The sequence below is a fragment of the Phyllobates terribilis genome, unplaced genomic scaffold, assembly GCF_046119375.1.
Source record: "Phyllobates terribilis strain yellow unplaced genomic scaffold, ASM4611937v1 Scaffold_3__8_contigs__length_932513732, whole genome shotgun sequence".
Lineage (NCBI taxonomy): Eukaryota > Metazoa > Chordata > Amphibia > Anura > Dendrobatidae > Phyllobates > Phyllobates terribilis.
The window spans coordinates 927600287-927888644 of NW_027362763.1; the positions used below are offsets into that span (position 1 = coordinate 927600287).

A 288358-nucleotide genomic window follows, 5' to 3' on the forward strand; every position below is an offset into this window, starting at 1 on the left:
TTTAAATTCTCGTCCCCCTGTCAAGCATCTTTGGTGTACTTTAGAGTTTTGAGATAATTCATCTACTGGCATTAATATAAACTTATTCCAATTAATTTGAAGCCCCGAATGATCTCCAAATTCATTTACAATTGCAATAGTGTTTACCAGGGAACTATCAGTATCCACAAAAAACATTAGGTCATCTGCACATGATGCAACTTTTTTCCTACTGTATTGTAGACAAAGCCTTTCACCTCTCTACTAGCTCCTAATTTAACAGCAAGTGGCTCTATAGCCAAGGCAAATAGCAAGGGAGAGAGAGGACACCCCTGTCTAGTCCCCCAACACAATTTAAGGGAGTTTGACAAGGAGCCATTAGCTCTGATTTTAGCTCTAGGATTAGAGTATAACAGTTTAATCCATGAGAGGAAGGATGTTCCAAAACCCACAGCCCTCATAACCGACCAAAGGTACTCCCACTCAACGCTGTCGAAAGCCTTCGCTTCTTCGAGTGAGAGCACAGCCCTCTCTCCCACATTTAGGGGACGCATCTGGAGGCTAATGTGTAGACGTCTCAGGTTTATTGAGGTCGATTTTGTGGGCATGAATCCTATCTGGTCTCCATGTTCCCAATGTGTGATGACTTTAAGATGTCTCAAAGCCAGTGCCTTGGCTAGAATTTTTATATCCACTGACAATAATGAAATGGGCCTATATGAGTCTGTACATCTTTTCCTGGTTTAGGGATTAGAACTATTGCTGCCTCACACATGGAATCTGGTAATGTCCCACTCTGAAAGCCTCTTGAAACACCTCCAGTAGCTTAGGCAGTATCACTGAACCCATTTCTTTATAGAATTCAGATGGGATCCCGTCCGTATCCGGGGCCTTATTGTTTTGGAGAGTGCTCAGTGCTACTTCTAGCTCATCCACCGAGAGAGGCACATCCAAGGCCTCCCTCTGTTCATCCGATAATTGAGTCAGCTGCAGACCATTAATGTAATTATCAATTTTTTCAGGTGTTTTACAAAGTTTTGAAGAATATAACTGCTTGAAAAAACTAACAAATTCTATTGAAATGGCTTCTGGGTCGGTAACCATGGATCCATTAGAAGTTTTGATTGCAGAAGTCGCTGAGGAACCCTGCTGTGCTCCCGCTATTGTGGCTAGACGATGACCTGCGCCTTCCCCCTCATTGTAAAAGCTTTGTTTAGAGAAAAATCTCCTGTGTTTTGCTTGCACCAGGAGATGAGTATTTAGACGTTTTTGTACCTCCACCCATTTATCTTTGTGGATCAAAGAGGGTGTGCCCACATAACATTGTACCATTTCATCTACACTGCGCTGCAGAGTTTGAGTGAGGAAAAGGCTTTTAGATTTGATATGGGAAATCTCCTTCATTAATATACCCCTCAGATAGGCTTTCATTGCATCCCATATTATTAAAGAGGATGCTGAACCTATATTATCTGGGCAAAAGAGAAGCAATATTTTAGGTATCTCCTCACGTTTCTCAAATAAAGCCAGCCAATATGGATTAAACTTCCACACCTCACCTCGCCGATTAACACAAGGGAGAATATTAAGAACCACTAATAATGGGGAATGATCAGATAATTGCCTTGTGAGATATTCTACTTCAGCAATCCAAGGTAGCAGAAATTTATTTCCCAGGGCAAGATCTATTCTTAACAAGGACGAATATGAGGCCGAAAAACACGAGTATAGTCACACCACCGGAAATTTGTTGCGCCAAACATCAACCCATTGCAGTTACCGGCCAGTGTTGTTTTGTCCCCTCTGCTCCCCATCTGTACCCCACGATATTTGCCTAGAGTAGCATTAAAGGGGTATTCCCATCTCCAAGATCCCATCCCAATATGTAGTAGGTGTAATAATAATAATATTAGCAAATATTTTCAATTAGAAATGTAGTATAGTATTTTTGATTCGCTAACTCTCTTACCTCATGTGCAGGCATTGCAGGACCTTAGGTATCCACGGTTACGACCACTAGCAGCTAGCTAGCAGCAACTGTGAATTTATCAGTGAACGTAACCATGGATACCTAAGGTCCTGCTATACCTGCACATGAGGTAAGAGAGATAGCGAATCAGAAAAAATATACTACATTTCTAATCGGAGATATTTGCTAATATTACTATTATTACACCTACTACATATTGGGATAGGATCTTGGAGATGGTAATATCCCTTTAAGGTAAGTATTAGAATCTCCAATAACAACCAACGAGGTAGATGGATATTCAGATATGAAAGGGAGTATCATTTGTATAACTTTCATTGAAAAAGGGGGCGGAATGTACACTGCCACTATACATATCCGTACCCCATATAAAAGACATACTAAACTGATAAATCTTCCTCCTGGGTCTATCAAAGATTATTCACAGGTGAATGCTAAGTTTTGATGTATTAATATGCTAACTCCTCCGGCATATGAGCTGAATGTGGAGTGGAAGGCATGCCCCTCCAGCATTTTGTTAAGGATTGAGCACTTTCAGGTGTCAAATGTGTTTCTTGTAAGCACACCACAGTGTGATTGAACACTTTGAGGTTTTTAAGTATGGCATGTCTTTTGTGAGGTTCCCCTAGTCCCCACACGTTCCATAAAATAACATTAACCTGACCGGCCATTTTTGTTAGACTTGGTATACATTGCCCCTTGCATCTTATCACTTAGATTATCCTGTACCCATATATCATAAGGTCTAGACACAAATTGAATTAAACAAAACATCCCTTCCCCTCCCCCCCCAACAACTTGAGCCAAAAAAATACCTAAGGCTAGGACATGTAGCCACTGGACTCTAAGCAGTGGCCACAGAGTGTCAGGAACCAGCCCTTGTTTATACCCCATGTAGATCACACACAGAGGAACAACTCCTATATACAGGGACACAAAGAGTTCCCCTATATTCTATACTATTTCAGTTTACCTGGGGAGGTGCTGTAGACCAATATATTGTCTGCCCTGCAAGAATAGCTCCCTTTTTTTTCTCTCCTTATTTTTCTTTTAACACTTTCTATTGTAACAGGATATACAGTGCCTACAAGTAGTATTCAACCCCCTGCAGATTTAGCTGGTTTGATAAGATGCAAATAAGTTAGAGCCTTCAAACTGCAAACGAGAGTAGGTTTTATGAACAGAAGCATAAATCTTACAAACCAAAAAGTTATGTTGCTCAGTTGAATTTTATTAAATTTTAAACATAAAACTGTGGGTCAATTATTATACAACCCCTATGTTTAATATTTTGTGGAATAACCCTTGTTTGCAATTACAGCTAATAATCGTCTTTTATAAGACCTGATCAGGCCGGCACAGGTCTGTGGAGTTATCTTGGCCCACTCCTCCATGCAGATCTTCTCCAAGTTATCTAGGTTCTTTGGGTGTCTCATGTGGACTTTATTCTTGAGCTCCTTCCACAAGTTTTCAATTGGGTTAAGGTCAGGAGACTGACTAGGCCACTCCAACACCTTGACTTTTTCCCTCTTGAACCAGGCCTTGGTTTTCTTGGCTGTGTGCTTTGGGTCGTTGTCTTGTTGGAAGATGAAATTATGACCCATCTTAAGATCCTTGATGGAGGAGCGGAGGTTCTTGGCCAAAATCTCCAGGTAGGCCGTGCTATCCATCTTCCCATGGATGCGGACCAGATGGCCAGGCCCCTTGGCTGAGAAACAGCCCCACAGCATGATGCTGCCACCACCATGCTTGACTGTAGGGATGGTATTCTTGGGGTCGTATGCAGTGCCATCCAGTCTCCAAACGTCACGTGTGTGGTTGGCACCAAAGATCTCGATCTTGGTCTCATCAGACCATAGAACCTTGAACCAGTCTGTCTCAGAGTCCTCCAAGTGATCATGAGCAAACTGTAGACGAGCCTTGACATGACGCTTTGAAAGTAAAGGTACCATACAGGCTCGTCTGGAACGGAGACCATTGCGGTGGAGTACGTTACTTATGGTATTGACTGAAACCAATGTCCCCACTGCCATGAGATCTTCCCGGAGCTCCTTCCTTGTTGTCCTTGGGTTAGCCTTGACTCTTCGGACAAGCCTGGCCTCGGCACGGGAGGACACTTTCAAAGGCTGTCCAGGCCGTGGCAGGCTAACAGTAATTCCATAAGCCTTCCACTTACGGATGATGCTCCCAACAGTGGAGACAGGTAGGCCCAACTCCTTGGAAAGGGTTTTGTACCCCTTGCCAGCCTTGTGACACTCCACGATCTTGTCTCTGATGGCCTTGGAATGCTCCTTTGTCTTTCCCATGTTGACCATGTCTGAGTGCTGTTCACAAGTTTGGGGAGGGTCTTAAATAGTCAGAAAAGGCTGGCAAAAGAGATCTTTAATCCACACATGTGAAGCTCATTATTCTTGGTGCCTGAACTACTTCTTAATACTTTAGAGGGACCAAACAGAATTCTTGTGGTTTGAGGGGTTGAATAATAAATGACACTCTGAATTAACTTTTAACGTTTTTTTAAAAAAAAAAAAAATTTGCTGCAGTGCATTTCCCACTTCCAGGCTGATCTACAGTACAAATGTCACAATGCCAAGTTAATTCCGCATGTGTCAACCAGCTAAATCTGCAGGGGGTTGAATACTACTTGTAGGCACTGTAAAGATAGCAGAACCATAACATTTCTATGAACAGTTATAACATGTATTGTGCCATATGCATTGAGAGCATATATATAACACCATATACTCGAACATTTTGCCATATGCATGAGGCACATCCAGAAACCTCTATACCAGGATAAGACATTTTCATATATCTCAACAGTTTCTTAGTTGCCGTTCATGAATATCCAACCATCTCGGGCCTTCCTTGGGGTTGTCAAAAAAGAGCTTTGCCCCAAGAGCTGATATTCTTAGCTTTGCTGGATATAGCATAGCATATTGGACCTGGAGCAGGTGGAGTAAGTTCTTTATGTCTTGAAACTGTGCTCTTCTTCTTTGAATCTCCTCAGAAAAGTCTGAAAAATGGAAACTTTGGAGCTTGCAATGCATAAGTCTTGGGACATCCGTGCCAGCTTTAGAATTTTGTCTCCGTCTTTAAAGTGAAGCAGTTTGATCAAAACTGACCTCGGCGGAGCTCCTGGTGGTAGGGTTCTTGAGGGAACTCTATGAACCCTTTCTATTGCAAACATGTTGAAAAACTCACTTTTGCCAAATTTAGTAATTAACCAGTTCTCAAAGAAGTCCACCAAATTATTTCCCTCAACTTTTTCTGGGATTCCAACAAGGTGAATATTATTACGCCGAAGTCTATATTCCAAGTCATCAGTTTTACTCAGCAATGTCTCAATATTTTGAGAGGCTTTTTTAACTTCCTTGGTTAATAGTGGCAGAGCATCCTCCACTACCCCGATTCTGCCTTCTGCAGCAGTAATGCGTTTTCTCATTTTCTGCATGTCCTGTTTGATTATTGAGACATCCATCTGTAGACAGCCCATATGTCCATTTAAAGATGTTAGGACTCGATATATATCTTTCTTTGTTGGCTCTGCTTCCTCTCTTTCATTATTATCAGGCACTACATTCTTACTAGTGAGGTGAATGATGGGGGTGGCAGTAGTCAGAGAGCTTATTGCTGGGTTACAGTGATGGCCAAAAGTATTGGCACCCCTGCAATTCTGTCAGATAATACTCAGTTTCTTCCTGAAAATGATTGCAATCTCAAATTCTTTGGTATTATTATCTTCATTTAATTTGCTTGCAAGGAAAAAACGCAAAAGAGAATGAAGCAAAAATCAAATCATTGATCATTTCACACAAAACTCCAAAAATGGGCCAGACAAAAGTATTGGCACCCTCAGGCTAATACTTGGTTGCACAACCTTTAGCCAAAATAACTGCGAACAACCGCTTCCGGTAACCATCAATGAGTTTCTTACAATGCTCTGCTGGAATTGTAGACCATTCTTCTTTGGCAAACTGCTCCAGGTCCCTGATATTTGAAGGGTGCCTTCTCCAAACTGCCATTTTGAGATCTCTCCACAGGTGTTCTATGGGATTCAGGTCTGGACTCATTGCTGGCCACCTTAGAAGTCTCCAGTGCTTTCTCTCAAATCATTTTATAGTGCTTTTGGAAGTGTGTTTTGGGTCATTGTCCTGCTGGAAGACCCATGACCTCTGAGGGAGACCCAGCTTTCTCACACTGGGCCCTACATTATGCTGAAAAATTTGTTGGTAGTCTTCAGACTTCATAATGCCATGCACACGGTCAAGCAGTCCAGTGCCAGAGGCAGCAAAGCAACCCCAAAACATCAGGGAACCTCTGCCATGTATGACTGTAGGGACCGTGTTCTTTTCTTTGAATGCCTCTTTTTTTCCTGTACACTCTATGTTGATGCTTTTTGCCAAAAAGCTCTACTTTTGTTTCATCTGACCAGAGAACATTCTTCCAAAACGTTTTAGGCTTTCTCAGGTAAGTTTTGGCAAACTCCAGCCTGGCTTTTTATGTCTCGGGGTAAGAAGTGGGGTCTTCCTGGGTATCCTACCATACAGTCCCTTTTCATTCAGACGCCAACGGATAGTACGGGTTGACACTGTTGTACCCTCGGACTGCAGAGCAGCTTGAACTTGTTTGGATGTTAGTCGAGGTTCTTTATCCACCATCCGCACAATCTTGCGTTGAATTTTTCTTTTCCGTCCACATCTAGGGAGGTTAGCCACAGTGCCATGGGCTTTAAACTTCTTGATGACACTGCGCACGGAAGACACAGGAACATTCAGGTCTTTGGAGATGGACTTGTAGCCTTGAGATTGCTCATGCTTCCTCACAATTTGGTTTCTCAAGTCCTCAGACAGTTCTTTGGTCTTCTTTCTTTTCTCTATGCTCAATGTGGTACACACAAGGACACAGGACAGAGGTTGAGTCAACTTTAATCCATGTTAACTGGCTGCAAGTGTGATTTAGTTATTGCCAACACCTGTTAGGTGCCACAGGTAAGTTACAGGTGCTATTAATTACACGAATTAGAGAAGCATCACATGATTTTTCAAACAGTGCCAATACTTTTGTCCACCCCTTTTTTAGGTTTGGTGTGGAATTGTATCCAATTTGGCTTTAGGACAATTCTTTTTGTGTTTTTTCATTGAAGACAAATTAAATGAAATAATAATACCAAAGAATTTGTGATTGCAATCATTTTCAGGAAGAACCTGAATATTATCTGACAGAATTGCAGGGGTGCCAATACTTTTGGCCACCACTGTATCTCCCTGTTGGTCTCCACATCACCCCCCCCTCTGAGACACACAATCAGAGCTAGCTGAAGGACTTGGCTGCTATGAAACCCCCTTTGTTACGAGTCCAGGTGGTGTAACCTCTGTACTTCGGTGCAACGAGGGACCAGAGGGGCGTGACTAAGTGCCTACTCGGCCCGACCAAGGTTACACGGCGGCTTAGTCGACTCCGTGAACCAAGGAGGAACTGGGCAGGTGGACCAGGTGCCACTCTGGGACAGACCTTGTGTGAGAGCAGGTGACTCCCACGGATCAAATGGCAGGAACGGACCGGTCCAGCGGATGAGCACGGCAGGAAGGCTGATGGGTGGACCGGGTAGATAAGCAGCCTGGTTCGGCAGATAGCCAGAAGGGAGCTCTGGGTAGGCGAGCAAGCGGGCACGGCAGGAAACTGGCAGGTGCTCCGGGTAGACTGGCGGGCGGGCATGACAGGTAACAAGCAGGTGCTCCAGGTAGGCAGACTGGCGGGCAAGGCAGGTTACAGACAGGTGCTCCAGGTAAGCAGGCTGGCGGGCACAACTGTAGACAGACTGGAGAACAGAACTGTTAGACAGGCTGGCGGGCTAGACTGACAGACAGACTGGCAGGCAGGACTGACAGGCAGCGGGACTTGAGGGCTGGAGCAAATGTTAAGCACACGGAACAACAACCTTGCACAGGCACCTCCATTTTGGAGGAGGTGCCTTATATAGGGGAAGTCCTCTGACCATTGGCCCGGGACTCTATAGGACGGTGCGCGCGGCCCCTTTAACCTAAAATGGCTGCCTGTCCTTCCTGGTTAGGACTCTATAAGGCCCCCCTCCCCCCTCCAAAACTCTCCTCCCACCAATTCAGTCCCACCAATCCCTATGTCCCAACTCATCCACATACTTCTTTAACCCCACCTGCACCTCAGTGCAAATCCCTAATTTAATTCCCGGCCTAAACCCTGTTATGCCGGCCTCCCTTTTATGGCTGGGCCCAGTACGGCCTTACTTGACCAGAGGAGTATCTGTCAGTACCTAAGGATTCTGTCACCATAGACTCTCCCTGCAGCTCTTCAAAGGGCCTTCACTTCCCAGGCAAACAGGATTTAAACAAGGATCTTGCAGGAGCTGTTATTGCATGCTTCCTTCTACATGTCCAGCCAAGCCACACCCCAATAATAATAATTTTTATTTATATAGCGCCAACATATTCCGCAGCATTTTACAATTAAGCGGTGTCATATACAGACAATAAATTCAATACAAGGTAAGACAGTTTAAACAGTTACATTAGGAGTGAGGGTCCTGCTCACAAGCTTACAATCTACAAGGAAATAAGAGGGACACAATAGGTGAAAAGTGCTTGTTATTTCAGGCCTAGTAATTATAATAAATAGGGATTTTAATATCAAGCTGCTTACTTTATACTTACTTCAGAGCGAGCCGGGGGCAGAATTCAAATGCGTAGGGGGAGCCAGCCCTGACTGAGTGCGAGGATTCCACCCCTATGACTAAACGAGCAGGTATGATATAAGTATATAAAATGCTACATACTCATGATGACTCATAACCCAATTTTAATGAAAAAAGAGTGTTACAACGCAATGGGGGCAGTTTACATAGTAGATAGGACATGACAGGTTCCCTTTAAACTCTAAGGCGAAAGGATAGTGGAGGAAGGAAGAGTAGACAGAATCACTCACAGGCAGAAAAATGGATCCACGCTGCAGCTTCTAGCAAGTAATTTACCTTACCCAGAACTGGACAGAAATCCAAAGCAATCAATACTGCTGTATACCAGCCCACATGCTGCTTATAAATGTGTTACAGAGAAAGAATATCAGGAACCCATATTTCTGTGTTTTCTATGTATGAAAAAACATTATAGTAGCTAGTCTCCACACACTAAGTCAGAGAGAACACAAAATTGGAGATAGCGCTTGCAGAGAGCAAACAAGTTATATAACAGCCAAAAATAGTGTTATTCCTCATTAGCACACATATTCACACATATTCTATAAAGTTACCTGAAATGACAAGTACACTTTTACAACTAAAATAAAAAGCAGCAAAAAGTTTAAATGGACACTTCCGTCAATATTTTTTTTTATATTAATCCCTTCTTGCTACAGCCATTTGAGACGCTAGCCACTACTCATGGACTAGCCGTGAGGCAGAGTGGTCAAGAGGTCTAAGGTCAAAAGCCAGGAAGGTACGTCAAAGACAAAGGGATAAGGGGTTGTACAAATGGGTAGTCAAAAGGCAAATCCAAGGTCCGGCAGCAAAAGATCAGAATATCAGAGCACAGAGTAACTACATCACTGAGCTGAGGCTACAATTGACAATGATCTAACATTGCCAGCCAGTTAAACAGCCTGGCAATTATCCGGAAATGAAAACAGCCCTACATGTTTCTGCTATCCATAGGGCGGGCGGCTGAGCTGTCACTCACAGCCTGACACGCCCTTGCTATTTAAAGGGTGGCTGATCTGTCACTCACAGCGTCCCTAGGACACAGCGAATGGCGGGATCATGACATTATCCTGTCATCTAGGGGGCCAACAGACCAACTGGTTTTCCAGGAAACCGAAGTTGGAAGGCCCTGACCAGATGATTGGCCTTCACGGAATGAGCCGTAACCCAGGAAGATGAGGGATCCAAACAGAAGAGATAACAACAGAGGACTTGTGAAAAACATTCGGAATATGAAGTGAGGGAGGAAGTTTCAATCTAAAGGCAACTGAGATGCTTACCTCCAGAATCTCATACAGGCCAATAAATTTAGGACCCAACTTCAACGAAGGTACCTTCAGCTTAATTACAAAAAAAGTGAGGTTCCAGTAGACTGATTGATCTGACTGTTAAAGGCGAACTCAGCAAGAGGTAAATTTGAGGACTAGTCCTCCTGCTGAGATGCAACAAAACACCTTAAAATTTGTTCCAACAACTGATTAGTCCTTTCTGTCTGACCATTGGTTTCAGAGTGGTAGGCAGAGGAAAATTACAAATCAATCCCCAATTTTCTATAAAATGCTCTCCAGAATTTGGGGACAAATTGCACCGCCCTATCAGATACCATGTTCAGAGGGATTCCATGCAGCCTCCCCACATGATTGATAAACAACATGGAAAGTGTTTCAGCAATTGGTAGCCCCAATAAAGAAACAAAATGGGCTTGTTTACTGAATTGGTCAACCACCACCTAAATAACAGTCCATGGTCTTTCTGGAATTGATAATGGAGCCAATTCCCCGGCCAGCCGGTTATGACAGACTTTAGCGCATGCGCAAACATCACAAACAGAAACAAAATCTCCAATATCAATATATATTGATGGCCACCAAAAAAAGCCTTGCAATGGCTTTTGCGTAGCTGTGACTCCAGGGTGACCACTCAAGACAAAATCATGAAACTCTTGTAACAGACGCAATCTTAGGTACACCATTACAAATAATTTGGTCCTAGGAGTAGTGGGAGGAGCCCATGACTGGACTCTATGTATCTCTGCTTCCAACTCCGAGGATAGCATGGAAACCACAATGCATTGAGGAAGAATGGAGGATGGAGGTTCAGGAGGAGAAACGGAGTCAAGGCTGTGTGGTAATGCATCTACCCTCACATTTTTGGACCCCGGCCTGAACATAATAAAAAAATGTAATCCTGAGAAAAAGAGGGACCATCTAGCTTGTATTGGTGTCAACTGTTTAGCTTATTTAATGTAAGCTAATTTTTTATGAACCGTCACCACCGTGACTTGATGTACTGCTCCCTCCAAAAAATGTCTCCATTGTTCAAAAGCTAATTTGACAGCAAGAAGCTCGCAATTCCCAACATCATAATTTCTCTCAGCAGATGAAAATTTCCTAGAGAAAAATGCACATGGCCATAAGTTGGTCAGAGTTTTGGAACTTTTAGATAATACAGCCCCTACCCTGACCTCTGAAACATCCACCTCCACAATGAACCGACTCTGGAGATCAGGTTTGATTAAAACAGGAGTAGACATGAAACACTCTTTCAATTTATCAAAAGCCCCGATAGCCCCAATTGCATCTGGTGACCAAACTTTAAGATCCAGCCCCTAATGTGTGAGATCAGAAAGAGGTTTAACGATCTGGGAAAAAACCCTAATAGATGTCCTATAGTAACTGGCAAATCCTAAAAAACGTTGTAACGCTTTATGGTCACGGGGTTGAACCCAATCAATTATGGCCTGTACCTTCCCAGGATCCATTTTAAACCCTTCAGCCAATACAATGAACCCCAAGAACGATATTTCTTGAACAAAAAATTACATTTCTCCAAGTTTTTGTAAAACAAAACGGACAGGTTTATAGCGTGAATCTAGCTCAGACGAGAAAATAAGAATAACATCAAGATATACCACAATAAACATTCCAATACAATCAAAAATATATCATTCATAATGCTTTGAAAAACTGCTGGTGCATTTGTTAACCCAAAAAGCATGACAAGATTTTCAAATAGACCCTCCGACATTAAAAACCCCATTTTCCACTCCTCACCCTGCCGGAAACCTATCAAATTATAAGCCCCTCTAAGGTCAAGTTTAGAAAACCATTTAGCCCACATAAGCGGATTATATAGGTCAGGGATGAGTGGAAGTGGGTAAGTATTCTTAACCGTAATTTTGTTTACTTCACGAAAATCGAGAGGACGGAGACCACCATCTTTCTTTTTACCAAAGAAAAACCTAGCAGCCACAGGCAAGGAAGAAGGACAGATATGACCCTTCCATAAACTTTCATTTACATAGTCTTTCATGGCAGTACGTTCAGGTCCCGACAAATTGAGCAGGCGAGCTTTCAGTAATTTGGCATTAGGGACAAGATTTATAGCACAATCATAAGGTCGATGGGGAGATAATATCTCTGCCTCTTTCTATGAAAACACATCTCCGGATTCTTTCAGGTACCCCGGCAGACCCTCCAGACTAGCGGAACAAATTTGTATAAAACTAAGACAATTTTTATGACAATTGGGGCTCCACTTAACAACATCCTTTCAGATTATGTATATGTAGCCATGGAAACCCCAACACCAACCCAGCAGACAAATTCCAACACAAAGCATGAGATGGACTCAGAATGAAGTGTTCCCACTCTAAGTGTAAACTCCACTGTTACCAGCTAGACAAGGTTCTGGAGTAACGGTGTCCTATCAATGGTAAAAATTTTAATGGGTCTGTCCAACCTAACTGTCCCTATTACTAATTTCTGAACCAGTCCTGATTTCATGAAGTTGGTGACAGACCCTCAGTAAATGCGAGCTAACATTGGTATCAACTGATTCTTAGAAAATACATTTAGAAGTAGCTTATCTGAGGAGTAAAAGGGTACATGGAAGTCTGAGTGACCTCAACAATCACCCAGACTTAGGCTTTTCTCGACAGCCTGTGCGCCTGAGAGCTTATTGAGAAGTTCTTAAGAATATGTCCAGCGTGACCACAGTAGAAGCAGACTGCGAGATCGCGCCGCCATCTTCTCTCACTGGTCCGAGAACTGGTAGCTCCAACCTACATTGGTTCTGCTTTACATAAGTCGACCAATTCGGCAATAATGGCCGAAACCTACTGTCGCTCTTCACGTTTCTCCCGAATCCTGCAATCCATCCGAATGGCCTGGATCATAACCTCTCCAAAGGGAAAAGTATGCAAAGCCAGTGTATCAGACACGCTTCTGTGGAATTGGACCATTGCTAGAACTCAACTATAGTCCTCTGCAGAGCGGACCCCGTGTCAGTTCATAATCTTTGCCTCTGCAACTTGGATCCTCTCAGGGTCATCATATGTCAACCTTCAGGTGTCAAAGAAGGCGTCAACAGAAGGCTGTTCTGGAGATTGTGAGGACAAGGAAAATGCCCAAATCTGAGGGGCCCCTCATAGTAGGGAGATGATTATTCCCACCCGCCTGAAGACTGGGGTCACAGGTTAAAAAAATAATCTACAGCGCTCTCTAAACACCCTAAACTGGGTTTTCTCTCCTGAAAATTTCTCAGGAAGGGCCACTACGGGTTCGAGAGGGACAGTTGTATGTTTGGGTGTATAGACATCGCTGCCGCCGCCGACAGCGGAGAGCTATAGGGAATTCTCATCAAACTAGTTATCTGACCCTGCAATTGAAATTGTGCTGATTCCAAGCTGTGGTATTCCTTAGTCAGATCCTGAATCATTTGCTTCAGATTCGCCACCTGATCACAGAGCGTGTGAACAGGTTTCATACTGACGAAAAAGATAAATGTAAGGCCAATTGTAATGTAAAGCTAGTCACTACTCACAGACTAGCCATGAGGCAGAAAGGTCAAGAGGTCCAAGGACAAAAGCCAGGAAGGTACGTCAAAGACAAAGGGATAAGAGAAACAGATAATAAAGGGCAAAGTTCGGGGTCTGGTAACTAAGGTCAGAATGCGTCAAAAAGGTTATACAAACGAGTAGTCAAAGGAAAATCCAAGGTCCAAAAGCAAAAGATAAAAATACAGAACACAGAGTAAACACACCATGGAGCTGAAGCTATAATTGGCAATGACCTAACATTGCCAGCCAGTTAAATAGCCTAGCTGTGAAGCTAGTCACTACTCACAGACAAGCCGTGAGGCAGGGTAGTCAAACGTTCCGGGGTCAGATACCAAGGGAGCACATAGTAAACTAAAGGTGAAAGACAGAGGCAACGTAAGGTCAAGGACTGAAGTCAGAATACCAGGAAGATAGAGGATCAGAGCAAAGGAGCTAGGCAAACGGATGGTCAGAATGAGGTCCAAGGTCAGGCAGCAATAGATCAATAAACAGAGCACAGAAATAGAAGGCAAATCACTGAGCACATGAAACGTCTGGCAGAGATCTGGGACTGACAGTTCAGCTAAGTATCTGGGTAATCAGCTGGAACAGGGAACACCTGAAAGGATCTCAGCACCTCCCAGACTCAGATTGGACAGCCGAGCTGTCCATCAAAACACTGACAGCTCAGCACACCCTTGCACCAGATTGGACAACTGAGCTGTCAGTCACCGCCTCAATGACACAATGAGCGGAGGACGTGACACTGGCAATTATTCTTAAAGGAAACCACCTGGGGGAAACCCAAGCACTACACTGACAGCCTGATGTGCCCCTGCTAACTGGAGGCGGCTAAGCAGTCACTCACAGCGTCTCTAGGACACAGCGAGTGGCAGGGTCGTGATACCATTTTTTCCATTTTCTCGCTTTTGTTTTCTTTAGGCCACGGCCCTACTGTCAGTATTTGGTCAGTATTTTTTCTCAGGAGTGGCAGCCAAAACCAGGTGAGAATCAGAAAAAAGGTATAATAGAAACAAGTGCACAAATTCTGCATTTATCACCCACTCCTGGTTTTGGCTCCCACTCCTGAGAAAAAATACTGACCGAATACTGATAGTGGGGCCATGGCCTTAGTCAAAGTCTTGGAAAATCCATAACTTTTTAAATGTTTCTGTCAACAGAGCTGTATGACGAATGTTTTTGTGAGACAAGTTGTAGATTCCAATGCGAATATAAAATTTAACATATAATGTACTGAAAAATAGAATAAAATTCTTTGGCTGAAATAAAAAAAGAAGAGCGCAATTTCACCATTCCAAACATCATTTTTATGGTGTTTTCTGTGTATTAAAAATGACCTGATAATTTTTCTTCTGAAGTTTAGTATTATTATTGTGTTACAAAATATAAATTATTTTTTGTTGTGTTACTGCTTTTTTCACCTGAGTATTCCATTTTTTTGTTTTATTTTTAAATCTACTATATGGTTCCAGAGATGTGGGTCGTTTTATTTAGTGATAATTTTTAAATGGTGTTCATAAGGGGGGCGAGGCTTACAGATTAAAAGGGTTGTCCCATGAACAAAGTTAATTTTAATCAATAGATCCTCGAATAATAATAACTTCCACAATTGGATGTGTTTAAATAAAATGTTCCTGTGCTGAGATAATCTTATAAATGTGCCCCTGCTGTGTACTGTGTAATGGCTGTGTCTGATCGTACAGGAACATGGTCTGATCATACCACAGCTCCTGGGCAGGGGAGGAAGAAAAAAAGAGAGTATACAGACATGAGTCATGAGTTTGAAGTAGATTCTTTCTTTCTTTGAAGTAAAACATTGTTTAAAACAGTAAGGGAAATGTTTTACCTCACAGAAAGAATCAGCTGTGATCCCGTCCTGTAATGTCAGTATACTCTTTTTCTTCCTCCCCTGTCCAGGAGCTGTGATATGATCAGACCATGCTCCTACACGGTCAGACACAACCATTACACATATATCCAATAGGAAAAACATGTACATAAGAGCCACCTAGATATATTCACCATATCAACTCTTTATTTAGAAAAGATACACAAACCTTTAAATCACATAAAAGACATGTAAACAATGGATTAACCACTAGGTGGCACCACAATACCACTAAATGACATCAGCATAAACATCTAATCAATTTTCAATTTATACCCCATTCAAAGTCTAGTATTGATATTATCGTCCTTGCTGAATCGGGCCCATAAACCATATGGGACCAAAAATATATCAGGTGATCCAAAGTGATGCCTTTACAAAGATGTGGTTCCAATCCCAGGTCCCAAAACCACCCGACGTACGTTTCGGCCTGCGCCTTCTTCACGGGTTAAAATCATACTGGTAAGAGAAGCCATATATACTGAAAAAACACCAATCAGCAAATTACTGCACATGTGGAAACTGATAATTGTCATTAATACAGACTCATATAGAGGCTCGGGGCGGGACATGGTATACGCAGTGGATGTGTCATATGTTAATCTCCCAGGCACACTCCTATATCTACCACGAAAAGAGAAAATGGAGCTTTTGTTAGAAGATAAAAAATGTATAAATTTCATTAACAAGAAGTATGAGACAAAACAGGACACATAATAAAAAGACATGTGCAAGAGGGCTAGAATAAATAGCAGCGGGCACTGGCAGAGCTAGGGGGGGATTACAGGGGGATACATGCCAAAATAGTAATCACACATCAATAAGTGTAGCTTGCACCCATGAATCCCCTGGAGCCCTCACTGTGGCAATTAGACTCCACTGGGTAGGGCTCTGCAGGTAAACTGTGGACTGTGGCAATATTATAATTGTTCAATCACTGATAGGTACTTCAGCCATAGTAGTCCAATAGACAGCAGAGAAAGACCCCCATTGGGGCGTAAAAAGACCACAGTAGAGGAGGATGGCAAGTGACAGTGCTTACCCTAGGCCAATGTGCCAGAAGATAGAGGGGATAAGCCGCTTCCCAACCCGCGTTTCATGTGTAATCTAATCGGCTTTCTCAAGGGAAGGTATGTTGGTGTGGCAGCAGGACCTTGAAATATATCAGGTGGGCGGTCAAGTTGTACACCACGTGCCCGTCAAACAACCAATAACATCCATAGTACGGCGCATGCGCAGTGGAGCGAGCAGGCCCCGCAGCAGCAACATGGCGGTCACTTCCGGGAGCACGCAGCGACGGGCTGCGTAGTCACAGAGGGGAAGACGCCGGGTGCCGCTGAACGGGGCAAGATCGCGCCACGCGCACGCGCACAGAATGTGAATGGCACAGAGTGTATTTAAAGTAACAGAACATAAATGACGCTCTATGGTTAGGCTATATAGACATCGATGGGACACATCACCACATAAGTCAACAAGATAACACAGAGTGATAATAAAGTATCGAGGCACCAATAACTCTTCATAAGTGGGATACATAGATATCAATGGGTCATATCAACACATATAACAATTTCCATACATAATAATAATGCATACAAAAAAATCAGAGATAGTAGTTGCTGGGGTGAAGTTGGTGCACAACTGCATATCTTGGGAGAATAAAGAAGACCTAAATGGAAGATAGTGGGCAAAATAAAAAGACAAAAATTAGGACACATAAAAGACCACACAGAAGGAAAAAATGAGAATTGTGGAGTAAAAACTGCTAAAATAAAACTCAACAAATATGCAGTGCAGACACTGAACCAAATGTCATTAGGAGGAGGCACACACACGGTAATTCATAAAAATGGGGCATAACTAATAGTCTCGTTCAAACCCTTTGGGGACAAAGTATCCAGTGTGACTATCCATTTTGTTTCTCTCTGGGCCAATAAGCGCTTCACATTACCCCCTCTTGCCCCAAGATGGACTACATCTATTCCCCGAATAAACAGTGATGATGAGTCACAATTATGGAAGAGGCGGAAATGACGGAGAAGAGTTTTTAACTCAGAAGGGTCCGTCACGGACTTGGCCGCAGCAATGTCCCTAACTTGTACCTATCAGTGATTGAACAATTATAATATTGCCACAGTCCACAGTTTACCTGCAGAGCCCTACCCAGTGGAGTCTAATTGCCACAGTGAGGGCTCCAGGGGATTCATGGGTGCAAGCTACACTTATTGATGTGTGATTACTATTTTGGCATGTATCCCCCTGTAATCCCCCCCTAGCTCTGGCAGTGCCCGCTGCTATTTATTCTAGCCCTCTTGCACATGTCTTTTTATTATGTGTCTTGTTTTGTCTCATACTTCTTGTTAATAAAATTTATACATTTTTTTATCTTCTAACAAAAGCTCCATTTTCTCTTTTCGTGGTATATATGTTTTTGGAGTCTAGTACTTGTAATTGCACACAGCCTGTGGCTCTTATTGTGTGCTCTAGGGCAATATGCCTTTGGGATTTCTTGTTGCACACTCCTATATCTGCATTATAACCTCCCATTTCCCATTGAATCTCTTTCTTTTTCAAACAATTCTTCTCATTTACAAGTGTAATAGGGTCTATGCCCTTATCGGACTACAAGGAAACATGATTATCTCATCATAACAGACAAGGGGTTGTATATTATTTGTGGGGGCTCATGAATATTGGCCCCTCCCATGAGCGCATCCATCAGAGAGGGCGGTCTGGCCACATGCCCAGTCACAACACACCCATGTGTGTACATGAGTGTAGGACCTGGCACGTGACCGGAGCAACGATCCTGGAAGATACAGTGATGGATGCGCGCCCCGGTGCGGCGGCGCGACCGCGCAATCGACCTCCCATGAGACAGCATCACATATTATACAGGTAAGGAGACAAAATATGAAAAATTGGGCTATTATCCTATGGCCAATCCAGGGACCTTCTTGAAAAGTATGTCTAACTATCAACATTCCATAGTCAGATGTGGATCATACCTATGTAAACACAAGCAGTAAATCTCACACATATACTTCATATGCAATGTCCCATAGTTATCAGGATATACATATATATATATATATATATATATATATATATATATATATATATATATATATATATATATATATATATATATATATATAAGACATCTACATCAGGTTTCACAGAAAATCCCAAGTCTGTACATCCGTCATAGGTCCATATGGTCCAGATGAAACAGAACATATCGGACATCCCGCTTCTCATGTAGATAGCATCCAAAAAGCATTTTTCATAATTCCACCTCCCAACATAACCAACTGTATATTCTACATGGCGGGAAAATGGATCATCTATCACTGTATATAAGTATGCTCTTCTAAAATATAACGAAACAACAAATAACTTTAAACAACAAACAAGGATAAAAAGTATAATAACAATGAAAAAGAAAAAAAGGGGAAAGGGAATGAATGGAGAACGAAAAATATACTATTTCTAATTGTTCTACTCAAAGAAATGGAGAAAAACTCATATGTTCATTCAAACCATCTGGATTTAAGGTTTGTAAGGTCCAAATCCATTTTGTTTCTAACCGTTCAGGGTGAGCACAAGTCAAGCTCCACTACAAGACAACAAGGTAAACAAACAAAGAGGATACACTTATCTTGAGTAAAGGGCACCAGAGAAGAAACTAGCCGACTGCTAGTGCCCCAAGCCTACACAGAGTTACATAGAACTATCACCGGCGACTCTCTGGAGAAACTGAGACTTTTTAACTACCCAGCAAGGGTATGTCAATCTGCAGCAGAAGAAAGATATAACTATACAGCAGAGATGAGGGAATCAAGAAGGCGTCTACAATGCCAAGCGCAGTGACCTTCTTCAGCTGACTCCAGAGCGACTGTCTGCTCCACCTGACACACCCGTGACAGTACCCCCCCTTCTACGAGTGGCCTCCGGACACTCAGGACCAGGATTCTTAGGATAAGAGGTGTGGAACGAACGAACCAGCCTGGGGGCATTCACCTCTGATGCCGAAACCATGTGTGAGGCAGTGACTGGGATCGTATATGAGGGACGTTATATATCCCCCAGAATGTGTGCAGAGACCTATTAAACCCATTGGAGTGCATTGCAGTCACAGACACAGCTGTAATGCAGGAATGAAGGTGAGCATTGACCTGGTCAGGCTATCTGGCTAAGGCAGATTAAGTAAAACCCGGGATGGCCTTCATTTCTTGGAGGAGGCTACAGGAAGGCAGTGGGGCAGCCTCCTCCCTCCAACCCGGGTTTTCCAGTGGCTCTTGCCACAGGTCCTTTAAAAACCCTGCATTAAGGATTAGTTTTGTTCAGTGTGGGACCTACTAGGAGCATAGCAGGAAAGCTTGGCTGGCCTGTGAGTAGCTGAACCCACGCCTGGGAAGGCTCTGCACCAGTCAGGTGCTGAGCGGCCCGGCTCGGCCGTTGCCCCCGGCAACCGTTGTTATTGGACTTGTGTTAACCCGGCTGCGAACCGGAGGACTTTATATTTTACCTGTGAGTGCTGAATAAAAGCTGCTTATGTTGGACTTGCTTGGGTCACTGCCTCAGTTACTGCACGGTGTGAACACCGACGCCTTACACATGATTGGGGGCAGTGGCAGGGGAGAGGACTCGAGGTTCTACATATTTCTTGAGCAGAGACCTGTGAAACACATTGTGGATCTTAAGGGTCTGAGGTAGCTCAAGACGAAATGCTGCTGAGTTAATGACGGCGGTTATTTTATAGGGACCAATAAATCTAGGTCCCAGCTTCCAGGAAGGAATCTTCAACTTGATATTCCTGGTAGACAACCACACAAAGTCATTCACACTTAGGTCCGGACCTGGAAAGCGTTTCCTGTCAACCATAAGTTTGTACCTGTCTCCCATCATCTTCAAATTACTCAGAACCCCCTGCCACAAAGAGGAGAGCGACGAAGCAAAACATTCCTCCTCAGGAACACCCGAAGCCCCTCCCCCACTAAAAGTACCAAACTGTGGATGGAAACCGTATGCACCAAAGAACGGTGACCCGTCGGGTAGATTCTTGGCGATGATTATTAATAGCAAATTCTGCCAATGGTATGTAAGATGCCCAATCCTCCTGGTTTTCGGAGACAAAAACCTTAGGTAAGTCTCTAAGTTCTGATTAATGTGCTCTGTCTATTCGACTGAGGATGTAAGGCAGAGGAAAAGGATAGCTGAACCCCCAGTCGAGAACAGACAGCTTACCAGAACTTAGAAACAAACTGGGTCCCTCAGTCTGACACCACATCGGAGGGAACCCAGTGAAACTTCAGGATCTCATTTATAAATACTGAGCAAGAGTCTTGGCATTTGGAAGTACCGGTAATGCAACAAAGTGAAACATTTTACTGAACCTATCTACAACCACCAAAACCACAGTCTTGCCTGCAGATACCGGTAGGTCAGTAATAAAATCCATGGACAAGTGTGTCCATGACCTGCTAGTAATAGGTAGTGGAAGAGTACCAGACGGACGGGTATGCAATACTTTAGAAGGCACGCAAATACTACAAGCAGACACAAGTTCAACCACATCCTGATGAAACCCCAGCCATCAAAAATGACGAGAAAGGAGGTCCGCAGTTGCCTTACCACCTGGATAACCAGCAAGCACAGAGTTGTGATGTTTCCTAATTATTTTACGGTGCAGATTAGATGATACAAATAACCTCCCCAAAGGGCAGGAGGCAGGGGCGTCCCCCTGAGCCTCCAACACCTCACCCTCCAGTTCAGGGTACAATGCCGAAATGACTACCCCCTTCTGCAAAATCAGGGCAGGGTTATCAGGGTCACCACCACCAGGGAAGCTCCGAGACAAAGCATCAGCCTTGACGTTTTTGACCCCTGGATGGAAAGTGACAACAAAATTGAACCTAGTAAAAAACAGGGACCATCTGGCTTGCCCATGGTTGAGACAATTAGCCGATTGAAGATATGACAGGTTCTTATGGTTTGTGATAACAGTAATACGATGGACAGCCCCCTCCAACTAATGTCGCCATTCTTCGAAAATCAATTGGATCACCAAAAGCTCAATATTACCCACGTCATAATTTCTCTCAGCCAAAGATAATTTCTTGGAAAAGAAAGCGCATGGATGCCATTTACCAGGGGACGGACCCTGAGACAATACAGCCCCAACCACCGACCTCCAACGCATCAACTTCCACGATAAAAGACTGAGAAACATCGGGATGACTGAGTATAGGTGCAGTGGCAAAACAACTCTTTAAGGAGAAAAAAGCCTGCAGGGCGGTATCCAACTATTTCGGAAAAACAGACCCCTTCCTGGTCATATCAGTGAGGGGTTTCACAATTACCAAATAATTTTGGATACATTTCCAGTAAAAATTAGTAAAGCCCAGGAAACGCTGTAAAGACTTCAGGTTCTCGGGCCGGTACCAATCAAGGACTGCACGGATCTTCTCCGGATCCATCCGAAAACCCGAACATGACAACAGGTACCCCAAAAGCACATTTTTCTAGTTGGGAATATAGTCTGTTATCCCTTAATATCTGAAGCACCTGTTTAGCATGCTCCTGATGTGTCTCAAAATCAGGTGAGTAAACCAAAATATCATCCAGATAGATGACCACAAACCTGCCCAACAAATGATGGAAAATATAATTTATGATATGCTGGAACACCGCAGGTACATTGGTCAAACCGAAAGGCATAACCAGATTCTCGAAATGCCCCTCAGGGGTATTGAACAATGTTTTTAATTCATCCCCTTCTCTGATTCTAGCCAGATTGTAGGCTCCCCTTAAATCTAACTTGGAGAACACCTTAGCTCCCACAACCTGGCTGAACAAATATGGAATCAGAGCAAGAGGGTATGGATCTAGGATGGTAATTTGATTCAATTCCCGGAAATCTAAACAGGGACGTAGACCCCCATCTTTCTTCTTCACGAAGAAGAACCCTGCCGCCACGGGTAAAGATGAGGGTCTGATATGTCCCTTCTTCAAACTTTGCACAATGAAATCCTTCACGGCTTGTCTCTTAGAGCCAGAAAGATTATACAGTCTGGACTTTGGTAGTTTAGCTTCGGGGGTCAGGTTAATAGGACAGTTATATGCACATTGAAGAGGCAATTCCTGACACCCCTTCTCAGAAAAGACGTCCTCAAAACCAAACAAAAATGCAGGTAGAGACTGTAGAAAAGGAAATGTTTAACCCCTTTACCCCAGAGGGTTGTTTGCACATTAATGACTAGGCCAATTTTTACAATTCTGACCACTGTCACTTTATGAGGTAATAACTAGAGATGAGCGGTGTTCGACTCGAACTGTTCGCCAATCTCAAATTCGAGCTGTTTTGGTCGGTGTTCGAGCCGTTCGGCAAACACGAACGATTTGAAAAAAATTCGGCTGTTCGAGGTTATGTTCGATAACTGTTCGTGCACCAAAATCATAACTGGATTTTTTCTCAGTAATGCTGAAAATTAATGTTAATACGCAGTTTGAGTGTACAGCGGGGTGGGGGGAGGGGCAGGGGATGGATCTCTGCAGAAATAATGAAGATCTCCATTTTTTTTTTCTCTTTCCCACATTTACAGTAGGGAAGTGCAATCTGTCAGCCTATCAGCAGTGCACACACGGAGCGAACTGCTTTTTTTCACACAAACAAGGGCATGTGTCATTTGCAGTGTATGTCACATGTCCTTGCCCTATAAGACCCAGCCATTTTCCCCGTCACCACCATTTTCTCACTGCTGCAGCTGCGTGTTAGACGGCAACGCTGTTGCTGTGTGCGCTATACTTTGTTTATTTCAAGCCAATTTTCGCACAAATCTACAGATAGCTTGGGAGTAGGGAAGAGTTGTGATTGCAGTCCTTTTAAGGACTAGGTTACATAATTTCCTATGACTTTTATCAGGCAGGTCTGTGCTCTTAAATAGATAGGTTGGGAGTAAAGACTAATTGTAATTGCAGGCTGTTATGCACACGCCCGGACTGACTGGCGTGTGCGGGTGTTGTGGTTCCACTGGACCATGAACCGGAGAGTGCCTGGAGGGGCGTGACTAAGTATCTGGCCGATCCGACCAAGATGGCACGACGGCATACGACGCCAGTGCACCAGGGAGAAACCGGGCAGAGGGACCAGGTGCTACTCCAGGTCAAACTCCGGACACGGGGGTTGACCCACACAGGGATTACTGGAACAGGCTGGTTAGGCTGGCGCACAGACTGGAGGGTATAGGCAGGCACGACTGGTATGCAGGCAGGCGGGTAAAGGCAAGCGCAGCTAGAGTGCAGACAGGGAGGCACTAGCAGGTAGGAACACAGGCGGGATAGGACCCAGTACACACTGGGACTCAGGAACAATACAGGCAGAGGGGTACAGGCAAGCACAGCTAGAGTGCAGACAGGGAGGCACTAGCAGGTAGGAACACAGGCGGGATAGGACCCAGTACACACTGGGACTCAGGAACAGGCAGGTTAGGCTGGCACAGACTGGTGGATGTAAGCAAACATGGCAGGTATGCAGATGGGTGGATACAGGCGAGTATGCAGGCAGGGAGGTACTGGCCGAAAGGACGGGCTGGAGCACAGAAAGGTTAAGACCCAGTACAGACTGGGTCACAGAACCGCAGATGCGGTAGACAACCACAGCAGAGAGGGAACGCCCGAAGCGGTGGGCAAGAACAGAGCAGGACGGGGCTGCAGGAGCAGCGAGCACAAGCAGGGCAGGACAGGACTGCCGGAGCAGCAGGCAGAAGCAGGGCAGGACAGGACTGCCGGAGCAGCGGGCAGAAGCAGGGCAGGACAGGACTGCCGGAGCAGCGGGCAGAAGCAGGGCAGGACAGGACTGCCGGAGCAGCGGGCAGAAGCAGGGCAGGACAGGACTGCCGGAGCAGTGAGCAAAAGGGTCAGAGCGGAGCAAGGCTGCCGGAGCAGTGAGCAAAAGGGTCAGAGCGGAGCAAGGCTGCGGAGCAGTGAGCAAGGAGTCAGAGCAGGCTAGAACCGCCGGAGCGGTAAGCAAAGGAGTCAGAGCAGACTAGAACCGCCGGAGCGGTGAGCAAAGGAGTCAGAGCAGGCTAGAACCGCCGGAGCGGTGAGCAAAGGAGTCAGAGCAGGCTAGAACCGCCGGAGCGGTGAGCAAAGGAGTCAGAGCAGGCTAGAACCGCCGGAGCGTTGAGCAAAGGAGTCAGAGCAGGCTAGAACCGCCGGAGCGGTGAGCAAAGGAGTCAGAGCAGGCTAGGCTGAGTAGGGGGAACAGGGCTCTGTTCACACGGAACAGACAGGAAGGGAAAGGCAGAGCCAGACACCCACAGGGTACTAGCAGAGAAGTAGCGAGTGGACCACAAACTCACAAACGGGAGTACAGAGACAACAAGCAGGAGTTAGGTACGAGTTCAGACTCTGCAGAAAAAGGAAGGGAACGGACATAGAGGCAAAACAGGTAAAGGATAGGAGAGAGTTCAGACTGGAACTGAGTGTACGGAGGAGACCGACACTGCAGCGGAATACAGGAGCGGGTCTGGGAATACGGCCCCCAGAGAGGCAGGACGAACAGGCAAGGAGCGTGTTCAGACAGGACAGACAAGATACAGGAGCGGGTCTAGGTAATCAGCCCCTAGAAGGCGGGAGGAACAGGCTAGGAGCGTGTTCAGACAGGTCAGACAAGATACAGGAACGGGTCTAGGTAATCGGCCCCTAGAAGGCAGGAGGAACAGGCTAGGAGCGTGTTCAGACAGGCCTGGAAATACAGCCTCCAGGATAGGCAGACAAGAGAACAAAGAACGGGACCTGGCACCTTCAGAGTGCAAGCACACACTGAATGAAACACTATGCTCAGGCAGGAATAGATGGGAGCAGCTGAGCTATATACCAGGTGACAGACAGCAATAGGCTGAGGACGCACAAGGGGTGTGACCCACAGCAGGTACAAAAAGCAGGAAGTGATCGGGCGCCGCCCTTAAGCAGCAGAAACAGACACAAACAGACAGCATGGAGGGAAGCCAGAGAGACATTCTGGACTGGAGATCAAGTGCGCGCTCTTGCACAGTGGGAGATGGACCACCATGCAAGGACGCCGCCAGGTATGTTACAGTACCCCCCCCCCCTTACGCCCCCTCTTCTTCAGGCCTGCTAGAATCTTCCGCAGGGAATTCGAGGACCAGTCGTTCACTTCAAGGAGATCACTTCCACTGTCCACAGGAAAAACTGATCTCATCTGGTTAGCTAGGATGCTACCTCCTATCCAGCCATCCTCAGCAACAGACGAAACGGGTGGAGTACCAGGAACAGCACACAAGGAAGTCTCTCTCCACATATTTTCAGGTGGCACCCCAGAGGGTACAGGAGACAACTGGAAGTCCTTCACCGGGTTGGAGGGGGACAGAGACTTTGGGGTAATCTCTGCTTCGAGGTACATCTTGTCAAGCTCACAGGAAGAAATAGACGGGTTATCAGGTACATAATGAGGAAAAGTCACTGTCTCTTTGTTATCTGGTGGTACCCCGGAGGATTCAGGAAACAACTGGAGGTCCTCCGCCGGGTCAGAAGAGTGCAGAGGCTCAGAGAAAACATCTGCTTCAGAGTACACTAGGTTGGACTCACTGGACGAAGCGAGCGAGGTATCAGGTACAGAGTAAAGGAGAGTCTCTGTCCTTTCGCTACCAGGTAGCACCCCGAAGGGTTCTGGAGACAACTGGAGGTCCTCCGCCTGGTCGGAGGGGTGTAGAGACTCGGGAGTAACCTCTGCTTCGGAGTACACTAGGTTGGACTCACTGGACGATGCGAGCGAGGTATCAGGTACAGAGTATAGGAGAGTCTCTGTTCTTTCGCTACCAGGTAGCACCCCGAAGGGTTCTGGAGACAACTGCAGGTCCTCCGCCTGGTCGGAGGGGTGTAGAGACTCGGGGGTAACTACCACTTTGGGGTACCGATTGTCAGGCTCACAGGACGAAGCGGACAAAGTATCGAGTACCGAGTGTAGAGAAGTCTCTCTCCATTTGTCATCGAGTGGTATCCCGGAGGATTCAGGAGGCAACAGGGGGTCCTCCGCCAGGTAGTAGAGGTGCACAGACTCAGAGGTAACCACAGCTTTGGAGCATCCTTGGACATGCACACCGGTTAAAGTGGGTGAAGCATCTGATGCCGGGTGCAGGAAGTTCTCCTGTGTGGAGTCTGGATGGGCAGAAGTCTCTTCGGGCAGGAGAACCGGAGCACTACCCACGCACATTACCCGTTGGGGCTTCTCCGGGATACAGGGAGATGAAGCTTCAGTAGGGACTTCAAGGTTGGGGTCAGGAGGTCTCAGGGAGGACAGACCTTGGCGTGACGGCTTGCCTCTACGTCTAGCACGTCTGGACTGCCTCTTGAGGTTGGGAGATGTATTCCGGAAAGCGTAGTCACCCTGTGAAGATTCTGGGTGGACAGTAGTCTCATTGGGCTGGGGGACTATTGCGCTACCCACACACATTACCCATCGGGGCTGCTCCGGGATATTGGGAGGTGAAGCTTCAGCAGGAGCCTCCGGGTTAGGATCATCGAAGACCATTAGAAAGGCCACCAGGAAGGCCATTAGGTCCAGGAGGATCGGATCCTGTGTTTCATATAGGGGGTTGATCCATTCCAAGGCATCACCCACCAGGTAAGACATAATGAATGCCACCTTAACCCGATCGGTGGGAAAACATAGAGGGTAGAACTTGAAGTGTAGCATGCATTGCTCCACAAATGCACGACTTTGTCTTGGATCCCCATAGTAACGTGGCGGATCTGCAGGAACGAGAGCAGATAGATCCATCTGGACGGGTGCGTAATTCGCCTGGAACTCAGCTGAGAAAAAAAAAAAAAAAATTTTATTTATTTATTTTTAATGCATGTATTCGCTGGAAAACTTCTCAGAGAGCGAAGGCCGTGGGGCTCAACGGGAACCATGGCCTGAGCATGCTGTTATGCACACGCCCGGACTGACTGGCGTGTGCGGGTGTTGTGGTTCCACTGGACCATGAACCGGAGAGTGCCTGGAGGGGCGTGACTAAGTATCTGGCCGATCCGACCAAGATGGCACGACGGCATACGACGCCAGTGCACCAGGGAGAAACCGGGCAGAGGGACCAGGTGCTACTCCAGGTCAAACTCCGGACACGGGGGTTGACCCACACAGGGATTACTGGAACAGGCTGGTTAGGCTGGCGCACAGACTGGAGGGTATAGGCAGGCACGACTGGTATGCAGGCAGGCGGGTAAAGGCAAGCGCAGCTAGAGTGCAGACAGGGAGGCACTAGCAGGTAGGAACACAGGCGGGATAGGACCCAGTACACACTGGGACTCAGGAACAATACAGGCAGAGGGGTACAGGCAAGCACAGCTAGAGTGCAGACAGGGAGGCACTAGCAGGTAGGAACACAGGCGGGATAGGACCCAGTACACACTGGGACTCAGGAACAGGCAGGATAGGCTGGCACAGACTGGTGGATGTAAGCAAACATGGCAGGTATGCAGATGGGTGGATACAGGCGAGTATGCAGGCAGGGAGGTACTGGCCGAAAGGACGGGCTGGAGCACAGAAAGGTTAAGACCCAGTACAGACTGGGTCACAGAACCGCAGATGCGGTAGACAACCACAGCAGAGAGGGAACGCCCGAAGCGGTGGGCAAGAACAGAGCAGGACGGGGCTGCAGGAGCAGCGAGCACAAGCAGGGCAGGACAGGACTGCCGGAGCAGCGGGCAGAAGCAGGGCAGGACAGGACTGCCGGAGCAGCGGGCAGAAGCAGGGCAGGACAGGACTGCCGGAGCAGCGGGCAGAAGCAGGGCAGGACAGGACTGCCGGAGCAGCGGGCAGAAGCAGGGCAGGACAGGACTGCCGGAGCAGTGAGCAAAAGGGTCAGAGCGGAGCAAGGCTGCCGGAGCAGTGAGCAAAAGGGTCAGAGCGGAGCAAGGCTGCGGAGCAGTGAGCAAGGAGTCAGAGCAGGCTAGAACCGCCGGAGCGGTAAGCAAAGGAGTCAGAGCAGACTAGAACCGCCGGAGCGGTGAGCAAAGGAGTCAGAGCAGGCTAGAACCGCCGGAGCGGTGAGCAAAGGAGTCAGAGCAGGCTAGAACCGCCGGAGCGGTGAGCAAAGGAGTCAGAGCAGGCTAGAACCGCCGGAGCGGTGAGCAAAGGAGTCAGAGCAGGCTAGGCTGAGTAGGGGGGACAGGGCTCTGTTCACACGGAACAGACAGGAAGGGAAAGGCAGAGCAAGACACCCACAGGGTACTAGCAGAGAAGTAGCGAGTGGACCACAAACTCACAAACGGGAGTACAGAGACAACAAGCAGGAGTTAGGTACGAGTTCAGACTCTGCAGAAAAAGGAAGGGAACGGACATAGAGGCAAAACAGGTAAAGGATAGGAGAGAGTTCAGACTGGAACTGAGTGTACGGAGGAGACCGACACTGCAGCGGAATACAGGAGCGGGTCTGGGAATACGGCCCCCAGAGAGGCAGGACGAACAGGCAAGGAGCGTGTTCAGACAGGACAGACAAGATACAGGAGCGGGTCTAGGTAATCAGCCCCTAGAAGGCGGGAGGAACAGGCTAGGAGCGTGTTCAGACAGGTCAGACAAGATACAGGAACGGGTCTAGGTAATCGGCCCCTAGAAGGCAGGAGGAACAGGCTAGGAGCGTGTTCAGACAGGCCTGGAAATACAGCCTCCAGGATAGGCAGACAAGAGAACAAAGAACGGGACCTGGCACCTTCAGAGTGCAAGCACACACTGAATGAAACACTATGCTCAGGCAGGAATAGATGGGAGCAGCTGAGCTATATACCAGGTGACAGACAGCAATAGGCTGAGGACGCACAAGGGGTGTGACCCACAGCAGGTACAAAAAGCAGGAAGTGATCGGGCGTCGCCCTTAAGCAGCAGAAACAGACACAAACAGACAGCATGGAGGGAAGCCAGAGAGACATTCTGGACTGGAGATCAAGTGCGCGCTCTTGCACATTGGGAGATGGACCACCATGCAAGGACGCCGCCAGGTATGTTACACAGTCCTTTTCAGGGCTAGGTTACATCAGTTCCTATCACTTTTTGCCAGGCAGGTCTGCGCCAGTGCTGTGAAAGTTTTTCACAGCATTTGGCTAAATCTAGCAAAGCAAATCCTTTTTGGCCTATTGCAGAGTGTGTTAGTCAGTGGAGTAGCCTATCTGTGTTGCAAGCTACACCACCTGTGTATAGAATACAAATTTTTTTGCTGCACCTAGTGAAGTAAAACCTTTTGGGCATAAGCATCATTCTATTAGTCCATCTATACTGACCTCCATCAGGTTGCAAATTCAATATAATTTTTTCCTGCATCGAGCTCTGAAAAAATATTTAGGCTTCTAGCTGTGTGTGGGACTTGTTCTATTAGTCCATCTATACTAACCTCCATCAGGTTGCAAATTCAATATAATTTTTTTCTGCATCTAGCTCTGAAAAAATATTTAGGCTTCTAGCAGTGTGTGGGACTTGTTCTATTAGTCCATCTATACTGACCTCCATCAGGTTGCAAATTCAATATAATTTTTTTCTGCATCTAGCTCTGAAAAAATATTTCAGCTTGTAGCAGTGTGTGTGACTTGTTCTATTAGTCCATCTATACTAACCTCCATCAGGTTGCAAATTCAATATAATTTTTTTCTGCATCTAGCTCTGAACAAATATTTAGGCTTCTAGCAGTGTGTGGGACTTGTTCTATTAGTCCATCTATACTGACCTCCATCAGGTTGCAAATTCAATATAATTTTTTTCTGCATCTAGCTCTGAAAAAATATTTCAGCTTGTAGCAGTGTGTGTGACTTGTTCTATTAGTCCATCTATACTAACCTCCATCAGGTTGCAAATTCAATATAATTTTTTTCTGCATCTAGCTCTGAAAAAATATTTAGGCTTCTAGCAGTGTGTGGGTCTTGTTCTATTAGTCCATCTATACTGACCTCCATCAGGTTACAAATTCAATATAATTTTTTTCTGCATCTAGCTCTGAAAAAATATTTCAGCTTGTAGCATTGTGTGGGACTTGTTCTATTAGTCCATCTATACTGACCTCCATCAGGTTGCAAATTCAATATAATTTTTTTCTGCATCTAGCTCTAAAAAAATATTTCAGCTTGTAGCAGTGTGTGGGACTTGTTCTATTAGTCTATCTATACTAACCTCCATCAGGTTGCAATATCATTTTTTTCTGCATCTAGCTCTGAAAAAATATTTAGGCTTCTAGCAGTGTGTGGGACTTGTTCTATTAGTCCATCTATATTAACCTCCATCAGGTTGCAAATTCAATATCATTTTTTTCTGCATCTAGCTCTGAAAAAATATTTAGGCTTCTAGCAGTGTGTGGGACTTGTTCTATTAGTCCATCTGTACTGACCTCCATCAGGTTGCAAATTCAATATAATTTTTATCTGCATCTAACCCAGCCAATACTTTTGGGCTAATACCACAGTTTGGCCACTTAGCTCTGCTCGGTTCCCATCCATTGTTTTTTGTGCAAACAACTCTAGAGTTGTTAACCACCAAAATGAGTGGAAAAAGGCCTGCTGCTGGTGGAAAGGGGAATAGGCGTGTTGGGAAGGGAAAAAAAGGTTGTGTCCGTGGGGTAGGTGTTAAAGCAACAGTAACATCTGCAGAAGAAAGACCATCTTCCAGCCAAACTAAGATGTCTACTTCTTTTAGCGGACAATGTGATAAGATCCCTTTCTTACGGCCACGCCAATCGCTACAAATTCCAGATGAGGCACAAAAACAGCAGGTGCTGCAACGGATATCAAGTGCTCCTTTAAGTGGGCTCTCCTCCACCTCAACTTCAACATCACAAATACTCCAGTCGTCAGAGGTGTCACCCCAATCGCACTTGCTTCCTCACAGCTCCCAAGTCTCCAGCTGCCCGTCTGAGTATGGGGTAGAACAGATGGTTGAGTCTGCAGAGCTGTTTACTCATACTATAGCCTGGGAATCAGAGGTCGGCTCCAGAGCTTCTGTGAATCCAGACGAGGAAATGATCTGCACTGATGCCCAGAATCTTTATGAGTCGGATCCAGGACCAGACGCAGAAGGTTCTGACCATAATGTAGACCCTCGTTCCCAAACTGTAACTCCTGTTGGTGGAGACAATGAGGAAGACGATGATGAGACTCAAATACCTGATTGGAGCGACAACTTTAGTTTTTTGTCAGGGCAGGAACAGGTTGGCTCTGAGGACGACGGGTGTGATAACGCACAGGGTGATGATGATGAGGTTGGAGATCCCACTTACTGTCAACCCACAGTCAGCCAAGAGATGAGGTCAGCAGAGGAGGTGGAGGAGGATGCTAGTGACGACGAGGTCAGGTTGCGCCTTCCTGGACAGAGACGTAGTACTGGAAGCACGTCAACAACTGCATCCTCAAACACAACTCTGCCTCTGACCACAAGTCGTGGTGGCTCTTCAGGTCGCATGGGTGCTAAGCCTTGCATAGCCTGGGCATTTTTTCAGATCGATAAAGATGACCCAACTCGTGTTATCTGTAACATTTGTCAGCAAAAACTAAGTAGAGGCCAAAAAATACATAGTTTGAGTACTTCATGCATGAACCGGCACATGGATATGAAGCATAAGTTGCAGTGGGAAGCTCACTGTGCTACAATGCGGCCTAGAAGGCCGGGCCAACCACCGTCTGCCACATCTTGTGCATCCGCGGCCTCTTCATCCTCTGTGACTGGGGGGACAGCGGTCACACCTGTTTTGGGACGCAGACCTGCCACCTCTTTACCCGCAACAGCCAGCGTGATTGGCAGGTCATCATTTTCTTTGGAGGTGGAAACACCAGCTGGTGTTCAGCGCTGTCCGACATCGATAGCACCACCTTTGGATCAAGGCAACCTAACATGTCCACCTGCATCTTCCTCACAGACCGGCAGTTTGCCGGGGACACCCTTCTCAACCCCGTCTAAGCACAACAGCCAGCCCTCGGTCCCTCAGATGTGGACAAGTAAAAGACCATTTCCTCCTAGCCATGAGAAAGCTAAGAGGTTGAATTTCACCATCTGCAAGCTCTTGGCTACAGAAATGATGCCTTTCCGCCTGGTGGACACAGAGGATTTTCGAGACCTTATGTCCGTCGCAGTGCCCCAGTACCAGATGCCCAGTCGGCACTACTTCTCAAAGAAAGGTGTGCCTGCGCTCCACCAGCATGTCGCACACAACATAACCGCTTCTTTGAGAAACTCTGTGTGTGACAGGGTGCATTTCACCACAGACACTTGGACGAGTAGGCATGGACAGGGGCGTTACATGTCGCTGACTGGGCACTGGGTAACTATGGTGACAGCAGGACAAGGGGCTGCTGTCCAAGTCTTGCCGTCCCCACGAGTTGTGCGTCAATCCTCTTTATCTCAAAGTTCCTCCACTGCTTCAGCCTCCTCAACCTCCTCTCGGTTCTCCACCTGCACCCAAAGCCTGTCTGGTCATGCCACAAGCTTTCTAACTGTGCAGAAGGGATCCTGCACACCTCCTTACTATGCTGGCAGCAGGGCTCAACGTCATCAGGCGGTTTTTACTTTGAAATGTCTGGGAAATGTGAGTCACACAGCTGAGGAGTTGTGGTCAGCTCTGGAGAACCAGTTTCATGAATGGTTGTCTCCACTGGACCTGAAACCAGGGAAGGCCGTGTGCGACAATGTTGCAAACCTGGGTGCGGCCCTTCGCCGGGGCAATGTCACACACGTGCCTTGTATGGCTCACGTGTTGAACCTGGTTGTTTTTAGCCCACTATCCCGGACTAGATGGCCTTCTGCAGAGGGCACGGTCGCTGTGTGCTCACTTCCGCCGTTCGCATCCCGCAGCTCAGCGACTTACATCTCTACAGAAGTCGTTGGGCCTGCCACTTCACCGGCTAAAATGCGACGTGCCTACCCGGTGGAATTGAACTCTGCACATGTTGCAGCGACTGTGGCAGCACCGACAAGCCCTGGTGCAATATGTTGTGACGTATAGCCTGGGCCAACGAGATCCAGAGGTGGGGCAAATCACGCTCGAGGAGTAGTCTCAGATCAGGGACCTATTCACCCTTCTGCACAGTTTTGAAAAGGCGACGAAGATGTTTAGTGCTGACGATGCCATTATCAGCATGACTATTCCGGTGATTTACATGCTGGAGCACATGTTAAACAGAATTCGGAGTCAGGTGGTGCGATAAGAGGAGATGGAGGAAGTAGAGGAGGAGGAGTTGTATGCAGAAGGGCTAACATCTGCAAGGTCCAGACGGTCGGCAGCACCAAGGCGGCAGGCATGTGAGGGTGGGGGAGATGGTTTTACCAGGGCGCATGGTAGCAGCCAAACTAATGAGGAAGGTGCAGGAGCCCAGGAAGAAGTGGAGGACGAACTGATGGAAGACTCATCAGATGACCTTGATCACATTTCTGTTGTGCGAGGTTGGGGGGAGAGGGCAGAGGAAGGAAGCATGATTGTTACCTTGCCACCAACACAACAGGGACTTGGTGCTCCTGGATGCGCAAGACACATGAGTGCCTTCTTGCTGCACTACCTGCAACATGACCCTCGAATTGTGAGAATTAGAAATAATCCTGACTACTGGGTTGCCACACTGTTAGATCCCCGGTACAAAAGTAAATTTGCAGAAATTATTCCTGCCATAGAAAGGGATGCACGCATGCAGGAGTATCAGCAGAGACTGTTGCAGAATCTTACATGTACTTTTCCACAAAACACCAGTGGTGCACGTAGTGAATCTCACAGTTCCAACTTGCCAACCGTGGGACCGTCGAGTGTTCAGCACTCAAACCGTAACAGAAACACAGTATCTGCTAGTAACATCAATTTTGCGGAATCATTTCACCACTTTTTTTGCCCATCCTTTGCAAGGCCACAGGAGACAAGAAGTCTGACAAATAGTTAACGCCTAGAGGCGATGGTACAGGAATATCTCCAAGTAAACATTGAAGCCATGACTGTGTCACTGGACCCTTGCTCTTTTTGGGCTTCCAATCTGGATAAATGGCCGGAGCTCGCCACTTACGCCTTCGAGATCTTGTCATGCCCAGCAGCCAGCGTTCTGTCTGAACGTGTGTTCAGCGCTGCTGGTGGTGTGCTGACTGATAAGCGCACGTGGCTCTCCACTGATAATGTAGACAGACTCACGTTCATAAAGATGAACAAATCATGGATCCGAAACGACTTTTCTACCCCTGTGTCATCCTGGGGAGAGTAAAAGCTTGATGATTTGTTAAAATCACCTCACCAACCGTTTTAAGCTTTAAAATTACTAATCATGTTTATCTGTATCTTGGCTGGAAAATAATTTGGGCCTTGTAGCAGTATGCAGTACTGATTCTATTAGGCCATCTATACTAAGCTCCACCAGATTTAAAATTACTAATCATGTTTATCTGTATCTTGGCTGGAAAATAATTTGGGCCTTGTAGCAGTGTGCAGTACTGATTCTATTAGGCCATCTATACTAAACTTTACCAGATTTAAAATTACTAATCATGTTTATCTGTATCTTGGCTGGAAAATAATTTGGGCTTTGTAGCAGTTTGCAGTACTGATTTTATTAGGCCATCTATACTAAGCTCCACCAGCTTTCAAATTAATAATAATATTTAGCTGCATCTAGCCTGGAAAATAATTTTGGGTCTCCTAGATGCGCAAGACACATGAGTGCCTTCTTGCTGCACTACCTGCAACATGACCCTCAGATTGTCAGAATTCGAAGTAATCCTGACTACTGGGTTGCCACACTCTTAGATCCACCACACTCTTCGATCAACCTTTTAATTTTAATAAAGAACAAAAAAATGGTAATTTTTGAAATTATAAGCATTAGCAGGTTATTAGAAACTGAAATGAAACAGTTTTCAACTCAAAACTTTATTCTAGGTGATGTTACATTTGCACATAGGACCTCTTGTTCGAACTCTCTCGTCCATTGAATTTGTCAGGTTTTGGATGGTTTCTGCTTCAATTGTTTTGCATGAGGACAGAATACCCTCCCAGAGCTGTTGCTTAGATGTGAACTACCTCCCGCCATCATAGACACTCCTTTTGATGATGCTCCAGAGGTTCTGAATGGGGTTGAGGTCAGGGGAGCATGGGGGTCACACCATAAGTTTGTCCCCTTTTATGCCCATATCAGCCAGAGATGCAGATGTGTTATGTGCAGCATGAGACGGTGCATTATCATGCATGAAAATGATCTTGCTGCGGAATACACGGTTCTTCTTCTTGAACCATGGCAGGAAGTGCTGTTTGAGAAACTCCACATACATTATGGAGTTCATCTTTACCCCTTCAGGGATCCTAAATGGGCCGACAATCTCTTTCCTCATGATTCCAGCCCAAAACATTACTCCACCTCCTCCTTGTTGGCGCTGTAGCCGTGTTTGCGTGGGGTGTCCATCAACCAGCCATCCTCCACTCCATCCATCTGGACCATCGAGCGTTGCACGGCACTCATCGGTGAACAAAACAGATTTGAAGTCAGTCTTTATGTATTGTTTGGCCCACTGGAGCCGTTTATGCTTGTGTGCAGTGGATAGAGGAGGTCGACAGGATGGCTTACGCACAGCTGCAAACCTCTGAAGGACTCTGCATCTTGTTGTTCGGGGGACGTTGGAGGCACAAGCAGCTTCAAAAACTTGTCTGCTGCTATGACAAGGCTTTTTTGCCACTGCTCTTTTAACCTGACGTAATTGCCTGGAGGATAGAGTCCTCAATTTTCCCTTATCAGCACGCACACGTGTGTACTGTGAATCAGCTACATACTTCTTGATTGGGCGATGATCAGGATGAAGTGTCTTGGCAATGTTGATTGTAGTCATGCCTTGACCTAAACACTCCACAATTTGTTGCTTCTCAACAGCCGACACATCCTTTTTCTTTCCCATTTTGGCAGAAAATGTAGGCTGCTTAATAATGTGGGACAGCCTTCTTAAGTAGTCTTGCCTTTCATTGGACACACCTGCCAAACTAATTAGCACAGGTGTCTGCAATTGCTTACAGTGATATAAAGAGCCCTGACACACATCACCATCAATGAGTTTAACTGACAAACAAACAAATTCTTCCCTTATCACTCCTAAACACTTTTTGCATAATAATTTGGAACACAGTGTACATGTGCTTTTCCACAAAACACCAGTGGTTCACGTAGTGAATCTTACAGTTCTAACTTGCCAACCGTGGTCTGTATGGAGTTGTTCAATAAAGGGCCCAAAATTAAGATAACATAGATGGGAGAGGTCTCTATGAATACGAATTCCTAAGTATTTGATACCCTGTGAGGGCCAGGCAAAGGGAAAGTTGGACTGGATGGAATCCTGTATGGATTTGGGGAGGGAGACATCGAGGGCCTCAGACTTCGCTGCATTGATTTTAAAATTTGACCATGTAACAAAGTGATCTATTTCAGCCATAACAGCAGGGATGGATATATGTGATTGAGTGATATATACTAGGACATCATCAGCAAATTCAGAGCACTTGTACTCGGTGCCTCCCACCTCAATCCACCTAATATTGGGGTTATGGCGAATTGATGAGAGCAGGTGCTCCGTCACTAGGATGTATAAGAGAGGGGACAGAGGACATCCCTGCCTTGTCCCATTGGTGATTATGAAAGGTGATGAAAATGTTCCATTTATCTTCAGCCTAGGTGACGTATTGCGATACAGGGCCGTGATTTTGACTATGAAAGGGTCCCCTAGACCCCTACCCCAAGCTTTTTAAGGGAATAATATATGGCGTGCCAGGAGACTCCATGGAGTGCTTTCTCAGCATCCAACGAGAGTATGTAATTACAAATTTTTAACTGCATCTAGCCCAGGAAATACTTTGTGCCTTGTAGCAGTGTCTGCTAGTCAGCGGATTATCCCAGCTGTTAAGCAAGCTACACCACCTGTAGTTTGGACACTTAATTTTTTCAAAGGAAATGGTTCGGGCCCCCGGGACACTCAGTGAAGAGCATCGGGGAGACACCCCAAGTCATAGGGGCTAGGACTTGCGGTGGACCGCCGAGCTCGATCCTTATAAAAGCTTTTTAACTGCAGCAGCTTTAGTGGACGCTACTGGAGCTGGAATTACGCGGCTGCTGTCATGAGACTTGCCCTCCAATAGATCCTTGTAAAAGGATTTAAAGTGTATTCATTCAAATTAGAGAGACAATTTAAATTAAAAAGCTTAGACCAGCCTCCACCACAGGGGGACTCGCTCGACCCACCAGCGGACAGGCACCAGTATTGGGAGAGGGGGGCTGGCCGTCAGGGTCCACCGCAGCTCTGGCACAAACCCGGCGACATGGAGGTCACACGGGCAGGAACGGACTGGCCGTGTCGGCTTCGCACTTTTTTGGTTTTAGAAGGGCATGTGTCTTCCCCTCCTTTTACTCCTCCACCTCTTTTCTTTTCGCATGACTATATGTACTTGTCATTTTTCCATGTGTTAGTTATGTCTTCTGAGCAGTTTGTCAGCTTTTGGACACCTTTGAAGGTGTTTTCTATGTATTTCTATTTGTTTTTGTTTGCCTGCCATTGGTTTTAACAGTGTTCGAAGGTGTTTGACGAACAGTTCGACGAACAGTTCGGCGAACATACGGGTGTTCGACGAACCGAACCGAACTCGAACACTACGGGGGTGGCTCAACACTAGTAATAACTCTGGAACGCATCAACGGATCCCCCTGATTCTGACATTGTTTTTTAGTGACATATTGTACTTCATGATAGTGGTAAAATTTATTCGATATGACTTGCGTTTATTTGTGAAAAAAACGGAAATTTGGCAAAAATTTTGAAAATTTTGCAATTTTCAAAATTTTAATTTTCATGCCCTTAAAAGGGTTGTCCAGTGCTTTTAAAAATATGCCAATGTGTTTTAATGATAAATAGAAGCTTCTTTCTAATTACCTCCTGGCCGCTCACAGGCAGCACGTGACCCACCGCTAATGTCACATCAAGTGAGGCGTGACTCAGCGCTGCGGTCACCGCGGTGGCTGCTGGGTTGTGGGCGGGGTTATTCCCCGTATCACATCCAGCATTCACAGCGCGCTTTCCCAATGAATGGGGATAGGGAGAGCATACAGTGGATGCAGGGTGTGACGCGCGGGGTAACCCCGCCCACAACTGAGCAGCCACCGGTGGAGCACGGAAGAGGGACCCTCGGCTGCAGCCTGTACTTGTCGTGACGTCAGCGAATGTTAGAGCCGGCTGCATCCGGGGGTCACGTGCTGCCTGTGAGCGGCCACCAATAGCGCTGCTCACAGGCAGAAACAGCACCAGGAGGTAATTACAAAGAAGCTTCTATTTATCATTAAAACACATTGACATATTTTTAAAAGTACTGGACAACCTCTTTAAATCAGAGAGATATGTCACACAAAATAGTTAATAAATAACATTTCCCACATGTCTACTTTACATCAGCACAATTTTTGGAACCAAAATGTCTTTTTGTTTGGGAGTTATAAGGGTTAAAAGTTGACCAGCGATTTCTCATTTTTACAACAAAATTTATAAAACCATTTTTTTTAGGGATCACACCACATTTAAAGTCACTTTGAGGGGTCTATATGACAGAAAATAAACACCATTATAAAAACTGCACCCCTCAAGGTGCTCAAAACCACATTCAAGAAGTCTATTAACCCTTCACATGCTTCACAACAATTGAACAAATGAACATTTACCTTTTTTTCACTAAAATTTTAATTTAGACCCCAATTTTTTTATTTTCACAAGGGTAGAGAAATTGAACTCCAAAATTGGGCAATTTCTCCTCAGTACGCTGATACCCCATATGTGGGGGAAAGCCATGGTTTGGGCACACGGAAGGGCTCGGAAGGGAAGGAGTGACAATTTGGAATGAAGACTTTGATTGAATGGTCTGTGGGTGTCATGTCGCGTTTGCAGAGTCCCTGAAGTGCCTAAACAGTGCAAATGCCCAAAGAGTGCCCCCTTTTTGGAAACTAGAACCCCAATGAATTTATCTAGATGTGTGGTGAGCACCTTGAACCCCCAGGTGTTCACAGAAAATTATAACGTTGACTTGTGAAAATAAAAAAATAAAACATTTTTTCCACAAAAATGTTAAAAAAATATGTTCACAAGGGTAACAGGAGAAACTGGACCTCAAAATCTGTTGTGCAATTTCTCCTGAGTACGCTGATACCCTATGTATTGGAGAAAACGACTGTTTGGGCACATGTCAGAGCTCGGAAGGGAAGGAGTGACGCTTTGGAATGCAGACTTCGATGGAATGGGCTGCGACATGTCACATTTTCAGAGCCCCTGATGTGCCTAAACAGTGGAAATGCCCAACAAGTGCCCCCTTTTTGGAACTGATACTTGATTTGTGAATTATATAATGTAGTGTCATATGTCAGTTGTGTAGGACAACCTGACAAACACTACACAACTGATGTAGGACAACCTGACAAACACTAAGTCAGTTGTGTAGTGTTCGACAAATTGTCATACATCAGAAATTAATTTAGTAGTGCATGGAAGTATGGTACCTTCTGAAGCATTCTTTCATGCACAGGCCAGGTTTGTCGGGGCAGGTGTCACATTGATAAATGGCATCCTTGCGTATTCCCCTTTTGTAACACACTCGGCACTTCTTTTGTGACTTACCTTTTTTTCCGCTGTGAGGGACCTCCCCCGAGAAATGCTGGCCTGGTACAATTCGAGGTCCTTCAGTTCTGGAAGTACTGGGGCCCACTCCGTCACCACTGCCAAATATCAGGGCCTTGATTACTACCTCCTGGAAGTAAAGGTATGACGTAGAAGTTTGGCCTGCATATCGTGTACGATTGCACAGCCAACTTCTTGTACCACACCTTGGTCTTTCTCAGAGCACTGTACGGCTGGAGGACTTGATCAGAGAGATCAACTCCCCCCATGTACTTATTGTACCCCACTACACAGTCTGGTTTTACGACCTGTGTAGTGGAACCTCGTACAGTGCTGAGGGTGCTGCCATCACCATGTATGGTGGTCAAGAGAAGGACATCCCTCATGTCTTTGTACTTGACCACAAGCAGGTGGTAGCTACATTGGGCTCTGCTCTCACCCCTTCTGAGCAGCTGCCCAATTAGCGTCTTTGGGAGGCCTCTCTGATTTTTGCGGACAGTACCGCAGGCTGTGGTACGTCGCGCATAGAGGGACTTGAAGAGAGGGACACTGGTATAAAAATTATCCACGTACAGGTGATAACCTTTATCCAGCAGTGGGTGCACCAAATCCCACACAATTTTCCCACTCACTCCCAGAACAGGGGAGCATTCAGGGAGTTCAATCCGGGAGTCCTTCCCTTGGTAACAGTTGGGGTGGGAAGACTATCCAGGACATAGCAAGGGATTATTTCACAATGAACCGACCCCACCCTCAGTTTTACATTATGTACAGTCTGAGTTAATGCTTTCTGTGCAAATGGCGCTGAGTCGATGGTGAAGATGGGAATAGGTTTAGCTAAAGTACAGCAAACAAACCCATGAGTTCTCACAAACTCAGCATCAACCATGCTGACTCCAGGTCCATTGTCTACAAACACAGAAATGTTCTCAGTCTTGCTCTCTAGCACTACCTTTGCTGTCAGGACAAACCGGGAACTGCAGGTTGGCGATAAATGCACCCCTTGATTATCCAACTCCAGACTACCAAGGGTGGGTTAATCGAGTTTTATTTTGCTTAGGAATCGAGGGACAGGCCCCAATAAAATGTCTATTTTTTCCACACAAAAAAAGCACGCCCTTTTTTTTCCAGATCTCAGGGGAAACGTACGATGTAGAGGCACTCCCTAACTGCATGGGTTCTTTCACCTCCACCAGTACTGGTTCACCCCCAGACCGCTCCCCCGACAAAGGGGCATTACCCTGAAAAGAGGGCTCCGGAGAAGGTGGTCTCACCCACCTATCCTGAAGGCGTCTATCAACTAGTATAGTCAAAGACATGGCAGCCTCCAAGGACTCTGGGGTTTCATACACTGCCAAGGCATCTTTCAACCTTTCAGTGAGGCCCTGACAGAATTGGCTTCTAAGAGCCGAGTCATTCCATCAGTTGCCCATCTGTGGAATTCGGGGCTATACGTCTCCACTGTCCAATTTCCCTGCTGAAGACAACGAAGCATGGACTCAGCCAAGAGATTCGGTCCGGATCATTATAGATGAGGGGTAGAGCCCTCCCAAAAAAACATCCACTGACTGGAGACAAAAGAACCCTGCGGCAAAGAGAAAGCCCAGGATTGAGGATCTCCTAGCAACAGTGAGATCACAATCCCCACTCGCTGCTCCTCATCTCCAGAGGAGTAAGGACGAAGTTTAAAATACAATTTGCAAGCTTCCTTCCACAAAAAATTGTCCCTACTTCCTGAAAACCCGTCCGGGAGGGAAACCTTGGGTTCAAGCTGGACCGGCCTACCCGCATAGACCCCAACATTAGGGACCCGCAGCCGCTGTTGCTGCTGCTGAACTTGAAAGCAGAGGTCAGTCACCTCCAGAGACAGCTTGCGCAGCTGCTCTGCCAGCATTGCAACTGGATCCATGAACCAAGGGAGAGAAAAAAAAAACACACCCAAAGAAAAGAGAGGCAGGAGAGGTATTGGTTAAAAAGAAAAACTTTTATTGATACGAACAAGTGAAGTAATTAAAATATTATTATTTTAGGAAGTAGTCTAAAATAGTGATATATAGTGATATCACGGGATTGGAAATGTAAATAACATTAGATAAAATTCAGTATTAAAATAAATAAATAAATAAATATATGCTTTATAGTTCCTCAGCGTCTTGGAGTGCTCGATTGGACTAGATGGTTTTGGGGGCGGAGGTTCGTATATCTGGTGGGAAAAATAAGAGGTGTATTGGTTAGATATTTTGGTAGCTAATGGGATATTGGTTCGTTTCTATTTTTTTTTTTTTTTTTTTTTACATACTGTGCTTGGTTGGTAGGTCCTTTTAGTAGGTAAGGTCACTTGTTGGCGGTGAGCTGTAGTGAGATGCCTAGGCTAGAGAACAGAAAAAAATGCTAGAATTGTAGGGGTAGGTTTATTAAGTTATCAGTGGTTGACCTGTCTGTGAGTTAGTGGTGAATTACCTGCTATTGATGCGGCAATCAGCAGGCTGTAGGAGCGGTTGTGCGGCTGGCTTTCCTGGACTATGATCCTGTTGAATGGGGTTCTTCCCGAGGTTTGTCTAGGAGAGACGAATGGGATAATACCCAATGAGTAGAGAGAATGAGAGGTACTTGGTAAACCTGGTAGGTGGACTATATGAGGTACCAGAGAGAGTCCAGTCATTGTGTAGAGGTGGGGTCCGTTGAGGTTGATTGGGACCAGGTTATCCTTGTTATATGGATACAGCAGGGGGTTCTGGCTGCTTGTTCGAAGTATGTCTAGGGGAGAAAATAGGGTATTTTACTGATTAGGTTCTCTGATACAGTATACAGTCGGATTAGTAGGGTCCCTTTAATTACCTGTTAGGATGATTAAGGGGGTGTCCAGAGATATCTCAGAGTAGAAGGGGGATATTGGTAGTGGTCCCCGTTGGGTGGATGCAGCAGGAGGCTCTGGCTGTATGGTCTTCATGATGCTCTCTGCACTTGAAACAGAACCCTGAGACTATCACAGAGCAGGTGCATTTATACGGAGACTTGATTACACACAGGTGGATTCTATTTATCATTACCAGTCATTTAGGACAACATTGGATCATTCAGAGATCCTCACTGAACTTCTAGAGTGAGCTTGCTGCACTGAAAGTAAAGGGGCCGAATAATATTGCATGCCTCACTTTTCGGTTTATAATTTGTTCAAAAAATGTTAAATATCCAATAAATTTCATTCCACTTCACGATTGTGTTCCACTTGTTGTTGATTCTTCCCCAAAAAAATTTAATTTGATATCTTTATGTTTGAAGCCAGAAATGTGGCAAAAGGTAGAAAAGTTCGAGGAGGCCAAATACTTTCACAATGCACTGTAGGTTCCACACCTATCGCCGAGCAGGAACCTAAGCCCTGAATGTCCCTAGAGCTTGGCCCTAGATAGGGAGGGGACATGGTGAGAACTAGTCAAGCCCCACTACAAACTAAAGACAACAAGGTAAACAAATGGGATACACTTAGCTTAAGCAGACACTAGAGAGATAAAGCCAACTGTTCTCCAAGGGCACCGGAGAAGAAACTAGCCGACTGCTAGTGCTCCAAGACTACACAGAGGTTCAGAGAACTATCACCGGCGACTCTCTGGAAAAACTGAGACTTTTTAACTACCCAGCAAGGGTGTGTCAATCAGCAGCAGAAGGTGGAGGTCGACTCCGGGTCCTAAAGGAAGAAGGTTATAACTATATAACAGAGATGAGGAAATCAAGAAGGCGTCTGCAATGCCAAGTGCAGTAACCTTCTACAGCCGGCTCCAGAGTAACTGTCTGTCACATCTGACACACTCGTGACATAATCAAGGTTTTATCTCCTGTTGATTATCATTGCTGTGACTAGCTGGCGCCCGGGCTCTCGTCCACCCCCTTCTGTGATAAGCAGCTCACAGCCTATAGAATTAGTACATACAGAGCCTGGTGTGGGTGGGGTTAGCCTTCTCAGCTTTGCTGCACTGCTAAATCTAAAAGCTCTGATTGAGTCAGAATGGCTGCACCCAGTAATCTAAGTGGTACATCGTTGGATTCAGGGTTTCCTTCTCTACACTACGCTGCTCTCCTCTCAGATGAGGTATAAAAAACCTGCTGACAGATTCCCTTTAAAAACAAAATAAAAATGTAGCAATCAGGAGAGCTGTGAATTTTTTTTTCTTGCATGGATATGGAAATAATTTTTGCATCTTTTTTTTGTGATATATGGGGCATCGTTTTTATGCATATTTGTATGAATACTTTCCAAACATAAAATATAGGTGGATGACATTGGTGGGAAAATAATGGAAAATGTCTGCTTTTCACATTTTTGTTATATGACTGCAAATATATAAATTAAAATTTAATATCAGACACGGGGTTTTTTTCAACAAGGGTGGGGCTAAAACAGCAATTTGGATTCTCAGCGTCTTTTTTTATTTACCATGCTATACAATATACTATCTTATTGCAGTATATTGTTATTTATTATATTATTCGGAATTCAGTGTAGTATTATTCATCAGGCATTAGAGGTTAGACATCTACTCTTCATGAGTATGTCGGGCATTGTATACATCTGGCTGTTTAATCACGTGGTCTTGTGATTATTCATAGGCGATCCCTTCTTTCTTTTTATTTCTATCTATCCTGAGGACAGGCCATATAATGTTAGAGGGGCTTCCACACAGGGAGCACAAGCCACCACACTACCTATGTCAGCTCCCGTACATACCAGGCTCCTCACGGCATGTCACTGTCCGCAAAGAGAAATGTTACCCCTTGTATTCCAGTCAGACACCCCTCACCCAGCCAAACCAAATCTCACACTTTGCACTGATGAGGGGCAGTAGCCCGAAACACAGTGTCTGCAAACTAAGGTTCTGGTTTGGCTTTTATCCTAAGTCATGTGACAAGGCTCGTTAAAGGTCGATATTGACTTTTAGGATTGCTGCTTCCTGTAGGTGGCGCTAGAGTTCTAGGCCTCTTCCTCTCTTAACCCTCCATCAGGGGCAACTGATCTGACAGGCACAGCTCACTTAGTTTCATTTCTCTATTTTCAGTGGTTTGTCTGGGAAGCACCCTCCTCCCAGTACCTTCCTAACTTTAAAGGCTGTGTGACACCTGAGAAGCCTCTTGTGCTGCAGAGCTTCAGGAGATCAGATATCAGTGTTTTGGCTTCTCAGGCTCATTGCCCCTGAATGCGTCACACCTTTGACGGTTAGTATTTGCTGTTTTTATTCATCCCAATTGTTTTTTTAGCTTGTTTTATGAATAGCTAGTGCTAAATTTGTGGATTTGTCATAGAAGGTTTTGTTAGAAATAAGAGTGTGCTTCTCAGGCACATTGCGCCCTAACACATATTCTCTCTCTTGCTTCAGCTTTTCTTCTGAAATGGCGAGGAGAATATTTCACTTGTCAAATGCCCTTCATGTTGAGAAAGTGCAAAATATACTGCTTGATGATGATGAGACAGACCCCTTACAGCTAGAAGATTTAGGGGAAGAACGTGACATTGATTCAGAAGATGATGTGGAAGAATGTCCAGATGTGTCTGATACAGATCAAGATGGAGAGAGTGAGGAGGATGCTCAAGACATAGAAACATATTATTTGGGTAAAGATAAAACAACAAAATGGATAAAAAAGCCCCCCCTAAACGTTCTCGCACACTCTCGCATAACATTTTGAGCCACCTTCCTGGTGTCATAGGAACTGCAAGGAATGCTAAAAATGAAATGGAATGCTGGAACTGTTTATTCACTGATGACTTCTGGTCACAATTGTGACATATACAAATCAGTACATGGACACCATAAGGGACAGTTTCATTAGAATGCGAGATGTCAACCCTATTGATGTAATTGAACTGAGGGCGTTTATTGGTTTGCTATATCTTTCAGGCGCCTATAGGGCAAACCGACAGAGTTTGGAGGAGCTCTGGGGTAGAGATGGGGATGGCATTGAGAAATTTTCCTTGGTAATGAATATAAAGAGATTCAAAATTATAATGCGGTGTCTTCGTTTTAACGACAGAAGTACCAGAACTGAGTGAAAAAAATATGACCGGCTTGCTGCGATTCGTGAGATATTTGAAAAATTTGTGCAAACCTGTCAAAAAAGCTGTTGTCTAGGTCAAAATGTCACTGTTGATGAAATGCTCCCGGAATTTCATGGTAGATGTGGCTTTCGGCAATATATCCCATCTAAACCAAACAAATATGGGCTAAAAAATTTTTCCCTTGCTGACTCCAGGATTATTTATACCTACAATATGGAAGTTTATGTGGGGAAACAGCCAGCAGGTCCATATTGTGTAAGCAACACACCGAGTGAGGTGGTAAAGCGAATGGCTGGGCCTTTGTATGGTTCGGGGAGAAATATAACTGCAGATAACTGGTTTACTGATGTGGGTTGGATTGATGTTTTGAAATCCAAAAATATATCATATGTGGGTACTGTGCGAAAAAATAAAACACAATTGCCGCCACAGTTTATCAACGTGAAAGGGAGAGAACAATACCACAGTATGTCTGGATTTAGTGATGGGAAAGTTTTAGTGTCCTATGTCCCACGCAAGAACAAAAATGTTATTCTTGTATCCTCGCTTCATGATGATGATGCGATCGATCCTCGGTCTGAAGCACAAAATAAGCCGGAAATGATAACGTTTTACAACGAAACCAAGGGTGGCGTAGACACTGCAGATCAGATGTGTGCTACTTTCAGCGTGTGCAGAAATGTCAGGTGCTGGCCAATGGTAATTTATTTCACTATGCTAAATGTGGCAGGAATAAATTCTCAAGTTATTTCCATAGGAAACCAGCTGGGATCACAGCGTAGAAGACTCTATCTAAAAACATTGGCTCATGAACTGGTCATTGCAGAGCTTCGCAGAAGAAGGGTGAAAACAATTGGAATACCCTCTAGCATGCAAATGCGGCTGAGAAAATGTCCCACAGAACATGAACGCGAAGAATCACCACCCAAAAGACAGAGATGCAACACCTGCACTGTAGAAACAGGACTCAGGAGACCCTCAAATTCTGCATGGAAAAAGTGCCAAAATGCTATTTGCCTGTCTCATGCAGAAATGATCTGCAAATCACGCGCAATGCTCTGCAAGTGTACTTCTACAGGTGAACCGCTAACATCTGAGGGCGACTGATTTTGAGTACAGTACTATTTCAGCAACCTTAGAATTTATTTTCCTTCTCTAAATTTTAGGTTTATTTATAGTTTTTGAAGAAAACTGTCGGGTTTTTTTTGCAAGTAGCAAAATGTGTGCACTTTGAAACATATTACTTTTCTGGTTAGTAAACATTTATTTCCAGCTGATTATGTGTATTCTCATTTATTACATTCCTATTAAGGGAACTGATCACTATTAGAGCACTGAAATTTTAAAAAAAGGAAAATGGAGCCAATTTCCTAGCCTGTGCCGGACAGGCGCAATGCCCCTAAACTCGTTATGAAACATATTGCCCCTGACGGAGGGTTAAAGGGCAATGTGCACCTACCGTATGTAGTTCAAAACACAAAATCCCGCTATTACTGAGAAGTGTGACGTAACGTGACGGAGACACGCAATCTGTGACGTCCGCAAAAGGGAACCGCCCCTAAAAACAAACCAACCAATGACAGAACAGTTGTGAACTCACGCCCCTTTGTTACGGCGCACGCACGGCTCTGTGACGTACTCAGTGGGAAGGAAGAGGAACGGGTGGCGCTTGGTGATCAGAGATGGTGGCCGTGATGATCCCGCAGGCCTGCTCGCAGTGTGACGCTGGGGAGAGAAGCTGAGCCCGGCGACTGCGATGGTCTTCACGGTGAGCAGACGGAACATCGTGCCCGCTTTATCGTGCGTGTCACTGCCTGGAAAAAGAGCAGAGCCTGACTGGCCGTGTAGACAGCGTGCGCGCTGCTGGCCGGGGCCGTGCACTGGCTCAGTCATGGCAGGCTGCTCACTGCGAGGTCTGCTCTCCAGGCGGGAAAGACCACAGTGAAAGCTGTCACCTCTCCCCAGCCACGGGGGTCCCGGACAATGCACCGGAACACTGCATTCTATATCCGCCCTGTAGGGGGAGTGCCAGACATCACCGCTATCAGTGCAGGGCTGGCATCACCCGCTGCTGACTGTCCTGTACATGAGGCCATTGCCCTGACTGACAGCACCACATACTCTACTGACTGACAGCACCGCGTACTCTACTGACTGACAGCACCGCGTACTCTACTGACTGACAGCACCGCGTACTCTACTGACTGACAGCACCGCGTACTCTACTGACTGACAGCACCGCGTACTCTACTGACTGACAGCACCGCGTACTCTACTGACTGACAGCACCGCGTACTCTACTGACTGACAGCACCGCGTACTCTACTGACTGACAGCACCGCGTACTCTACTGACTGACAGCACCGCGTACTCTACTGACTGACAGCACCGCGTACTCTACTGACTGACAGCACCGCGTACTCTACTGACTGACAGCACCGCGTACTCTACTGACTGACAGCACCGCGTACTCTACTGACTGACAGCACCGCGTACTCTACTGACTGACAGCACCGCGTACTCTACTGACTGACAGCACCGCGTACTCTACTGACTGACAGCACCGCGTACTCTACTGACTGACAGCACCGCGTACTCTACTGACTGACAGCACCGCGTACTCTACTGACTGACAGCACCGCGTACTCTACTGACTGACAGCACCGCGTACTCTACTGACTGACAGCACCGCGTACTCTACTGACTGACAGCACCGCGTACTCTACTGACTGACAGCACCGCGTACTCTACTGACTGACAGCACCGCGTACTCTACTGACTGACAGCACCGCGTACTCTACTGACTGACAGCACCGCGTACTCTACTGACTGACAGCACCGCGTACTCTACTGACTGACAGCACCGCGTACTCTACTGACTGACAGCACCGCGTACTCTACTGACTGACAGCACCGCGTACTCTACTGACTGACAGCACCGCGTACTCTACTGACTGACAGCACCGCGTACTCTACTGACTGACAGCACCGCGTACTCTACTGACTGACAGCACCGCGTACTCTACTGACTGACAGCACCGCGTACTCTACTGACTGACAGCACCGCGTACTCTACTGACTGACAGCACCGCGTACTCTACTGACTGACAGCACCGCGTACTCTACTGACTGACAGCACCGCGTACTCTACTGACTGACAGCACCGCGTACTCTACTGACTGACAGCACCGCGTACTCTACTGACTGACAGCACCGCGTACTCTACTGACTGACAGCACCGCGTACTCTACTGACTGACAGCACCGCGTACTCTACTGACTGACCGCACCGCGTACTCTACTGACTGACAGCACCGCGTACTCTACTGACTGACCTGTAAGTGTGGCCATTGCCCTGACTGACAGCACCGCATACTCTACTGACTGACCTGTAAGTGGGGCCATTGCCCTGACTGACAGCACCGCGTACTCTACTGACTGACAGCACCGCGTACTCTACTGACAGCACCGCGTACTCTACTGACTGACAGCACCGCGTACTCTACTGACTGACCTGTAAGTGTGGCCATTGCCCTGACTGACAGCACCGCATACTCTACTGACTGACCTGTAAGTGGGGCCATTGCCCTGACTGACAGCACCGCGTACTCTACTGACTGACAGCACCGCGTACTCTACTGACTGACAGCACCGCGTACTCTACTGACTGACAGCACCGCGTACTCTACTGACTGACAGCACCGCGTACTCTACTGACTGACAGCACCGCGTACTCTACTGACTGACCTGTAAGTGTGGCCATTGCCCTGACTGACAGCACCGCGTACTCTACTGACTGACCTGTAAGTGGGGCCATTGCCCTGACTGACAGCACCGCGTACTCTACTGACTGACCTGTAAGTGGGGCCATTGCCCTGACTGACAGCACCGCGTACTCTACTGACTGACCTGTAATTGCCCTGACTGACAGCACCGTGTACTCTACTGACTGACCTGTAAGTGGGGGCCATTGCCCTGACTGACAGCACCGTGTACTCTACTGACTGACCTGTAAGTGGGGGCCATTGCCCTGACTGACAGCACCGCGTACTCTACTGACTGACCTGTAAGTGGGGCCATTGCCCTGACTGACAGCAGCGCGTACTCTACTGACTGACCTGTAAGTGAGGCCATTGCCCTGACTGACAGCAGCGCGTACTCTACTGACTGACCTGTAAGTGGGGCCATTGCCCTGACTGACAGCAGCGCGTACTCTACTGACTGACCTGTAAGTGGGGCCATTGCCCTGACTGACAGCACCGCGTACTCTACTGACTGACCTGTAAGTGGGGCCATTGCCCTGACTGACAGCACCGCGTACTCTACTGACTGACCTGTAAGTGGGGCCATTGCCCTGACTGACAGCACTGCGTACTCTACTGACTGACCTGTAATTGCCCTGACTGACAGCACCGCGTACTCTACTGACTGACCTGTAAGTGGGGCCATTGCCCTGACTGACAGCACCGCGTACTCTACTGACTGACCTGTAAGTGGGGCCATTGCCCTGACTGACAGCAGCGCGTACTCTACTGACTGACCTGTAAGTGGGGCCATTGCCCTGACTGACAGCAGCGCGTACTCTACTGACTGACCTGTAAGTGGGGCCATTGCCCTGACTGACAGCACCGCGTACTCTACTGACTGACCTGTAAGTGGGGCCATTGCCCTGACTGACAGCACCGCGTACTCTACTGACTGACCTGTAAGTGGGGCCATTGCCCTGACTGACAGCACCGCGTGCTCTACTGACTGACCTGTAAGTGGGGCCATTGCCCTGACTGACAGCACCGCGTGCTCTACTGACTGACCTGTAAGTGGGGGCCATTGCCCTGACTGACCTGTAAGTGGGGGCCATTGCCCTGACTGACCTGTAAGTGGGGGCCATTGCCCTGACTGACCTGTAAGTGGGGGCCATTGCCCTGACTGACCTGTAAGTGGGGGACATAGCACTGACTGACCTGTAAGTGGGGGGCCATTGCCCTGACTGACCTGTAAGTGGGGGCCATTGCCCTGACTGACCTGTAAGTGGGGGCCATTGCCCTGACTGACCTGTAAGTGGGGGGCCATTGCCCTGACTGACCTGTAAGTGGGGGGCCATTGCCCTGACTGACCTGTAAGTGGGGGGCCATTGCCCTGACTGACCTGTAAGTGGGGGGCCATTGCCCTGACTGACCTGTAAGTGGGGGGCCATTGCCCTGACTGACCTGTAAGTGGGGGGCCATTGCCCTGACTGACCTGTAAGTGGGGGGCCATTGCCCTGACTGACCTGTAAGTGGGGGGCCATTGCCCTGACTGACCTGTAAGTGGGGGGCCATTGCCCTGACTGACCTGTAAGTGGGGGGCCATTGCCCTGACTGACCTGTAAGTGGGGGGCCATTGCCCTGACTGACCTGTAAGTGGGGGGGCCATTGCCCTGACTGACCTGTAAGTGGGGGGGCCATTGCCCTGACTGACCTGTAAGTGGGGGGGCCATTGCCCTGACTGACCTGTAAGTGGGGGGGCCATTGCCCTGACTGACCTGTAAGTGGGGGGGCCATTGCCCTGACTGACCTGTAAGTGGGGGGGCCATTGCCCTGACTGACCTGTAAGTGGGGGGGCCATTGCCCTGACTGACCTGTAAGTGGGGGCCATTGCCCTGACTGACCTGTAAGTGGGGGCCATTGCCCTGACTGACCTGTAAGTGGGGGGCCATTGCCCTGACTGACCTGTAAGTGGGGGGCCATTGCCCTGACTGACCTGTAAGTGGGGGGGCCATTGCCCTGACTGACCTGTAAGTGGGGGGGCCATTGCCCTGACTGACCTGTAAGTGGGGGGGCCATTGCCCTGACTGACCTGTAAGTGGGGGGGCCATTGCCCTGACTGACCTGTAAGTGGGGGGGCCATTGCCCTGACTGACCTGTAAGTGGGGGGGCCATTGCCCTGACTGACCTGTAAGTGGGGGGGCCATTGCCCTGACTGACCTGTAAGTGGGGGGGCCATTGCCCTGACTGACCTGTAAGTGGGGGGGCCATTGCCCTGACTGACCTGTAAGTGGGGGGGCCATTGCCCTGACTGACCTGTAAGTGGGGGGGCCATTGCCCTGACTGACCTGTAAGTGGGGGGGCCATTGCCCTGACTGACCTGTAAGTGGGGGGGCCATTGCCCTGACTGACCTGTAAGTGGGGGGGCCATTGCCCTGACTGACCTGTAAGTGGGGGGGCCATTGCCCTGACTGACCTGTAAGTGGGGGGGCCATTGCCCTGACTGACCGACACAACCACGTACTCCGCTGACAGCCCCGTTACTCATCATTGTGGCATGTAGTGATGGCTGTAGTAGGCTTCTGCCTGGACATTACTGCCATCATTTATTTGACTGTGATTGACAGCGATTATTTCACTGCCTGACTGACCTTAGTCGGTGCGGATCCATGAGGTTTTGCACATACTGCGGACACTAGCCAGACCTACCTGTGGGGCGATTGAATTCATAAGTTTGCAATAACAAATGAGGTATTACTGATAAACCCGTTCACAGTGGCCCCCGAGGTGGGTATTGGTTTTTGTCACATGTGGCAGCACATCGTGGGACTTTACCCTTAGGAACAGACTTGCATGTACCGAATTATAAAACTCGGCATCTTCTCTGAAGAATTACTGTAGTTGTTTTTCTTTATAAATTCACCAACACCTGATTATTTCATTGTCTGCGCTACATGTAAATAATTCCATTCTTTAAGGAAGAATTTGGAGCAGATCTGTTTCAAAATCCTCCAGAAATAAACTTTGTAAACCTAGCCATTCATTCTGTGCATCATGTAATCAGCTAGAACTAGTACCACTTCTGCCTTCTGTAATAACTTATCATCTCATACACTATTCTCATCAGTGACCAAATAGATTATCAGTTTACAGTCAGGAGTCTGAATGGTCATCATCTTTATTGTAGCTGGCTAACTGGAGCTGTGTAGCCATCATCATTACTATGATAGGAGTTTGTTTCTACCTTTTGGAAAAGGTTACATTAGACTCATTATGCAGCATGGTCTGGTGACCTCCATTAGATAACATGGTACTTCTCAGCAATGGTCATAAGATCACATAACTTAACTGAAGAGAAAATAGCCTTCTTTTTATAGATTTTTAAGTAGTCTGGGACCCTTGCCATTGGAATGGTCATGTCTGTGGAGCTGAAAGAAGTGGCCAGAGTGCTGTACTCTAGTCCGTGAATGGAGAAGCAGTGGGCATGCTCTTCCTTCTAACTCCTCCTCCCTGACATTGTGTAGTGAGAAGGAATGGTGGATTCCCCATCACCTCTAGATTGTTAGTAGTAGCTGTGCTGTGAGTGACTCCAAAAGCTGTAATCCGTACAGGTGGCTGAATATCTGTCATACGTGTCAAACTCTGTCCTGTGGGCGAAATCTGGCCCTCAGGGTGATTTTATTTGGCCCGCGACACCAGAACCACCACCCCTATATGGGGGCATTATTCTGTATGGAGGACTATGTGGGCCCCATTATACTGTATGGAGGACTATGTGGTGCCCATAATAGTGTACGGAGGACTATGTGGGGCCCATATTGTATACTGGTTGGCCTGCGACATTGTCCACTTTTTTCATTGTTTGACGTCCCTGATCTATGTTGTAATGTACAGGATCTCCATAAATAGATGAAACAGCACATTACTGATGGGAGACACGGTACAGTAATCTGAGTTCAGCTGCTGCACCTGGCAGAAGAATGTGGCTTGTGCCCCCCGCAGCGGTGCAGGGAGTTTCAGATTTGCATTTTCTTTCTCCCTTTTAAAAGAAATGTTGTACCTAGTAATGGAAAGTAAGACCGCCGGATTCAGAGACGACAGAGATTTAGGAAAACTGGTGCAATGGAATAATTGCTATAGCAACTAGTTTGCTTCCTTAATTATCATATGGGCTTCTGAGAAATTGAGAGAAACCAAGAACAAGAAAAATACCCAAATAACTGAAAGTAGATGTATAAATCGCACAGTGCAAAAATAATAATAAATAATAAAGGGTATTTAGTTAACATAATTTTGATCAAAATAATGTGAAAGCCATCCCGCCACTTCACCGCAACCCTTATGGGACAGTCCTAACTCTAATATTAAAAACCTTACCATTTGTCATTTCTGAGAAATTGAGTCTGATTGCCAAGATCAAGTGCGCAGGTTTTCAGAATTCGCCCTTTATGCCTATTCGGCAAAGATTTTTGTAAAATCAAAATTGTATCCAGTTATAATCATGGCTAAAGATCAAACTAAGCCTTGAATAGGAGGCATATGTAAAGACTTTTCCTTAAGTTTGTAACACTGTATATTTTGCATGTACTGCAAATACACCAAGCGTATGGACAAAATAAATCCATAGGTTGTTACCAAGTTTGTTGTCTTGGCATCAGGGCTGTGGAGTCGCAGTTGGTATAAAATGGACCGATTCCTAAAATATATAATAAATTGGGTACAGTAGTACAATGCAGGATGTGCTGTAAATGTTTTCATAAGAATTTGGGAAAGTTATGAAATGTCCTATAAATGGCTGTTCTGTTCCTGATCTAAGGGTCTCTGCTTAGTTGAGATGAATCTGTGCTGCACTTTATGTACACGCTCAGTAGTGAGGCCGTGAGATGAATCTGTGCTGCACTTTATGTACACGCTCAGTAGTGAGGCCGTGAGATGAATCTGTGCTGCACTTTATGTACACGCTCAGTAGTGAGGCAGTGAGATGAATCTGTGCTGCACTTTATGTACATGCTCAGTAGTGAGGCAGTGAGATGAATCTGTGCTGCACTTTATGTACACGCTCAGTAGTGAGGCCGTGAGATGAATCTGTGCTGCACTTTATGTACACGCTCAGTAGTGAGGCCGTGAGATGAATCTGTGCTGCACTTTATGTACACGCTCAGTAGTGAGGCCGTGAGATGAATCTGTGCTGCACTTTATGTACACACTCAGTAGTGAGGCCGTGAGATGAATCTGTGCTGCACTTTATGTACATGCTCAGTAGTGAGGCAGTGAGATGAATCTGTGCTGCACTTTATGTACACGCTCAGTAGTGAGGCAGTGAGATGAATCTGTGCTGCACTTTATGTACACGCTCAGTAGTGAGGCCGTGAGATGAATCTGTGCTGCACTTTATGTACACACTCAGTAGTGAGGCCGTGAGATGAATCTGTGCTGCACTTTATGTACATGCTCAGTAGTGAGGCAGTGAGATGAATCTGTGCTGCACTTTATGTACACGCTCAGTAGTGAGGCAGCGAGATGAATCTGTGCTGCACTTTATGTACACGCTCAGTAGTGAGGCAGTGAGATGAATCTGTGCTGCACTTTATGTACACACTCAGTAGTGAGGCCGTGAGATGAATCTGTGCTGCACTTTATGTACACACTCAGTAGTGAGGCCGTGAGATGAATCTGTGCTGCACTTTATGTACACGCTCAGTAGTGAGGCAGCGAGATGAATCTGTGCTGCACTTTATGTACACGCTCAGTAGTGAGGCAGTGAGATGAATCTGTGCTGCACTTTATGTACACACTCAGTAGTGAGGCCGTGAGATGAATCTGTGCTGCACTTTATGTACATGCTCAGTAGTGAGGCAGTGAGATGAATCTGTGCTGCACTTTATGTACACGCTCAGTAGTGAGGCAGCGAGATGAATCTGTGCTGCACTTTATGTACATGTTCAGTAGTGAGGCCGTGAGATGAATCTGTGCTGCACTTTATGTACACGCTCAGTAGTGAGGCAGCGAGATGAATCTGTGCTGCACTTTATGTACATGTTCAGTAGTGAGGCCGTGAGATGAATCTGTGCTGCACTTTATGTACATGTTCAGTAGTGAGGCAGCGAGATGAATCTGTGCTGCACTTTATGTACACGCTCAGTAGTGAGGCCGTGAGATGAATCTGTGCTGCACTTTATGTACACGCTCAGTAGTGAGGCCGTGCTGTGGAGACGGACATCAAGGGGGCGAAGGTTTGGCTTACTGACTCCACAGCCCTGCTTGGCATACGTTCAGTGGGTATATGGTGACTATACCTTTCAGTGCAAAGTGGCCCATTATGGGAAATAATCTAGCATTTTTTTATTGGCCATGTAAGCACCTGTATTGTGTATGGGTGCATATGACTGGAGTGTCCTTTCTGTGCATATATATATATATATATATATATATATATATATATATATATATATATATATATATATATATATATATATATATATATATATATATATGTATGTATATATATATATATATATATATATATATATATATATATATATATATATATATATATGTGTATATATATGTATATATATATATGTAATATTACTGTGTTTTCATTTACTTTGTTTAATTTCAAATTCTTGTTTTTCTTCTGAAAGAAAAAGAAGATGCAGAATCTTGAGGCCCAAGTAACTAGCAGCTTGCTGCAATTTCCGGAGACCACAATAGAAGCTCTTCAGGAGGATGAAATTAACCTGGAATCTGTCTTGCGTGCAAAGTTTACCACAGGTAAGAGATATGTAACATCTAATAGAACGATGGTCTGTTTACCATTCATTTGGTAAAATAATGAGCAAAGGTGTTTTTTTCCAGTCTTCTTTAATCTTTTCTGATAAGTGATGATTGTTAGATTGGTGGGGTAAAAAGTAGGACTAAAGTCGAGTTCATACAAGCATATCTTGTGGTCCGTATACGGGCTGCATCGCCTGACCTCGTGGCAGGCTTCCCAACCTTAGCTTACAGCCTTGTGTCTGACGCGGTAAGTTTTGGACCTTGTGCTTCATATACGGACTGTGAAATACAGTTGTGCGAGCCCTGCCTTACACCGATCTAACAATTATCCCCTATGCCGCTAACTCTCTGTTGTGGGGGCATATGCCTAGTGTTTCTTGTAAAAACTTATATCTTTAATCTGTTTTTTTTTTTTTTCAAATATGAAGTTATAGGCTCACAAAAGGTTGGCAGTGCATGTGTGTAATTTATTTTTCTTTTCTGTAAAGGGAGAGCTGGACTTGCTTGGCTCGCATGTGGACCCCAGCTTGAAGTTACCAATTCAGTAACGGGTGAAAGACTTTCTGCATACTGTTTTAGCACAGTGACTGAAAGACCTCCCACTGTTGTCGCTGTCAAAGAGTTTTCATGGCAGAAGAAGACAGGACTTCTTGTGGGTCTGGTTGAAGCAGAAGGCAGTATTCTTTGCTTGTATGATGTCGGCATTTCAAAAGTTGTTAAAGCAGTGGTGCTCCCTGGCTCGGTAAGCACTTCTAAACTTGATTGATTTGCTCGATCCTTTTTGGGAAACTGTTATAATTTATATATTTTCTTGTGCTTTCAGGTAACGGCTGTTGAACCCTTAGTGAATGATGGCGGAGCCAATGCAAGTACTCAGCATTTACACCAGAGTCTAAGATGGTTCTTTGGCGTGGCAGCTGTGGTTACAGATGTTGGGCATGTTCTTCTTATTGATCTATGCTTAGATGATATCTCTTGCAATCAAGATGAGTTGGAAGCGTCAGGTATTTTTCTTAATAAATCAGGATTTTTAAAATGTATTTTTAACAAAACTAAATCTCTAAAAACGCACCATATTGTAGGTTCAAGTTGTGTTAAAGGGGTGACCACATTTTAGTAATTGATGCCATATTACTAGGATTTGTCAGCACACAATAAACACAAGGGGTCTGACCTCTAGAGCACCCAACAATCCTAGGAATAACATTTCCCTTCTGAACATTGGTGTGAGGCCACCTGCTGCGGCACTTCTTCATTCAAGTGGATGGGGCTCTTTGCCTTTCCCAGCACAGTTCAGATACCAGGACCACCTTTTGTGCAGAAAAAAATGAAGAGCCCCAACTGCGCCCCTCCCCCCCTCCCCAATTGGTTTGGGGCCCCAGAGATCAAGTGATGGCATATCACATATCAGCATTATGCTATTTACTTGATTTGGAATTCCCTTTATGATTTCACAAAACAACATAATGCCATTAACATCTTTAGTGCCTTTGCGATATACTGTCTGTATTCATTCCTCTTGGTTTTTAAGATGTCTGCTTGCTGTCCTTTATTAGTAATATTCATTGTTTGCTTCTGGTGGATAAACATTTTGCACTGGCCATGTGATGGGCACATAGCTACAGCACTGTGTACACACATGCTTCTCACTAAATTAGAATATCATCAAAAATTTTATTTCAGTTCTTCAATACAAAAAGTGAAACTCATATATTATATAGCGTCATTACAAACAGAGTGATCTATTTCAAGTGTTTATTTCTGTTAATGTTGATGATTATGACTTACAGCCAATGAAAACACAAGTCGTTATCTCAGTAAATTAGAATTAAAAAACACCTGCAAAGGCTTCCTAAGCAGTTAAAAAGGTCCCTTAGTCTGTTTCAATAAGCTCCACAATCATGGGGAAGACTGCTGACTTGACAGATGTCCAGAAGGCAGTCATTGACATACTCCACAAGGAGGGTAAGCCACAAAAGGTCATTGCTAAGGAAGCTGGCTGTTCAGAGTGCTGTATCAAAGCATATTAATGGAAAGTTGAGCAGAAGGAAAAAGTGTGGCAGGAAAAGGTGCAGAAGCAACCGGGATAAACGCAACCTTGAAATGATTAAGAAAAGGCCATTCAAAAATTAGGGGGAGATTCACATGGAGTGGACTGCTGCTGGAGTCATTGCTTCAAGAGCTGCCACCACATGGACGTATCCATGATATGGGTTACAAGTGTCGCATTCCTTGTGTCAAGCCACTCATGACCTATAGACAACCCCAGAAGCGTCTTACCTGGGTCAAGGAGAAAAAGACCTGGACTGCTGCTCAGTAGTCCAAGGTGTTGTCTTCAGATGAAAGTAAATTTTGAATTTCATTTGGAAATCAAGGTCCCAGAGTCTGGAGGAAGAGTGGGGAGGCCACAATCCAAGCTGCTTGAGGTCTAGTGTGAAGTTTCCACAATCAGTGATGGTTTGGGGAGCCATGTCATCTGCTGGTGTAGGTCCACTGTGTTTTATCAAGACCAAAGTCAGCGCAGCCGTCTACCAGGACATTTTAGAGCACTTCATGTTTCCCTCCGCCGACAAGCTTTTTGGAGATGGAAATTTCATTCTCCAGCAGGACTTGGCACCTGTCCACACTGCCAAAAGTACCAATACCTGGTTTAAAAACAACAGTATCACTGTGCTTGATTGGCCAGCAAACTCGCCTGACCTTAACCCCATAGAGAATTTGTGGGGTATTGTCAAGAGGAAGATGAGAGACACCAGACCCAACAATGCGGACGAGCTGAAGGCTGCTATCAAAGCAACCTGGACTTCCATAACACCTCAGCAGTGCCACAGGCTGATCGACTCCATGCCACGCCGCATTGATGCAGTAATTGATGCAAAAGGAGCCCAGACCAAGTATTGAGGGAATTTACTGAACATACATTTCAGTAGGCCAACATTTCAGATTTTATTTCATTTTTCAAGCTGTTATAAAGTATTCTAATATACTGAGATAATGACTTTTGTGTTTTCATTGGCTGTAAGTCATAATCATCAATATTAACAGAAATAAACACTTGAAATAGATCACTCTGTTTGTAATGACTCTATATAATGAGTTTCACTTTCTGTATTGAAGAACTGAAATAAATTAACTTTTTGATTATATTCTAATTTTGTGAGAAGCACCTGTAGTTATGAGCTATGCCCATATGTGTCTTGTATTACCAAGACTGACTTTCACTAGGCAAATTAAAGCTTTCTATTCAATTACATCAAATGGAGGTATTGAAAACTGTAGAGAATTAATGTAGAAAGTCTATTAAAATATTGTATAACTTGTATTTAAAGAAACCGTAATATATTTAAGGGAAGAACTAAATTTAATCTAGTGTAAAACAGTAAAGAGAGGCAAGGGATTTGCTGCAGTAGTATCTATCATTTACACATTCTAGCACTTGCTCACTTAGTTTGGGAATTAGTCAGACATCAGCATCGAGAAGACCCAAAATGGATAGGATAGACTGCACTATGTAAAATGTGTCAAATATTCCTATTGTTTTCTACCCTCCGCTCCTCCCTCCTGTCCTTATATTTGTTGCAGGATCTGTCTTTTGGTAGGACATAATGAGACTTGGTGTAAGGAGAAGCACAAATCAAGATGGTGCAGGGAGGTGGCGAGGGTGGACTTCGGTTTTGGTTCAGTTTGGGCATTTTAAAATGTCCAGAACAAAATGGGTATCTAGGAGCGGGCTTTACTCCAATGTTCTTAATACGGACAGACCTTTTTCAGATTCCCAATTGTTATTCAAAACTCCTTTTAAGTGGTCACTGATTCTATAAACCATGCTGAAATCAATACTACAAGCAAACCGCTCATCACTTTTTGCATGTTTAACTTGCTGCCTCCTGATAAAGTGGCTGAAGAGCTGACTAAAATGTAGTTTTATTTTTATTTTCCCTTTTAACAAACATTCTGCGGCTGTTGGTATTATTCCCCTGTACCTGGGATAGATTGTGTTGGATGTAATGACATGACAGCGTAGCTCTTCTCCTAGGGGTTTTCCAGGGGGTTCCTGGCCCTTGTAATGACTGTAAATGCTGGAAGTGAGATCTGAGAGTGATGAGTTTTTTTTTTTTTTCCAAAACTCCCCATTCCGTCTGAAAAAAAAACAAAAAACCACAGCTAAAATGTGTTTTATATCACCTTACTGCTGGTTTTACAGCTAAATTGTTCAGTACTGCTGTATTATATCCATGCTACTTTTCTCTGTGTTCTGCATAGGGGCAGGAGAGCAGGAGCCCCTCATGTCGGTATAGGAGACATAGCTAGTCTTTACTTAACAACTTATTCCACTGAAAATCAGAGAGGAAATGTAACAAATGTAGGAGACTTTTCATATAATAACAGGAAAGTTTTGTTCCTCATGTACAAACACGACAGCTTATGTAATTACAGGCAAATAGACTTAAAGGGACAACCCCTTAAACGAAATGTTCGGCCCCCAATAAAAAACAACTATATTCACATCCCGTGCCGGCTCCGTTCCAGCGGTGTCGGCACTCGCAGTCCCGGGTCTGTGATGCGGTGGAATGACCTGTGATTCCCGGCTCCCAATCAGTGCTGGCGTCAGTCTCCGCCTTCGTACAAACTGAACATGAAGAGGATCCCAGATTTCTTCTTCATGCTCAGTTTGTCCGAAGGCCGGACTCTGATGCCAGCACTGATTGGGCACCGGGAATCGCGTGTCATTCCATTACATCACAGACCCGGGACCGCGAGTACCGAATGGAATGGAGCCGGCATGGGAGGCGAGTATAAGGGTTTTTTATTTATTTTTTTTATTTTATCGGGGCCGAACGTTTAGTTTTAAGAAGGTGTTAGTGACAACCCCTTTTAATGTTGAAATGCTTGTTTCTGTCAATTTGTTTATAGACCTTGAAGTCATTAGTGGGATACCTGCAGAAATCCCTAAACTCAGAGAAGCGGCTAATCGAGAGAGACGACACATATGTCTTCAGCTGCTTGCACCTTCTGGAACCATGGTCACCACAGTCAGCTATATAGGTAGAACTAATCACCTGGCTGTAGGATTCGCTGATGGATACCTCTCTTTATGGAACATGAAAACGTTAAGACGAGAGTAAGTAAAGTTTTGTTTATTTTTCCATATTCAAATGCATTATTTCATTCTTAGATACATTTCACGTGGCTGTATTAAGCTTTTTTTTATTAGGGAAAATTGGTATTTTTTTCTGGGCACACATTATTGTACATAGTAATTTAATATATAACTTTGATTAAAATGTGTGTGTGTATATAATGATTTTTTTCAAAGCTACTGCATATACTCGTGTATAAGCTGACTTTTTCAGCACATTTTTTTTATGCTGGAAAAAAAACCCCCCTCGGCTTATACTCGAGTATATACTTACATTCTGGCTGTGGGGTGGGAGAGGTTGCGGCGGAAGAGCGGTCCCATGGAGAGGAGTGAATATTTATTCTCTTTAATAGCGGGCACACAGTATCGCTGAGCTGCTGCAGGAAGCAGACTGCTGCGACTAACACTACGCTATTAAAGAAAATGAATATTCACTCCTCTACACGCCTATAGTCCCGGCGTGGAGAGAAGTGAATATCCCAGCAGCTCACCTCAGCGTCTGAGGGCGCATGGCAGTGGCGTCATGCGCTGATCAGCTGCTGGAAGAACAGGACGCAGCACTCGAGCAGAGGGAAGGTGAGTAGAAGTGTTTTATTTTTTTTCAAGTGTGCATTGATGGGGGGCCATGCATACCAGGATTGGGGATGAGGATGCTATGCACACCAGGATGGGGAAATTTACCAGTAGCTGCTGTATTTCCCACCCTAGGCTTATACCCAATTTTTTGTGGTAAAATTCAAGTGCTTATATTCGAGTGTGTGTGTGTGTGTGTGTGTGTGTGTGTGTGTGTGTGTGTGTGTGTGTGTGTGTGTGTATATATATATATATATATATATATATATATATATATATATATATATATATATATATATATATGTATATGTATAATTTTTTTTTTTTATTCTGTCCAAGTTGCATTGAAAGCCAATGGGAGGTGGTAAATGCTTAACCCCTTTACCCCCGAAGGTTGTTTGAACGTGAATCACCAGACCAATTTTTACAACTCTGACCAGTCTCCCTTTCATGCAATAACTCTGGAACGCTTCAACAGATCCCACTGATTCTGAGATTTGTTTTTTTCATGACATATTGCAATTTGTGATAGTGGTTACATTTATTTGATATGACTTACGTTTATTTGTGAAAAAATTAGAAATTTGGCGATAGCTTAGAAAATTTTGCAATTTTCAAACTTTGAATTTTCATGCCCTTAAATCAGAGAGAGATGTCACACAAAATAGTTAATAAATAACATTTCCCACATGTCTACTTTACATCAGCACAATTTTAAAACCAACATTTTTCTTTGTTAGAAGGGTTAAAAGTTGACCAGTGTTTTCTCATTTTTACAACAAAATTTACAAAACTATTTTTTTAGGGACCACATCATATTTGAAGTGACTTTGAGGGGCCTTTATGACAGAAAATACCCAAAAGTGACACCATTCTAAAAACTGCACCCCTCAAGATGCTCAAAACCACATTCAATACATTTATTAACCCTTCAGGTGCTTCACAGGAATTTTTGGAATGTGGAAGAAAACACTGAACATTTTAAGTTTTTGTAAAAAAAAAAAAAAAAAAAAAAAAAATTCTACTTTAGACCCCTTTTTTTTTTTTTTTTTTCATTTTCGCAAGCGTAACAGGAAAAAATGGATCCCAAAGTTTGTTGTGCACTTTCTCCTGAGCACGCAGATACCCCAAATGTGAGGGAAAACCACTGTTTAGGGGCATGGCGGGGCTCGGAAGGGAAGGGGCCCTGACTTGGCTATTTGAATGTAAAATTTTATTTTTACACCAGGACACACCGGAAGCAGAATACTACTGTCAACATTGTTCCTTGCTCGTGCTGATGCATCGGCATGGGATAATGATGAGGGCAGCATTTAGCAGCCAGCGCTTGGGAACAGCGTTAACTTTACCACTGATTCCCAGGTGCCAGTTTGTGTGCTCCTGATGCGGCACACAGTTGCCACACGTATGTCCCACAGGTACACACGGACACGGTTATCTCCAGTACCAATATTTCCTTTACCGGAAATATCAAGACGCGTGAAACCGGCCTTACTCTGGACTCAGTCTGGCCTCTGTTTAGCTGTGTCCTGTTTTTCAGTGGTTCACAAAACTGTGTCCGACGGCACTTTTATGCACGCCTAATAAAAAGACTGACCATGTTGGATCACAGGCCAGACGGCTTCCACGGTGCCTCCATCTGCCTCATTACAGGGAATCTTCCGCTGGGGGTTGCTTCTGAATCACATACTTAAAAGGAAGCCCTAGCGTAAGCGCTCAGCACAGAGCGCAGGATAAATGGATCTTTGGGAGGCAGAATGAACAAAGCAGCAGATGAAGAATTGTTTTTATTTTTTACGCCGTTCCTCATGCGGTGAGAGTGATTAGATCGGGTTTTTATCTTTGGTAGCTGTCACACACTAAAAAACATTTTTGTTTTTTTGCATTGCTATATTTTGAGAGCTATGTTTTCCATATTTTAGCCGACAGTCATGTGATGGCTTGTTTTTCGCGGGACAAGTTAATGTTTTTGATCGCCTTCTATTTTGATTTTTGGGAGGCAGCGTAAACGCTTGAAAAACGTATCGTGGGCACACAGCCTAAGAAATGTTCCTTTCGGCCTTCCCAAAGTCACCCCTCACAGTATAGAGGAAAGGGAAAATCTGGGCGCTGGAGCTATCCTAAAAGCGGCAAGGGCCGCAACATCCTTGTACCCCAGCAACAACACCAGCAGCAGGACAGGCAATGACTTGGTCTGTGTAGGGGGGGGCGTCTCTCGAATTTCTTTCCCCAGTGGCGGGCAATATCTTCCTGCCAGTGGATCCTCAATACCATCGAAGAGGGTCTTCTACTGGAATTCGAGAGTCACCCCCTCAGATCCTGAGGGTCACGTCCCTTCCTTCTCGGGGGGGGCTCAGGAACTCCTATCGGTCGCCCTAAAGAACCTTCTGGATTCGGGAGTGGTGTCCCTGGTCTCCCCCCCCCCCCCCCCCCCCCCCCCTGGCCGGGAGGGGACGGGTCACTACTCAAAAATATTCCTAATACAGAAACAATCAGGGACCCCACGCATCATAATCAACTTGAAGTCCCTAAACCATCACATCAAATACAGACGATTCAAGATGGAGTCTATAAAATCAACTAATGTCTTTTTGTCAAACTTCTGTTCAATAAAATATTATATATTTTTGTAATACAAATATTTGGGTGTGCCTGGCTCTTTGTACCTGTGGCTCTTTCTCCTTCTTTCCACACCATGGCAACGATCGGGACTCGGCAATGATGTCACTCGGTCTCCGATTCAAGAGCAGAGCGGCATTTGTTTTTCTGCTCGCTCGCTAAATGCTGCGATCGCAGCATTTAAGGGGTTAAAGTGCTGGGAGCGGTGCGGACACTGCTCCTGGCTCTGGGTTCCAGGTATCAGCTGGCACCCGCCGGCAACCGCGGCTGCACAACTTGTGTGTGGGCGCGATCGCCGAGAATTAATAATACTTACCTGGTCCATAAGGTCCAGGGCACAGGGACGTATTATGTTAGAAAGGGGTTAAAAAATCTGAACATTTTAATGTAATGATTTTGAGAATTTGGAAAAACCAGAATGAGCACCAAAAATGATTTGCACTGCAGGCGCTATGTAGAGCACTTTGATATTTTGCTACAGACTCCATCAAACATCTGACCACAATGATTAAAGCGAACCTGTCAGCAGGATTTAGCCCTTTAAATTAAAGGCATGGCGATAATAGCACTGTGGTGCTGATTAATATGATACCTGATGTGAAGGGATCCGCTCAGTGGCTGTTGAATACTCACCTTTATGACGTTTTCAGAAAATGATGTCTTGTGTGCTTCAGAGGCGGTGCATATGCAGTGATGGCTGCGTTGCGGAATTTTAAAAAGGAGGTGGGTCACTGAATAATCTGTTACCTGCTCCAGAAATAGAGGAGTCTGGTGTGGAGGGGTGGAGAACCAGAAGAAGACCCAGCCCCCACGCCCTGTCCTGAAGCACAAGACACCATTTTATGAAAACTTTATAAGATGAGTAATCAGCAGCCATGGAGCTCATCCCTTCACACCAGGTATCATATTAATCAGCATCACCGTGCTATTATGGCCATGCCTTTACTTTATAGGACTAAAATCTGCTGGCAGGTTCTCTTTAACCGGTGTGAAACGTGCTTGCCGGCGCTTAGTGTGGTGGGCTGCATCATGTTTGTACAGGCTGGATATCCAGAAGCCGTGATGTGTTATTATAGCAACTCTGCATGCAGTTACAATTATGATTTATCCCAGATGATATGTCGCTTTGTGTAGGACATTTTAATGAGTTAGTGTGTGTATATGTATATATATATATTTTATTTATTTATTTTTTCAGATACCATGTTCAAATTGAAGGGGGCAGAGTTCCTGTTTTCTCCGTCACTTTTCAAGAACCTGAGAATGACCCCCGAAACTGCTGTTACCTTTGGGCTGTTCAAACAAGTCAAAGGTAATTGTTCAAATCCAATTACTAACATTGCATCCTTTCCCAAATTATTTTACATTTCAAAATTAAGAGTTCTGTATCTTGTCATTTCTTTAGCTCTCGTTATGTTCTCATCATAATCTTCTAATCTTTTCTACTATAGTGGTAGAGATTTAAGCTTTCATTTGCTGCAGTTGGCTTTTGGGGACAGAAAATGTTTACCATCAGGACAAATTATGTATGAGGTAAGATGTTTGTATATTTTTATTCTGTATGGATTGTAATGTAAAGGGGGCTTTCTCAAGTTGTCTCTAGAGCACCTCACAGCTCTGAACCCTCCTTACTTCCTGGTGGCTTGGGGGGGGGGTGAGTGCTCCTCCTTGAGTGACACTTCTGGTCAGGAGCTTTGTTTTATTACAACATTCACACTGTCATTGTTTGTTCTGTTACCACTTTATTTACATTCTAGATGTATACAAATTTGACTGCTTTAGGATCTTCACCCACCTCCAGCTGGTGGTCACTGTTCACTTTCCACTACATCTCTCCTGTGTCCCTTGCTGTCTTTGGTTATGTTTAAGTCCTTGCATATATTGTGTAGGGATTCATGCTCGGCAGTAGACAGCTTTTACACAGGCACTGGATTTTATTTTTTAAAGAAAACCAAACCATAAATACAAAATCCCTAGCCTTGTCCAGGCACTAACTGAACAAAATAGACCTTGGCTACTCATACACGACTCAGCTAGTCCAAGTTTGGTCTAACAAAACTGCTATTGTCCAAAGCAACCACTCATATTTGCAGTTTGGCGCACATGGCCTGTGCAGTCTCTTCTCAGAGTGGAATTCTGGCTTGTCTCTCTCTAACATCTCCAACACAACCCACTCTGCTTAGTCTTCCCCAGCTGACTGACTAAGGTGAACACCTAGCCTGGTTATATGCAGAGAAATCCAGGTGCACTTAATCAGAATCTGTAGGGCTAGGTTTTAACCCTTTGCACCACCTGCCAAAACAGAGCCTATAGGGCTTCAAATTGATTCAAATGTGAGGCTTGATGAGCTGCCACTAGATTCACACTGCCTGAATTACAGACGGCATGAAACATCGTGGTTGTACGATTACAGCTGTGTACATTTTTTTTCACTGGAACCCCGCAGCATTTCAGAGAAAAATTAGTTTGAAAAGCCAGCCATGGACTATAGAAATAGACCTGACAAATCCAGCATGGTCCTTGGCTCACTTGTTCCTGCCCCTCTCCAGTTGATTGATTTTTGACAGGTCTTCTCCTATGTGCACACACATGGTACAGACCTGTCAACCACCTGGAGTGGGGCAGGGAGAGGCTAGACTAGGTATATCTATTCCTATAATATAAATCTATCTATCTATATGTCAATTATTCTTTCTTTCTTTATTTTTTTTTTGCAGAACTTGGAATACTGTGAGGAAAGGTATAACCTGGATCTTTCAGCGAATACCCTATTTTTAAGAGGTCAAACAAACAGCATGAAGTTACTGGGCTGTCAGACTATAGAAAAATTCCGTGCTCATAGCGAAAGAGAAGACGGTCTCCATGATGGTCTGTTTTTCTGTTTTTTTTCTCTTTCATGTCTTTTAATATGTTTGCAAGGCATATACAGAAACTGATCTGAAATTTGTAAATTTCCCCCAAAATGACTATGTAGAGTACAACAAAGTCTTATCTCATACATCATTGTTAATCAGAAGCAGACTAGATTAAGTTTCTTCCAATTTAAAAAATTTGGGCCATCCTGGTCTGTCTGTACACGCTATTGTATACGATCACTTTCAAAAATTGGAAAATCCCTTTAACCCCTTAATTTTGGGGTCTTTAGGACAAATATATATTTTTTTCATCACATTTTTTGAAGATATAGCTGAATGAGGGCTTGTCTTTTGTGGAATGAATTGTATTTATAGGTGGAAATAGAAAAAATTACAAATGTGTGTATGTATGTGTGTATATATAACACACATATATACATACACTTTGCTATACATACACTTTGCATTGTTCACCATGCAGCTTAGCATAAATGTTAATCTCATTATAGTAATCAGAGATACGGAATGTTTTTCAAAGGATATATATATTTTACAGTACAATATTAGTACCCTAAGGGAACTTGAACATAAAATCTCATGATCATATTGTTAAAACACATCGCTACAGTGGATTACCTAATTTATCTCTGTCAACCTATCAAACCCAGACTCTGGCAGTATCTGTTAAACTGTACTGTATGGCAGACCAAAAGGCAATTTTCGGGCTCTTGGTTGCCATAGTCCATTGGCACCGCTGCACACATTAGAGGTGCTGATGCTGGTCTGACAAAGGGAGCGCTCTTTTTTTTTTTTTGTAAGATTCTTTGTGTGCTGTTGTCACTATCGGCATATCAGATTGAACTGCTAAAACTGGTGAGAACACATCAGAATCCTGGCTGTGTATATCAATTGAGCTCCTGCTGCACCGATGCAGAGGCTGTACCGTACAGATCCCTCAAGCAGTGCACAAAGTGACCTGATCATGACTGTTTTATACATCAGTTTGCGTTAAGGAGAGAATGTTTTCAATCCCCAGAAGTACTTTTATCTACATAATTGAATCTACAGTTAGGTCCATATATATTTGGACAGAGACAACATTTTTCTAATTTTGGTTCTAGACATTACCACAATGAATTTTAAACAAAAGAATTCAGATGCAGTTGAAGTTCAGACTTTCAGCTTTCATTTGAGGGTATTCACATTAAAATTGGATGAAGGGTTTAGGAGTTTCAGCTCCTTAACATGTGCCACCCTGTTTTTAAAGGGACCAAAAGTAATTGGACAATTGATTCCAAGGCTATTTCATGGACATGTGTGGGCAATTCCTTCGTTATGTCATTCTCAATTAAGCAGATAAAAGGCCTGGAGTTGATTTGAGGTGTGGTGCTTGCATTTGGAAGGTTTTGCTGTGAAGTAAACATGTTGTCAAAGGAGCTTTCCATGCAGGTGAAACAAGCCATCCTTAAGCTGCAAATACAGAAAAAACCCATCCGAGAAATTGCTACAATATTAGGAGTGGCAAAATCTACAGTTTGGTACATCCTGAGAAAGAAAAAGCACTGGTGAACTCATCAATGCAAAAAGACCTGGGCGCCCACGGAAGACAACAGTGGTGGATGATCGCAGAATAATCTCCATGGTGAAGAGAAACCCATTCACAACAGCCAACCAAGTGAACAACACTCTCCAGGAGGTAGGCATATCAATATCCAAATCTACAGTCATGGCCAAAAGTATTGAGAATGAGACAAATAGTAATTTTTCCAAAGTTTACTGCTTCATTTTTTGTAATGGCAATTTGCATATACTCCTGAATGTCAGAGTGATCAGCTTAACAGCAATTACTGTACTTGCAAAGTCAATATTTGCCCAGAAAATGAACTTTAACCCCCAAAACACATTTCAACATCATTGCAGTCCTGCCTTAAAAGGAGCAGCTAACATCGTTTTAGTGATTGATCCATTAACACAGGTGTGGGTGTTGATGAGGACAGGGCTGGCGATTAATCAGTCATGATTAAGTAAGAATAACATCACTGGACACTTTAAAAGGAGGCTGGTTCTTGGTATCATTGTTTCTCTTCAGTTAACCATGGTTATCTCTAAAGAAACACGTGCAGCCATCATTGCACTGCACAAAAATGGCCTAACAGGGAAGAGTATTGCAGCTACAAAGATTGCACCTCAGTCAACAATCTCTTTCATCATCAAGAACTTCAAGTAGAGAGCTTCCATTGTTGTCAAAAAGGCTCCAGGGCGCCCAAGAAAGACCAGCAAGCGCCAGGACAGTATCTTAAAACTGTTTCAGCTGCGGGATCGGACTACCAGCAGTGCCGAGCTTGCTCAGGAATGGCAGCAGGCTGGTGTGAGTGCTTCTGCACGCGCTGTGAGGTGGAGACTTTGAGCAAGGGCTGGTTTCAAGGAGAGCAGCAAAGAAGCCACTTCTCTCCAGAAAAAACATCAGGGACCGACTGATATTCTGCAAAAGGTACAGGGAGTGGACTGCTGAGGACTGGGGCAAAGTCATATTTTCTCTGATGAATCCCCTTTTCGATTGTTTTGGACATCTGGAAAACAGCTTGTTCGGAGAAGAAGAGGTGAGCGCTACCACCAGTCTTGTCTCATGCCAACTGTAAAGCATCCTGAAACCATTCATGTGTGGGGTTGCTTCTCAGCCAAGGGAATCGGCTCACTCACAGTCTTGCCTAAAAACACAGCCATGAATAAAGAATGGTACCAGAATGTCCTCCAAGAGCAACTTCTCCCAACCATCCAAGAGCAGTTTGGCGCCCAACAATGCCTTTTCCAGCATGATGGAGCACCTTGCCATAAAGCAAAGGTGATAACTAAATGGCTCATGGAACAAAACATAGAGATTTTGGGTCCATGGCCTGGAAACTCCCCAGATCTTAATCCCATTGAGAACTTGTGGTCAATCATCAAGAGACGGGTGGACAAACAAAAACCAACAAATTCTGGCAAAATGCAAGCATTGATTATGCAAGAATGGACTGCTATCAGTCAGGATTTGGTCCAAAAGTTGATTGAGAGCATGCCAGGGAGAATTACAGAGGTCTTGAAGAAGAAGGGGCAACACTGCAAACATTGACTTGCTGCATTAACTCATTCTAACTGTCAATATAACCTATTGGTACTCATAATATGATTGCAATTATATTTCTGTATGTGATATAAACATCAGACAAACACTAATAAAAACCAGAGGCCAGCAGATCATGTGAAAATATAATTTTGGTGTCATTCTCAAAACTTTTGGCCATGACTGTACCATAAAGAGAAGACTGCATGAAAGTAAATACAGAGGGTTCACTGCACGGTGCAAGCCACTCATAAGCATCAAGAAGAAAAAGGCTAGACTGGACTTTGCTAAAAACCATCTAAAAAAGCCAGCACAGTTCTGGAAGAACATTCTTTGGACAGATGAAACCAAGATCAACCTCTACCAGAATGATGGAAAGAGAAAAGTATGGTGAAGGCGTGGTACAGCTCATGATCCAAAGCATACCACGTCATCTGTAAAACACGGCGGAGCTAGTGTGATGGCTTTGGCATGCATGGCTGCCAGTGGCACTGGGTCACTAGTGATGTGACACAGGACAGAAGTAGCCGAATGAATTCTGATGTATTCAGAGCCCTACTGTGTGCTCAGATCCAGCCAAACTGATTGGTCGTCGTTTCATACTACAGATGGACAATGACCCAAAACATAAAGCCAATGCAACCCAGGAGTTTATTAAAGCAAAGAAGTGGAATATTCTTGAATGGCCATTCAGTCACCTGATCTCAACCCAATTGAGCATGCATTTCACTTGTTAGGCTGAGTTCACACGATGCGTATTTCATGCGTTTCCGCGGCGTTTTTGCAGTTGCGTAAACGCCGCGGAAACGCATGAAAAACGCATGGTAGAAGGGAAGCAATGTTCCCCAATGGAAATCCGCATGTGCTGTGCCCATGATGCGGATTTTTCCGCAGCGTTAACGCTGCGGTCAAAAATCCGCAGCATGTCAATTAATTTTGCGGAAATGCGGCGATTTCGCCGCCATTGACTTGCATTAGAACGCGCCAATTCCGCAAGACAGCATTTGTACTTGCGTTATTGGCGCGTTCTAATATGCGGATGGTACCCGAGTGTGGAGGAGAGGAGAGTCTCATCCACACCCAGGTACCATTAAAAAAGCTGTAAAAAAAAAAGAATAAAATAAAAAATAAATGTATACTTACCATCTGTCGGCCCGCGCAGCGCTCCCGCTTGGTTCCCGGCACTTGCAGTGAGTTGTAGGACCTGCGGTGACGTCAGAGTCATGTGACGGGTCACGTGACGCTGACGTCGGCAGGTCTTTCAATTCAAAGTTGCCGGCAGCCGGGAACTTTGTAAAGCAGGACAGCGCGGGCCATCGGAGGTAAGTATATACACTCTCTCGGGTCACACTATATAAATCCATGCTGTTTGCATGGATTATATAGTGTGACCTAGTTGTCAAGCACTTTCCAGGTGATGCTAAAATCGCCTGGAAAGCGCTTGTCAATCTGCATGCGGAAACGCATGTGAATCTGCATGTGGATCCGCATGTATTCTGCAGGAAAAACGCATGCACAATCTGCATGCGTTTTTTCTGCCAGGGAGATGCAGAAATGATGCAGAAATTTTCTGCTTCATTTCTGCATCGTGTGCACATACCCTTAAAGACTAAACTTCAGACAGAAAGGCCCACAAGCAAACAGCATCTGAAAACCACCGCAGTGAAGGCCTGGCAGAGCATCAAAAAGGAGGAAACACAGCGTCTGGTGATGTCCATGAGTTCAAGACTTCAGGCAGTCATTGCCAACAAAGGGTTTTCAACCAAGTACTAGAAATGAATATTTTATTTACAATTATTTAATCTGTCCAATTACTTTTGGTCCCTTTAAAAACAGGGTGGCACATGTTAAGGAGCTGAAACTCCTAAACTCTTCATCCAATTTTAATGTGGATTCCCTCAAATGAAAGCTGAAAGTCTGAACTTCAACTGCATCTGAATTGTATTGTTTAAAATTCATTGTGGTAATGTCTAGAACCAAAATTAGAAAAATGTTGTCTCTGTTCAAATATATATGGACCTAACTGTATGTAACTATATTCCGCAACAGCATGAAAAAAAATCTAAATGTTTAAACCTTTTCTGCTGTTTAGTAGATTTACTCTTTCAGAGCACTAGATGCTGTGCATTAGATGAAATTAAAGGGGGTGACCACTGCTGGACAACCTCTTAAAGGGAAACTGTCACCCCCTGGGACTTTTCAGACCTCTAATATGCGCATACAGGTGATAGAAATGTAAATCTATACATACCTGTATGCGTCATATTAGAGGTCTGGTTTGTTTGAAATGTCTTTTTATTCCATCTGTTTACTGATGCTTGGGGGGCGGGAAGAAATCCCCGCCTACTTTATGAATTACAATGTCCCCCACCCCCACTTCCTTGCCCTGTGACATGCAGTCTCGTCTTCCAAGTCCCGCACATGCTCACATCACCTTTAACACAAGGCGCACTTTTTTTCACCCAGCTATTTGACTCCCTGGCGTCTGCTCACAAGATCACTGCTGGAAACATAACCGGGAGAAAAAAGTGTGACTCGTGTTAAAGGGAATCTGTCGCCCTCCCCCCTCCCCCTCCCCCGGGTGATATCAGACCACTACTATGGCCATACAGGTTATAGAAAAGTAAGGCTATGTGCCCACGATGCAGAAATGTATACAGATTTTACATGCGTTTTTCCCGCCAGGTAGAAGCGTTTGTTAGGCGTTTTTTCATGCATTTCTACATGCGGGTTATCAAGCGCTTTTCCAAGCGATTTTTAGCATCACTTGGAAAGTGCTTGACAACTTGGTCACACTATATAAATCCATGCAACTGGCATGGATTTATATAGTGTGACCAAGTAATAGTTAAAAAAATAAATAAAATAAGAATGGTGAAAAGTAAAAAATAAAGATTGTACTTGCCTTCCTATGGCCCGTGGTCGTCTTCTCTGATGTGTCCAGTTTCCCCTGTGTCTCGTGGTGGTGTGAAGGACCTGCGATGACGTCATGTGACAGGTCACACGACCGCTGACGTCGGTGGTCGTGTGACCTGTCTCATGACTCAATGACGTCATATCAGGTCCTCACACCACCGCGAGCCGCCCAACACACCGCACGCATCGCTGAGGAGACCGGGGGCCATCAGAAGGTAAGTATAATCTTTATTTTTTTATTTTAAATTCTTTTTTTTACAGGTACCATTTTACAACTACGCTGCGTGTCCACAAAATTAATGGACATGCTGCGTATTTTTCCCCAATGATAATCCGCAGCGGAAATTACCGCACAGCACATGCGGATTATCATTGGGGACCATGTGGCACATATTACCAAGCGTTTTTTAAGCGTTTTCGCTGCGCAAATTCCACTTCAAAAACACTTGAAAAACGCATAGTGGGCACGCAGCCTTAATCTATACATACCTGTATGGCCCATAGCAGAGGTCTGATTGCAGAGAAAAGCACTTTAATTATTTTTTCCACGGGCTTGAAGCAAACCCCGCCTATGTGCTTATTATTCCCCTAAATCCCCGCCTCTCTGCTTAATTAGCATACCCCTCCCTACACATCACAGGGCCCTGTTACAGACCCTGTGACGCGCACTGTGCTCCCTGACTTCCGGGCATGCGCAAATCGTCGCTCACATAGAGCGCGCTTTGCTTCATCCCGGCCCCGTCTGCCTTTGCACTGCGCCGCAGGGTTCTATTGCGCAGGTGCCGGGAGTCACTGTCACTTTCTGGCGCCTGCGCAATAGAAACCTGCGGCGCAGAGCACAGGTAGACGGGCCGGGATGAAGCAAAGTGCGCTCTATGTGAGCGGCGCTTTGCGAATGCCCGGAAGTCAGGAAGCACAGTGCACGTCACAGGGTCTGTCACAGGGCCCTGTGACGTGCAGGGGAGGCGGGGATATGATAATTAAGCAGAGAGGCGGGGATTTGAAGGAATAATAAGCACACAGGCGGGTATTGCTAGGCGTCTCCCGGACACCAAGCCTGTGGAAAAAATAATTGATTAAAGTCCTTTATGCCCAGAGGTCTGATAATCACCCAGGGGGTGACACATTCCCTTTAAAGGTGATGTGAGCATGCGCGGGACCTGGAAGATGAGACTGCACGGCACATGCAGGGGAGTGGGGTTGGGTAACATTGTAATTCACAAAGTAGGCAGGGATTTCTTCACCCCCAAGCATCAGTATACGGGTTGAATAAAAAGACATTTTAAATCAACTAGACCTCTACTCTGGGCCGTACCGGTAGGTATACTTTTACATTTCTAACACCTGTATGCCAATATTAGAGGTCAGATAAGTGCCCGGGGGTGACAGATTCCCTTTAATAATGGACCAAGTTGCTATCTAAATTAATAATGGTGAAAAAAAGCAATATGATGTTGCTCTTCTGTTTTTAGCCTTCTGTTCCCCGCTTGTCTCTTAACATACGAATATCCCATAATTGCTGCCGTGGTCATGTGACATTTGTTCATGCCAGGAGATCGGCAGAGTACACAGGGCTGAGGGCAGAGGTGCAACGCTGACAGATTGGTAAATCCAACATGGTGTTTATTTAGCTGTATCTCTGTGGCGATAAGTTACAGACCTAGCATCAAGGGCAAACAAATGTTGCGCTTGTTATACGGCCCATGTAGCACAACATACCTTTTGAAGAAAGAAAACTGCTTCTTGTATGAGAGCTGTGTGTGTACATCAATTGGTAGGAGCACAAATAATAGTTAGAAGCTCACTTGGGAATGGCGAGTGTTTTTTACGTGATGATAATCAGATTGTTAGATAATCCGGGCTGTGGAGTCGGTAAGCTAAACCTCCGACTCCACAGCACGGCCTCACTACTGAGCGTGTACATAAAGTGCAGCACAGATTCATCTCACCTAAAAGCCGAGATCCTTAGATCAGGAACAGGACAGACATTTATAGGACATTTCACAACTTTCCCAAATTCTTATGAAAACATTTACAGCACATCCTGCATTATACTACTGTACCCAATTTATTATATATTTTCCGAGTCGGTCCATTTTATACCGACTCCACCTAAATGGAGACAGACTCCACAGCCCTGGTTACATTTATTAAATCTGTAAGGTGACTGAGGTTGGAACGTCAGTGGAGTAGCTGTATAGAGCTACTATACAGTGCCTACAGACCGCAGAGTGAAGGCAAAGGGGCCAACAAGTGCTAAGCATCTCTGGGAACTCCTTCAAGATTGTTGGAAGACCATTTCCGGTGACTACCTCTTGAAGCTCATCAAGAGAATGCCAAGAGTGTGCAAAGCAGTCATCAAAGCAAAAGGTGGCAGCTTTGAAGAACCTAGAATATAAGACATATTTTCAGTTGTTTCACACTTTTTTGTTAAGTATATAATTCCACATGTGTTAATTCATAGTTTTGATGCCTTCAGTGTGAATGTACAATTTTCATAGTCATGAAAATACAGAAAAATCATTAAATTAGGTGTGTCCAAACGTTTGGTCTGTACTGTGTATATAATATATGTGTATGTGTGTGTGTATGTATGTGTGTGTATGTACGTGTGTGTGTGTATATATATATATATATATATATATATATATATATATATATATATTATTAAAAATATATATATAATATTAAAAATATATATATAATATTAAAAATATATATTTTTGTCACAGTGCCCTGTGATGTGCAGGGGAGGGGGGGATATGATAACTAAACAGAGGCGGGGATTTAGGGGAATAATAAGCACATAGGCAGGGATTTCTTGACATTCTACAGGAACGGGGAAAGACAGTAGGTTGGGGGGTGGTTGCAGTAGCTTTGGTGTTGAGGTTGCAGCAAACAAGGTCATGGCAGGCTGTAAGCTTGTTTGAAGAGATGGGTTTTCAGGTTCTGTCTGAAGGATCCAAATTTGGAGGCTAATCAGACGTGTTGAGGCACAGAACTCCATAGGATGGGGAGAAATCTTGGAGGCGATTGGGTGAGGAACGAATAAGTGTGTAGGAGAGGAGGTGGCCTTTGGAGGACTGGAGATTACGTGAGGAAATATATCGGGAGATTAGTTCAGAGATGTACAGAGAGGAAAGGTTATGGATGGCTTTGTAGGTCAGTGTTTGTAGTTTGAACTGGATATTCTGCGCAATTGGGGGCCAGTGAAGAGATTTGCAAAGGGGGGTAGCGGAGGAGTAGCGATGCGAGAGATGAACCAGTCGCGCAGCAGAGTTGAGGATGGACTGGAGGGGTGTGAGTGGTAGCAGGTAGGCCACAGAGGCGAGGCGGGAGATGATGAGGGCATGCACAACCAGTTTAGTAGATGGAGGGATTCTGGAAATTTTTGAGCTGCAGGCAACAAGAGGTGGCGAGAGCTTGGATGTGGGGTTTGAAGGACAGGGCAGATTCAAGGGTTACTCCGAGGCAGCGGATTGCCGGTACTGGGGAAAGTGTGGTGTCATTTATTGTGATAGAAATATCAGGTGGGGAAGATACGCAAGATGGGGGAAAGAGGAGTTCAGTTTTGTCCACATTGAGCTTTAGGAAGCAAGAGGAGAAAAAGGAGGATATGGCTGATGGACATGCTGGAATTTTGGACAGCAGAGAGGTGACATCTGTGCCAGAGAGGTAGATCTGGGTGTCATCAGCGTACAAATTGTATTGGAAGTCGTGAGATTTTGAGCTGTCCCAGGCCAAGGGTATAGATTGAGAAGATTAGTGGTCCTAGGACAGAGCCTTGAGGGACTCCCAGAGTGGGGGCGGGATGAGGAGGTAGCGTGGGAGATGCTAAATGTGCGGTTAAAAAGGTATGAGGAGATCCAAGATGGGGCAACTTTTTGATGCCAAAGGAAGAGAGGATCTGTAGTAGGACTGGCAGTGGTCAGCTGTGTCAAAGGGCTGAGGACAGGTCAAGAAGGAGAACAGAGAATTGTCAGCTTTGGCTGTAAGTAATTAGTAATTTTGGTAAGGGCAGTTTCGGTGGAATGGTGTGGGTGGAAGCCCGATTGTCTGTTGTCGAAGAGAGTTAGATGAGAAGTGAGAGGAAAGTTCAGTGTGATTTTGTTGCACAAGGAGTTTGGAGGCAAATGGGAGCAACGATATAGGGCGGTAGCTAGACAAGGCGGTTGGGTCGAGAGATGGCTTTTTGAGGATGGGTGTGATTGTGGCATGTTTGAAGGCAGCGGGGAAGGTACCAGAAGTTAGTGATAGGCTGAAGAGATGGGTTAGGGATGGGATGAGTGTGGGGAATGAGTGTCGGGGGCGACCGAGTCAATAGCTGATGTGAGAATGGCATTGTAGAAAGCAGTGGCGTTGACTCTGTCGTGGAGTGAGGATATGGATATCAGTGGTAGAATAGAGTATGAGAGTGTGCTAGTTGCTGGACATGGGTGGCAGGTGAGGAGGACTTGGATGAGAAAAAGAGTAGATGGTGGTCAGATAATGGTAAGGGGGAGGTTTTGAGGTTAGATCGGGAGCAGAGTCGGATGAAGGTGAGGTCTAGTGTGTGTCCGTCTGTGTGGGTAGCTCAGGAGGACGAAGTCCAAAGGATGAAGTAAGCGACAGGAGTTTAGATGCTGTTGACTTGCGAATGTCAGTGGGGATGTTGAAATCACCCATGATGATTGTGGGAATATCAGCAGAGAGAAAGTAAAGAAGCCAAGAGGAGAATTGGTCAATAAAGGCAGTGACAGAGCTCGAAGGTCGGTATGACAGCCACTTGGAGGTTGGAGGGAGAGTAGATGCGGACAGAGTGGACTTCAAAAGAAGGGAGGGTAGAGGTGAGAGAGGGATAAAGGTGTAGTTGGCAGAAAGGAAAAGACTTACTCCTCCACCATGTCTGTTACCAGGGCGAGGAGTGTGGGTGAAGTGGAGGCCACTATAACACTGCGCAGCAGGGGAGACAGTGTCGGCGTGTGTCAACCATGTCTCTGTGATGCCCAGGAAGGAGAGATGGGCCTCTCTGAGAGATAAAGAGGTCGTGGACAAAATAGAGCTTGTTGCAGACAGAGCGGGCGTTCCAAAGTGCTCCAGAGAGAGGGAGCAGGGGGGTGGGCGTTAGGGGCACGGGTTTTATGTAGGAGAGGTTGCGGTAGTTTGCAGTTGGTTGGAAGCGATAGGAGGAGGAATTGGTGGGAGTTGTGAGTTATGGGGCTCCAGGATTGGGAGATATGGTTCCAGCAGGTGGGAGAAACAGAGTGTCCGGCTTGTTTTATGTTTATAGATAGATCTGAGGTTGAGGAGCAGGTCTGCAGATTAGGTCAGGTGAGGGGGTAATCGGGAAGGAGAGATGATTATTTGGTTAGAGAGTGCTGGGGTTTGGGGGATAGCGAAGGAGAGTAAGGATTAGTGGTGCAAAGACAGCAAGGGCGTATGTAAGCATAATGAAGGTTTAAGTGTAAATGAGAGAGAGAAACTAAGAGCAATTAGTAAATAGTTACTCCTACCTTCTGGCCTATTTCCGGCTTATTTCAGATTAAGACCCTTAAGCACGACCCTTCAGAGCCAGACCCATCTTTATCTAGAAGTTTCATCTCTACCCAATGTGGGTTTGCGTTTTTTTTATTTATTGGGATTTGCCCTTTTATGATTCAGAATAAGATGTTTAGATTTTTCCAACTGCTTCAATTAAGTGCTTATGACCTGCTATTAAAGGGAATCTGACATCTGATACTTGCTGCCCAATCTGAGGGTGGCATGATTCAGGCAGTGGCTGAGATCAGTTAGTGGATTGGGCATCAAGTGTCAGATGTCAGGTTCACTGTAAAGCGCTTGCATGTACTGTGTGTGTTCGGCTACTGTTGCTAGACTGCATTTGTGGCCGGTTCCTTTGGCAATAAGCTGTAAACAATAAAAAAGAAAATTTTTAAGTAACCTGTCGCTATGAAAATGCAGTCCTATCTGCAGGCATCATGTTATTGAGGAGGAGGAGGAACAGATTAGATTGATATATAGTTTTGTGAAGAAAAAAAAATTCAGTATAAGCTGTTTTCATCACCTAAATCTGTTCTTTCTGAGACTTTCAGTCCAGTGGGCAGTCCTGTCAATGATTGACATCTATCACTGTAAGTACACTTGTACAGAGAAAGTTGTCAATCACTGATAGGACCGCCAACTGGACAGGGAAATCTCAAAGGGCAGAGGTTTGTGATGAAAATACGGGTTATACTGAACTTTTTTTCAGTAAACTACAGATCAATCTAATTTGATTTTCCTTCTCAATAACATGATGCCTGCAGATAGAACTGCATTTTCATGGTGACAGGTTCCCTTTAATATCAGGAGAACAGATGCACATTTTAATGAAAAGTAACTGCAACAGTGATTATGTATTTTATCAAATGCAACATATGTAATATTTTATGCAAGATTAACTTCTACGTCATTAAAAACACATGCAATAGAACATCTAAATAGGTTTTGTGATACTAACACACAAGGTTTCCAATCCAGTTAAAATGTATTACTTTTATACTGCAGTTAAAAGGATTGTTCACCACTCGGGGAAACCCCCTCCTCAATCCCTATGTTTTCCCCTTGTAAAATAATACATATACTCACCTCTGTTGCCGATGCTGTTCCAGAGGTGTCGACACGGGGTCTCCCAGGGCTCGCATAACATTGTCATACGATCCTTGCTTCCAATAAGCGCTTGCTTCACTCTGCCCTATGGGTGTTATTTTACTGGGCCAAACAAGGATTGAGATGGGGTTGTCCAAGTAGTGGACAACCCATTTAAAGACGGTGTCTCTCTGAAAATGCAGTACTTTATATGCATGTACTTTGTGGAGTTTTAAAATATTCTAATAAAAATTGTCACCTGCAGGTTAAAACTTACTTCAAGATTTGGAAATGGAAAGCCCTCTAGGGTATTATTATAGACTGCAAACAATGTTTTTGTACATATTTCTAGCAATATGATTTCTTTTCAGTTACATCGCCTGATACCAGTGTGTCAATATTTAGCTGGCAAGTTAATACGTATGGACAAAATAAGCCTTCAATTTACATGGGAGTGTTTGATATAAATCGTTGGTATCAAGCACAGATGCCGGATTCTTTAAGGTAAGATTTTTTTTTTTTCTGGGAGAGGAGAGTAATGGCATTCCTTTCATTGTATACTCCAATTATTTTCTTTCTCTCACAGGCCTGGTCAGTTTCTTAGAAACTGTTCATATGTTGCATTTTGGTCTCTTGAAGCCTTGACAAACATGACTGATGACACCATCTTTGATGTTCTTGTACATGAACGTAGTTTGAGTAGAGGTGTTCCGCCTGCATATCCACCACCAGAACAGTTCTACTTTCCAAGCACCTATAATTTTGGTAATTATTATTTTTAATTATTATTGATGGCCTTGAATAGTAAATTAATTTATATATTTTTTTTCCTATATAAATTAGACATATTTTAATATAGTAATGTTTATGTACCCCTCCTGCTACAGTTTGACCCTGTGATAGTACTTGCTCTGGCATTATTACGGCACCCTGATTTTGTGGGCACTGCCATTATTAGTCATTGTTCGCTTCTGGGATTTGAACTGAAAACTCTGTCTAGAAGCCAGTGCAGTAGCCATTGAGCTATACACTGAATAAATCTAGGCGTTCTATTTGGTTATATGATTTTCAGTGCAAACCAGTCTGCAACTCATTGGGACTTTCACACATACCTCCTCCAAGCCAAATATAAATGATGTGTGACTTTGATATGTGATTCAGATATCTGACTTTCTTTAAACATCAGAATCACAGTGACTTTTAGACACCTTGGGTATTTTCATGGTTGATCTCATAAGCCAAGAAAAACTTCTTTCGTCAATTGAGTGAATAGCTCAATGGTAAGTGCACTGGCTTCTGGACAAAGTTTTGGGTTCAAGTCCCAGCGAATAGTGACTTTTTTTTTTTATCACATGTCAGTCAGTTCTCAGACAAGGTATTTAGCCTCAAACTGGCATTATTCTGATGTTTGACTTTGATGTCTGATCATGTCCTAAAATGGACACTGTAAGTTGATCCCCTCGCTTTTCCCCGTCATAAACAGGTACAGTGTTCCACCTCACCCATCTCCTCCTCAGCCTTTCAGCAGCAATAATGTGCCATCTGTCCATTCCACATCTCATCCCTATAGATCACCAAGAACAAATGGCACTTCTCCATCCCACCTGTCATCAGGAATGATGTACCCCTTGTCTGTCCCTCTTCCGTCCTCACCTGTGATCAGTAGGAATGATGTGCCATCTCTCCATCCCACGCCTTATTAGCAGGACATACAGTGCCTTGTGAAAGTATTTGGCCCCCTTGAACTTTTCTACCTTTTGCCACATTTCTGGCTTCAAACATAAAGATATAAAATTCTAATTTTTTTGGGAAGAACCTACAACAAGTGGGACACAATCGTGAAGTGGAATGAAATTTCTTGGATATTTTAAACTTTTTAAAAAAATTAAAAACTAATTTAGGTTTTAATGAGTTTTCTGACAATATTTTTTTTTGTTTTCTGTCATATTGAAGATGCTACTTGCTTGTTGAATTCCGGAGTTATCCACATCACATGCACTGGCTTTCATAAAGAGGTAAAAGAACAATTAAATCTTTCTTATCTAAAATTGACAAATTTGCTTGAGATTTTTATTTATTGAAAATTATAATTTTTTTCTTTAAAAGGAATCTGTCAGCATGTTTTTGCTATGTAAATTAAGGACAGCATGACGGGGATAAACCACTAAACTCAATGGTTTCATATGTCCACGCTGTGTGGTGGTGTTTACTTGGCCTGACACTTTAATCACCTTGATTAACATTGCTTTGAGCATCCGGCAGGCAGGCAGGCAATCCAACTCAGCCCCCTTCTGTGATAAGCACCTCACTGTCTGTAGAGAGCCTGGTGTGGGCAGGGGCAGCTTTCTCATCTCTGCTGCATTGCTAAACCTAAAAATTGTGTCCCTACTACTGCACCCAGTAATCAAAGTGGTACATCGTTGGATTCAGGGTCTCTTTGCCTACATCATGCTGCTTAGAGGAGGTAGCAATAATCTGCTGAGATTCCCTTTGATAATTAAATCTTCTTAGAACAGTTTATATACAGTAGATGCACTTTTTTTGCTATGTTTTTGCAACACTTTTCACCTACTCAAATGAATGGGAAGAATAACGCTTTTCATACATACATACATACATACATACATACATACATACATACATACATACATACAACAAAATGCACGTTTGTGCGCAGTGTTTTTTTTGCCAACACTTTGTTTTGGGGCAGAAGCATCTGCAGCAAAAATGCAATGTCTGAACATTTATGTTTCTGCTTGTCAATGGAAATCATTAAAGTGAACCTGTCACAAGGTTTGTCCCATATAAGATACGGCCACCACCTTTCAGCCCTGATATACAGCATTCTATAATGCAGTGTATATGCCCCCAAGCCGGCCTGCAAGACAATAAAAAGATGTTTTATTATACTTCCCTGCGGGGCGGTCGAGTCTGGTCCGAGGGGTGTCGCCCGTCCTTGTCCGACGTCGTTGTCCTTCTTGCTTTGTGTGGATGACTCGTCCCGTACGTCATCCACAGATTCTCCCGGTATCGTGCTCCTACACAGGCGTACTTCTCTGTCCTGATGAGGGCAGAGTACAGTAGTGCAGTGCGCATGCGCCTGGGCTCTTTGACCTGTTCCGGTACATGCACTGCAGTACTTTGCTCTGCCCTCGACAGGGCAGAGAAGTAGGCGTGCACAGGAGCGCAATGCCAGGGGACTGTATAGATGACATGCTCAACGCGTCATCCACGCAAAGCAAGGAGGAGGATGACATCGCAAGAAGAAGGGAGGCACCGAACCAAGACAAGCGACACCCCTCCACAAGTTTTCCAGTGATCAGGACCTCCTGATGTCAGGCTCGAGAGGATCGGGATTCTTCACATTCCTCTTTCCTTTTGCCGTGGTCCGGAGGCCGACATCTTGCTGATCAAGGGGTCCCTCAGCCTGTCCGGTTGAGCCATGGCTCCCGAGGAAAACTGCTTCCCCCTCGGGGGGCTCTCGGTTCACGCTGCTCAAGCCCTGCGTGCAACTCCTATGCGTCCTGAAGATTGAATTCGCAGCACTTCCGGTTATAAAGGTAGCGACATGCAGACCTCTAGTGCCCGGTGAGCGTTCCACCATGGAACGCACTTCTTCTTTTTTTTTTTTCTTTTTTTTTTTTTTAAATGGCGCCAAATCCTAAATTTAAGGTGAAATGCCTTTTTGATGATTCTAATGGAAAACGGGTGTGATAATACTATTTAAGTATGGTTAGAGGGGAGCTGAGGTTACCAGTGCATCCAGAATGACAGCTATGGAAGGACAAACCACTGGTCGCTCTGATACCCCTGCTGAACCACCAGTACAACTCTGTTATCTGGGGATTACTCCCTTTCTGTTTCACTCACTGATTCCATCTGTCTTCGTTAGTATTTTTATTATATGATCCCTTGTTCTTATAGGACAAGGTGATCCCTGAAAGATATGTGATGCCTTTGGCCACTAAGAAAAGAGGGAAATGATTTGCCATCTGTAACACAAAGCTACCGGATACATATGGGAAACCATTATGCACTGACTGTATTGCCAAGGTGGTTAAGGAGGAACATTCCTCTTTTATGACTGATATAAGCACCATAATGTGGGAAGAATCTAGTTCTGAGGAGGAAGAATTGTCAGGTTACTCTGATCCTGAACAAGAGGAAAGAGAAGGATCTATCTCCGTTTCCCCAAAGAATAAAAATAAATCTTTTTTCCTGGGAAGATACTGATGTACTTTTATCAGCCGTGAGAAACACAATGAAAGTCGAGGACACTCGCCAGCCCTCCCCAGTACAGGATAAAACGATCGAGGTTTGAGAAGCCGTATGAACAGAGTATTCCCCGTTAATAATCATATTAAAGCCATGATACTAGAGGAGTGGAAAGACATGAAAAAGACACTAATTATCCCCAGAAGTTTCAAATCACGCCTACCGTTTGAACCAGAGGCAATTAAAATTATGGAAACAAATCACTAAAATTGATATCCCGATAGCCAGAGTAGCGAAGAAAGCATCCACCCTATTTGAGAACTCATCATGTTTGAAAGACCCTATGGACAGGAAAGCAGACTGTCTTCTCAAAAAGACCTGGGAGACCTCTGCTGCAATAATAAAAGCTAAAATAGCAGCTACCTCGGTAGCAAGGTACATGAATATATAGTTAAAGCAATCAGAAGGTCATCTGAGGAAGAAGACTTCCAGAGATGAGGTCCTAGAATCCATTTCATTACTAAAAATGGCAATGGGATTTATGGCTGACTCCTCAGCCGAGTCAATTAGATTTGCCGCAAGGAATGGGGCACTTTCCACCATGGCTAGGCGAGCAATATGGCTAAAAACTTGGTCAGGTGATAGCCACTCCAAGAACAAACTGTGTTCCATCCCCTTTTCTGGCCTTTGAGTATTCGGTCCAGTTCTGGACGATATGGTATAAAAAGCCTCAGAGGGAAAAAAGGGGTTTCCAAAAGAAAAACCTAAAGTATCATCCTTTCTGAGGCCTCGTTCCTATCAAAGACCAGAATATACTGGGAAGATGGAGCTACCCGAAGGGAGGTTATAGAAGGAATATCTTTGCCAGTGCAGGAAATGGCACGTGTAGACAATGATGCGAAGAGAGTAGTTGGGAGACTCCAATACTTAAAGCATGGACAGAAGTATCCAACAATCCATGGATGCTCCAATTAATTGCAGAGGGATGCAGAAGAGCTTTCGTAGGGAAGATTCCACCTAACTACGCCGTCCCCACAGGTCTCCAGAAAGCTAATGACGGATGTGGAAAAATTGGTGGATTCAGGAGTAGTAATACCAGTGCCAGAAGCAGAATGGCTTGTGGAATACTATTCAAACCTATTTTCAATAAAAAAAAAAAAGGGGGCGATTATAAATCTAAAGTCTCTAAACATGTCGGTGGCATACAAAAAATTCAAGATGAAGTCGATAAGTTCAACGATTCCACTAATAAGAGAAAACATGATAATGTGTACGCTAGATCTATTATCATGTACCCATTCACCCTCACAGTCAAAAATATCTAAGATTTGCACTGAAAAAGGGGGAGAACATTCTGCATTATCAGTTCAGATGCCTCCTATTTGGTCTATCCTCAGCCCCACGTATCTTCACCAAACTGGTGGCAGAAGTTATGGCTTTCCTGAGAGACCAGGGAGTATTAATTGTCCAGTATTTGGACGATTTCCTATTAATTGCAGAGTCACCCCAGCAACTAAAAGCCAGTTTAACTTCAACCGTCTTGATTATAAAAAATATCTGGGATGGATTGTAAACTGGAAGAAATCCGATCTTATACCAGGAAGAAGAAGAAACATCTTCCTAGGAATCCTCCTAGACTCAAAACTAAAAATATCCTTTTTACCAGACAAAAAAACAAACTTAGAGACAGAGTCCTTGCTTTCGGAAGGAAATCACAAATCTCCATCTGGGAAAGCATCAAAATTTTAGGATTAATGACCGCTTCTATATCCAGAGTTCAGTGGAGCCAATTCCACTCGAGACAACTACATCAGATTCTAACAACCTGAAACCGGAAGATGGACGGTCTAGACAAGAAAATAAGCTCGTCTGTGATAACCAGGAAGTCATTAACATGGTGGACTTCCAGGGCTAACCTACGGAAGGGGATTATGTGGAAGTTGTCTCCATTTGTAACAGTCACCACCGACTCAAGCAACAGTGGCTGGTGGGGTCCATATAAACGATCAGTACCTACAAGGTACCTGTTAGGGGCGAAACCTTCCCAGATCATCAAACCTCAGAACTCCAGGCAGTCTGGGAAACCTTAAAAAGATGTCGTGCAGATCTAAAGAACCAATACATCAGAATCCTGTCAGACAATATCACAACAGTGGCCTTCCTCAGACATTTAAGGGGGATCGACATCACCATCTGCAAGATTTAGCAGGAAAGATTTTTTTAGTGGGCAGAAGAAACAGTACTATCAGTAAGTGCAATACACCTGAAGGGGTCTCGGGACTCCGTGACAGATTTCCCTTAGTCGGGAAACAATGCAACAGTCAGAATGGGAACTAAACTGGGAAGAATTCCATCGCATAATACATCGATGGGATACTCAGTGGTATCTGTTCATCACAAGGAAAAACGCACAAACAGCCAAATTCTTCTTCCTCGATCCAAAAGACAGGCCAACAGAGGTAGATGCTTTGTCCCAGAAATGGGACATGGACTTGGCATTTGCCTTTCCTCACTTGCTCTTAATTCCAGTAGTGCTAAGGAAGATACAGGAAGACCAAGCCAAGGTAATAGTAATATTACCCTTTTTGGCCCAGGAGAAGCTGGTTTCCTTTACTGAAAAAATGTCCCTAGAAGATCCAATCGTTCTTCCAGAGAGACTGGATCTGCTGATCCAGGGGCTGATATACCATCCCAACGTAAAGTTCCTCCAGCCTGCATCCTGAGAGGCAGATCTTGAGATCTAAAGATCGTTCAGATTCCGTCAAATCAACTATGCAAAATAGTAGAAAGCCAGTAACATCAGCAATATACACGAAAATCTGGGGAAAAAATTGTGCACAGTATCAAGAAACTGACAGATTTCTAGTCCTAACATTCTAAATATACTAGAGATTCTACAGACTGGATTTCATAAAGGCCTAAGAGCTAGCACCCTAAAAGTGCAAATTGCAGCCTGTGGAGACACTGGGTCTTCCATGGGCATAATACTACTCAGACAACATAGGGTGAGAGTAAAACAGTGTGGCAATACTTTATTAAACCACCAATAACACCAAGGCGGATGGGAGAAATACCAGCATTGTCAACGATCCATACCTAAGGATCTAGACGACTGCATTACCGTCAGGCTAGATCCAGCTTTTTTTTTACCAAAAGTAGTAACTTTTCATATGAGCAAGGAAATAGTCTTACCCTCTTTTTGCCAAGGCCATAAAAATAATCAAGAACTGACTTCACTCCCTGGATGTCAGGAGAGTAGTCCTCCATTACTTGGAGACAACAAAGGACTGGCTAGTAGACCCTAACCTGTTCGTACAGTTTGCAGGCAAAAACCAGGGGAAAAAGACATCAAAAACAGTGCTGGCAAGGTGGGTTAGGTCAGTGAGAAGTCTGACCTGTTCGTCTGAAGGAAGATCCTCTCCAGATAACATCAGGGCCCATTTGGCTAAAGCAGTAGCCACATCACAGGCAGAACGAGCAGGGGCCTCGGTGGACCAGATTTGCAGAGCTGCAACATGGACAAGGCTGAACATCTTTTGCAGACACTATAAACCGGACATTCTATCAGGCCAAAAAATGGCCTTCAGAAGAAAGTCCTCAAAGTAGTAGTCCCACCCTGAATGTATACTCTGGTATTCTGATGGTGATGTCAGGAGGGACATTCTGGAAAGTAGGCATTAGTCCACCGGTAATAGGTTTTCCAGGAGTCCATCATGACAGCACCTATTACATTCCCTCCCTAACATTCCAGTCTGCTATGTGAAGGTAACCTAGATAGAAGGAAACTAAATAAAATAGAGTGCTTCCGTCGTGGTGTGGTACTTGGAAAATTACTGGGGTTTGGGTGGAGGGAGGGCCTTTTATCCTCTTGTGTGTTCCTGTCCCTATCAAGGATACGAAGGACGACCTCCTGATAGGTTTTCCAGGAGTCCATCATGACACCAGTATTACCGGTAGGACTAATGCCTACTTGTCTTGCAGGCTGGGTTAGGGGCATGTATACAGCATTGTTATACTCCTGTATATCAGGGCTGGAAGGTGGTGGTCTTACCTCATATGGTAAAAACCTGTTGACAGGTTCCCTATAATGAGTAACTAAACCTTCACTCTAAGTCTGGCGTAAAAAGCTTTGAAAAGTCGCAACATTTTTGTACAACACGAGGCTGCTCAAAAATTTAGCAACTTTTGTCATTTTCACAACCAAATCTACCAGCTACAAAAGGTTGGTGAGACTGAGTTTGGCACCCCCCCTTTTGTAAAATTTATGATGAGCTTATGGTGTTCCATCAAGACGAGCGTGAAAAACGCCAGTCTTGATGAATTGGTGCTTTTAATGTTTCATGTAGATTCATTTCCAATATAAAGTGATGGTGAACTCTAGGTATATACTTAGTTACAATGTTGATTGTCCTAGCGGTGAAGATATCATACTGCATTATTTGTTTTAAGACTCTGCACTACTTAAAGAATACTGGATCATCTTTGAATGAAGAGATTCCAGATGGTTATAACAGATGCTTAGTAGCTGGTCTCCTGTCTCCAAGACTTGCTGATGTTCAGCCTTCCAGCCTGACTCGGGTAAGCTCCCCTTACTGCCATGTTGTATTTCACTTCCTATAAAATTCAGCCTTTACAGCTTTTATGTGATACCTAGGAAGAACAGCTACAAGCTGTGTTATCAGCTGCCATTGAAACTAGCTCCATCAGTCTTTTAACTCGTTGTATCAAGCAATGGATTGTAGAAGGTAAGTGTAAACTACAAAAAATGTATTCACATTTATATTTGTGCAAAATACACTATTTTGACTTTTCTCACCTGGCTCTGACTTGTGTAATTCACTTTGAAGAGAAACCCAGGTCAGCTCCAAACCTTCGCTTTGTGCTTGAATGGACGTGGGATAAAGTGGTCCTTACTAAAACCAATTTTGACAGAATTGGTAAGTTTTTGTATTGTTTTTTTGTAAGTATATACTGTACATGAGGTAATGGCTCTTTATATATATGTCAAAGGTAGTGTCCCTGCCTTTAATGTGAGATCGCATGCTGAGCTCTCATCTTTCCCTGCACTTGATGGCTGATTTAATCAGCCATCAAGTGCCTCTGCAGATGCAGCGGTTCTCCACCCGCGGCTGTTAACCTGTTAAATCCCGCCGACAATCACTGATAGTGGGATTTAACACTTGCCGACCACAAGCATGTCCTTAATCCCTCCTGTCATGTGATCGCGAGGTGCCAATGGGTTGCCATGACAGCCGGGGGTCTGCTGACCCACGTGCCTGACCGTGTGAATATCCTGTGACCATTGTCTCGTGGACATCACTCATAGGAGAATCATCATTTCCGCAATACATGCTGGAGCACTGCAAAAAAATGCAATAAGAGGCAATCAAAGCATCGCGTCTAACCCAAAATGGTATCAATGAAAACATCAGCTCAGAGCGCAAAAATAAGCCAACACCCAGCCCCAGATCCCGAAAAATGAAAACATTACAAGTCTCTGAAAATGGCGACAAGTGATATTTTGGTTTTTTTATTTTTTAATTTTTTTTTACAGTTCAGGAAAAAAAAAAAAAAAAAACCTCTGCGTGTTTGGTAGCTGCGTACTTGTATTGATCTGGGGAATCATATTGCTAGGTCAGTTTTACAATATATAGGGAACATGGTAAATAAAAAACAATTGTGAAATTGTACTTTTTTTTTTGCAGTTTCTCCGTATTTGCAATTTTTGACTCGTTTTCCAGTACACTATGTGGTAGAATGGTGTCATTAAAAAGTACAAGGATGCATGATGGAATTAGATACACCAGTCTGGGGCGTATTGCGCATGATGGAATTGGATACACAGGTCTGGGACGTATTGTGCATGATGGGATTAGATGCATCAGTGTGGGGCGTATTGCGCGTGATGGGATTGGATACACCGGTCTGGGGTGTATTGTGCTTGATTAGATTAGCTACACCGGTCTGGAGCGTATCTCACATTTTGTTGCTCACTGTCAGTGATACTGACAAATAGACTGTCACCGAGGATGGCCGGCAGCTCCGATTCTGTTAGTTGGTGCTGCTCGCTGTATCATAAGCTGGAGATAGATATGTGACCCTTTTGCCATAGAAGTAGACGGAGCGGGGTCACGCTTGCCACCATTGCTGCCATAGAAGTGGACGGAGCGGGCTCACACATTACACCACTGCTGCCATAGAAGTGGACGGAGCGGGGTCTTGTATTACACTACTGCTCCCTTAGAAATGTGTGAACTTGCTCCATCCACTTTTATATGAGCAATGGTGTAATGTGTGACCCTGCTCTATTTACTTGTATGGGAGCAGTAATATAGTGAACGGAGCCGGGTCACACATTACACCACTGCTCCTATAGAAGCGGACGGAGCGCGGTCACACATTACACCTCTACTCCCTTAGAAATGTGTACCCCTGCTCTGTCCACATCTATGGGAGCAGTGGTGTAATAGAATTAATAAATGTCCTGTAAATATATAATTTCACAAGCTCTCTACATATAATAAACTTACACCCTTTAGTGCCTTTCGTTTGGCACTAAAGGGTGTTTACCCTAATAAATGAAGTAAACGACGTCGGTTCCTCTTATTATTGGTAACCAGCCAAGGTAAAGCAGGCAGCTGCGCGCTGATATTATCAGCCTGGGAAGGTTCCTGGTTATTGGGCCCTTCCCAGCCTAAAAATACCAGCCCACAGCCGCCCCAAAAGTGTTGCATCACATTAGATGCACCAATTATAGTGGTTTGCCCAGCTCTTCCCGACTGCCCTGGTGCGGTGGCAATCAGGGTTATGGTAGTTGAGTTTGACAGCTGTGATTTGTCAAAAATCACATCTGTCATCAAGCCCTGGTGTTAGTAATGGAGACGTGTCTATCAGACACCCCCACTACTAACCCAGAAAGACAAAAACACTGGCAGAGAAGTACATTTTATTTGAAAAAAACATTCCCTGGCACTTTCTCTGGTTCACCAATCTATTTTGGGGTGGGGGACTTCATGCTGGTCCGCTGTAGTCCAGGGAATCCTCCTTAGTCCACAAATGGAAACCTGAAGAAAATAAAAAGAGAAATAGACAAGACATTGGCCCTCGTTCACCAATTTATTTAAAAAAAAAAGTTCCCATGCAGGTCCGAAGTAGTCCATGGCAACCTCCATAGGCTGTAGCTGCAGCCACTCCAGGTCCCCATGTGCTCCACGAGACCCGGCGGCTGTGATGAGCAGTGATGTAACTACACCGCTCATCAGTCACATAGTGCGCCATACAGTATAATGGCCCCATATAATAATAATCTTTATAGAGCACCAACATATTCTGCAGCGCTTTACAATTCAGAGGTTCATATACAACAGTCATAAGTAACATGGTTAAAGATAATACAATAATTAAAGCAAAAATAATGACGACCCTGCTCGTAAGAGCTTACAATCTACAATGAGGTGGGGGTGACACAAAGTACAGGGGCTTATTTACAATAATTGTCCATATAGTGCTCCATACAGTATAATGGCCCCACATAGTGCCCCTCCCTACGGGGTGATGGCCCCACATAGTGCCCCTCCATCCTGGTGTAAATGGCCCCCATCTATACAATGCATATAGGAAAAAACACTTGTGTTTACCTTCCCTGTGCACCCATGCAGCACGGCTTCCTGTTCTGTGTGTTTTGATCAGAGCACAACAGCTTGATGATCTCCCTGCTGTGCTCTGAGCAGGTAGACGGGGAGCACAGCATGTGCACACACACACACACACACACACACACACACACACACACACACACACACACACACACACACACACACACACACACACACACACACTGCTCAAAAAAATAAAGGGAACGCTTAAAGAACAGAATATAACGCCAAGTAAATCAAACTTCTGTGAAATCAAACTGTCCACTTAGGAAGCAACACTGACAATCAGTTTCACATGCTGTTGTGCAAATGGAATAGACAATAGATGGAAATTATTGGCAATTATCAAGACACCCTCAATAAAGGAGTGGTTCTGCAGGTGGGGACCACAGACCACATCTCAGTACCAATGCTTTCTGGCTGATGTTTTGGTCACTTTTGAATGTTGGTTGTGCTTTCACACTCGTGGTAGCATGAGATGGACTCTACAACCCACAGAAGTTGCTCAGGTAGTGCAGCTCATCCAGGATGGCACATCAATGCGAGCTGTGGCAAGAAGGTTTGCTGGGTCTGTCAGCGTAGTGCCCAGAGGCTGGAGACGCTACCAGGAGACAGGCCAGTACACCAGGAAATGTGGAGGGGGCCGCAAGACCGCTACCTCCGCCTTTGTGCAAGGAGGATCACTGCCAGAGCCCTGCAAAATGACCCCCAGCAGGCCACAAATGTGCATGTGTCTGCACAAACGGTTAGAAACCGACTCCATGAGGGTGGTATGAGGGCCCGACGTCCACAGATGGGGGTTGTGCTCACAGCCCAACACCATGCAGGACGCTTGGCATTTGCCACAGAACACCAGGATTGACAAAGTCACCACTGGCGCCCTGTGCTCTTCACAGATGAAAGCAGGTTCACACTGAGCACATGTGACAAAGCTGTGATATTTCTATTGTATCAAACTAAGCCCGTGTGTGATCGTAGTGCAGAACTGGAATAAGCCTTCTATGGTAAACATTCATAAGGCCGATCATCAGCTAACGTGTTCTCTTTCCCGCAGGTGCACAGCTTTTTGATGGTTCATGCAATTTCATTGATTCTCAGACACTCCAGTCTCTACACCACTGTCAGCTCCGCCTCAGTAACCTTACAATTGTCTTGAACTGTTTTAGGAAAGAGGCCAAAGAGCTTACAAAACAAGGTACACAAAGGTCTACCTAACGCATCTGTGTTTTGTTTTTCTTTGTTTTTTTCATAACAGCTCTAATTATAATAATATAAATAAGCTAGAATTTTAAGTTTGCCTATCATTACGAAATCTAAAACTTAGAAAAACTATCGACTGATGAAACAAATGGGAATTTGTTCGGTTTTGAGAGCAGTGACCACTCAGCAGTGACTGTCTGTTGCTGGATTTGCAAGTGGAGTTAGAGGCCAGGCAGTCACAGCTGAAGTGCTACAATACAGTGCTGAGCTGCCACCATCCTTTCAGATCCAAACTTCTTACATGTCAGCAGTTTTCTCAATCCGTATCAACATTTGAATTACTTTGTGATTAGGACAAAATACTAAGAACCCTACAAAAACGTAACTTTTTCTACATAGACACTTTCCCTCACCATGGGGTGCATTTCATTGAGTTTTTCTAGTACCCAGAAGTTAAGGAAATCAAGTTTACAATTTATTCTTCTTGGCTTCTACCTAGTCTAATGCGGTTTTCATTTGTCAGCGGATTTTTGCCCTAGGCAGTATCATCAAATAAGTAATGTGTATCAAATACAGCAAAATATTTTAACGTGTTTCCTACATTATTTGACTTAAACATTTCCTATTTTCTTTCATTAGGATTAGTTAACTTAACCAATAAGCTTTCAGTGACCAAGCTCTTAAGTCAGTATGCCTCTGTAGTCCTTTGGTTTTGTCGTTGTGGTCTTCTGCCAGATAACCCAGGTAAGGGCTTGCTCCCACTTGCTGTTCAATCCAATAAAAAAATCAGATTGCACTCACCCCAATGTTACCCTATGGTGTAGCTCACATCTGCGATTATTTTCTCATGCAAAAACGATTGTACCCGAGAATTGGATTGTACGCGCCCATATAAGTCTATGGGTGCGTGTGAAACATCACACTGCACTTGGATATCACCCGAGTGCAGTGCGATTCCCGCCAGCAACAGGAGATGGAGAAATTACTTTCTCCGTCCCCTCTCCAGCTGTGCTGCGATCCCCTCATGCGAGAGAATCAGAGCACTGACACTCAGCTCACGCTCCCAGCAGAGCGGGAGCCCACACTCATTAGCATTTCTCATCTGATGCCATAAGCTAGTGGGACCCCGGCATAAACGTTCAGGGCAGAAAACATCTCCAATGCACTGCCTTTTTGGGTCCGAGAACAACATGGCCTGCAATATTACTAAAGACTTACCTTCTGAGACATTTACTTTATATTGAAAGTATGTGCCATAAATAACAACTAGTTGCAGGTTCAATTTATAGAGCTCCCACTTGTGAGGAAAATAGAGGTACCATTCTAATTGGTTTGCTGACCAGAAAGTAAGAGACCATGCATTCAGCTCTATACATTGTAGTATACAGTACAGACCAAAAGTTTGGACACACCTCATTTAAAGATTTTTCGGTATATTCATGACTGAAAATTGTACATTCACACTGAAGGCATCAAAAGTATTAATTAACACATGTGGAATTATAGACTTAACAAAAAAGTGTGAAACAACTGAAAATATGTCTTATATTCTAGGTTCTTCAAAGTAGCCACCTTTTGCTTTGATGACTGCTTTGCACACTCTTGGCATTCTCTTGATGAGCTTCAAGAGGTAGTCACCGGAAATGGTTTTTCCCCAAAAACACTTTGGTGTCCCCAAGTGCAGTTACAAAAACCATCAAGTTCTACAAATAAACTGGCTCACATGAGAACTGCCCCAGGAAAGGAAGACCAAGAGTCACCTCTGCTTCTGAGGATCAGTTTATCCAAGTCACCAGCCTCAGAAATCGCAGGTTAACAGCAGCTCAGATTAGAAACCAGGTCAATGCCATACAGAGTTCTAGCAACAGACACATCTCTTCAACAACTGTTAAGAGGAGACTTTGTGTAGCAGGCCTTCATGGTAAAATAGCTGCTAGGAAACCACTGCTAAGGACAGACAACAAGCAGAAGAGACTTGTTTGGGCTAAACAACACAAGGAATGAACATTACACCAGTGGAAATCTGTGCTTTGGTCTGAGGAGTCCAAATTTGAGATCTTTGGTTCCAACCACCGTGTCTTTGTGCGACGCAGAAAAGGTGAACGGATGGACTCTACATGCCTGGTTCCCACCGTGAAGCATGGAGGAGGAGGTGTGATGGTGTGGGGGTGCTTTGCTGGTGACACTGTTGGGGATTTATTCAAAATTGAAGGCATACTGAACCAGCATGGCTACCACAGCATCTTGCAGCGGCATGCTATTCCATCTGGTTTACGTTTAGTTGGACCATCATTTATTTTGTCAACAGGACAATGACCCCAAACACACCTCCAGGCTGTGTAAGAACTATTTGACCAACAAGGAGAGTTATGGGGTGCTACGCCAGATGACCTGGCCTCCACAGTCACCAGACCTGAACCCAATCGAGATGGTTTGGGGTGAGCTGGACCGCAGAGTGAAGGCAAAAGGGCCAACAAGTGCTAAGCATATCTGGGAACTCCTTCAAGATTGTTGGAAGACCATTTCCGGTGACTACCTCTTGAAGCTCATCAAGAGAATGCCAAGAATGTGCAAAGCAGTCATCAAAGCAAAAGGTGGCTACTTTGAAGAACCTAGAATATAAGACATATTTTCAGTTGTTTCACACTTTTTTGTTAAGTATATAATTCCACATGTGTTAATTCATAGTTTTGATGCCTTCAGTGTGAATATACAATTTTCAGTCATGAAAATACAGAAAAATCTTCAAATGAGAAGGTGTGTCCAAACTTTTGGTCTGTACTGTATGTAGGACACTGAAACAGTCGAGTGTTTCCCTTCTCCCATCAACTTCAATGAATATAATGGCCATTCACGCATGTGACATTTCTTCAACTGATCTACTCCTTTCTGTGCTACAGGAATCAGGATTCGCACATTCTGCCAAAATACGGCTCCCCCAGAAATGACCCCACAGCACACCATAATTACCTTCCCTTTGAGTGCTATGCCTCGCTGGTCTTCTCCATGACATATAAAATGCATATGACCAAACACATGGTTGAGGGCACACGGAAGGGTATCCTGGGCCACAGGTTATGCACTTTTGATCTAGAGCAAGAATTTTTTTTTTTTTTAAATTAGCAAATGGCCTTGTTGGATAGGTCATCAAATTTGTTGTGACCGAACAACCCCCTTAACTAATAAATGTTTTGCTGCAATTGTCACTATTTTCTTGACCAAAACAAAATGAATGTACTTTTTGTTTTTCATTTTGCTATATACTTGTGTTTATTCTCCCTTTTTTTTCCTTGTTCATTCTGTCAGATGGAGCCGTCCAGTTGACCAGGCCATACTACAATTATCAACTGATTCAGCACTACTATGCTGAGCGTCGGAAAAAGTTGGAGCATTTGTCTAGGTAGTGAAAATGCTCTGTTTTCTGTAATACGCACTTCAGTTCCTTACCACTTTTTCTAGTCAGTTTGTCAGACATTCCTATTGGAGCTCATTCAGACGTCCATAAATCGGTCTGAGATCGAACTACAATGCACATTCTGGCCACTGCTCTCCAGACTCGAGAGTGACCGGCTCATAGAAATACATGAAGCTGTCACGCTTGGGTCTGGAGACCCGCAGCCAGTCTGTGCATTAGCGTCTGCTTAGACGTCTGAATAAGCCCTTTGCTGATGGTGTTTTTTTTTTTTTTTTTTTTTTTTTTTTCCCCCTTGACACAAAATTGAAAAATCTAAAGGCAAGAGTCTTGCTCCTTTTACTGGATTTATTCCCCAAAAATTGCATGCTAGGTAACACATTCATCCTTCTCCATCACCCCATTTCTACCGCATGAAAGTGCACACATTTTAGTTGGAGCAAAGAGCTTTTGGTTTAAATGCCATCATTGGGACCGGATTGGATTAGGCTCTTTTGTATAGATCAGAGGCTGTTAATTGCTGTCCGACCTACATTTTACTTTGTGCTGCTGGAAAGCCACAATTACAAGGTTTTAGAAGTGCTGGAGTGTCCAGGTCTGACAGTATATAAATGACTCTGGGCTGAATACTTATTGACAACATCCAAATCTGAGACTGTTGAGGGGGAGAAAAAAAGTAAAATTTAATTAAATATAAGAAAACATTTTAAATTTGTAACCATGATAACAGATAAATAAAACTTCTCAGACATTTTCGGAAGGCAGAGATTACAAAATTAAAACAATGTTCTGAAGGCCCAACATGACCCTTACCTTTAAGGAGTTATACAAACTGATTAATAATATTGCGCAAAATTTTTTTTTTATTGCTTTTAGGGGTATAAAGGTAACACTTTTTATGTTTCCTATGTTGCAGAGGTAAAGGGAATTCTTCTACCTTGATGATCGATAACCTCATTTCTCGGCTTGGAGAAAGAGTTGAGCATTTATGGAAGAGAGACGGTGGCTCAGGCAAATATCCACCTGCTACCTTGCATGTAAGAAAAACCAATAAGGCTATCTTATGTTTATGCCATAACTGTTTAGTACTGTTCCAATCCCTTCAAACCCATTTAACTATACATCACAGGCCACGTTCTTTCTCTTCCAAAGTGTTAATGCTAATTGGATGCTGAAGTGGAACTTACAACTGAACCTCATTTAAATGCATGTTCAGTGTAAAACAGCATGTAAAGTATCTGATCTATTTCTGCTGTGGACTCTTCATTATGATCAATAAAGGTTCTGGTGTGTGGTCCTCTTTAAGCGTTTGAAAACATTTTCATACCATCTTTTTATCGACTACTTCAATAAATTCTTGGATGTTAAAAGCTGGAACATTTTCATACCATCTTTTTATTGATTACTTCAATAAATTCTTGGATGTTAGAAGCTGGAACATTTTTCCCTCCTTTTTTCCATTGCAGTTTTAGACCTTTATACTTTATCCTGTAGCTTTAACAAAAGTTGTTGGATATATCACTACTATTTCAAATGTCTGCCTCTGAAGTTGATGTAAAGTTCCTAATGCTTAGCGGGCAACAGAAGGTTGTCCAGCAACTCAATTAAATAACTTTTTTATTCCTCATCCATCTCCGCCGGTCACCGATCCACCAAGGCTGATGCCGCAGTGGAGTGCTATTGAGCCCCTAATCCGTAGAGGTTCCTGAAGGGTTTAGCCTGTGGACTTCCAAAAAAAAATTGGAAGGATGAGTATTATAACCCACCCTCCCCCAAATCGCCCTGTTGCCTACTGAATTGCTCCTCCAAACCTCTGCCTTAGGGGCTTCCTCCTGGGTTTGTTTGGGGATTGTCTCCTTTTTATTTCCCATTTCCTAATTTTAAAAATCTAATTTGTAGTGCTATATCATAAAACTATTTTATCTCCCTCTCCCTGCTCTGGATAATCTGAGGCTTGACTTTTTGTTGTCAATGGGCACTTTTCACGCTGTTTGTGGGAGGGCCACTTTTTTTTTTACTGGCTTTCAGTCCTGGGCTTCTCCTTTGCCTCCATCTGATCTTCCTGTTCGTCTACACCTCCTTTCTACAGCTCCAGCCACCTTTCTGCTGCCAACATAATTTTGGGACGCTGTTCTGTGATTTTACGGCTCTTGAACCTCACCTTGGTACTTTTAGGCGACCTCCTGGTCCTATTTAATTTTTTTCTATGTGCCATGTCCTTTTCCAAGGAAGAACTTATTTTAGGAAGCTTTCCCCCTGTTGCACTGGTCACCTATTTTGTTTGCTCTGTGACAAATGTTTAACATGTGGTCAGTGAGGCTGCCTTAACGCTTCGCCTACTCACAACCCCTCAGATTCCCCTAAAGAACTGAGCAGCATGTGCCAGGTCTTTGACTTTGGCTCAAAGTAACCTGACCACCCTCTCCCAGTCCACAGTTGATTTCTCTAGATCGCTTGCTAGCCCAACTTGCGTGTCAATGTTTTCTTTCCTAAGTCGAGTAATTCTGCCCTGTCTCACATAGAAATTGAGGCCCATACTTCCCTATGCACAGATGCTTTCACAAGACATAGGATTTCTTCCCACACATCCTCTGGCATTCCTCGGACAGTGCCACAGCGGATGAGATTGCATCTGCCCCTGCCCAGTCTGATTCTCCAGGGGTTACCTCTGAGTGATTCTGAGTCTGAGCAGAATACTAAGCTAGCCTCTGCATTGCATGACCTTTGCTGGACAATGAGGGCCACCCTCGAAGTCAAGTAAGTAGTGTCCTCCTCTCCTTCCCAAAAAGTAGTTTCCTTCCGTCAAGTCCGGCAACCTTTCTCTTTTCCAACCATGAAGACTTGGTGATGCTTTTACCAAAGAATGGCAGTACGGACTGACTCGTGCCTTCCTCTAGGAGGTTTGAGGTAATTTTCTCCTTGCAGAGTAATTAGTTGTCAAATTTTCTCTACCTCCCTCTGTTGAAGCCCAGGTAGCTAGTGTCAAGAGCCACTACCTTGCTCTTCTCTCATTCAGTATCCCTCAGATAAACGTTCAGGACTCTAAAAAGTGGCAGCAAGTTGATGTCATGCTTCTGTGGCGTGTCTCGTATTTCTTTACAGAAGGTGTCATTTCTTGTGGCAATAACCTCCATTGATAGCGTGCCTGAGCACACTTCCCTTTCCTGCGGGGCTCTCTTATTTTGTTCCCTATCAGGACAAGCTGTTCTTGTTCTCTGTGCTACATTGTTTTCCAAAAGTTGATCAAGTCATTCCACATTAATGATAACATTGTTCTCCCCTCCTTGTGCCTATCCTCCTGCTCATCCCTGTGAGTGTTTTCCCTCTGTCTAGATATGGTCAGAGCCATTAGGGCCTATCTTTCTTATGGAAATCTTCCAGAGATCCAATTCTCTTTTTGTGATCCTGGGCAGTCAGGTTGGCTGCTATCTGGCCTCTGTCCACACTTTTTGTAAAATTTTACAAGATTTACACTATGGCTTCTGCTTTTGCCAACCTGTGATATATGGTGCTGCAGGCTGCAGTCTGGTATGCGGTTTATTTGTTGTTTTTCCCCAACTATTGGGCATTCTCTGGAATGCTCACTGTCCTGTAACTCACAATTATAGAATTGTGAAAATTGCATTTTTCTTACTGTAAAATCCCTTTCTCATTGAATATACTGGGTCACATTGCTGTTGTCTTCCCATTTTTCAGTACTTTATATGGTATGTTGAACATCTTTTTTGATTTTTTTTTTCTTATTCTTTCACTATAGTAGTATGAAAAATTTAAAAAAAAGTAAAGCTGAAACTTACAAATGTTCAATTTCTTCATAATAGTCCTATGCTACTTTTTATCTCCCTAAAGCATCTCTCTCAACTAGTTTTAACCGGACAGCCCCTTTATCACTTATTTGCAGTATGGGTGATGACTTGCTAATCGGTTGATGTCTGGGTGTTGGGACCCACACCAACGTGGAACTTTCATTCCCAAAGAGGAACATTTATCCCCTTTTAGAAATGGAGCATCATATCGGATGGCTGCCCCTATAATCATGCACAGAAAAGATGAGTCATACAACTTAAACTTTAGACTAGGAAGAAGAATGATGTACGATATGGTATTATTTACCCCTTTACAGCATCTGCCATATATGTACGGCACTTTGGGTAGTGCATTCCCGCAAACTGCTGTTCATGTACGCCGCTGCGAGGTCCTGTCACTGCGCTGAATCACAGTGTGAGCGAGTCATGATGGCTGCTGTCTCTTACAGCAGACCATCCCTGCACGTTGTCAGTTGTCATTCCAGTAACTTGGGTATCTATGGTTATGATAAATCATATAGTGAGATAGTTGCTAGTAGTAATATCCATGGATACTTAAGTTACTACAATGCACTGCACATGAGGTAAGCGACATAGCGAATCAGAAGAACTATACTTAATTTTTAATTGCAGGTATTTGCTAATATTATAACTACTGCTTGATCTTTGAGATGGGAATACCCTTTTTTAACTTTTTTCGTTCTTGCTAACTGATCTTTAACACTGTGTGTTGCAGGCACTTCTAGACGTGTATCTACTAGAAGATACAGATGAAATAAACAAACACACAATTGTATCCTTTTTCCGTTTACCAGATGACCTAAAACAAAAAGGTCTCGTGATTTCCACCATATTTGTGATTTAGACAGTTTCTGCGCCTTGCCAGACAAAGGCGTATGGTTTAGTGGGAAAAGGCCTGGCTTAAAGTGCAACACTGTGGGCCAAAAGTTCACCAATTTCTTTCACAAATTAAGCTAGAGTTCTCTTGTCTAAACCAAAACCTATAGTTTTGTGCAAAATATTTATAATTATTTACAAGACCATGTATTGCAAATAACCTTAACCACTTATATACCAGATGGTCTATTTTTTGTTGGATGTCATGTACTCTTTCCCAGATAAGCCGGATTCTTCCATAGACTCATTTCCCGCAGCTTTTTCGATCCCTTGTGGTCTAATAAAACTTATTCAAGGCTTTTGGCTTCTGGATCACAATGATTATCAGGTATTGTTTTTACTGTTTACTTGTATTTTTAATTATTATAGTACCCTTAAGGTTGTGTAGATATCTGGACTGGTAATTCTACTGAACTCAACAGGTTCAGTAAAAATACCTTTTCACTTTGCTTTATAAAGAAGAAACCCCTTCAGAAATGCTGACATGTAGCTGATCTGGCTCTAATAGAAAACGGGGAATTTAGAGTTTTGTCCTTCCACACAATCCATACCATTTTACTTCAGATACACATTTCATTTACTTGGGTTGTCCACTACCGACAAACCCTTAACTCCATTCCCCCTAGAAATGAAAAATAATGTATATTATTCTTCCGCAACGGTTGGCAGTAAAGCGAGATAGGCGCTGCTATTCTTGGCAGGTGACATTGTTGTTTCACATGACTGCCGCAGCAAATCAGCAGCTTATTGACTGCAGCCTTTACTATTTTGTCAGAGCAGACGTGTGCGATTCTTGTCTTGTGTCCACATCAACCTGTGTCACCCGCTGGGAACTACAGCATCGTCATTGCTCAAGGCGCTGCGGCAATTGAATATACAGTGTGTGTCTATGTATATATAGTCTATAATTGATATTATGTATGTTAAAGGGTTTGGGACTTGAATATTGATTCACAATCTTTAGGATAGGTCACCAGTTTCCAATCCGTGAGGGTGCGACTCTCCACACCCCCACTTATCAGCTGTTCCAGTTGCCAGTGGCAGCCAGACGTACTCAGTTGTGAAGCGGAATTGCACAGCTCCAACAACTGCACAGTACTCTCTTCCGTGTACTGTACATCTGCTACCAATTGATTCGAACAGGCGGCAAATGTGTAGTACCAGGTTGTGGCCACTTTACAGTTGATGGCGCTGAGCATATCCAGCTGACACGTAAAGCATCTGATTGGTGGGGGTGGGGAGTTAAATGTCACACCCCCAGCATTCAGATATTGATGACCTATCGTAACGATGATCCGTCACTAGCAAAGTCCCAGACAACTCCTTTTAAGGATTTTATTACTCATTTCTCTGAGCTGCCGGCTTCTGCACATCTTTAAGGTAACCTGTCACCTCCAAAAAAATATGCTATTTATCTGCATATATAGTGGTAATCTGCAGGTAAATGGCTATGGAATCATGTCTGGAAAGCTTACTGGAGAAGGGGATGAAAAAAAGTTAATTTTCCAGAATTAGGACATGATTTAACATCCTAGGAAGGGGTCCGCATGTGTGGAGGGGACTTAGGAGCTGAGCGTCTTCCACACTTGGCTAATGCTGGCTGTAAGACATAGCCAGCATCAGTCTCTAACAGCCGCTGCCGGAGCGGAGTTTCCGTTGCGATGGTTACCAATTTAAACACTGCTGCCAATCTGGTGGCGACCGATTAGTTACTATGACAGCCGGTGGTATGCTGAAGATTCTGTCATTGTCCTCTTAATACCACGATCTCAACTACGGTGGGGAAAAAAAGTATTTACTCAGCCACCAATTATGCTAGTTCTCCCACTTAAAAAGATGCAAGAGGCCTGTAATTGACATCGTAGGTAGACCTCAACTATGAGCTACAAAATGAGAAAACAATTCCTGAAAATCACATTGTCTGTCTGATTTGGAAAGAATTTTTTTAAAAATTTTGGTGGAAAAGAAGTATTTGGTCAATAACAAAAGTTCATCCCAATACTTTGTTATATATCCTTTGTTGGCAATTAACAGAGGTCAAACATTTTCTGTAAGTCTTCACAAGGTTGGCACACACTGTTGCTGTTATGTTGGCCCATTCCTCCATGCAGATCTCCTCTAGAGCAGTGATGTTTTGGGGCTCTTGCTGGGCAACACGGACTTTCAACTCCCTCCAAAGGTTTTCTATAGGGTTTAGATATGGAGACTGGCTAGGCCACTTCAGGACCTTGAAATGCTTCTTACGAAGAAACTTCTTCGTTGCCCTGGCGGTGTGCTTAGTATCATTGTCATGCTGAAAGACCCAGCCACGTTTCATCTTCAATGCCCTTGCTGATGGAAGGAGGTTTGCACTCAAAATCTCATGATACTTGGCCCCATTCATTCTTTCATGTACACGGAACAGTCGTCCTGGTCCCTTGGCAGAGAAACAGCCTCAAAGCATGACGTTGCCACCCCCATGCTTCACAGTAGGTATGGTGTTCTTTGGATGCAACTCCACATTCTTTCTCCTCCAAACACGCTGGTTTGTGCTTCTACCAAACAGTTCTACTTTGGTTTCATATGACCATATGACATTCTCCCAATACTCTTCTGGATCATCCAAATGCTCTCTAGCAAACTTCAGACGAGCCCGGACATGTAATGACTTATGCAGGGGGACACGTCTGGCACTTCAGGATCTGAGTCCCTGGCGGCGTAGTGTGTTACTGATGGTAGCCTGTGTAAAGTTGGTCCCAGCTATCTGCAGGTCATTCACTAGGTCCCCTCGTGTGGTTCTGGGATTTTTGCTCACCGTTCTTGAGATCATTTTGACCCCACGGGGTGAGGTCTTGTGAAGGAGCCCCAGATCGAGGGAGATTATCAGTGGTTTTGTATGTCTTCCATTTTCTAATTATTGCTCCCACAGTTGATTTCTTCACACCAAACTGCTTGCCTATTGCAGATTCAGTCTTCCCAGCCTGGTGCAGTTTCTGGTATCCTTCGACAGCTCTTTAGTCTTCACCATAGTGGAGTTTGGAGTGTGACTGAGGTTGCGGACAGGTGTCTTTTATACTGATAACAAGTTCAAACAGGTGCCAGTACTACAGGTAATGAGTGGAGGACAGAGGAGCCTCTTAAAGAAGGAGTTACAGGTCTGTGAGAGCCAGAAATCTTGCTTGTTTGTAATTGACCAAATACTTATTTTCCAACAAAATTTGAAAAAAAATTTCTTTCCAAATCAGACAATGTGATTTTCAGGAATTGTTTTCTCATTGTGTCTCTCATAGTTGGGGTCTACCTATGCTGTTAATTACAGGCCTCTCTCGTCTTTTAAAGTGGGAGAACTTGCACAATTGGTGGCTAAGTACTTTTTTCCCCACTGTATATACTGCATTACTGTATGTACTATAAACAATCACAGGTTTCACAAAAATGTGAATAAAAAGTTTTTAAAAGTTGAATAAATTAAAATCGCCCCCTTTTCCTCAGTTTAAAAATAAAGGAAAAAAACATTTGTTGTTGCTGCATTCATAAAAGTACAGTCCATTAAAATACGTAACGAATTAACCCATTAGTGAACTCCATAAACAACAAAAAAAAAAGCTAGAATTTCATTTTTTTGGTCACCTCACCAACCTGGAAAAAAGTAATAATAAGCAAACCGTGCATTATATGTACACAAAATTGGTTTCAATAAAAATGTCAGGATAGCACACGAGTCTAGGAAAATGGCAACACAAAAAAATGTTTTGCTTTCTGAGACCACTTAGAGGACCTGTCACCAAATTTTCCATGTTCAACTGGATATAATAATGGTTGCAGAGCAGTATAAAATGTTTTTTTTTTGTGTTTTTCCTTTTTTTTTTTTCTAAAATTTTACCCCTAATGAGCTATCACAGAGATGTCACTGGTGACGTATGGTTCTTACACCTGTATGATCCTGACCAATCCATAAGCAGGCAGCAACATAGCAAACACGCCCCACCATAGCATAGAGCAGGTTTGTCAGTGAGTAGGATGTAAGCCCGTTGATGTCTGTTGTGCTCGCTCTGCAGTGCGATCAGTGATTTGAAAAGAGAGCTAACAGAAGGGTTTATGTGACACATTTAAAGGGAACCGGTCACCCCCCTAGGAGATATGAGACCTCTAATATGGGCATACAGGTTATAGAAAAGTAAATCTATACATACCTGTATGGCCCATAGTAGAGGTCTGATTGCAGAGAAATGTGTTTTTATAAAAACACGTTTTCTATAACCTGTATGCCCATATTAGAGGTCTGCTATCTCCCAGGGGGTGGCAGATTCCCTTTAAACTCAGCTGTACTGCCCCTCCCTGCACACTGCCACTCATGCAGGAAGTTAGGCTAGAAGAGGTACATCTCACACTGAGAAACCTGCTCTAAGCTATGGTGGGGGTGTGTTCTTTTTATGCTTTGTTGCTGCCTGCTTATGATTGGAGGAAAAGTGCACACCCCCCTGTGAAAACAAGAACACCCCCTTGCACTTAACAATTGTTAACTTGTTAGGTGCAAAATACATTGCTAATATCATCGCAACAGAGCCAAAATGAAAAAAAAAAACATATTTATTCCTCACTGCAACCATTGTGTCCAGTTAAACATGAAAAATGTTCTCAGTCTCTATTTAAATATAGAGAAATTGCTGCATGTTTGGTATCACTGTGATCGCACTGCCGTCGCCCGCCAAATGAACACCCTTAAAAAAATAAAAAAAATCCAATAATGGAGGATTGGGATGATTTTTTTTTTTTCTCCATTTGAACCCACTTGAAGTTTGTTTTACCATTATTCTGTATATTGTGTGGTAAAATGAATGACACTATTCAAAATTAAAATTTGTCTTGCAAAAAATAAGCCCTCATACATTTTTTTGATGGCGAAATGTACAAAAAATTACTGCAAAAAAAAAAAAAAAATCACCATGTCCTGAAAGGGTAAAGTTTTATTCTAGCTTTTTTTTTTCTTTGCTCTCTTCCATAGGATGGTGCAGGGAGCTGCTAGTTAATACACAGTGAGCGTGACTGGAATCACTGTCCCTGCAGTTGACACTCTGCAGAGCAGCCAGTCAGTGTGCAAAGGGGCATTACCACTAATTTTGCAGAGAAATATGTTTTTTGGAGGTGATAGGTTCCCTTTAAGAAAGAATAACAGATCTTTTTTCCACTTCTAGAATTCAGTGGACTGTCTTCTCCATCCTGCCACAAGTAAGGTAATGACATGGCAGCACAATTTGATTATAGAGACCTTAATGTGCCATGGAGACCACAGACTGGCCCTACGCTATATTCTAGTTATGAAGCCTCCAATATTCAACAGTGCAGAGGTCAAACGTCACATGACTGTATTTTTAGCAAACAGGTAAGTTTTGTTGCCTTTGTCACATGTTAATTCCTAGTTGTCTTTAGAGTCTTCTGCATATTCAATTAAAGAATCATGATGAATTGGGGCACAGCGATAGGTTTATGGTATCCACTGGCTGTATATTTAATGACATATCACAATTTGTAGGCACATTTTTGAGGCCTGGAATCTGCAAAAGCTCCACTCCAGCCGATTGAATGTTGAAGAGCTGCTGAAACATATGTATGAAACATGTCAAGAAATGGGGCTTGTGGAAGATTTGCTGAAGCTTGCCTTCACAGATTCTGAACAAGTAAGAGGCCATAAAGCCAGCATAACCATGACTGTAGAAAGTTTCTTTACTCTGTCTGTCTCGTTCTCGCTATCGCAGCTTTTAGAAGCCCTCTCCCACCCAATCAGCACCCCTGCGACACAAACACGGGCTCCTGATGGCAGTCATGGCAATCTGAGGTCAAATAATGAACTCCGTCTGCCAGCTACAGTGGCCTGTTAGACTATGCAAGAAGGATGGCCTAAAAGTCTTTTGTTTGTGTAACACTGACAGGTGTAATGCATTATCCCAGTGATCAAAGTAATAAAAGGTAAAATCCCATAAAGGAATGAAGTAAAGTAAAAAAAAATAAAAAATTGAAAAAATATTTTAAATAAGAACAAAAAATTAAAAATAATTCAATAAATATGTATATGTCTGTAAAGAGAAACGAAAAGGTACTCATTTTGTATTACCACATCCAAAACGACCCGAACTATAAAACTCACTATTTATTTAACCCCTTCAGTGAACACCATAAAATGGCAAACTATGCTTTTTCATCATGCCATTGAAAAAAGTCGAACAAAATGCAATAAAAAAAACGTATGTAAATAGCTGCTAACGTCGTCATCTTCTCCCTCAAAAAAAAAGACTCCATACAGCTTCGTCAGTGGAGAAATAAGAAAAAAGCTATAGTCCTCACATGACTGTCAGCAGAAATATACAAACATTATAGTTCTCAAAATATGGGGATGCAAAAACTGTTTTTTTTAAATAAAGGGGGGGTTAGGGCGCAAAAGTGGCCAAACAAAAAAACTAATAAACCTGGTGTCTCTGTAATCATGCTGACCCACAGTGAAGGCATTAAAAATAAAACAAATTCTGTTGATTTGTTCATTTTGCCTCCTAAAGATTTAAGTAAGGCTCAGCTCACACTTATCCTGCTCTCTATGATGAGAGACCAGACAGAGTACAGAGGAACTCTGTTGCATCATCATAGAGGAGAATGGATCCCTCAGGGGTTTCATCTGAATCACATCATTCGGAGATTTAGATGGAAACCCCAATGTAAGTGCTCAACGTAGAGCACAGTATAGATGTGATCCCAAATGTTATGTAAAATGTTCCCAATAAAAGCTTTGATTTAATTCACAAAAAAACAAGTCCCCACTCAGGTCCGTCATCTGTCAGTGGAAATATAGATGGTTTCCACGTTACTGGTTGCACAAAGGCTCTGGAAAAGTGAAATTGCTCACCGCAAAAGAAATCCAGCAAATTCTGCACTCCCAGATCCAAATTCCCCCCTCCGTCTAAGCTGCACAATGTGCCTAAACCACGTTTAGCTTCCACAAATTTGGCACTTCTGTAGCGTTGAGGGCCCGCTTAAATTACGGGGTACATGTTTCCGGAAGCACAGGTTGGGCATAATGTATGGGCACTACAATGGCAGGTTTGCATTTTTAACTCGACATCATCCATTAAAATTGTCACTACACCTGTAAATAAATTCCCAATTGGGTGTAATTTCCAAAATAGGGTTACTCGAGGGGGAGGTTCTGCCCTTCTGGTACGTCGGGCTCTGTATGTGGAGTCCACAAACTATTCTACAATAATTTATTCTCCAAGAGTCACTCCTCCCCCCCCCCCCCCCCCCTGAGTCTCACCATGTGGGTAAGCAGTACTGTACAGCCACATATGAGGTATTGCTTGGTCAGCAGAAATTGTGTGATAAACTTTGGTGCCATTTCTACCCATTTTCCCTTGTAAAACAACATTTTTGTGGTATGAATACAGGATAAAAAGTATCTTTTTACTGTGTTAGGCAGTAGATAGAAAAATATTCAAATTTAAGAGTCCTCAGTGGTTGATGCCTTTTAATTGCTAACTGAAAAGATGTTAACAAATAGCAATCTTTTGAGACTGCTCAGGTGTCTTCATCAGGTACTATTCTGTGACACATTCTACTAGAACTTGTTCAAAGAGAGCCAAATAATGCTCCTTCCATCCTGAGTCTCACTGTATGGCTAAGCAGTGCTGTATTGCCACATTCAGAAGAAATTGTGTGGCAAATTTTGGTACCATTTTTACCCATTTTCCTGTGTGAAAATGGAAAATATATATTTTTTTCTTCACTGGTCAATAGTATAAAATTCTGTGACACACCCGTGGTGTAGGGTGAATTCACTGAAGTGTAGTTTGTAAAATGGGGGTCACTTTTTGTAAGGTTCTGCTGTTCTGGCACCTCAGGGGCTCTTCCAGTGGGTCATGGCAAGCGCAAATCATAACAGTAAAATCTGTTCTATAATATGGTGCTCCTTCCCTTCTGAGCTTTCCACTGTGCCTGAAATGTAGTTCCTGCTACATGTTGGGTATTGGTGCTCTGGGGAAAAATGGACCTCACAGGTTGTTGCGCAATTTTTCCTATTAATTCTTATAAAAATGTAAAACTTAAGGCTAAAACAACATTATAGTGTTAAAAATGTGATTGTTTCTTCACCACCCAATGGTATAAAATGCTGTGAGACACATGTGATGTCCACATGTTAACTGCACCCTTGCATGAATTTATTGAGGGGTGTAGTTTGCAATGTGTGGAAATTTATTGGTGGTGTCTAACTGGCAATGTAAGGGACACTGCCAATGAAACATGGCACCCTCAAACCATTCCAGCAAATCTGCACTCCTATGGTGCGCCTTCCCTTCTGAGCCTTGCACTCTGCCTTAAAACTAGCTTTCAACCACATATGGGGTATTGGCAAACTCGAAAAATTTATCCAATTTGTTAATCAATTTCTTCAATTTACTCAGTCCAATATTATACAATTCTGTGAATCACCTGAGGGTTAAAAATGCTCATTTCACCCCTAGATGAATTTCTCAAGTGGTGTAGTTTCCAAAATGGGGTCACTTGTGGGGGGTTTCTCCAATAAATTCCAGTCAAAATGGCGCACCAAAATTCAAATATGTCTCCTTTACTTCCGAGCACTGCCTGTAGTTTTCCCCTAAATATGGGTTATCAACGTACTCGGAAGAAATTGCACAACAAATTTTGTTGCCCAATTACTCCTGCTTCTCTTGTGAAAATGAAAAGTTTGGGGCAAAACCAACATATTTGATGGAAAAATGTGTTCTTTCATTTTCACGGTTTAGCGTTATAAAATTCTGTGAAGCACTTCTGGGTTCAAGGTGCTCACCAAACCTCTAGAAATATTCATTGAGGTATGTAATTTCCAAACTTGGGTCACTTGTCAGGGGGATTCCACTGTTTAGGCCCATCAGGGGCTCTGCAAACACGACATGGCGTTAACTATCTATTGAAGTCAATTTTGTAGTCAAATGGTGATCTATCCCTTCCAAGCCCTGCCGTGCGCCCAAACAGTAGTTTTCCTCCACATATGGAGTATCTGTGTACTTGGGAGAAATAACAAATTTTGGGGTACATTCTTTCCTTTTTCTCGATTTAAATGAAACATTTGGGACAACAGCAACATTTTTGTGGGACAAATTTAAAATTTGTATTTATTTTTTCTTCCGTATTGCCTTAATTCCGGCGAAGCACCTAAAGAGTTAATAAACTTCTTGAATGTGGCTTTGAAGACTTCGAGGGGTGCAGTTTTTAAAAGGTGTTACTTTTGTGTATTTTCTGTCACATAGGCACCTCAAAGTCACTTAATTTACAAAACCAACATTTTTTATTTTGTTGGAAAAATGAAAAATTGCTGATAAACTTTTAACAATTCTAATGTAACAAAAAATTGTTTAAAAAAAAAAAACTGCTTATGTAAAGTAGACATGTGGAAAATATTAGTTTATTTATTTTTAGTGGTATGACCATTTTTTTTAAAGGCATAAAAATGAAAAGTTTGAAATTTATTTTTTTTTAATTTGTCAAATTTCCAATCTTTTCATAAAGCAAAGCATATTGACCTAAATTTACCACTAATATGTGTCATAATTACTGAGATATGATGTCGCATTCCAGAATTATTGCCACACATTGGTCAGAATTGAAAAATGTTGCCTGGTCAGCAAGGGGACACCTGGCTTTGGTGGTGAATGGGTTAAGCACCTGAAAGATTAAGAAAGTTCCTGCAGTTTTGAACACTTGGAGTCATGCAGTTTTTACAATGGTATCACTTTTGGAGGGTTTCCAATATAAATGCCCCTCAGTCACTTCAAAAATAGATTTTGTAAATGTCTATAAAAAATTGCTGCTTAACTTTTAAGCCTTTTAACAGGCAAGCAAAATAAAGAAATGTTGGAAAAATTATGTTAACGTCTTAAATGCTTAACTATTTTTTTGTGACATAGCTATCTGGCTCCATGGCAGTAAATTCGGAGTTTCAAAATTTCTAATTTTCCAAATTCTAAATCATGCTGCTCTCAGATTACATAGCAAAAATTTGGTGACAGATTCTTTAACCCCCCTAGGGTGGTCGGCACATTAATGACCAGGCCAGTTTTTACAATTCTGACCACTGTCACTTTGAGGTAATAACTCTGGAACGCTTCAAATGATCCCCCTGATTCTGAGATTGTTTTTCGTGACATATTGTACTTCATGATAGTGGTAAAATTTCTTCAATATGACTTGCATTTATTTGTAAAAAAAAAGAAATTTTCAAACTTTGAATTTTCATGCCCTTAAATCAGAGAGATATGTAGCACAATATAGTTAATAAATAACATTTCCCACGTTTCTACTTTTACATTTCCCACGTGTCTACTTTTACATCAGCACAATTTTAGAACCAATTTTTTTTTGTTAGGAAGTTATAAGGGTTAAAAGTTGACCAGTGATTTCTCGTTTTTCCAACAAAATTTACATAACCATTTTTTTAGGAACCACATCACATTGAAGTGACTTTGAGGGGCCTTTATGACAGAAAATACCCAAAAGGGACACCATTCTAAAAACTGCACCCCTCAACGTGCTCAAAACCACATTCAAGAAGTTTTTAACCCTTCAGGTGCTTCACACGAATTTTTGGAATGTGGAAGAAAAAAATTAACATTTTTATTTTTTTTCACACAAATTTTACTATAGACCACAATTTTTATTTTCGCAAGGGTAACAGGAAAAAATAAACCCCAAAATTTGTTGTGCAATTTTCTCCTCAGCACGCCGATACCCCATATGTGGGGGTAAAACCACTGTTTGGGCGCACGGCAGGATTCAGAAAGAAAGGAGCGCCATTTGAGTTTTTGAATGTAAAATTTGCTTGAATAATTAGCGGATGCCATGTCGTGTTTGGAGAGCCCCTGATGTGCCTAAACAGTGGAAATTCCCCACAAGTGACCCCATTTTGGAAACTAGACCCCTCAGGGAACTTATCTAGATGTGTGGTGAGCACCCTGAACCCCAAGGTGCTTCACAGAAGTTTATAAAATGGAGCCGTGAAAATAAAAAAATCTAACTTTTTCCACAAAAATGATCTTTTAGCCCCAAATTTTTTATTTTCACAAAGGTAAGAGGTGAAAATGGACCCCAAAAACTGTTGTGCAATTTCTCCTGAGTGCACCGATACGCCATATGTGGGGAAAATAGACTGTTTTGGCGCACGGCATGGTTCAGAAAGGAAGGAACACAAAATTGGCTGGAATTGAGTGGAAGCCATGTCGCGTTTGGAGAGCCCCTGATGTGCCTAAATAGTGGAAACCCCCCACAAGTGACCCCATTTTGGAAACTAGACCCCTCAAGGATTTTATCAAGGGGTATAGTGAACATTTTGAACTTAGAGGTACGATGCAGAATTTGATAACATTAGGTCATCAAGTTGTCATTAGTCTTGAGTGCAAGTGCTCGCTACTTGAGTACTCGAGTATGCACCATGTATCGCAGGTGCTCGAGTGACATATTCGAGTCCCCGCCCGCATGTTTCATGGTTGTTAGACACCCAAAAAAAAAAACCATGCGGGGACCACTCGTGCATGGCAGGCAATCCACGCAACGTTTTTTTTGGCCACGAAGCATATGGGGCGGAGACTTGAGCATGTTACTCGAGCATCCGCGATACTCAGCGCATACCTGAGCACCCGATGCAGACTCAAGTAGTGAGCACTTCCGCTCAACACTAGTCACCATATCATCTTTTTTTTTTTTTTCACTTTTAAAAAAATCCCAACCCTAACCCTAGCGTTTATTTTTTACACCGTTCCTCGTGCGGTATAAGTGATTAGACGACCTTATTCTTCGGGTCGGTACGATTACATCGATACCAGATTCATATCAGATTTTTATGATTGACAGCTGTCACACACTAAAAGACGCGCTTTTTTTTTTTTTTTTGCATAGACTAGTTTTAGCATTGCCATATTTTGAGAGCTATAATTTTTCCTTATTTTGGCCGACAGTCATGTGATAGCTTGTTTTTTATGGGACAAGTGAATGTTTGTTTTTATTGGTACCATTTTTGGGCACGTGACATTTTGTGATCGCTTTTTTCTTCCAATTTTTGGGAGGCAGAATAAACAAAAATCAACAATTCAGGAATTTTTTATTTTTTTTTTTTAATGCATTTCCACATGTGGTAAAATTGATAAGGCAGCGTTATTCTTTGGGTCAGTACGTTTACATCAGTGCCACATTTATATATTTTTTTTTGTTTTGGCGCTTTTACACAATAAAAAGTGTTTTATTGAAGAAAATTTTTTGTATCGCTTTTTTCTGTGAGCTATAACTTTTTTTATTTTTTGGCTGATGGAGTCTTCTACATCTCCCTTCTCCACTGGCAGAATCTCCTAGCAGGTTATCCAGTATGCATTCAATCAGACAACTCCACAGCCGTGGCATACATACACCGACAGGGCTTAACACGAAGCAAATCCGTTATGACGGCGGTCTCATGGATTCTGGTCTGGGCCGAGTGACACGTGCCAGCAATATCGTCAGTACACATTCTGGGGGTGGACAATTGGGCCGCCGACTTCCTTAGTCATCAGAGACTCCTCGGGCGAGTGGACACTCAACCCCATCGTGTTCGATAAGATCTGTCACAGATGGGGCACCACCGACGTCTATCTAATGGTGCCTCACTTCGTAGCCAGGTCTCGCTACCCCTCTGGCATTCGGTTATGACACCCTCCTCATTCCATGATTTCATTTTCATCTTCCTTACCTCTTTCCGCCTCTGCCACTGATCCCGAGAGTCATCAAGAAGATCAAGGCAGAGGGAGTCCCAGTAATCATGGTGGCTGTAGACTGGCCCAGAAGGGCCTGGTATGCAAAGTTAGTCGATCTGCTCACAGACGTACCCTGGAAACTTCCAGACCTACTCTCTCTCAGGGTCCCCTCTTCCACCAGAATTCTCTGTCTCTGAATTTAATGGCATTGCCATTGAGGCCGCGGTTTTGAGAGAAGCATGTTTTTCATCCCAGGTCATACAGACCATGGTCAGAGCAAGACAGCCCGTGTCCTCACGCATTTAACATCGGACTTGGAAGGCCTTTTTTTTTTTTTGATGTGAAAACAACATTTTCTGCTCACATGTCTTTTTCTCTTCCATCCATCTTGGCTTTTCTCCAGTTGGGACTCGACTCCGGGCTTTCTATCAGTACTCTCAAGGTTCAGATCTCTGCACTCTCAATTCTTTTTCAACGGAATTTGGCTTCTCGTCCCAAGCTCAAGACCTTCCTCCATGGAGTTGCTCGACTGGCTTTGCCATATTGCCCTCCTGTAGGCCCTTGGGACCTTAATCTGGTCTAAGCATCCTTCAGCAAGCCCCCTTCGAACCTATCCATGACATCTTGTCGTCATTCCTTTCCTGGAAGGTTGCCTTTTTGGTAGCCATCACGTCCATCAGAAGAGTTTCTGAGCTGGCAGCTCTCTAGTCGCTCTCCTTTTCTCATTCTCCATCAGGACAAGGTAGTTTTCAGACCAGTTCCTCCTTTCTTAAGGTAGTCTCCTCATTCCACATCAACGAGGACATTGTTCTGCCTTCTTTCTGGTCATCTCTGGTTCATCCCCTTGAAAGATCCCTTCACAAGCTGGACCTGAGCAGAGCTCTGTCTACCTATCAAGGACCGCTTCATTCAGATGTTCTGACACCTTGTTTGTCATCTGAGGGTCATCACAAGGATCTCCCTGCTACAAAATCTACCATCGCTGAATTCGCTCGGCTATACTGGAGGCATATCGCGCTACACACAGGCCACCCCTTCCGGGAGTAAGAGCACTCTCCACTCAAGCGTTGGGGGCTTCCTGGGCTGTTTGCCAACAGGCCTCTGCAACCCAGATTTGCAAAGCTGATACCTGGTCATCTCGTTACACTTTCACAAGGTTCTACAGAGTAGATATCTACGCCTCGGTCGATGCTGGCCTAGGTATGAAGTTTCTGCAAGCGGCAGTCGCCCGCCGTCCAAGCTGATTTGTCAGTTATTCTATTCCCCTATTCCCTCCTTGGGACTAATTTAGGACATCCCATGGTTACCTGTGTCCCCCAATGAAGCAATAACGAAAGAGGGATTTTTGATACTCGCTGTAAAATCTTTCTTAGAGCCTTCACGGGGGGACTCTGCATCCTCCCTGGTTTATGCCTCTGTTGGGCCTGTATATAGTTCGGTTGTTTGTTGCTTCTTTTACTGCTTGTTCACTAACTGACGAGCTTTGTGCCGGTCGATGGGTGTATACTGCTGAGGAGGAGCTAATTCTTTTTTTTGGCTAGCGGCCGCACAGCGACAGGTGCATACACTCATGGCTACCTGTGTCCACCAATAAAGGCTCAAAAAAAGAGCTTTTACGGTGAGTACCAAAAATCCCTCTTTTGCGGGACGAGTTACAGATTTTTTTTGTTACCATTTTGAGGCACATAATGTTTTATGATTGCTTTTTATTCAGATATTCAGACACAATGAACAAAAAACAGTAATTTTAGTTATTTTATTTTTTTGTGTGTGCTTTTGTGATTTGGGTGTGCTTTTTTGTGTGTTTTTTATATATTTTATTTTACTTTTTCACTTTTCTTTGTACTTTGTCCCACTGTGGGACATGTATCATTTTTCGTGTACTGCAGTGCATGAGACTGTCAGTGAGTCACTGAGTGTGCTTGTGAGACCAGGCTTATAGCTAGATCTTACAGACCATCGTACCCTGGGGTCATCAGATGACCTCTAGGTACCATGATAACCATCGGTACCCGCAGTTTTCATTTTGTGCGTCCCATGGTTACAATGGGGATCTTGCAACCCCCTTACAACCAGTTAAATAGCTCTGTTGCGATTGACAGCAGTATTTGAGGGGTTAATTTGCCTGATCAGTTACAAAACCGGCCAGGGCCGATTATAGCAGGGTGTCAGCTGTCGCATACAGCCGACGGGCAGCACTACAATCTTATTCCCAATCGCCGTTTTAAAACCAAATCAGGAATAAGGCCCCTTTACAACTGCCGTTTTAATACGTATCGGCAGTTGTTAAGGGGTTAAAGTTTCAGATTTTTTCATAGACAAATGCAAGACATATCCACCTAAATTTACCCCTGAAATAAAGCACAGTGTCACGAAAAACACTTTATATGGTCTATTCAGAAATGCTAAAACTGGCTGTGACAGGAAAACGTTAACAGCCACAAATTGTAGGACATTTTCCCTGTGCGATTATACAACATTTCTTTTAGAATTGTCACTTTTGTTCCGGTAGGAACAGTGATTCAGACAGAACGTGAATGTTTCCTTTTGCCTTATGCTTTAATAAATCTTTATTTTTATTATAGGATTACTTGCATACATTTTTGCGCACAAACGGAGGTATTCAAAATCAAGAGATCTTGTTGGTACATCATTTACAGAGAGCAAATTACATACCAGCTTTGCGGCTAAACCAGTCACTGAACAATTATCACCTAGTAAGTCCTCTGTTTCATTTTAAAGAGTATCATGAATATATATGTAAGTAATAAAAATAAGTGAAAGTGATTCCATAGTTCTGTTTTTTAAGGACTGGAAGGGCTATCTCTCCTTTTCAAAAATAGTTTCTCTGACTGTTATATCTTAACACTGAGATGGTGAGGTGCCAACGCCGAATACATGCCTTATAATGCCCCTTTTAAATACAGTAAATAGATGCTTGCAGCTTCACCCCCAGTTGGAGGTTTCTGTTTTCAGGAAACATAGGAAAGGGTTCTTTATAGTTAGAGCAGTCAGACTGTGGAATGCCGACCACAATAGGTAGTAATGGCAGACTGGATGATTTCCTAGATACACGTAACTTTGTGGGTTATAGTTAATTTAGTGACGAAATGTACAATTGGTGGAAGAAGGTTGAACTTGATGGACCTAGGTCTTTTTTGCAACCTATGTAATTATGTAAAATATCTTTTTATTTTGTGTTTCACACATTTTTTAACATCATTAAAAAAAAAATTTCTTTTTTTAATTGTTGGCTTGGCATATTATCCCCCATTACAGAGCAAATCTATCACATGAATGCATTGTAAAGCTCATCTCAATCTGATCTGGCTCCTTCCTGACACTAATTGGTCATATAATCGCTGGGATCAAAGTGTAATGGGATATTACGGCTTCCTAAATGGCATACATCCCTGACTTGAGGAAGAAATCAGTCCAATGTTGAAACATGTAGCCTTGTATTCTTTTAATAATTCCTGTTGATGACTTTACCTGCCTGTCATACTCTGCAACGCTCGTATCACCCCTTTTTTTCATTTAATTTATAAACTTTTTATTTGATCTGTATACATTGCTTTTTTCAGCAATGTATACAGCGATCATGTAATTTCTGCCTTCTTTACGGGGAGTTCTCCATTCCTGCTGCTGCACATCTCCATGCAGCTGCTGATTCTGCAAGGATGTTCCAAAACTAAATTGCAGAGTCATATGCAGACCTCACAGACAATTTTGGCGATCAGCAGGTTATTAATTATGTAATAATTGTTGGCTAAAGCAATCCCCCATAGTCATTTTGCTATGTAAAGATTACGTTGCATTTCGTGAGGAGAGTATCTGAAAAATTTGTTCAGCTATGGATGTATTTTTATACTTTTTCTTTTCTGTGCAGAATGATTTTGACAGATGCCAGCGGGAAAGAGCAGCTGCCAGAAACTCTATACTGGATCACTATGTCAAAATACTCCCAAGTGTGCAGCAAACTCTGGCAAGCGATAGGGCCAGACCCTATCCTTCTATTGTTTGGAAGAAAGGTAACTGAAAGTTTTAGCTTTCGGCTGTATGTAATATCTTATTAACTTTACCTTCATTAATTTTGAGGGGACAGATATTGGAATTGCTTTGGCATTTGCTGGAAATTCATAGTTTTCAAGTCAGATGAACTTGAGGTTACTTTGCTTACTTTCTATTACAGCTGTTTAAAAAACATTTAAAGGGATACTGTCACGTTTAATAATGGTATAAACCTGGCAATATAGCGTTAATCTGCAAGTTAGGCTGGGCAGGACTTAAAGGAGTTGTCCACTACTTTAACATTGATGCCCTATCCGTAGGATAGGGCATCAATGTATGATCGGCCAGGGTCCCCCACGCGGCATCCCCACCGATCAGCTGTTATCGGTGCAGCGGCCGCCGGCCGGAAGTCCTTGTCTGCGGTGCTTGGCTGTCTCTGTAGTGGCCGCCGCTTGTAACTGCACATCTCCTCCCATTCATCGGGAGGCCGATGTGCAGTTACAAGCGGCGGGCACTGCAGGTAGAGACTTCCGGCTGGCGACACCTGCCACCGACACCTATAACAGCCGATCGGCAGGGGTGCCGCGTGCGGGACCCCAGCCAATCATACATTGATGCTCTATCCTACGGATAGGGCATCAATGTTAAGTAGTGGATAACCCCTTTAAAGCTACTTTGTCCTGAAAGTGCAGCTTCTTAGAGAAAATGAACTATATTACTCCAGGGAGTCGCTGACTTTAAGCCATACAGACAGGTGTGCCAGGCCAGTCACAGCTCACAGCACTTTGACTGACATCTGGCTCTGCACTGATGCACATAAGTAATATAAAGCCTCAAATGTTCCACCCCTCGCTCCAGGTCTGATCTGAGCTCTGCAAGAAATGACCGATCAATACACCACATGGGTCTGTTAGGGGCACCGACGTGTGACGTACAAATAAAAACAATATGCATGTGTCAGAGATGACTAATGGAAGTACCAAATGTAAATGTATAATGTACAGGTAAGAGCAATGCGTATTCAGTGAAAATAAAGCGATATATAGAGGGACTGCGCATATGACCTTGATCTCCAGCTTGATAAATAGTATTCAGTTATGTGCAAAAGTTCTGCCCATAGACAAATGTGTAAATGCCAAGACAGGAACATTATGGATTGTCTGCCTATTAATACAAAAATGAATGCATAAAATAAACAAAAAAAGAAATGTTGTATCAACATATACTAGCACCAAAGGAGATGGTAAGGAAGAAATACTAGGCTGCAGCCAGAACCACGAGTCCTGTGTGACGGCCCGTAAATAGTAATAAATAGATGGTACTGTCGCACTGATTGGAGGTAGCAGAAAATAGAAAAGAGGCGCACGCAAAACAGATAATAATATCTATAATTTGTATTAAACAAATTTCACAATGGAAATTAACTTGGACAATAAAATAATATTCCTAAGGAGACAAGCTATATATGATATTTAGGCAAAGCGTTAATAAATATGATGTTTCTCTGTTTAAAGTCCATTTGCATGGTAAGAAATGCTGCTGCTATTGGAAACGTGCCTGCTATGCCGCTAAATAGCTCATAGTCTGTAAGAATGAATATACGGTGCTTAGTAAAAGCATACAGTCAGTAGGGCTGGTCCCTTGATTAGAGCCGTGAATTCCAGGTAAGTAAAGAGTGCGGGGTGTCAACTCCCCTGTACGTACTCCGAAGCCCACAGTTACCTGCTGTCAGGTCCTGGGCAATGCTGTAAAGCAGGGAGCTGTAATCTCCTAAGTGGTATGTAGAGCCAGGGCACTCCGTCCGGTAGCATCCCTGGTAACCACACGGGTGGAAGGAGCTGGTGACGTCATAGCTGCTGACTATGGTGTCCTATGAAGGCCAGAAAAGATGCTTCATTATTCATCATTCTTCAGATGATTTGTCCGTGTAGATGAAATGGTATTAAAGGAGTTTTCCAGGCTAAAAAAGAATTCTGCAGTCTGTGACTGCACACTGCCGAATTGTGATAAGTTTACAATGCGCACACTGCCACAATTTCCCTTTCAATTGGGTATTTATACAATTTGCATAGTTGCTGCCGGTTTGACCCTCTTCCACTACTATCAATGAAGTTGGCACATGACCACCCACTCTTGTTTCGAATATAGGAGAATTGGTAATTTGTGCTCATTGCACTCAGTCATGATTCGGCAGTCTTCAGTTACATGGTGACGGCAGACAGTTCTAGCGGGCAGCAGAGTTGTCACCTGATAACTGCCTGTAATGTCTGTAGGTTTGACTACTCTACCATTGTTGAATATTTTGGATATGTATTTGTATTTTAACACTAAGCAACAGTTTCTTGTTTATTATAGTGACAAGACCCACGCCTTTATCTACTGTTGCAAAACAGGCTCCCTCAGGGAGTGTGATTACCGAAGCTGACTTTATCCGTAACGTGCTGCTGAAAATAAAGGAAGTGTCTGCAGCTAGTGAGAGTAGAGACTTCTCTCCTTATAAAAGGTAAGAAATGTGCCTGGGCTTTCATTTGAGAATCCATTTATGGTACTCCCATTCCTACACAGTACTTAAGCTCTTCTATGTTTGAACAAATGTATCTTTTGTGGCACAGTGACATATTAAAATGCTTTTGGTAGGAGACCATTTCTGTAGAGTTCTGTAGCTGTAGTCAAGAGACTTGTCTTGTTCTGCTTAGTCATGTAAAACTCAAATGGTATAAATTAATAGAATAGTGAGACATTAAAGGGGTTGTCTGATATAGAAATATCATTCAAGTATGTTTCTCTTATGAAGTGCTCTTAGTCCCCTGACTGCAGCAGTCAGCCTGGACTGGACATGTAATGTGCTGGAAAGTGAGTATGCCTTTTTTTTTTTTTTTTTTAAATACATATTTTAAGTGCATACATGCATTGCAAATATATATTTTTCCAATACCGGACAACCCCTTTAACTGACTTGTTTAAAACAAAGGTTTTTTTTAAAGTGGTTGCCCATTAAAAGACTCCTTTATTGCTGGCCCCAGAGTGCTGCATAAATTAAAAAATTCTCTACTTCCTGGACCTGCATTGCTCATAGATTGTGTACTCCGCCAGTGTCTTGATAAACTATGTCTCATGACTCATGTAAGCCACTGATTGACTACAATCTTCATAATTACATCTTTGCAAAAAGTTTATTCGCCTCAGGATAGAAATGTGAAGGCTGCTGTCAGTCTGCAGCCACCGATTGACTGCGGCAGTCATGTGACCTCAGGAGACATGAAGATGAGTGTCCGTCCTGCTTCGTGTGTGCTCAAGTAGGATTCTACCCTAAATATTTATATAGCAACATTGATTCCATGGTGCTGTACATGAGAAGGGGTTACATGCAAAATACATATCACTTACAGTAAAGAAACTAACAATGATAGACTGGTACAGGAGGAAGAGGGCCCTGCCCTTGCGGGCTTACATTCTACAGGATGATGGGGAAGGAGGTTCGTGGGGTTGCAGTAGCTCTGGTGTTGGTGAGGTGGCAGCAAGCAAGGTCATGGCAGCCTGTAAGCTTTCTTGAAAAGATGGGTTTTCAGGTTCTGTCTGAAGGATCCGAATGTGATGGCTAATCGAACGTGTTGGGGCCAGATTTCCAGAGGATGGGGAATATTGGGGACAAGTCTTTTAGGCGATTGGGTGAAAAACTAATGAGTGTGGAGGAGAGAAGGTGGTCTTGGGAGGACTGGAGTTTACGTGAGGGAAGATATCGGGATATTAGTTTGGAGATGTACGGAGGAGAAAGGTTATGGATGCCTTTGTAGGTCAGTGTTAGTAGAAGTTTGAACTGGATATGCTGGGGAATTGGGAACCAGTAAAAGGACTTGCAAAGAGGGGAAGCAGAAGAGTAGTGAGGAGAGAGATAAACTAGTCAGGCAGCAGAGTTAAGGATGGACTGGAGAGGTACAAGAGTGTTATCAGGTAGGCCACAGAGGAGGATGTTGCAGTAGTTGAGGCGGGCGATGATGGGGTATGCACAAGCATGTAGTAGATTGAGGGTTTAGGAAAGGACAGATTCTGGAAATATTTTTAAGCTGGAGGCGACAGGAGGTGGCGAGAGCTTGGATGTGCTGTTTGAAGGATAGGGCAGATTCAAGGGTTACTCCGAGGCAGCGGATTTCCGGTACGGGGGAAAGCGTGATGTAGTTTATTACTACAGATAGATCAGGTGGGGAAAATATGTGAGATGGAGGAAAGATAATGAGTTCAGATTTATCCACATTAAGCTTGAAGCGAGAGGAGGAGGATATGGCAAATAGATACTCAGGGATTCTGGACAGCAGAGGTAGATCTGAGCGTCGTCGGCGTGCAGATGGTACTGCAAGCCATAGGAATTTGAGTTGTCTCCAGCCAAGGGTATAGATGGAGAAGAGTAGGGGTCCTAGGACAGAGCCTTGAGGGACTTCAACAGAGTGAGGGCCGGATGAGGAGGTAGAGTGGGAGATTCTAAATGTGTGGTTGGAAAGGTATGAGGAGAGGGCAAGGTCTTTGATGCCAAAGGAAGAGAGGATTTGTAGTAGATGGCAGTGGTCAACTGTGTCGAAGGCAGATGACAAATCAAGGAGGGGTATTGATAATTGTCTGTTAGCTTTGGTATAAGTAAGCTAGTGATTTTGGTCAGGGCCGTTTCAGTGGAATGGTGAGGACAGAAGCCAGATTGTAGGTCGTCGAAGAGAGTTAGATGAGAGGAAAGTTCAGCGTGAACTACTGTTCAAGGAGTTTGGAGGCGAATGGGAGCCGCAATATGGAGCGATAGCTGGACTTAGCAGTTGGGTCGAACAATGTTTATTTGAGGATAGACGTGATTGTGGCATGTTTGAAAGCAGAGGGGAAGGTAGCAGATGTTAGTGATAGGTTGAAGAGATGGGTTAGGGATGGAATAAGTGTGGTGGTGAGGTTGGGGAGGAGGTGGAATGCGATGGGGTGAAGTGCACAAGTAGTGAGGTGTGATTTGGAGAGGAGATGAGGAAGTTCACCTTCATTGATGATCGAGAGGGTGGTTATGGAGTAAGGGCATTAGTCTGGTATACAAAGGAGTTTGTGGTGGTCGAACAATAAAGACTTGCCTTGTTTGGTCAATCTTATTTTTGCAGTGTGTGGCAAAGTCCTCAGCAGCGATTAGGGAGGTCGGAGGGGACAGTGCTGGGCGGAGGAGGGGAGTTAAGTGTTGAATAACTGTTTGGGTTTGTAGAATAAGGAAGATACAAGGGATGTAAAGTGGGCTGTTTAGCAGAGGTGAGGGCTGATTTGAGTGCGAGTGTTGCGTGTTTGAATGCAGTGAAGTCATCTTTCGAATGTGTTTTCCTCCAACACCGCTCCGCAACCTTGGACACTTGCCGAAGCTTTTTAGTGAGGTTATTGTGTCAGGGTTTTCTTTTGATTTGTCGCACTCTGCCATGCACGACTAGGGCGGCTGCGACAATAGCTGATGTGAGAGTGGCATTGTAGAAAGCAGTGGTTCTGACTGTGTCGTGGAGTGAAGATATGGATGCTAGTGGTAGAATAGAGTCAGTGTTTGAGTGTCTAGATGTGCGAGGTTTCTGCAGGTTATGGTTGCTGGACATGGCTGACAGGTGAAGAGGACAGGGATGAGAACGTGAGTAGATGGTGGCCAGATAAGGGGAGAGGGGAGGTTGTGAGGTTAGATAGGGAGCAGAGTCGAGTGAAGATGAGGTCTAGTGTGTGTCCGTCTGTGTGGGTGGCTCAGGAGGACCAAGTCCAAAAGATGAAGTAAGCGACAGGAGTTTGGAGACTGCTGACTGGCGGGTGTCGGTGGGGATGTTGAAGTTACCCATGATGATGGTGGGAATGTCAGCAGAGAAAAAGTGAAGAAGCCAGGTGGAGAATTGTTCAATAAAGGCAGTGGCAGGGCCGGGAGGTCGGTATATGACGGCCACTTGGAGGTTGGAAAGAGTAGATGCGGACAGTGTGGACTTTAAAAGAAGGGAGGTTTAGGGACTGTAGAGGTGATATTGGGTTGAAGGTCCAGTTGGTAGAAAGAAGACCCACTCCTCCACCATGCCTGTTACCAGGGTGAGGAGTATGGGTGAAGTGGAGGCCGCTGTAGCACAGCGCAGCAGGAGAGGCAGTGTTCGGAGGGTGTCAGCCCAGGAAGGATAGATTGCGAGAGTTAGAGGTCATGAATCACATGGAGCTTATTGTAGACAGAGCAGGCATTCCAGAGTGCTCCAGAGAGGGTGAGCAGGGGGGTGGACGTCGGGACGGGTTTAATGTAGGAGAGATTGCGGAAGTTCATATTAGGTAGGCAGCGATATGAGGGGGCATAAGAGGGAGGTAGCAGCTGTGTGGGGGTCCAGGATTGGGAGATATGTTTCCAGCAGTGAGGACAAGCAGAGAGCAAGAAAACAGGTGAAAGGAAAGAGGCCGGCTTGTTTTATGTTTTAGTAGGCGAGATCTGAGGTTGAGGAGCAGGTCTGCAGATGAGGTCAGGTGGGGAGGTACGAGGGATTGAGAGATTATTTGGATAGAGGATGCTGGGATTTGGGGATAGCAAAGGAGTGAGGATTAGTGGAACAAAAACTGTAAGGGTATATACAAGCATGGTGGTAGAGTAAGTGTGGGGGAAAAAGAAAAGCGAAGTACATTTAGTGAATAGTGTTACAAAGAACTTGGCACTCCAGGGTAAATGCTGATGAACAATACTTTTTATTTAGAAAAGCAATCTCCTCTGTAAAAAAAAAAAATAAATTAAAAAAAAAAAAAATTGACACTTCAGTCTAAAATTAGACATTTATCAATACTGAAAGATACAAAAGAAAACAAAATAATCAAAAATTTAACAAATGAGGCATAACAAGTATAAGTATATACCTGGTATGCATGAGATACAAAGAAATGTAAGAACATAATTCCCAATTGGCTTTGGGATACGGTAGAATAATAATTAAAAAGTACATTACTATTACATACTATCGCCTAGTGGTAGCTCAGTAGACTATTAAATAGGGAGGCAGAGTATTTTAATAGCATGGTAGGGTATAAATCCCATAAATTATAGTGTATCATGTACAGTGGGTACAGAAAGTATTCAGACCCCTTTACATTTTTCACTGTTTCATTGCAGCAATTTGGTAAATTCTAAAGTTAATTTTTTTTCTCATTAAAGTACGCTCTGCACAACCTCTTGACTGAAAAAAAATAGAAATGTAGAAATTTTTGCAAATTTATTAAAGAAAAGTTGAAATATCACGTGGTGATAAGTATTCAGACCCTTTGCTCATTTAAGTCACACTCCTTGTGATCCTCCTTGAGATGGTTCTATTCCTTAATTGGAGTCCAGCTGTGTTTAATTAAACTGATAGGACTTGATTTGGAAAGGCACACGCCTGTCTATATAAGACCTCACAGCTCACAGTGCATGTCAGACCAAATGAGAATCATGAGCTCAAAGGAACTACCCAAGGAGCTCAAAGACAGAATTGTGGCAAGTCACAGATCTGGCCAAGGTTACAAAAGAATTTCTGCATTACTCAAGGTTCCTAAGAGTACAGTGGTTTCCATAATCCTTAAATGGAAGAAGTTTGGGACCACCAGAAGTCTTCCTAGACCTGGCCGTCCAGCCAAACTGAGCAATCGTGGGAGAAGAGCCATGGTGAGAGAGGTAAAGAATAACCCCAAGATCACTGTGGCTGAGCTCCAGAGATGCAGTAGGAAGATGGGAGAAAGTTCCACAAAGTCCACTATCACTGCAGCCCTCCACCAGTCGGGCCTTTATGGCAGAGTGGCCCGACGGAAGCCTCTCCTCAGTGCAAGACATAGGAAAGCCCGCATAGTTTGCTCAAAAACACATGAAAGACTCCCAGGCTATGAGAAATAAGATTCTCTGGTCTGATGAGATGAAGAGAGAACTTTTTGGTGATAATTCTAAGCGGTACGTGTGGAGAAAACCAGGCATTGCTCATCACCTGCCTAATACAATCCCAACAGTGAAACATGGTGGTGGCAGCATCATGCTATGGGGGTGTTTTTCAGCTGCAGGGACAGGATGACTGGTTGCAATTAAAGGAAACATTAATGCGGCCAAGTACAGAGAGATCCTGGATGAAAACCTCTTCCATAGTGCTCTGGACCTCAGACTTGGCCGCAGGTTCACCTTCCAACAAGACAATGACCGTAAGAACACAGCTAAAATAACAAAGGAGTGGCTTCAGAACAATTCTGTGACCATTCTTGACTGGCCGAACCAGAGCCCTGACCTAAACCCAATTGAGCATCTCTGGAGAGACCTGAAAATGGCTGTCCACCAACGTTCACCATCCAAGCTGACGGAACTGGAGAGGATCTGCAAGGAAGAATGGCAGAGGATCCCCAAATACAGGTGTGAAAACTTGTTGCATCATTCCCAAGAAGACTTATGGCTGTACTAGCTCAAAAGAATGCTTCTACTTAATACTGAGCAAAGGGTCTGAATACTTATGACCATGAGATATTTCATTTTTTCTTTAATAAATATGCAAAAATTTCTACATTTGTTTTTTTTTCAGTCAAGATGGGGTGTTGAGTGTACTTTAATGAGAAAAAAATGAACTTTTTAGAATTTACCAAATTGCTGCAATGAAACAAAGTGAAAAATTTAAAGGGGTCTGAATACTTTCCGTACCCACTGTAGATTAATGTTTTTGTAGCTTGCTATGAGCTATGCCAGTCACATCATCCAGCAACAGAGCGTATATAGAACAACCAGAATTGCCAGAAACACATGAATCAAAGAATAAGTTGAAATCGCATCTGAATATCATCCTCTGAGAAACAAAATAACGGAAACTCCCTTGATCTGGTCTTTGTACGGCTTTGTTCAATCCCCTACCTAGATAACTCCCCTCTTCCCCTGTCTGATCATAAGTCTCTCCTTCACGCTCACAAATCCTTGCCCACCCCAGCACACTCCTACCTATCACACATTCAGAAATTTACAAGCCATTAACCTTCATAGACTCCCTTCACTCATCACTGTTCCCAATCTCCTCTTTTTCCTGTCCTTATCTGGCTGTAAATCACTACAATGACACTCTCAGAAGCACCCTGGAACAAGTAGCGCCCCTCTCCCTCAGAACCTCTAAACACAAAATAAAACAGCCCTGGCTGACACCGCAAACATGATTTCTCCAGCGATGCTCTAGGAGTGCCGAACGCCTATGGAGGAAAACTCGCACACTAGAAAACTTTATCCACTATGAATTTGTTAAAAACCTGTAACTCTTCACGTTGCCAAACAGACATACTTCACCACCCTGATCTCTTCACTATCCAACAACCCAAAAAAACTCTTCGACACCTTTCACTCCCTCCTCAGCCCTAAAGTGCTGGCCCCTATCACGGACATTTGTGCTGAGGACCTGGCCTCCTACTTCACAGAGAACATTCATCAGGAAATCAGCTCCCAGCCACCATGTTCAGTGACTCCCATCCCTCCCCACATCTCCTCTGGATCACTCTCCACATTTGACCCAGTCACAGAAGTAGTCTCCAGGCTCCTCTCTTCTTCTCATGCCAGTCCATGCACCCTATTCTCTCACACCTACTCCAGTCTCTCTCTTCAGTCATCACTACTCTCCTAACTAAAATCTTCAACCTCTCCCTCTCATCTGGTAACTTCCCCTCCTCCTTCAAACATGTCATCATTACTCCATTATTAAAAGAGCCCTCTCTTGACCCTTCCTGCACAAACTACTACAGACCAGTCTGCAATCTCCCCTTTATCTCTAAACTCTTGGAGCGCCAGGTCTACTCCCGCCTTACCCTTTACCTCTCCATTCACTCTCTTCTAGACCCATCACAGACCGGCTTCTGCCCTCTACATTCTACAGAAACTGCACTCCTCAAAGTAACCAATGACCTTCTGACAGCAAAACGTAACGGTGACTAATCTCTGCTCATTCTTCTTGACTTTTCTGCAGCTTTTGACACCGTTGACCACCACCTCCTCTCTATGCTCCACTCAATTGGCTTAAAAAACACTGCTTTCTCCTGGTTCTCCTTTTATCTATCTGACCGCTCTTTGTGTATCATTTGCTGGCTCCACTTCTCCCCCCCCCCCTTCCTCTTTCTTTTTGGGTTCCTCAGGGTTCAGTCCTTGGCCCACTTCTCTTCTCTCTCTACACTGCCCCAATTGGAAAGACCATCAGCAAATTTGGCTTTCAGTAACATCTTTATCCTGATGACACACAACTATACACCTCATCCCCCGACTTTACCCCCACTGTACTACAGAATACCAGTGACTGTCTGTCCACAGTTTCCAACATCATGTCCGCTCTTTATCTGAAACTCAACCTTTCTAAAACTGAACAACTTCTGCTCCCACCGTTTACTCACCTCCCTAAATCTGACATATCCCTCTCCGTGTGTGGCACCACAATGACGCCGAGCCAGCAGACGCGCTGTCTGGGCGTTGTGTTTGACACCAATCTTTCTTTCACCTTCCATATACAATTTCTTGCCCGGTCTAGTCGCTTGCACCTGAAGAACATCTTTAGAATCCGCCCCTTTCTCTCCTTGGAAACCACAAAAACCCTCACTTTTGCCCTGATCCATTCCCGCCTTGACTACTGTAATTCTCTATTAATTGGCCTCCCCCCTCACTCAACTTTCCCCTCTCCAGTCCATCCTTAATGCTGCAGCCAGGGTCATCTATCTGGCTAATCGTTACTCAGATTCTTCTGCTCTATGCCAGTCATTGCACTGGCTGCCTATACATTATAGGATCCAATTTAAATTGCTTATTCTCACCTGCAAAGCTCTACACAGTGCAGCACCCCCTACATCTCCTCCCTCATTTCTGTTTATCAGCCTACCCATTCTCTACGCTCCGCAAGCGACTATCATCCGCACTAATCCATACGTCCCACTCCCGGCTCCAAGACTTCTCCCAAGCTGCACCTATTCTTTGGAATGCTCTACCCCAAGAAATTAGGACGAGCCACAACTTACCCAGTTTTAGGTGCTCCCTAAAAACACACCTGTTTAGGGTGGCCTATCTCGTTCCCTAATCGGTGTTTTTATATTTTTATAGCCCATTCATTATTTCTCCAAACATAAGTCTCCACCGAACCCAAAAGCACTACAGATACTGGCTGGTGACGAGCTCATGCAGCCTTTATCTATCCCTCATCCCCTCAAGATGGCTGGGCGATTATTGTAAATAGGCCCCTGTCCTTTGTGTCACCCCCACCTCATTGTAGATTGTAAGCTCTTACGAGCAGGGTCATTATTATTTTTGCTTTAATTATTGTATTATCTTTAACCATGTTACTTATGACTGTTGTGTGTGAACCTCTGAATTGTAAAGCGCTGCGGAATAGGTTGGTGCTCTATAAGTAAAGATTATTATTATTTTACTAGATTGCAGGACTGAGAGAAAAGACATAGCACAAGGTCTGTGACAACAGCGCTGAGGAATGGCATAACTTTCAGTGCGTAGAGCGCAAAGTGTTATCTGCTGCTTTATCTAGAAAGCTGATAATGTGGGCCGCGCCATGTTTAAGGCGTGTGACCTCTAATGACATGTGACGTTGCTCCAGCACAACACGTGTCGCCTTAATGGAGCATTAGGTGGAGATCATGTGACCAGAGGTGACATATCACTATGTCTCAAGTGGTCACTTAAGAAGATGGCCCCCTGCAGTGAGATCCTCCCACAGGAGAGAATGGAGAATATTTTCCTGGCGTGTGTATGTGAATATGGATATGTGGAATGAGTTGTGTAGGGGAAGCAATGAAAAAATAGAATGCCAAGGTAAAGAAAATAAAGCCGAGAAAATACCAGAAGGTAAAAGAAAGGGAGTAGAAAAATAAAGTAGAGCGTAAATAAAATAAGGAAATAATAAAATAGAAAAAAAAATATTTTTTTCCTTTTGTGCAGCACCATTCTGGGACCATTTAATAGTGGGTTGTCCATTTATGAAAAAACTCTTTAATTACTTTTCCATTCCATAACCCTATTAGAGATCGAAATATCTGAATGTGATTTTTCTGCTCTTCAGTTTGACAGATGAAAGCCCAAGTCCAGTTTCTCAAGATGCCAAAATGGAAATACATGATGCTTTTGTTGGTAAACCAATATTGAAAACTAGAAGAGACTCCGGGTTAGTGGTACATTTTTTTTCCATGCTGCTGCCTACTGTGCTTTTGGATTGGTTTGTACACACAGAAGGGCTCCCCGTCCGTAATGAGTTATGTCCTGTGTGGACCAACCTTGTTAATTGTTACAGCATTTTCTTTTATCATGTGTAATTGTGATGCCTTTTATAAACCTAGTTGTTTGTATGTTACAGGCTGTTGGACTCTCTCGTCCACCCTGTCCTTTCAGAACCCTCCTTTGGCACAGATTTTGCAAATGTCAGTTACAAAACACCTTGCAGATCTTTCCTGCTGACTTCCAGCCCTGTCCAATCAAGTCTTCTCAAATCTACACAGTTAAAAAACCTTTCCAAAGCATCGGAGTTTAACTTGCTGCAGACTCCTCTGGTGGTAAAGGTAAGGGTTCAGCATCATACATTTTTAGTTTGTTTAGCAAAGGATTGAGATGCATCGCATAATAGCTTTATGCTCTACTTCATTAATTACTTGGGCTTTGAGTCCTAACAATTGTTCTACGGTCTGTTCGTTTGTTGATGATGATCATCAAATCTTATTGTAGTAACGTTTTTTTGTGTGTGTTTCTCTCTAGAAGGCAAAAGCCTTGATGGCAAGCACAAGGGCTTCTGACTATATTGCACGCACTCCCCAATCTATTCTGAGGTCCAGTACACACACAACTCCTTTGGCCTCTCCTTCAGTTTCCCCTGGAAGATCAATTACACCTCCTTTACGGTCCAGAGAACCAAAAATCTCTTTTATGGAGCAAATTAGCAAGAAATTTAGTAAAGGGGTAAGTCTCGCATTATGCATAGTGGTCTGATTTGATGTGGGCATGCTTAACGTAAGTATATTACACTGTTTTTAACATTTATAAATTGAGCACCTTTTTATGTCATGTTAAAAAAAAATTGTGTTAGTTAACACCTTAAATAGTTTTCCTCTAGTTCTTTTTTTGTCACATCATTTTTTTTAAATACTAAGCAATATTTTACTAACAGATTTTGTCAACTGAGCAAGAAGAGCCCACAATTTCTCCTGTTCTGAAGTCTGGTCAACATACTATGTGGGCAGAAAGAGTGGCTATGCTTACCGAAAATGATGCTAATACAGACAATGATGAAATGGATGAATCTTCATCTGGAATTCAAGATGGAAGCCCAAGCAAAATGGAGGCTAGCAAAGACGCAAGCAATGTGTCTGCAAGGTCTAACCAGACAACACTAGAGTATCATGATGCTCCAACACCTGAGGACAAGGTGGTTTCAACAACTGTGAATTCTTCAGGTAGTGAACAGCAGCCACATGCTGAGCTGGACAGTGTGCTAGTAACTGGAGATGTCCACCACCCAATTGTGGAAGCCCTGGAGACATCAGAGAAAGGTATGTCACATCCATGATGTCCTGTGTGTGCTCATGTTTGCTTGCAGATAGAGCAGCGCATAAGATACTCACACACCATTGTATAGAGGCGGCAGAGATTGGCATGTGGCTTTGGAGGAAATCTTTACCATAATTAGCAATTTAATTATATCTCCTCTGCTACATTTATGCCTATGAGGTTGTTCATATCAAGGTGTGAGACCCGCAGATAACTTGTGCATTATGGTCTGCGCTCAGACCAAGTTTCAAGAACCTCTGCATGAGCATTAAATAAGACTAAGAATTAATTTAGAGTCCCCCTCTTTTTTTTTTTTGTGCACGAAAAAAGACAGACTACATCAGTTTGTTTCAATTCTCATCCATTTTCTCAATGTGATTATTTACACCTTCTGTTTTGGCATTCAATTTTCTTGTATGCTAAAGTGAAAGAAATTAAGCTTCCCTACCCATTCCATCAAATTGTAAAAAAAAACAGCTAGCACATGGATCCGAGGGTTCGCTTTTATTTTGTATGGATCCATTTAGGGGACGAATTTGATGTACAAATTAGATCAGAAGCAGACATGTTTCTATTCGTATATTTGTCTTAAATTTTTTTTGCAGGCAATCGGTCCACAAAAAAATTGATGTCAGCATGCTCATAGACTACAATGGGTGTTATGCATACTCACGGTCAGAGCGGCTGCATCACTAGATGAGGCGCGGCCTCGCTGCATACAAGTGTATGAAGCAAGGCTACGCCCACTGGCCAGCTGCGTCACTAGATGAGGCGCGGCTTCGCTGCATACAAGTGTATGAAGCAAGGCTGCGCCCACTGGACAGCTGCGTCGCTAGACGAGGCGCGGCCTCGCTCCATACAAGTGTATGAAGCAAGGCTGCGCCCACTGGACAGCTGCGTCACTAGACGAGGCGCGGCCTCGCTGCATACAAGTGTATGAAGCAAGGCTGCGCCCACTGGACAGCTGCGTCACTAGACGAGGCGCGGCCTCGCTCCATACAAGTGTATGAGGCAAGGCTGTGCCCACTGGACAGCTGCGTCACTAGACGAGGCGCGGCCTCGCTGCATACAAGTGTATGAAGCAAGGCTGCGCCCACTGGACAGCTGCGTCACTAGACGAGGCGCGGCCTCGCTCCATACAAGTGTATGAGGCAAGGCTGCGCCCACTGGACATCTGCGTCACTAGACGAGGCGCGGCTTCGCTCCATACAAGTGTATGGAGCGAGGCTGCACCCACTAGACGAGCTCTGGCCAGGAGTATGTTTAACGCATATGAAACCACCATTCATACGAGCCCGCCACACTGACTGCAGACTTGTCATTTTGGACCGGAGAACCCCTTTAATGTTCTGAATTATACTTTTTTTGTATTATTTATTTCAGAAAATATAAATACCGATATTTTTGTGCACGAAAGAGAAGCAGAAGTGCTACGGAACTTATCGCTTGATCAAGAACCTGTTCCACTAGTTGACAGGTAACAGTGAATTATATCATCTTCCCCACTATTCCCAAGCCAAGTACCCCAAGGGAAGTGTTATCTCAGCCTGCGGTACCCCTAACACAGGCTGAGAAGCCATGTGCTACTAGAATTCTAATTCTGTTTGTGGAAATTTGTTATGAACATATTGTAGAGAGGTTTTCCCTTAACTGCAAAACCCACGTATTATATGCAGCATTTTTCCTGCCAACACATCAGGATTTGCAGCAGAATTTTCTGCTGCAAATCCTGAACGTGTGCACATACCCTAATTCCTGCTTGAAATGTATGAATAAATTAAGCAAAGGAATGGCACAAGAGAGATGCTATTATTTACTAAAATGGACAGACCAAGAAAGCCAAGTTCTCCTCTGTAGCTCTTTCACTGCCAGATGTTTCAGACCATTTTCACACTTCTGGCGTTGCTTTTTAAACTAAATGATAAAATAGTATAGTATCCAGATAAATTCTAAATTACATATATACCAGCTTAAAATGTTGTGTTAAAGTCCCTATATGATCAAAGGTAAGATTTAGACACTTCCTGAAACATAATGTTCAAGATATGCATTACACGAATGCTGCTCCACAACTATTGCATGTAGGTATGATAGAGCATCCTTGGCAGTAAAAGGGTTAATGTACATCGAGAACATTATCCCCTTTCAACGAACTTTTGCCTATAGGCTCAATTCTGAGTTAAAAAAAAATAACCATGCTTTACTTTCCCTCCCCAGGTCCAGCTCTGTGTCTCCAGTGACGTCACATTGACAGCGCTTTAGGTAATCACGGAGTTCAGCAGCTCAGCCCCGGCTGGCGGCACGAGACACTGAGCTTGTTGATTAGTTGTAGTGCTTTCAGTGTGACGTTACCACTGCAGACTGTCAACGGAGACTAAGAGCAGCAGCAGACACAGCATTGGACCCAAAGAGGCAAAGTAGAGCTGTTTTGTTGAAAGGGGACCCCTTTTAAAGAGATCAAACTATCAGGCAATTGCTAGTAACAGATTCCTTCCAGCAGGTCTCCACACTTGCCAGAATCACTCAACATACAGTAGGACGTGGGTAGTGGGACTCATCTACTGGGCATGTGTTTCCACTGCACACATTAGGTAATCTTTAGTGATGAGCACAAGTGCTCGGGTACGTACCCAGTATCGCTGGTGAAATGGTCGCAACCCTGTGCCCGCATGTTTCACGACTGTTACACAGCCACAAAATAAGCAGGGATTGCCTCATATACACAGGCAATCCCTGCATGTTTTGTTGCTGTTTAACAGCTGCGAAACATGGGGGCACGGGGACGCAAGCATTTCACTCTCGCACCCGCGATACTGGGTACGTACCCAGGGCAAACTCTAGTAATGAGCATGCTCGCTCATCACTAGTAGTCTTTTTAATAAAGGAAGTACAAGAGCCTCAGGTGGCACCATAGCAAGTATGAAATGGCAATATCTAGACACAAAAGTATTATTTTACATCACTTTAAAAGAATAGAAAAATGTAATATTTCTAGAATACATGACAAGCATACTTCTGATTACTGGACCGTTCATTTCAATGGGATTTTTCCAGAGCTGTCAGCCGTTGTCAGGTTTTAGTTGCTTTTGATGGCAAACGAACATAGTAATTACGTCTTGGTCAATATATTCATATTACAAAGCTTGTGGACTTCTTTTTATCAGGGCTTATTGTTCTTGTGACCTCTTATATGTCATCTATTATACAGTGTTATAGTTCCAGTGGAAAACCACACACAGCCCAGTGAAATACAGCCGCAGTCAGACTCATCCAGCAGGGGCTCGTCTTGTAAGTACTGAATCCCATTGTGAAAGACAGTGGGAATGGTGCAACTGCAATGTACAGTATTGTTTTCTAGAACACATCACTGTGTAGTGTAATGGCCATCTCAAAGAAAAAAATGCTGTCTAACGTTCCTTTTTTTTATATTGGTCAGCAAGATTTAGAATTTTTTTTTTTTTTGCACAAAAATTGTGATTTTAACTTTATTTTCACCGGGGCTGTGGAGTCTAAGTCGGTATAAAATGGACAGACTCCAATTCTTAAAATATATAATAAATTGGGTACAGTAGTTCAATGCAGTTTGTGGGGAATATTTTTTCATAAGAATTTGGGAAAGTTGTGAAATGTCCTATCCCTGATCTAAGGGTCTAGGACTTTTAGCTGAGATGAATCTGTGCTACAGTAAATTTATCACTTAAACATGAGCCAGGTTGTCTGTGTCATGGAAATTGAGGAGTCAGAGGTTTGGCTTTCCGACTCCACAGCCCTAGTTTTCACGCCAGTTTTGGCAAGCTCTGGCAATCTGTGCGTAACTGGGACAGAAGTGCGGCTATGCCCACTCATTTAATTTACGTCCAGTTGCGGCATACCATATGCCACAAATCTTACTTCAGTCACTTTTAAGACCTGCGCCTCTTAATGAATCAGAAGCCTCCTACTCCACCCTGCCTCCTCATCAAGACCATTGTGAACTCTGGGTCCGTAGTTTAAAAGTACGGCTGGGTACTATGGGGAGACTCCGGACTCGTCGGGTTCATCCCCTGGCTGGCTTTTTGATACTGGTCATGTTTGCAGAGAGACATAACTAGCTGCAATTGCGCAGTCAGTTTGGATTAATGCTGCCTACACCCCGGGCAACATGAATCAATGACAGGTTCCCTTTTAAGTCTACTAACCAATAAAAACAACTATTTTAGAATTATTGATAGTTTATCTTTATTAATACAAATATACAGCAAACAATATAGGATAAAAAGGTAACTGCAGAGACTGATGTAGATGGCAATTGTGTACCACATTTTTTGTGCTTCTCAAATACACTCATCAACTAAAACAACAATCTGCTTTCATAAATGGCCCACATGCAAGTATCCTCAGTCTACATAATCCAGCGCGACCATGCATCGCTACATTCCTAACTTCTAAGGGATGGACGAAAGGCCAAATGGGAGACCTTAAGGAGCCTGATAATCCCAGGGTGTTGGGAAACTAAGTGTGAAGAAAAAAATACACAATACAAAAAAATAAAATAAAAAAACAGCAATTTTTTTTGGTTTGTCCAAGTACTATGCATAGTGAAAAAGTGTGAAACCAATAAAAATTGCTAATAAAGAGAAGTATAAAAAATAAATAATAAAGGTAAAATAAATAAAAGAAAAAACGAAAAAAATAAATAGAAGTGCTAAACAATGAACAAAATAATGAATAACTAAATTTTTTTATTTATATAGCGCCAACATATTCTGCAGTGCTTTACATTTCAGACAATTTACAGACCTTATCGGCACTGTCCCTGTTGGGGCTCACAATCTACATCCCTATCAGTATGTCTATGGAGTGTGGGAGGAAACCAGAGGAAACCCATGCAAACACAGGGAGAACATACAAACTCCTTGCAAATGTTGTCCTCGGTGGGATTTGAACCCAAGACCACTGAACCACTGAGCCACCGTGCTGCCCCTGCACACTTACCTATATCAAGACACTGCATGCATGCAACTACTCACATATGTCTACATACATACAGTTGAAACCAGAAGTTTACATACACTATATAAAAGACACACATGCTTATTTTTCTCAATATCTGACATGAAATCAGAATGAAGCTTTCCCTTTTTTTGGTCAATTAGGATTACCATTATTTTTAATATTTGCCAAATGCCAAAATAATGAGAGAGAATGTTTTAAGGCATTTTTATTACTTATTGCAAAGTCAAAAGTTGGCTGGACATTCCCATCTTGTTTGAACTCGCATATAATTGTTTGTACAGATGAACAAGGCACCTTCAGGTATCTTGAAATTGTACCCAAGGATGAGCCAGACTTGTGCAAGTCCACAGTTCTCTTCCTGATATCTTGGCTGATTTCTTTAGACTTTCCCATGATGCTACACAAAGAAGCAGTGTGTTTCAGTTGTGCATTAAAATACTTCCACAGATGTGTCTCTAACTCAGATGTTGCCAAAAAAACTATCAGAAGCTTCCAAACACATGACTTCATCATATGGGCAGTCCAGAATTGTTTAAGGCATAGTAATCTTAGTGTATGTAATCTTTTGTCTTTGCAGTAATTAATAAGAACGCCTTAAAAACATTCACACTCTCATTATTCTGACACTTGGCAAATATTAAAAATTATGGTAATCCTAATTGGCCTAAAACGGTAAATGTTTGTTCTGATTTCATGTCCGATATTGAGAAAAACATGCATATGTGTCTTTATATATAGTGTATGTAAACTTCTGGTTTCAGCTGTACATATACACGTGCGCAGAAAAAAAAGAATGATTTAATCCAAAATGAAAATGTTTGGGTTTTTTTCCCCACATATTACGAGAGCTTACTTCTCAAGAGTAGAATTGAATCTTTAATGTCCGTTATTGTTCAAGGAACATTTAAGGCTACTTTTTAATTAGATGTGCAACAAAAGTACATTTGAATGGTGTGTTTGTTAACCCCTTTAAAGCCCATGACTTACTTAAGAGCCTGACCCTTATTAGTACGTCATCGCGATCGGGCGCGCACACAGGCTGTCCGGGCGCGATCGCCGCCGGGTGTCAGCTGATTATCACAGCTGACACCCGGTTCTATGTGCAGGGAGTGGTCCCGCACCGCTCCCGACACATTAACCCCCACAATGCTGCGATCGAAGTCGATCGCAGCATTGCGGTGGCTAAGGGGAGGTGATCGCAATACTCACCTCCTCTTCCGGCCTCCAGCGCTGTCTGCCGCGGCTTCCCGGGTGTTGCCATGATGACCCGATGTCGTCATGACGACCCGATGTCGTCATGACAACATCCGGGTCACTAGACAGCAGGAAGACTGTTTGGTCATGCGCAGTGCATGACCAAACAATCTTCTCACTGTGCAGCGCTGACTGCCTGCATGGCATAGGGATGGTGCTCCATCCCTATGCTATGCAGGCGATCAGAATAAAAAAAGTGAAAGTCCCAGAGTGGGACAAAGTAAAGTGAAAAAAACTTTCAGAAAGTGAAAAAAAAAATTGAAACAATATTTTAAAAAAAATAATCCACCAAAAATAAAAATATAATGTACCCATCAATAAATATTATGGAAAAAAGAAACAAACAATAAAAGTACACATATTTGGTATCGCCACGTCCGTAACGACCTGACCTATAAAATTGTCTCACTAGTTAACCCCTTCAGTGAACACGGTAAAAAAAAAGCAAAAAACCATGCTTTATCATACCGCCAAACAAAAAATGGAATAACACGCGATTAAAAATATAAATAAAAATGGTACCGCTGAAAACGTCATCTTGTCCCACAAGAGACAAGCCGCCATACAGCGCCATCATCCGAAAAATCTAAAAGTTATAGCTCTCAGAATAAAGCGTTGCAAAAAAATATTTTTTTTTATAAAATAGCTTTTATTGTGTAAAAGCGCCAAAACATAGAAAAACAATATAAATGTGGTACCGCTGTAAACGTACTGACCCGAAGTATAAAGCTACCTTATCAATTTTACCACACGCGGAGTAGAATAAAAATTTTTTAAAAAAAAAAAACAATTCCTGAATTGTTATGTTTGTTCTGCCTCCCAAAAGCTGGAATAGAAAGCGATCAAATAATGTCACGTGCCTGAAAATGGCACCAATAAAAAAACGTCAACTCATCCCGCAAATAGCAAGCAGTCACATGACTGCCGACCAAAATATGGAAAAATTATAGCTCTCAAAATATGGCGATGCAAAAACTAGATTTTACAAAATGCGTCTTTTAGTGTGTGACAGCTGTCAATCAAAAAAACCCGATATCATTCTGGTATCTCTGTAGTCGCACCGACCCGAAGAATAAAGTCGTCTAATCACTTATACCGCACTAGGAACGGCGTGAAAAATAAACGCTAGGGCTGGGGTTGGGGTTAGGGTTGTGCTAATGTTAGGGTTGGTTTTTTTTTTTCAAAAGAAAAAAAAAAAATGACGATATGGCAACTAGTGTTGAACGCAAGTGGTCGCTACTTGAGTTTGCATTGGGTGCTCAGGTATGCATTGAGTATCGCGAGTGCTCGAGTCTCCGCCCCACATACTTCGTGGCCAAAAAAACCTCGTGGGGATTGCCTGCCATGCACGAGCGATCCCAGCATGTTTTTTTGGGGGTGTCTAATAACCGTGAAACATGCGGGCAGGGACTCGAGCATTTCACTTGAGCACCCGTGATACATGGTGCATACCTGAGTACCCGATGCAAACTCAAGCAGCGAGCACTTGCGCTCAAGGCTAATGACAACTTATTCAATATGATGACCTAATGTCATCAAATTCTGTCTCGTACCTCTGGGTTCAAAATGTTCGCTATACCCCTTGATAAAATCCTTGAGGGGTGTAGTTTCCAAAATGGGGTCACTTGTGGGGGGTTTCAACTATTTAGGCACATCAGGGGCTCTCCAAACGCGACATGGTGTCCGCTCTCGATTCCAGCCGATTTTGCGTTCAAAAAGTCACACAGTGCTCCTTCCCTTCTGAACTCTGCCGTGCGCCCAAACACTGTATTTTCCCCACATATGGGGTATTGGCGTACTCAGGAGAAATTGCACAAAAGTTTTTGGGGTCCATTTTCTCCTCTTACCCTTGTGAAAATAAAAAAATTGGGGCTAAAACATCTTTTTTGTGGAAAAAGTTTGATTTTTTTTTTTTTTTTTCATGGCTCCATGTTATAAACTTCTGTAAATGACTTGGGGGTTCAAGGTGCTCACCACACATCTAGATAAGTTCCCTGAGGGGTCTAGTTTCCAAAATGGTGTCACTTGTGGGGGGGTTTCCACTATTTAGGCACAGCAGGGGCACATCCGCTAATTATTCAAGCAAATTTTACAATCAAAAAGTCAAATGGCGCTCCTTCCCTTCCGAACCCTGCCGCTCGCCCAAACAGTGGTTTTCCCCCACATATGGGGTATCTGCTAACTCAGGAGAAATTGCACAACAAACTGCATAGTGCAATTTCTTCTGTTACCCTTATGAAAATGCAAAAATGGGGGCTGAAAAACATTTTTGTGGGAAAAATGTGAAAATTTTATTTTTACGGCTCAATGTTATAAACTTCTGTGAAGCACCTGGGGGTTTAAGGTGCTCACCACACATCTATATAAGTTCCCCGAGGGGTCTAGTTTCCAAAATGGTGTCACTTGTGGGGGTTTCCACTGTTTAGGCACATCAGGGGCTCTCCAAATGCAACATGGCGTCCACTAATTATTCAAGCAAATTTTACATTGAAAAAGTCAAATGGCGCTCCTTCCCTTCCGAACCCTGCCGTGTGCCCAAACAGTGGTTTTCCCCCACATATGGGGTATCTGCTTACTCAGGAGAAACTGAACAACAAATTTTGGGGTCCATTTTTTCCTGTTACTCCTGCGAAAATAAAAAAAATTGGGTCTAAAGTAACATTTTTGTGAAAAAAGTTAAATGTTCATTTTTTTTCTTCCACGTTCCAAAAATTCCTGTGAAGCACCTGAAGGGTTAATAAAGTTCTTGAATGTGGTTTTGAGCACCTTGAGGGATGCAGTTTTTAGAATGGTGTCACTTTTGGGTATCTTCTGTCATAAAGACCCCTCAAAGTGACTTTAACTATGATGTGGTCCCTAAAAAAATGGTTTTGTAAATTTTGTTGGAAAAATGAGAAATCGCTGGTCTACTTTTAACCCTTATAGCTCCCCAATAAAAAAAAAAAATGTTGGTTCCAAAATTGTGCTGATGTAAAGTAGACATGTGGGAAATGTTATTTATTAACTATTTTGTGTGACCGATCTCTCTGATTTAAGGGCATAAAAATTCAAATTTTGAAAACTGCTACATTTTCTAAATTTTTGCCAAATTTCCATTTTTTTCACAAATAAACGCAAGTGATATCGAAGAAATTTTACCACTATCATGAAGTACAATATGTCATGAAAAAACAATCTCAGAATCAGGGGGATCCGTTGAAGCGTTCCAGAGTAATTACCTCATAAAGTGACAGTGGTCAGAATTGTAAAAATTGGCCTGCAAACCACCTTGGGTTGTAAAGGGGTTAAAGCCCTATTCACACTTTGCAGAGGAATGGTGTTGATTTGAGGACATTTTTTGAGTAACGAAATGCACAGCATGTCCATTTTGTTGCCGATACTAAGCAGATATGCTGGGTCCTCTGTAAAATCAGCCTGTCAATACAATGTGCAAAGTGTGGCTGTGCATGATAAGACCATGTAATTTCCCCTTACACTTGCCATTTCTTGAATGCATGTGATCATATGCGAGCTGACCCTCAAAGAACACTAAAGCAAACCATTAGGGATATCAGACAGACAAATCCTGAATGGCTCGTCTGTCATGGTTGCTCTGTAAAGATGGTCGTTTTAGAAGATTGATCAGCAATTTGTATTTATAAAATATGATGCAGTCTCTGCTGTTATCTGTGGTCTAGTGTCAGCATAAATTTATGCGATGCAGATCTGGCATCGAAACACTTTTCAACTACAGCCAGCACCCAACAACATCCCCCTCAAAAAATCCAAAACTTACGTGCATTTTTCTTAAGATATCTGCATTCAATCTTCATCTGTCATAAAAAGGCATCAAAATTCAGTTTAATCTTAATGGGCTTTTCCAGCCATCTAGAACCTGAAGCGTATGGCCTATTTTATCTACAACTATCTATGCAGTGCAAACTCGACTCAGGGTTTATGTTCTACAACAGTCTTCCCCAAACTGAAGTGCTCAAAGCCCACCAACAGGTCACGTTTTCAGGATTTCATTAGTATTGCTCAGGTGATAATTACATTACCTGCACAGGCAGTAATTCCATCTCCTGTGTAAGGGTATTTGCGCACGATGCGGATTTGAAGCTGAAATTTCCTGAGCGTTTTTGTCTCTCCCTGGCAGATAAATCGCATGCGGATTTTACATGCGTTTTTTCCCCTCACCCATGACAGCACACCTTGAGAGGGATCCGCCCCACCAAGGACAGGAAACCGTCTGAAATAAAAGGGCGGTACCTCTCCCTCGCTTCAGTTGGTCTCCTGTTCTTGGGTCTGTTCCGGTGTGGAAGAGCGGGCGCCGGCCTGTGCAATCGGGTTCCAGGCTCCAGAAGCGCCGTCCATGGTTCCCTGGGGCCGTGTCCGAGCGTGCGCAGGCGGTGAGCAGGGCTCCGGCTCCCCGCAGACCGCTGCGCCTTGGACGGCACTCCTGAAGCCTGGAACCCGGTGCACAGGCCGGCACCTTCTCTTTCACACCGGAACAGATCCAGGTACCGATCCAGGTACAGCATTCTTTTCTTCCACAGACAGGTTCCCATCAAGGACTGGAAACCAACTGAAGCGAGAGAGAGGTACCGCCCTTTTATTTCAGACAGTTTCCTGTCCTTGGTGGGGCCGAACCCTCTCAAGGTGTGCTGTCATGGGTTCAGGAAAAACCGGCTACCGGTAAGTAACCTTGGTGTTTTACATGCTTTTTTTACAGCATTTTTGTACATCAAAAGCTAGTCACATTCACCCAGTCTTAATTAGCATTTCTATTCAAGTAAATTATGCTGCTGCTGTGAGCTGGTATTTTTAGCCTGGGAAGGTGCCTGGTCCCTGGCCATTAAATAACATCTCACTGCTGGTTCATTAGCCGCTGCGTCCCTCCGATCAGCACTCAGCAGCACTTTGAATGCAGCATATTTTTGTTGCGTCCAAAACGCTGTGTTCTAATACCGCATTTTTGTTGTCGGTACATGTGAAACCACCGCATATAATGACACTACAATCGGTCAAAATAATAGTAAGGAAATCCTGAAAACATGATCTGCTGGTGGGCCTTAAGGACTGGAGTTGGGGAACCCTGTTCTACAAGATTGGAAATGAAAATGGTATAATGAAGAGGGGTATCTGCACTTCTCAGTATTAACAGCTTGTATGTATTTGAATGGCTGCCCTTTTTTTGAAAAAAAAAAAAATTATATATTTCTTTTCTTCAGCTGTGATTAGTATTCATGATAGTGAAGAAATTGAGAGTACCCATTCTGAAAATCTTGGTCAAGAAAGGAAAGAGCATGAATCTGAGCTGCAAATTATGGAGGAGAATGTTCTAATTGTTGAGGAAATTCCTTCTATCGCACCACTATTTTCTCACTTTGCGGAGATTCAGGTAATGATAATGGTTACCACAGTTTGCTTCTAAGCTTACTGTAGAAGTGTGAGAAAAAGTTAGGCTTCGATGCATTGTCTATCTTTTTTTTGTTGTTGTTTTTTTTTTATGTAAAATTTGTTTCTAACAGGGTTTTTTTGTTCATTTTTTATTAAACAAAACCATTTTACCTAGAGCTTTCCATTTGTTTTTTTTCCAAACAGGAAAAGGAAAACAAAAACATAAGATATTGACATAGTTACAGTTCAGTTAAAAGCAATCATAGTATTTTTTTTATTTTTATATATATAGATGTCAATTAATCGAAAACAACAATAAATCAACAGGAATTGGTATGCACTAGCCCTTTGAGCAGAGAGAATATCCATCTATCTAACAAAGAGCTGATTCTCATTGATTGTTCTGTCATAGGGTCCTAATTTCGATTATTCCTTCCTTTCTCCTTTTTTTCAAGGCCTATGTGTAAAAGGATGGAGAATAGCAAGGATCTCTTGCTCCCGGTTTGCATTCCTACATACTAGTATCTAACCAGGGTCTCCACAGAGACTCGTATATGCATAGCGTTTCTCTTCTGATACACTACTTTTTTCATAAATATAATATTATTAATTTTATTCTTAAATTCTGTTAAGGTTGGAGGGTTTGGATCTAGCCAATGATATGGCAGCAGTTTACGTGCCTGAATGAGAATCCTTGAGATCCACAGTGTTTGTTTGCTTCCCATTTATTTAAATTGCACATTTTAAAGCCATCTATGCTTAGTTTTGTCTTTTGTTTTTTACAATGTGTGTGTGGTTTTCTTTATACTGATGTTTTAGTCCTCATTTGTGACTTCTCGAAATGCCAGTTTTTGTGTAATGTATTCATGTACCCCTAGCAGAGAACACAATGTATATGACTTTATTTTGTGCAGTTGAAGACTAACATGCAACATTTCTTTTTAAGATTGTGACTTTTGGCTCTAAAAAGTGACTTTAAAAAACCTGCAAATGATGAATTGGAGCCTTAGAATTTTAAAGGCAATCTGTCACTCAAATGATACTGCCCCAAACCATTGGAAATGTGAATTGAATCTTGGCTGCATGATTACAGCCAGGTATGTCATTCTTTTAAACACAATGGTGTTTGAGAGAACAATCAGTTTGAAGAGCCAGTCAGGGACCATAAGGAGAGACCTGACTAGTACGACGCCATGCCCCAGCCGACTTCTCCTTGCGCTGCTCTCGTCAATTGAACTTTCCCATCTGTGTACCTTTCAATCAACTAAACCAGTAGGAGGAGAAGCCGGCTCTTCAAAGTATTTCTTTTCTGAAATGTCAGAGCAGTTATTGGAAAAACATACCTGACTGCAATCATAGAGCCCGATTCACTGGTGACCGCTTCCCTTTAAACACTATAATTTTTAAATAAAATCAAACCTTACCACTGTGGTTTAACCTACAACTACCTTGTATTCATATAATGCTAGCTTTCTGGTGTGCAGTGCTTGTCGTCATAAGTGTATCTACAAGAGTTTCCATTATTATAGTGTTCTTATGTTGTATTGTGTTACTGATATTAGCTGCTATTTTCTGTTACCTAGCACCACACCTTTATTCCTTTACTCTGATTGCAGACCATTATTTTTCTCTTGCTTGCCTCTGTTCTTCTGCTGCAGGCCCCATGTGTTTGCAAATCTAATGACATAATTTTGATTGAATTGGCAACAGGACAGTTTTCACCCGTCAGTATGGGGACTGTCCAACTGGCCTCAGTAGTGTGATCCCGTGAAATCGTTATCGTGAGATTATTTTATCTGTACCTGGAGCTTTTGATTCTCCTTGGTGGCATCCAAATCTTCTATGTCTTCTGCTAAATTGCTTTGTTCTGATGTCCTAAGAGGACACAAAATAGTCTAAATGTCAAAATATTACTCTGCTGGCGCTGCTATGATGATGGTCAGCGTCTTTTTCATGCTTCTTTGACACTCTGCACTACATTCATCAGACAAATGAATGAGTAATATTAACAGAGGTGCAAACAAAAAATGCTTTGCAATCAGGGGACATAAAGGTATGGTTTTACTTTTTTTGTGGCCAAGACCAATATTCTATTACGCCTCTGTATTGCATGAATATTTTCATATACTTGTTGACTTTGAATTATATTTCCACTTATAAGGAAGAGCAAGTAGTCATCTAGACAACCGGAAGACACCAATTTCCTCTCCTGCAGACCGCAAAGCAAAATGACTGCTAACTTGTTTTTTCTTTTACTTATCAACTGTCGCTATGTGTTATAAATACTATAAGTTGTTTTTTTCTCAGGATTTGGATTACACCGTGAATATTAAAGCCCCTGAACCAGAGGTGACATATCAACAAATAAGTTCAGCCGTTGAAGACCCTAATGGGGAGAATAATGCTGACCGTTATTGCAACAATTATGAATCTGCCAATGAAAACGATTCTGTGGATGCGAGAAAGGACTTGGACGATGAACATTCTGTACCAGCAAATAATTTTAGCTTGATACTTGAAGGAGATGATGTAGAGGAATCTCTGAAAGCAGATGATGTTGGTGATGAAACCTTAAAAGCACCGTCAATGGATCCATGTGATCTCAGTGATGAAAAGGTCAATTTGACAGCTACAGTTAGCAGTGATGAAACTTGTGATAATGCCTTGGCTCTTGACACTGAGGAAGGGACTAAGGTTACTGAAACACTGCCTTCTATGTCTGAACCTATCAATGCAGCCATTGCAGAAAACGTGCTCGATGCTCTTAAAGAAAATAGGGATAAGGATTTTACGGAAGAAGTTAATAGTGATTCAGTTTCTGAAAATGAAACTGAAAGGAAACTCAGAAATGCACACGATATCGCTAGGACACCTGTAAACAAGGTTAAGCAAACAAACTCTAACACAGTTCTAAGGATAACACCCCCTGAAAAAGTAGATGAGCTGAAGCTTAATCTGGATGAATTGCAGACTTCTCCAACTGAAGGCAAATCTACTATACTAATAAAGCCTCCAACCCCTCGCAGAAGTATCAGGAGAACTACTAAGGTATCCGACAATACCAACAATACCCTTCCACTTCCTACAACCCCTAAAAGAGGCAGTAGAAAAACCAAGGATAATCCTGAAAACTTAAGTACAACATTACCAATCCAACAAAAGGACCAACCATCCATTACTACCACAAGAATTTCTAGAAGAACTAAAAATTCTGCTTCTGATCAAACTCAGTCCACAGAAAGTGAAACCACTGTTACAGAAGAAATTGTAACAAAGATGCCAGCCTCTCCTGCTAGAACCCGCAGAGGAAAAGCTGCAGCATTGGATAACCACATAAATACAGGAGATATTGTGGATGTAAAAACTGTAATGCCGACAACACCTACTAGAATAACTAGATCGTCCAAACTAGTACAAGAGAGGGAAAGTGAATCAAACATTGAGAATGTTGAGACTGAACCACTTGTTTCTACACGTACAAGGGGACTAAGGAACAAACAAGTTGTGAATGAGTTGGTCAAACACTTTGAGCTTGGTGCCTCACAGGCTTCCAACAAACCTGACTCCAGCCCTCCTCATTCTCCTAAAAGGCTACTCTTAAGATGGTCTAGAGTCAAATCAGAAAATCAGATTGATAAAAAAGATACAGATGACAATAATGTCACAGCACAAGAGGTGATCACAGTCAATTCTAGAAAAACTGCAAAAAAGTCTATTGGTAAAACAGATATAGAGGATTCTGCTGATGTCGATGAAGAGCAGAAGAGAACAACCCGTTCAACAAGGAGTAAAGCGAACATTGTTACAATGCCAGATGCCACTCCTGTTGAATTTGCATTCTCATCACCTACACCAAGACGTGGAAGAAAACCAAAAGGTTTGTTTAGACATCCGTTTCCTTTTAAAATAATGGTTTCATGCTAAGAAACTTTAATGTTGACGCAACATGTGGATCATGGTACTACTGGGTAAAACTCTGATCCCCATAGAACCATCATGGTTTAGTAGACTCATACTATGTATAGGTGCTGAACCTGTGAAATAGTCCCTAACGTGCAGGAGTATTTCAGCCATCTGATATTCTCCATGATATGAGGCTTCTAGACAAATACATTTTTTCTTTAAAATTCTTTTTATTAGGAGATTTTTACAGTATAGCGAACAAGGGGTCAGGAAAGGGATGAAGGGAAAGGAAAGGTAACCAAATAAAGGGAAAGAGAAAATGGGGTAGGGAGGAAGAGTAAAGAAAAAGAGAGAGGAAGATCGTCTTAACATAATCGCACCACAGTGTTAACATAGCAAGTGCAAAAACAACATAGAATGAAGTATAGATTAAAAGAATTCTGGCAAAGTAATAAAACATCATATAAAGAGTCTTCTCTTGCTTGGAGGAAAAATTGCGTTCCAAAAGGACCATTTGGAAAAATACATTGATTTTTAAAACAACTTATTTGTTTCATGAATCAAAAGTAAAGATGGAGATCAGAAACTTTTTGTAATATATCTTATTAGAGAAAAATGATTCTCCACTTATCAGCCACTTTGTTTCCAAGCACTGATGTATTCTCAATACTGCTCAAATCAGTCTACTGATCTGTCTGTGGTGAGATAACAAGTTACACTTGCTGTTATAAAAGGGCAGACCAGGGAAACTGTAGGGAAATAAAAGCCGAAAAGCACATGGGAAATTGCTGCATCTTCTAGTTCAGAGGTAAAAACTGCTGAAAATGCCTGTGCAAGTCATAATGGCTAGAAATGGTGTTCCTAATGTACTGTACACTCATCAGTTTGTTCTGAAAGGTCACCTGAAAATGCAGTGAAACCATTAGTGTTTCACTTCTTTCTTTTGGGTGTCTGAAACATGTATGGTTTACAAAGCATCGGATGTAAAGTTTACTGTTGAACTGTTTGATTTTGTTAATTTGTAGGGGAAAGCTTGTCTACTTGTATATATACTAAAGTATGGCCTGTTAAATTGTATCCTTCAGTTGAGGTTTTAAAACTGTGTATTTGCAGCTAATACCAATTCCTAACTGTTACAGCAGTTCTGTGCATGTGACAACTACTTGTAGTACAACACATGGGTGCCGAAATTCCACACATATATTGTTTCATAGACACACTGCATTCATTTAATCATTTAAAGCTTTGCTAGAGTAACATTTGCGATATTGGTGGGCTCCTACTTTTCATCCATGGCTGTAGTTACGAAACGAGACACGAGATGCAACTTGACCACAGAAGATGTATTGCGTTTTAGAGTTGGTAGAGAAGTATAAGGCCTTAAAGGGAATCTGTCACCCCCCTGGGCGATATCAGACCTCTACTATGGCCATACAGGGTATAGAAAAGTGAATCTATAAATACCTGTATGGCCCATAGTAGAGGTCTGATTGCAGAGATAAATTCTTTTTTCCACAGGCTTGGTGTCCCCCAGACATCTGCTTATTATTCCCCCAAATCCCCACCTCTCTGCTTAATTATCATATCCCCCCCCTCCCCTGCACGTCACAGGGCCCTGTGTGGTGCACTGTGCTCCCTGACTTCTGCACATGTGCAAAGCGCCGCTCACATAGAGAGCGCTTTGCTTCATCCCGGCCCCGTCTACCTGTGCTCTGCGCCGCAGGTTTCTATTGCGCAGGCGTTGGAAAGTGACAGTGACCCCCGGCGCCTGCGCAATAGAAACCTGCGGCGCAGAGCACAGGTAGACTGTGCCGGGATGAAGCAAAGCGTGCTCTTTGTGAGCGGCCCTCTGCGCATGCCCGGAAGTCAGGGAGCACAGTGCACCACACAGGGTCCTGTGACATGCAGGGGAGTGGGGGGATATGATAATTAAGCAGAGAGGCAGGGATTTTGGGGAATAATAAGCAGATAGGTGGGGATTGCTTGTCGTTCCCCGGACGCCAAGCCTGTACAAAATAGAATTGATTAAAGTGGTTTTCTCTGCAATCAGACCTCTGCTATGGGCCATACAAGTATGTATAGATTTATTTTTCTATAACCTGTATGCCCATAGTTGAGGTCTGATATCGCCCAGGGGGGTGACACATTCCCTTTAAATGTCTGTTTTATTTCATCAGCATTTTGAATCTGACATTCCTCAGTTTTTGGTCATTATGTCCCTTTTTACAGTCAGTGTTTCAGCAGTAATTTTCTTGTATGCATTAAAAAAAATCACAGCCTTTTCTACCTTCCAAATGTTAAAAACTGCATATTGATAGCATTTTCAGATCCATATATTTGTATTGATTGGATTTTATCCGTGAATTTAAACGAAATCAGACGTGTCCGTGATTTTTTTTTTTTTTTATACAGACACACAAAAACGTGATCCTCGCTATAGACTATTAGGCTATGTGCATATGTTGCCATTTTTGCTGCGTTTTTCAGTGCAGATTTGTCACAACCTGAAGGATTTCCTGAAGCAAGCAAAGTGAATGAGAATCCTGAAGTCTCATGCAGACATTGCTTATTTGTGATTTGCAGATTTGGTGCAGCTTTAAATCTGCAGCATGTCAATTCTTTCAGTGTAAGGGTAATCGCTGCGGATTGGAAGCAGCGCACTAGCGCTGCGTGCAATCCGCAGTGGCCAGATGTTACAGTATAGTGGATGGGATTTCAAGATATCCCATTCCCACTATGCGTCTCTGTGCACCTGCGGATCACCCTCGGACATGCGGTGCGTCTTTCCAGACCACAGCATGTTAATTTCTCTTGCAGAGCCGCTAGTTTCCGCAACAGAAATTAGATCACTACAATTTATTGATTGCGGTGAATCCGCATGGTTCAATTTACACATGCGGATTCACCTGCGTGCAGCGATTTGGACGCAGCATAAAGTATGCTGCTTTCAAAGTGTTGCCAGTCCCAACCGTGTGCACATACCCCTAGGCTGTGTGCACATGTTGCAGATTTAGTGCTTTTTTTGATGCGGGTTTTTTTTGTGCGCGAATTTGTGACAAAACCTGGTGCTAGCAAAGTGAATGAGAAACCTGAAGTGTCATGCACACGTTGAGTATTTTTGACTTGCAGGTCTGGTGCAGAAAATCTGCAGCATGTCAATTTTCTGTGCGTTTTTGCCTGCGTTTTTCAACCATTGAATGCACTGAAAAAACTAGGCAAAATTGCAACATTTTTGATGCTGCGTTTTCCTGCCAAGAGATACAGAATTTTCTGCACCAAATACTCAACGCGTGCACACCCTTAGGCTGTGTGCACACTGTTCGTTTTAGCAACATTTTTTCCGCTCAGAATTGGGCAAAAAACGCTAGTCAGGATTTGCAATGCGTTTAAAACTGCTGCATGTCAACTTTGTGTGGTTTTGCCTAATTCCCTTTGCCCATGTCACCTGTAAACAATAGTAAACCACTATATACTCACATATCTGCCATAATCCCGAGTGTCCCACGGCAATAAGATCATCCAGCAGCCAGCGATACACTGACAGGAGTGTGATCGCTCTCGGCAGTGTATAGCGCTGATCTTCTGGGGGAGAGGTCACCAGAGTTCAATCAGCTGATGAGCTCCGGTGACCTCACTGCACCGTTGCTGTGTCAGAAAATTCTCATGCAGCGGTGGTGCCGTGAGGTCACCAGAGCTTATCAGCTGATTGAACTCCGGTGACTTCTCTCCCTGCAGCTCAGTGCTGTGCACTGTCACAGGAGCGATTTTATACTCCTGTGTCCGTGGATAGCCTGCTGTGACTTCTCTAGAACTGACCTAAATCTTCGTGGGACACTGTGGATAATGTCATCACCTCGAACAGATGAGGGATATGGTTGTGGTTTTATTTTATTTTTTTCAGTGACTGGCTTCAGCGGATTAGATGTTAGGTGAGTATTTTTATTTTCTGTTTCTTTTACTGATGACAATGGCTTCAGGAGATTAGGCGTTAGGTAAATATAACTGTTTATCTTTAAATAAATGATTAAAACCGTGTGGACTTTTATTTCAAATAAAGGATTTTTTTCAGTCCATGTGTTTTTCAGAACCATACTATGTGGTTAGTAATGGGGGTGTCTTATAGACACCTGGTATTACTAACCTGGGCTTTATGCCAGCTGCTAATACAAGGCTGACATGAACCCCAACATTATTACCCCACTTGCCACCGCCACAGGGCAAGTGGGAAGAGCGGAGACTAAGCGCCAGATTTGGCGCATCTTACGGATGCGCCATTTCTAGGGCCCCTGAGGGCTGATACTATTAGCCTCGGAGGGAGCCAGTATCCATGGCCCCTTCCTTGGCTATTAATATCAGCTCACAGCTGTCTGTTTAGCATTTGCTGGTCAGATTTTATATGGGGACCCTACGTCAATTTTTTTCAGGGGTCCCTCTTGTATCTAGCCAGTAAACGCTAAGGTAACAGCTGTGGGCTGTTAATAGGCAGGGAACATTTTTGGCTAATTGCCCCTTCCCTGGCTAGTAATATCAGCCCCCAGGTTTCCCTCTGCTGGATATGAAAATGACGCGGGAGCCCACACCATTTATTTTACTTAATTCATTTTATTTCATAAGAAATCCCATGCCCACTGCTTGTTTTTGACGCTGTGTAAACTCACCCGCAGCATGTCAATTTGCAGATTTTGACCGATTGAAATGTCATTACATGCAGTGGATCCACATGTACTGACAAAACAAGTGCGGAATTAGAATGCAGCATTTTGGGCGTAGTCCAAAGCGCTGCTTGTTCCTGATCGTGGGGACGTACCCTAAAGGCTTAACCAAACAGCTGTGAGCTGTTAATAGCCAGGGGACATATTGGCCTAATAGCTCTTTTTAAGCTAAAAAATACCAGCCCTCCGCTGCCCAAGAAATGACACTTCATATTTAATGTTCCAATTCTGGCACTTAGCCCAGATTCTTCCTGATGCATCAGGGTAATGGGATTAGGTGTCGCTGACATAAAGCCCAAGCTTTATTAATGAAGAGGTGTCAGCCAGACACCCTTATTACTAAACTTGTAAGTAAACCGTGAAATAAACACACATGCCAAGAATAAAACACTTTATTTGAAATAAAACAGACACATTCTTTAACCCCTTCACGACATGCGCCGTACATGTACAGCGCATGTCGTGTCTCCCCTTTTGGTGCGGGCTCCGGTGCTAAGCCTGCACCTTTCCGGGCAAATGACAGCTGATCTGGACATGCCCCTAACAGCCACGGGTGGAATCGCGATCTACCCGCAGCTGTTAACATGATAAATGCCGCTGTCAAATTCTGACAAAAGCATTTAACATGATCATGCCGGAAGCGTGTCACTTGATCGGGGGTCTCCGATGGGTTGTCATGACAACCCGGAGTCTACAGGAGACCTCTGTGGTTGTCATAGCCAATCTTCTATGAGCGCCACTCGGCGGTCGGCGTTCATAGCCGATGAGCAGTTTTGTTACACATAGCGGGACTAATGCCCTGCTATGTGTAACACAGGTAATCGGAAGATGGAGACTATTGAAGCAAGTAAAAAGTAGAAAAAAAAAGTTTTTAAAAGTTTAAATCGCTCCCACCCCCACTTTTGCCCTATTCAAAATAAAACCATAAAAAATCAAATATACACATGTTTGGTATCCTGCTTTCAGAAGCGCCCGATCTATCAATATAAAAAAAGTGTTCATCAGATCGGTAAATGGCGTAACGAGAACAAAAATCCAAATGCCAGAATGAAAATTTTTTTAGTCGCCGCAACATTGCAATAAAATGCAATAACAGGTTATCAAAAGATCGTATCTACACCAAAGTGGTATCAATAAAAACATCAGCTCGATGCACAAAAAATAAGCCCTCACCCAGCCCAGACCACGAAAAATAAAGTCTCGACTGGTCTCGGAAAATGGCGCCTTTTTTGGATTTTTTTTTTTCCACTCAAATAAGAGAACATATACATGTTTGGTATCTACGAACTCTTAATGACCTGTAGAATCATATGGCAAGTGAATTTTAGCATTGAGTGAACATGGTAAAAAAACAAAAAAAAGGCGGAATTGCACTTTTTTGCAATTTCGCCACACTTGGAATTTTTTTCCTGTTTTTCAGTACACAATATGGTAAAACCAATGGTGTCGTTCAAAAGTACAACTCGTCTTGCAAAACACAAGCCCTCACATGGACATGTTGAAAAAAAATAAGTCATGGCTCATGGAATAAGGTGCGCAAAACCAGAAAAGGGTTAAAGCGATGTCCCACGTATCTTTTTTCAAATATCTTTAGCTCCAAACAGCATTCCTTGCTGTAAAAAAAAGCGCATGCAGAAACCGTGCGTTTTTTCTGCCAAGAGATGCAGAAATATCTGCACCCAAATACTGAACGTGTGCACATACACTTATGGTTGCATGATCTATTTCTGATTATGGAGAACATGTTAAAACAGATATCTGAATGAGACTTTACTGGTTCATCTAAGGCACCAAGTTTTAGGTTTAGCATAGTTTTGTTTAAATATTATCTTAGTTAGAATGATCAAAATCTAATGATAAATTTTCAATTTGTGTGCTGATTCCCAGTTACTCTGCATCATCACCCAGAGCCGCACTAACTGCTCAGCTAGTTCTGTGCTGTAATTTTTTTCACTGAATTTTATGTACATGCATAAGAGACAAAAGGACAGTGAAAAAAGCGCACCAAAAAACAAGCAAAGCAAGAAAAATCCTGAACAAACCTCCTGGCAAGAGATCAGGTTTTGCTGCAGAAAAAAAAACCACGCAGCAAAAAACGGAATGTGTGAACATAGCCTCATCTAAATTGTGTGTAAAACTCCATGTTCACACTGGAGAAGCAGCCCCAGGTAGCTTTATGGAGCAGATTTGATGCCTCAGACACCTACTGCATGTGAGCAGAACTCTAGCTATTTGAGTGCCGCTCATTTATGTAGAATGTAACTCTGGATCAATAATCGGGATAATTAAATGGCATTTACAAACCAAACTTTTCTTATGTTATCAATAATGGGTGAACCTACACTTCTGGCTACATTAATTTGTGAAACCTGATGGGGAAGAAACCAGTTTGTTCAAATCTTGTGTCTTCAGGTCCAACAAATAAACTAGAAAAAAAGCCACTGTGTTGCTGTTTTCATAAATTTCAATCTTTGTGCTCCATGGGCACATTTTTAGCTTTCCAGTACTTTAAAAAACATGGACATACTTGTAACAATAACTGAACAGATATTTCTCACGTAATGAACTTGTTTGTTCCCTCTGTAGCTCAGCAAACAGCTCTCCTTATTTCTCCAACTAAGACGCCAGCACCAATAGCTTCAGAGTACGTGTTTTCTCCACCATCTCTAAGTACAAGGAGGACGACAAGGTCAAAATTCTCTACCAGTGTAATGCTGGAAGAAAAGGTCGGATATCATTTTTTATGTTGCTGGGCTTTCCTTTCCTTTTACATTACAGAAAATCTTAAGCCCTAATTATGCGTTTCCCTAATTTTTAGGATGTAACGGTTAAGGAGTCGCATGAAATAGCTCATGTTCCTGACACACCAGAACTAAAGCAACCAAGAGGCAGACCTTCAAAATGCAGAGTAAAGGAAGACGACCAGTAAGTATTTGTTGTAGTGCTATCCTTCCTTCTTAATTTAGGTAAAATCATCTAACCTGTTACATATATACACACTTTTGGGCCTGATTCATCAATGTGTAAACACCAGAATTCAGGCTTAAAATACCTTAGATGTCGCAATTTTTTTTTAAAACTTTTGCAGTTTTCACACCAGTTTTGGCCAGCTACACCAAATTACTTGGAACTGGGGCGAGACAGAATATTGTAACACCTGCTTGACAAATTTATTAAAAATTGCTCATACCTTACAACTGAAATGTTACTTCAGTTTGTCTGGATTCGCGATCTAATCCAATTGGAGTCATATTATTAAAATCTAACTATTATTAGTTCTATTAAGAAATAAGGTGATTCTAAATCACAAATATATAGAAATGCTGTACCAAATGTAGTCTGTGAATGCTGTATTAAATATTAGTCTCAATTATGAAAGTCTTCTCCCATGACCGACTAACATTAACTCCCTTTTTTTAATTTTGTATTCACTTTAAAAGTTTGTTCCCATTAATAGTTAGTGGGTCCTATATTATTTAATTCTATACGTTATCTAATCAACCAGTCTCAGTTGTGAGACAATCTATTCCCATATTGCACTCTCATCAGTGGATCATTATTGGTTGGCTAGTAAATATGTAGCATTGAGAGTGATCCAGTTATGAACTCCCTGATCACTTCCTATTTAAGAACAGACTAGCACATTCAAACATTGGCACTGGAGATAAAGCCCTACGCTTTTCTTCAATGATTGATTACTGCTTTGAGTATATAAACAGTATAAAATGCGCAGTAATCCATGAGAACGTATTGGCATGATTGCTGGCTGGAGTAGCATATTTGGCAAGATGCATGTCCGTGATGAGGTGTACCGAATTCATAAGGGGTTTGCACGTTTTAATTCTGCACACCCATCATTAAGACTGGTGTACAAAATTCCAGTTTTAATGAATTTGGCCCTTTATTCTGACAGGGTAAGTATGCTTAACAGCAGATTCTAAAATATATTTGTGCCACCTCCATGGGATGGCTTCAATAAGGCACATTGGTGATTGACAGCAGTCTTGCGTGTTAGTCTACTTTTCCACTCATCTTTTTTTATGGTCAGTGGCTTTAGGAGCAATGTCCATTACCTTATACTGTTGGGCGCCGTCAGTGTTCATGTCTGGCATTTCAAACATCACCCTTCGCCAAGTTATATAGAGAAGTCTATAGAAAGCTATAATAGAATTATTAAACTGATTATGGACTTAAAGCAACTAAACCACTGCTAAGAAAAAAGGACTATTAGGATATCACCTAGGGATCTGCTTTACCAGTAGAATCTGGCATTACTGATTGAGGTCTATTTAATAGGAGCAAAATATCTAGGTAGTCTGACCTGATTGCTGAAAATTTACGGATTATAGAATAAAGGGGAGGAGGGAAAAAAATACAAGGAATAGGTTTGAAGAAAATAAATGTTTCAATTTTGACAGTTTTTTATGAACACCTATTTATTAATTCCATTAAAGGGATTGTCTGGTTTAAAATGAAAAGTCTGCAGTCACTCTGTGCGACTGCAGACTTGTGAATCCTCCCAGGGCACGCACTGTGTGTTGTGAGGATTCGTCGTTTTCTGCCCCGGAAACGGCGGTAAGGTACTCTATATGCATACTCCATGGCAAAACCCATCTAGTGGGCGCGACCTCACTCAATACAGTAGAGGCATGCATATTACATACCTGACCGCTGTTCCCGGAGCAGAGAACGGTGAATCCTCGCAACACACTGTGCGTGCCCTGGGAGGATTCACAAGTCTGCAGTCTGAGTCATACCTGACCACTTCGGCACCCACCATCCGATTCACTTTTCTGCATCGCTGCGTGGTGTTTCTCCGGTCTCTTCACCATAGACCAGTAATTCCATACAACAAGACCTTATGACATGCAGTGACCTGCGGTCTGGATGTGTCCTGAAGTTCTAATCCATAGTGAAAAGGCCTTAGAAGCAGCGCGCGATGGCAAAAAGAGGAGGATCAGACAATAGCCAGAGAGGTCAGCTTTAATCATGTGTGTTTTTGTTTAACAGGCATACGTAATTAGGGGTCATACGTAAGTTGGATGTTTGGAAGTCGGGGACTTCCTCTATACTACTTAAACTTATTTTGTTGTTCAAAGTCTGGATATAGTATATCATTAAGACTGTAATATATTCACTCATGCTTCTTATACAGATTTCTCCATATAATACACTGTATCAAAGTTCCTGAACATTTCAATTTGTAGGAAATAAAGTGCAACATTGTTCTCTATTGGGTGGCACTTCAATTACTGTCTCAATCATATTGCTATCCTTTAAAGGATCAATACACACTAGCTATTGAACCCGTTCTATGCCCAGGTGGCGAGCATTTTTATTGGTATATGGTCTCCCATGCTGGTATGTGCTGCCCCCTCCTGTCCCCACCATCCTATCCTGGTATGCATGGCACTCCTCACCCCCAATCCTGGTATGCATGGCATTCCTCACCCCCCCCCAATCCTGGTATGCATGGCATTCCTCACCCCCCCCAATCCTGGTATGCATGGCATTCCTCACCCCCCCCCAATCCTGGTATGCATGGCATTCCTCACCCCCCCCCAATCCTGGTATGCATGGCATTCCTCACCCCCCCTCAATCCTGGTATGCATGGCATTCCTCACCCCCCCCCAATCCTGGTATGCATGGCATTCCTCACCCCCCCCAATCCTGGTATGCATGGCATTCCTCACCCCCCCCCAATCCTGGTATGCATGGCATTCCTCACCCCCCCCCAATCCTGGTATGCATGGCATTCCTCACCCCCCCCAATCCTGGTATGCATGGCATTCCTCACCCCCCCCAATCCTGGTATGCATGGCATTCCTCACCCCCCCCAATCCTGGTATGCATGGCATTCCTCACCCCCCCCAATCCTGGTATGCATGGCATTCCTCACCCCCCCCAATCCTGGTATGCATGGCATTCCTCACCCCCCCCAATCCTGGTATGCATGGCATTCCTCACCCCCCCCAATCCTGGTATGCATGGCATTCCTCACCCCCCCCCAATCCTGGTATGCATGGCATTCCTCACCCCCCCCAATCCTGGTATGCATGGCATTCCTCACCCCCCCCCAATCCTGGTATGCATGGCATTCCTCACCCCCCCCAATCCTGGTATGCATGGCATTCCTCACCCCCCCCAATCCTGGTATGCATGGCATTCCTCACCCCCCCCAATCCTGGTATGCATGGCATTCCTCACCCCCCCAATCCTGGTATGCATGGCACCCCTCACCCCCCCTAATCCTGGTATGTATGTATGTATGGTACCTCTCACCCCCCCTAATCCTGGTATGTATGTATGTATGGTACCCCTCACCCCCCCAATCCTGGTATGCATGGCATTCCTCACCCCCCCCCCAATCTTTGTATGTATGGTACCCCTCACCCCCCCCCCCCCCCAATCTTTGTATGTATGGTACCCCTCACCCCCCCCCCCCCAATCTTTGTATGCATGGTACCCCTCACCCCCCCCCCCCAATCTTTGTATGCATGGTACCCCTCACCCCCCCCCCAATCTTTGTATGCATGGTACCCCTCACCCCCCCCCCCCATCTTTGTATGCATGGTACACCTCACCCCCCCCCCATCTTTGTGTGCATGGTACCCCTCATCCGTTTCACGCTGCACACATACAAAAAAATAAACACTTATACTCACCTTTCTTCCTTGTGCTCCAGCGCTGCTGTGTCCTGTTCTGCCGGAGGCCGGGGGAAGAGTGCGGGGACAGAGCACTTCGCTGAAGACGCACTGTAAATGTGTCTTCAGTAAAATGGCGCCGGATAGCTCTATGCGCATGTGCCGATTCCGATGCCTCACTCCTGCCCCGGTCTCTGGGTCAAGAGAGGCGCCGCAGCATTGCTCCTCCCGGTCAGGTAAATATGGCGCCGAAGATCGCGGTATGTGCTCAGTGTCTACGCATACCGTGATCTCCGGTGCCATACACTCCTCTTACCTGTAACGGCTGGATGCGTTCTTCTGTCTGGAGCCAGACTGCACAGGCGTGTGTCGCGCTTGCATAGTCTATAGAGGCTTCAGACACAGGGACACTTGTAGTGTTATATTATAGATATAGATATCAAGTGATGCTTAAAATCGCTTGGAAAAGCACTTGAAAAAACGCATGTAAAAACGCTTAAACGCTTCTCCCTGGCAGAAAAAACGCATGTAAAATCTGCATGCTTTTTTTCTGCCAGGGAGAGGAAAAAACGCTCAGGAAATTTCTTCTTAAAATCTGCATCATGGGCACATACCCTTATAGTCCAAAAAATACGGTATTTTAATATTTTATTTAATTAACAATATAATTTTCATTTTATTCACTTTCTTTACTCCCAGACCTTTCTCCCTTTTTTTCTCTTTTATTCTATATTTATTCTAAGTGGTATATGCTAATGTGAATAGTGTAATAACAAAGGTGGGATTTCTGCTCTGAGACTCGCACGGTATGCATACACTAACATTTTACAGTTTTTGGAACACTTATGTACTAAGTGAACTAACATCTGGATGTAAATTTGGTAGTTTGACGGAGTATTGAGAGATGGTGCTCACCAATATGACAAAGGGGATACGGGATTGGGAAAAAAAAAGTGCCTAACCACTGACAGGCAGGTAGTTGCGATGTACCTTTCTGTTGTGCCCAAAGCAGTCACAGGCTTCTACTGAGGTCACCGCAGCAGAGCAGCAGTTTCTCCTCCTGTTGACAGGACGGGACTACTGGTGTCATGCTGATTGACAGCTGGCTCTCTGCTGCCTATTTGGGGGAAGCCGGCCGTCAATCAGCATGACACCAGTAGTCCCGTCCTGTCAACAGGAAGAGAAACTGCTGCTCTGTTGACAGGGGGAAGCAGACTCCAACAGGAGCGGTCAATGACCGGCGCCGGGTACAACAGGCAGGTAGTAGCCTGATTCAGCAACTTCATTCCCAGATATCCCCTTTAATGAACTTAATGAAATGGTTTGCTCTCTGTCCTCCACACTACTTTCTTCAAATGTATGAGCTATATGGACATACTCTGCTGTCTTTACCAGAAACGTCAAAGGGCTAGTTTGATATGATACTGCATGTTCAGGGAATATAATACCATATATCAGTTACTATTATCTTGCTATATATTTGCATTTTAGACACATTGAACATAGTAAGTTTTGGCTAATAAGTTTTAGAAGGGGCACAGTAAAGGATATTCAGATGTGACTTTTTTCACATCTGTGGTGCAGTTTCCATAAGTAACTGCAACCACTACCCAGTGTCAGATTTTTTATTTGACCTCAATAGCACCCCCTGCTGGCCTTGTTGATTTCTAATGGGGACTGTTGTGGTGTTCCTCACTTTTGATAGTGCTGCATGCAGTTATTCGTCCTGTGTCTACTATGTGTCTGCTATGGCAATCCGTGATGCAGCCTCTCACCCAGATGTAAGCAGAGCCATACCTGTATACATAGAAAATGTTAACACATCGTTGTTCACTATAGGCATGTAATGTACTTACTACTCCTGTGCACTTCAACTTGTTACTTCTGGATTATTATAGGGCAGAAGATCACCCTCCTATAAAGATTCAGCTGCTGTCACCCCCAGAAAAGGCAACTGGTGATTCAGAAAGTACAAAGCCTTCATCTTTAAAATCTAAAGCTTCTGATCGAAAGCAGTCAAGGAAAACCAAGAGAAGGATAATTATATCAAAACCAGTCAATCGCAGGAACATCAGATGATTGATGAACGTTGTTGATTTTAATGTGCTGTGTAAAATAAAATAAACTGTGTAAAATATTAAAATCAGCTCACTGGGAAGAATAATTTATATAAATTATTGTAAATGGTCTTAAAAGCTTGAAGTTTAAGATTTCATTAGAATTTTCTTCCCAGACATTTTTTCTATTTTGTATCGTTTTATAAAAAATGTATCTATAGCTTCTTAATATGTTAAATAAATGAGAGAATTAACAATATTTTACTTTTATTATAAAACTCTGTTTCATTTTGTTAACTTAATCCTTGTTTTCCATAATGACTCTCCGAAATTTACTGCATCCTTGACCTTTTTAAGGCAAAGGCCATAAATCCACTTAATGTAAATGTTGCATTTTTTCTGATGTGTTATTTTGTGCACAGAAAGTCTGCTACATTTTAAAGGAACATTCACAGGGTTTTTGAAAGTTGGTCCATTAAAAAAAAAAAAACCTGCAATATCACTTAAATGCTTGAGACTCTTCCTATTCATTTCTATTGTAGAACCTGTTTACTGTTTATATATGCAGTTTTTTTCCGCTTCGGGTTTTAAAAAATGTTTGGTGGGGGAATAAAAGTGCATGACACTACTTTTGAAGTGGCTTCTGATGACATCCGACCCAAACTACTAGACACTGAAATCAAATGGCTGCAACAAAGAAAAAGTTTTCAAAACACTTCAATAACTCTTCAAAAATACTTACAAGGTTGTCCCATAAACAAAGTGTATTTTAATCAATATCTATTGGTATAGTAATAAGTTCCACAATTTGATTTGTTAAAATGTTCCTGTGCTGAGATAATCTTATAAATGTGCCCCTGCTACATACTATTAAATGGCTGTGTCTGATCATACCACAGCACCTGGCCAGGGAAGGATACAAAAGAGTATACTGACAGGACAGCATGGGATTGCAGCGGATTCTTTTTGTTAGGCAAAACATTTCCTTATCTGTTTTATTACAGGAATGAGTTCTTTTGCTGCGTCTCTAGCACTCTGCTCATTTTGGAAATCAAGTCAGTGACACCTAATGTCCGCTTACTTGATTTATGATGAACTCCACACCCACCCACAAAGACGGCCACACACTGGACCTCATCTTCACCCGCCTCTGTTCCCTATCTAACCTCTCTAACTCACCTCTCTCTCTTTCTGACCACAGCCTACTCACATTCTCTTCTCTCTCCTCTCCAGGGCAACAATCCCCACTCCACAAAGTTGCATACCCTCGCAGACATCTCAAACACCTTGACCTACACTCACTCTCTGAATCCCTCCTCCCTCTTACAGACATTAGTTCCTTACATGATGCAGATGTTGCTGCCACTTTATACAACAGCACAACTGCTGCAGCTCTCGATTCTGTCGCCCCCCTCACACATTCCAAGGCTCGCACAATCAACAGACAACCCTGGCACACCAGCCTAACTAAAGAACTGCGACGGGCCTCCAGGGTTGCTGAGCGTAGATGGAAAAGGTCCCAGTCCAATGAGCACTTCATCGCAAACAGTCCCTCACTACCTTCAAGTCCACACTCACTGCAGCAAAACAAACATACTTCTCATCTCTCATATCTTCCCTGTCTCACAACCCTAAACAACTATTCAACATCTTCAATTCTCTCCTCCATCCCCCAGTGCCTCCTCCCTCTCCTCTTATTTCAGCCAAAGACTTTGCCTCATTCTTTAAGTAGAAGATTGACACCATCAGACAAAGCTCTTGCCTAAAGCCCCGACAGCCCCTCCCCACACCTACTCAACCCTCTTCCTCCAAAACCACCTTCTCCACCATTTCTGAAGATAAACTTTCCTCTTTACTCTCCAAATCACACCTCACCACCTGTAAACTTGACCCAATCCCATCCCACCTCATCCCAAACCTTACCACTATCTTCATCCCAACCCTAGCCCACCTCTTCAACCTGTCTCTAACAACTGGTGTATTCCCCTCATGCTTCATACATGCCTCAATCACACCCATCCTCAAAAAACCCTCCCTTGACCCATCCTCTGTCTAGCTATCGCCCCATATCACTTCTCCCCTATGCCTCAAAACTACTGGAACATGTCCACTCTGAGCTGTCCTCCCACCTCTCCTCCTGCTCCCTGTTCGACCGCCTACAATCTGGTTTCCGACCGCACCATTCTACTGAAACTGCACTGACTAAAGTCACCAACAACCTACTAATCGCCAAATCTAAGCGACACTACTCTGTCCTCCTCCTCCTAGACCTGTCATCTGCCTTTGACACAGTGGACCATTCCATATTACTACAGACTCTCATCTCTCGGCATTGCAGACTTGGCCCTATCCTGGATCTCCTCATACCTAACAGACAGGACATTCAGTGTCTCCCACTCACACCACCTCCTTATCTTGCCCCCTATCTGTCGGTGTCCCCCCAAGGTTCAGTTCTAGGACCGCTGCTCTTCTCCATCTACACCTTAGGCCTGGGACAGCTCATAGAATCTCATGGCTTTCATTATCACCTCTATGCTGATGACACACAGATCTACCTCTCTGGACCCGATATCGCCTCCTTACTAACCAGAATCCCACAATGTCTGTCTGCTATTTCATCCTTCTTCTCTGCCAGATTTCTAAAACTTAACATGGACAAAACAGAATTCATCATCTTTCCGCCATCTCATTCAACCCCCCTTCCCCCCAACTGACCTATCCATCATAGTCAATGGCTGTCCACTCTCCCCAGTCCCTCAAGCTCGCTGCCTTGGGGTAACCCTGGACTCAACTCTCCTTCAAACCACATATCCAAGCCCTTCCTGTCGACTCCAACTCAAAAATATCTCCCGGATCCGCACATTGATAAACCATGCATCTGCAAAAAAACTAGTGCACGCCCTCCTCATCTCCCACCTTGACTACTGCAACCTACTACTCTGTGACCTCCCCTCTAACACTCTCACACCCCTCCAATCTATCCTAAACTCTGCTGCCCGACTAATCCACCTGTCCCGCTGCTATTCCCCGGCCTTTCCTCTCTGTCAATCTCTCCACTGGCTCCCCATTGCTCAGACTCCAGTTCAAAACCCTAGCCCTAACCATGACATACAAAGCCATTCACAACCTGTCTCCTCCATATATCTGACCTAGTCTCCCGTTACATACCCGCACGCAACCTCCGATCCTCACAAGATGTCCTTCTCTACTCCCCTCTTATCTCCTCCTCCCACAACCATATACAAGATTTCTCCTGTGCATCCCCCCTACTCTGGAACTCTCTACCCCAACGTATCAGACTCTCTCCTACCGTGGAAACCTTCAAAAGGAGCCTGAAGACCCACCTCTTCTGACAAGCCTACAACCTGCAGTAACCACCGCTCCACCATACCACTGCATGACCAGCTCTACCCTCACCTACTGTATACTCACCCATCCCTTGTAGATTGTGAGTCCTTGCGGGCAGGGTCCTCGCTCCTCCTGTACCAGTCGCTGTCACATTGTGTTCAAGATTATTGTAATTGTTCTTGTATTATACCCCTTTTTCACATGTAAAGCACCATGGAATAAATGGTGCTATAATAATAAATAACTCAGGAGACTGGTGATGTGGCAAAAACACTCACTCCTATGATAAAACATAGGGGCAATGGTTTACCTCGCAGAAAGCAGCAGCTGCAAACCATAGTTATGTCATCTGTATAATCGCTTATTCTTCCTTCCCTGGCCAGGAATATATAATGGCTGCAAGTTTACGTCATGGTCTGGAAGGTGTTCTTGACTTGAGCTATGCCTGCATGATCGCCGCCGCAAGTTCAGCTTAATGAGGTTGTCCACTACTAGGACAACCCCTTCTTAATATTCAGCCTCGATAAAATAAACCTTTACTCGCCTCCCATGCTGGCTCTGTTCCAGTGGTATCTGTACTCTGTCCCAGTGCTGTGATGTAGTGGAATGACACGTGATGCCTGGCGTCACTGTCCCCACCTCCTGTCGAAATGAACATGAAGAGGAAGTCCAGGATCAGCTGCAGCCCGGACTTCCGCTTCATGTTCAGTTTGTACGAAGGCGGGGACAGAGATGCCAGCGCTGATTGGGCGCCGGGCGTCACGTGTCATTACACCGCATCATAGCCCTGGGACCGCGAGGTTTGTTTGTTTATCTGGGCCATACATTTAGTTTAAGAAGGAGTTATCCTAGTAGTGGACAACCCCTTTGAAGAAGTGCTCCCATCAATTTTTATCCTCTTAATATATTGGAATCATATTGTATAGCACTGTGTACTTACAATTGCTCATTTTACCCAGCTATTTATTCTCTTTTCCATTAGTTCTTCGACATCACGTGATTAAAAACTGACTTAGTGAATCCTTCTAAGTAATGATGAGCACAAGAGCTCATTAATCAAGTTTTTTCCATGGTGCTTGGGTAAGCTCCGAGTATCGTGGGTGCTCGATTGACACGTTTGTGTCCCCACGGCCGCATGTTTGGTGATTGTCCAACAGCCGCGAAACATGCAGCTGCGAGGACTCAAACATGTAACTCGAGCACCCGCGATACTCTGTGCATACCCGAGCACCCTAGGCAAACTCTAGTAACGCTCAGTGGCGCTCATCGTTACTTAAAAGGATTTAGTAAGTAAGTTTTTAAGTCCTGTGTGTAATGCTGTGGTTGAAATATAGAAATTTACATGCAGCAAAATGGCCCCGCTGTATGCGCAGTAGCATTTCTTGTTTGCCGATAGATGCTACTGCGCAAGCGCGGCCGGCGGAGCCATATTGATACAAGCAAAAAAATTTTTCCTCCAGCAAAACGGCTCCTGTGTGTGCTCAGTAGTATCTATCGCTTGCTGATAGGTGCTACTGTGCAAGCCGGCGCCATTTTGTTGGAGGAAAAAAAAAAGTTGCAGCATTATGGTGCTGCACTTGCACAGTAGCATCTATCGGCAAGCAAGATATGTTACTGCACATGCGCGGGCAGCAGGGCCATCTTGCTTCATGTCAATTTATACATTTCAGCCACAGAATTACACATGCAGTATTAAAAATAGGAGGCAGGTTACTGAAGGCATAATGACCTGTCAGAAGGCATACAGTGGAATACATAAGCAGAGCACCAGATAAAGCCCCTCCCCAAAGGCTGCCCCAAAGCACGAGAATATAATTTTACCAGGTCCTCTAGGGACAGGAAACACATGAGAGGTTAAAAGCCCCCCTCCACCTCACCCTCAGTGTTTTTCCAGTCCCTAGCAGGACAGGACGCAGTAGACCATTGAAAAGGGTACCTGTGAGCCAGGGAGGAGTTTGGGAGGGGGGGGGATCCATTTCTCCCCTTCCCCCTGTCAAGATGCTCCATGCTGATACCCCACTGGGCGGGGGTCTCTCAGCCAAGTTAGTGGAAGCAGGGGGGCTCCCAACTGCGCCGTTCCCTCTCATAGAGGGCTCTCGGCTGTACGCCAGCAGACTTCTAGGTCTTGCCTGATTGTATTCCAGGGGTGGAGCGCATGCCATGCCTGCCAGCAGTCTTCCGGCCTGCGCGTGCGTTCCGGTAAGGAGGTCATGCGATATCCACCAGACGAACTTCCGGATTCCGGCATGCGCTCCGGGGGCGTAACGCGCTTCCGGGACGCACTTTTATGAGTCGTGGGTTCCAGACTGGAACGCACTCTGGATTTACACAGATGCCGCTTGATTCTGGACAGCAGGGCATACATCCCTGCAAGGTATTGTGGGGGATAACGAGGTGGAATGTGCCACAACCACCTTGACCAGGTAATACTCTATAAAAGGGTATTCTTACAAGTGTGCACATTCTGATACGATGGATTCCAATCCTGCACGCTCAGAAACCAGCAGAGTCCCCGAGTAGTGTGAGTATAGGCCCTGTTTATTGTGCCTCAATCTACTGAAACACACACAGAACAAATTTTAAATAAAGTTCCCGTGTCTCCTAAAAAAACAAGATAGAGGAACCCAGAGGTCCGGATCTTCTTCACGGAAGAAACCCCGAAAATGCTTATGTGGCTCTAAGCGCTAAGATTGCTACAAAAATCAACTGTGTAAAGAATGCATTGCCAAGATTCTCAAGGAAGAGAAAGCAAACGTTCCTAACTGACATGCGTCCTATAATTAGAGAGGAGGTCCAGAATACAGTCTCCAGCCCCAGACGCCTCAATTGCCCCAGGCAGTGCAGCCCCTCTCCCGCCACAAGAGACCTAGGTGGGAGATGGAGGAGTCATATGGGGAAGAAGAATATCCAGATTCGGTCTCAGACCAGGATCTAGAGAGGGGGGCGGAGGAACCTTTTTACCATCAGAAGAAAAGATAAAATGTATCTGTTCTCGGCTGAGCATACTGATGATTTGCTTAAATCAGTGAGGCATACCATGAAATTAGAGGACGCGCACATAACCCATTCCATACAGGATGAAATGTTTGAGGACACGGAGAAATAGGGTGTTTCGTGTTAATGAGCACATCAGGGCCATTTTGGAAAAGTGGGCAGACACAGAAAAAAGGCTGATTATTCCGAGAGATTTTAAAGCCCGTCTTCCATTCGATCCGGAGGAAATTAAATTATGGGAGGAAATTCCCAAAGTAGACATTCCCATTGCAAAGGTCGCAAAGTAAATGTCCATTCCCTTTGAGGACTCCTGCATTAAAGATGCAATGAACAGGAAAGCCGAGAGTCTGCTAAAAAGGTGCTGGGAATCCTCCACAGCAACCATTAAAAAAAAAACCTAATATTGCAGCTACCTCTGTGGCTAGGTCCATGCGCCTCTGGATAGACGAGCTCTCAAATCAGATCAGATCTAATACCCCTAGGGAGGTAATATCAGACTCCATTCCCATGTTAAAATTAGCAACACAATTTATGGCTGATGCATCAGCGGAATCTGTTAGGTTCGCGTCCAGGGGTAGCGTACACTCTAATTCAGTGAGACGTGCGATATGGCTTAAAACATGGTCAGGTGACAGCCACTCTGAAAAACAAGCTTTGTTCATCCCCTTTTCAGGTGCTCAGGTCTTAGGCCCTGTTTTAGATAAGATCCTAGAGAGAGCATCATATAAGAAAAAGGGTTTTTCCTGAGGATAAGACAAGAAAGAAAGTACCAACCCTTTTGTAAATCCCATCGTTCCCCTAGGCGAGAGTATAGGGGTAAGGGTAAGTCGGTTAGATGGTCTTACCAAAAGGGGGGAAAGGGTAGAGCAGCCCAATTTTCCTCTGGTCCATCAGGCAGACCCTGCTGCCATAAAGATTGGGGTGCGGCTCCTTTTTTTTTCTAGAAAGTTTGCAGTCCATAACGGACAACTGTGACAATACAACTTAAAATCTTAATTAGCCAGACGATTCGATTTGTTAATCCAAGAGAAATACCTTATTGTGTTTGATTAGAGATTGCTGGCTGTGTTTTATTAATGTTCTGCTTGCTCGTCAGTTTATGTACACTAATTTATCTTATAAAGTGTCCAGCATTCCACTAATCTCATTAGTTTCTCAGGAGCCTCTAACCATTGTTCAAAAATCGTCTATGCAACTGGTTGAGTTAGTCGGCCCTGGAAGTCTCCAAAGTCGCAGCAGTTCTATCCCAGGCGGGAGGAGAAGGAAGGGTGAGACTGTGTAATGTTGTACCATCTTGGGTATTTGCTGCGACTGTTCTGTGTGTTTATTGTCTGCTTTGTGGTTCAATAAAGTATTGCCACGCTGTTTTACTCTCACCCTGTGTTGTCTGAGTAGCGTTACACCCATGGAAGACCCCGGGTCTTCACAACAACCAATGGATTTTATGGACAATAAAGGAAGGGAACAAAATAGACTTTTCCCATCCTCCCCCGCACCATTTTCAGCTTACCCGACAACATTCCGTTCCGGCCTCAGAAAGCCTCTGGCAAGACATAATAAACCTGGAGACACTAGGTGCTGTCAAACCAGTGCATCCCTCAGAACTAGGCCTGGGACACTATTCTTCCCCTTTTCGGTAATAAAGCCCTCAGGCAAACGCCGTACAGTCATAAACCTCAAACCCCTAAATTAATGTGTGGAATACATGAGATTCAAAATGGAGACAATAGGATCCAGCATCCCATTAATAGAGAAGAACTCTGTAATGTGCCCCCTGGACCTAAAAGATGCATATTACCATGTTCCTGTCCATCCAAATCATCAACAATTTCTAAAGTTCGCTCTCTAACAGGAAAACATAGTGAACCATTTCCAGTTCACTTGTCTACCATTTGCCTATCATCCGCTCCTCCAATTTTTACAAAAGTAATGACAGAGGTAGCAGCCTTTCTAAGGAAACAAGGTACGATCATAATTCCTTACCCGGATGATCAGCTTCTAGTGGCCGAATCAAGGTCTCTTCTAGTCCAACAGCCAAAACAGGTGATCGAGACCTTAAAATCCCTAGAGTGGTGCATCAACTGGGAAAAATTGGACCTCCAGCCATGCACCAAAAAGTGTTCCTAGTATTGCTCTTAAATTCTCATCTTCAAAATTCCTCCCTGCCTCTAGCAAAAGAGGAGGAGATCAGTCTAAAAATCCAGAATTTGCAGGAAAGGAATTCCACGTCAGTCAGGTATTCCATGAGAATCCTAGGCCTAATGACCAGAGCCGGCGTCAGCACCCGGCGTGCCGGGGCCCTGAGCAGGCGGGGGGACCCACTTGTGGTCGGGCACCCAGCCGGGCTATGGCCGGAGGAGAGCGGTGCCAGCGCCCACCATTCTCCCCTGCTTGCTCAGGGCCCCGGCAGCTGGATGCTTACCTCTCCCCGTGCCTCCGCAGGTCCACTGTCTTCCTGCTGTACGCTCCCTGTGACGTCTCGGGTCAGAGGGTGCGGTGACGTCTTTCCACCATGCCCTCCCCTGAGCCGTCACAGGCAGCACAGAGCAGGATGACGCCGGCGACAATGGAGTCCAGACCTGAGCAGCGGCAGCAGGTGAGGAGGAGTGAGGTGAGTATTTGATTCTTTTTTTAATGTATGGAGGCATGGGGCATTATATTGGGGGGTGACATCCTGCATGGGGCATTATATGGGGGGTGACATCCTGCATGGGGCATTATAAAGAGGGGGGTGACATCCTGCATGGGGCATTTTAAAGAGAGGGGGGTGATATCCTGCATGGGGCATTATAAAGAGGGGGGGTGACATCCTGCATGGGGCATTATATGGTGGGGGAAAGGGACATCCTGCATGGGGCATTATATGGGGGGGAGAGGTGATATCCTGCATGGGGCATTATATGGGGGTGAGTGACATCCTGCATGGGGCATTATATGGGGGGAAGTGACATCCTGCCTGGGGCATTATATGGGGGGGAGTGACATCCTGCATGGGGCATTATATGGGGGGGACAAGTGATATCCTGCATGGGCCATTATATGGTGGGAAAGAGACATCCTGCATAGGGCATTATATGGGGGGGAGAAGTGATATCCTGCATGAGGCATTATATGGGGGGGAGTGACATCCTGCATGGGGCATTATATGGGGGGGAAGAGACATCCTGCATGGGGAATTATATGGGGGGAGGGACATCCTGCATAGGGCATTATATGGGGGGAGAAGTGACATCCTGCATGGAGCACTATATGGGGGGGAGTGACATCCTGCATGGGGCATTATATGGGGGGTGACATCCTGCATAGAGCATAATATGGGGAGGTGACATTCTGCATGGGGCATTATAAGGGGGGAACAGTCTGCATGGAGCATTATATGGGGGCCAGTATCCTGTATGGAGCGTTATAAGGGGACCAGTATCCTGTACGGGGCATTATATGGGGGCCAGTATCCTGTACAGAGCATTTTATTGGGGCCAGTATTCCGTATGGAGTGTTATATGGGGGCCAGTATTCTGTATGAAGCATTTTATGGGGGTCAGTATACTGTGTGGAGCGATTTGCTGGTTTCTGAGCTATTGTGGAATTTACAATAGATATCGGTCATGTAATGTAAGAAGTGAAATCTTTGCATTGTACTATACCTATATTTCTCTGCGTTATCTGTGCATCATGAATCGTGGTATGTGTTAAAGGGGCCCACTGAGACTCTTTCGCCCGGGGCCCAGAAAAACCTGGAGCTGGCCCTGCTAATGACGTCCTGTATCCCAAGTGTAAGATGGGCCCAGGCTCTCTCAAGGCCCTTGCAAAAGGCAATCCTGTCGACGTCTGGCCTGGACAAAGGGATGAGACTGTCGGCAGAACTAAGATCTTCCCTTTCTTGGTGAACATCCCTGTCGACCTAAAAAAGGGCGTAGATTGGATCCTTTTACCCTCCATTCGGATCACTACAGACGCCATTCAGAAGGGCTGGGGCGCTGATGTAGAGGGCCGTTATCTTCAGGGCACATGGTCTCCCGTGGTGCAAAGAAGATCATCCAATTTCAGAGAGTTACATGCAGTCTGGGAAACAATCCAGCAATGCCAGGATTTGGTTAAGGGATGTCACATAAAGATCTTCTCAGGCAACAGTATACCGTCTCCTTCCTAAACCGGCAGGGAGGCCCAAAAGGAAAGTTGTTATTAGCGGACACATCTTCCGGTGGGCAGAGAAAAATGTTCTTTCAGTGTCAGCGGTCCATCTCAGGGATCCAAAAACAGAATAGCAGATTTTCTCAGCAGAGAGAGAATATGGTCCTCCAAGTGGGAACTGAACCCAGAGATCTTCCAGTGAATAGTCCAGAGATGGGGCATACCCTGCATAGAATTATTCGCAACCAGGAAGAACAGTAAACTTCAGCAATTTTTTTCTATGAACCCAAAGGACAATCCGGAGGGAGTGGACATTCTATCTCAGCCCTGGGTAATAGGCCTTCTGTATGCCTTCCCTCTGATTCTGCTTATCTCAAGAGTATTGACAAAAGTACGAGAAGAACGGGCGACTCTAATTCTGATAACTCCCTACTGGCCCAAGAAGAACTGGCTCCCGATGTTACACCATATGTCTCTGGATTATCTGTTCAGACTTCTGGACAGAGAGGATCTACTGTCTCAGGGAACCCTATTGCATCAGGACGTTCACTTCCTTCAATTGACTGCATGCATCCTAAGTTCCAAAAGCCTCTCAGATCGGGTAATAACAACTCTGCAGGCTAATAGGAAACTGATAACGTCAACAATTTGTACTTTCACAGGACAGTCAGTTCTGGACATTTCTTGTCCGCATCTCCCTAAAATCCTGGAATTCCTCAAGCAAGGATTTGACAAAGGATTGAGACTAAGCACATTAAAGGTACAGATCTCTGCCCTAAGTGCCTTCCTGGACTACTCCCTGGTAGACCACCCGTCGATATCAAAATATACTAGAGCTGTTACTCCCCTAAAGTCTGCCTACAATTAGTAACCATGTCCCATCATGGGATCTAATTCAAGTGCTAGAAGCCCTATGCAAACCTCCTTTTGAGCCCCCTAAACAGGTGGGTATCGATCTACTCTCCATTAAGTCCACTTTCTTGGTGGCAGTCACCACGGCAAAGCGAGTGGGTGAGATTCAGGCGCTTTCAGTATTAGACCCTTATCTGAAAGTTTTAGAGGACAGATTAATTTTCAGACTAGATCCCTCCTTTCTTCCCAGAGTGGTATCCAATACGAACCTAAATCAGGAAATAATTTTACCATCTTTTTGCCAGTTTCCAAACAATGACAAAGACAAATTATTCCATACCCTGGATGTAAAAAGGTCGGTGGTCAGCTATGTGGAAGTAACAGCTCCCTGGAGGCAGGACTCAAATTTGTTCCTACAGTACTCAGGAAGAAACCAAGGAAAAAGGCCCCCAAACCAACTTTGGCGAGATGGATAACTAGAACTACCGCCCTCACATACGAGTCAGAGGGAAAAGAACCACCAATTAGCATTAGAGTCCATTCAACTAGGGCAATTTCCGTATCCTGGGCGGGGAAGGCAGGAGCATCGGTGGACCAGATCTGTCAAGCAGCAATTTGGTCCAATATATCTACATTTAATAAACACTATAAGTTAAATGTACTGTCCAGCCAACAGCTAGTTTATGGACGTAAAGTCCTTCAATCAGTAGTCTCCTGTCGTGCTGTCATGATGGACGGCCTGGTAAAATAGGAATTATTCCTACCGTTAATTACATTTCCAGGAGTCCATCATGACAGCACCGTTATATTCCCTCCCCTGCTCTTAATACTAATGTGAGTGTAACATTAGTGTAAGTTTAAAACTTACTCAATAAATAATGAATAACCATAAAAATAATTTAAAATATGTATTTAATAATTTTTATTTATAAACATGAATAAAAATAACAAAAAAATAAGATACAAGGAAAGGACTCAGGGATACCCAATATACCCAGAATAGTTAAATGTGGGGCATAGCATATAGGAATTAATAAATAATAGAAGGCAAATCCTGACTATATGTTAAAGTGCATATGTGCAATAAATACGTGTAGCAACAACTAAAAAGTACAAATAAATTAATCACAGTGGACATGTTAATAGAAGCGCTAAACTAAATACTTAATATGCCAAAATAAATACATAGACCGGAATAAATACCATATGATTAGGCCCCACAACCTCCAACGCCGTTTCGCCGGATGGCTTTCTCAAGAAGTATAAGGTAAGTGAAAAAAAGGGTGGTATTATATATATCCCCCTGGCCAATGGTGGAATATAACAAATCCCTTCAAGAAGGAACCCACTCATAGGTGGATGCTCTGTACTCATTTTGTATTGATCAATTTCATTGGTGGACAGTGGAGTATAATTAAACCCCTATATCTTTAAATAGTATGCTTTCCAGCATGGAGCGCATGCCCAGAACATGCCATCTGGAAATTACATGATCCGGGTGTGCGGTCCATAAAGCATAGAGAAGTGCGTTCCACCGCTGGAACGCACAACCAGGGCGCACACCGCCGGAAGAGGAAGTGATATACATAGAGGTGCGCAGACCACTGAATATGGAATGTGTGCTCCAGTGATGGAACGCAAGTAAAGGCTCCACCCCCAAGGCTAGATGACGGGCCGTCCATCATGACAGCACCATTATATTCCCTCCCCTGCTCTTAATATTAATGTGAGTGTAACATTGGTGTAAGTTTAATAAAATAGAGTTGCATCTATCCTGGTGTGGTGATTGGTACAAACACTGAGGGTGAGGTGAAGGTTGGGGGGGCTTTTAACCTCTCATGTGTTTTCTGTCCCTAGAGGATAAGTAGGACTGCCTCCTTTCGTGCTGTCATGATGGACTCCTGGAAATGTAATTAACGGTAGGAATAATTCCTAACTCATATAATTCATAACTCAGCATGTAATAAACTCTCTTACATCCATGACTTTTTCCTCTCTAATTCCCTCAACCTTCTGGCTCTCACCGAAACCTGGATCCAGCAGTCAGACACCACCGCCGCTGCAGCTCTCTTCTATGGTGGCCTACACTTCTCTCATACCCCGAGACCTGACAACAGATCAGGTGGAGGTGTTGATCTGCTTCTTTCAACAAAATGTACTTTTCAGGTTACCCCCCCAGTACCCTCCCTTATCTTCCCTTCTTTCGAGGCCCACACAGTCAGACTCTACCGGCCCTTTTCCCTGTGAGTGGCAGTTGTCTATCGCCCTCCAGGTCCCTCCCATCAGTTCCTGGATCACTTTGCTGCCTGGCTTCCAAATTTTCTATCCTGTGACATCCCCACTTTAATCATGGGAGATTTTAATATCTCAATTGGCGATTCTCTTTCCTCATCTGCCGCTCATCTTTTATCTCTAACCTCCTCCTTCGTCCTTTCATAGCTTGCTAATTCTCATACACATGAAGACGGGAACACATTGGACCTGATCTTCTCCCGGCTTTGCGCAGTACATGACTTTACTAACTCTCCCCTACCACTCTCTGACCATAATCTTTGTCATTCTATGTCAAGAACTGTGAGGCTACTCAAGAAACCCCCACTTTCCACACTTATAGAAATATACGCGCCATTAACACCCAGAAATTTATGAAAAAGTTGCAATCATTATTGGCCCCAATCTCCTCCCTCTCATGTCCCAATTCTGCATTGAAGCATTATAACGAAATATTGCTATGCGCCCTGGATGAAGCCGCACCTCCTACACAAAGAACAATTCGGCATAGACTGCGACAACCCTGGCACACGCCTCAAACATGTGTTCTCCAGAGGTGCTCCAGGTGCGCTGAACGGCTGTGGAGGAAATCTAATCTGCCCGAAAATTTCCTCCATTATAAATTTATGCTGAAAACATATAACTCAGCTATTCACCTCTCCAAACAAACCTACTTTAACAATCTCATCGTCTTACTTTCCAATAATCCTAAACGCCTCTTTGACACGTTTCATTCTCTCCTCAATCAAACAGCATAGGCCCCGACCACAGACCTCAGCGCTGACGATCTGGCCAATTATTTCAAAGAAAACATTGACCATATCCGACAGGAAATTTTCTCCCAATCCCCAAACGTTATGCATGCTCTCCGTTGCTCACTTTCTGACTTCGAACCAGTCACGGAAGATGAAGTGATCAGGCTCCTTGCATCTTCTCGCCCTACTACCTGCACCAGTGACCCTATTCCCTCACATCTCCTTCAGTCCCTTTCTCCAGATGTCACCACTCACCTAACTAAAATTTTCAACCTCTCCCTCTCATCTGGTATCTTTCCCTCTTCTTTTAAACACGCCAGCATACATACATTACTTAAAAAAACATCCCTTGACCAGAACTGCATGGCCAACTACAGACCTGTTTCCATTTATCTCTAAACTCCTGGAACACCTGGTCCATTCCCGTCTAATCCGCTAACTCTCAGACAACTCTCTTCTTGACCCTCTACAATCTGGTTTCCGCTCTTTACATTCTACTGAAACTGCCCTCACTAAAGTCTCTAATGATCTACTAACAGATAAATCTAATGGTCACTACTCCCTGATGATTCTCCTGGATCTCTCTGCAGCATTCGACACTGTGGATCACCAGCTCCTTCTCACTATGCTCCGCACTATTGGCCTCAAGGACACTGTTCTCTCCTGGTTCTCCTCCTATCTTTCTGACCGCTCCTCCTCTGTGTCTTTTGCCGGCTCGTCCTTCTCTCTCCTTCCCCTTACTGTCGGGGTTCCTCAAGGATCAGTCCTAGGCCCCCTTCTTTTCTCCTTATACACCCCTCCTATTGGACAAACAATCAGCAGATTCGGTTTTCAGTACCATTTCTATGCTGATGACACCCAATTATACACCTCTGCTCCGGATATCACCCCTCCATTACTACAAAAGACCAGTGATTGTCTTTCTGCTGTGTCTAACATTATGTTCTCCCTCTGCCTGAAACTGAATCTGTCAAAAACTTAACTACTCGTATTTCTTCCCTCCACTAACCTACCTGTGCCCGATATTGCCATTTACGTTTGTGGCTTAACCATTACTCCCCAGCAACAACAAGCCCGCTGTGTTGGCGTCATTTTTGATTCAGATCTTTCCTTCACTCCTCACATCAAATCACTCGCTCGTTCATGTCATCTACACCTCAAAAACATCTCAAGAATCAGGACATTTCTCACCTTTGACTCAGCAAAAACTCTTACTGTAGCTCTTATTCATTCTCGTCTCGACTATTGCAACTCTCTACTAATCGGTCTCCCTCTTACTAAACTCTCCCCTCTCCAATCCGTCCTTAACGCAGCAGCAAGGATCATATTCCTCGCCAACCGCTACACCAATGCCTCTTCCCTGTGCCAGTCATTGCATTGGTTACCCATCCAATATAGAGTTCAATTTAAACTTATCATGCTTACCCACAAAGCGCTCCATGCTTCAGTACCCCCCTACATCTCCTCCCTTGTCTCAGTCTACCACCCTACATGTGCCCTCCGTTCTGCCAATGACTTAAAACTAAAATCCTCCATAATCCGAACTTCCCACTCCCGTCTCCAAGATTTCTCGACTGCTGCGCCAATTCTTTGCAATGCACTACCCAGGACAGTTTGATTAATTACCAATACCCACAGTTTCAAGCGGACCCTAAAAACCCATTTCTTTAGACTGGCGTATCGCCTAAACACACTATCTGTCCGTCCCAGTTTTCCCCCATATTAAAATCTTCAATTTCAGGTTCATACCATCCATGTACTTAATAGCCTCGGTCAGGACTCTACACATACTGGCTGGCGACCAGTCCATGTGTAAGGTGCCCCAGCGAGGTAGTTGTGGGCGAGCTGTAGTCCCCACTCGCTATGGCACCCTACAGACAATACGTGTCCTCCCTCTGAAGTGTGGCTGTGTATGTGTTGCTCTAAACTTACTTCAAGCCATCTGATCGCGGCTGTCTCCAGGCATTTCTCTTCTGGGACCAGGGCAGCAAGAATTTCAGAGGACACGAGGTTCTTAACCAGAACTTGAACTTTACTTGGGGAAGAGGGATATATACAGTATTTACAGGCAGATATAATGGATAAGGCCCGACAGGCTATCATCTCTCTCACAGGCACTGACAACATCTTCAGCCCTGGTTCCATCTTTAAGTGAAGCATCTCTGTGACTCTATCTCTAGTCCAAGAGACTCTTCTGTAACATTAACAGTGACCTGGATCAAATATCTCCCCCACGTCCTAGTCTGGAGTCCTATTTATCTTCTTCTGCTTCCTGCAGACTAGAAGTGCCTCGGGTCCTCACTACCTCTGATGAGTTTCTCCGACCAGCTAACAGGACTCTTGCTCTTGCGTGAGAAGACTTGCACACTAGTGATCCCACTGTCTGAGGGTGTAGAGCTCCCGTCTACCCTAGCAGCCACTATAGTCAGGCTGCCTGCACGATTCACCATACTGTCTCTTACTGAAGAATCACTTCCTGATTCTGGAAACTAAACAGAGATTTTCCTAATGTGCCCACCCTCAGTGAGCTGTCATCACACAGCATTAAATCATCACTGCCTGTAACCCTGCTAGCAGACTCAACCTGACATCTGCACCCAGAACAGTGGCATCTTGTGGCTGTTTACAGGTACTGCAGCCCACAATGAATTATGCCAGGAACAAGCTCTATATCACTCAAGGCTTGATCCGGGCACTAAGTCCCCCCTTTACTCTACTGACTGGACCACTAAAGCTAACCCCTTAGCTTGGCCTACCAACAGTTCAGAGAGGTCTGACTTTAGGAACACTTCCTTTAACTATCTCAGTGCCAAGGGAAGGCTACTGTTATGATCTGCTACAAACACTAAGGAAAGACAGGAGATCTGTCCCTACAATAGAACTACGCTAGATCCCTACGATGTAACGGGGAACCTGATCCTGCGATCAGACCCGCTAAAGTCCTCAGCTAGTCTGAACGAAGACCTATAGATGTGAGGGAGGGATCCCTACAAGAACTAGGGACTGGGAGAAAGATGGACACCTCCTAGCAGAAATTGTAGCAGTAAAAAGACTAACAAACAACATAGAACATAGAGGTCAAAAGACCAAGCTAAACTGACTGAGAAAGGTAACAAAGCACCTGGCTAGCTTAAGAGTAGAAATTACAATGAAGTCCAGCAAGGCCAGAAGGGCGGAGCAGGATTAAATAGGCAAAGAGGTCATGTGACTAGCAAACTAGAAAAAAACTAACAGGAGGGTTCTAACAGCTACGCCCTTTCCCACTATTACATTCCCCGACACTTTAATGTTGGTCGTCCCCGACCACACTAAACAATAAACACAAATCAGCAACTATGACATTATATCACATTACTAAATTTTACTAAAACATTTTAACAAACGACTGGTCCTGAGGTCATCTTCTTGGATGGAAGACCGGCCCTTCTTGGTTAAGGGCCCCGGAACAGCAATTCAGGACAGTCCATTATCAACTTTTCAGAGGTACCGGTCCTTCTTGGTAAGGACCCTGGAAACGCAATGTCCATGTCCATATTTTTAAGGCAAGCCAACACCTCAATAGCCCCCAATCTCCCTCGAGGGCTGCATTCTGAGGCACACAGTCACAGGTAACACCCTGTGAGTCTCTTTCTTCTTGACCCTAGCGGGGGTCACCGGTTCTTCTCACTAGGCCACAAGTCTCTTAGGTTTGGAGGATATCTATCCTCAGGGTGTGCCTCAGCATTGTAAATTCCAGCAGAAAAAGGCGCAACAAGCGCAACAAAAAGAAAAATGAAAAGGAAAAACAAAAAGAGCAGCTCTCCTGGGCACACAACTTTTGGGTGCTGCTTAAGGCCCTCCTGGCCTGGGAGGTAGGGAAACAGTCCTCCATTTTTATTCAACTCGTTATGGGGCATTCCGCCCCATTGGGTAACAGTCCCAAAAGGAAAACAGGACCCACCACTGATGGGTCCTAAAAGGAAAGGTAGAAGGTCAATGGACCTTTCAGCTCACCACCTCATTTCTTCCGGGCCTGCTTCCTTTCTTTCATTAAGGCGGCCCATGCTGCAGAGGAGGGTGGCTTCTTCCACCTCCAGGGCTGGTCAGGGTATCGGCCACGCCCGGGGTCCTCATCCGAGGAGGTGGCGCTGCCACAGCCGACTTGCGTGGGGCCGTAGCTGGTCATGGTGAAGCTGTGCACCTCCTGACTGACAGCAGCCTGAGCCCTTTCAACGACTCTACGACTAACCGTCTCAGCCCCTTCTGGGTGTTTGGTTGTTGAGCCTATCTCAGGCGCCCCACTGGAAGAGTCGGCTCTACTACAACCCTGGACATCCTCCTCCTCTTTATCGACGTCATTTCCCGGCTGCTGGCTTCCAGATTCTTCCTCCCGCGGGATGCCGGCCTTGGGAGGGGGCAAGAATCCTCCAGGAGCTTCCCTAGCCTGACGCTGCCGAGCTTCCCTCTCAGCTCTCCGCCGGAAGACCTGCCTGTACTTCTCCAGGACGTCCTCCCATTTATATGGGTGGGTGACCGCAGCCGCGTACCACCCCCTGGCACATTCGCATTTCACGAAGTGAACAATTTCCCATCTCATGCATGTTGTGGAGGCGGTCGGGCAGGTATTCACGTTTGACGGCTTCTTGGCTGACAAACACCTCATGCCCGGTCCATTCTTCCTCTAGGAACCCGTATCCCTCGCAGACACGGAACTCCACAACCCGCCCCCGGGTCTGGGAGTCTTCCACTGACTCCCTCCGCGCTGCGTTGGACCCCTCCAGCCAGCCTCTTAAGAAGGTGTCGATCCACCGCCGCTGCTCTCGCGAGGTCATCGGAGGGTCGCGGGTGGCCCATTGTGGACTTCTGGGCTTGGTGTACCGCTCTGCTGAGGGGGAATGTAGGGCCTCCAAGGCCAATGACCAAAAGCTCTCTTGCGGGGCCTTTCTTTTAGGGGGCTTCTCTTCTGCTCCACCTCTTGAGGGCCTGACGGCCTCTGTTGCCGCCGAAGCTGCTGGGGCAGATTCTGCAGGGGTTTCCGGCTGCTGGGGCATGGACCGCTCACCTTCTCTCAGCTCCGCTGCAACTATTGCTCCAGCCCCACCGGGATGTTTTCCTCCCTCAGCCGAGGGGGACGACTCCTCCGGTATCCGGCTCCAGCACCACACGCGAAGCTCGTGAAGTAGCAGGCCCAGCTCCGGATCAGGCCTAGTGGCCCACTGGACAGCCACTGGGTGTAAGGGCAACGGTTCGCGGGCAGCGCCCACCAGCGAACGGCTTCCAGCCGCGGCCCCTGTGGTAATAATCTGCAGGGGTTCCTGTCTCTCGCACGCTGTTAGGCTCTGAGGCTGCCATTCTCTCAGGACGTCCGCTGCCGTATCTTCTTCTCCTGGCGTGTTGGACAGAAAATGGCGCCGGTCGCTTACCGGTGACGCGCGTCCTGCGCATCCAGCTCCGCCTCTTCCTAGGCCGGCCTTCTGACGCGACCGCCGCGTCACTCGTCACTCTCGGCCGCTCCGCCTTCAGCCGTGCCCCTTCTCTGTGCGCGCTGATACTCACGGGGCCGGGCTTCACTTTACGCCGCGCCCTCTTCCTCACTGGACGTCCCATCCTGGGACGCATCTCCACTGCTGGGCCCATCCTTCTTCGGGCCGGAACTCGTAGGGGCTGGACATCTTTTCGTGCTCTCCGGCGCCGTCCACTCCCACGATAGGCGGTTCTTCTCCCAGACTTTACCGCCACTGTCACCATCTTGGAATCCATGCTTCGGGCCGCCATCTTGGGCCGCATGCCTTCCAACACTTTCTCCTCAGTGTTCTGCGTCGGCTCTTCCCCGCTTTCTTCATGCGAGGAGCTCGCATCCTGCCGACTACGCCAAATGTAAGGTGCCCCAGCGAGGTAGTCGTGGGCGAGCTGTAGTCCCCACTCGCTATGGCACCCTACAGACAATACGTGTCCTCCCTCTGAAGTGTGGCTGTGTATGTGTTGCTCTTCACTTACTTCAAGCCATCCGATCGCGGCTGTCTCCAGGCATTTCTCTTCAGGGACCAGGGCAGCAAGAATTTCAGAGGACACGAGGTTCTTAACCAGAACTTGAACTTTACTTGGGGAAGAGGGATATATACAGTATTTACAGGCAGATATAATGAATAAAGCCCGACAGGCTATCATCTCTCTCACAGGCACTGACAACATCTTCAGCCCTGGTTCCCTCTTTAAGTGAAGCATCTCTGTGACTCTATCTCTAGTCCAAGAGACTCTTCTGTAACATTAACAGTGACCTGGATCAAATATCTCCCCCACGTCCTAGCCTGGAGTCCTATTTATCTTCTTCTGCTTCCTGCAGACTAGAAGTGCCTTGGGTCCTCACTACCTCTGATGAGTTTCTCCAACCAGCTAACAGGACTCTTGCTCTTGCGTGAGGAGACTTGCACACTAGTGATCCCACTGTCTGAGGGTGTAGAGCTCCCGTCTACCCTAGCAGCCACTATAGTCAGGCTGCCCGCACGATTCACCGTACTGTCTCTTACTGAAGAATCACTTCCTGATTCTGGAAACTAAACAGAGATTTTCCTAATGTGCCCACCCTCAGTGAGCTGTCATCACACGGCATTAACTCATCACTGCCTGTAACCCTGCTAGCAGACTCAACCTGACATCTGCACCCAGAACAGTGGCATCTCGTGGCTGTTTACAGGTACTGCAGCCCACAATGAATTATGCCAGGAACAAGCTCTATATCACTCAAGGCTTGATCCGGGCACTAAGTCCCCCCTTTACTCTACTGACTGGACCACTAAAGCTAACCCCTTAGCTTGGCCTACCAACAGTTCAGAGAGGTCTGACTTTAGGAACACTTCCTTTAACTATCTCAGTACCAAGGGAAGGCTACGCCCTTCCCCACTATTACACATGTATTATTATTTATCCTATTTAGTATGTCAAGGCTGCATTATGCAATATATGTACACTTTACCTTTTGTGTCTCCCCCATTTCCTCATAGACTCTAAGCTTGCAAGCAGGGCCCACACTCCTTTTGATTTGAGAAATGCTTATTCTGTATTGTTTGTATAAGTCCCCCCTAAAATTGTAAAGTGCTGCTGAATATGTTGGCGCTATAAAAATAAAAATTATTATTATTATTATTATTCCTATTATCTCAAAACTGAAAATAAAGATTAAAAAAGAACCACAGGACGGATTTCATCAACCCAGATATCATTTTAAACAGTGTAACGGCGCGAACCTGACAGTGTATGTGGATTATTGAACACAATCCTGCTGACAGGTGCACTTTAAAACGAGACTTAATCATCATCGTAGAAAGTAGGACACACAGAAAAGGACCTTAAATTCTGTATTATTGATCATGTCTCTGTACTTAGGACAGGAGGCGATAGGGAAAAATTACTGAAGAAAAAAGGATTAGAGTGGATTTATAAATTGGATTCCCTAAAACCAAATGGACTCAATGTAGATTTTAAATTACATACTTTGGTTTAATCTCCCTATGTAAAGCTCTCTTCTATTCTGTGGTATAATAAGAATTATTGCTCATTTTTTTCTTAACCTTTTTGCAGATCAAATGCATGAGAATTATGACTCAATCCCACCTTTTGACTTGTGCTATAAAAGGAAATGAACTGTTCATACAAATTTTTGCTCCACTGTGTATAATAATGGTTTTAATTGCTGTTTGAGGTTATTTGAATAGGATTGATTAAAAATGTGTACTGTCCCTTTAAAACATAAGCTACATATGTCAGAGCATGAATTGTTATATAAATATCTATAAATTGCTGTTATCAATCATTTCTTAACATTAATCAATAAAAGACATTGGATTAGGCACATAAATATGGAGTCACATTTGGTTATAATGGTACAAAAACAGATTTGATTGAAAATTGAGCGCATAGATATGCACAGTAAACAGGGCTATGACAAAATGGCCGGACGCGTGCGTACTAAAATGTTAAACGCTACCCCTAAGGTGAAAGCGTTGGTGACACGCGCAGTAGCATTTCTGGGACACCGATATGTGACGTGTATGGTCTTTGTACAATGCGGTGGGCAGAGTCATAATTAAAGATTGATATTTTGCACCTGTGTCGCTTTACACATAATTAAGCACTTTACAATATGGCATTTATTTTTTGTACTATTATGAAACATTGATGACACGTTTGATTCTGTACTATCATGATTATATGAATTGCACTAAAATGCACTTTATTATGAAATTGTATTAAGAAAGTGGATGTATTTATTAATTGGCATTATTATTGATTTGATTATATGTCACATGTCACTGCTTGATAAAGTTCCACATTTGGAAAGAAACGTCGCCATCTGAATGGGTTAATAAAATCTGCACATTTTTTGGACCATGGAGTGCTGCCTCTTTTCACTTGGACTTTTAAAGGTTTGGTTTTGCCTGGGAGGCTCTGCAACCATTTTCTATTGCTGGTGCTGCACTTTTTTCTTATTTATCCATAAATACGTATATTTACCGTATGTAAAATACACATTTGGTATCGCTGTGTCTGAAATGACCTATAAAACTCTCACATGGCAAAGAACTATGCTTTTTCATCATACCTCCAAAAAAAAATGGAATAAAATGTGATCAAAAAGTCGAATGTAAATAAATGTTTTATCGCTGAAGAAATCAATCTTTTCCCACTAAAAAACAAGCCACCATACAGCTCCGTCAGCAGAGAAATAAATTATATCTCTCAGAACATAGTGATACAAAAACAATTCTTTTTTTTTTTTTCTATAAAATATTTTTTAATGTGTAAAGGCGGCAAAACATTAAAAAAAATGCTGGAGTTGATTATGGGTTTTCAGGGTTTCCATGTAAATCTCTGAAATACGTGATTCAGACTGAACCTCCAGCAGAAGATTTCCTATAATGAGGCAAATGGAGACACTGGCCTGCGATTTAACGGTGTCCGTCTTTTTACGGCTATGTTCACAATTTGCATTTTTGCTGCATTTTTTTATGCAAATTAAAAGCTGTGTTTTACAGTACAAGCAAAAGCTGTAAGATTTCAGAAATCTCATGCACACGCATTGGTTTGTTTTCTTGATTAATTGGAAAGCTGCAGTGTGTCACTTTGTTCAGCTTTTTGCCGTGTTTTTTCACCCATAGAAAACAGTTATCAGGTTTTGGTGCAGAAATCTCAGGAACAACAGGCACTAAACTGTATCAGCATGAAAATGCAGGGCAAAAAAACGCAGCAAAACCAGCTTTTTTAAGCAGGAAAAAAACGCAGCAAAAACACAACTTGTGAACCTAGCCTAAGCGTGCATAAAAGCACGGTTGGCCACAGTTTTGTGCACCTCTTTAAAGGATGCCGCTTGAATAGAAGCCAGACTGAGAACAGAGTAATTCTGCTGCCTCATTATAGTGATTGGATCCGTCAGGAGTTTCATCTGAATCACATCATTCGGAGATTTAAATGGAAACCCCAATGTAAGTGCTCAGCGTAGAGCACAGGATAAATATGATTCAAAATGTTATGTAAAATGTACCCAATAAAAGCTACAACTTAATCCACAAAAAAAGCAAGTCCGTCATCTGTTAACGGAAATATAGGGGGCTTCCACGTTACTGGTAGTACAAAGGCTCTGGAAAAGCAAAATGGCTCCTTTCCCCTCAAAAGAAATCCAGTAAATTCTGCGCTCCCAAATACAAATGCCTCCTCCCTTCTGAGCCCTACAGTGTGTCTAAACCACATTTAGCGTCCCCATGTTTGACATTTCTGTAGCTATGGGAGTCCGCCTAATTTACGTGCGCATGTCTCCAGAAGCATGAGCTGGGCATAACGTACTGGGTACTATAACGTACTGGGCACTATAATAGCAGATGTGGAATTTTCACTGAGCAACATTCACTGCTGCTCGTTTCTGGAAAACATCCCTGGAGTCAAAATCATCACTACATCTGTAGATAAATTCCCAGAGGGGTGTAATTTTCAAAATTGGGTCACTTGAGGGGGAATTCTGCTCTTCTGACACTTAGGGGCTCTGTATATGGAGTCCGCAAACTATTCTACGATAATTTGTTCTCAGCCAAATAGCGCTCCGTCCCTCCCGAGTCTTGCCGTGTGACTAAGCAGTACTGTACAGCCACATATGGGGTATTTCTGCATTCAGAAGAAATTGTAGGACAAATTTTGGTGCCATTTTTACTCATTTTCCCAGGTGAAAATGTAAAATAGGGTGCTTAAACAAAATTTTTGTGGTAAAAATGTTGGTTTATTTTTTCTTCACCCGTCTAGTGGTATAAAATTCCATGACACATATGTGGTGTCAATGTGATCACTGCACCCCTAGATGAATTCATTGAGAGGTGTAGTTTGTAAATTGGGTCTTTTATGGGGGGTTCTACTATTCTACCACCTCAGGGACTCTCCCAGTGGGTAATGGCACCTGCAATTTTTAACAGTAAAATCTGCCCTATAATATGACGCTCCTTCCCTTCGGAGCTTTTGACTGTTCCTAAAAAGTAGTTCCCGATTACATGTAGGGTATTGGCGCACACAGGAAAAAATAGACCTCAGTTTGTTGTGCAGTTTCTCCTATTAGCCCTTATAAATCTTAAAAACCTGGGGCTAAATCAACACTATAGTGGTAAATATGTAATTATTCTTTGTTCACCGCCCAATAGTATAAAATTCTGTGAGGTTCATGTGGTGTCAACATGCTCACTGCAACCCCTAGATGAATTCATTGGGGGGTGTAGTTTGTAAAATGTAAAAAGTAAGGAAAGAGGGAAAATGGATAAGTCAGCTCACCATAGCACATTCAAGCCATATAGCCAGGAATTCCTCAGAAAACTTCGCCCAGAGACTTTCTAGTCTGGAATGTTGTTAGACAATTTGAACGAAACAGAAGAAAAAATATGTAAAAAGACAAATCTTTATTAATCCATCATGGAATAATAAAAAAAAACATGCAGATATCTCTACGACATCCCAGAAACACAGACCGACAGGTTTCGGTTTTCAATCATGGTCAAATGGAGGATTTTTCTGCTGTTTCATTCAAATAGTTTGTAAAATGGGGTCACTTATAGAGCATTCTGCTGTTCTGGCACCTCAGGGGCTCTGCAAATAGGATATATTAAAAATTGAAAATTAAAAACTTAGAGCCAAAGCAACAATTTAGTGGAAAAACTGGTAATTTTCCATTTACTCGGCCTAATGTTATACAATTCTGTGAATCACTTGAGGGTTGAAAATGCTCACTACACCCATAGATGAATTCCTCATGAGGTGTAGTTTCCAAAAAATAGGGTCACTGTTGTTCTGGCATGTCAGGGACTCTTCAAATGTAACATGACGTCCACAATCTATTCCAGCGAAAATTGAGCTCCAGAGTTCAATTGGTGCTCCTTTCGTTCTGAGCCCTCCCGTGTGCCTAAACAGTAGTTTTCCACTACATATTGAGTATTGGCGAACTCAGGAGAAATTGCACAACAAATTGTACAGTCCATTTTCTCCTGTTACCCTTTTGAAAATGAAAAAATTGAGGCAAACATTATTTTTGTGGGAAAAATTAAAATGTTCATTTTTTCCTTCCACATTGCTTTAGTTCCTGTGAGGCACCTAAAGGGTTAATAAACTACTTGAATGTGGTTTTGAACACTTTGAGGGGTGCAGTTTTATAATAGTGTCACTTTTGGGTATTTTTTGTCACATAGACCCCTCAAAATCACTTTAAATGTGCCGTGGTCCCTAAAAAAAATAGGTTTTGTAAATTTTGTTTCAAAAATTGCTGATAAACTTTTAACCCTTCTAATTTCGAAAAAAAAAAATGTTTAAAAAATTATACTGATGTAAAGTAGACATGTGGTAAATGTTAGATCCTCCAAAGATATGGAGTATTAACCCCAAAAATCGAGCAAAAAATGAGGACCGTCCATTGTGGGAATATAAATATAAAATGTTAATTTTTATTCCAAAAAGATAAAAGTACGCCATAATATATATCACTACCATAAGTATGGTTTATCCATACATATAAAGGTCAGTACAATCCAAAACAGGTCCCTGATTTGAAAGAAACACTTATGGTGCTGCTGACATGCACCAGTACACTTTAATCTACAGAATGCGTAAGCTCTTATTAGTCTGAAATATGTAGGGATTTTCCACTACAGTAATCAGCAAGCAAGTTTGGACTTTTGTGACCCTATTGAACACTGGGATAAAATTACTATGTGAACATTACTTTTCACTTCTAATCGTAAGAGAAACTGAAGGCACTACCGATGTGCTGGTGGAATCTCTGAAAAACACACTTAATCAAGACACAATGCACAAGAAGAAGAAGTGTGCATGAATTGATCAGGATCAACACTACTATATTACAAATAGGTGTGGCTTCTTCAGGGGAAAGGGTAGATGACATCTACCCTTTTCCCCTGAAGAAGCCACACGTATTGGTGGCGATACGCGTAGGGTGGTCCCCCTCCTCCAGCTGACTATGAACAGGTTTTGTAGGATGTAGTGTGTTTGTGCTTATGGGTGACATCTTATATCCTTACTGCAGCCTTGGTATCTCATGCAAATAGGCTGAGTTATCCGGGTAGCCACTATATGCCTATTGAAATTCACACCTATACCTATACTGTTGTTCAGGTACTATTTATGCAGAGGGACTTTTTAGCTCCTAGATATACTGTGGACTAGTTTTGACCATGTGCATGTACCTTATCTGATGCATAGAGGGTTTCTAGATGTAATACTGTTTGACCCTGCCACATTCCACCTTAAACACTTCATAGGTTGGTATTTAAACCATATCAAGTTATTTTCGGTCTATTGGAGGAGGACTGCTGATCTCTATCCAGATCAACTTCATGACGTATTAGGCCAGTGCGGTCTTTTTTAATCCTGCCCATACTATGGTCTCTTTATACACCCATGGTTTCGGTGTCATGTGATTTCATGTGGTAATTGTTATGTATGGTCTATTTTGTGTGCGATAACTATCTGGTTTAAGGGCATAAAAATTCAAAGTTTGAAAATTGTGACAGTTTCACTTTTTTATGTCAAATTTTTGATATTTTAATAAACGCAAATCATATCGGCCAAAATTTACCACCAACATAAAGTACAATATGTCACGAAATCAGTCTCAGAATCACTGGGATATGTTGAAGCATTCCAAAGTTATTACCACATGAAGTGACACTGGTCAGAATTGTAGCATTTGGCCTGATCAGGAAGGTGAAAACCTTCTCGGGGGTAAAGGGGTTAAGGAAATTAAAAACTCCTCAAAACAGGAGCATTTCCTGAAACGGTTTCCTCTAGAAAAAATGTTTTTTGACTGCCTCAAAAAACTCCATGTGCACAAACCATAAAGAGCAAGATTTGTTGATTTCATTAAACCCTAGAACGCATACCTGGGGCCTCGCAGGCCCGCCCTGTTAATTGTTTTCTATTTTCTGCAAGATTACTTTAGTTAGAATTTTGAAACTCTAGGTATTCCTCAGGTATATAGTTGTTTGTCATTTCCAGTCGTTCATTTATTTTTATGTTACAGGCATTTTCGGTATAACAACTCTTTTTTGAAAATACCCATTTTTATGGTCATGCGTTCTAGGGTTAAACTAACCCCTGTACATTGAACTCTTTCACTGCCAGGGTTTGCTTTACATTTTGCGCCTCTGGTAGCCAAAGCAATTTTCACATTTTTTGACATGTACAAATAAAATCTACATTACAAAATTAAAAATTCTTATTAAACTCCGATAACAATATATTTTCTAAAAAATAAAAACTTGGTACATAGTGAAAATAGCACTTTATACACACACACTTTCTTGTAATTTTGTGTCAAAATTAAAGATTTTTTGTAAAAAATGCATTTAAACTGTTAGTGGCTAAAAGTATTACCCAAACAGAAAATTATACCACACCTGCTTAGAATAAAAGTGAAATATGTGCTGAACTTGGCTTATGTTTCTATTGTATATATCTTGTATCAAATCATCAGAACTGGAAAGAATAAAAATTGGTTTTACACTGGTAAATTCAAATCTAGCATGTGTCACTTTATGTAACTATCTTTAGAAAGCCTTTTCATATATTTCTGTAATTCTAGATTGTTTTTTTTATTATGACACATTGTACTTTAAGCAGAGTCAAATTTAGGTTTTCCTGCATGCGGAGCAAAAATTCAGTTTGGCGCAACCTCCTATATACAGCAAGGGTTTCTCTCAAGTTGTCTCTTGAACAATCAGAACCATGCGATCTCCTTAAGGCAAAAACACGTTTTTTATGCAACAGTTTTCCTGCCAAGAGATATGTTTGCCATGCAGAAATGTCTGCTGGTGCAGCAAATACTTAACATGTGCACATACCTTTAGTAAAACTATGAAGCTCAGCATAAGTTCTGCTGTACCACATTCAGGTATCAGTGGGTTGTTCTGAGTCTACATTGCTATCACAGTATTTGCATATAGAGACAACTGTATACATGAACAAGCACACAGCTGTGGACAGTGAGCATGGTGCTGGGTGCCTGGGATTGTGATTCTACAGGACTGATAAAAGCAAGATTTAAAACAGTAGCTTGGTCAGTAGCTGAAAGGGAAGGAGGGGAGCAGCTAACTGCTATATAAAAATCAATGGACTTGTGAGAGCTGACTGGGATGTTAAGAGTTAACTCCTGGAATGTAACTACTGCCCACCCTCAGCTAAGGTCTGGGCAGGCATTAGTGGTCAAGCTCCATGGACACAAGCTGTATACTGTGAAAGATCTCATAGCAGGATGTCAGTAGAAAGAAAAAGCAAGCCACTTGCAATCTTGCTTACTGTCATGCTGTCTTAACTAATTAAAGCAATTGAATAACTTGAGAACACCCCTTTAAGCGGTTACAGTAGTTGTTTTGTGACCGCTCATATGCTATTTGTCTACTTAGTCATGTGCCAATTAGCTTCTTTTCCTCATTCCCTGAATGCTCAATGAAAAACTGCAGCCCCTGCTTCATTAAGAGATGCAGGAAGAGAAAATAATTGGCAAGTGACTGTAAGTATGGAAAACACATATGAATGATCACACGATGACTGTTGAAAATCAGCAAGCAGAGCTGAATCCTGACAGTGAGTATATTACACACTGTTCATGCTACAGTGCTTGCCAAAAAACTTGCTCTGGTCCAAAAAAAACTTTTAACCTGTATGTAGTGGCCTATATGTTGAAAATACGTCACAAACATCATAAGAACAGAGGCTTTTCCAAGATTTTCTGTTTATTTCATAAGCTTCAAAACATAAAGTAAAAATGTCCTTTATAGTCATCCTCTGCAGGTCAATCACTAGCTTTCAGTTTTTGTAGACAGGCTGCAATGTTGACTTCTTGACTCTCGGTTCACATGAGCTCTGTACTTAATCACTAGGCTCAGCCTTTATGGACTGAATACCTCGGCATCAGGTTAGAATAGCAGGATTTGCGTGTACTCTGTCTGGGTTGAGGTGCTGATGCAATAGGCAGCTGGTGCCCAGTAACTATAAATAATTACTTCATCGCACACTCCAATGAATGCAAAGTTCATTTATAAGCAGAATAAGACAGTCAAATCGAGTTTCGGTGCGACAGTAGACGTTTCGGCCTCTCATACGGCCTTAATCATTACGTCGCTACTGTAAGGGAGAAAATATACAAGATGTCAAGGAAGGTAACAAAGTTCATTATGTACAATAGTAGTAATCCAGGGTGAACATAGGGAAAGCATGACTGCAGGAGGAGTAGGGAAAGGGATCTAAAGGGCAAAGGAATAGAGGAAGAGGGGCAGGGGGAGAGGAAAGGAGAGAAAGGGGTCACAGAACAGAGTAAAAAATATATACATATTTAATGTCTAGTTATTTACATAGATATCATAATACACAAAATCAGAATGATACCAGGGATTGTCTTGCTTGTTATGCGGTTCGAGGGCATGCTAGAGCTTAATGTGTGGATCAAGGAAAAGAAGTTCCAGGTGTACGGCTGTAATATTAAGGCAGTGTGATTAGGTATGCTGTGCATGTTGTAACAGGGTACACCCTTTTGAAAATGAAAAAATTGAGGCAAACATTATTTTTGTGGGAAAAATTAAAATGTTCATTTTTTCCTTCCACATTGCTTTAGTTCCTGTGAGGCACCTAAAGGGTTAATAAACTACTTGAATCTGTTTTTGAACACTTTGAGGGGTGCAGTTTTATAATAGTGTCACTTTTGGGTATTTTTTGTCACATAGACCCCTCAAAATCACTTTAAATGTGCCGTGGTCCCTAAAAAAAATAGGTTTTGTAAATTTTGTTTCAAAAATTGCTGATAAACTTTTAACCCTTCTAATTTCGAAAAAAAAAAATGTTTAAAAAATTATACTGATGTAAAGTAGATATGTGGTAAATGTTAGATCCTCCAAAGATATGGAGTATTAACCCCAAAAATCGAGCAAAAAATGAGGACCGTCCATTGTGGGAATATAAATATAAAATGTTAATTTTTATTCCAAAAAGATAAAAATACGCCATAATATATATCACTACTATAAGTATGGTTTATCCATACATATAAAGGTCAGTACAGTCCAAAACAGGTCCCTGATTTGAAAGAAACACTGATGGTGCTGCTGACATGCACCAGTACACTTTAATCTACAGAATGCGTAAGCTCTTATTAGTCTGAAATATGTAGGGATTTTCCACTACAGTAATCAGCAAGCAAGTTTGGACTTTTGTGACCCTATTGAACACTGGGATAAAATTACTATGTGAACATTACTTTTCACTTCTAATCGTAAGAGAAACTGAAGGCACTACCGATGTGCTGGTGGAATCTCTGAAAAGCACACTTAATCAAGACACAATGCACAAGAAGAAGAAGTGTGCATGAATTGATCAGGATCAACACTACTATATTACAAATAGGTGTGGCTTCTTAAGGGGAAAGGGTAGATGACATCTACCCTTTTTCCCTGAAGAAGCCACACCTATTGGTGGCGATACGCGTAGGGTAGTCCCGCTCCTCCAGCTGACTATGAACAGGTTTTGTAGGATGTAGTGTGTTTGTGCTTATGGGTGACATCTTATATCCTTACTGCAGCCTTGGTATCTCATGCAAATAGGCTGAGTTATCCAGGTAGCCACTATATGCCTATTGAAATTCACACCTATACCTATACTGTTGTTCAGGTACTATTTATGCAGAGGGACTTTTTAGCTCCTAGATATACTGTGGACTAGTTTTGACCATGTGCATGCACCTTATCTGATGCATAGAGGGTTTCTTGATGTAATACTGTTTGACCCTGCCACATTCCACCTTAAACACTTCATAGGTTGGTATTTAAACCATATCAAGTTATTTTCTGTCTATTGGAGGAGGACTGCTGATCTCTATCCAGATCAACTTCATGACATATTAGGCCAGTGTGGTCTTTTTTAATCCTGCCCATACTATGGTCTCTTTATACACCCATGGTTTCGGTGTCATGTGATTTCATGTGGTAAATGTTATGTATGGTCTATTTTGTGTGCGATAACTATCTGGTTTAAGGGCATAAAAATTCAAAGTTTGAAAATTGTGACAGTTTCACTTTTTTATGTCAAATTTTTGATATTTTAATAAACGCAAATCATATCGGCCAAAATTTACCACCAACATAAAGTACAATATGTCACGAAAAACAGTCTCAGAATCACTGGGATATGTTGAAGCGTTCCAAAGTTATTACCACATGAAGTGACAGTGGTCAGAATTGTAGCATTTGGCCTGATCAGGAAGGTGAAAACCTTCTCGGGGGTAAAGGGGTTAAGGAAATTAAAAACTCCTCAAAACAGGAGCATTTCCTGAAACGGTTTCCTCTAGAAAAAATGTTTTTTGACTGCCTCAAAAAACTCCATGTGCACAAACCATAAAGAGCAAGATTTGTTGATTTCATTAAACCCTAGAACGCATACCTGGGGCCTCGCAGGCCCGCCCTGTTAATTGTTTTCTATTTTCTGCAAGATTACTTTAGTTAGAATTTTGAAACTCTAGGTATTCCTCAGGTATATAGTTGTTTGTCATTTCCAGTTGTTCATTTATTTTTATGTTACAGGCATTTTCGGTATAACAACTCTTTTTTGAAAATACCCATTTTTATGGTCATGCGTTCTAGGGTTAAACTAACCCCTGTATATTGAACTCTTTCACTGCCAGTGTTTGTTTTACATTTTGCGCCTCTGGTAGCCAAAGCAATTTTCACATTTTTTGACATGTACAAATAAAATCTACATTACAAAATTAAAAATTCTTATTAAACTCCGATAACAATATATTTTCTAAAAAATAAAAACTTGGTACATAGTGAAAATAGCACTTTATACACACACACTTTCTTGTAATTTTGTGTCAAAATTAAAGATTTTTTGTAAAAAATGCATTTAAACTGTTAGTGGCTAAAAGTATTACCCAAACAGAAAATTATACCACACCTGCTTAGAATAAAAGTGAAATATGTGCTGAACTTGGCTTATGTTTCTATTGTATATATCTTGTATCAAATCATCAGAACTGGAAAGAATAAAAATTGGTTTTACACTGGTAAATTCAAATCTAGCATGTGTCACTTTATGTAACTATCTTTAGAAAGCCTTTTCATATATTTCTGTAATTCTAGATTGTTTTTTTTATTATGACACATTGTACTTTAAGCAGAGTCAAATTTAGGTTTTCCTGCATGCGGAGCAAAAATTCAGTTTGGCGCAACCTCCTATATACAGCAAGGGTTTCTCTCAAGTTGTCTCTTGAACAATCAGAACCATGCGATCTCCTTAAGGCAAAAACATGTTTTTTATGCAACAGTTTTCCTGCCAAGAGACATGTTTGCCATGCAGAAATGTCTGCTGGTGCAGCAAATACTTAACATGTGCACATACCTTTAGTAAAACTATGAAGCTCAGCATAAGTTCTGCTGTACCACATTCAGGTATCAGTGGGTTGTTCTGAGTCTACATTGCTATCACAGTATTTGCATATAGAGACAACTGTATACATGAACAAGCACACAGCTGTGGACAGTGAGCATGGTGCTGGGTGCCTGGGATTGTGATTCTACAGGATTGATAAAAGCAAGATTTAAAACAGTAGCTTGGTCAGTAGCTGAAAGGGAAGGAGGGGAGCAGCTAACTGCTATATAAAAATCAATGGACTTGTGAGAGCTGACTGGGATGTTAAGAGTTAACTCCTGGAATGTAACTACTGCCCACCCTCAGCTAAGGTCTGGGCAGGCATTAGTGGTCAAGCTCCATGGACACAAGCTGTATACTGTGAAAGATCTCATAGCAGGATGTCAGTAGAAAGAAAAAGCAAGCCACTTGCAATCTTGCTTACTGTCATGCTGTCTTAACTAATTAAAGCAATTGAATAACTTGAGAACACCCCTTTAAGCGGTTACAGTAGTTGTTTTGTGACCGCTCATATGCTATTTGTCTACTTAGTCATGTGCCAATTAGCTTCTCTTCCTCATTCTCTGAATGCTCAATGAAAAACTGCAGCCCCTGCTTCATTAAGAGATGCAGGAAGAGAAAATAATTGGCAAGTGACTGTAAGTATGGAAAACACATATGAATGATCACACGATGACTGTTGAAAATCAGCAAGCAGAGCTGAATCCTGACAGTGAGTATATTACACACTGTTCATGCTACAGTGCTTGCCAAAAAACTTGCTCTGGTCCAAAAAAAACTTTTAACCTGTATGTAGTGGCCTATATGTTGAAAATACGTCACAAACATCATAAGAACAGAGGCTTTTCCAAGATTTTTTGTTTATTTCATAAGCTTCAAAACATAAAGTAAAAATGTCCTTTATAGTCATCCTCTGCAGGTCAATCACTAGCTTTCAGTTTTTGTAGACCGGCTGCAATGTTGACTTCTTGACTCTCGGTTCACATGAGCTCTGTACTTAATCACTAGGCTCAGCCTTTATGGACTGAATACCTCGGCATCAGGTTAGAATAGCAGGATTTGCGTGTACTCTGTCTGGGTTGAGGTGCTGATGCAATAGGCAGCTGGTGTCCAGTAACTATAGATAATTACTTCATCGCACACTCCAATGAATGCAAAGTTCATTTATTATAAGCAGAATAAGACAGTCAAATCGAGTTTCGGGGCGACAGTAGACGTTTCGGCCTCTCATACGGCCTTAATCATTACGTCGCTACTGTAAGGGAGAAAATATACAAGATGTCAAGGAAGGTAACAAAGTTCATTATGTACAATAGTAGTAATCCAGGGTGAACATAGGGAAAGCATGACTGCAGGAGGAGTAGGGAAAGGGATCTAAAGGGCAAAGGAATAGAGGAAGAGGGGCAGGGGGAGAGGAAAGGAGAGAAAGGGGTCACAGAACAGAGTAAAAAATATATACATATTTAATGTCTAGTTATTTACATAGATATCATAATACACAAAATCAGAATGATACCAGGGATTGTCTTGCTTGTTATGCGGTTCGAGGGCATGCTAGAGCTTAATGTGTGGATCAAGGAAAAGAAGTTCCAGGTGTACGGCTGTAATATTAAGGCAGTGTGATTAGGTATGCTGTGCATGTTGTAACAGGGTACACTGGTATAACCAGGAGTTTTATATACAGGGTGATTACCTTCAATAGCTCACAGAAATCTATAAAATATAGTGCAGTTGGTTATGGTTACATATTAAGCTAAGTTGTTAGCATTGGGACGCTGTACTGATAGGACTATACCTTGCATTGGATGCCTGACTTGCTCCTGCGTCAGGTATGGTATCCTTGTGGTGTTCCCTGGTGTAGTGGGCCAAGCGGTGGTGGTATAGGGGGATAAAGCGGCGCTCCCGAGCCTTGCTGTAGCCGTCAGTGGGGTAGTGTGCAGGGGCTGTGTTTAAATGTAAGACAGCGGCGTACTGTCGGCAGCGCTGACTGGGGATGCAGCCTGCACAGAGGGGTTGCCAGGGAGACTGCAGAAGGCGAATGTGCAGGGGAACAGGACTGTGTCCTTGCGCAAGGTGCATACACAATGTAACTGGCCATAGAAAGTAGGCAAACTTAATGGAAAAGCATTATAGGGGAAAAGGGGGTGGGAGTATGGAACTGTTAGGTGGAATAAAAGTAATAAAAAAGCATAACATGATTAGTAATTTAAATAAATGCAAAGGTGCAGGCACTCACCAGGAGGGTAGACAGAAGTCAATGTGTCTGCTGTTATGATCTGCAACATGAACTAAGGAAAGATAGGGGAAAGCTGTCCCTACAGTAAGACTAAGCTGAATCCCTACGATGTAGCGGGCTGCCTGTTCCTCGGCTAGTCTGAACGAAGACCTATAGCATAAAGGAAGGGGTCTCTAAAAGAACTAAGGATTGGAACAAAAAATGGGACACCTCCTAAACAGAGAAGTAGTTGCAGAACACAAAAAGATAAACTGACAAAAATGTACTAGAGGTCCCAGAAGGACCAAGCGAACAGACAGAAATCCACAGAAGCACCTGGCTAGAGAAACAGTCAAACACTGAAGTCCAGCACAGCCAAAAGGCCGGAGCTGGAATATAAAGGCAGATGGTCACGTGACCGCAAAACACAAGATGGAAAAAACAAACAGAAGGGTTCTAACAGTACCCCCTCTTTTATGAGGATCCTCCAGGCCCAGGCTTATCTGGAAACCTCTTGTGGAAAGCTTTAACAAGCCTAGCAGCAGAGACATCATCCGTCCTTACCCAGGAGTTGTCTTCGGGACTGAAACCCTTCCAGGAGACGAGATACTGTAATCTCCCTCTATGCCATCTAGAATTCAAGATACGAGAAACTTCATATTTGCCGTCTTCCACCACAGGAGGAGCTGTGACAGTGGCGTCCCTTTCAGATACATCAGCCTTTTCAACAAGGAAACATGAAACACAGGATTAATCTTCCAGGAAGTAGGGACATCCAACCTAACAGCAGACAGGTTAACAACATAAAGCACTTTAAATGGACCCACAAACATAGGACACAGTTTTTTAGAGGGAATCCTCAACCGCAGGTTCTTCGAGGACAACTAAACCATGTTACCCACAGTAAACAAAACCTCCTTACGTTTCCTGTCAAAATACTTCTTGGACTTCTTGTTAGCCTCTTGAAGGTTGCAATGTACATTAGTCCAAACTCTCTCCAAATCACCGGAAAAATTCTCCTGTTCCGGCACCGCTGACCCCAATTTGGAGAACGAACCAAAAGATGGATGTCTCCCAGTGCAAAAAAAAAAGGAGAACACCCAGCAGAGGAGGATGTATGATTGTTAAGAGCAAATTCTGCGAGAGGTAAAAACTCAGACCACACCTCTTGATTGTCCGCCACAAAACAATGCAAAAACTGTTCAACATCCTGGTTCTTTCTTTCAGTCTGTCCATTAGACTCAGGATGATAACCAGACGAAAATAACAAATGGACTCCCAACCTGTCACAAAAAGCACGCAAAAAGCGAGCCACAAACTGAGGTCCTCTATCAGAAACAATATCCGTGGGAAAGCCATGGAGCTTGACAATCTCCTTAACAAACGCCTTAGCGAGTGTCTTGACGCAGGGCAACTTAATGAATGGAACCAAATGACACATCTTACTAAAACGGTCCACGACCACCCAGATGACAGTAAAACCCTCGGACACAGGAAGATCAGTAATAAAATCCATTGTGAGATGTGTCCAAGGTGCACTAGGAACCTACAGAGGGCAAAGCAACACCGCAGCAGGAGTATGTGAAGCCTTTGACCTAGCACACACAGTACATTGATGCACCCACTTGATGACTTCCTTCTGCCATCCAGGCCACCAAAAACTGCGACTGATAAGTCTCTTAGTCTCCGAAATTCCTGGATGACCAGCCAACCGAGACTCATGACACTCCACAAACAAATCTCTCCTAAAGGCTCTAGGCACGAACAACCTCCCATGGGGAGTGTTAGATGGAGCATCATCTTGAGCTTTCAGAATCCCATTCTCCAACATGGAGTCCAATGCCGCCACCACAACTCCTTTCTGTAAAATGCTCTCCTCCTCCTCGGCACCGACCGTAGCAGAGAAGCTGCGAGATAAAGCATCGGCTTTAACATTCTTAGTACCAGGGATATAGGTAACAGAAAAATGAAACCGAGAAAAAAAAGTGCCCACCTAGTTTGACGGGCATTCAAGCGCTTGGCAGCATCCAGATAAATCAAATTCTTATAATCTGTGAAAACCTGAATAGGAAATCTAGCGCCTTCCAAAAAATGACTCCAATGTTCAAACGCGAGTTTAATAGCCAGCAACTCCCGATTTCCAACATCAGAATTCAGTTCGGTTTCCGAAATTTTTTTCGAAAAGAAGGCACCCTTGTTCTCCTGAGACAAAACTGCTCTGACCCCAACCGATGAAGCATCGATCTCGACCAAAAAAGGCCTGGTCTCTTCAGGCTGCATAGGGATAGGGACAAAACTGAACCTCTCTTTGAGATACTCAAACGCTTCAATGGCCTCAGTAGTCCACTGGGCAGTATTCGCACCTTTCCTGGTGAGATCGATTAGAGGTTTAACAATTACAGAAAAATTCTTAATGAATTTCCTGTAATAATTGGCAAAACCCAAAAATCTCTGTATAGATTTCAAACCAATAGGCCTAGGCCATTCCTGCACAGCCTGAACCTTCACAGGGTCCATCTCAAAGCCCTCGCTGGAGACAATGTAGTCCAAAAAACTAATTTTCTGCACACCAAACTCACATTTCTCCAGCTTAGCAGAGAGTGAATTATCACTCAATAACTTCAAACCTTCACGTACACTCTGCCAATGGGACCCCAGATCTGGTGAATAAATCAAAATGTCATCCAAATACACAACTACATTCTTACCAATCAAAGGTCTCAGGATGTCATTAATAAGGTTCTGAAAAAATGCAGGTGCATTGGTAAGACCAAAAGGCATCACCAGATTCTCAAAATGACCTACCGGAGTGTTAAAAGCAGTTTTCCATTCATCACCCTCCTTCACTCGTAACAAATTGTATGCCCCCGGAGATCAATTTTAGAGAACCACTTGGCCCCCACTAACTGTTTAAACAAGTCAGGAATTAACGGCGATGGGTAGGAATTGCGGACGGTAATCTTATTAATTTCACGAAAATCCAGACATGGATGTAAACCCCCGTCCTTTTTTTTAACAAAGAAAAATCCAACTGCCACAGGCGACTTAGAAGGTCTAATGTGACCAGCAGCCAGGCTAGTCTGTATGTATTCCTCCAAAAATATTGAATAGGTACAGGTAATTCCCCTTTTTCCACAGCTGCAATGCGACCTTTATCATAGCACTTCGGACTCCAAGACTTAATCACATTAGTAGACCAGTCCAGTAAAGGATTGTGCAGTTTTAACCAAGGCAATCCTAGAACAACCGGAGAGGGTAAATTATCTAAAACCAAGTCCAAAATTTCTTGGTGAACTCCATTGATAGTGAGGTGAAATGCAGCAACCTTGTGAGTAATACATTTCAAGGGAGTGTTATCAATTGCAATCACAGAAATAGGTGATGACAAAGGTTTGTACTTCAATTTAAGGTTTTCCAAAAACTCTTTATCAATCACATTAAGTGTTGAACCACAATCCCCAAATACCTGAAATTCAATCAAATCTCCCTGCAAAGTAGTAAGAAAGAAATACTCCTGCAGAGCGTAAACAAGCTATACGGGTGTAACTGACCTTTTTTTTCTTTACTTAAACAAAGCTCACAATACTTAATCAAATGGTCAGCTTTACCACAATAAAGACACAATCCCTCGGCGAACCTCCGGTCTCTTTCCTGAGAGGGGAGTGACTTCGCCCCAACCTCCATTGGTTCTCCGCCATCTGAGCAGATTTTCTGGGGACTAGAAACTGACATTACAGGAGTCTTTACCTCATTCAACCTGAACCTCAGCCTTCTGTCCACGTGAACAGCTAATTGCATGGCATCTTACAAAGTCTCAGGTACAGGGAATGCAATTAGCAGATCCTTAACCCTTTCACTCACACCAGCAAGAAATAAACATTTCAACGCAGGAGCATTCCATTTAACTTCTGAGGCCCATCTCCTGAAGTGTGTGCAATAATTTTCAACATCACCTGACCCCTGATTCAAACACCTGAGTTTTGCCTCAGCAGATGAGATTCGATCAGGATCGTCATATAATAGCCCCATAGCAGAAAAAAATTCTTCAACAGACCTTAAACACGGATCATTAGGTTGGAGAGAAAAGGTCCACCCCTGTGGTTCATTGTGCAAAAGTGACATAATAAAACCAATGCGCTGTGATTTATTCCCAGAGGACCTTGGTCTCAAACGAAAATATAACAAACAAGCATTTTAAAAGGAAAAAAAACTTTCTGTTTACCATAAAAAACATCAGGCAGTCCTACCTTGGGTTCGACAAAATGCGCTCCAGAACAGCTACTCACGTGTTGCTGAAGATCGGCCACCTCCAGAGACAATCCCTGCAATCCTGGATGGAAACCATGCTGATCCCCGAATTTCTTTCCTTTTAGTTTTTGGGCTGGACTTACTGTTATTATCTGCAACATGTACTAAGGAAAAATAGGGGAAAGCTGTCCCTACAGTAAGACTAAGCTGAATCCCTACGATGTAGCAGGCTGCCTGTACCTAGAGAACAGACCCGCCTTAGTCCTCGGCTAGTCTGAACGAAGACCTATAGCATAAAGGAAGGGGTCCCTAAAAGAACTAAGGACTGGGACAAAAAATGGGACACCTCCTAAACAGAGAAGTAGTTGCAGAACACAAAAAGACAAACTGACAAAAAGGTACTAGAGGTCCCAGAAGGACCAAGCGAACAGACAGAGAAAGGCACAGAAGCACCTGGCTAGAGAAACAGTCAAACACTGAAGTCCAGCACAGCCAAAAGGGCGGAGCTGGAATATAAAAGCAGATGGTCACGTGACCGCAAAACACAAGATGGAAAAAACAGGAGGGCTCTAACATCTGCAAAAGGAATAAATAAATTAGTGAACCCAGTCTTTTTCTCTGTTTAGACCATTGGGGGACAGGGTCTGCAAGGTATAAATCCAGTATGATTCACGCTGTCTGAGAAGTTTCACATGATCCCCCCCCCCTCCTGGGTCTGGGTACATGTTCAATCACCTGAAAGCGGAGCTGTGCCAAAGTATGTTTGGCTTTTGAAAAGTGGTCTGGTAGTGGTAACCAATTTTTGCTACATCTAATGGTGGATTTATGACTTGCTATGCGGTGGAGGCCACAAGGACACTTCACTACGTAAATGACAATGTTCAAATCACATGTAAAAAATCCCTTAATGGGATAGCTCTTGCCAGTCCTAGGGTGCATGATGCTGTCTGATTTAAGAATCATAGAATCATAGAATGGTAGAGTTGGAAGGGACCTCCTGGGTCATCTGGTCCAACCCCCTGCTCAAAGCAGGATTCACTAGATCATCTCAGACAGATGTCTGTCCAGCCTCTGTTTGAAGACGTCCATTGAAGGGGAACTCACCACCTCTCGTGGCAGCCTGTTCCACTCATTAATCACCCTAACTGTCAAAAAGTTTTTTCTAATATCTAATCTGTGTCTCCTCCCATTTAGTTTCATCCCATTGCTTCTAGTCTTTCCTTGTGCAAATGAGAATAAAGATGATCCTTCTACAATGTGACAGCCCTTGACATATTTGTAGACAGCTATTAAGTCTCCTCTCAGTCTTCTTTTTTGCAAGCTAAACATTCCCAAATCCTGCAACCGTTCCTCATAGGACATGGTTTGCAGACCAGTCACCATTCTGGTCGCTCTTCTCTGAACTTGCTCCAGTTTGTCTATGTCTTTTTTAAAATGTGGTGCCCAATAATATTAGAACAGGCGGCAGAACCCAGGAAGGGAAATGTGCCACGTTTCCGGGCATTGAGTAGACGTTGGGATGGAGTGACACGTGAGCTCCCTAGGTCAGCCCTGATAATTTTGTCCTTGATGTTCGGGGCTCTCCTAGTGCACATTAAAGCCGGGGTTGTGAAGGCTGGTATCTCAGGATATGCCTTAGTCAGTGTTTCCTTCTAGTAGTGTGAACCTTAGACATTAGCGGATGATATGTATGAACGAAGGGCACGCGTTCCACTTTGGGAGTAGGGGGATTAGTCATGGTGGGCTCCAGTGTGTTACTCTCGCGCCTGGATTGACTGTCATGAGCATGATTAGTGATCCCACTGTACCATGAACCGAGGAGTGCCTGGAGGGGCGCAACTAAGTATCAACCCAAGGTCGCACGGCGGGTCAGTCGACTCCGTGAACCAAGGAGGAACTGAGCAGAGGGACCAGGTGCCACTCCAGGTCAGACCCCGGTCACAGCTGTTGACCCACACCAGGGAATGCAGGAACAGGCAGGTTAGACTGGCATACAGACAGGTGGGTATTGGCAGGCACGGCTGCTATGCAGACAGGTGAGTAGCGGCAAGCACGGCTGGTATGCAGACAGGCGGGTACTGACAAGCACGGCTGGCATGCAGACAGGAGGGTGCTGGCAAGCACGGCTGGAGTGCAGACAGGGAGATACTGGCAAGCGTGGCTGGAGTGCAGACAGGCAGGTACTAGCAGGTTGGAGCACAGGCTGGATAGGGTCCAGTACAGACTGGGAGACAGAAACAGAGCCGCAAATGCGATAGACAAGCAGAGTAAAGCGAAACCGCCGGAGCAGAGGACAAGGCAAAGCAGAGCGGAACCGCAGGTGCGGAGGACAAGGCAGAGCAGAGCGAAACCGCCGGAGCGGTGAGCAAGCAGAGCGGAGCGAAACCACAGGTGCGGTAGACAAGGCAGAGCAGAGTGAAACCACCGGAGCGGTGGACAAGGCCGAGCAGAGAGGAACCGTCGGAGCGGTGGACAAGACAGAGCAGAGCGAAACCGCAGGTGCGGTAGGCAAGGCAGAGCAGAGAGGAACCGCCGGAGTGGTGTACAAGGCAGAGCAGAGAGGAACCGCCAGAGCGGTGGACAAGGCAGAGCAGAGAGGAACCGCAGGTGCGGTGGGCAAGGTAGAGCAGAGAGAAACTGCTGGCGCGGTGAGCAAGCAGTGCAGAACAAAACCGCAAGTGCAGTGGACAAGGCAGAGCAGAGAGGAACCATCGGAGCGGTGAGCAAGCAGAGCAAAACAGGGCTGACGGTGCAGGCAGAGAGGACAGGGCTCTGTTCACATGGAACAGATGGGAAAATACAGGAAGATGGCTAGAACACAGGAGGTAGATACGGAGGAAGGGAAAAGGGACAAGCAGAACCAGAAACACACAATGTACTTACAATGAAGTAGCGAGTGGACACAAAACTCACAAACAGAAGTACAGAGACAACGAGTTGGAGTTAGGTGCAGGTTCAGACACTGCAGAAAAAGGGAGGGTACGGACATAGAGACAAACAGGTAACAAGCTAGGAGACAGTTCAGACAGAAACTGATACTGCAACGAGATACAGGAACGAGCCTGGGTATACAGCCCCCAGGGTGGCGGAAATGTACTAGAAGTCACAGATAACAGGCCTGGGTATACAGCCCCCAGGGTGGCAGAAACAAACTGGAAGTCAGAGATAACAGGCCTGGGTATGCAGCCCCCAGGGTGGCAGAAACAGACTAGAAGTCAGAGATAACAGGCCTGGGTATGCAGCCCCAGGGTGGCAGAAATAGACAAGATACAGGACAAGACCTGGCAACTCAGAGGCAAGGAGCACACTGATGGATAGTGTTGCTCAGGCACCTCCTTCTGGGTGGATGGGGTTTAAATATCCAGTGACTCACAGCAATAGGCTGGAGACGCATTAGGGGTGCGCCCACAGCAGCTATAAGAATCAGGAAGTAACCGGGCCTCCGCCCTAAGCAGTCAGACAAGAGACATGCACACAGCATGAACTGGAGCAAGGTTTGCAGGCTGGACTGATGGGTAAGATTGCGGTCTTGCATGGTGGGAGGTGGTGCACTATACAAGCACGCCGCCAGGGATGTTACACAGTGTTCTAGATCTCTCGCTTACAAGGATTTGGCTGGGGTAGTTCCTTTCCCGGAATTTCTGTGACATTTCATCTAGATCAGGTTGGGATCTGAGACAATACGTTTGACCCTGTGGAATTGGGAGCGGGGAAGGCTATTTTTAGTGGATTTTGAATGGCAGCTTGAGTAGTGTATTAAACTGCTACAGTCAGTAGGTCTTGAGAAGAGGTCCGTTGTAAAGGTGCCATCATCCTCATGGATAACTAGTGTATAAAAGAAAGAAATTTGTTTTGAGTCATAGTTCAGTGTGAACTGAAGCGCTTGTCTAATGGAGTTGAGTGTGGAGACTAGTGTTGAGCCACCCCCGTAGTGTTCGAGTTCCGTTCGGTTCGTCGAACACCCGTATGTTCGCCGAACTGTTCGTCGAACTGTTCGTTGAACACCTTCGAACACCGCTAAAACCAATGGCAGGCAAACAAAAACACATAAAAACACATAGAAAACACATAGAAAACACTCCAAAGGTGTCCAAAAGCTGACAAACTGCTCAGAAGACACAACTAACACATGGAAAAGTGACAAGTACATATAGTCATGCGAAAAGAAAAGAGGTGGAGGAGTAAAAGGAGGGGGAGACACAGATATAGGCATGCCATGCCCTTCTAAAACCAAAAAAGTGCGAAGCCGACATGGCCAGTCCGTTCCTGCCCATGCGACTTCCGTGTCGCCGGGTTTGTGCCAGAGCTGCGGTGGACCCTGACGGCCAGCCCCCCTCTCCCAATACTGGTGCCTGTCCGCTGGTGGGTCGAGTGAGCCCCCCTGTGGTGGAGGCAGGTCTAATCTTTTTAATTTAAATTGTCTCTCTAATTTGAATGAGTACACTTTAAATCCTTTTACAAGGATCTATTGGAGGGCAAGTCTCATGCCAGCAGCCACGGTAGCAGGAAGTGGAGGAGGTGTGGCCTGTGTTCCTAGCTGAGTGAGAGCTGTGTGGAGGAGCTCGTGGGAAGCTCCAACTAAGACTTTTTTCTAAGCCCGGCCCTTGCCTCTTCGTTTTCCCAGGACCGAGGCAGGGGTGTCGGGGGGCATCCCCGGGCTCCGGCCCTCCCGGTCTGGGCCGGGTGGGGTCGGAGGACTGAATATGGATCCATCGGAGGACTCTGTGAGGAGGTCTGGGAGGCTGTCCCAGCGTGAAGCGGCTACGGTGAGCATGCCGGCATCGGCTAACAAGGTGACTGGCAAGCCCAAGGGAAGCAAGGGGAGTGCCCCATGGGCCGAGAGGGGCCCGGATGAGTCAGCGGAGGCTTTCTCCCAGCGGGTGGTGGAGATGTTGCGGTGCCACGAAAAGGGGAAGGTGGCACTGGCGAAACTCCTGCTTGACTTGCGGCAGGCCAAGGCGCTATATAATGCAGCAGCCCAGAGGAAGCGCCCGGCGATCGACACGCAAATCCAGAGGGTCAAGGATAGGATTGCCGAGGTGGAGCAGAGGCAGGCGGAAATAGAGAGGGCTGCGGGTCCCTTTCTGGAGAAATTCTCTAATGATCAGCGGTTCTCGGGCCAGGAGGGGTTAACCACGCAGCAAGGAAGGGGGGCGTATGAAGGGGGCCTGCCAGCCAGTGAAGGCACTCCCAGGACTATGCATGGCAGCCAGGAGCCTGGAAAGGAACGTTTGTCTGGAGCCCCGCCCCCTGTCTCACCCACCACAGCGCTGGGTGCTGCCCCAGGGGTTACCCCAGCCATGGAGGAGGAGAAGGTGGGGGGTGGATGAAGTGGCGCGCTGTTAGTGAGAGCAGAGGATAGTGTGGGTGCGGGCACAAAGGCCGTGGGATCGCGGTCCGGGGCTCCGCCCCTTGCCCCACCCACCTCAGCGCTCGGCGTGGCCACCATGAGAGTCACACGTGGAACTGCAGAGCCCAGCGGCCCCCAGTCTGCCAACTCGCCCCAAGCCCCGCCCACCTCGGCACTCGGCGTGGCCACCATGAGAGACACACGTGGAACTGCAGATACCCAGCGGCACCCGGTCTGCCGGTCCGCCCCTAGCCCCACCCACCTCGGCGCTCAGCGCGGCCACCATGAGAGGCACACATGGAACTACCGAGCCCAGCGGCCCCCAGTCTGCCAACTCGCCCCAAGCCCCGCCCACCTTGGCGCTCGGCGCGGCCACCATGAGAGCCGCGAGTGGAACTGCAGAGCCCAGCAGTTCCCGGTCTGCTGGTCCGCCTCTAGTCCCGCCCACCGCAGCTCTCTGCACTGCCTCTGTACAGTCTGTGGGCGGAGGGAAGGAGGGAGGCAGGAGGGACATGAAAGAAAAAGCAGCAAGCAATGCTTATAGTACCACAAGGCTCAGCAAGCCTTGCGCCGGTGCCCCGCCCCTCGTCCTGCCCACCACAGCACCTGGAGTTGCCCAGAAGAAATCTGCGGCTGGGAGGGAGGCAGCAGGAAAAACAGCAGGGAAGACAGAGGCGGATCCAGGAACAGTGTCCCAGGAGGTGGCAGTAACCCCAGTCGAGCAGCCTGCCAGCGTTACTGGGGAGCCTGCTAAATCTTCCGGTCTGCGTCCTGAGCAGGTGGCGCTGCCTGCCTCCAGCACATCAGAGGAGGAGGACATGGAGGCGTCTTCGGGGTCCGGGGGGCTCATAGCGGCCATCTGGTTGCTGGAGTCCCCGGTGAACCTCCAGCATTTTTGTTTCGGGGACGAAGATCCGGGACCCGGAAAGAAGAAGGGGCGCAAGAAGAAGGCACAGGAGACGGTGAGTATGCGTTACGTGTTTAATGATGATACTGATGCTGCTGCTGTCTCCTGTGTAACCCCCGCCGGTCAAGGGCGCCCGGATCATGAAGTTGGTCCTCAGCGCAGGTCCGGTGGGGAGAGTAAAGGCAAATGTAAGGCGAGTGGTGATGGTGTGGCGATCCCTACGGAGGACAGTAGGGATGGCAAAGGGTCATCGCTGGCGGTGGCGCCAAACATATTCAGTGTGGTGGAGTTCCCGTCTCTGTCTCCCATGGCCTCTGGGTCTCGGGCAGAGGGAGGTGGAGGTTGTGGCGGTGGAGCCGGAGCAGCTTTTTCAGAGATCTTGGCTGAGGTCCGGAGGATGGTGGGGGAGGAGAGAGCCACTGCTTCCATATCTGGCCAGAGGGTTGAGGGGCCGCATGCTGGGGACAAGGCTGCCAGGGGTAAACCGGCCGGGGTGTCTGCACCTGTGAGGTTGGTAAAACCCGGTGCCCAAAATCCCGGCCCCTGTGATACCCAGCGCATGAATATTGGAGGGTCCAAGGTGGCAGAGGGGGAGAAGGGGAGTAAGGACAATGCTGCGGATGTGGTGAGTGTCCTGAACCCCCCCCCCCCCAGTGATGCCAGGACCTTGGGTAAAGCGGTTAGTACCCCACCTGTTCTGACTGGCATGGATGGGGTGCATGAGGTGGGGATGAATGGGGTACATGAAGGAGGTGAGGATGGAGGTGAGGATGCAGGTATGGAAGTGGTGAGTGGTACGGCTGGTGGTGATGGTAGTGGTGCAGGGGCGGTAGGTGAGGCTGTGAGGCAGAGTGTGAGTGTGAATGAGGGGCCAAGTGTGAGGCCAAGGAATCCCGGTTTGTTGGTGGCCTCGTTAGAGGGCGGTTCACATGTCCGCTCCTTTGCGGCGGCCGCTGCCGCGGGTAGTGGAGGGTCCTTGTCAGGGGACGCTGGGCAGGGTTACTTGCAATGGCGTCTCCTGGACGCCCTGAAGAGGGGAGAGCAGTTCATTACAGTGGAGGGTAGGGAGGAAGATTTATCGTTGTGGAAAGACCGACATGGTCTGTCCGCCTTCCGAGAGTTAGGGGCAGAGAACGTTACGTGGTCTCTGCCGACAGCAGGGCAGGGTGGCGTCCGTAGGAATGTGGTCCGTCTCCGGTGGGAAGGCAATGAAACATGCCCCTCTAGGGACAAGGTGGTGGAGCTTTTCCTGGGGATGGGCTTCAGGGCTGATGACATCTATGCCCTGATTCATCCCTATGGTGCCACCTTTTTCGACTTCAGCTTTGTGAGATCGGAGGGCCTAGAGCTCTTCTGGTCTCAGTATGAGCTGGCTCGGATTTGCCCTGAATAGCGAGGGGTTTATAGTCCAGGCTATCTCTCGCCAAAACTCAATGAAGAAAGTGACCGTGCTCACCAGTAACGAGTCACTTTCTGAGATGGACATCATGACCTGGCTGAGCAGGTATGGGGAGGTGGTCCAGATTCCCAAAAAGAATCTGGACAAGCATGGCATCTGGTCAGGGGCCTGGACCTTTATGGTAAAACTGAAGGTCTTGGGTTACTCGGTTACCCACATTCCCACTTCAACATTCTTGGGAAGGGACCGAATCCTGATCTTTTACCAGGGGCAGCCGAAGTTGTGCCACAGGTGCGGCAGCCCCTCTCACTTCAGCGCGGGGTGCAAGGTGGAGAAGTGCGCAATGTGTGGAGGGGTGGGTCATCTGGCCGCAACCTGTAGGGACATTCGGTGTAACCTGTGTGGTGTCTTGGGACACCCGTTTAGTCGCTGTCCGCGCTCCTATGCCAATGTTGGCCTGAATCCGGGAGGTGCTGCTAGGGAGGAGGCGAGGACCAGAGCAGCCGGTGAAGGGACTAGCAGCGGCGTAGGAAGTAAGGGACCGGTGAGGAGCAGAACTCCCCCTGAGGCGGGAGGGAAAGAACAGCGTCCGAGGAGAGTGGTGGAGAGGGACCAGGGGATTATGTCCCTGCCTCTGGTGCCTAGTTCGGGGGAGCTTGCTGCTGAGGTCCCGGACAGTGAGATAGACGAAGAGGTCAGGAGGATGGTCAGGGAGGATGGGGCCACCTCTCCCTTATCCTCATCCAGCGAAGGTGTGGATGAGGGGGGGAATGAAGAGTGGCAACAGCAAAAGAAGAGGGAGAAGAAAAGGGTGAGGAAGAAGGGTAACTCGAAGGAGAAGGCCACCCGGGGCCAGGTGCCAAAGGAAGGCTCTTCCTCCCTTCCTCCGGTGGAGCTCTCCAACCAGTACCAGGCCCTAAGCGAGTCTCCCTTGTCTTCAGATGGGGGGGAGGAGGGTGGTCTGGTGCTGGGGGTTGCGGACAAGGATGTACGGGCTAAAGGGGGCGCCAGGCCCTCAACATCGGGGGTCGGGGAAATCGGGCCTCTGGTGGGGGGGGTCGACCCAGGGCCTCCTGACAAGGGCAAGGGTGCGCCTGAAACAGTTGTGCCCGTTAAAGTTGTGTGTGGAACAGCAGGTATGGATGTGTCGGTGTGCCTGAAACGTGCTATATCGTCCTCTGAGGAGGAAAATGGAGCACATGTAAAGGGTAAGGTGGGTGGGAAGAAGGTCGCTGTCCAACCTGATCACTCATGATGGCGGCACTCACCCCGTTGACGCTGGCGACCATTAATGTTGCCAGCATAAAGTCTGATGCGGCTAGGTTCACGGCCTTTCATTTTCTCGGCCAGCTTGATGCCGACATTTTGTTTTTGCAGGAGACCAGGTTGGTCGATCTCACGTCCCTTAAAAAAGCTAAGAGGTAGTGGGTACACGGGCCTTCCTATTGGTCTCTTGCGGCTGAGCCGTATAGCGGTGTGGCGGTCCTTTTCAAGACCGCAGATGTAGTATGCCGACGGGTTATTGAGTTGGAAATGGGGAGGTGCTTGATCTTGGATGTGTTCATAAGGGGACAAGAGCTTCGGCTCATAAACATCTATGGTCCCCAGACTAAGTGGGACCGCAGGTGTCTCTTTATGAGTATTAAACCCTTTTTGTTTTGTAGCCGACTGGTGGTCTTTGGAGGGGACTTCAACAATGTCTCGAGGCCCCAAGACAGAGGAGGTTCCAGAGACCGGTTGGCCTACGACAGAGTCGCCTTGAATAGCATAGTTAGTGAGGCTCGCCTAGTGGATGTCCACATCCGGAACACCACGGGCCACGCGGGTTACACTTATTTCAGAGGTAGTCAGACTAGGTCTAGAATAGACAGGTTTTATTTGAAGGAGGAGGCAGTCTCTTCCCCTTTATCGGTGGTAGAGGTTGAATTCTCCGACCACTGCCTGATTATGTTTTCTCTGAATGTTACAGAGACTCCTCGGATGGGAAGAGGATTTGGAAGCTGAATTCGTCATTCCTGAAGGAAGCAGCTGTAAGACAGTCCTTTGAGGATTTCTTTCAAAGTCAGGTACCGCTACTGGGCCTTGGTAACACTAAGTCAGAGTGGTGGGAGATCTTCAAACATCGGGTGGCGAGATTCTTCCCCAGCTTTCTAACCTCAGAAGCCTGAACAGGGATCTCCTGTATCGGGGCCTGAGGAGGAAACTCGAGGAACTTGTCTCGACTGGGGGTGGCCGTGAGGACATCACCAGGGTGAAAGCCTTACTCAAGAGATGTCAGTATGATAGGCACACATCTTTTGTTTTTGAGAGGGACTTCGGGAAGTATCGCTCACCCGACCCCTACAGAAACTGCAAGATGTCAGTGAGTAGTAAGATAGTGGCGGGTCTGAGGGACAGTACAGGATCCCTGACCAGGTCCAGGTCAGGGATCTTGGAGGTCGTCAGATCCTTTTACTCACATCTCTTGGGGAGGAAGGAGCTGGATCGAGATGAGACGTCGGCTTTCCTGGCTGAGGCCATTCCTGAATCAGGGGTAGACCCCTCGCTCGATGTCTTGGTGGATGAGATCAAAGAAGAGGAAGTTAGACTGGCGATTGACGGGCTCCAGCTCAAAAAATCACCAGGTCCGGACGGCTTAATGTCGGAGTTCTACAAGACCTTTAAGGACCTTTTGGTCCCCTTATTGACTCAGTTTTTAATGAGTGTCTCTCCTCGGGCACTCTTCCGAGATCAATGAGGAGGTCAGCTTTGATCCTTCTTTCTAAGGGAAAGGATCCATCGCACATTGAGAACTGGAGGCCCATAGCGCTTCTCAATGTGGACAGGAAGGTTTTGGCTAAAGTACTCTTTAACAGGTTGGTGAAGTTTGCGCCACGGCTCCTTTCGGAGTCCCAGCACTGCTGTGTTCCTGGCCGTAGCACTTTTAGTGCTGTTCTCGGTGTCCGGGAGGCTGTGGAACAGGGTAGGGCTGGCCTCTGGAAGGGGTATCTGCTGTCCTTGGATCAGGCCAAAGCCTTTGACCGGGTTGATCAAGAGTACCTGTGGTCCGCTCTTCTGAGTTATGGTCTGCCAGGGAGGTTCGTGGACTGGCTGAAGACATTGTACAGAGGGGCGGAGAGTTTCCCACTTGTGAATGGTTGGATTGGACAGGCCTTTGCGGTGGGCTCCGGTGTTCGTCAGGGATGTCCTCTCAGTCCCCTCCTGTATGTGTTCGCGATTGATCCCTTCATAAGGAGGGTGGATCGTGGACCAATAGCGGGGGTGAGGATGGACCAGGCGAGCGAACGGGAGGCCGCCCTGAAGGTAGTGGCCTATGCTGATGATGTCTCTGTTTTTGTCTCCTCGGAAGAGGAGGTGCGGGCAGTGATGTCTGAGGTGGAGGGCTACTCCAGGGCCTCTGGTTCCATTGTCAATCGGAGCAAGTGTGGGAGTCTTTGGCTGGGGGGAGGAGATCCCAGGTTTGATCTCCCGGACACCCTCCCAGAGCCCCAAGAATATGCCAAGATCCTAGGCGTTGAATTTGGCCAGGGTGATTACCCAACCAAAAACTGGGAAGGTATACTTAAAACTGCCTCCCAGAGAGTGGACCAGTGGAAGGGTTGGTCTTTGACCCTGAGGGAAAGGGTGAGCTTGTGCAAAGGTTTCCTGCTCCCATTGTTAATGTATCTAGGCAGCATTTGTATTTTGCCAGAGCCTCTCTGGACGCGGGTCTATTGCATGTTTTTCCAACTGTTATGGGGAAACAGGCTGAACCTAGTCATGCGGGAGGTTACTTACCGTACGAGGAGACTAGGGGGGTTGAATATGGTCAACCCCGTGGTGTTCTTGGTTTGCACCTTTCTTAAGCTAAATATATCAAACCTCTGGAAAGAGAGGGCTCCTCTGTGGGTATTCTCCTGTAGGGGATGGTTGCAGTCCTTCTTCCAGGATTGGGAGACAGGAGGGCGTGTGAAGGATCTTCGCACACCGCACGGGCATCTCCCGGCTTATGTTACCCCGGTTTTCAAAGCAATACGCCGGTGGGGTTTGGGAGTGTGGGAGGTGAGGACTCTCACGAGGAAACTTCTCGAGGGGAGGATCTTATCGACCCATTTTCAAAAGCCACTGGCCCTCAGGGACTGCCCAAGTCGGGATCTGGAGGTGGGGTTGCGTCTTTTAAATTCAAAACGGATCCCCGCGAAGTATTGGGACTTGACTTGCCGCTGCTTTCAGGGTAAGCTGTATGTGAGGGACAACTTGAAGTACAGGAACTCCGAGGATAGGAATTGTCCTCGTGAGAGTTGTGCTGACACGCTTGAGAGCATGGAGCACTTCCTGCTTCAGTGTCCCTTTAATGCAGAGGTATGCAACAGGGTGGGCGCTTCCATTGACTGGCCTAGGCTGGCGGGCCTCTCCTACGCTGAGTGGGCCTATGGAGCGTTCAGAGACCTTGGTGGACGGGACCAGTGCACTCTTTTTCTAGTTAGCCTAGTGGTTAGGTTTTTCACATGGAATGCACGGTGTTTATTGTCAATGGGCAGTAAAATCCTCCCAGTGGGTGAGGTATGTAGCAACATCCTTGGTGACCTGGTGAAGGTGCGCTCCTTGGAGTATGAAAGGCTGGGTGCATCGGGGGCCTCCCATCTCTGGAGGGGTTTCTCCTTCCAGGTGCCTTAGTTCTGGATTGCTCCAAGCCTCCTGGTGGTGGGCTAAGTTCTCACCGTAGCTTTTTGTTTTGAGAATGGTATCATGAAAAGGGTTTACAAGCACCGAACCGGTGCGGATGGTATTTTTGTTATTGTTCTTGTTGTTATTATTATTGTTGTCTTATTGTTCTTTTACTTTGGGGGTTTTCAGGGGGGTTAAGCATGTACTTGGACTGGCCCGGGCCCAAAACTGTCGGGTTCGCCCTAAGTCCGGAAGGACTTTTTCGGAACTTAGAGGCCGGTTCAGGTTGGGGGTATAGTGAGAGTTGGGGTAGTGTATGTGTTATTATGTGTTACTCATGATTTAAGTGTTGTGTGTTATTTCATATGGTTTATGTGGTTTATATTTTGTTATATGTATTTTGCTTCTGCATCTCTGTTTTTTGTTACGGCAGAATCAGGTGTAAGTGTGGAGGAAGTTTGAGGTATGTTTGGATAGGCTGTGGTTGTATGGTGGTTGTCAGGCAGGTGGGGTCCCTTGTATATACATTGTTTATGTATCGGTTATATTGCTGGAAATTGTTTTCGTTACTTGTACTAGTTTGTGTTTTTACATTTATAATACAATAGAGTTCCAGCTCCAGTAGCGTCCACTAAAGCTGCTGCAGTTAAAAAGCTTTTATAAGGATCGAGCTTGGCGGTCCACCGCAAGGCGTCCTACCGCCAGTCCCAGCCCCTTCGCCTTGGGGTGCCTCCCCGATGCTCTTCACTGAGTGTCCCGGGGGCCCGAACCATTTCCTTTGAAAAAATTAAGTGTCCAAACTACAGCTGGTGTAGCTTGCTTAACAGCTGGGTTAATCCGCTGACTAGCAGACACTGCTACTAGGTCCAAAGTATTGCTTGGGCTAGATGCAGTTAAAAATTTGTAATTAGATACTCTCGTTGGATGTTGAGAAAGCATTCCATAGAGTCTCCTGGCACACCATATATTATTCTCTTAAAAAGCTTGGGGTAGGGAACCCTTTTATAGCCAAAATCATGGCTCTGTATCGCAATCCGTCAGCTAGGCTGAAGATAAATGGAACATTATCATCACCTTTCATAATCACCAATGGGACAAGGCAGGGATGTCCTCTGTCCCCTCTCTTATACATCCTAGTGATGGAGCACCTGCTCTCATCAATTCACGATAACCCCAATATTAGGGGGATTGAGGTGGGAGGCACCGAGTACAAGTGCTCTGCATTTGCTGATGATGTCCTAGTATATATCACTCAACCACATATATCCATCACTGCTGTTATGGCTGAAATAGATCACTTCGGTACATGGTCAAATTTTAAAATCAATGCAGCGAAGTCTGAGGCCCTCAATGTCTCCCTCCCCAAATCCATACAGGATTCCATCCAGTCCAACTTTCCCTTTGCCTGGCCCTCACAGGGTATCAAATACTTATGAATTCGTATTCATAGAGACCTCTCCCATCTATTTTATCTTAATTTTGGGCCCTTTATTGAACAACTCCATAGAGATCTTACTTCTTGGACGGTGAAGGATTTTTCCTGGTTCGGCAGAATATATATACTAAAAATGAACGTCCTACCTAAACTCTTATACCTCTTCCAAACCATTCCCGTGGTAATTCCCTCAAATTTTTGGAAAAGACTACGCAGTACCTTTTGCAGATTTATCTGGGCAAGTGGGCTTCCACGCATTCGGGGGGACGTTCTGATCAGACACAAACAAAAGGGGGGCCTTAGCCTTCCGGATTGTAGAAGGTATTACATGGCAGCAGTACACGCTAGAATCCTGGACTTCTTCCATCATTCGGAGGGGAAATTGTGGGTCAAAATAGCTCAATCCATTTGTCCTAAAGCTCTTACCACTCTCCCATGTTGCGCCCATTTAATTGTCCCCTCTCTTGGCCTCATGTCATATAGTACTTATGCCACTGCTTTGGCTTTGAGATCCCCCCAAAAAAAGCTTATCCTCAATCGACCCCCAGGGCCCCTTGCTCCCGATTTCAGATAATCCAGATTTCCCACCAGGACTATCTGCAAATATATTTCTCGGTTCAAATAAATCCCATCCAATATTATTTTCTCATGTCATCTCATGTCGCTGCTCCCCCTCATTTTCTCATGTCGCTGCTCCCCCTCAATGACTTGTTACAGGGAAGAGCCACTTCCCCGAAGGCTAATTTTGAATATAGCCAGTTACAACACTTCTATTCAACTGTGAAGAAGTGCACACATCTTCATAGAGATCTCACAAACTTTGAAAAATTGAGCCTATCATTGTCACTCCCTACACACTCCATCTCCCTACTGTATAATCTCCTCATTGCCCAGGTAACTGTCAATAGGCCAGGATTCTGCGGTGCATGGGAAAGGGAACTGGGGAAGTCCTTCTCTGACTCACAATGGGATAAATGTTTCTTCCTAACACATAAAACCTCAATAGGGTCCAAAGCTCAGGAAACCTCCTTCAAAATTATCTCTAGATGGTACTGGGTACCAGCAGTCCTTCATAGATGGTATCCAGTAGTCTCAGTTAGATGTTGGAGATGTGGGGAGGGGGAAAGGACAATGTCACACATATGGTGGGCATTCCCTATAATAAATGCATTTTGGGCAAAGGTGGTTCCCATGATTGAGAAAATAACTGGTTTGACTATCCCTAATACGCCAGAAGCCCTCCTTTTATCAATGTTACTGATAAGTAAACGTAGTTTTAAAAGGTCATCAATAGGCTACCTAATACAGGCGGCTAAGAATGTCATTCCACGACACTGGAAAAGCAGAGACCCACCCACTGTGGAGGAATGGTTTGCGGTGATCTCCCTCCTTAAAAGGTGGAGCATCTGATTGCCATCTCATCGGCTGATGTTGATAGATACTGTGTGATTTGGAGAGATTGGATTGATTTGCAAAACTCTGACGCCTACCATCTAGCCCCCAACTAAAGTTATCCGTGATGTCGGTGTGACGCCCAGCTGCGCTTGGTATCACAGATCCTAGAAGAGTGCATTGATGGATTCCTCCACAAGAGGCCCCCATAACCATTCACACATCTCCACCTTCCACCTCAGACCACCAGAGGGAGCCCGTTAGGGATTTAAATAGGGAAGGTGGAGCCAGGCAGCAGTTAGTCTATTCTGGTTTGGCAGTGAGTCCAGTACAGTCTGAGAGGGGTTACCTCGGAGGACAAAAGCCTGTTCCAGCTCCTGCAATTGTTATCCTGCAGTGGAGCTTATCCAGACCAAGAATCAGTGTAGCTCGGAGTATTGAGCTTTAGGTGTGCCGGCGCCATAAGATCGGTGAAGCGCGGCAAGCTGCCGTTAGTGTGAGTAGCCTAGTGAGGGCCCGAGTAGGCCGAAAGTGAGTGGAAAATTAGTACATAGGGGGCAGAGGAGCTTAAATTGCTCACCCTGAAGAATTTACCGGACACCGGGTCCGAAGCTTACCGGTATCTCTATGACCCAGTAAGGTACAACCGGAATCCCTGGAGAACTACAAGTGACAGGATCGCTAAAGTGCTGATACGTAACAGAGCCAGGAGACACATAGGCCCCGCAAGCTGAGGAGCGTGTACTCCAAGGAAAGGCCCTACCACAAGGTCAGCCAGCACAGGACAGAGACAAAGTTAAGCCTAGCTCCAGGCAGGTCAGAAACTTACTACGCAGAGGCAAGAAACAGGAGGCCCTACACCCACTCATTGGGGAGGATCCTGACATGCACCCTTCACCCTACAGTGCTCCGGGACGTGTCTGAATTTCCATCAGTAAAAGGTACTGAAGTGACTATCGTGTCTGTCCCTGTTCTTGCTCTGACCCGGCTGGACCTCGTCTGTCCTGCATTCCTCCTTCCTACACTGCCCTGAGGCCTAGCTCCACCTGTGGGGAGCTATACCATCGAGCTGCCATATCATCGGCCTCAGTGGACTGCGCAGCGCTGGTGATCCTCACCAGAAGCCACAGGTGGCGTCACGAACTTTCATAAACTTAACAACCAATAACCCCCTTTTTAAGAGAGACCCCAGGGTACGGGCCCGGGAGCCAACCACCGCGACATACCCAAGGCAAAGGCCCGGGTACCGAGTCATCCCCATCCCCTGGGCTGGTCATCGGCACAACAATGTTCATAATCGCACTCTATTGATTGGTGGTCTGCCGTGGTCCGCTCCCTCTCTCTCTATCTTTCATATGGAAAAATACATGCTTGATCTGGATATTGATGGAAAACCGTCCCTGTACCCCCTCAGTGTACTGTCGTTATGCATAGATTTATAGTTATACTACCCCTTTTACTATGTATATTGTAATTTCTTGTACTTTTTCAACACAAAAATAAAAAAAAACTTGAATTTGAAAAAAAAAATTGTAATTAGATCTACAGGCGGTGGCTACTCCACTGACTAGCAGACACTGAAGCTTTGGAGCAGACCTCTGATTCCCAGGCTATAGTATGAGTAAACAGCTCTTCAGACTCAACCATCTGTGTTACCCCAAGCCATAGTGTATGTAGTTTCTTACGGTTAAAAGGGGGAGGAGAGACCCGACCCACCTGGAATTGACGATGGCAACGTCATGTAAAACACAGCAAGGGGACTCCAAAAAGAGTCTCCATTTTTTCCCAAAATTGTGGCACAGACGCCACTTAAGTGGCATCAATTGTCCCAGAGTTGCTTAAAATGGTTGGTGAGGTGATTTTCCAAAATCCTCAAGCTTTTAGTCTCCCCAGAATGACACAGGTGGGGCAGATTGTGGTTGTCCCAGCCCGCTAGGCCGCATTGTAACACAGTGAGCTTCGCACTGCAACTTATGCTTCATATCCCTGTGATGGTTCATGCATGAAGTACTCAAACTATGGATTTTTTGGCCTCTACTTAGCTTTTGGTGACAAATGTTACAGATAACACAAGTTGGGTCATCCTTATCGATCTGAAAAAATGCACAGGCTAAGCAAGGTTTAGAGCCCATGCGACTCTGCTGCTAGCAATACTATCAAATGATTGGCTGGGTTAGATGCAGAGCGTCTGGGTTTGGTTGGGGGTCCCCACAGTCTGCCTAGGCTAGATGCAGTTAAAAATTCTCATTAGATACACAGGTGGTGCAGCTTGCTTCGCAGCTGGGCTAATGCGCCCAAAGTATTGGTAGACTCTATACTAAATAAGGAAGGATTCACTGACTGTGGTGTCCCCTCCGTGGGCCGTGGCGATTGGTGGAGATTTGGTGGATGATTATAGGAGAAAGCTCCTTAATAGAGAAAGTTGGTGGATTTATACTTTTAATACACATGTACCAGCGGGTTTAAACATCAGACATGATTTGATGTATCATTATGAATGATCATTTATAGATTATTATTATATATATGTTCCTTTTTTCTTCTTTTCTTTTTCTTTTGGATTATTTACATTTATATGCATTGTTTCTATGCTATACGATTTTAACAAAGTATGTGTGTTAAAATTTCTGATTAACTCAGCCTTGAACAGGTGCATAGTAGGACATGACATAGAAATACCACTTCCTTGCTGTTTTTTTGCTATGCAATGATTAAGAACCTTTAGTTCGAAACGCGTTTGCTGTTCTTCTCCAAGGTGGACTTTTAAAATATTTTTTGTATGACCCAATAAAAAGTGGATTTTAGAAGATTTGTTCAGCTGGATCTTCCTGGTTCCTCATGTTCGTCTGGTAGCACTCCTGGCTCCATGCTGTTGATCTTCTAGGTGGGTGAGCTGATTTTTTCCTTTCTTTTTCTGCCATGTGGCGATTGATCATCCACTTTCGCTGCCCCTTACTCAACGAATTCACAAATATCTTCCGTCGGTTTGGAGTCCCATTATGCCCAACCAAAAACATAGGCCCCAAAACTTAAAAAAATTGTTCTTAGGCATCGAAATCGACACCACAGCAAAGTTGTTCCTCCTCCCATGGGAAAAAATACCAAAATATTACACCTGATCTAGGTTTTTTGCGCAGTATGGAAAGTAACACTACAACAGATGCAAGTATTACTAGGTCTCCTCTTGTTTGCGAGCTGGGTGATGCCAGTCGGAAGGGTTTTTTCTCGCCCGCAACAAAAGGGGCATCTAAACCGAGTCATACAATCAGAATCAGCAGGCAACTACGGGCGGACTTAGAGGTGTGGAAAACCTTCTTATAAACATTCAACGGTCACACGTTATTTATGTCAGCAGAACAGTCCAACATTCAACTAAGATTATTCACCGGGGCGGCAGAATCAGGCGGATATGCAGCGATACTAAATAACCAATGGTGCACAAGCTTATGGCCTCCGTATTGGGCAGAACAAGTGCTGACAAAAAAACAGACAGTCCTGTAACTGTTTCCAATAGTGGTAGCAATAGAAATATGGGGCGCGCCGGGCTAACAAAAATATACTCTTCATAACAAAAAACACCAGCCTAGCGCACTTCATTAATAATATGGCATCTTCGTCTCTCCTAGTGCTAGGCCTACTACGCTGGCTAGCATTCCTATGCCTAAAGCACAATGTATGGGTCCGCGCTAGCCACGATGCTGAGGGGTCTAACGCTGCTGCTAACGCTTTATCACAATTGACAGATTTTCACAGAGCTCCTCCCCAACGCCCACCCATCGGGCAACATTTGCCCAGCCTCCCTATGGGATCTAGTGGAGAATAGTTGATGCCATTAATCAGAGCGTCAGTTGCCCCGTCGATGTGGCAAGCATATGGTAAGGCATGGGAACAGTGGACACGACTAGTAGCAGGCAGACGGGTTGACCAATGTGAACAAGCCAGATTACAAGTCACCATAGAATTTCTCCACCAGCTAATGATGAGGGGCATATCAGGGGCGTCAGGGTAGCGGTGGCTGACCGGAGTAGCATTTCACTTCCAACTACTGAATTGGGGACATGTGACAAAGAGATTCATCATCAGACAATCCATAAAAGGGTGGAAAAGGGGTCAGCCAAGTCAGGAGTGTAGACGTCCAGTCCCGTGTCACTAAAACTGATTTCTCACATCATATCCCTAACACCATTAACATGATACTCACAATTCGAAGCAACACTACTGTCTACTGTATTTGCGATTGCCTTCTTCGGGGCGCTATGCATAAGCGAATTAGTCCCTCAATCCAAAATTAACACCAGTGGAGGCTTATTACACCAGGACGTAGTCATAGCCAATAATGCAATACGTCTACGCATACGCAATTCGAAAACGGTTCCAGCGGGCAGGGGTACTTGGGTACTTCTACAACCCACAAATGGTACGCTGAGTCGGGTAACAATAGTAAAAACATATATAACCATCAGATCGCAAAGTAATTTCTTCCTATCACACATTGATGTAACGCCATTATCAAGATACCAGTTCCAAGCTATATTTAATAAATGCATAACATTGCCAGGGAACCACCCCAAAGATTATGGGACACACTCATTCCGCATAGGCACGGCCACGGAAGCAGCGAGAGCAGGACTGTCACAAACAGAAGTTCAGAGGATAGGGATATGGCGATCCACGTGTTTGGTGAGATACATAAGACCGGACTTGTTATCCTAACGTGGTTTGTTTCTTTTACAGGTGACGCTAAGCCAACAGTGTGGGTGATAGGCCACTCGTATATATATTGGGCAGAAAAAAGGGCGAAAGTCCGCTCAGGCGGGAGGAAATTAGAGTTTCATAGCACATATTTCAACTGGAGAGGTATTAGAGGCCTGCAATGGCCACAGGTACTAATGGAGGTAATCAAGGTAGGGAGAGAGGCAAGAGGTCCGGTCATCTTAGTTATACAGGCCGGGGGAAACGACCTAGGTTATCACAAGAGCGCATAACTAATGGCAATAATGAAACTAGACACTGAGCGCTTCAGAGAACTTTTCACAAAAATAGTCAGAGATTGTGCTGAGCGCGGTATGGCAAGGTGCCCGAGACATCACGGCCATCGAACGGACAAGGCAGCTAATAAATATTTGGATGCCAAAATTTATAAGAGACAAAGGCGGACAACTGGAAGGAGATAAAGCAGGCCTCATATGGCCCGACTGTGTTCACTTAATGGATATTGGACTGGACATATTCCTGTCAGGACTCCAGGACGGAGTGGAACAAGCGTTAAGAGTGATGGATGGGGGTCAGAGTCCTGCATACGAGTATGTAGGATCCTCCGTCGCCTGGAAATAGAAAGGACATGTTGGAGAGTTACACTTGTTGGCCAACTTGCCGTTGTGGAGACTGGAGACACAGGGCATGCTGCAACAAGCTGAATTATTTTAGAAATAAAATGCCTTTCTAATGTAATGAGTATAAACAGTTAATAAAGCTGTGACCGATCCTCACCCATCCAGTTGTAAGAGTTACATGATTGTATTGTCAATGAAAGGGGGGCGGTAGGGGGCTGACCGTCTGGGTTTGGTTGGGGGTCACCACAGTCTGCCTAGGCTAGATGCAGTTAAAAATCATTATTAGGTACACAGGCGGTGCAGCTTGCTTAGCAGCTGGGTTACTACGCTGACTAGCAGACACTGAAGCTTTGGAGCAGACCTCTGAGTAAACAGCTCTTCAGACTCAACCATCTGTGTTACCCCAAGCCATAGTGTATGTAGTTTCTTACGGTTAAAAGGGGGGGGGGGACCCAACCCACCTGTAATTGATGATGCCAACGTCACGTACAACACACCAAGGGGATTCCAAAAAGAGTCTCCATTTTTTCCATAAATTTGGGGCACAGACACCACTTAAGTGGCATCAATTGCCCCAGAGTTGCTTAAAACAGTTGGTGAGGTGATTTTAACAAATCCTCAAGCTTCTACTCTCCCCAGGATGACACAGGGGTAAAAAAGTCCTTGCGGATCCATGATCTGTTCATCTTTATGAACGTGAGTCTGTCTACATTGTCAGTGGACAGCCGTGTGCGCTTATCTGTCAGCACACCACCAGCAGCGCTGAACACACGTTCAGAGAGAACGCTGGCTGCGGGGCATGACAAGATCTCCAAGGCGTAAGTGGCGAGCTCTGGCCATTTATCCAGATTGGAAGCCCAAAAAGAGCAAGGGTCCAGTGACACAGTCATGGCTTCGATGTTCACTTGGATATACTCCTGTACCATCCTCTCTAGGCGTTGACTATGTGTCTGACTTCTTGTCTCCTGTGGCCTTGCAAAGGATGGGATAAAAGTGGTGAAAGGATTCCGCAAAATTTCTGTTACCAGCAGATACTGTGTTTCTGTTACGGTTTGAATGCTGAAGACTCGACAGTCCCACGGTTGGCAAGTTAGAACTGTGAGATTCACTACATGCACCACTGGTGTTTTGTGGGAAAGCACAAGTAAGATTCTGCAACAGTCTCTGCTGATACTCCTGCATGCATGAATCCCTTTCTATGGCAGGAATTATTTCGGCAAATTTACTTTTGTACCGGGGATCTAAGAGTGTGGCAACCCAGTAGTCAGGATTATTTCAAATTCTGACAATTCGAGGGTCATGTTGCAGGTAGTGCAGCAAGAAGGCACTCATGTGTCTTGCGCATCCAGGAGCACCAAGTCCCCGTTGTGTTGGTGGCGAGATAAGAATCATGCTTCCTTCCTCTGCCCTCTCCCCCCAACCTCGCACAACACAAATGTGATCAAGGTCTCCCTCATCTGATGAGTCATCCATGCCCATCGCCAGTTCGTCCTCCACTTCTTCCTGAGCTCCTGCACCTTCCTCACTAGTTTGGCTGCTACCATTCGCCCTGGTTAATCCCTCTCCCCCACGCTCCCATGCCTGCCGCCTTAGTGCTGCCGACCGTCTGGACCTTGCAGATGTTAGCCCTTCCGCATACAACTCCTCCTCCTCTACTTCCTCCACCTCCTCTTGTCCCACCACCTGACTCCGAATTCTGTTTAACATGTGCTCCAGCATGAAAATCACCAAAATAGTCATGCTCATAATGGCATCATCAGCACTAAACATCTTCGTCGCCATTTCAAAACTGTGCAGAAGGGTGCATAGGTCCCTGATCTGAGACCACTCCTCCAGCGTGATTTGCTCCACCTCTGGATCTCGTTGGCCCAGGCTATAAGTCAGAACGTATTGCACCAGGGCTTGTTGGTGCTGCCACAGTCACTGCAACATGTGCAGAGTTGAATTCCACCGTGCTGGCACATCGCATTTTAGCCGGTGAAGTGGCAGGCCCAACGACTTCTGTAGAGATGTAAGTCGCTGAGCTGCGGGATGCGAACGGCGGAAGTGAGCACACAGCGACCGTGCCCTCTGCAGAAGGCCATCTAGTCCGGGATAGTGGGCTAAAAATTGCTGGACAACCAGGTTCAACACGTGAGCCATACAAGCCACGTGTGTGACATTGCCCCGGCGAAGGGCCGCACCCAGGTTTGCAGCATTGTCGCGCACGGCCTTCCCTTGTTGCAGGTCCAGTGGAGACAACCATTCATGAAACTGGTTCTCCAGAGCTGACCACAACTCCTCAGCTGTGTGACTCACATTTCCCAGACATTTCAGCATAGTAAGGAGGTGTGCAGAATCCATTCTGCGCAATTAGAAAGATGGTGGCATGACCAGACAGGCTTTGGGTGCAGGTGGAGGACCGAGAGGAAGTTAAGGAGGCAGAAGCAGTGGAGGAACTTCGAGATAAAGAGGATTGACGCACAACTCGTGGGGACGGCAAGACTTGGACAGCAGCCCCTTGTCCTGCTGTCACCATAGTTAACCAGTGCCCAGTCAGCGACATGTAACGCCCCTGTCCATGCCTACTCGTCCAAGTGTCTGTGGTGAAATGTGACTAGCCTAGGGGATGGGGATGACTCAGTACCCGGGCCTTTGCCTTGGGGATGTCGCGGTGGTCGGCTCCCGGGCCCGTACCCTGGGGTCCCTGTTTAAAAGCGTTAATAGTTGTTTATTTTATAAAAGCTCGTGACACCACCTGTGGCTTCTGGTGAGGATTACCAGCGCTGCGCAGTCCACTGAGGCCGGTGATAAGGCAGCTCGATGGTATGGCTCCCCACAGGTGGAGCTAGGCCTCAGGGCAGTGTATGAAGGAGAATGCAGGACAGACGAGACCCAGCCGAGTCAGAGCAAGAACAGGGACAGACACGATAGTCACTTCAGTACCTTTTACTGATGGAAATTCAGGCACGTCCCGGAGCACTGTAGGGTGAAGGGTGCATGTCAGGATCCTCCCCAATGAGCGGGTTTTGGGCCTCCTGTTTCTTGCTTCTGTGTAGTAAGTTTCTGACCTGCCTGGAGCTAGGCCTAACTTTGTCTCTGTCCTGCGCTGGCTGAACTTGTGGTAGGGCCTTTTCTTAGAGTACACGCACCTTAGCTGCGGGCCTATGTGTCTCCTGGCTCTGTTACGTATCATCACTTTAGCGATCCTGGGACTTGTAGTTCTCCAGGGATTCCGGTTATGCCTTACTGGGTCTTAGAGATCCCGGTAAACTTCGGACCCGGTGTCCGGTAAATTCTTCGGGGTGAGCTAGTTAAGCTCCTCTGCCCCCCTATGTACTAACTCTCCACTCGCCTTCGGCCTACTCGGGCCCTCACTAGGCTATACACACTAACGGCAGCGTGCCGTGCTTCACCGATCTTATGGCGCCGGCACACCTAAAGCTCACTACTCTGAGCTACAACTGAGTCTGGACTGTGCTCCACTGCAGACTAACCTCTCTCAGGCTTCTCTACTGGCAGGAACTCTCTCAACAGACTGCTGAATCACTCTCTGTCGACTCCAGTCTAGACTAACTGCTGCCTGGCTCCACCTTTCCTATTTATCTATCCCTAACGAGCTCCCTCTGGTGGTCTGAGGTGGAAGGTGGAGATGTGTGAATGGTTATGGGGGCCTCTTGTGGAGGAATCCATCAATGCACTCTTCCAGGACCTGTGATACCAAGCGCAGCTGGGCGTCACATTCCCCCCTAGTTAAGCTCAGCACTCCGGGGCTGAAGTACATTTTATAAAACAATAACAATGGGAAACAAGAACAATGCATTAACAATCTTCCCTTTATGGGAGGCACATTTCTTAAATGTTGCATAACAATAACAAATACAAAGTGTCCTCAGAATTCAAGTCTCTTGTGGTGAGGTTCCCAGCCAGGATGTCCATCTCACAGGGTAGAGTACTTGGTGGTTTTTGAGGGACTTGTCCCAAACCCTCAATGTAGGCCCTGGGTGGCTGCAGGGCATGAAGATCCTGAGATGGACCTCCAATAGAGCCACTCCCAACAGGTTTTCCTTCCGAGGTCACCTAAAGGGGCACTCCAGGGAGCGCAATTATATAAAAGAAGCAATTTTTGGGCTGCACACAGTCCTCAGCCACGAAGTTCTTTATGTATGCAATAAAGAAATTAATGAGGTAAAGCACATATTAATAAAAACATACATTTACCTGAAAATACACAATTAATACTGTACTGTACAATTAAATACCCAATACCCCAGGTGTAACTATCTACACTTTCAGAAATTTTTAACTATTCTATTCAGTGTACCAGACAGGGGTTTTATCTCTCGTGCTACGTGCTGATCTGCGTAGTACCGGTATGCGTGAAGTACTAGTAGGTGCACTACTACCCAATGTGTCAGTACTAGGCGTGGAGGGGCTACATGACTGTATTGACCTCACTACTGGACTAGCAAGCATACCATTGGCTGGGCCTTCTTTCTCTGTTCCTACCGGGGATCCTTCTTCCGGGGATTTTAGTTGAGCAGGCACTTCTGCAGCACTTATAGGTTCCTCTTGCTGTGGGTAGAAGGTAATTGCATGGATGACTACTGCTCCTCCTAATTGGGGCCAATCTGCTGGGAAGTCTCCTAAGTCAGTGCGGATCACTGCTTCTTTAGGTTCTTCCTGGATTGTGAGAGGCACTTTTTCTTGGGGTTTCAGTAAGTCTGGACACAACTTTAGGTGGTCCCTGGACACTGTAGCAGATATTCTCCCTTCATCTCGACTGATTATGCAGGTCTTCTTATTGTCAAATCTTGACGGTAACACAGTGTAGGGTTCTCTTTCCCACTGGTCATCAAGTTTATGGTTGCGTCTTTTCCTTTTCAATACTGTTTCACCAGGTGTGAAAGATTCTGCGGGAGCGTTTTTGTTGTCGTGCACCTCCTGCTTTTCTCTCACCCGAGTAAGACTGTCCTTGACACAAGCTTGTACTCTTCTGTACTGCTCTTGTCTGGTCATGTCCCAGTCCTCAGTGGTCATATCAGCTTCAGGCTCAACAACACCAAGCTCCAGGTCCATGGGCAGCTTTCCTGGCCTTGACCGCATGAGGTATGCCGGAGTACAGTTGGTGGAACTTACTGGTATATGATTGTACAGATCCACTAGGTCAGGTAGTAGGTCTGGCCACTGGTTTCTTTTCTCAAGTATAGTCTTTAGCAGGTTGATGATGATGTTGTTCATCTTTTCGCAGAGACCGTTGGTTTGTGGGTGGTACGGTGTAGTTCTTATCTTTTTACAACCGTACAAATGGCAGAACTCCTTGAACAACTCAGCCTCAAAGGCCGGGCCTTGGTCCATCAGCACCTGCTCAGGGTAACCATGGGGTCTACAGAAATACGCTTGGAACGTCTTTGCTGCTGTCTCTGCCGTCAGGTCTTTGACGGGGGCGACCACCAGGAAACGTAAGTAGTGATCCACCATGGTCAGAGCATAGGAGTACCCTGACCTGCTGGGGGAGAGCTTGACATGGTCCAGGGCCACGATCTCCAGGGGCCGAGTCATCTTGATGGGTTGCAGGGGTGCCTTCTGGCTGCTGAAGTCTTTTCTTCTTAGGCCACAGGGTCCACAGTCCCGGCACCACCTCTCAATGGTGCTGCGCATTCCTACCCAGTAGAATCGACACTTCAGCAGGGTCTCTAGCTTTTTCCAGCCAAAGTGCCCCGCCTGATCGTGGTAAGCTTCTAATACCATCTAGATGTCTGTCTTCGGGACCACTATCTGCCATACCATCTCATGAGTTTTTGGATTGACGTACCTCCAACACAGCTTCTCATGGTAGATAAACAGCCGGCTTCTCTCATTCCACAGCTGCTTTGCTTGGAGAGACGCATCCTTCTCCAGGGAGCCACCTTCTTGGGTTATCAGCTCCTTGATACGGCTGACAACCGGGTCACTGTCCTGGGTCTCTTTCCAGCTGTGGTGAGGCAGGGGGTTTAACGTCTTTCCACGCGGCTTACTGGAGGCTCGTTGCTCATGGATCATCCCACTACGATGAATGGCAGGTAGCTCTATCTCTTCCAGGTCATCCACTTCTTCTTCCGTGTCTGACTGGTGAGGCATCCTAGACAGGGCATCGGCGTTGGCGTTCTTGCGACCCGCCCGGAATTTAATTGTAAATTGGTAGTTTGACAGCCGAGCCATCCATCGTTGTTCCAGTGCCCCCAACTTAGCTGTTTCAAGATGGGTCAAGGGGTTGTTATCAGTAAAGGCAGTGAACTTGCTGGAGGCCAGATAGTGCTTGAACCTTTCAGTGATGGCTCAGACCAAGGCCAGGAACTCCAACTTAAAGCTGCTATACACTGTGTTCCAAATTATTATGCAAATAATATTTTCTCAGATTTTCCCAAATTACCTATATGAATTGCAGTCATTGTAATTTTCCAGTCAAATAACTATTAGAGTACAATTGAAAGGTTTTTGTACAAACTGCCTATGATAACAGTATATTTTAAAAAAAATAAAAAACTCAAACTGCACTCAAAATGCATGTTCCAAATTATTATGCACAGCAGAGTTTTCAACCTTTTCATTTTAATAAAGAACAAAAAAATGGTCATTTTTGAAATTATAAGCATTAGCAGGTTATTACAAACTGAAATCAAACAGTTTTCAACTCAAAACTTTATTTTAGGTGATGTTACATTTGCACATAGGACCCCTTGTTTGAAAGGAGCTTCTGAACTCTCTCGTCCATTGAATTTGTCAGGTTTTGGATGGTTTCTGCTTTAGTTGTTTTGCATGCGGACAGAATACCCTCCCAGAGCTGTTGCTTAGATGTGAACTGCCTCCCGCCATCATAGACACTCCTTTTGATGATGCTCCAGAGGTTCTCAATGGGGTTGAGGTCAGGGGAGCATGGGTGCCACACCATAAGTTTGTCCCCTTTTATGCCCACGGCAGCCAGAGATGCAGATGTGTTATGTGCAGCATGAGACGGGGCATTACATTCATGCATGAAATGATCTCGATGGTCCAGATGGATGGAGTGGAGGATGGCTGGTTGATGGACACCCCATGCACACACGGCTACGGCGCTAACAAGGAGGAGGTGGAGTAATGTTTTGGGCTGGAATCATGGGGAGAGAGATTGTCGGCCCTTTTAGGATCCCTAAAGGGGTAAAGATGAACTCCATAATGTATGTTGAGTTTCTCAAACAGCACTTCCTTCCATGGTTCAAGAAGAAGAACTGTGCATTCCGCAGCAAGATCATTTTCATGTATGATAATGCCCCGTCTCATGCTGCACATAACACATCTGCATCTCTGGCTGCTATGGGCATAAAAGGGGACAAACTTATGGTGTGGCACCCATGCTCCCCTGACCTCAACCCCATTGAGAACCTCTGGAGCATCATCAAAAGGAGTGTCTATGATGGCGGGAGGCAGTTCACATCTAAGCAACAGCTCTGGGAGGGTATTCTGTCCTCATGTAAAACAATTGAAGCAGAAACCATCCAAAACCTGACAAATTCAATGGACGATAGAGTTCAGAAGCTCCTTTCGAACAAGCGGTCCTATGTGAAAATGTAACATCACCTAGAATAAAGTTTTGAGTTGAAAACTGTTTGATTTCAGTTTGTAATAACCTGCTAATGCTTATAATTTCAAAAATGACCATTTTTTTTGCTCTTTATTAAAATTAAAAGGTTGAAAACTGCTGTGCATAATAATTTGGAACATGCATTTTGAGTGCAGTTTGAGTTTTTTATTTTTTTAAAAATATACTGTTATCATAGGCAGTTTGTACAAAAACATTTCAATTGTACTCTAATAGTTATTTGACTGGAAAATTACAATGACTGCAATTCATATAGGTAATTTGGGAAAATCTGAGAAAATATTATTTGCATAATAATTTGGAACACAGTGTAGTTCTCTGGGTTCCTCTCAGTCGGGCGGAGCTTCCTGCTTGCGTATGTGATCACTTTCTCTTGGCAATTCTGCTTCTGACTTAAGACAGCTCCCAGGCCTTCGTTGCTGGCATCTGTATACAGCAGGAACGGTTGGCTGTAGTCAGGGTAGGCTAGGATCTCATCGCCTGTCAGGATCTCCTTCATCTCCTGAAACAACTCTGCTTGCTCCTTACCCCAGTGGAATGGGGGGTTTTTGCCTTTGGGGGACTGCCCTACCAGGAGGTCTTGCATAGGAGCTGCTTTCTTGGTGTAGTCTTTTACAAACCTCCAGTAGTATCCTACTGGTCCCAAAAACTGACGCACCTCCTTGAGGTTCTTCGGCTCCGGCCACTTCTGGATGGCTGTGACCTTCTCCGGGTCTGGTGCTACCCCTTCCGGACTGACAATGTGCCCCAGGTACTGTACCTTTCTCTTGAGCAGGTGGCACTTTGAGGGCTTCAACTTCATCCCATAACGGGACAGTGACTCAAATACCTCTGCCAGGTGTTTCAAGTGGTCCTCGTACGTTCTGGAGTACACTATTACATCGTCCAGGTAAAGTAACACAGTCTCGAAGTTCCAGTGTCCCAGGCAGCACTCCATCAATCTCTGGAACGTTCCAGGGGCATTGCAGAGTCCAAACGGCATACTGTTGAACTCGCAGAGTCCCATCGGGGTGGTGAAGGCCGTCTTCTCCCGATCCTCCTCAGCCACAGCTACTTGCCAGTATCCACTAGTGAGGTCAAGGGTGGAAAAGTAATTTGCAGACTTTAAGGCAGCTAGGGACTCCTCTATGCGTGGTAAATGGTATGCATCTTTATGTGTAATGCGATTTACTTGCCGGTAATCTATACACATTCTCATGCTCCCGTCCTTTTTCCTAACCAGCACTAGGGGAGCTGCTCAGGGACTACAGCTATCCCTTATTACTCCCGCCTTCCTCATGTCATGCAGCATTTCTTTTGCCTTCTGGTAGTGAGCTGGGGTATAGGCCTATAGCGTTCTTTGATTGGGGAATGGTTGCCTGTGGGGATATGATGTTGAACCCCCTTAACCCTCCCAAAGTCAAGTGGATGTTTACTGAACACCTGCGAGTATTCTTGAACCACCCAGTGTACACCCTGTTTTTGATGGGCAGGTGTGGTGTCTGTCCCAACATGGAGCTGTTGACACCAATCCTCCACCTGGGTTGCAGGGTCATTATCCTCTACTTCATCTGGTGAGGTTAAGGACTCCGCCTCATGGATACAGTTGTTATTGACAGCATGTTATTTGGCTTCAGTGGCATAACGTGGCAGTCTGACCTCATCTTCCCCTAAGTTGAGAAGACGGACGGGCACCCTCCCATTACGTACATCTACCACTCCCCTGGCGGTTAAGAGCGTGGGTCTATGCTCGGAACAAAGGGGTTCTACTACTGCCTGGTAGCTCTGTCCTCTTAGACCTATGGCAGCTCTACACCAGATGAGCACTTCACTCATTGGGGGGATGACAATGGGTATGGGGTCTATTACCCGCACGTTACCGATTTCACCATCTGTTAACCTTACTTGCTGTTGATACATCAGAACTCGGATCTCCCTCTGCAGTGCCCTCCTCTGTCTTGGTCTGGCAGTGTCGGCTATCTGTTGGAGTAAGAACACAACAATCCCAAACAGTTATCAACAATTTTAGTGCCTAGTACCATATACAGATTGGTGTCATCAGGATTAGTCTCTACTACAATTAGCCCCTGGTCCTTCAGCTCCACTCTCCCCACCTTTACAGTCACATTCTTAACCCCGAGTAGGTTAAGGGAGAGTCCATTTGAGGCGTATACAGATAGATTTGGAGCTGGCGGACATAGGTCGTCCATGGACCAGAACCTCTTGTAGAGGACATCAGGCATGATGGTTACCTGAGATCCTGTGTCCAGCAGAGCATGCGTCGGGATCCCGTCCAATACAATGGACAGGAAAGGTCTTCCTCCGACGAACCTGTTGTACCAGTCTGATGGGCCTGGTGAGTTTACTCCTGGGTGTCGGCCCTCGGACCCAGGGTTTTCTCGTTTAAAGGACAATTCTGGGTGATGTGTCCAGTCTTACGGCAGCAGTAGCAGACAGGGTCCTTCTGTGGACGGCGCTGGTCACTGGTCCTTGGCGAGGGCGGTGTTGGCCTCCTCCTGCTCCTCATTCAGGGGACATCCTCAGGGCTATCGCCTAACAGGATCTTCCCTCCTTCCTCGGGCTCCGTCCGCAGCTGCAGAGCACTCAGCACGGTGGTCAGGGTTTTGCTCAACTGACGCACCTCAGAGCGCAAACTGTCCAGTTCTTTAGGGGACGTTGCTGGAACCTTGGCTTCAGCAGCCACTGGGGAAAAGGTGGGTGTAGCAGGCACTGGGGTAGCCCCACCCTGGTAACATTGGATGGCATTTGTTTCCAGGGGCTGCAGTCCTTTTATAGCCATGTCCTTAAGATTATCAAAAGTGGCATCTGGATGATCCAGGGATCACCAACGCATAGTCCTGCTCTCTTCTGGGGACCTCAGTCCCTGGACAAACAGTTCCTTCAGCATTTTGTTCTCATTCTCAACGCTGGTTGGACTAACCTGGTTCAGAGCCTGCAGGGCCCCTTGTAGACGCCAGGCGTAGTCCCGAACATTGTCCTCCGGCTGTTGGGAACAGCTGTAACACCTCATTCGGAGGTCCGCCTCAGTAAGATCCTCAAAGACAGTCTGTAGTTTTTGAAATATTGCGGACACTGACTCCTGGTCTGCGGCCGACCATGTTTCCACTTCCCGTTCCGCAGCTCCGGTCAGTTGTCCTTATACGACGGCGGCTCTTTGTTTGCCTGTCATGGCGTACATGTCCAAGATGCCACATATCTTCCGTTTAAATCCAGACAGGGTATCTAGTTTGCCGTTGTACTGGGGGAGCCACTTTGCTCCAGGAATGTATGGTAAAGTCATGGGAATGACAGGGGTTACGGGCGCAGCTGGTGGAGCGGCGGCTTCGGCCTGCTCATCCTCGGCCGCGAGTTGAAGATCAGGGACGTTGGCCAGTATGTTGGCGTTGTGCTGTTCGTCGGACATCTTGGCGCCCCCCTAGTTAACCGTGGCCTACCTTCTTTTCTTTTCTTCCGGTAGGCCGCAGCTCCGCAGGTGACGGTTGTCTTCAGGACCTACGTCAGAGTGTTCAGCGACGCTCCTTACAGGACCTGGTGCTTCTTGGTTTGACGTCGAGGCGTGGGGCGTGTCCGGGGCTTCGCGCTCTTTTGCAGGTACGCCCCTAATTTTCCCGCGGTTACGCCCTTCTTCTCGCTCGGTGGCCCAATAATGGTGGCAACCTTCACCACAACTTTACATACACAGTTCAGAATAAAGGCGCACAGTACCCGGTGGCAACGGGAATAACACTCTGTCGTTGCAGCGGGCACGTGATCCTGTTCGTGACGCCAGGAGAAGATGACTAGCCCAGGGGATGGGGATGACTTGGTACCCGGGCCTTTGCCTTGGGGATGTCGCGGTGGTCGGCTCCCGGGCCCGCACCCTGGGGTCCCTCTTTAAAAGCGTTAATAGTTGTTTATTTTATAAAAGTTCGTGACGCCACCTGTGGCTTCTGGTGAGGATCACCAGCGCTGCGCAGTCCACTGAGGACGGTGATAAGGCAGCTCGATGGTATGGCTCCCCACAGGTGGAGCTAGGCCTCAGGGCACTGTATGAAGGGGAATGCAGGACAGACGAGACCCAGCCGGGTCAGAGCAAGAACAGGGACAGACACGATAGTCACTTCAGTACCTTTTACTGATGGAAATTCAGGCACATCCCGGAGCACTGTAGGGTGAAGGGTGCATGTCAGGATCCTCCCCAATGAGCGGGTTTTGGGCCTCCTGTTTCTTGCTTCTGCGTAGTAAGTTTCTGACCTGCCTGGAGCTAGGCCTAACTTTGTCTCTGACCTGCGCTGGCTGACCTTGTGGTAGGGCCTTTTCTTGGAGTACACGCACCTTAGCTGCGGGCCTATGTGTCTCCTGGCTCTGTTACGTATCAGCACTTTAGCGATCCTGTCACTTGTAGTTCTCCAGGGATTCCGGTTATGCATTACTGGGTCTTAGAGATCCCGGTAAACTTTGGACCCGGTGTCCGGTAAATTCTTTGGGGTGAGCAAGTTAAGCTCCTATGCCCCCCTATGTACTAACTCTCCACTCGCCTTCGGCCTACTCGGGCCCTCACTAGGCTTTACACACTAACGGCAGCGTGCCGTGCTTCACCGATCTTATGGCGCCGGCACACATAAAGCTCACTACTCTGAGCTACAACTGAGTCTGGACTGTGCTCCACTGCAGGAACTCTCTCAATAGACTGCTGAATCACTCTCTGTTGACTCCAGTCTAGACTAACTGCTGCCTGGCTCCACCTTCCCTATTTATCTATCCCTAACGGGCTCCCTCTGGTGGTCTGAGGTGGAAGGTGGAGTTGTGTGAATGGTTATGGGAGCCTCTTGTGGAGGAATCCATCAATGCACTCTTCCAGGACCTGTGATACCAAGCGCAGCTGGGCATCACAAATGCACCCTGTCACACACAGAGTTTCTCAAAGAAGCGGTGATGTTGTGTGCGACATGCTGGTGGAGCGCAGGCAAACCTTTCTTTGAGAAGTAGTGCCAACTGGGCATCTGGTACTGCGGCACTGCGACGGACACAAGGTCTCGAAAATCCTGTGTGTCCACCAGGCGGAAAGGCAGCATTTCTGTAGCCAACAGCTTGCAGATGGTGAAATTCAACCTCTTAGCTTTCTCATGGCTAGTAGGAAATGGTTTTTTACTTGTCCACATCTGAGGGACCGAGGGCTGGCTGTTGTGTTTAGACGGGGTTAAGTAGGGTGTCCCCGGCAAACTGACGGTCTGTGAGGAAGATGCAGGCGGACATGTTAGGTTGCCTTGATCCAAAGGTGGTGCTCTCGATGTCGGAGAGCGCTCAACACCAGCTGGTGTTTCCACTTCCAAATTAAATGATGACCTGCCAAACACCCTGACTGTTGCGGGTAAAGAAGTGGCAGGTCTGCTTCCCAAAACAGGTGTGACTGCTGTCCCCCCAGTCACAGAGGATGAAGAGGCCACGGATGCACAAGATGGGGCAGACGGTGGTTGGCCCAGCCCGCTATGCCGCATTGTAGCACAGTGAGCTTCCCACTGCAACTTATGCTTCATATCCATGTGACGGTTCATGCATGAAGTACTCAAACTATGGATTTTTTGGCCTCTACTTAGCTTTTGGTGACAAATGTTACAGATAACACGAGTTGGGTCATCCTTATCGATCTGAAAAAATGCCCAGGCTATGCAAGGCTTAGAACCCATGCGACCTGAAGAGCCACCACGACTTGTGGTGAGAGGCAGAGTTATGTTTGAGAATGCAGTTGTTGACGTGCTTCCAGTACTACGTCTCTGTCCAGGAAGGCGCAACCTGACCTCGTCGTCACTAGCATCCTCCTCCACCTCCTTTGCTGACCTCATCGACTGGCTGACTGTGGGTTGACAGAAAGTAGGATCTGCAACCTCGTCATCATCACTCTGTGTGTTCTCACACCCGTCGTCCTCAGAGCCAACCTCTTCCTGCCCTGACAAAAAACTCAAGTTGTCGCTCCAATCAGGTATTTGAGTCTCATCATCGTCTTCCTCATTGTCTCCACCAACCGGAGTTACAGTTTGGGAACGAGGGTCTACATTATGCTCAGAACCTTCTTCATCTGGTCCTGGATCCGACTCATAAAGATTCTGGGCATCAGTGCAGATCATTTCCTCGTCTGGATTCAAAGAAGCTCTGGAGCCGACCTCTGATTCCCAGGCTATAGTATGAGTAAACAGCTCTGCAGACTCAGCCATCTGTTCTACCCCATACTCAGACGGGCAGCTGGAGACTTGGGAGCTGTGAGGAAGCAAGTGCGATTGGGGTGACACCTCTGAGGACTGGAGTATTTATGATGTTGAAGTTGAGGTGGAGGAGAGCCCACTTAAAGGAGCACTTGATATCCATTGAAGCACCTGCTGTTTTTGTGCTCATCTGGAATTTGTAGCGATGGGCGTGGCCGTAAGAAAGGGATCGTATCATATTGTCCACTAAAAGAAGTAGACATCTTAGTTTGGCTGGAAGATGATCTTTCTTTTGCAGATGTTACTGTTGCTTTAGCACCTACCCCACGGACACAATCTTTTTTTTCCTTCCCAACACGCCTATTCCCCTTTCCACCAGCAGCAGGCCTTTTGCCACTCATTTTGGTAGTTAACTATTTGACAACTCTGGAGTTGTTTGCACAAAAAACGATGGATGGAAACCGAGCAGAGCTGAGTGGCCAAATTGTGGTACTAGCCCAAAAGAATTGGCTGGGTTAGAAGCAGTAAAACAATTTTATTAGATACACAGGTGGTGGAGCTTGGTATAGATGGCCTAATAGAATGAGTACCAAACACTGCTACAGGCCCAAATTTATTTTCCAGGCAAGATGCAGCTAAAAATTATTATTAATTTGAAAGCTGGTGGAGCTTAGTAAAGATGGCCTAACAGAATGAGTACCACACACTGTTACAGGCCCAAAATTATTTTCCAGGCAAGATGCAGCTAAAAATTATTACTAATTTGAAAGCTGGTGGAGCTTAGTATAGATGGCCTAATAGAATGAGTACCACACACTGCTACAGGCCCAAAATTATTTTCCAGGCAAGATGCAGCTAAAAATTATTATTAATTTGAAAGCTGGTGGAGCTTAGTATAGATGGCCTAATAGAATGAGTACCACACACTGCTACTATGCCCAAAATTATTTTCCAGGCAAGATGCAGCTAAAAATTATTAGTAATTTGAAAGCTGGTGGAGACTAGTATAGATGGCCTAATAGAATGAGTACCGCACATTGCTACAGGCCCAAAATTATTTTCCAGGCAAGATGCAGCTAAAAATTATTAGTAATTTGAAAGCAGGTGAAGCTTAGTATAGATGGCCTAATAGAATGAGTACCACACACTGCTACAATGCCCAAAATTATTTTCCAGGCAAGATGCAGATAAAAATTATTAGTAATTTGAAAGCTGGTGGAGCTTAGTATAGATGGCCAAATAGAATGAGTACCGCACACTGCTACAGGCCCAAAATTATTTTCCAGGCAAGATGCAGCTAAAAATTATTAGTAATTTGAAAGCTGGTGGAGCTTAGTGTAGATGGCCTAATAGAATGAGTACCACACACTGCTAATATGCCCAAAATTATTTTCCAGGCAAGATGCAGCTAAAAGTTATTATTAATTTAAAAGCTGGTGGAGCTTAGTATAGATGGCCTAATAGAATTAGTACCACATACTGATACTATTCCCAAAATTATTTTCCAGGCAAGATGCAGGTAAAAATTATTAGTAATTTGAAAGCTGGTGGAGCTTAGTATAGATAGCCTAATAGAATGAGTACCACACACTGCTACAGGCCCAAAATTATTTTCCAGGCAAGATGCAGCTAAAAATTATTATTAATTTGAAAGCTGGTGGAGCTTAGTATAGATGTCCTAATAGAATGAGTACCACATACTGCAACTATGCCCAAAATTATTTTCCAGGCAAGATGCAGCTAAAAATTATTAGTAATTTGAAAGCTGGTGGAGCCTAGTATAGATGGCCTAATAGAATGAGTACCACACACTGCTGCAGGCCCAAAATTATTTTCCAGGCAAGATGCAGCTAAAAATTATTAGTAACTTGAAAACTGGTGGAGCTTAGTATACATGGCTTAATAGAATGAGTACTACAGAGTGCTACAGGCCCAAAATTATTTTCCAGGCAAGATGCAGCTAAAAATTATTAGTAATTTGAAAGCAGGTGAAGCTTAGTATAGATGGCCTAATAGAAAGAGTTCCACACACTGCTACTATGCCCAAAATTATTTTCCAGGCAAGATGCAGCTAAAAATTATTAGTAATTTGAAAGCTGGTGGAGCTTAGTATTGATGGCCAAATAGAATGAGTACCGCACACTACTACAGGCCCAAAATTATTTTCCAGGCAAGATGCAGCTAAAAATTATTATTACTTTGAAAGCTGGTGGAGCTTAGTATAGATGGCCTAATAGAATGACTATCTGACACTGATACTATGCCCAAAATTATTTTCCAGGCAAGATGCAGCTAAAAATTATTAGTAATTTGAAAGCTGGTGGAGCTTAGTATAGATGGCCGAATAGAATGAGTACCACACACTGCTACAGGCCCAAAATTATTTTCCAGGCTGTATGCAACTAAAAATTACTATTAATTTGAAAGCTGGTGGAGCTTAGTTTAGATGGCTTAATAGAATGAGTACCACACACTGCTACTATGCCCAAAATTATTTTCCAGACAAGATGCAGCTAAAAATTATTAGTAATTTGAAAGCTGGTGGAGCTTAGTATAGATGGCCAAATAGAATGAGTACCGCACACTGCTACAGGCCCAAAATTATTTTCCAGGCAAGATGCAGCTAAAATCTATTAATAATTTGAAAGCTGGTGGACCTTAGTATAGATGGCCTAATAGAATGAGTACCACACACTGCTACTATGCCCAAAATGATTTTCCAGTCAAGATGCAGCTAAAAATGATTAGTAATTTGAAAGCTGGTGGAGCTTAGTATAGATGGCCAAATAGAATGAGTACCACACACTGCTACTATGCCTAAAATTATTTTCCAGGCAAGATGCTGCTAAAAATTATTAGTAATTTGGAACCTGGTGGAGCTTAGTATAGATGGCCTAATAGAATGAGTATCACACACTGCTACAGGCCCAAAATTATTTTGCAGGCAAGATGCAGCTAAAAATTATTAGTAATTTGAAAGCTGGTGGAGCTTAGTATAGATAGCCTAATAGAATGAGTACCACACACTGCTACAGGCCCAAAATTATTTTCCAGGCAAGATGCAGCTAAAAATTATTATTAATTTGAAAGCTGGTGGAGCTTAGTATAGATGGCCTAATAGAATGAGTACCACACACTGCTACTATGCCCAAAATTATTTTCCAGGCAAGATGCAGCTAAAAATTATTAGTAATTTGAAAGCTGGTGGAGCCTAGTATAGATGGCCTAATAGAATGAGTAGCACACACTGCTACTATGCGCAAAATTATTTTCCAGGCAAGATGCAGCTAAAAATTATTAGTAACTTGAAAACTGGTGGAGCTTAGTATAGATGGCTTAATAGAATGAGTACTACAGAGTACTACAGGCCCAAAATTATTTTCCAGGCAAGATGCAGCTAAAAATTATTAGTAATTTGAAAGCAGGTGAAGCTTAGTATAGATGGCCTAATAGAATGAGTTCCACACACTGCTTCTGTGCCCAAAATTATTTTCCAGGCAAGATGCAGCTAAAAATTATTAGTAATTTGAAAGCTGGTGGAGCTTAGTATTGATGGCCAAATAGAATGAGTCCTGCTCACTACTACAGGCCCAAAATTATTTTCCAGGCAAGATGCAGCTAAAAACTATTAGTAATTTGAAAGCTGGTGGAGCTTAGTATAGATGGCCTAATAGAATGAGTACCACACACTGCTACTATGCCGAAAATTATTTTCCAGGAAAGATGCAGCTAAAAATTATTAGTAACTTGAAAGCTGGTGGAGCTTAGTATAGATGGCCTAATAGAATGAGTACCACACACTGCTACAGGCCCAAAATTATTTACCAGGCAAGATGCAGCTAAAAATTATTAGTAATTTGAAAGCAGGTGAAGCTTAGTATAGATGGCCTAATAGAATGAGTACCACACACTGCTACTATGCCCAAAATTATTTTCCAGACAAGATGCAGCTAAAAATTATTAGTAATTTGAAAGCTGGTGGAGCTTAGTATAGATGGCCAAATAGAATGAGTACCGCACACTGCTACAGGCCCAAAATTATTTTCCAGGCAAGATGCAGCTAAAATCTATTAGTAATTTGAAAGCTGGTGGAGCTTAGTATAGATGGCCTAATAGAATGAGTACCACACACTGCTACTATGCCCAAAATTATTTTCCAGTCAAGATGCAGCTAAAAATGATTAGTAATTTGAAAGCTGGTGGAGCTTAGTATAGATGGCCTAATAGAATGAGTACCACACACTGCTACTATGCCTAAAATTATTTTCCAGGAAGATGCAGCTAAAAATTATTAGTAATTTGGAACCTGGTGGAGCTTAGTATAGATGGCCTAATAGAATGAGTACCACACACTGCTACAGGCCCAAAATTATTTTGCAGGCAAAATGCAGCTAAAAATTATTAGTAATTTGAAAGCTGGTGGAGCTTAGTATAGATGGCCTAATAGAATGAGTACCACACACTGCTACAGGCCCAAAGTTATTTTCCAGGCAAGATGCAGCTAAAAATTATTATTAATTTGAAAACTGATGGAGCTTAGTATAGATGGCCAAATAGAATAAGTACCACACACTGCTACTATGCCCAAAATAATTTTCCAGGCAAGATGCAGCTAAAAATTATTATTACTTTGAAAGCTGGTGGAGCTTAGTATAGATGGCCTAATAGAATGAGTACCACACACTGCTACTATGCCCAAAATTATTTTCCAGGCAAGAAGCAGCTAAAAATTATTATTAACTTGAAAGCTGGTGGAGCTTAGTATAGAAGATCTAATAGAATGATTACTACACACTGCGACTATGCCCAAAATTATTTTCCAGGCAAGATGCAGCTAAAAATTATTAGTAATTTGAAAGCTGGTGGAGCTTAGTATAGAGGGCCCAATAGAATGAGTACTACACACTGCTACAGGCCCAAAATTATTTTCCAGGCAAAATGCAGCTAAAAATTATTAGTAATTTGAAAGCTGGTGGATCTTAGTATAGATGGCCTAATAGAAAGAGTACAACACACTGCTACTATGCCCAAAATTATTTTCCAGGCAAGATGCAGCTAAAAATTATTATTAATTTGAAAGCTGGTGGAGCTTAGTATAGATGGCCTAATAGAATGAGTACCACATACTGCTACAGGCCCAAATTTATTTTCCAGGCAAGATGCAGCTAAAAATTATTAGTAATTTGAAAGCTGGTGGAGCTTAGTATAGAAGGCCTAATAGAATGAGTACCAAACACTGCTACTATGCCCAAAATTATTTTCCAGGCAAGATGCAGCTAAAAATTATTTGTAATTTGAAAGCTGGTGGAGCTTAGTATAGATGGCCTAATAGAATGAGTACCACACACTGCTACAGGCCCACAATTATTTTCCAGGCAACATGCAGCTAAAAATTATTATTAATTTGAAAGCTGGTGGACCTTAGTATAGATGGCCTAATAGAATGAGTACCACACACTGCTACAGGCCCAAAATTATTTTCCAGGCAAGATGCAGCTAAAAATTATTAGTAATTTGAAAGCTGGTGGAGCTTAGTATAGATGGCCTAATAGAATGAGTACCACACACTGCTACTATGCCCAAAATTATTTTCCAGGCAAGATGCAGCTAAAAATTATTTGTAATTTGAAAGCTGGTGGAGCTTAGTATAGATGGCCTAATAGAATGAGTACCACACACTGCTACAGGACCACAATTATTTTCCAGGCAAGATGCAGCTAAAAATTATTAGTAATTTGAAAGCTGGTGGAGCTTAGTATATAGATGGCCTAATAGAATGAGTACTACACACTGCTACAGGCCCACAATTATTTTCCAGGCAAGATGCAGCTTAAAAATATTAGTAATTTGAAAGCTGGTGGAGCTTAGAATAGATGGCCTAATAGAACGAGTACCATACACTCCTACTATGCCCAAAATTATTTTCCAAGCAAGATGCAGCTAAAAATTATTAGTAATTTGAAAGCTGGTGGAGCTTAGTATAGATGGGCTAATAGAATGAGCAACACACACTGCTACAGGCCCAAAATTATTTTCCAGGCAAGATGCAGCTAAAAATTATTAGTAATTTGAAAGCTGGTGGAGATTAGTATAAATGGCCTAATAGAATGAGTAACACACACTGCTACAGGCCCAAAATTATTTTGCAGGCTAGTTGAAACTAAAAATTATTAGTAATTTGAAAGCTGGTGGAGGTTAGTATAGATGGCCTAATAGAATGAGTACCACACACTGTTACTTTGACCAAAATAATTTTCCAAGCAAGATGCAGCTAAAAATTATTAGTAATTTGAAAGCTGGTGGAGCTTAGTATAGATGCCCTAATAGAATGAGTACCACACACTGCTACAGGCCCAAAATTATTTTCCAGGCAAGATGCAGCTAAAAATGATTATTAATTTGAAAGCTGGTGGAGCTTACTTTAGATGGCCTAATAGAATGAGTACCACACACTGCTACTATGCCCAAAATAATTTTCCAGGCAAGATGCAGCTAAAAATTATTAGTAATTTGAAAGCTGGTGGAGCTTAGCATATAGAAGGCTTAATGGAATGAGTACCACACACTGCTACAGGCCCACAATTATTTTCCAGGTTAGATGCAGCTAAAAAATATTAGTAATTTGAAAGCTGGTGGAGCTTAGAATAGGTAGCCTAATAGAATGAGTACCACACACTCCTACTGTGCCCAAAATTATTTTCCAGGCAAGATGCAGCTAAAAATTATTATTAATTGGAAAGCTGGTGGAGCTTAGTATAGATGGCCTAATAGAATTAGTATCACACACTGATACTCTGCCCAATATTCTTTTCTAGGCAAGATGCAGCTAAAAATTATTAGTAATTTGAAATCTGGTGGAGCTTAGTATAGATGGCCTAATAGAATGAGTGCTACACACTGCTGCAGTCCCAAAATTATTTTCCAGGCAAGATGCAGCCAAAAATTATTATAAATTTGAAAGCTGGTAGAGCTTATTATAGATGGCCTAATAGAATGAGTACCACACACTGGTACTATGCCCAAAATGATTTTCCAAACAAGATGCAGCTACAAATTATTAGTAATTTGAAAGCTGGTGGAGCTTAGTTTAGATGGCCTAATAGAATGAGTACCACACACTGCTACTATGCCCAAAATTATTTTCCAGGCAAGATGCAGCTAAAAATTATTACTAGTTTGAAATCTAGTGGAGCTTAGTATAGATGGCCTAATAGAATGAGTACCAAACACTGCTACTATGCCCAAAATTATTTTCCAGGCAAGATACAGCAAAAATTATTAGTAATTTGAAAGCTGGTGGAGCTTAGTATATAGAAGGCCTAATGGAATGAGTACCACACACTGCTACAGGCCCACAATTATTTTCCAGGCAAGATGCAGCTAAAAAATATTAGTAATTTGAAAGCTGGTGGAGCTTAGAATAGATAGCCTAATAGAATGAGTACCATACACTCCTACTGTGCCCAAAATTATTTTCCAGGCAAGATGCAGCTAAAAATTATTAGTAATTTGAAAGCTGGTGGAGCTTAGTAGAGATGGGCTAATAGAATGAGTACCACACACTGCTACTGGCCCAAAATTATTTTCCAGGCTACATGCAACTAAAAATTATTATTAATTTGAAAGCTGATGGAGCTTATTATAGATGGCCTAATAGAATGAGTACCACACACTGCTACTATGCCCAAAATTATCTTCAAAGCAAGATGCAGCTAAAAATTATAAGTAATTTGAAAGCTGGTGGAGCTTAGTATAGCTGGCTTAATAGAATGAGTGCCTCACACTGCTACAGGCCCAAAATTATTTTCCAGGCAAGATGCAGCTAAAAATTATTAGTAATTTGAAAGCTGGTGGAGCTTAGTATACATGGCCTAATAGAATGAGTACCACACACTGTTACTATGCCCAAAATTATTTTCCAAGCAAGATGCAGCTAAAAATTATTAGTAATTTGAAAGCTGGTGGAGCTTAGTATAGATGACCTAATAGAATGAGTACCACACACTGCTACAGGCCCAAAATTATTTTCCAGGCAAGATGCAGCTAAAAATTATTTTTAATTTGAAAGCTGGTGTAGCTTAGTTTAGATGGCCTAATAGAATGAGTACCACACACTGGTACTATGCCCAAAATGATTTTCCAAGCAAGATGCAGCTACAAATTATTAGTTATTTGAAAGCTGGTGGAGCTTAGTATAGATGGCCTAATAGAATGAGTACCACACACTGCTACTATGCCCAAAATTATTTTCCAGGCAAGATGCAGCTAAAATTATTAGTAATTTGAAAGCTGGTGGAGTTTAGTATAGATGGCCTAATAGAATGAGTACCAAACACTGCTACTATGCCCAAAATTATTTTCCAGGCAAGATGCAGCTAAAAATTATTAATAATTTGAAAGCTGGTGGAGCTTAGTATATAGAAGGCCTAATGGAATGAGTACCACACACTGCTACAGGCCCACAATTATTTTCCAGGCAAGATGCTGCTAAAAATTATTAGTAATTTGAAAGCTGGTGGAGATTAGTATAAATGGCCTAATAGAATGAGGAACACATACTGCTACAGGCCCAAAATTATTTTCCAGGCAAGATGCAGCTAAAAATTATTAGTAATTTGAAAGCTGGTGGAGCTTAGTATAGATGGCCTAATAGAATGAGTACCACACACTGCTACAGGCCCAAAATTATTTTCCAGGCAAGATGCAGCTAAAAATTATTATTAATTTGAAAGCTGGTGGAGCTTAGTTTAGATGTCCTAATAGAATGAGTACCACACACTGCTACTATGCCCAAAATTATTTTCCAGGCAAGATGCAGCTAAAAATTATTAGTAATTTGAAAGCTGGTGGAGCTTAGTATAGATGGCCTAATAGAATGAGTACCACACACTGCTAGAGGCCCACAATTATTTTCCAGGCAAGATGCAGCTAAAAAGTATTAGTAATTTGAAAGCTGTTGGAGCTTAGTATATAGATGGCCTAATAGAATGAGTACCTCACACTGCTACAGGCGCACAATTATTTTCCAGGCAAGATGCAGCTAAAAAATATTAGTAATTTGAAAGCTGGTGGAGCTTAGAATAGATAGCCTAATAGAATGAGTACCATACACTCCTACTGTGCCCAAAATTATTCTCCAGGCAAGATGCAGCTAAAAATTATTAGTAATTTGAAAGCTGGTGGAGCTTAGTAGAGATGGGCTAATAGAATGAGTACCACACACTGCTACTGGCCCAAAATTATTTTCCAGGCTAGATGCAACTAAAAATTATTATTAATTTGAAAGCTGATGGAGCTTATTATAGATGGCCTAATAGAATGAGTACCACACACTGCTACTATGCCCAAAATTATTTTCCAGGCAAGATGCAGCTAAAAATTATTAGTAATTTGAAAGCTGGTGGAGCTTAGTGTAGATGGCCTAATAGAATGAGTACCAAACACTGCTACAGGCCCAAAATTATTTTCCAGGCAAGATGCAGCTAAAAATTATTAGTAATTTGAAAGCTGGTGGAGCTTAGTATATAGAAGGCCTAATGGAATGAGTACCACACACTGCTACAGGCCCACAATTATTTTCCAGGCAAGATGCTGCTAAAAATTATTAGTAATTTGAAAGCTGGTGGAGATTAGTATAAACGGCCTAATAGAATGAGTAACACATACTGCTACAGGCCCAAAATTATTTTGCAGGCTAGTTGAAAATAAAAATTATTAGTAATTTGAAAGCTGGTGGAGCTTAGTATATATGGCCTAATAGAATGAGTACCACACACTGCTACAGGCCCAAAATTATTTTCCAGGCAAGATGCAGCTAAAAATTATTATTAATTTGAAAGCTGGTGGAGCTTAGTTTAGATGTCCTAATAGAATGCGTACCACACACTGCTACTATGCCCAAAATTATTTTCCAGGCAAGATGCAGCTTAAAATTATTAGTAATTTGAAAGCTGGTGGAGCTTAGTATAGATGGCCTAATAGAATGAGTACCACACACTGCTAGAGGCCCACAATCAATTTCCAGGCAAGATGCAGCTAAAAAGTATTAGTAATTTGAAAGCTGGTGGAGCTTAGTATATAGATGGCCTAATAGAATGAGTACCTCACACTGCTACAGGCCCACAATTATTTTCCAGGCAAGATGCAGCTAAAAAATATTAGTAATTTGAAAGCTGGTGGAGCTTAGAATAGATAGCCTAATAGAATGAGTACCATACACTCCTACTGTGCCCAAAATTATTTTCCAGGCAAGATGCAGCTAAAAATTATTAGTAATTTGAAAGCTGGTGGAGCTTAGCAGAGATGGGCTAATAGAATGAGTACCACACACTGCTACTGGCCCAAAATTATTTTCCAGGCTAGATGCAACTAAAAATTATTATTAATTTGAAAGCTGATGGAGCTTATTATAGATGGCCTAATAGAATGAGTACCACACACTGCTACTATGCCCAAAATTATTTTCCAGGCAAGATGCAGCTAAAAATTATTAGTAATTTGAAAGCTGGTGGAGCTTAGTGTAGATGGCCTAATAGAATGAGTACCAAACACTGCTACAGGCCCAAAATTATTTTCCAGGCAAGATGCAGCTAAAAATTATTAGTAATTTGAAAGCTGGTGGAGCTTAGTATATAGAAGGCCTAATGGAATGAGTACCATACACTGCTACAGGCCCACAATTATTTTCCAGGCAAGATGCTGCTAAAAATTATTAGGAATTTGAAAGCTGGTGGAGATTAGTATAAACGGCCTAATAGAATGAGTAACACATACTGCTACAGGCCCAAAATTTTTTTGCAGGCTAGTTGAAAATAAAAATTATTAGTAATTTGAAAGCTGGTGGAGCTTAGTATATATGGCCTAATAGAATGAGTACCACACACTGCTACAGGCCCAAAATTATTTTCCAGGCAAGATGCAGCTAAAAATTATTATTAATTTGAAAGCTGGTGGAGCTTAGTTTAGATGTCCTAATAGAATGCGTACCACACACTGCTACTATGCCCAAAATTATTTTCCAGGCAAGATGCAGCTAAAAATTATTAGTAATTTGAAAGCTGGTGGAGCTTAGTATAGATGGCCTAATAGAATGAGTACCACACACTGCTAGAGGCCCACAATCATTTTCCAGGCAAGATGCAGCTAAAAAGTATTAGTAATTTGAAAGCTGGTGGAGCTTAGTATATAGATGGCCTAATAGAATGAGTACCTCACACTGCTACAGGCCCACAATTATTTTCCAGGCAAGATGCAGCTAAAAAATATTAGTAATTTGAAAGCTGGTGGAGCTTAGAATAGATAGCCTAATAGAATAAGTACCATACACTCCTACTGTGCCCAAAATTATTTTCCAGGCAAGATGCAGCTAAAAATTATTAGTAATTTGAAAGCTGGTGGAGCTTAGCAGAGATGGGCTAATAGAATGAGTACCACACACTGCTACTGGCTCAAAATTATTTTCCAGGCTAGATGCAACTAAAAATTATTATTAATTTGAAAGCTGATGGAGCTTATTATAGATGGCCTAATAGAATGAGTACCACACACTGCTACTATGCCCAAAATTATCTTCAAAGCAAGATGCAGCTAAAAATTATAAGTAATTTGAAAGCTGGTGGAGCTTAGTATAGATGGCTTAATAGAATGAGTGCCTCACACTGCTACAGGCCCAAAATTATTTTCCAGGCAAGATGCAGCTAAAAATTATTAGTAATTTGAAAGCTGGTGGAGCTTAGTATAGATGGCCTAATAGAATGAGTACCACACACTGTTACTATGCCCTAAATTATTTTCCAAGCAAAATGCAGCTAAAAATTATTAGTAATTTGAAAGCTGGTGGAGCTTAGTATAGATGACCTAATAGAATGAGTACCACACACTGCTACAGGCCCAAAATTATTTTCCAGGCAAGATGCAGCTAAAAATTATTTTTAATTTGAAAGCTGGTGTAGCTTAGTTTAGATGGCCTAATAGAATGAGTACCACACACTGGTACTATGCCCAAAATGATTTTCCAAGCAAGATGCAGCTACAAATTATTAGTAATTTGAAATCTGGTGGAGCTTAGTATAGATGGCCTAATAGAATGAGTACCACACACTGCTACAGGCCCAAAATTATTTTCCAGGCAAGATGCAGCTAAAATTATTAGTAATTTGAAAGCTGGTGGAGCTTAGTATAGATGGCCTAATAGAATGAGTACCAAACACTGCTACTATGCCCAAAATTATTTTCCAGGCAAGATGCAGCTAAAAATTATTAATAATTTGAAAGCTGGTGGAGCTTAGTATATGGAAGGCCTAATGGAATGAGTAACACACACTGCTACAGGCCCACAATTATTTTCCAGGCAAGATGCAGCTAAAAATTATTATTAATTTGAAAGCTGGTGGAGATTAGTATAAATGGCCTAATAGAATGAGTAACACATACTGCTAGAGGCCCAAAATTATTTTGCAGGCTAGTTGAAAATAAAAATTATTAGTAATTTGAAAGCTGGTGGAGCTTAGTATAGATGGCCTAATAGAATGAGTACCACACACTGTTACTATGGCCAAAATAATTTTCCAACCAAGATGCAGCTAAAAATTATTAGTAATTTGAAAGCTGGTGGAGCTTAGTATAGATGGCCTAATAGAATGAGTACCACACACTGCTACAGGCCCAAAATTATTTTCCAGGCAAGATGCAGCTAAAAATTATTATTAATTTGAAAGCTGGTGGAGCTTAGTTTAGATGTCCTAATAGAATGAGTACCACACACTGCTACTATGCCCAAAATTATTTTCCAGGCAAGATGCAGCTAAAAATTATTAGTAATTTGAAAGCTGGTGGAGCTTAGTATAGATGGCCTAATAGAATGAGTACCACACACTGCTAGAAGCCCACAATTATTTTTCAGGCAAGATGCAGCTAAAAAGTATTAGTAATTTGAAAGCTGTTGGAGCTTAGTATATAGATGGCCTAATAGAATGAGTACCTCACACTGCTACAGGCGCACAATTATTTTCCAGGCAAGATGCAGCTAAAAAATATTAGTAATTTGAAAGCTGATGGAGCTTATTATAGATGGCCTAATAGAATGAGTACCACAAACTGCTACTATGCCCAAAATTATTTTCCAGGCAAGATGCAGCTAAAAATTATTAGTAATTTGAAAGCTGGTGGAGCTTAGTGTAGATGGCCTAATAGAATGAGTACCAAACACTGCTACAGGCCCAAAATTATTTTCCAGGCAAGATGCAGCTAAAAATTATTAGTAATTTGAAAGCTGGTGGAGCTTAGTATATAGAAGGCCTAATGGAATGAGTACCAAACACTGCTACAGGCCCACAATTATTTTCCAGGCAAGACGCTGCTAAAAATTATTAGTAATTTGAAAGCTGGTGGAGATTAGTATAAATGGCCTAATAGAATGAGTAACACATACTGCTACAGGCCCAAAATTATTTTGCAGGCTAGTTGAAAATAAAAATTATTAGTAATTTGAAAGCTGGTGGAGCTTAGTATATATGGCCTAATAGAATGAGTACCACACACTGCTACAGGCCCAAAATTATTTTCCAGGCAAGATGCAGCTAAAAATTATTATTAATTTGAAAGCTGGTGGAGCTTAGTTTAGATGTCCTAATAGAATGAGTACCACACACTGCTACTATGCCCAAAATTATTTTCCAGGCAAGATGCAGCTAAAAATTATTAGTAATTTGAAAGCTGGTGGAGCTTAGTATAGATGGCCTAATAGAATGAGTACCACACACTGCTAGAGGCCCACAATCATTTTCCAGGCAAGATGCAGCTAAAAAGTATTAGTAATTTGAAAGCTGGTGGAGCTTAGTATATAGATGGCCTAATAGAATGAGTACCTCACACTGCTACAGGCCCACAATTATTTTCCAGGCAAGATGCAGCTAAAAAATATTAGTAATTTGAAAGCTGGTGGAGCTTAGAATAGATAGCCTAATAGAATGAGTACCATACACTCCTACTGTGACCAAAATTATTTTCCAGGCAAGATACAGCTAAAAATTATTAGTAATTTGAAAGCTGGTGGAGCTTAGTAGAGATGGGCTAATAGAATGAGTACCACACACTGCTACTGGCCCAAAATTATTTTCCAGGCTAGATGCAACTAAAAATTATTATTAATTTGAAAGCTGATGGAGCTTATTATAGATGGCCTAATAGAATGAGTACCACACACTGCTACTATGCCCAAAATTATTTTCAAGGCAAGATGCAGCTAAAAATTATAAGTAATTTGAAAGCTGGTGGAGCTTAGTATAGATGGCTTAATAGAATGAGTGCCTCACACTGCTACAGGCCCAAAATTATTTTCCAGGCAAGATGCAGCTAAAAAATATTAGTAATTTGAAAGCTGGTGGAGCTTAGTATAGATGGCCTAATAGAATGAGTACCACACACTGTTACTATGCCCAAAATTATTTTCCAAGCAAGATGCAGCTAAAAATTATTAGTAATTTGAAAGCTGGTGGAGCTTAGTATAGATGACCTAATAGAATGAGTACCACACACTGCTACAGGCCCAAAATTTTTTTCCAGGCAAGATGTAGCTAAAAATTATTTTTAATTTGAAAGCTGGTGTAGCTTAGATTGGATAGCCTAATAGAATGAGTACCACACACTGCTACTATGCCCAAAATTATTTTCCAGGCAAGATGCAGCTAAAAATTATTATTAATTGGAAAGCTGGTGGAGCTTAGTATAGATGGCCTAATAGAATTAGTACCACACACTGATACTATGCCCAAAATTCTTTTCTAGGCAAGATGCAGCTAAAAATTATTAGTAATTTGAAATCTGGTTGAGCTTAGTATAGATGGCCTAATAGAATGAGTGCCACACACTGCTACAGTCCCAAAATTATTTTCCAGGCAAGATGCAGCCAAAAATTATTATAAATTTGAAAGCTGGTGGAGCTTATTATAGATTGCCTAATAGAATGAGTACCACACACTGGTACTATGCCCAAAATGATTTTCCAAGCAAGATGCAGCTGCAAATTATTAGTAATTTGAAAGCTGGTGGAGCTTAGTATAGATGGCCTAATAGAATGAGTACCACACACTGCTACTATACCCAAAATTATTTTCCAGGCAAGATGCAGCTAAAAATTATAAGTAATTTGAAAGCTGGTGGAGCTTAGTATATAGAAGGCCTAATGGAATGAGTACCACACACTGCTACAGGCCCACAATTATTTTCCAGGCAAGATGCAGTTAAAAAATATTAGTAATTTGAAAGCTGGTGGAGCTTAGTATATAGAAGGCCTAATGGAATGAGTACCACACACTGCTACTATGCCCAAAATTATTTTCCAGGTAAGATGCAGCTAAAATTTTTTATTAATTTGAAAGCTGGTGGAGCTTAATATAGATGGCCTTATAGAATTAGTACCACAAACTGCTACAGGCCCAAATTTATTTTCCAGGCAAGATGTAGCTAAAAATTATTATTAATTTGAAAGCTGGTGGAGCTTAGTTTAGATGGCCTAATAGAATGAGTACCACACACTGCTACTATGCCCAAAATTATTTTCCAGGCAAGATGCAGCTAAAAATTATTAGTAATTTGAAAGCTGGTGGAGCTTAGTATAGATGGTCTAATAGAAAGAGTACCACACACTGCTACAGGCCCAAAATTATTTTCCAGGCAAGATGCAGCTAAAAATTATTAGTAATTTGAAAGCTGGTGGAGCTTAGTATAGATGGCCTAATAGAATGAGTACCACACACTGCTAATATGCCCAAAATTATTTTCCAAGCAAGATGCAGCTAAAAATTATTAGTAATTTGAAAGCTGGTGGAGCTTAGTATAGATGGCCTAATAGAATGAGTACCACACACTGCTACTATGCCCAAAATTATTTTCCAGGCAAGATGCAGCTAAAATTTTTTATTAATTTGAAAGCTGGTGGAGCTTAATATAGATGGCCTTATAGAATTAGTACCACACACAGATACTATGCCCAAAATTATTTTCCAGGCAAGATGCAGCTAAAATTTATTAGTAATTTGAAAGCTTGTGGATCTTAGTATAGATGGCCTAATAGAATGAGTACCACACACTGCTACAGGCCCAAAATTATTTTCCAGGCAAGATGCAGCTAAAAATTATTAGTAATTTGAAAGCTGGTGGAGCTTAGTATATAGAAGGCCTAATGGAATGAGTACCACACACTGCTACAGGCCCACAATTATTTTCCAGGCAAGATGCAGCTAAAAAATATTAGTTATTTGAAAGCTGGTGGAGCTTAGAATAGATAGCCTAATAGAATGAGTACCATACACTCCTACTATGCCCAAAATTATTTTCCAGGCAAGATGCAGCTAAAAATTATTAGTAATTTGAAAGCTGGTGGAGATTAGTATAGATGGCCTAATAGAATGAGTACCACACACTGCTACAGGCCCACAATTATTTTCCAGGCTAGATGCAGCTAAAAAATTATTAGTAATTTGAAAGCTGGTGGAGCTTAGTATAGATGGCTTAATAGAATGAGTACCTCACACTGCTACAGGCCGAAAATTATTTTCCAGGCAAGATGCAGCTAAAAATTATTAGTAATTTGAAAGCTGGTGGAGCTTAGTATAGATGGCCTAATAGAATGAGTGCCACACACTGCTACAGGCCCAAAATTATTTTCCAGGCAAGATGCAGCTAAAAATTATTAGTAATTTGAAAGCTGGTGGAGCTTAGTTTAGATGGCCTAATAGAATGAGTACCACACACTGCTAATATGCCCAAAATTATTTTCCAGGCAAGATGCAGCTAAAAATTCTTAGTAATTTGAAAGCTGGTGGAGCTTAGTATAGATGGCCTAATAGAATGAGTACCACACACTGCTAATATGCCCAAAATTATTTTCCAAGCCAGATGCAGCTAAAAATTATTAGTAATTTGAAAGCTGGTGGAGCTTAGTATAGATGGCCTAATAGAATGAGTACCACACACTGCTACTATGCCCAAAATTATTTTCCACTGATACTATGCCCAAAATTATTTTCCAGGCAAGATGCTGCTAAAAATCATTAGTAATTTGAAAGCTGGTGGAGCTTAGTATAGATGGCCTAATAGAATGAGCACAACACACTGCTACGGGCCCAAAATTGTTTTCCAGGCAAGATGCAGCTAAAAATTATTAGTAATTTGAAAGCTGGTGGAGCTTAGTATAGATGGCCTAATAGAATGAGTACCACAAACTGCTACAGGCCCAAAATTATTTTCCAGGCAAGATGCAGCTAAAAATTATTATTAATTTGAAAGCTGGTGAAGCTTAGTTTAGATGGCCTAATAGAATGAGTACCACACACTACTACTATGCCCAAAATTATTTTCCAGGCAAGATGCAGCTAAAAATTATTAGCAATTTGAAAGCTGGTGGAGCTTAGTATAGATGGCCTAATAGAATGAGTACCACACACTACTACTATGCCCAAAATTATTTTCCAGGCAAGATGCAGCTAAAAATTATTAGCAATTTGAAAGCTGGTGGAGCTTAGTATAGATGGCCTAATAGAATGAGTACCACACACTGCTACTATGCCCAAAATTATTTTCCAAGCAGGATGCAGCTAAAAATTATTATTAATTTGAAAGCTGGTGGAGCTTAGTATAGATGGCCTAATAGAATGAGTACCACACACTGCTAATATGCCCAAAATTATTTTCCAGGCAAGATGCCGCTAAAAATTATTATTAATTTGAAAGCTGGTGGAGCTTAGTATAGATGGCCTAATAGAATTAGTACCACACACTGATACTATGCCAAAAATTATTTTCCAGGCAAGATGCAGCTAAAAATTATTAGTAATTTGAAAGCTGGTGGAGCTTAGTATAGATGGCCTTATAGAATGAGCATCACACACTGCTACAGGCTCAAAATTATTTTCCAGGCAACATGCAGCTAAAAATTATTAGTAATTTGAAAGCTGGTGGAGCTTAGTATAGATGGCCTAATAGATCGAGTACCACACACTGCTACTATGCCCAAAATTATTTTCCAGGCAAGATGCAGCTAAAATTTTTTAGTATTTTGAAAGCTTGTGGAGCTTAGTATAGATGGCCTAATAGAATGAGTACCACACACTGCTACAGGCCCAAAATTATTTTCCAGGCAAGATGCAGCTAAATATTATTATTAATTTGAAACGTGGTGGAGCTTAGTTTAGATGGCCTAATAGAATGAGTACCACACACTGCTACTATGCCCAAAATTATTTTCCAGGCAAGATGCAGCTAAAAATTATTCATAATTTAAAAGCTGGTGGAGCTTAGTACAGATGGCCTAATAGAATGAGTGCCACACATTGCTATTATGCCCAAAATTATTTTCCAGACAAGATGCAGCTAAAAATTATTAGTAATTTGAAAGCTGGATGGAGCTAAGTATATAGATGGCCTAATAGAATGAGTACCACACACTGCTACAGGCCCACAATTATTTTCCAGGCAAGATGCAGCTAAAAATTATTATTAATTTGAAAGCTGGTGGAGCTTAGCATAGATGGCCTTATAGAATTAGTACCACACACTGATACTATGCCCAAAATTATTTTCCAGGCAAGATGCAGCTAAAATTTATTAGTAATTTGAAAGCTTGTGGAGCTTAGTATAGATGGCCTAATAGAATGAGTACCACACACTGCTACAGGCCCAAAATTATTTTCCAGGCAAGATGCAGCTAAAAATTATTAGTAATTTGAAAGCTGGTGGAGCTTAGTATATAGAAGGCCTAATGGAATGAGTACCACACACTGCTACAGGCCCACAATTATTTTCCAGGCAAGATGCAGCTAAAAAATGTTAATAATTTGAAAGCTGGTGGAGCTTAGAATAGATAGCCTAATAGAACGAGTACCATACACTCCTACTATGCCCAATATTATTTTCCAGGCAAGATGCAGCTAAAAATTATTAGTAATTTGAAAGCTGGTGGAGATTAGTATAGATGGCCTAATAGAATAAGTACCACACACTGCTACACGCCCACAATTATTTTCCAGGCTAGATGCAGCTAAAAAATTATTAGTAATTTGAAAGCTGGTGGAGCTTAGTATAGATGGCCTAATAGAATGAGTACCTCACACTGCTACAGGCCCAAAATTATTTTCCAGGCAAGATGCAGCTAAAAATTATTAGTAATTTGAAAGCTGGTGGAGCTTAGTATAGATGGCCTAATAGAATTAGTACCACACACTGATACTATGCCCAAAATTATTTTCCAGGCAAGATGCAGCTAAAAATTATTAGTAATTTGAAAGCTGGTGGAGCTTAGTATAGATGGCCTTATAGAATTAGCACCACACACTGCTACAGGCTCAAAATTATTTTCCAGGCAAGATGCAGCTGAAAATTATTAGTAATTTGAAAGCTGGTGGAGCTTAGTATAGATGGCCAAATAGAATGAGTACCACACACTGCTACAGGCCCAAAATAATTTTCCAGGCAAGATGCAGCTAAATATTATTATTATTTGAAACCTGGTGGAGCTTAGTTTAGATGGCCTAATAGAATGAGTACCACACACTGCTACTATGCCCAAAATTATTTTCCAGGCAAGATGCAGCTAAAAATTATTCATAATTTGAAAGCTAGTGGAGCTTAGTATAGATGGCCTAATAGAATGAGTGCCACACACTGCTATTATGCCCAAAATTATTTTCCAGGCAAGATGCAGCTAAAAATTATTAGTAATTTGAAAGCTGGTGGAGCTAAGTATATAGATGGCCTAATAGAATGAGTACCACACACTGCTACAGGCCCACAATTATTTTCCAGGCAAGATGCAGCTAAAAAATATTAGTAATTTGAAAGCTGGTGGAGCTTAGAATAGATAGCCTAATAGAATGAGTACCATACACTCCTACTATGCCCAAAATTATTTTCCAAGCAAGATGCAGCTTAAAATTATTAGTAATTTGAAAGCTGGTGGAGCTTAGAATAGACAGCCTAATAGAATGAGTACCACACACTACTACTATGCCCAAAATTATTTTCCAGGCAAGATGCAGCTAAAAATTATTAGTAATTTGAAAGCTGGTGGAGCTTAGTATAGATGGCCTAATAGAATGCGTAGCACACACTGCTACTATGCCCAAAATTATTTTCCAAGCAGTATGCAGCTAAAATTTTTTAGTAATTTGAAAGCTGGTGGAGCTTAGTATATATGGCCTAATAGAATGAGTACCACACACTGCTACTATGCCCAAAATTATTTTCCAGGCAAGATGCAGCTAAAAATTATTATTAATTTGAAAGCTGGTGGAGCTTAGTATAGATGGCCTAATAGAATTAGTACCGCACACTGATACTATGCCCAAAATTATTTTCCAGGCAAGATGCAGCTAAAAATTATTAGTAATTTGAAAGCTGGTGGAGCTTAGTATAGATGGCCTAATAGAATGAGTACCACACACTGCTACAGGCCCAAAATTATTTTTCAGGCAAGATGCAGCTAAAAATTATTAGTAATTTGAAAGCTGGTGGAGCTTAGTATAGATGGCCTAATAGAATGAGTACCACACACTGCTACTATGCCCAAAATTATTTTCCAGGCAAGATGCAGGTAAAATTTATTCGTAATTTGAAAGCTGGTGGAGCTTAGTATAGATGGCCTAATAGAATGAGTACCACACACTGCTACAGGCACAAAATTATTTTCCAGGCAAGATGCAGCTAAAAATTATTAGTAATTTGAAAGCTGGTGGAGCTTAGTATAGATGGCCTAATAGAATGAGTACCACACACTGCTACTATGCCCAAAATTATTTTACAGGCAAGATGCAGCTAAAAATTATTAGTAATTTGAAAGCTGGTGGAGCTTAGTATAGATGTCCTAATAGAATGAGTACCACACACTGCTACTATGCCCAAAATTATTTTCCAGGCAAGATGCAGCTAAAAATTATTAGTAATTTGAAAGCTGGCGGAGCTTAGTATAGATGGCCTAATAGAATGAGTACCACACACTGCTACTATGCCCAAAATTATTTTCCAGGCAAGATGCAGCTAAAAATGATTAGTAGTTTGAAAGCTGGTGGAGCTTAGTATAGATGGGCTAATAGAATGAGTACCACACACTGTTACAGGCCCAAAATTATTTTCCAGTCAAGATGCAGCTAAAAAATATTAGTAATTTGAAAGCTGGTGGAGCTTAGTATAGATGGCCTAATAGAATAAGTACGACACACTGCTACTATGCCCAAAATTATTTTCCAGGCAAGATGCAGCTAAAAAATATTAGTAATTTGAAAGCTGGTGGAGCTTAGTATAGATGGCCTAATAGAATAAGTACGACACACTGCTACTATGCCCAAAATTATTTTCCAGGCAAGATGCAGCTAAAAATTATTAGTAATTTGAAAGCTGGTGGAGCTTAGTATAGATGGCCTAATAGAATGAGTACCACACACTGCTACAGTCCCAAAATTATTTTCCAGGCAAGATCCAGCTAAAAATTATTATTAATTTGAAAGCTGGTGGAGCTTATTATAGATGGCCTAATAGAATGAGTACCACACACTGCTACTATGCCCAAAATTATTTTCCAGGCAAGATGCAGCTAAAAATGATTAGTAGTTTGAAAGCTGGTGGAGCTTAGTATAGATGGCCTAATAGAATGGGTACTACACACTGCTACAGGCCCAAAATTATTTTCCAGGCAAGATGCAGCTAAAAATTATTAGTAATTTGAAAGCTGGTGGAACTTAGTATAGATGACCTAATAGAATGAGTACCACACACTGCTACTATGCCCAAAATTATTTTCCAGGCAAGATGCAGCTAAAAATTATTAGTAATTTGAAAGCTGGTGGAGCTTAGTATAGATGTCCTAATAGAATGAGTACCACACACTGCTACTATGCCCAAAATTATTTTTCATGCAAGATGCAGCTAAAAATGATTAGTAGTTTGAAAGCTGGTGGAGCTTAGTATAGATGGCCTAATAGAATGAGTACCACACACTGCTACTATGCCCAAAATTATTTTCCAGGCAAGATGCAGCTAAAAATTAGAAATTTGAAAGCTGGTGGAGCTTAGTATAGATGGCCTAATAGAATGAGTACCACACACTGCTACTATGCCCAAAATTATTTTCCAGGCAAGATGCAGCTAAAAATTATTAGTAATTTGAAAGCTGGTGGAGCTTAGTATAGATGGCCTAATAGAATGCGTACCACACACTGCTACAGGCCCACAATTATTTTCCAGGCAAGATGCAGCTAAAAATTATTAGTAATTTGAAAGCTGGTGGAGTTTAGTATAGATGGCCTAATAGAATGAGTACCACACACTGCTAATATGCCCAAAAGGTTTTACATGGCTAGGTGCTGTAAAAAATTTGTATTACATACACAGGTGGTGTAGCTTGCAACACAGATAGGCTGCTCCACTGACTAACACACGATTTTGGTGCACGAACAGTTATCGAACAAAACCTCGAACAGCCGGATTTTTTTCAAATCGTTCGGGTTCGTCGAACGGCTCGAAGACCGCCCAAAACAGCTCAAATTTGAGATTGGCGAACAGTTTGAGTCGAACACCGCTCATCTCTAGTGGAGACAAATGAAGTGAGTGTCTCGCATGGCCCATGCCTGATGAGAAAAATATCGTCTACATAGTGATGGTAGCTGGTACAGTGATTGATGAAGAGCTCATTAGAGTAGACATAATCCTCTTCAAATTTGTGCATGTAGGCGTCAGCATAAGCTGGCTCTACATTAGAACGGTCCCCTGTTGTTGCACAAAAAAATTTGTCCCTGAACATGAAGAAGTTTTCGTGTAGGACTAGGGATAGTAGTTTGAGACAGAATTGTACTGAATTAGGAGGTAAATTGGATTGTGTGAGAAGGTGAGATGAAGATTCTAGGCCCTTACTGTGAGTGATAGAGGTATAGAGACTACAGACATTCATTGTGGCCAACAGACTATCTTGTGGGATAGCTGGCAAATTTTTGATAGTATTCAGGAACTCACTAGTGTCCAATATAAAGGCTCGTGTCTTTTTAACCAGCGGGGTCATGATTTTTTCGAGATAAATAGCCAGAGGAGAGAGGATGGAGTCGGTAGAGGCCACAATAGGTCGGCCTGGTGGGTTGTTCAATGATTTACGAATATTTGGTAAGATGTAAAAAACTAGTGTGATGGGGTGTTGATTGGTGAGGAATGATACAGTCTTGGGATCTATGGTGCGGAGATTTAGGTGTCTAGTCAGTACCTCTTTGATCTTAGCCTGGATAGTGAAAGTGGGGTCATTATTGTTCCTTTGATATGTGGTGGTGTCTGATAGTTGCCGGTAGATTTCACTAATATAGGGGGTTTTGTCCATAATCACTGTGGTGCCCCCCTTGTCGGCAGACTTGTTGACTATGTCTCTATTGTTTTGCAGTGATGTGAGGGCTTGTTTCTCTTCGCTAGAGAGATTTTGGTGGGTCGGGAAGAAACCAAGGCATTTTTGGTGTAGTAGGTTCTTAATGTCCCTCTCTTTGAACGCTATGGTGGTTTCGGCTGCGTGGTTAGTATGTGGTGGACTGAAGGAGCTAGTGTTGCGCAAACCTAGGTTAGTAATGGAGAGCTTCGGGACGATGCTCCAGTCAGTGGAGGATAAATTGGCGGTAAGTTGTGACTCGATTGCGGAAATTGTTTTTTCACTGTCCTTGATTGCCCTCTGCAAGAAATCAATCGTTAGTACAATAATGTCAAGGGAGCATTTATTAAGAATCTATTTAAATTTATCGCAGTAGTACTGGTTATCTGCAAAAAGGATTGGGTGAAGATGACTCCTCAACCCCCTCGGGATTCTTCCTTGTTTATGGTATTCGGCTAGAGTTATTGAATGCAAGTCATAAGAGACGAGTCTTCGTCTATACCTCGGCATCAGGGTCGGCCTGTTCTGGCGGGATACCTGTGAAATGTCCGGTGGGTCCCGGGGAAAGAGGAAAATAAGGTTCAGTGAACACATGAGGATTTAACTGCGTGATGACAACACAGCACTTTGGACGTAACGAATATATGCTGCGTCCAAAGCTCAGCTACTTCCTGATCATGGGAATGTAGCCTTAAAGTGGCCCACTGAGACTCTTTTTCCGGTGCCCACAAAAACCTGGAAAAGGCTCTGGCGACAACGCACATCAAGATGAACACAGTCTGCAGCTGTGACAGGGCGATCTGCTCTGTGACAGGCCGCGCGCTGATGTCACATAGCAGGTGCTCCAAAAATTAAGGGATAACAAACTCTATGCCAAACTGATAAAAATGTGTTTTTGCTGTTCAGGAGGTGCAGTTTTTGGGGTACTTGTTGTCATCTTCGGGTTTTCGGATTGATCCAGAGAAGATCCGTGCAGTCCTTAATTGGGACCATCCCGAGAACCTGAAGACTCTACAACGTTTTCAGGGCTTTACCAATTTTTACTGGAAATTCATCCAAAATTACTCTGTAATTGTGAAACTCATTACTGACATGACTAAGAGGGGGTCTGATTTTTCCAAATGGTTGGATGTTTCCCTCCAGGCTTTTTCTTCCTTAAAGAATCATTTTGCCACTGCACCTATGCTCAGTCAACCCGATGTTTCCAAACCCTTTATTGTGGAGGTTGATGCATCGAATGTCGGGGTGGGGGCTGTGCTGCCTCAGGATCCGTCCCCTGGTAAATGGCGTCCATGCGCCTTCTTTTCTAAAAAATTGTCTTCGGCTGAGAGAAATTATAACGTGGGTAATAAGGAACTTTTGTTGACCAAATTGCATTCGAAGAATGGCTACATTGGTTGGAGGGAGTTTTCCATCCTATTACTGTTATTACTAGTGTTGAGCCACCCCCGTAGTGTTCGAGTTCGGTTCGGTTCGTCGAACACCCATGTGTTTGTCGAACTGTTCGTCGAACACCTTCGAACACCGTTAAAACCAATGGCAGGCAAACAAAAACACATAGAAACACATAGAAAACACCTTCAAAGGTGTCCAAAAGCTGACAAACTGCTCAGAAGACACAACTAACACATGGAAAAGTGACAAGTACATATAGTCATGAGAAAAGAAAAGAGGTGGAGGAGTAAAAGGAGGGGGAGACACAGATATAGGCATGTCATGCCCTTCTAAAATCCAAAAAGTGAGAAGCCGACACGTTCAGTCCGCTCCTGCCCGTGCCACCTCCGTGTCGCCGGGTTTGTGCCAGAGCCGCGGTGAACCCTGAAGGCCAGCCCCCCTCTCCCAATACTGGTGCCTGTCCGCTGGTGGGTCGAGCGAGCCCCCCTGTGGTGGAGGCAGCTCTAAGCTTTTTAATTTAAATTGTCTCTCTAATTTGAATGAATACACTTTAAATCCATTTACAAGGATCTATTGGAGGGCAAGTCTCATGCCAGCAGCCGCGTAATTCCAGCTCCAGTAGCGTCCACTAAAGCTGCTGCAGTTAAAAAGCTTTTATAAGGATCGAGCTCGGCTGTCCACCGCTAGGCATCCTACTGCCAGTCCCAGCCCCTATGCCTTGGGGTGCCTCCTGATGCTCTTCACTGAGTATCCCGTGGTCCCGAAGCATTTCCTTTGAAAAAATTAAGTGTCCAAACTACAGGTGGTGTAGCTTGCTTAACAGCCGGGATAATCCGCTGACTAGCAGACACTGCTACTAGGCACATATTTCCTGGGCTAGATGCAGTTAAAAATTTGTAATTAGATACTCTCGTTGGATGCTGAGAAAGCATTCCATAAAGTCTCCTGGCACGCCATATATGATTCTCTTAAAAAGCTTGGGGTAGGGGTCTAGGGGACCCTTTTATAGCCAAAATCACGGCCCTGTATCGCAATACGTCACCTAGGCTGAAGATAAATGGAACTGTAGCACCCTGAGGGCTCGGTTGCTACAGAGGTATTGCACCTCACCCAGAGGTGTGATATCTCACTCACAGGTAAGGATGGAGTGTGGATCAGGACCCGACACCTGCATGCATTACACCACATTGCCGTGGGGCAGGGCGACCAATATGCCCCTGAGATGGGCACAACAGTCCCTGTCCCTGGCTGGAGTGGGGGGAGGGAACACTGAGGAAGGGGAACCCTGTAGTGCAGGAGCAGGGAGGAAGCAGTTCCTGGGTGCATTGAGAAGGGAGTATAAAAGGTGGGCACCATCTTAGTTCAGTGCAGAGAAGTCTGAGCAGAAGTGGCAGGGAGCAGGGGCTCTGCATGAGCTCTGCTCCGGAGGCGGGCCTAGTAACAGAGGCCCAGGCCTGGAAGAGGGAGAAGGAAGGAAGAGGAGCGGAGAAGGCTCCAGGAATGAGGAACGAAGGGATCCCAGGGGTGCGGACGGGCGAGTCGCCACCGCACGCCCGAATCCACCTGCATGGAGGGGTCAGGCCAAAGGGGGAGACCGGTCCCCGAAACTAGAGGAGGCAGGAAACGACCCTCAGCTAGAAACCGGAGGCTGTGACATTTTATGTGGCGCAGCCCCTCACTACACCCGCTAGGAGGGCAGCACATAGGGTCAGGGAAACTGGCGCCAAGTTTACCAAGAGGAGGCCCGAGGCAGCCGGACAGAAGGGTTGGTAAGAAAGGCCAGACAAAGGACACACAAAGGGGGTCCTGTGAAGCGCTCCAAAGTTATCTGGGAGTTGTCTGAGCCCCTCACCTGGTGAGCACAGTACGACGTGGGCAGCCATTACCTGCAGACGTGGTCTGGATAATAAGAACTGTGAGTAAAGGCCCTGGACTGCATCACTGACTCTGTGTCGTTACTGCTGCTGCCCTGCACCATCACCCCCATCCTCCGCATACACTGCCCTGAGGCTATACTCCTCCCGTGGGGAGTTATGCTACGCTCTGCTGCACCCACAACACCCAGCCTCAGCGGTCTGCCCTGCAGCGGCGGTTCACTCTGACCGCAATCCACGGGTGGCGTAGTCGGACATTTAAACATCAAAACCACATAAATAGTTCCGCCACTGGTTTGACCACCCTGAGCCACGGAACCGGGTCGCCGCCACGAAGACTACAACCACCAGCATCCACCAAAAAGGGTCCGGCTCCGGGTGTCCCAAGGCCCAGGGGGTGCATCAGAACATTTTCATCACCTTTCACAATCACCAATGGGACAAGGCAGGGATGTCCTCTGTCCCCTCTCTTATACATCCTAGTGATGGAGCACCTGCTCTCATCAATTCGCCATAACCCCAATATTAGGTGGATTGAGGTGGGAGGCACCGAGTACAAGTGCTCTCTATTTGCTGATGATGTACTAGTATATATCACTCAATCACATATATCCATCCATGCTGTTATGGCTGAAATAGATCACTTTGTTACATGGTCAAATTTTAAAATCAATGCAGCGAAGTCTGAGGCCCTCGATGTCTCCCTCCCCAAATCCATATAGGATTCCATCCAGTCCAACTTTCCCTTTGCCTGGCCCTCACAGGGTATCAAATACTTAGGAATTCCTATTCATAGAGACCTCTCCCATCTATGTTATCTTAATTTTGGGCCCTTTATTGAACAACTCCATACAGACCACGGTTGGCAAGTTAGAACTGTAAGATTCACTACGTGAACCACTGGTGTTTTGTGGAAAAGCACATGTACACTGTGTTCCAAATTATTATGCAAAAAGTGTTTAGGAGTGATAAGGGAAGAATTTGTTTGTTTGTCAGTTAAACTCATTGATGGTGATGTGTGTCAGGGCTCTTTATATCACTGTAAGCAATTGCAGACACCTGTGCTAATTAGTTTGGCAGGTGTGTCCAATGAAAGGCAAGACTACTTAAGAAGGCTGTCTCACATTATTAAGCAGCCTACATTTTCTGCCAAAATGGGAAAGAAAAAGGATGTGTCGGCTGCTGAGAAGCAACAAATTGTGGAGTGTTTAGGTCAAGGCATGACTACAATCAACATTGTGCGATGATCAGGATGAAGTGTCTTGGCAATCAAGAAGTATGTAGCTGATTCACAGTACACACGTGTGCGTGCTGATAAGGGCAAATTGAGGACTCTTTCCTACAGGCAATTACGTCAGGTTAAAAGAGCAGCGGCAAAAAAGCCTTGTCATAGCAGCAGACAAGTTTTTGAAGCTGCTGGTGCCTCCAACGTCCCCCGAACAACAAGATGCAGGGTCCTTCAGAGGTGTGCAGCTGTGCATATGCCATCCTGTCGACCTCCTCTATCCACTTCACACAAGCAGAAACGGCTCCAGTGGGCCAAACATTACATGAAGACTGATTTCAAAACTGTTTTGTTCACGGATGAGTGCCGTGCAGCGCTCGATGGTCCAGATGGATGGAGTGGAGGATGGCTGGTTGATGGACACCCCACGCAAACACGGCTACAGCGCCAACAAGGAGGAGGTGGAGTAATGTTTTGGGCTGGAATCATGGGGAGAGAGATTGTCGGCCCCTTTAGGATCCCTGAAGGCGCTAAAGATGAACTCCATAATGTATGTGGATTTTCTCAAACAGCACTTCCTGCCATGGTTCAAGAAGAAGAACCATGTATTTCACAGCAAGATCATTGTTTTGCATGATAATGCACCATCTCATGCTGCACATAAAACATCTGCATCTCTGGCTGATATGGGCATAAAAGGGGACAAACTTATGGTGTGACCCCCATGCTCCCCTGACCTCTACCCCATTCAGAACCTCTGGAGCATCATCAAAAGGAGTGTCTATGATGGCGGGAGGCAGTTCACATCTAAGCAACAGCTCTGGGAGGGTATTCTGTCCTCATGCAAAACAATTGAAGCAGAAACCATCCAAAACCTGACAAATTCAATGGACGAGAGAGTTCAGAAGCTCCTTTCGAACAAGGGGTCCTATGTGAAAATGTAACATCACCTAGAATAAAGTTTTGAGTTGAAAACTGTTTGATTTCAGTTTCTAATAACCTGCTAATGCTTATAATTTCAAAAATGACCATTTTTTTGGTCTTTATTAAAATGAAAAGGTTGATCGAAAAGTTTGGGAGATCTAAGAGTGTGGCAACCCAGTAGTCATGATTACTTCGAATTCTGACAATATGAGGGTCATGTTGCAGGTAGTGCAGCAAGAAGGCACTTATGTGTCTTGCGCATCTCGGAGCCCCAAAATTATTTTCCGGGCTAGATGCAGCTAAAAATTATTATTAATTTTAAATCTGGTGGAGCTTAGTATAGATGGGCTAATAGGATCAGTGCTGCACACTGCTACAAAGCCCAAATTATTTTCCAGTCAAGATACAGATAAACATGATTAGTAATTTGAAAGCTTAAAACGGTTGGTAGGGTGATTTTAACCAATCATCAAGCTTTTACTCTCCCCAGGATGACACAGGGGTAGAAAAGTCGTTTCGGATCCATGATTTGTTCATCTTTATGAACGTGAGTCTGTCTACATTATCAGTGGAGAGCCGCGTGCGCTTATCTGTCAGCACACCACCAGCAGCGCTGAACACACATTCAGACAGAACGCTGGCTGCGGGGCATGACAAGATCTCCAAGGCGTAAGTGGCTAGCTCCGGCCATTTATCCAGATTGGAAGCCCAAAAAGAGCAAGGGTCCAGTGACACAGTCATGGCTTCAATGTTTACTTGGAGATACTCCTGTACCATCGTCTCTAGGCGTTGACTATGTGTCAGACTTCTTGTCTCCTGTGGCCTTGCAAAGGATGGGCTAAAAAAGTGGTGAAATGATTGCGCAAAATTGATGTTACAAGCAGATACTGTGGTTCTGTTACGGTTTGAGTGTTGAACACTTGACGGTCCCACGGTTGGCAAATTGGAACTGTGAGATTCACTACGTGCACCACTGGTGTTTTGTGGAAAAGCACATGTAAGATTCTGCAACAGTCTCTGCTGATACTCCTGCATGCGTGCATCCCTTTCTATGGCAGGAATAATTTCTGCAAATTTACTTTTGTACCGGGGATCTAACAGTGTGGCAACCCAGTAGTCAGGATTATTTCTAATTCTCACAATTCGAGGGTCATGTTGCAGGTAGTGCAGCAAGAAGGCACTCATGTGTGTTGCGCATCCAGGAGCACCAAGTCCCTGTTGTGTTGGTGGCGAGGTAACAATCATGCTTCCTTCCTCTGTCCTCTCCCCCAACCTCGCACAACAGAAATGTGATCAAGGTCTCCCTCATCTGATGAGTCTTCCATCAGTTCGTCCTCCACTTCTTCCTGGGCTCCTGCACCTTCCTCACTAGTTTGACTACTACCAAGCGCCCTGGTAAAACCATCTCCCCCACCCTCACATGCCTGCCGCCTTGGTGCTGCCGACCGTCTGGACCTTGCAGATGTTAGCCCTTCCGCATACAACTCCTCCTCCTCTACTTCCTCCACCTCCTCTTGTGCCACCACCTGACTCCGAATTCTGTTTAACATGTGCTCCAGCATGTAAATCACCGGAATAGTCATGCTGATAATGGCATCGTCAGCACTAAACATCTTCGTCGCCATTTCAAAACTGTGCAGAAGGGTGCATAGGTCCCTGATCTGAGACCACTCCTCCAGCGTGATTTGCCCCACCTCCGGATCTCGTTGGCCCAGGCTATACGTCAGAACATATTGCACCAGGGCTTGTCGGTGCTGCCACAGTCGCTGCAACATGTGCAGAGTTGAATTCCACCGGGTAGGCACATCGCATTTTAGCCGGTGAAGTGGCAGGCCCAACGACTTCTGTAGAGATGTAAGTCGCTGAGCTGCGGGATGCGAACGGCGGAAGTGAGCACACAGCGACCGTGCCCTCTGCAGAAGGCCATCTAGTCTGGGATAGTGGGCTAAAAATTGCTGGACAACCAGGTTCAACACGTGAGCCATACAAGGCACGTGTGTGACATTGCCCCGGCGAAGGGCCGCACCCAGGTTTGCAGCATTGTCGCACACGGCCTTCCCTGGTTTCAGGTCCAGTGGAGACAACCATTCATGAAATTGGCTCTCCAGAGCTGACCACAACTCCTCAGCTGTGTGACTCACATTTCCCAGACATTTCAAAGTAAAAACCGCCTGATGACGTTGAGCCCTACTGCCAGCATAGTAAGGAGGTGTGCAGGATCCCTTCTGCGCAGTTAGAAAGCTTGTGGCATGACCAGACAGGCTTTGGGTGCAGGTGGAAGACCGAGAGGAGGTTGAGAAGGCAGAAGCAGTGGAGGAACTTTGACATAAAGAGGATTGACGCACAACTCGTGGGGACGGCAAGACTTGGACAGCAGCCCCTTGTCCTGCTGTCACCATAGTTACCCAGTGCCCAGTCAGCGACATGTAACGCCCCTGTCCATGCCTACTCGTCCAAGTGTCTGTGGTGGATTGCACCTTGTCACACACAGAGTTTCTCAAAGAAGCGGTGATGTTGTGTGCGACATGCTGGTGGAGCGCAGGCACACCTTTCTTTGAGAAGTAGTGCCGACTGGGCATCTGGTACTGGGGCACTGCGACGGACATAAGGTCTCGAAAATCCTCTGTGTCCACCAGGCGGAAAGGCAGCATTTCTGTAGCCAAGAGCTTGCAGATGGTGAAATTCAACCTCTTAGCTTTCTCATGGCTAGGAGGAAATGGTCTTTTACTTGTCCACATCTGAGGGACCGAGGGCTGGCTATTGTGCTTAGACGCGGTTGATAAGGGTGTCCCCGGCAAACTGCCGGTCTGTGAGGAAGATGCAGGCGGACATGTTAGGTTGCCTTGATCCAAAGGTGGTGCTATCGATGTCGGACAGCGCTCAACACCAGCTGGTGTTACCACCTCCAAAGAAAATGATGACCTGCCAATCACGCTGGCTGTTGCGGGTAAAGAGGTGGCAGGTCTGCGCCCCAAAACAGGTGTGACTGCTGTCCCCCCAGTCACAGAGGATGAAGAGGCCGCGGATGCACAAGATATGGCAGACGGTGGTTGGCCCGGCCGGCTAGGCCGCATTGTAGCACACTGAGCTTCCCACTGCAACTTATGCTTCATGTCCATGTGCCTGTTCATGCATGAAGTACTCAAACTATGTATTTTTTGGCCTCTACTTAGCTTTTGCTGACAAATGTTACAGATAACACGAGTTGGGTCATCTTTATCGATCTGAAAAAATGCCCAGGCTATGCAAGGCTTAGCACCCATGCGACCTGAAGAGCCACCACGACTTGTGGTGAGAGGCAGAGTTGTGTTTGAGGATGCAGTTGTTGACGTGCTTCCAGTACTACGTCTCTGTCCAGGAAGGCGCAACCTGACCTCGTCGTCACTAGCATCTTCCTCCACCTCCTCTGCTGACCTCATCTCTTGGCTGACTGTGGGTTGACAGTAAGTGGGATCTCCAACCTCATCATCATCACCCTGTGCGTTATCACACCCGTCGTCCTCAGAGCCAACCTGTTCCTGCCCTGACAAAAAACTAAAGTTGTCGCTCCAATCAGGTATTTGAGTCTCATCATCGTCTTCCTCATTGTCTCCACCAACAGGAGTTACAGTTTGGGAATGAGGGTCTACATTATGGTCAGAACCTTCTGCGTCTGGTCCTGGATCCGATTCATAAAGATTCTGGGCATCAGTGCAGATCATTTCCTCGTCTGGATTCACAGAAGCGCTGGAGTCGACCTCTGATTCCCAGGCTATAGTATGAGTAAACAGCTCTGCAGACTCAACCATCTGTTCTACCTCATACTCAGACGGGCAGCTGGAGATTTGGGAGCTGTGAGGAAGCAAGTGCGATTGGGGTGACACCTTTGAGGACTGGAGTATTTGTGATGTTGAAGTTGATGTGGAGGAGAGCCCACTTAATGGAGCACTTGATATCCGTTGAAGCACCTGCTGTTTTTGTGCCTCATCTGGAATTTGTAGCGATTGGCGTGGCCGTAAGAAAGGGATCTTATCACATTGTCCGCTAAAAGAAGTAGACATTTTAGTTTGGCTGGAAGATGGTCTTTCTTCTGCAGATGTTACTGTTGCTTTAACACCTACCCCACGGACACAACCTTTTTTCCCCTTCCCAACACGCCTATTCCCCTTTCCACCAGCAGCAGGTCTTTTTCCACTCATTTTGGTGGTTAACTAATTCACAACTCTGGAGTTGTTTGCACAAAAAAACAATGGATGGGAACCGAGCAGAGCTGAGTGGCCAAACTGTGGTATTAGGCCAAAACTATTGGCTGTGTTAGATGCAGAAAAAAATTATATTCAATTTGCAACCTGATGGAGGTCAGTATAGATGGACTAATAGAGAAAGTCCCACACACAGCTAGAAGCCCAAATATTTTTTCAGAGGTAGATGCAGAAAAAAATTATATTCAGTTTGCAACCTGATGGAGGTCTGTATAGATGGATTAATAGAACAAGTCCCACACACAGCTAGAAGCCCAATATTTTTTCAGAGGTAGATGCAGAAAAAAAATATATTCAGTTTGCAACCTGATGGAGGTCAGTATAGATGGACTAATAGAGAAAGTCCCACACACTGCTAGAAGGCCAAATATTTTTTCAGAGCTAGATGCAGACAAAAAATTATTTTTAATTTGCAACCTGATGGAGGTCAGTATAGATGGACTAATAGAGAAAGTCCCGCACACTGCTAGAAGGCCAAATATTTTTTCAGAGCTAGATGCAGAAAAAAATTATATTCAGTTTGCAACCTGATGGAGGTCAGTATAGATGGACTAATAGAACAAGTCCCACACACAGCTAGAAGGTCAAATATTTTTTCAGAGGTAGATGCAGAAAAAAATTATATTCAGTTTGCAACCTGATGGAGGTCTGTATAGATGGATTAATAGAACAAGTCCCACACACAGCTAGAAGCCCAATATTTTTTCAGAGGTAGATGCAGAAAAAAAATATATTCAGTTTTCAACCTGATGGAGGTCAGTATAGATGGACTAATAGAGAAAGTCCCACACACTGCTAGAAGGCCAAATATTTTTTCAGAGCTAGATGCAGACAAAAAATTATTTTTAATTTGCAACCTGATGGAGGTCAGTATAGATGGACTAATAGAGAAAGTCCCACACACTGCTAGAAGGCTAAATATTTTTTCAAAGCTAGATGCAGACAAAAAATTATTTTCAGTTTGCAACCTGATGGAGGTCAGTATAGATGGACTAATAGAACAAGTCCCACACACAGCTAGAAGCCCAAATATTTTTTCAGAGGTAGATGCAGAAAAAAATTATATTCAGTTTGCAACCTGATGGAGGTCTGTATAGATGGATTAATAGAACAAGTCCCACACACAGCTAGAAGCCGAATATTTTTTCAGAGGTAGATGCAGAAAAAAAATATATTCAGTTTGCAACCTGATGGAGGTCAGTATAGATGGACTAATAGAGAAAGTCCCACACACTGCTAGAAGGCCAAATATTTTTTCAGAGCTAGATGCAGACAAAAAATTATTTTTAATTTGCAACCTGATGGAGGTCAGTATAGATGGACTAATAGAGAAAGTCCCACACACAGCTAGAAGGCCAAATATTTTTTCAGAGCTGGATGCAGATAAAAATTATTTTTAATTTGCAACCTGATGGAGGTCAGTATAGATGGACTAATAGAGAAAGTCCCACACACTGCTAGAAGGCCAAATATTTTTTCAGAGCTAGATGCAGAAAAAAATTATATTCAGTTTGCAACCTGATGGAGGTCAGTATAGATGGACTAATAGAACAAGTCCCACACACAGCTAGAAGCCCAAATATTTTTTCAGAGGTAGATGCAGATAAAAATTATTTTTAATTTGCAACCTGATAGAGGTCAGTATAGATGGACTAATAGAACAAGTCCCACACACAGCTAGAAGCCCAATATTTTTTCAGAGGTAGATGCAGAAAAAAATTATATTCAGTTTGCAACCTGATGGAGGTTTGTAGAGATGGATTAATAGAACAAGTCCCACACACAGCTAGAAGCCCAATATTTTTTCAGAGGTAGATGCAGAAAAAAAATATATTCAGTTTGCAACCTGATGGAGGTCAGTATAGATGGACTAATAGAGAAAGTCCCACACACTGCTAGAAGGCCAAATATTTTTTCAGAGCTAGATGCAGACAAAAAATTATTTTTAATTTGCAACCTGATGGAGGTCAGTATAGATGGACTAATAGAGAAAGTCCCACACACTGCTAGAAGGCCAAATATTTTTTCAGAGCTGGATGCAGATAAAAATTATTTTTAATTTGCAACCTGATGGAGGTCAGTATAGATGGACTAATAGAGAAAGTCCCACACACTGCTAGAAGGCCAAATATTTTTTCAGAGCTAGATGCAGAAAAAAATTATATTCAGTTTGCAACCTGATGGAGGTCAGTATAGATGGACTAATAGAACAAGTCCCACACACAGCTAGAAGCCCAATATTTTTTCAGAGGTAGATGCAGAAAAAAAATATATTCAGTTTGCAACCTGATGGAGGTCAGTATAGATGGACTAATAGAGAAAGTCCCACACACTGCTAGAAGGCCAAATATTTTTTCAGAGCTAGATGCAGACAAAAAATTATTTTTAATTTGCAACCTGATGGAGGTCAGTATAGATGGACTAATAGAGAAAGTCCCACACACAGCTAGAAGCCCAAATATTTTTTCCGAGCTAGATGCAGAAAAAAATTATATTCAGTTTGCAACCTGATGGAGGTCAGTATAGATGGACTAATAGAACAAGTCCCACACACAGCTAGAAGCCCAAATATTTTTTCAGAGGTAGATGCAGAAAAAAATTATATTCAGTTTGCAACCTGATGGAGGTCTGTATAGATGGATTAATAGAACAAGTCCCACACACAGCTAGAAGCCCAATATTTTTTCAGAGGTAGATGCAGAAAAAAAATATTTTCAGTTTGCAACCTGATGGAGGTCAGTATAAATGGACTAATAGAGAAAGTTCACACACTGCTAGAAGGCCAAATATTTTTTCAGAGCTAGATGCAGACAAAAAAATATTTTTAATTTGCAACCTGATGGAGGTCAGTATAGATGGACTAATAGAGAAAGTCCCACACACAGCTAGAAGCCCAAATATTTTTTCAGAGCTAGATGCAGAAAAAAATTATATTCAGTTTGCAACCTGATGGAGGTCAGTATAGATGGACTAATAGAACAAGTCCCACACACAGCTAGAAGCCCAAATATTTTTTCAGAGGTATATGCAGAAAAAAATGATATTCAGTTTGCAACCTGATGGAGGTCTGTATAGATGGATTAATAGAACAAGTCCCACACACAGCTAGAAGCCCAATATTTTTTAAGAGGTAGATGCAGAAAAAAAATATATTCAGTTTGCAACCTGATGGAGGTCAGTATAGATGGACTAATAGAGAAAGTCCCACACACTGCTAGAAGGCCAAATATTTTTTCAGAGCTAGATGCAGACAAAAAATTATTTTTAATTTGCAACCTGATGGAGGTCAGTATAGATGGACTAATAGAGAAAGTCCCACACACTGCTAGAAGGCCAAATATTTTTTCAGAGCTAGATGCAGAAAAAAATTATATTCAGTTTGCAACCTGATGGAGGTCAGTATAGATGGACTAATAGAACAAGTCCCACACACAGCTAGAAGCCCAAATATTTTTTCAGAGGTAGATGCAGATAAAAATTATTTTTAATTTGCAACCTGATAGAGGTCAGTATAGATGGACTAATAGAACAAGTCCCACACACAGCTAGAAGCCCAATATTTTTTCAGAGGTAGATGCAGAAAAAAATTATATTCAGTTTGCAACCTGATGGAGGTCTGTATAGATGGATTAATAGAACAAGTCCCACACACAGCTAGAAGCCCAATATTTTTTCAGAGGTAGGTGCAGAAAAAAAATATATTCAGTTTTCAACCTGATGGAGGTCAGTATAGATGGACTAATAGAGAAAGTCCCACACACTGCTAGAAGGCCAAATATTTTTTCAGAGCTAGATGCAGACAAAAATTATTTTTAATTTGCAACCTGATGGAGGTCAGTATAGATGGACTAATAGAGAAAGTCCCACACACTGCTAGAAGGCCAAATATTTTTTCAGAGCTAGATGCAGAAAAAAATTATATTCAGTTTGCAACCTGATGGAGGTCAGTATAGATGGACTAATAGAACAAGTCCCACACACAGCTAGAAGCCCAAATATTTTTTCAGAGGTAGATGCAGATAAAAATTATTTTTAATTTGCAACCTGATGGAGGTCAGTATAGATGGACTAATAGAACAAGTCCCACACACAGCTAGAAGCCCAAATATTTTTTCAGAGGTAGATGCAGAAAAAAATTATATTCAGTTTGCAACCTGATGGAGGTCTGTATAGATGGATTAATAGAACAAGTCCCACACACAGCTAGAAGCCCAATATTTTTTCAGAGGTAGATGCAGAAAAAAAATATATTCAGTTTGCAACCTGATGGAGGTCAGTATAGATGGACTAATAGAGAAAGTCCCACACACTGCTAGAAGGCCAAATATATTTTCAGAGCTAGATGCAGAAAAAAATTATATTCAGTTTGCAACCTGATGGAGGTCAGTATAGATGGACTAATAGAACAAGTCCCACACACTGCTAGAAGCCCAAATATTTTTTCAGAGCTAGATGCAGAAAAAAATTATATTCAATTTGCAACCTGATGGAGGTCAGTATAGATGGACTAATAGAATGATGCTGTGCCCAAAAGATTTTACTTCACTAGGTGCAGTAAAAAAATTGGTATTCTATACACAGGTGGTATATCTTGCAACACAGATAGGCTACTCCACTGACTAACACACTCTGCAATAGGCCAAAAAGGATTAGCTTTGCTAGATTCAGCCAAATGCTGTGAAAAAAACTTGCACAGCACTGGCACAGACCTGCCTGGCAAAAACTGATAGGAACTGATGTAACCTAGTCCTGTAAAGGACTGCAATTACAATTAGTCTTTACTCCCACAATCTATCTATTTAAGAGCACAGACCTGCCTGATAAAAGTCGTAGGAAATGCTGTAACCTAGTCCTTAAAAGGACTGCAATCACAACTATTCCCTACTCCCAAGCTATCTCTAGATTTGTGCGAAAATTGGCTTGAAAGTAACAAGGTATAGCGCACACAGCAACAGCGGTGCCGTCTAACACGCAGCTGCAGCAGTGATAAAATGGTGGCGACGGGAAAAATGGCTTGGTCTTATAGGGCAAGGACATGTGACATACACTGCCAATGACACATGCCCTTGCTTGTGTGAAAAAAGCACTTCGCTCCATGTGTGCGCTGCTGATAGGCTGACAGATTGCACCTCCCCACTGTAAATGCGGGAAAGAGAAAAAAAAATGGAGATCTTCATTATTCCTGCAGAGATCCATCCCCTGCCCCTCCCCCCACCCCGCTGTACACTCAAACTGCGTGTTAACATTAATTTTCATCATTACTGAGAAAAAATCCAGTTATGATTTTGGTGCACGAACAGTTATCGAACATAACCTCGAACAGCCAAATTTTTCTCAAATCGTTCGTGTTCGCCGAACGGCTCGAACACCGCCCAAAACAGCTCGAATTTGAGATTGGCGAACAGTTCGAGTAGAACAACGCTCATCTCTAGTTATTACTGACTATAAGAATCTGTCACATCTCCAGTCAGCTAAACGTCTCAACCCTAGGCAAGCCAGATGGTCCCTGTTTTTTACTAGGTTCAATTTTGTTGTCACTGTTCATCCAGGGGTCAAAAATGTCAAGGCTGATGCTTTGTCCCGGAGCTTCCCTGGTGCTCCAAGAACCATGAGAACCCTGCCCCAATATTACAGAAAGGGGTAGTCATTTCGGCACTGTATCCTGAACTGGAGGGTGAGGTGTTGGAGGCTTAGGGGGACGCCCCTGCCTCTTGCCCTTCAGGAAGGTTATTTGTACCATCTAATCTGCGCTGCAAAGTTATTAAGGAACATCATAACTCTGTGCTTGCTGGGCATCCAGGTGGTAAGACAACCGTGGACCTTCTCTCTCATCATTTTTGGTGGCCGAGGTTGCATCGGGATATGATTGAACACGTATCTGCTTGTAGTTTTTGTGCACATTCTAAAGTTTTGCATACCCGTCCGTCTGGTACTCTTCTTCCGCTACCTATCCCTAGTAGGCCATGGACACACTTGTCCATGGCGTTTATTACTGACCTACCAGTTTCTTCAGGCAAAGCGGTGGTTTTGGTGGTTGTAGATAGGTTCAGTAAAATGGTTCACTTTGTTGCATTACTGGCACTTCCAAATGTCAAGACGCTTGCTCAGGTGTTCATAAATGAGATCGTGAAGCTTCACGGGGTTTCCTCCGATGTGGTGTCAGATCGGGGGACCCAGATTGTTTCCAAGTTCTGGAAGGCATTCTGTCCTCGACTGGGGGTGCAGCTGTCCTTTTCCTCTGCCTTCCACCCTCAGTTAAATGGACAGACCGAGCATGTCAATCAAAATTTGGAGACCTACCTCAGGTGTTTCATCTCCGAAAATCAGGAGGATTGGGCATCCTACTTACTGCTGGCAGAATTTGCCATTAATAATCATCATCAAGAATCCACTGACAGGTCACCGTTTTTCGGTGCATACTGTTATCACCCACAGTTTGGTACCTTTAGTGGGGGAGGAGTTCCTGAGGAGGAACAGTTTGCTTCATCGCTCTCCTCGGTATAACAGGGTGTTCTGAGTAATTTAAAGATCAGAGCAGACAGGTAAAAACGTATGGCTGACAGAAAACACTTGCCAGAACCGGACTTGAATGTGAATGACTTTGTGTGGTTGTCTACCAGGAATATAAGATTGAAAGTTCCTTCTTGGAACCTGGGACCTAGGTTTATTGGTCCCTATAAAATAACCGCCGTCATTAACCCAACAGCGTTTCGTCTTGAACTTCCTCACACTTTTAAGGTCCACAATGTGTTCCACAGGTCCTTTCTCAAGAAGTATGTGGGTGGTATGTATGTGGTATGAGCCCTCACCTCTACCACCGTCCCCAGTAATGGTTGATGGTAATCTGGAGTTCCAGATTTTGAGGATTGTAGGTTTTCATCTCCAACGTCGTTCTCTACAATACTTGGTGCACTGGAAGGGTTATGGTCCAGAGGAGAGGATGTGGGTTTCAGCATCAGAGGTGAACGCTCCCAGGTTGGTTCATTCATTCCATACCTCTTATCTGGAGAAACTCGGTCCTGAGGCGACTCGTAGAGGAGGTGATACTGTCACGGGTGTGTCAGAAGTGACAGTCAGTTGTTCTGCAGTTGGTTGCAGGAGATCTCTATGTTTGGCATTATAGACACCTTCTTAGAGGCTGTCTCTCTAGGACCCAGCGGCTACCTTCCTCTGGCTAATTAACACCCTGGCCTGGGTGAATAAATACCTGGGTCTGCTAGAGTGAGGTGCCGGTGATACTCATTACCCTTTGTGATGACTAGGAGCAAGTGCATTACTTCATCCTCTATGGAGCTATGAGGATGGATGTTCATCTCTATGAAGTCGACTAAAACCTAAGCTATCTTCCCTTGTTTGTTCCACCTTGTTGTCTTTAGTGGTTAGTGGGGATCGACTAGCGCTCATCCCCCTCCCTAGCCAGGGCCAAACACCAGTGAAAGACAGGGCAAGGTTCGTATGCGGCGATTGGTGAAGAGCAAATATAGGGACGTTAGTAAAGAAAGGGTGATACTAGATCAGTCTAGGAGGTCTCCACTCCCCCTTTTCCCTAGAGTATGGGCTCCCTTTTCCTCTTCCCTTTGTGTTGCACTAAGTCTTTCCCACACCTTGTGTGACAGAGGATAAATGGAGCTGCAGTCAGACATCCCACCTGATGCTCCATTTTAAAATGGGGCTAAAGGTGTCCTGTCAGGGATAAAAGTTCCCCATTCTTCTGATCAGCGCGGTTTCCAATGGTCGGATTCCTCGTATCAATAAGTTAACACCTACCTAACCTCTGGATCGGTGATAACTTGCTTTCATCAAAGAACTCTTTAATGCATACTACCATACCATAATGTGCGCACAGTAGATGTTTAGGAGCCGCCTGTGTTTTACAGTCGACGCTCCACTATAACAGGGATAATGACTAACAGGTATTTGCATATAGCTGTAGGGTAGGCCCTTAGGGTCCATTCCCCCTGTGGGCCGCATACACCCCAGTCCGACCCTGCTCGGCATTACCACTCAGCCCAGTAATTGGCAGCAGCAATCATATGAGCTTGTGTAGTTATATTACCGCTACCATCTTTCTTGTTGAATCACAAAACAGGAGGACAAACTACGCAAATTCATTAAATGCTCAAACAATAAGACCTAAGTGCTGCCCTTTCCCCCCAACCTGTGAATAATGACCTTACAAAGATGTAAATATAACCAGGGATGTCTGTAGTCCTGCAAGGAGAATCAAGGAGAATCAGAAAGACTTTACAAGGAGAATGAGAGACATCCTTCAGGACAGTAGATGGATAGCATGGTGGCTCCATTCAAAGAGACACAGATTTGGATTATACATGATTCCGGCCTAAGGGTATGAGGCCCTGACTGGAAAGATGTGGATCTGCTCCATTGACCATCAGAGAGCCATGGATACATTTGGGGAGACCAGGTTTGGACTATGAAGTCACCTGGCCCCATGGATAAATTGTTTGGGGTTGCCAGATGGGACCCTCCGGTCACCAGGAACCCATGGAGATGTGGCACCCCTGAGGGTTCAGTCGCCACAGGGGTACTACACCTCAGCTTGAGGTGTGGTATCTCCTCTTCCAGGTAAGGATGGAGCACTTCTCAGGACCCTACTTCACCATTCAACACTACACCACTCCTGTCCTGAAGGGTGCTGCCCCGACCCGGGATAGAGGAGATGGGGGGGGGGGACCAAAGATAGGGGGAACCATGTAGTGGGTGAGGGTGGAGGACACACTTTTCAATCTAGATGCATAGTGAGCAGTTGGAACCCCCAGGTGCTTCACAAATTGATTCGTAAAAATGAAAAAAGTGGAAAAAAAATACTTTTCCATTTTTACGAATCAATTTGTGAAGCACCTAGGGGTTCCAAGTGCTCACTATGCATCTAGATAGGTGCCTTGGGGGGTCTAGTTTCCAAAATGGGGTCACTTGTGGGGGAGCTCCAATGTTTGGGCACATAGGGACTCTCCAAATGCAACATGGTGTCCGCTAACAAATTGAGCCGATTTTCCATTCAATTTGTTAGCGGATACCATGTCGCGTTTGGAGAGCCCCTGATGTGCCTAAACAGTGGAGCTCCCCCACAAGTGACCCCATTTTGGAAACTATACCCCTCAAGGATTTTATTAAGGTGTATAGTGAACATTTTGAACCCAGAGGTACGACACAGAATTTGATAACATTAGGTCATCATATTGAATAAGTTGTCATTAGTCTTGAGTGCAAGTGCTCGTTACTTGAGTTTGCATCGGGTAGTCAGGTATGCACCATGTACTCGAGTCCCTGGTCCACATGTTTCACGGTTATTAGACACCCCAAAAAAAACATGCGGGGATCGCTCGTGCATGGCAGGCAATCCCCGCAAAGTTTTTTTGGCCGCGAAGCATATGGGGCGGAGACTCGAGCATGTTACTCAAATACCCACGATACTCAATGCATACCCGAGCACCCGATGCAAACTCAAGTAGCGAGCTCTTGCGCTCAACACTAGTCGCCATATCGTCATCTTTTTTTCTTACTTTTGAAAAAAATCCCAACCCCATCACAACCCTAACCCCAAACCCAGCCCTAACCCTAGCCCTAACCCTAGCCCAACCCTAACCCGAGAGTTTATTTTTTACGCCGTTCCTCATGCGGTATAAGTGATTAGACGACTTTATTCTTCGGGTTGGTGCAATTACAGTGATACGAGAATCATATGAGGTTTTTATGACTGACAGCTGTCACACACTAAAAGACGCATTTTTTGTAAAATCTAGTTTTTGTATCGCCATATTTTGAGAGCTATAATGTTTCCAGATTGTGGCAGACAGTCATGTGACGGCTTGTTTTTTGCGAGATGAGTTGACGTTGTTATTGGTGCCATTTTCAGGCACGTGACATTTTTTGATCGCTTACAGTTACAGGTGGCGTATGCCGCTCCGTCCGTATCCCTCCTGGGATCCACTAAGCCTCTGGGCTTTTCTGACCGAGACGTGGAGTAACAAAGTCAGATTTCGGGGGCTGGTACCCCTTTTGCAGCAGGAAACCTAGAATATAAGACATATTTTCAGTTGTTTCGCACTTTTTTGTTAAGTATATAATTCCACATGTGTTAATTCATAGTTTTGATGCCTTCAGTGTGAATGTACAATTTTCATAGTCATGAAAATACAGAAAAATCTTTAAATGAGAAGGTGTGTCCAAACTTTTGGTCTGTACTGTACATACAGTCACGTGCTGACTAGATGTGCCGGCCTTTCTCAATTCACTTTTATTGAGTGAAGCCGCACATGTCTAGTTGGAAGTTGGCCGGAAGTATTCAAGTAGAATACTTGCAGTCACATGACCACCTGCTCTCACCACCGGTAAAGGAGAATCCTGACAGTGTGCATTGCAAAAACTGTGAGGATTCAAAAGTCTGCAGTACAAAAGGGCTGCTATTTCTCATTTAACTAATCTGCTTTTGGATGGATGAATAATTGTCGCTACAGGCATGAGTACTAAAAGCATCACTCCTTTTGTGGAGGCAATCATCCCTTATTCAAATGCTTCAAAAATACCAGTCTATCTGGTCAACAGCAGCTCAGCCTGAGGGATTACTGTTACAAGAGCACTAAAGCTAATAAAAATGCTCTCCTGGCTTGCAGTGTTCTCAGGGGGAAAGTTAATTTTCTTATAGATGGATTCAGTGATGTTTTTTTATTCCAAAATTGAAAGGTCTGGGCAGCTGTTGATTGAATAACTAGATTTCAGTTGATATGTATACAAGTGTAGTCAGAGAAAAAATAATTAAGAAATTAAAGCTTTGTAGATATGCAGTTCCTTTCAATATTACTCAATTTTCACGATTCAGAATTTTGCCTGTGGGTGTCGTGCTGAAAAGGGAGGCTCTAGTTTGTAGATTAATACAGCTTCTTACTTTTCTGGCAGGAGTATCCTTGAACTATGAAATTGATAAATCACTGGGCTTGGTTGAATATGTGTCTTTTCATGAGGCAGTATCAATCTTGAAGCAATTTGGCATGGGAACCTTATTGACAAAGGGTTAAGTTAAATCAACTTTTAAGCTCCTAACTGTTAAACCTTGTGGTTTTAATTAATTTGGGATTTCAATTTGAAAACAGTTTTTATTTGATAAATGTCTTCCCATGGATTTTCACTGTCCTGTTATTTTGAAGCCCTTTCCATATTTTTTTGAACTAAGTTCTGCAATTTTTTATTTGTTATGCTGATTCCAAGATGTATACCCAAAAGAAGGGAAGCGATAGAAGCCCAAAATAGTAAAATATAACAATCTTTAGTTGAAAATGTGTTAAAACAATAAGAAGGGAGAAAAAAGGCAAGAAAAATCCCCAGCATTCTAGAGCAAGAAAAAATATATGTCATTGTTTAAATTATATTATCCACAACCTCATAATAAATAGAGCAAATAGTGGATCAGAATAAATACAATCTAATAATAAAATGCACAGTTGAAATTCATGAATATGGAGTGGAAAAGAAAACTAATCTTCAGCCACAAAATGTATAAAATATAACATGGAATAATATTAATCTCTGGTCGTCAAAGTGTGAAATAACAGTTTGTACTGTAAGATATGAAACAAAATTTAGTACAGCAGTACAAGTATAAGTACATCAGAAACTCCTTGTGGTCATGTAAGTAGTTACAATTCATCCTGTGATGAGGTACAAGGACAGCTGGTATAATATATAATGTATGATGTACGTCAAAGATTGGTCACATGAACAAGTATACAGTATCAAAAACATGAGGCAGTAGTGATTCCAACTAGCCCAAAATACAAAATAAATAATTGCTAATGCAAAAAAGTCAAGAATGAGAATAATATGCAAAGTGCATGTGAAATTATAAATAAATTAGAGGTCTAAATTAGGAGCACCAGTGACCCCAGTAGAAGAAGCCAATGCGAAACGCGTATCAGGGTTCCTATCCTCAGCATCCACCGACCCCTAACAGGAATGTATCTTTACCCTCACCTGTGTATCTCTGCCGCGCAATAGCATTATATACTGGGGTCACTGGTGCCCCTAATTTAGGAGCACAAACATAATTTTTTTCGTTAGGAAGTTAGAAGGCTTAAAAGTTGACCAGCAATTTCTAATTTTTCTAATAAAATTTACAAAACCATTTTTTAAGGACCTTGTCACATTTAAAGTGACTTTGGGGAGCGTATATATAAAAGAAAATACCCACAAGAGACAACATTCTAAAAACTGCACCGCTCAGAGTCCTCAAAACCACATTCAAGAAGTTATTAACCCTCCAGGTGCTTCAGAAAAAATTAACATTTTACTTTTTTTCACAAAAATTGAAATTTAGCTCAAAATGTTTTATTTTCACAAGGGTAACAGGGGAAAATGGACATCAAAATTTGTTGTGCAATTTCTCCTGAGCATGCCGATACCTCATATGTGGGGGAAAACTATTTTTTGGGCGCACGGCAGGGCTTGGAAGGGAAGGAGCACCGTTTGACTTTTTGAACACAAAAATGGCTGGAATCAGGAGTTAATGCCATATCGCGTTTGGAGAGCCCCTGATGTGCCTAAACAGTGGAAATCCCTCACAAGTGACCCCATTTTGGAAACTAGACCCCTCAAGCAATGGATCTAGATGTGTGGTGAGCACCTTGAACCCCCAGGTGCTTCACAGAAGTTTATAAAGTAGAGCAATGAAAATAAGAAAATCACATTTTTCCAACAAAAATGTACTTTTAGTCCAAAATTTTTTATTTTCACAAGGGTAGCAGGAGAAAATGCGCCACAAAATTAGTTTTCCAATATCTCCTGAGTACACCGATACCCCATATGTAGTGGAACATATGGGGTTATCAACAGGGCTCGCAAGGGAATGAGTGACATTTGACGCAAACATGGCTTGAATCGAGAGAGGACGCCATGTTTCGTTTGGAGAGCCATTGATGTTCCTAAACCAAGGATGTCAAACTCAAACACACACAGGGCCAAAATGAACAACTTGGACAAACTCACGGGCCAACCAGTATGCAGTATAATGGGCTCCACAAAGTCCTCCATACAGAATAATGGCCCCACATAGGGGAGGTGGTTCTGGTGTCACGGGCCAAATAAAACCACCCTGCGGGCAAGATTTGACATGTTTGGCCTAAACAGTGGAAACCCCCCACAAGTGACCCCATTTTGATAACTACATCCCTCATGGATTTTATCCAAGGGTATAGTGAGCATTTTGAACACAGAGGTACTACACAGAATTTGATAACATTAGGTCATCATATGGAAAATTTTCATTTTTTTCACAAAAATGTTGTTTTAGCCTCAAATTTGCAATTTTCACAATGAATAATAGGTGAAAACAGACCCCATAATGTGTTACGCTATTCCTCCTGAACGCAATGATACCCTATCGGTGGTCAAAAACTTCTGTTTGGACACATGGCTAGGAAAGGAAAGAGCGCTATTTGTCTGGAATAAATTGTGAATGCTATGTCACATTTTGAGAGCCCCTGACATGCGAAAACAGCACCCCCCCCCACAAGTGACCCCATTTTGGAAACTAGACCCCTCAAGGAATTCATCTAGCATTTTTAACCTATAAGTGATTCACAAAACTTTATAACATTTAGATGTGAGAACAAAAAAATATTTTTTTCCCACTAAAAAACTCTTTTAGCACCAAGTTTATAATTTACACAGGGCGACGCTATTCCCTTATTCCCGTTTTAATGCGTATCGGCAGTCTTTAAGGGGTTAAGTTTCAGTATATTGCTGATTTGTTTGGTGTCCCCCTTACATTAGAAAATATGGTTAGCTCTTGTTTAGCGTTTTTAGGCGTAGTTATTGTTCTATTAAGATGGATAAAAATTAGAAGTTTGTTAGCCAATAATGTTAAAGGGGTTGTCCAGGTTTATCACGAAAGCCTGCAGTCAGTCTATGTTACTGCAGACTTGTGAATCCTCGCAGTTCACGCTGAGCGAATTCTCCGGTGCTGGCAGTGTGACCGAGTGGTCATGTGACCGCAAGTATGTGATATGTATGCTCCTGGCCACATTCCGACTAGGCATGCGCGGCCTTGCTCAGTACAGGTGAATTGAGCGAGGCCTCACACGTATAGTCAGAATTTGGCCGTAAGTATGGCTGCGGTGTTTATTTTTGGTTGGGAGACAGAGGGAGCATAGCTTTTGAGTCATGGCTTGTGGGCACAGTTGACCAGCTAGAGCTGGGTGCATTTGGTCTAATAATATTAAAATTTTGTGGTAATTGTTGATTATTTTAATTTATTGGTTAAAAAATTAGTAATGGGCATTGTACCACCATGTATTTTAAAGCCAGCTATTTTCAGGTAACCCTGCCCTATGGTGGAGTAAGTAGAATTGAGTTCACATGAATAAAGAAAGTTACAGCAGCATGAGATATAAAGTGATACCACTGGTTAAATGAAACCATTGCTAAATAATTCAGTACAAGGTCTGGAAGAGAAAAGTAACAGCGTTCATTACAGTGGTTTCAGCCCTTCTTTACCTCTCACTTATTTTAATATACTTGATCCAGTTGCAGTTATTGGCAGCTTCAGAAATATGCCAATTTACGATAGTGTGAAAGTGGCTGTGCGGGTGAGGCCTTTCAACAAGGTGAGGAACACCGTGTGATCTTATTTTGACATAATTTTTTTCTTTTGGAATGTATGTGTGGCACAGACGTTGTAATGAAGATTGCTGGGATCCTATTTTAGCAATAGGGATAACTACAAGACCTACGGCTGCATATGGTCTATGACAGCAGATAGCTGTCGGCCAAACTCTCCCAAAACCTTTCCCCCTTTCTTGGCCAAATATGCATCTTTTCTGAATAGGATAGTTAGCTGTCGACAGCTATCTCACCCAACATCTCATACATAGGAATGCAAGGCTCACCCTAGTGCTCTGAGGATCTCTATGAGATAGTTTATGTTTGCAGAAGAAAAATAGGATTGGATGTTGAAATCCAACAAGTTGAATCCTTCTCTCCCCCAACGTCATCTGTCAGGGGGAGAGTGGAGAGTTGAAATTGCCCATACACCTTAAGCTGTTGACTGATATCGATGTATTAAGCAAAAAGTAGATCAATACGAATGCTTGCCTTAAAGGGCTTGTGATAAAAATCTGCAGTCAACAGTGACTGCAGTCTTCTGAACTTTGTCAGCGTGCGGTGCACACACTGTCAGGATTCACCACTCCTGATCGCCTGCTCTCGATAGCAATACCGGTGAACGCACACTGTCAGAATTCAGAAGTCTGCAGTCACATAAAGTGACTGCAGACTTTTATCAGATGACCAGACAACTCATTTAAGCCTCTGCTAGACATTTATCTCCCATTATCTCTTGGTTTAGTTTTGGGTAAACTAAACTTCAAAGGGGTGGGCATACATATTTTGCAAAGATGAGCTGCATTCTTCTAGCCCCCTCTTAACCAGTGCTGTCTTTTATGGACAAGAGTTCATATGATTTTATTTGTTTATTGCCTGCAAATCGGTATAGGCCATGAGACCCCCCAACGATCACTCAAAAGAGAAGTCATGAGCTCAGGGGTCAGGAACATGCACACAAATAAGAATATGGATCCAATAGATAGTCAAAGGCTTTCTATTGGATCCATTCTCCGCTTTGTGCACTTGCTCAGGTAGGAGATGTTTGCTTTTGCCTCCTTACCTGCACACTTCTCAGCCATCTTTTGAGAAATCAGTGGGGTCTCAAGACCCAAAACCTCACAGATCTTAAAGTAATTACTGTGCATAAAAAATAGAAAAACCTGTTAAATGTTTAGTTACCATTTAAAATAATGTGACAATCCCTTTAACATGAAGTTATTTGTACATTTAATTTTATAAAATTTACTTTATTAAATATTTGCTTCCAGAGAGAGAAGGAAGCAGGAAGTAGATGTGTTATTTCCATGAAAGGCAACTGCACAACCATTCATGACCCACGGAATCCAGGTCATGAAAAAACGTTTACATTTGATCTGGCCTACTGGTCCCATAATGGATTTTTGAAGAATCAAGATGGCACACTAGTTCCAAATGGTAAAGAAAGCAGTTACGCTGGCCAGGTATTATCATTTTACATATATCTTTTTATTTCAGATAGGAGCATGTTTCATCTCATATATATTTAACTATTTGATTCTAAACATGTAAAACGACTTGTCTGAAAAGCCACATGATATCCTTAATAGTGACCTTACATTTTGTTGTGTTATATGGGGTTTGTGTTTTTTTTTATTTGCAGAGACGTAAATGAAAATTACTTGGCAACAAAGGAAAATTTTAACAAGGCCCCACTCACCATGCCATTTATAATGCTGATGTCTTCTTATGTGGTTGAGGGACTTCTAGAGATGTTCATGCACCAGGGCTTGAAATTGACCTCTACATCTTTATTCACCTATTAGTCTCTGCTCATTTGCATGCTTTAAATGTAATCATTCTTAAATATGTTCTGTTTGAAAACTGCTAATTCATTCCTTTTAACATTTTTTTACAAAAAATTAATACTTTTTTACTTCACCAATATTTATTTTATGCACCTGTCTCGACTCTAGTATCAGGCCCTTCTCTCCTTTCCTATGGCCATCTCCCTTTGTTGTTCTCCACACCAAATTGCACAAGTTGCTTGACGTATCTCACTGACATCATCATCCAAAGCCTTCTAAGGTCCACATGGACACACATATGGTGTCTGAGTATTCAGTCTGTGTGGTCAGTTGCCATTTCTCTTGGAGTTTGCCATCATCATTTCCCTACAACATCTCTTCAAACTCCGGTGATTTTTAAAACTTGCATCTATTACTTCTCAAACTTTGCTGTCAGCATTTTGAACTGTTATTTAAAGATTATTCACATAATGCTGAAATTATCTCTACAGTCACCAGTGGTTTCTACAGCTAGCATCTATTGCTCTTCACACCTGCTCGTTAATTCATTGTTTGCTATTTAGAGACTATTCACTGTTGGTGGAACCTCTGTACTTCGGTGCAAGGAGGGACCAGAGGGGCGTAACTAAGTGCCTACTCGGACCGACCCAGGTCACATGGCAGCTTAGTCGACTCCGTGAACCAGGGAGGGACCGGGCAGGTGAACCAGATGCCACTCTGGGACCGACCGTGTGTGAGAGCGGGTGACTCCCATGGGTCAGATGACAGGAACTGACTGGTACAGCGGATGAGCATGGCAGGAAGGCTGGCAGGTGATCAGGGTAGATAAGCAGGCAGGCGTCGCTGATAGCCAGACAGGTGCTCCGGGTAGGCAAGCAGGTGGGTACAACGGATAGCCAGACAGGTGCTCCGGGTAGGCAAGCTGGCGGGCAAGGCAGGTAACTGGCAGGTGCTCCGGGTAGGCAGGCTGGCGGGCACGGCAGGTAACTGGCAGGTGCTCCAGGTAGGCAGACTTGTGGGCATGGCAGGTAACTAGCAGGTGCTTTGGGTAGGAAGGCTGTTAGGCAGACTGGCGGGCAGGACTGTTAGACAGACTGGCGAACAGGACTGTTAGACAGACTGGCAGGCAAGGCAGACAGGCAGCGGGACCTGAGGGCTGAAGAAAGTGTTAGCACACAAAACAACAATCTTGCACAGGCACCTCCATTTTGGAGGAGGTGCCTTATAAAGGGGAAGACCTCTGGCCATTGGCCGGGGACTCTTCAGGATGGCGCGCGGCCCCTTTAAGAGGGAGAGAGTGCGCCCTAAGCATAGTGCCCGGGAAGCTGCACACGGTGCGCGCCAGAGCAGCAGCAGGAGGGGAGCAGGAAGACGCCGGACCGGGATTGCAGCGGTGAGGGGAACGGGGTCTCTGCCGAGCAGGAGGCAGAGACGCCGATGCTACATTCACATTTAGCTGCAATCATCTCTGCATTCTCCTGTGACTTCCAGTCTGTCCTACTGTGCTTGCTTGCTTGTCGTCCAGCATAGCCTGTTGTCCTGGTCCTTGCCGCTGGGCCATCATCCTCGATACCTACACAAGTATTAAGAATAAGGGAGCATGACCTTAATTAAAAAATAAACGAATAAAACAAAATAAATTAAACACAATTCCAAAATGATGGTCTACATAAATGAAGTGACACCTTAACAAATACGATAATAAGCGCATTCATAATATAAAAAGTAGAGATGAGCGTTGTTCTACTCGAACTGTTCACCAATCTCAAATTCGAGCTGTTTTGGGCGGTGTTCGAGCCGTTCGGCGAACACGAACAATTTGAGAAAAATTCGGCTGTTCGAGGTTATGTTCGATAACTGTTCGTGCACCAAAATCATAACTGGATTTTTTCTCAGTAATGATGAAAATTAATGTTAATACGCAGTTTGAGTGTACAGCGGGGTGGGGGGAGGGGCAGGGGATGGATCTCTGCAGGAACAATGAAGATCTCCATTTTTTTTCCTCTTTCCCGCATTTGCAGTGGGGAGGTGCAATCTGTCAGCCTATCAGCAGCGCACACACGGAGCGAAGTGCTTTTTTTCACACAAGCAAGGGCATGTGTCATTGGCAGTGTATGTCACATGTCCTTGCCCTATAAGACCAAGCCATTTTCCCCGTCGCCACCATTTTCTCACTGCTGCAGCTGCGTGTTAGACGGCACCGCTGTTGCTGTGTGCGCTATACCTTGTTAATTTCAAGCCAATTTTCACACAAATCTACAGATAGCTTGGGAGTAGGGAATAGTTGTGATTGCAGTCCTTTTAAGGACTAGGTTACAGCATTTCCTACGACTTTTATCAGGCAGGTCTGTGCTCTTAAATAGATAGATTGTGGGAGTAAAGACTAATTGTAATTGCAGTCCTTTTCAGGACTAGGTTACATCAGTTCCTATCAGTTTTTGCCAGGCAGGTCTGTGCCAGTGCTGTGCAAGTTTTTTTCACAGCATTTGGCTGAATCTAGCAAAGCTAATCCTTTTTGGCCTATTGCAGAGTGTGTTAGTCAGTGGAGTAGCCTATCTGTGTTGCAAGATATACCACCTGTGTATAGAATACCAATTTTTTTACTGCACCTAGTGAAGTAAAATCTTTTGGGCATAGCATCATTCTATTAGTCCATCTATACTGACCTCCATCAGGTTGCAAATTGAATATAATTTTTTTCTGCATCTAGCTCTGAAAAAATATTGGGCTTCTAGCTGTGTGTGGGACTTGTTGTACTAGTCCAGCTATACTGACCTCCATCAGGTTGCAAACTGCATATATTTTTTTCTGCATCTACCTCTGAAAAAATATTTGGCCTTCTAGCTGTGTGTGGGACTTGTTCTATTAGTCCATCTATACTGACCTCCATAAGGTTGCAAACTGAATATAATTTTTTCTGCATCTACCTCTGAAAAAATATTTGGCCTTCTAGCTGTGTGTGGGACTTGTTCTATTAGTCCATCTATACTGACCTCCATAAGGTTGCAAACTGAATATAATTTTTTTCTGCATCTACCTCTGAAAAAATATTTGGCCTTCTAGCTGTGTGTGGGACTTGTTCTATTAGTCCATCTATACTGACCTTCATCAGGTTGCAAATTGAATATAATTTTTTTCTGCATCTAGCTCTGAAAAAATATTGGGCTTCTAGCTGTGTGTGGGACTTGTTCTATTAATCCATCTATACAGACCTCCATCAGGTTGCAAACTGAATATATTTTTTTCTGCATCTACCTCTGAAAAAATATTGGGCTTCTAGCTGTGTGTGGGACTTGTTCTATTAATCCATCTATACAGACCTCCATCAGGTTGCAAACTGAATATATTTTTTTCTGCATCTACCTCTGAAAAAATATTGGGCTTCTAGCTGTGTGTGGGACTTGTTGTATTAGTCCATCTATACTGACCTCCATAAGGTTGCAAACTGAATATAATTGTTTTCTGCATCTAGCTCTGACAAAATATTTGGCCTTCTAGCTGTGTGTGGGACTTGTTCTATTAGTCCATCTATACTGACCTCCATAAGGTTGCAAACTGAATATAATTTTTTTCTGCATCTACCTCTGAAAAAATATTTGGCCTTCTAGCTGTGTGTGGGACTTGTTCTATTAGTCCATCTATACTGACCTCCATAAGGTTGCAAACTGAATATAATTTTTTTCTGCATCTACCTCTGAAAAAATATTTGGCTTTCTAGCTGTGTGTGGGACTTGTTCTATTAGTCCATCTATACTGACCTCCATAAGGTTGCAAACTGAATATAATTTTTTTCTGCATCTACCTCTGAAAAAATATTGGGCCTTCTAGCTGTGAGTGCGACTTGTTCTATTAGTCCATCTATACTGACCTCCATAAGGTTGCAAACTGAATATAATTTTTTTCTGCATCTACCTCTGAAAAAATATTGGGCTTCTAGCTGTGTGTGGGACTTGTTCTATTAATCCATCTATACAGACCTCCATCAGTTGCAAACTGAATATATTTTTTTCTGCATCTACCTCTGAAAAAATATTGGGCTTCTAGCTGTGTGTGGGACTTGTTGTATTAGTCCAT

The 288358-nt window shown here is 43.9% G+C and overlaps 1 protein-coding gene across 1 annotated transcript; it reads left to right on the plus strand.

Moving 5' to 3' along the window:
- The first annotated feature begins 47742 nt into the window (after positions 1-47742).
- LOC141257818 (protein ELYS-like) lies at positions 47743-161107 on the plus strand. The gene is made up of 36 exons (XM_073672828.1): positions 47743-47899; positions 56518-56647; positions 57139-57392; positions 57474-57654; positions 61565-61772; positions 66181-66294; positions 66434-66515; positions 67700-67850; positions 80834-80966; positions 81049-81227; positions 82416-82477; positions 89127-89255; positions 89332-89422; positions 89525-89614; positions 93387-93527; positions 94172-94276; positions 96839-96932; positions 97861-97981; positions 101487-101543; positions 101829-101975; positions 106822-107009; positions 107160-107304; positions 116973-117104; positions 118277-118418; positions 120754-120901; positions 130431-130532; positions 130722-130923; positions 131117-131317; positions 131526-131907; positions 133289-133382; positions 135114-135193; positions 143365-143534; positions 145841-147410; positions 154735-154874; positions 154967-155073; positions 160692-161107. Exons 1-36 carry the CDS (start codon positions 47888-47890, stop codon positions 160870-160872), a joined length of 6465 nt encoding a protein of 2154 aa, XP_073528929.1. The 5' UTR covers positions 47743-47887; the 3' UTR covers positions 160873-161107.
- The last annotated feature ends 127251 nt before the right edge of the window (positions 161108-288358 follow it).

What these genes read in the sequence shown, in the direction of transcription:
- LOC141257818 (XM_073672828.1), top strand. An exon ending in CAAGCAATGGATTGTAGAAG is followed by an intron (nt 89,423 to 89,524) that starts GTAAGTGTAAAC and finishes TTCACTTTGAAG; the next exon opens with AGAAACCCAGGTCAGCTCCA. An exon ending in CCTTCACAGATTCTGAACAA is followed by an intron (nt 107,305 to 116,972) that starts GTAAGAGGCCAT and finishes TTTTTATTATAG; the next exon opens with GATTACTTGCATACATTTTT.